General features: G+C 42.0%; 21 protein-coding genes and 1 long non-coding RNA gene across 40 annotated transcripts in view; 11 read left to right on the forward strand and 11 right to left on the reverse strand.

The window, feature by feature from the left end:
- Positions 1 to 28,735, forward strand: part of flt1 (fms related tyrosine kinase 1) — a 49,018-nt gene extending 20,283 nt beyond the window's left edge. The window contains exons 12-30 of the mRNA XM_022744350.1: positions 1 to 44; positions 17,644 to 17,952; positions 20,770 to 20,916; positions 21,005 to 21,136; positions 22,243 to 22,349; positions 22,689 to 22,824; positions 23,311 to 23,415; positions 23,518 to 23,631; positions 23,797 to 23,885; positions 24,383 to 24,488; positions 24,579 to 24,676; positions 24,783 to 24,905; positions 25,419 to 25,530; positions 25,688 to 25,787; positions 26,084 to 26,189; positions 26,294 to 26,391; positions 26,702 to 26,771; positions 26,932 to 27,023; positions 27,371 to 28,735. The exon at positions 1 to 44 is cut by the window's left edge and continues 65 nt beyond it. Of these exons, the coding sequence (XP_022600071.1) occupies positions 1 to 44; positions 17,644 to 17,952; positions 20,770 to 20,916; positions 21,005 to 21,136; positions 22,243 to 22,349; positions 22,689 to 22,824; positions 23,311 to 23,415; positions 23,518 to 23,631; positions 23,797 to 23,885; positions 24,383 to 24,488; positions 24,579 to 24,676; positions 24,783 to 24,905; positions 25,419 to 25,530; positions 25,688 to 25,787; positions 26,084 to 26,189; positions 26,294 to 26,391; positions 26,702 to 26,771; positions 26,932 to 27,023; positions 27,371 to 27,536 (2,254 nt within the window). The 3' untranslated portion in view covers positions 27,537 to 28,735. The remainder of the gene's footprint in view (positions 45 to 17,643; positions 17,953 to 20,769; positions 20,917 to 21,004; positions 21,137 to 22,242; positions 22,350 to 22,688; positions 22,825 to 23,310; positions 23,416 to 23,517; positions 23,632 to 23,796; positions 23,886 to 24,382; positions 24,489 to 24,578; positions 24,677 to 24,782; positions 24,906 to 25,418; positions 25,531 to 25,687; positions 25,788 to 26,083; positions 26,190 to 26,293; positions 26,392 to 26,701; positions 26,772 to 26,931; positions 27,024 to 27,370) is intronic.
- Positions 28,736 to 29,373: 638 nt separating this feature from the next.
- pan3 (PAN3 poly(A) specific ribonuclease subunit) lies at positions 29,374 to 46,445 on the reverse strand. Of its 2 annotated transcripts, XM_022744353.1 has the most exons (19): positions 46,330 to 46,445; positions 45,826 to 46,190; positions 44,737 to 44,858; positions 44,508 to 44,580; positions 44,348 to 44,418; positions 44,007 to 44,151; positions 42,070 to 42,287; positions 41,505 to 41,609; positions 41,347 to 41,404; positions 40,728 to 40,889; positions 40,318 to 40,434; positions 38,992 to 39,093; positions 37,819 to 37,984; positions 37,451 to 37,538; positions 37,157 to 37,296; positions 35,846 to 35,975; positions 33,234 to 33,298; positions 33,012 to 33,150; positions 31,811 to 31,951 (listed from the first exon to the last, which is right to left on the reverse strand). In XM_022744353.1, exons 2-19 carry the CDS (start codon positions 46,163 to 46,165, stop codon positions 31,811 to 31,813), a joined length of 2,382 nt encoding a protein of 793 aa, XP_022600074.1. In that variant the 5' UTR covers positions 46,166 to 46,190; positions 46,330 to 46,445. The 2 variants fall into 2 exon arrangements, with proteins under 2 accessions (XP_022600072.1, XP_022600074.1); XM_022744351.1 differs by having other exon boundaries at positions 29,374 to 31,951; positions 45,826 to 46,445.
- Positions 46,446 to 47,690: 1,245 nt separating this feature from the next.
- On the forward strand, positions 47,691 to 57,270 carry flt3 (fms related tyrosine kinase 3). The gene is made up of 24 exons (XM_022744246.1): positions 47,691 to 47,764; positions 48,090 to 48,172; positions 48,777 to 48,928; positions 49,018 to 49,142; positions 49,297 to 49,408; positions 49,544 to 49,650; positions 49,900 to 50,072; positions 50,279 to 50,417; positions 50,547 to 50,724; positions 50,915 to 51,015; positions 51,153 to 51,267; positions 51,367 to 51,566; positions 51,671 to 51,783; positions 51,921 to 52,053; positions 52,856 to 52,960; positions 53,052 to 53,162; positions 53,351 to 53,507; positions 53,695 to 53,807; positions 53,979 to 54,094; positions 54,826 to 54,948; positions 55,064 to 55,175; positions 55,275 to 55,374; positions 56,124 to 56,229; positions 56,396 to 57,270. The coding sequence occupies exons 1-24, from the start codon at positions 47,755 to 47,757 to the stop codon at positions 56,609 to 56,611; spliced, it is 3,000 nt and encodes a 999-aa protein (XP_022599967.1). The 5' UTR covers positions 47,691 to 47,754; the 3' UTR covers positions 56,612 to 57,270.
- A 593-nt stretch (positions 57,271 to 57,863) lies between these two features.
- urad (ureidoimidazoline (2-oxo-4-hydroxy-4-carboxy-5-) decarboxylase) lies at positions 57,864 to 58,786 on the forward strand. The gene is made up of 2 exons (XM_022744249.1): positions 57,864 to 58,078; positions 58,263 to 58,786. Exons 1-2 carry the CDS (start codon positions 57,904 to 57,906, stop codon positions 58,610 to 58,612), a joined length of 525 nt encoding a protein of 174 aa, XP_022599970.1. The 5' UTR covers positions 57,864 to 57,903; the 3' UTR covers positions 58,613 to 58,786.
- Positions 58,787 to 59,289: 503 nt separating this feature from the next.
- Positions 59,290 to 62,453, reverse strand: pdx1 (pancreatic and duodenal homeobox 1). The gene is made up of 2 exons (XM_022744247.1): positions 62,072 to 62,453; positions 59,290 to 59,675 (listed from the first exon to the last, which is right to left on the reverse strand). The coding sequence occupies exons 1-2, from the start codon at positions 62,451 to 62,453 to the stop codon at positions 59,290 to 59,292; spliced, it is 768 nt and encodes a 255-aa protein (XP_022599968.1).
- Positions 62,454 to 64,708: 2,255 nt separating this feature from the next.
- On the reverse strand, positions 64,709 to 65,866 carry LOC111221064. The gene is made up of 3 exons (XR_002665079.1): positions 65,771 to 65,866; positions 65,082 to 65,219; positions 64,709 to 64,790 (listed from the first exon to the last, which is right to left on the reverse strand). It is a non-coding gene; the product is annotated as an uncharacterized LOC111221064 (long non-coding RNA).
- A 2,255-nt stretch (positions 65,867 to 68,121) lies between these two features.
- On the reverse strand, positions 68,122 to 71,249 carry polr1d (RNA polymerase I subunit D). Of its 2 annotated transcripts, none has more exons than XM_022744324.1 (3): positions 71,099 to 71,249; positions 70,565 to 70,639; positions 68,122 to 68,671 (listed from the first exon to the last, which is right to left on the reverse strand). In XM_022744324.1, the coding sequence occupies exons 1-3, from the start codon at positions 71,122 to 71,124 to the stop codon at positions 68,332 to 68,334; spliced, it is 441 nt and encodes a 146-aa protein (XP_022600045.1). In that variant the 5' UTR covers positions 71,125 to 71,249; the 3' UTR covers positions 68,122 to 68,331. The 2 variants fall into 2 exon arrangements, 1 of the variants encoding a protein (XP_022600045.1); XR_002665078.1 differs by lacking the exon at positions 68,122 to 68,671 and adding an exon at positions 69,693 to 70,355 and having other exon boundaries at positions 71,099 to 71,116.
- A 1,083-nt stretch (positions 71,250 to 72,332) lies between these two features.
- Positions 72,333 to 84,906, forward strand: lnx2 (ligand of numb-protein X 2). Its single transcript, XM_022744284.1, has 11 exons — positions 72,333 to 72,449; positions 74,807 to 75,365; positions 78,825 to 79,054; positions 79,166 to 79,303; positions 79,519 to 79,718; positions 80,506 to 80,919; positions 81,029 to 81,202; positions 81,682 to 81,859; positions 81,967 to 82,192; positions 82,943 to 83,101; positions 84,121 to 84,906. Exons 2-11 carry the CDS (start codon positions 74,962 to 74,964, stop codon positions 84,254 to 84,256), a joined length of 2,259 nt encoding a protein of 752 aa, XP_022600005.1. The 5' UTR covers positions 72,333 to 72,449; positions 74,807 to 74,961; the 3' UTR covers positions 84,257 to 84,906.
- A 161-nt stretch (positions 84,907 to 85,067) lies between these two features.
- On the reverse strand, positions 85,068 to 87,536 carry gtf3a (general transcription factor IIIA). Its single transcript, XM_022744329.1, has 9 exons — positions 87,423 to 87,536; positions 87,177 to 87,271; positions 86,955 to 87,051; positions 86,770 to 86,858; positions 86,604 to 86,677; positions 86,434 to 86,514; positions 86,094 to 86,326; positions 85,428 to 85,481; positions 85,068 to 85,289 (listed from the first exon to the last, which is right to left on the reverse strand). Exons 1-9 carry the CDS (start codon positions 87,534 to 87,536, stop codon positions 85,170 to 85,172), a joined length of 957 nt encoding a protein of 318 aa, XP_022600050.1. The 3' UTR covers positions 85,068 to 85,169.
- Positions 87,537 to 94,492: 6,956 nt separating this feature from the next.
- rpl21 (ribosomal protein L21) lies at positions 94,493 to 97,566 on the reverse strand. The gene is made up of 6 exons (XM_022744242.1): positions 97,483 to 97,566; positions 96,582 to 96,660; positions 96,364 to 96,425; positions 95,794 to 95,906; positions 94,991 to 95,141; positions 94,493 to 94,616 (listed from the first exon to the last, which is right to left on the reverse strand). Exons 2-6 carry the CDS (start codon positions 96,646 to 96,648, stop codon positions 94,527 to 94,529), a joined length of 483 nt encoding a protein of 160 aa, XP_022599963.1. The 5' UTR covers positions 96,649 to 96,660; positions 97,483 to 97,566; the 3' UTR covers positions 94,493 to 94,526.
- A 250-nt stretch (positions 97,567 to 97,816) lies between these two features.
- usp12 (ubiquitin specific peptidase 12) lies at positions 97,817 to 105,005 on the forward strand. The gene is made up of 9 exons (XM_022744243.1): positions 97,817 to 98,311; positions 99,433 to 99,513; positions 99,612 to 99,825; positions 100,062 to 100,297; positions 100,688 to 100,764; positions 101,578 to 101,661; positions 101,773 to 101,970; positions 103,960 to 104,038; positions 104,134 to 105,005. Exons 1-9 carry the CDS (start codon positions 98,264 to 98,266, stop codon positions 104,233 to 104,235), a joined length of 1,119 nt encoding a protein of 372 aa, XP_022599964.1. The 5' UTR covers positions 97,817 to 98,263; the 3' UTR covers positions 104,236 to 105,005.
- Positions 105,006 to 105,936: 931 nt separating this feature from the next.
- gpr12 (G protein-coupled receptor 12) lies at positions 105,937 to 109,822 on the forward strand. Its single transcript, XM_022744309.1, has 2 exons — positions 105,937 to 106,121; positions 107,185 to 109,822. The coding sequence occupies exon 2, from the start codon at positions 107,197 to 107,199 to the stop codon at positions 108,223 to 108,225; it is 1,029 nt and encodes a 342-aa protein (XP_022600030.1). The 5' UTR covers positions 105,937 to 106,121; positions 107,185 to 107,196; the 3' UTR covers positions 108,226 to 109,822.
- A 2,777-nt stretch (positions 109,823 to 112,599) lies between these two features.
- On the reverse strand, positions 112,600 to 125,317 carry wasf3 (WAS protein family member 3). 2 transcript variants are annotated; one of them, XM_022744365.1, is made up of 9 exons: positions 125,233 to 125,317; positions 120,193 to 120,349; positions 117,790 to 117,924; positions 117,359 to 117,512; positions 116,230 to 116,347; positions 115,710 to 115,891; positions 115,242 to 115,517; positions 114,709 to 115,022; positions 112,600 to 113,501 (listed from the first exon to the last, which is right to left on the reverse strand). In XM_022744365.1, exons 2-9 carry the CDS (start codon positions 120,323 to 120,325, stop codon positions 113,344 to 113,346), a joined length of 1,470 nt encoding a protein of 489 aa, XP_022600086.1. In that variant the 5' UTR covers positions 120,326 to 120,349; positions 125,233 to 125,317; the 3' UTR covers positions 112,600 to 113,343. The 2 variants fall into 2 exon arrangements, with proteins under 2 accessions (XP_022600086.1, XP_022600087.1); XM_022744366.1 differs by having other exon boundaries at positions 120,193 to 120,332; positions 125,233 to 125,305.
- A 1,149-nt stretch (positions 125,318 to 126,466) lies between these two features.
- On the reverse strand, positions 126,467 to 134,703 carry cdk8 (cyclin dependent kinase 8). Its single transcript, XM_022744245.1, has 13 exons — positions 134,278 to 134,703; positions 132,744 to 132,819; positions 132,244 to 132,354; positions 131,298 to 131,438; positions 130,495 to 130,552; positions 130,282 to 130,413; positions 130,028 to 130,171; positions 129,194 to 129,263; positions 128,955 to 129,027; positions 128,644 to 128,741; positions 128,377 to 128,455; positions 128,040 to 128,198; positions 126,467 to 127,540 (listed from the first exon to the last, which is right to left on the reverse strand). Exons 1-13 carry the CDS (start codon positions 134,403 to 134,405, stop codon positions 127,415 to 127,417), a joined length of 1,395 nt encoding a protein of 464 aa, XP_022599966.1. The 5' UTR covers positions 134,406 to 134,703; the 3' UTR covers positions 126,467 to 127,414.
- A 1,271-nt stretch (positions 134,704 to 135,974) lies between these two features.
- rnf6 (ring finger protein 6) lies at positions 135,975 to 141,886 on the forward strand. The gene is made up of 4 exons (XM_022744354.1): positions 135,975 to 136,028; positions 137,159 to 137,314; positions 137,486 to 137,650; positions 138,077 to 141,886. Exons 2-4 carry the CDS (start codon positions 137,173 to 137,175, stop codon positions 139,927 to 139,929), a joined length of 2,160 nt encoding a protein of 719 aa, XP_022600075.1. The 5' UTR covers positions 135,975 to 136,028; positions 137,159 to 137,172; the 3' UTR covers positions 139,930 to 141,886.
- A 1,916-nt stretch (positions 141,887 to 143,802) lies between these two features.
- atp8a2 (ATPase phospholipid transporting 8A2) lies at positions 143,803 to 192,662 on the forward strand. 10 transcript variants are annotated; one of them, XR_002665074.1, is made up of 37 exons: positions 143,803 to 144,002; positions 146,559 to 146,666; positions 151,356 to 151,500; positions 154,355 to 154,454; positions 155,322 to 155,420; positions 155,556 to 155,601; positions 155,834 to 155,874; positions 157,929 to 158,002; positions 158,497 to 158,566; positions 159,080 to 159,207; positions 159,658 to 159,769; positions 160,168 to 160,336; positions 160,474 to 160,601; positions 160,705 to 160,782; positions 160,918 to 161,006; positions 161,284 to 161,328; positions 161,542 to 161,617; positions 161,734 to 161,922; positions 162,005 to 162,054; positions 162,150 to 162,219; positions 162,328 to 162,412; positions 163,325 to 163,464; positions 164,607 to 164,745; positions 165,437 to 165,501; positions 174,103 to 174,275; positions 179,898 to 180,081; positions 181,188 to 181,298; positions 182,926 to 183,000; positions 183,426 to 183,548; positions 184,088 to 184,166; positions 184,259 to 184,320; positions 184,844 to 184,900; positions 186,455 to 186,562; positions 188,410 to 188,490; positions 188,688 to 188,792; positions 191,393 to 191,484; positions 192,404 to 192,493. XR_002665074.1 is itself a non-coding variant. In XM_022744195.1 (37 exons), exons 1-37 carry the CDS (start codon positions 143,960 to 143,962, stop codon positions 192,496 to 192,498), a joined length of 3,642 nt encoding a protein of 1,213 aa, XP_022599916.1. In that variant the 5' UTR covers positions 143,803 to 143,959; the 3' UTR covers positions 192,499 to 192,662. The 10 variants fall into 10 exon arrangements, 9 of the variants coding, with proteins under 9 accessions (XP_022599916.1, XP_022599919.1, XP_022599917.1 ...); XM_022744195.1 differs by having other exon boundaries at positions 188,402 to 188,490; positions 192,404 to 192,662; XM_022744198.1 differs by lacking the exon at positions 182,926 to 183,000 and having other exon boundaries at positions 188,402 to 188,490; positions 192,404 to 192,662.
- A 2,306-nt stretch (positions 192,663 to 194,968) lies between these two features.
- Positions 194,969 to 203,257, reverse strand: shisa2 (shisa family member 2). Its single transcript, XM_022744211.1, has 2 exons — positions 202,345 to 203,257; positions 194,969 to 197,159 (listed from the first exon to the last, which is right to left on the reverse strand). The coding sequence occupies exons 1-2, from the start codon at positions 202,646 to 202,648 to the stop codon at positions 196,594 to 196,596; spliced, it is 870 nt and encodes a 289-aa protein (XP_022599932.1). The 5' UTR covers positions 202,649 to 203,257; the 3' UTR covers positions 194,969 to 196,593.
- spice1 (spindle and centriole associated protein 1) lies at positions 201,188 to 211,123 on the forward strand. 6 transcript variants are annotated; one of them, XM_022744204.1, is made up of 18 exons: positions 201,188 to 201,236; positions 205,163 to 205,258; positions 205,700 to 205,747; positions 206,070 to 206,210; positions 206,377 to 206,479; positions 206,686 to 206,804; positions 207,015 to 207,100; positions 207,255 to 207,397; positions 207,573 to 207,698; positions 207,801 to 208,075; positions 208,426 to 208,557; positions 208,654 to 208,795; positions 208,895 to 208,996; positions 209,112 to 209,512; positions 209,858 to 210,044; positions 210,136 to 210,211; positions 210,807 to 210,870; positions 211,002 to 211,123. In XM_022744204.1, exons 1-18 carry the CDS (start codon positions 201,228 to 201,230, stop codon positions 211,056 to 211,058), a joined length of 2,307 nt encoding a protein of 768 aa, XP_022599925.1. In that variant the 5' UTR covers positions 201,188 to 201,227; the 3' UTR covers positions 211,059 to 211,123. The 6 variants fall into 6 exon arrangements, with proteins under 6 accessions (XP_022599925.1, XP_022599930.1, XP_022599929.1 ...); XM_022744209.1 differs by having other exon boundaries at positions 209,112 to 209,488; XM_022744208.1 differs by having other exon boundaries at positions 208,654 to 208,780.
- Positions 211,124 to 234,541: 23,418 nt separating this feature from the next.
- boc (BOC cell adhesion associated, oncogene regulated) lies at positions 234,542 to 261,726 on the forward strand. The gene is made up of 18 exons (XM_022744254.1): positions 234,542 to 234,740; positions 247,689 to 247,818; positions 248,507 to 248,779; positions 252,656 to 252,802; positions 253,912 to 254,055; positions 254,549 to 254,842; positions 255,828 to 256,100; positions 256,191 to 256,459; positions 256,583 to 256,748; positions 257,471 to 257,542; positions 257,854 to 258,063; positions 258,443 to 258,618; positions 258,761 to 258,983; positions 259,146 to 259,331; positions 259,433 to 259,644; positions 259,775 to 259,863; positions 260,174 to 260,325; positions 260,637 to 261,726. The coding sequence occupies exons 2-18, from the start codon at positions 247,707 to 247,709 to the stop codon at positions 260,801 to 260,803; spliced, it is 3,165 nt and encodes a 1,054-aa protein (XP_022599975.1). The 5' UTR covers positions 234,542 to 234,740; positions 247,689 to 247,706; the 3' UTR covers positions 260,804 to 261,726.
- Positions 261,727 to 262,678: 952 nt separating this feature from the next.
- On the reverse strand, positions 262,679 to 272,020 carry usf3 (upstream transcription factor family member 3). Its single transcript, XM_022744226.1, has 7 exons — positions 271,960 to 272,020; positions 271,299 to 271,423; positions 271,172 to 271,203; positions 270,965 to 271,047; positions 270,754 to 270,850; positions 265,644 to 270,625; positions 262,679 to 264,974 (listed from the first exon to the last, which is right to left on the reverse strand). Exons 2-7 carry the CDS (start codon positions 271,340 to 271,342, stop codon positions 263,157 to 263,159), a joined length of 7,056 nt encoding a protein of 2,351 aa, XP_022599947.1. The 5' UTR covers positions 271,343 to 271,423; positions 271,960 to 272,020; the 3' UTR covers positions 262,679 to 263,156.
- A 308-nt stretch (positions 272,021 to 272,328) lies between these two features.
- naa50 (N(alpha)-acetyltransferase 50, NatE catalytic subunit) lies at positions 272,329 to 276,188 on the reverse strand. 2 transcript variants are annotated; one of them, XM_022744266.1, is made up of 5 exons: positions 276,007 to 276,188; positions 274,445 to 274,578; positions 274,176 to 274,295; positions 274,019 to 274,085; positions 272,329 to 273,829 (listed from the first exon to the last, which is right to left on the reverse strand). In XM_022744266.1, exons 1-5 carry the CDS (start codon positions 276,012 to 276,014, stop codon positions 273,652 to 273,654), a joined length of 507 nt encoding a protein of 168 aa, XP_022599987.1. In that variant the 5' UTR covers positions 276,015 to 276,188; the 3' UTR covers positions 272,329 to 273,651. The 2 variants fall into 2 exon arrangements, with proteins under 2 accessions (XP_022599987.1, XP_022599986.1); XM_022744265.1 differs by having other exon boundaries at positions 274,445 to 274,581.
- Positions 276,189 to 277,931: 1,743 nt separating this feature from the next.
- Positions 277,932 to 281,962, forward strand: part of atp6v1a (ATPase H+ transporting V1 subunit A) — an 8,874-nt gene continuing 4,843 nt past the window's right edge. Inside the window, exons 1-4 of the mRNA XM_022744333.1 lie at positions 277,932 to 278,025; positions 280,560 to 280,663; positions 281,005 to 281,133; positions 281,688 to 281,902. Of these exons, the coding sequence (XP_022600054.1) occupies positions 280,582 to 280,663; positions 281,005 to 281,133; positions 281,688 to 281,902 (426 nt within the window). The 5' untranslated portion in view covers positions 277,932 to 278,025; positions 280,560 to 280,581. The remainder of the gene's footprint in view (positions 278,026 to 280,559; positions 280,664 to 281,004; positions 281,134 to 281,687; positions 281,903 to 281,962) is intronic.

The following is a 281,962-nucleotide window of genomic DNA, read 5'->3' on the forward strand; positions in this document are numbered from 1 at the left end:
CTCTGCAGGCAAAGACCAGCTAGACGTCCACTTCTACATCACAGGTGATCAAACACAAAATCAATCATATCCTCAGATATCAGATATCCTCAGATATTTCAATTCTTAAAAAAAATTAAAGTAAAAAAAAAACTATTTTAAGTTTCATAGTCACCCTTACACTCCTCAATATCCTCTTTCTTAAAATAACTAGTTTCAGTCTTCTTTCTGTCATCTGTCATTGCTTTTCTCACAACAGCTGACCCACTTGATACTTTGTCATAGGTCAAGGCATAATAATGTCAAGAAACATTATAGTATAGTAAGGCATAAAAACGTCTGGAAATGTCACACTATCAAAAAACCTCATAGTATAGCATAGCAAAAAAAACTCCACTACGAAATTTTTCAACCTGGGATTGAACGTGATAGTATAGTATGGCATAAAAATGTCAAAAAAACATCATAGTATAGTATGGCACATGGCAAGAATGTCGTGAGTTCATTCCCATGAGAGTTTGTGTGTTCTCCCAGTGCGCACGTCGGTCCTCATCTCCAAAGACATGCACAATAGGTCAACTGACAACCCTAACTGATATTTTTTGACATTTTTATGCCATGGTATACTATGACGTTTTTTGGCATTTTCATACCATACTATAATTTTAATAAAGAATTACAATAAAAAAAATATATTTTCAGTTTCAAAATCACCCTTTAACTCCTCAGTATCCTCTTTCTTAAAATAACTAGTTTCGGTCTTCTTTCTGTCATCTGTCATTGTTTTTTCAACAGCTGACCCACTTGATGCTTTGTCATAGGTCAAAGCGTAATAATGTCAAAAAATATTATAGTATAGTAAAGCATAAAAATGTCGTACTGCAGTATGACATAAAAAGTCATAGTATAGTATTGCATAAAACGTCATAGTATAGTATGGCATAAAATTTAAAAAAACATCATAGTATAGCATGGCATAAATATAGCGAAAAACGCAATATAGGAAGGCATACTAATGTCATAGTATAGAAAGGCATTCAAATGTCAAAAAACATCATAGTATAGTATGGCATAAAAATGTCAACAAAGGTCATAGTATGGCATAAAAACATAAGTTAGGGTTGCCAGTTGACCTATTGTGCATGTCTTTGGAGATGAGAACCGACGTGGGCAATGGGGGAACACACACACTCCACAAAGAAATTTCTCAGCCTGGGAAAGAACTCACAACCTTCTTATTGCAAAGCAACAGTTCTAACCAGTGTGGTATTGTTTCCCCATATTTGTCATCATATGTAAAGGCATGAAGACATCATACGTCACAGTATAGTATGGCATAATAGTGTCAAAAAACGCCATAGTATAGTATGGCATAAAAATATGATGCCATATATGGGGAGAAACAATAGTACAGTGGTTAGCACTGTTGCTTTCTAATATGAAGGTCATGAGTTCAATCCCAAACTTAAAAATTTCTTTGTGGAGTTTGTGTGTTCTCCCAGTGCCCATGTTGTTTCTCATCTCCAAAGACATACACAATAGGTCAATTGGTAACCCTAATTGATGTTTTTTGAAAATTTATGCCATACTATACCATTATGTTTTCTGAAAATTTATGCCATACTATACTATGATGTTTTTGGAAATTTTTATGCCATACTATACTATGACGTTTTTTGAAAATTTATGCCATGCTATACTATGAAGTTTTTAAACATTTTTATGCCATACTATAGTATGACCATCCATCCATCCATTTTCTACGGCTTATCCTCTAGTAGGGTCGCGGGGGGGGGCTGGAGCCTATCCCAGCATCCTTTCGGGCGAGAGGCGGGGTACACCCTGGACAGGTCGCCAGTCCATCGCAGGGCACACAGAGACAAACAACCATTCTATACTATGACGTTTTTTGAAAATTTATGCCATACTATACTATGACGTTTTTTAACATTTTATGCCATACTATACTATGACGTTTTTTTGACATTTTTATGCCATACTATACTATGACATTTTTTGAAAATTTATGCCATACTATACTATGACGTTTTTTGACATTTTTACGCCATACTATACTATGACATTTTTTGAAAATTTATGCCATACTATACTATGACGTTTTTTGACATTTTTATGCCATACTATACTATGACGTTTTTTTGACATTTTTATGCCATACTATACTATGACATTTTTTGAAAATTTATGCCATACTATACTATGACATTTTTTGAAAATTTATGCTATACTATACTATGACGTTTTTTGACATTTTTATGCCATACTATAATATGACTTTTTTTGACATTTTTATGCCATACTATACTATGACATTTTTTGAAAATTTATGCCATACTATACTATGACATTTTTTGGCATTTTTATGCCATACTATACTATGCTGTTTTCGAAATTTATGCAATACTATACTATGACGTTTTTGAACCTTTTTATGCCATACTATACTATGACGTTTTTCGAAAATTTATGCCATACTATACTATGACGTTTTAGTGAAATACTATACTATGACATTTTTTTTTACATTTTTAGGCCTAACTGTACTTTGATGTCTTTATGCTTTAATATGATGCACTATATGGTGAGAAACAGTAGCACACTGGTTAGAACTGTTGCTTTGCAATAAGAAGGTTGTGAGTTCTTTCCCAGACTGGGAAATTTCTTTGTGGAGTTTGTGTGTTCCCCCAGTGCCCACGTCGGTTCTCATCTCCAAAGACATACACAATAGGTCAATTGGTAACCCTAATTGATGTTTTTTGAAAATTTATGCCATACTATACCATTATGTTTTCTGAAAATTTATGCCATACTATACTATGACGTTTTTTGACATTTTTTTGCTGTACTATACTATGATGTTTTTTGACATTTTTATGCCATGCTATACTATGACGTTTTTAAACATTATTATGCCATACTATACTATGACGTTTATGAAAATTTATGCCATGCTATAGTATGACGTTTTTTGACATTTTTTTGCTGTACTATGCTATGACGTTTTTTGACATTTTTATGCCATACTATACTATGACGTTTTTTGAAAATTTATGCCATACTATACTATGACGTTTTTTGGCATTTTCATGCCATGCTATACAATGACGTTTTTTGAAAAATTATGCCATGCTATACTATGACGTTTTTAAACGTTATTATGCCATACTATACTATGACGTTTTTTGACATTTTTATGCCATACTATACTATGAAGTTTTTTGACATTTTTATGCCATGCTATACTATGACGTTTTTTGATATTTTTTTGTGGTACTATACTATGATGTTTTTTGACATTTTTTATGCCATACTATACTTTGACGTTTTTTGACATTTTTATGCCATGCATGCTATGAACTCACAACCTTCTCATTGTAAAGAAACAGTGCTAACCACTGTACTATTGTTTCTCCCCATATATGGCATCATTTATTAAACCATGATGTAATCATAGTATAGTAAGGCACAAAATGTCAAAAAACGTCATAGTATAGCATGGTATGAAAATGCCAAAAAATGTCATAGTATAGCATGGCATGAAAATGCCAAAAAATGTCATAGTATAGTATGGCATAAATTTTCAAAAAACGTCATAGTATAGCATGGCATAAATTTTCAAAAAACGTCATAGTATAGTATGGCATAAAAAGGTTTAAAAACATCATAGTATAGCATGGCATAAATTTCGAAAACAGCATAGTATAGTATGGCATAATAATGTTTAAAAACGTCATAGTGTAGTATGGCATAAAAATGTCAAAAAACGTCATAGTATAATATGGCATGAAAATGCCAAAAAACGTCATAGTATAGTATGGCAAAAAAAAGGCAAAAAACATCGTAGAATGAGAATATCAGTTAGGGTTGCCAATTAGCTTCTTATGCATGTCTTTGCACAAGAGAACCTAGGTGCACACTGGGAGAACATACAAACTCCACAAAGAAATTTCTTAGCCTGGGATTGAACTCTCAACCTTCTCATTGCAAAGCAACAGCTCTAACCAGTGTGCTATTGTTTCTCACCATATAGTATATCATATTAAAGCATAAAGACATCAAAGTATAGTAAGGCCTAAAAATGTAAAAAACTGTCATATAGTAGTATTGCACAAAAACGTCATACTATAGTATGGCATGAATTTTCAAAAAACGTCATAGTATAGTATGGCATAAAAAGGTTTAAAAACATCATAGTATAGTATGGCATAAATTTCGAAAACAGCACAGTATGGTATGGCATAATAATGTTTAAAAACGTCATAGTGTAGTATGGCATAAAAATGTCAAAAAACGTCATAGTATAGTATGGCATAAAAATGTCAAAAAACGTCATAGTATAGCATGGCATGAAAATGCCAAAAAATTTTATGGTATAGTATGGCATGAAAATGCCAAAAAATGTCATAGTATAGTATGGCATAAATTTTCAAAAAACGTCATATTATAGTATGGCATAAAAATGTTTAAAAACGTCATAGTATAGCATGGCATGAAAATGCCAAAAAATGTCATAGTATAGTATGGCATAAATTTTCAAAAAACGTCATAGTATAATATGGCATGAAAAGGTTTCAAAACATCATAGTATAGCATGGCATGAAAATGCCAAAAAATGTCATACTATAGTATGGCATAAAAATGTCAAAAAACGTCATAGTATAGTATGGCATAAATTTTCAAAAAACTTCATAGTATAATATGGTATGAAAAGGTTACAAAACATCATAGTATAGCATGGCATGAAAATGCCAAAAAATGTCATAGTATAGTATGGCATGAAAATGCCAAAAAACGTCATAGTATAGTATGGCATAAAAATGTCAAAAACGTCATAGTATAGTATGGCATAAAAATGTCAAAAAACGTCATAGTATAATATGGCATGAAAAAGTTTCAAAACATCATAGTATAGTATGGCATAATAATGTTTAAAAACGTCATAGTATAGTATGGCATAAATTTTCAGAAAACATAATGGTATAGTATGGCATAAATTTTCAAAAAACATCAATTAGGGTTACCAATTGACCTATTGTGCATGTCTTTGGAGATGAAAAACAACATGGGCACTGGGAGAACACACAAACTCCACAAAGAAATTTCTACATTTGGGATTGAACTCATGACCTTTCTATTGAAAAGCAACAGTGCTAACCACTGTACTATTGTTTCTCCCCATAGATTGCATCATATATTAATCCATTATGTAATCATAGTATAGTAAGACACAAAATGTCATAAAACGTCATAGTATAGTATGGCATATAAATGTCTAAACCTCATAGTATAGCATGGCATGATAATGTCAAAAAACTTCATAGTATAGCATGGCAATAAAATGTTAAAAAACATCATAGTATAGTATGGCATAAATTTCGAAAACAGCATAGTATAGTATGGCATAATAATGTTTAAAAACGTCATAGTGTAGTATGGCAAAAAAAATGGCAAAAAACATCGTAGAATGAGAATATCAGTTAGGGTTGCCAATTAGCTTCTTATGCATGTCTTTGCACAAGAGAACCTAGGTGCGCACTGGGAGAACATACAAACTCCACAAAGAAATTTCTTAGCCTGGGATTGAACTCACAACCTTCTCATTGCAAAGCAACAGTGCTAACCACTGTACTATTGTTTCTCACCATATATGGCATCATTTATTAAACAATCATGTAATCATAGTATAGTAAGGCACAAAATGTCAATAAACGTCATAGTATAGTATGGCATAAAAAGGTTTAAAAACATCATAGTATAGCATGGCATAAATTTCGAAAACAGCATAGTATAGTATGGCATAAAAATGTCATAAAACGTCATAGTATAGTATGGCATAAAAATGTTTAAAAACGTCATAGTATAGTATGGCATAAAAATGTTTAAAAACGTCATAGTATAGTATGGCATAAACTTAAAAAAAACATCATAGTATAGTATGGCATAAAAATGTCAAAAAACGTCATAGTATAGTATGGCATAAAAATGTTTAAAAACGTCATAGTATAGCATGGCATGAAAATGCCAAAAAATGTCATTGTATAGTGTGGCATAAATTTTCAAAAAACATCATAGTATAGCATGGCATAAATTTTCAAAAAACGTCATAGTATAGTATGGCATAAAAATGTCAAAAAACGTCATAGTATAATATGGCATGAAAATGCAAAAAAACGTCATGTATAGTATAGCAAAAAAATGGCAAAAGACATAGTAGAATGAGAATATCAGTTAGGGTTGCCAATTAGCTTCTTATGCATGTCTTTGCACAAGAGAACCTAGGTGCGCACTGGGAGAACATACAAACTCCACAAAGAAATTTCTTAGCCTGGGATTGAACACACAACCTTCCCATTGCAAAGCAACAGTGCTAACCGCTGTACTATTGTTTCTCACCATATATGTCATCATTTATTAAACCATCATGTAATCATAGTATAGTAAGGCACAAAATGTCAAAAAACATCATACTATAGTATGGCATAAAAATGTTTAAAAACGTCATAGTATAGTATGGCATAAAAATGTTTAAAAACGTCATAGTATAGTAGGGCATAAACTTAAAAAAACATCAGAGTATAGTATGGCATAAATTTTCCAAAAACGTCATAGTATAATATGGCATTAAAAGGTTTAAAAACATCATAGTATAGCATGGCATAAATTTCGAAAACAGCATAGTATAGTATGGCATAAAAATGTCAAAAAACGTCATAGTATAGTATGGCATAAAAATGTTTAAAAACGTCATAGTATAGTATGGCATAAAGATGTTTAAAAACGTCATAGTATAGTATGGCTTAAACTTAAAAAAAACATCATAGTATAGTATGGCATAAATTTTCCAAAATCGTCATAGTATAATATGGCATTAAAAGGTTTCAAAACATCATAGTATAGCATGGCATGAAAATGCCAAAAAATGTCATAGTATAGTATGGCATAAAATTTCAAAAAACGTCATAGTATAGTATGGCATAAAAATGTTTAAAAACGTCATAGTATAGCATGGCATGAAAATGCCAAAAAATGTCATAGTATAGTATGGCATAAATTTTCAAATAACGTCATAGTATAGCATGGCATAAATTTTCAAAAAACGTCATAGTATAGCATGGCATAAAAAGGTTTAAAAACATCATAGTATAGCATGGCATAAATTTCAAAAACAGCATAGCATAGTATGGCATAATAATGTTTAAAAACGTCATAGTGTAGTNTAACGTCATAGTATAGCATGGCATAAAAACGGTTAAAAACATCATAGTATAGCATGGCATGAATTTTCAAAAAACGTCATAGTATAGCATGGCATAAAAAGGTTTAAAAACATCATAGTATAGCATGGCATAAATTTCAAAAACAGCATAGCATAGTATGGCATAATAATGTTTAAAAACGTCATAGTGTAGTATGGCATAAAAATGTCAAAAAACGTCATAGTATAATATGGCATGAAAATGCAAAAAAACGTCATAGTATAGTATAGCAAAAAAATGGCAAAAAACATCGTAGAATGAGAATATCAGTTAGGGTTGCCAATTAGCTTCTTATGCATGTCTTTGCACAAGAGAACCTAGGTGCGCACTGGGAGAACATACAAACTCCACAAAGAAATTTCATAGCCTGGGATTGAACTCACAACCTTCTCATTGCAAAGCAACAGTGCTAACCAGTGTGCTACTGTTTCTCCCCATATGTGGCATCATTTATTAAACCATCATGTAATCATAGTATAGTAAGGCACAAAATGTCAAAAAACGTCATACTATAGTATGGCATAAAAAGGTTTAAAAACATGATAGTATAGCATGGCATAAATTTCGAAAACAGCATAGTATAGTATGGCATAAATTTCGAAAACAGCAGTATAGTATGGCATAAAAATGTCAAAAAACGTCATACTATAGTATGGCATAAAAAGGGTTAAAAACATGATAGTATAGCATGGCATAAATTTCGAAAACAGCATAGTATAGTATGGCATAAATTTCGAAACCACCAGTATAGTATGGCATAAAAATGTCAAAAAACGTCATACTATAGTATGGCATAAAAAGGGTTAAAAACATGATAGTATAGCATGGCATAAATTTCGAAAACAGCATAGTATAGTATGGCATAAATTTCGAAACCACCAGTATAGTATGGCATAAAAATGTCAAAAAACGTCATACTATAGTATGGCATAAAAAGGGTTAAAAACATGATAGTATAGCATGGCATAAATTTCGAAAACAGCATAGTATAGTATGGCATAAATTTCGAAACCACCAGTATAGTATGGCATAAAAATGTCAAAAAACGTCATACTATAGTATGGCATAAAAAGGGTTAAAAACATGATAGTATAGCATGGCATAAATTTCGAAAACAGCATAGTATAGTATGGCATAAATTTCGAAACCACCAGTATAGTATGGCATAAAAATGTCAAAAAACGTCATACTATAGTATGGCATAAAAAGGGTTAAAAACATGATAGTATAGCATGGCATAAATTTCGAAAACAGCATAGTATAGTATGGCATAAATTTCGAAACCACCAGTATAGTATGGCATAAAAATGTCAAAAAACGTCATACTATAGTATGGCATAAAAAGGGTTAAAAACATGATAGTATAGCATGGCATAAATTTCGAAAACAGCATAGTATAGTATGGCATAAATTTCGAAACCACCAGTATAGTATGGCATAAAAATGTCAAAAAACGTCATACTATAGTATGGCATAAAAAGGGTTAAAAACATGATAGTATAGCATGGCATAAATTTCGAAAACAGCATAGTATAGTATGGCATAAATTTCGAAACCACCAGTATAGTATGGCATAAAAATGTCAAAAAACGTCATACTATAGTATGGCATAAAAAGGGTTAAAAACATGATAGTATAGCATGGCATAAATTTCGAAAACAGCATAGTATAGTATGGCATAAATTTCGAAACCACCAGTATAGTATGGCATAAAAATGTCAAAAAACGTCATACTATAGTATGGCATAAAAAGGGTTAAAAACATGATAGTATAGCATGGCATAAATTTCGAAAACAGCATAGTATAGTATGGCATAAATTTCGAAACCACCAGTATAGTATGGCATAAAAATGTCAAAAAACGTCATACTATAGTATGGCATAAAAAGGGTTAAAAACATGATAGTATAGCATGGCATAAATTTCGAAAACAGCATAGTATAGTATGGCATAAATTTCGAAACCACCAGTATAGTATGGCATAAAAATGTCAAAAAACGTCATACTATAGTATGGCATAAAAAGGGTTAAAAACATGATAGTATAGCATGGCATAAATTTCGAAAACAGCATAGTATAGTATGGCATAAATTTCGAAACCACCAGTATAGTATGGCATAAAAATGTCAAAAAACGTCATACTATAGTATGGCATAAAAAGGGTTAAAAACATGATAGTATAGCATGGCATAAATTTCGAAAACAGCATAGTATAGTATGGCATAAATTTCGAAACCACCAGTATAGTATGGCATAAAAATGTCAAAAAACGTCATACTATAGTATGGCATAAAAAGGGTTAAAAACATGATAGTATAGCATGGCATAAATTTCGAAAACAGCATAGTATAGTATGGCATAAATTTCGAAACCACCAGTATAGTATGGCATAAAAATGTCAAAAAACGTCATACTATAGTATGGCATAAAAAGGGTTAAAAACATGATAGTATAGCATGGCATAAATTTCGAAAACAGCATAGTATAGTATGGCATAAATTTCGAAACCACCAGTATAGTATGGCATAAAAATGTCAAAAAACGTCATACTATAGTATGGCATAAAAAGGGTTAAAAACATGATAGTATAGCATGGCATAAATTTCGAAAACAGCATAGTATAGTATGGCATAAATTTCGAAACCACCAGTATAGTATGGCATAAAAATGTCAAAAAACGTCATACTATAGTATGGCATAAAAAGGGTTAAAAACATGATAGTATAGCATGGCATAAATTTCGAAAACAGCATAGTATAGTATGGCATAAATTTCGAAACCACCAGTATAGTATGGCATAAAAATGTCAAAAAACGTCATACTATAGTATGGCATAAAAAGGGTTAAAAACATGATAGTATAGCATGGCATAAATTTCGAAAACAGCATAGTATAGTATGGCATAAATTTCGAAACCACCAGTATAGTATGGCATAAAAATGTCAAAAAACGTCATACTATAGTATGGCATAAAAAGGGTTAAAAACATGATAGTATAGCATGGCATAAATTTCGAAAACAGCATAGTATAGTATGGCATAAATTTCGAAACCACCAGTATAGTATGGCATAAAAATGTCAAAAAACGTCATACTATAGTATGGCATAAAAAGGGTTAAAAACATGATAGTATAGCATGGCATAAATTTCGAAAACAGCATAGTATAGTATGGCATAAATTTCGAAACCACCAGTATAGTATGGCATAAAAATGTCAAAAAACGTCATACTATAGTATGGCATAAAAAGGGTTAAAAACATGATAGTATAGCATGGCATAAATTTCGAAAACAGCATAGTATAGTATGGCATAAATTTCGAAACCACCAGTATAGTATGGCATAAAAATGTCAAAAAACGTCATACTATAGTATGGCATAAAAAGGGTTAAAAACATGATAGTATAGCATGGCATAAATTTCGAAAACAGCATAGTATAGTATGGCATAAATTTCGAAACCACCAGTATAGTATGGCATAAAAATGTCAAAAAACGTCATACTATAGTATGGCATAAAAAGGGTTAAAAACATGATAGTATAGCATGGCATAAATTTCGAAAACAGCATAGTATAGTATGGCATAAATTTCGAAACCACCAGTATAGTATGGCATAAAAATGTCAAAAAACGTCATACTATAGTATGGCATAAAAAGGGTTAAAAACATGATAGTATAGCATGGCATAAATTTCGAAAACAGCATAGTATAGTATGGCATAAATTTCGAAACCACCAGTATAGTATGGCATAAAAATGTCAAAAAACGTCATACTATAGTATGGCATAAAAAGGGTTAAAAACATGATAGTATAGCATGGCATAAATTTCGAAAACAGCATAGTATAGTATGGCATAAATTTCGAAACCACCAGTATAGTATGGCATAAAAATGTCAAAAAACGTCATACTATAGTATGGCATAAAAAGGGTTAAAAACATGATAGTATAGCATGGCATAAATTTCGAAAACAGCATAGTATAGTATGGCATAAATTTCGAAACCACCAGTATAGTATGGCATAAAAATGTCAAAAAACGTCATAGTATAATATGGCATGAAAATGCAAAAAAACGTCATAGTATAGTATAGCAAAAAACAAAGTAGAATGAGAATATCAGTTAGGGTTGCCAATTAGCTTCTTATGCATGTCTTTGCACAAGAGAACCTAGGTGCGCACTGGGAGAACATACAAACTCCACAAAGAAATTTCTTAGCCTGGGATTGAACTCACAACCTTCTCATTGCAAAGCAACAGTGCTAACCACTGTACTATTGTTTCTCACCATATATGGCATCATTTATTAAACCATCATGTAATCATAGTATAGTAAGGCACAAAATGTCAATAAACGTCATAGTATAGTATGGCATAAAAAGGTTTAAAAACATCATAGTATAGCATGGCATAAATTTCGAAAACAGCATAGTATAGTATGGCATAAAAATGTCAAAAAACGTCATAGTATAGTATGGCATAAAAAGGTTTAAAAACATCATAGTATAGCATGGCATAAATTTTGAAAACAGCATAGTATAGTATGGCATAAAAATGTCAAAAAACGTCATAGTATAGTATGGCAAAAAAATGTTTAAAAACGTCATAGTATAGCATGGCATGAAAATGCCAAAAATGTCAAAGTATAGTATGGCATGAAAATGCCAAAAAATGTCATAGTATGGCATGGCGTAAATTTTCAAACAACGTCATAGTATAGCATGGCATGAAAATGCCAAAAATGTCAAAGTATAGTATGGCATGAAAATGCCAAAAAATGTCATAGTATAGTATAGCATAAATTTTAAAAAAACATCATAGTATAGTATGGCATGAAAATGCCAAAAAACGTCATAGTATAGTATGGCATAAACTTAAAAATAACACCATAGTATAGTATGGCATAAATTTTCAAAAAACGTCATTGTATAGCATGGCATGAAAATGCCAAAAAATGTCATAGTATAGTATAGCATAAATTTTAAAAAAACATCATAGTATAGTATGGCATGAAAATGCCAAAAAACGTCATAGTATAGTATGGCATAAACTTAAAAATAACACCATAGTATAGTATGGCATAAATTTTCAAAAAACGTCATAGTATAGTATGGCATAAAAATGTTTAAAAACGTCATAGTATAGCATGGCATGAAATGCCAAAAAATGTCATTGTATAGTATGGCATGAAAATGCCAAAAAATGTCATAGTATAGTATGGCATAAATTGCCAAAAAATGTCATAGTATAGTATGGCATAAACTTAAAAATAACATCATAGTATTGTATGGCATAATTTTCAAAAAACGTCATAGTACAGTATGGCATAAAAATGTTTAAAAATCTCATAGTATAGCATGGCATGAAAATGCCAAAAAATGTCATTGTATAGTATGGCATGAAAATGCCAAAAAATGTCATAGTATAATATGGCATAAATTGCGAAAAAATGTCATAGTATAGTATGGCATAATAATGTTTAAAAACGTCATAGTATAGCATGGCATAAATTTTCAAAAAACGTCATAGTATAGTATGGCATAAAATTGTCCAAAAAAAAAACGTCATAGTAGTAGGCATGGCAAAAATGCCAAAAAATGCAAAGTATAGTATGGCATAATAATGTTTAAAAACGTCATAGTATAGCATGGCATAAATTTTCAAAAAACGTCATAGTATAGTATGGCATAAATTTTCAAAAAACGTCATAGTATAATATGGCATGAAAAGGTTTCAAAACATCATAGTATAGCATGGCATGAAAATGCCAAAAAATGTCATAGTATAGTATGGTATAAATTTTCTAAAAACGTCATAATAAAGTATGGCATTAAAATGCCAAAAAATGTCCTAGTATAGTATGGCATAAACTTAAAAAAAACATCATAGTATAGTATGGCATAAATTTTCAAAAAACGTCATAGTATAGTAAGGCATAAAAATGTCAAAAAACATCATACTATAGTATGGCATAAAAATGTCAAAAAACGTCATAGTATAGTATGGCATAAATTTTCAAAAAACGTCATAGTATAATATGGCATGAAAAGGTTTCAAAACATCATAGTATAGCATGGCATGAAAATGCCAAAAAATGTCATAGTATAGTATGGCATAAATTTTCTAAAAACGTCATAATAAAGTATGGCATTAAATTGCCAAAAAATGTCCTAGTATAGTATGGCATAAACTTAAAAAAAACATCATAGTATAGTATGGCATAAATTTTCAAAAAACGTCATAGTAAAGTATGGCATTAAATTGCCAAAAAATGTCCTAGTATAGTATGGCATAAACTTAAAAAAAACATCATAGTATAGTATGGCATAAATTTTCAAAAAACGTCATAGTAAAGTATGGCATTAAATTGCCAAAAAATGTCCTAGTATAGTATGGCATAAACTTAAAAAAAACATCATAGTATAGTATGGCATAAATTTTCAAAAAACGTCATAGTAAAGTATGGCATTAAATTGCCAAAAAATGTCCTAGTATAGTATGGCATAAACTTAAAAAAAACATCATAGTATAGTATGGCATAAATTTTCAAAAAACGTCATAGTAAAGTATGGCATTAAATTGCCAAAAAATGTCCTAGTATAGTATGGCATAAACTTAAAAAAAACATCATAGTATAGTATGGCATAAATTTTCAAAAAACGTCATAGTATAGCATGGCATGAAAAGGTTTCAAAACATCATAGTATAGTATGGCATGAAAATGCCAACAAATGTCATAGTATAGTATGGCATAAAGTTTCAAAAAACGTCATAGTATAGCATGGCATAAATTGTCAAAAAACATCATAGTATAGTATGCCATAAAAATGTCAAAAAACGTCATAGTATAGCATGGCATAAATTTTCAAAAAACGTCATAGTATAATATGGCATGAAAAGGTTTCAAAACATCATAATATAGCATGGCATGAAAATGCCTAAAAATGTCATAGTATAGTATGGCATAAAATTTCAAAAAACGTCATAGTATAGTATGGCACAAAATTTCAGAAAACGTCATAGTATAGTACGGCATAAATTTTCACAAAACATCATAGTATAGTATGGCATGAATTTTCAAAAAACATCAATTAGGGTTACCAATTGACCTATTGTGCATGCCTTTGGAGATGAGAAACGACATGGGCACTGGGAGAACACACAAACTGCACATAGAAATTTGTAAGTTTGGGATTGAATTCATGATCTTCCTATTGCAAAGCAACAGTGCTAACCACTGTACTATTGTGTCTCCCTATATATAGCATCGATTATTAAACCATGATGTAATCATAGTATAGTAAGGCACAAAATGTCATAAAACGTCATAGTATAGCATGGCAATAAAATGTCAAAAAACATCATAGTATAGTATGGCATAAATTTCGAAAACAGCATAGTTTAGTATGGCATAATAATGTTTAAAAACGTCATAGTATAGTATGGCATGAAAATGCCAAAAAACGTCATAGTATAGTATGGCAAAAAAAAGGCAAAAAACATCGTAGAATGAGAATATCAGTTAGGGTTGCCAATTAGCTTCTTATGCATGTCTTTGTACAAGTTTAGTATAGTAATCTTAGTATAGTAAGGCACAAAATGGTATAAAACGTCATAGTATAGTATGGCATAAAATTTCAGAAATCATCATAATATAGTATGGCATAAAATTTCACCGTATAGTAAGGCATAATAATGTCAAAAAAACGCCATTTAGTAAGGCATAATAATGTCATAGTATAGTATGGCATGAAAATGCCAAAAAACGTTATTGTATAGTAAAGCATGAAAACGTCAGTTAGGGTTGCCAGTTAACCTATTGTGTATGTCTTTGGTGACGAGAACCAACGTGGGCACTGGGAGAACATATGAACTCCAAGAAGAAATTTCTCAGCTTGGGATTGAACTCACAACGTTCGTCATTGCGAAGCAACAGTTCTAACCAGTGTACTATTGTTTCTCCACATATATGTCATCATATAAAAATAAAAATTGTCATATAGTAAGGCATAATAATGTCATAGTATAGCATGGCATAAAATTGTCAAAAAACGCCATATTAAAGTAAAGCATGAAAACGTCAGTCAGGGTTGTCAATTAACCTATTTTGCATGTCTTCAAACATGAGAACCAACATGGGTTCAGGGAGAACATGCACACTCCACGAAGCACCAGTTCTAACCAGTGTACTATTTTGTCTCCCCATATTTATCATCATACAATAAACCGTGAAGACTTCAAAGTACGATAAGACAAAAAATGTCATAGTATTCGTGGTGACCTCTGTCATGGGATTTTTTTTTTTTCCTGCTAGCAACCTTACTGATAGCCTATACCGACAGATGCAGCCACTTCACAAACTTTATTTAGTGAATATAAACTAGGTCTTGATTTTGTAAATAGTAGGCCTACAGGCTAATAGTAATAAGCAGTAAGCAACAGTCACACTCATTGTTGATAAAGAATAAGGAATTTAATAAATCTCAACAGGGCTGCCACCTTCTGTGCAGTCCAGGCACAATGGTCCCAAAGAACTTGTTCGTCATCTCCAGGTAGAACAATTGGAAAATGCAAACACCAACATACGGTATAAAAAAAATCAATCCAATAAATCTCAGAGCAAACAGCAACAACCGCTCTTGGCAGTAGAGTGCACACCGTCTCCAGATGCAGCTGATTGCCATTGGTATGGGGGTGTGTGCCAGGTGCTTCAGGCGGTGCCACGTTGATTTTGTCAAATTTAGAAATGTGTTAAAATAGATATCTATATTGTTGTATTTCACCACTATATCCCAGAGAAAACTTTCAATTTGGATAGGAGACGTGCAGCAGCACTAAATAAATCAATGCATAATATAACGACATGAAAAAACATTAATTGGCAATTGGATAGTTACCAATGCTTCTCTATACTCTATAATGTCTTTTTTACTTCACTACGCCTACATTTATCTGATAGTTTTAGCCTTCAAATAAATAGATAAATAAATTAAGATTAAAACTACCATACAGTTTCCAAGCCAAGTTCAGTAGCACTTACCTATTTTTTCCAATACTTGAGAGCCCAAACAATGTAATTATATATGATGTTCGTGGAGCCTGTAGGTGGTAGAATGGTGGCCCTAGTATATACTAGGGCCACCATTCTACCTCCTACATATATAATATATATAATATATATATATATTTAGTGGGCCTTTTCAAGCAATCTTGGCACCCTGGTGGCCACGGGGGGCCCAAAGCAGCCGCTTAGTTCACTTATTCCTTGGGCCGGCCTTGAATGAAGTCTTACTACTGTGCTGAGATTATTTCACTCTTAGTATGACAGGAGGCGCTGTGTCAGAGAATAAAGAGACACTGCAGCAAGGTCAGTGCAGTGTGTGTTAAGCTCCAGACTAACAGACCTCAGAGCTCAAACTTGAGTCTAGACTGGACCTGTAGTGACGGTACAGCAGCTGGTTCCATCAGTGTATTGCAATATACTGCATCCTTACATTGCATTGTTAGTTATATATTGAAGAAATACTAAAACTTTTTACTGCCTTAAGTGGTTTTTGATCACAAATTTGATCATTTTTTGAGGAAAGATGTGAAATAGAGTTCAGAGTTCAGGTGTAAGAACTAAACTGGATGTTTTAAATCCAGTATTATGGAAATATCTGAACATCTGGAAATCTGTTATATGGCACATCAGAAGGACAAAAACAGTGAAAGTCTCTTGATTCAAGTATTTCAACCTGTATCTTAATGTAGGTTAAATACTTGCCAGAACAAAGTTATGAACATGCATTGTGTACATACTGTATCTTGCAGGTGTGTACCTTTGATGTGGGGTTAGATTTGTAACTAAGCCTACAGGTTAAGGTTGTTTGTGTTGTGCGTGAGTGTGTATGTATCTGCGCACAAGGCTGTGCTGAGCTGTTAGTGTGTGAGCAATAGCGAAACAGGAAACTGGGGCTCTTATCGTTCCACTTCCCCATGCAGCGCACTTCCTTGGACTGGCAGGTCCGCTTTATTTCGGGAGGCCTTGGGGTGTTCGGGAAAGATAAACACTATCTGCCATCAGGAAACTCTCGAGCCGTTTCCACAGGAAGTTTCGAATGGCTAAAGTAAATAAAAATCCTTTTCACTGTATTCCACTACCTGCTTTTACCCACAATAGCCATTCAACATTGTCATCAAAGGTTACAAAAAATGGAGGTTTGGTGGAATCAGGTCTTAAAGTGTATGTTTCAGGCTGCAGGCAGGATCCTGACTCACATGTCGGGAACCTGAGAAGGCTTATTCATCAAACTGGAGATCACTGAAGGTTTATATATTGTTCATGGTCCCGCTCCCTACCTCTTTTTCCTAACAATCCATCTCTTCATTTCTTCTGGTTCCTCTCAGACGTCCCAGGAGGCTTCAGTGTAAACCAGCGGGAGGAACCAAGAGAGGGCGGGGACCTCCATCTCACCTGTGTAGCCAATAAGTACCTGTACACCACGGTGTCATGGCAACGAGTGAATGACACAGAGGATGTCCAATCCAGCAGCCCTGCCCTAAGTAGTCAGCAGCTCACATCAGGGGAGTTCTCTAACTCTCTGGTCCTGTTGCTCAGCAACCTGACAGCCAGAGACTCTGGAGCCTACAGGTGCTCCGCCCGCCACCTCGTGACTGGACAGGAGACACATCTGGACACACAGGTGGAGGTCACAAGTGAGTAATCTCAACTTTATCATCTCCTCTTCATTCTCATCTTCAATATCTATGATCAGTGTTGAACGTTGTTGGTTGAACTTTAAAAAAAAAAAAAAAAGAGTAATTACACTTTGTGTCTCTATCATTTCATTTATATCAAGTAATTTTGGATCCTGTTTTTCCCTTGTTGTCTGCACAGTGTGTTTTACCTCGACAATCTTATGTCCATTATGGTTTGACTGTCAATTTGCAGTCCCAAAATGTGCCTTTTTTTCTCAAGGTCACGAATTCAGATAAAATTTAAAGTGTTCAGGGATTTCCAGTCTCTCATCTTTTTTTTCTCAGATCATTTGACTTACAGGAATTAGAGGACAGAGATCTGAAAGATTTCTGTTATCCCAGATGTTCAAGTTTGAATTCCTCATCTTGAATTTTGAGAATTTAATCTGAGAACCCTGAATAAAGTTGTTTTTAATTTTCTATCTAACTTACTGAAACCTACAAGAAAAACATTAATTTAATTTTTTGATTTAATTAAAACCAAGTTTAGAGGAGAATTCAAGCCACATGAATTCAGATAAATGGTATAAATATTTCACTGCAATAAATTCAGTGCAATTTAAATTTCACAATTAGGTATTCAATTGCTCATTAATTCACATCTTTATGGCCTTCCTTTTCCTCCTTACAAATCCTGGTTTTCAAGAACTGAAACAGAAACAGAGGCTGAATGATTCAGGGAACCCAGTGCTGAACAGAAGCTCTCTAAAATGCCACAAATTAGCGATACTTATTGTCAGGGGGCTCCAACTGAATTGTTGTCAGGGGCCTTGAATGTGTAGCTGTGCACATGCACATTAACAATATTATATTAATATTGTTTATTACTAACTTAAAGAGAGTTAAACACACCATATTCTCTGTCTCTTGATGTTTTCTGTGCACATATGTTGCACATACATACAAACAAACAAACACCCACCCTCTCTCACAGAGGTCTCGCTGCTTGGGAATTGGGTCCCCTCAGCTTCCTGGGGCCCCACCCTGCCTTTGCTCTTGCGCTCCAGCTCAGCACCTCTTTCACGTGGGAATGAGCTCTTGTCTGGAGGAAGAGCACACAATGGCACTTCCCACAATGCCACATTTACAGGCCCCTACACAAGGCCGGAGGAACAATCAGCCAATCAGACACTGTCAGGCCCCAGCCCCCGCGGACAATCATCAATTGTTGTCCAGGAGGAAGATAGGGGAAACAACAATCAGTCGCCTTGGTTAAGTGACTTTTCTTCATGTCTTTTACTGCTGTTCTCTATACAATCAGGGCTCAACACGACAACTTCCTCCCTCGGGACCCCCACAAAGGAATTACTAGAGAGACAGGGTGACCAGAGAGAGACAAGTGAGGGAACTAGAGAAAAAGAGGGGGAATGGGGGAAAATTAAAAAATGGAGAGCTCCATGGAATCAGGAGTCATCTGATCTAATTATAGTGTATGAGATTTGTAGTGTAATTATAGTCCATGAGAGGGAAACATAAAAACTACAACTCATTGTGTGCACTCATGGGCCCGTAATGTCCACATGATGAAATACAACATTGTTTTGTCTTTTTAGAAATGGGATTGCATTGTGGAGTTTTTCTGGGCCTAAATGTCAGCTGACTCACAGGTTGAACCCAAGGCCACAGAAATGTGGAACTACCAGCGCAGAATTGCTGTGCGAAAGTGGCACCGGTCCAGCAAACTGTGGAGAAAGCAGCACTGATTTCACTTCATCAGAGATCTCTGTTTGTCTATAAATAACTACAACTGTACTGAGACGATCGTGAACACTGATCTTAGTTTATCTAGTTTAAATCTTTTACTCAAGTAGAAATAGTTGAAATACCACCATGTAAAATGTACTCTGTCATAAGTAAAGTCTTCTATTCAAAGTTTTACTTTGTTAAAGTTAAAGTAAATATAGGCTATTAGCAGCAAAATGTCATTAAAGGCTATAATGTAAAGTATTATAATAACAATGTAACAGTTTTGTAATGTGAAAAGTGTGTCTTGTAGTGATGGATGCCCATTGATTTATCACCTGATTCTGCAGTTATCCATGCAGAGCATTTTTCCACATTGTTTTGGTTTTAACGCTTTAGTTTCGCTCTTATCGCTGCTTTTGGACCGCAGCCGGCAGCTGTTTCAGTGAACATAGTTGAACATTTATCTGCTAAAGAGATCAGTTTCCCTCAGGTCTTTGTGGATGTGGAGGCCAAAACCAAAAGTAAAAAGGAAAGTAAATATAGGACTCAAATTGGCAGGTGAACAGAAACAGGATTCCAGATGAATGTTAATGTTGCTCCATATCTGCTGGATGTGTAAATAAGAAACAAGTTATCCGTATCAATGTAAGAGCTGCTCATATGTCAGTGTTGTGTTCACCGCCTTTAAATGACCAGAAAAATCCGTTAGTGTAAGTTTTAAGTATCAAAAATAAAAGGACTTATTGTGCAGAATGTTCTCTCCCACAGCTTTATATTATTATATTACTATCATACTGTATATGATTCATATTGAAATTGATCAAAGTGGATCAATGGATCATTCTAACTACTTTATATACTGTTGTATATTTAAAAAACTAAATGTATTGTAGCAATAACTATAACTGTGTCAAAAATTGTAGTATGAGTAAAAAGTGCAATTTTTCTATATAAAAAAAGCATAAAATATAAATACTCAAGCAAAGCGCCTCATAAACGTACTGATTCACACTGCTTTAGCACTGTACTAATACACACTCATACTTCAGCATTCTACTATTCATAGCGTGTTTGTGTATTTCTTTTCAGTTCTGGAGCCTCCGCTGCTGCATAATAATTTGACAGATTGTACTGTCAACGTTAGCAGTTCAGTGACCCTTAGCTGTCCATCTCAAGGCATCCCACCCCCTACCATCACATGGTACAAAGACGAACATGCTCTGTCACAGGGATCAGGTAAAAAATGAATTAGAAAAAAGACCACAAACATGTAACTTGCAGCTGTAATCTGGTGTGTAAAAGTTTATTTGCCACCGTCTGCAAGGTATCGTCATATCACCAGAAGATGGGACCCTCCATATTGACCGAATCACAGTGGAGGACCAGGGTCTGTATACGTGCCAGGCCACCAATGAGAGGGGATCCGCAGAGAGCTCTGCCTACATATGGGTCAACAGTAAGTAGCTGTAAACCAATTGTGTTTTTCAAGCACCTCGGCCTTTGATTGGCTGTGGTGATCTCAGACCTGAAGATGGGGCACCTCCATATATGGGTATGTCTGAATGTTCATTGTTCTCAGTTCTATAAGTAGCTGTATAGTTGTTTTCATGGATGTAGTATTTATATGTTGAGGTGTGACATTTCAGCTCTATTAATGGAAGATGATTAATTAGCTAAGTATGTGCTATCATAATCCCAATGTGGGAAACACATTGCTTTTGTTCAATTTCACACACACACACATACACACACACTCATGTGTCTGGTGGAGACAGGGGGGACAGGCTGGTTCTACCCCCCAGACTGAGCACTGCTCCCTGGCAGAGGTGGTGGACGTGCTCCCCAGTCCAGTTCTGGAGGGAGGAGTGGCTGTGTATGTGTGTGTGTGTGTGTGTGTGTGTGTGTGTGTGTGTGTGTGTGTGTGTGTGTGTGTGTGTGTGTGTGTGTGTTGTTGTGTTCTGATCAGTCAGGAAGGAAACTGTCTCCCGTTTTTATTTCCTGCGGAAGGGTCCGGCCTGAATCTCAGAGAAGCTCCGCGTTGCACTGAGCTGGGCATTTCTACATCTCCCCTTTAAAAAAAGAAAAAAAAACTTTAATGTTATTTAATGAAGAGGATAGATGTTAGTGTTTGTGGGATATGGTGCAACAGTGAAAATGCAGTGCCCCCACTTGGAAGCATGGAGAAAACTTGAGTAAAGTAAAATTATATACTGTAGTTATAATTAAGTATTTTTCTGTGATTTCTTTCTCTCAGTTTAGTTCCAGTTGAATTCAAAACTGCATTTCAATCTCAGAGATGTGTTGAGGAAAAAAACAAGCAGAAACACAATCAAATCAATTGATCAAAACCAAATAGATTAATACAAATATCAAATAAAAAACAGCAAATATAATAAAAGAAATCTAAATGAGTGATGTGGCGTGAACGGAACAACATCCTTACACCCGTGCAGCTTATTCCGGGGCAATTTGTGTTCAATAACTAAATGTAATCTAATGAAATATTAAAGCTAATGAAGCTTTAACGTGTGTGTTTCTTTGTGTGTGCTTGTTTGTGTGCAGGTGCCTCAGAATCCTCGTTTTTGGAAATTCCCACTCTCACCTGTACCTGCGTGGTGGCCACTCTCTTCTGGCTTTTGCTCACACTCTTCATACGGAAACTGAAACAGGTGAGAGGAAACAAGAAAAAGTATTGTTATTCATTTTGCCCATATAAAAGTTTTAATGCTGAACAGATTAGATTAGATTAGATTAGACTTTATTGTCTTGTCACGTGTATACTCTGTTTAACATAACCTGGAACATGTATTAATAATCATATAATAAGTATGTCTGATAAATATGAATAATTGAGGCAGAGAAGCTAAAACATTCACATGAACCATTTTTCGACATACACGGTTGCTTAGTGATTGAGCCTATGAATTTAATTGCATACAATGTGAATGTCCCAGAACAACTTCTACTTTTAATATTTAATATTTTTTTATTTTGTTTATCTGTTTAAGCCCAACACCTCAAACACCAAGCCAGAGTACCTGTCAATCATTCTGGACACAGGAGAGGGGCCAATAGAGGAGCAGTGTGAGAGATTACAATATGACCCCAACCAATGGGAGTTCCCTCGGGAGCGACTCAAATTAGGTACATTTCTTTTCTTTCAAATTAAAATGCAGAAATTGATAACATTAGCATGATTGGCTTTGACTGTGATATGAAACTGGGAGGATTTTGGGTAATCTAACGATGAGAGAGAGAGGGGGGTGTATAAGATCCCTTAACTGATACGAGGACTTTCTCATAGGTCTTATCAGACTATTATTGGGAGTGACTCTCATTCCATTAATCAGACTTTGTGTCTGTGTTGTCTGTGGTGAGCTAATCAACTCCAGCGGGGGGGGTGGGGGGTGGGGGGGGGTGGACTGTGTTTACTGGAACTAATCAGCTCTCACTATCATCAGCGTGGGATTCAGTTAGATGGACTCTTGATGGGGTCTTCTCTTCATCTCTTCATCTCTGCATCTCACATCCGGGATGGATGATAATAGTAATTAATAATGTTGCTCAATTAGACACAAACACACACCTCCCTTTTCCCTATCAGCATCGCCTTCCTTCTCTTCCTCGCAGGGAAACCTCTGGGACGTGGAGCCTTCGGGAAGGTGATGCAGGCGTGTGCGTTTGGTATAGATGGCGCCACCAGCTGCAGGACTGTGGCTGTCAAGATGCTCAAAGGTACAAGATCAGGCCCCTGGTGTTCTGTTAGAAAATTAAATTACAGTTCTGAGCAAGAACATTTGTGCCACTTGTTTTTCTTTTCTGCCTATCGTCCACTAGAGGGAGCTACAGCCAGCGAGCACAAAGCTCTGATGACTGAATTGAAGATCCTCAACTACATTGGACACCATCTGAATGTAGTCAACCTACTGGGAGCCTGCACTAAGCTGGGAGGTATGTGGATTTTCAATGCATGTGTGCTCTAAATCTGCCTAATATATGCCAAAGTTAACTTATGTGTATGTTGAGAGATACAGTCAGCATGTCAGTGTTTGTGTGTGTTTATGTTCTCACACTTGACATAATTCTAATATATGTTGTTGCTCTCTGTGTGTGCAGGGCCGCTGATGGTCATTGTTGAGTACTGCCGTTATGGAAACCTCTCTGCCTTTCTGAAGAGCAAGAGAGAGGTGTTTGTGCACAACCGGGTGAGCTCAGCAGCTTTGGCAGCGGTCGACAAACACAGTTAAAGATGGTGTCATGATAGCTGTATTTAACATTGACTGAGACCTTCATGAAGTACAAACGTAGCTCACATGAGTCTTTGGCCAAATTTCAGCATTGTCTTGCATTTAAGAGAAAAATAATATTATCTCTTTGAGCTGCACACAACTAAAAAATTATACTTTCAAAAACTCACTTCTGCAATCTCTTTGAGGTTCGAAGATGTTATCGGTTCTTGAGCAGGATGTGTACTTCCTTATTTTCTTCACAGGTTTAGACATTACTAAAAACTGTGGCCTCAAAGAAATGAGCTGTACAAATTTCTCTCTTATACCCTTCAACAAACTGAACAAAATTAGCATGTAACAATGTAACAAATCTCTGAAGACATGTTGAATCCATCCTGATGTTTGACTGTCCTAATTTTGACTCTCTTTAATAAAATATTTGATAACAATGAATTGATTTTTCCCAATCCAAGATGGCCAGAGGAAAGGATGGAGGGATGAGTGTCTGCGGTGTTTCTGACGGCCAGAGCAACGTTAGAACAGAGTTTGATGACAGGGAGAAGACAGAGAAGGGCTGTGGTGAGACAGGAGCTTTATTTGTGCAAATCGAAACAGCTTTTTTTTTTTTTCTTTTTTACATCGCTGTGTCTGCTCTCTCTCTCCCCCTAGATCCCAAATCTGCATCCACCTCTCCTCTATTCCTGGAGGATCTCATCTCCTTCAGCTTCCAGGTGGCGCGTGGCATGGAGTATCTGGCCTCTCGCAAGGTCTGTGTGTGCAGTGTGTGTGTGTGTGTGTGTGTGTGTGCATGCATCTACACATGTGCGTGTTTCATATATTTCATTGATGGTGCTGTCTTTGTGCCTACATCAGTGTATTCACAGAGATCTGGCAGCCAGGAACATTCTGCTGTCCGACAATAAAGTGGTGAAGATCTGTGACTTCGGCCTGGCCAGAGACATCTACAAAGACCCCGACTATGTCCGCAAGGGAGATGTGAGTTCACGTGAGCCGTCAAAATAAAACAGAAAATAAAAAATGTTAAACTTCTGTTTTAGCAGCGATGTTTAAGCGATGCATTTAACCAGTAGCATTGATTGTAATACTATTATCAAACAAAAAAAACTTGACTTGACATATCTGTTTTAAGATATTTTGTGTAAAAATTTTTGAAGTATTCTTACAATGGAAAATTTTTATAGTGTAATAAATTATTCAGAATATTAATTTTAAAAATCAACTACAAATCCCTCAATAAAAAAAAATTGCAGCCACTTCCTTTCTTACATACTCCAGGCAAAAAGGTTTTCTGTAAATTACAAAAATAGTATTTATTAATGTGGGTGAAATAGGACAACTATGCATAATTTCAAAATAAGATAAGCAGTTAACCGTCTGTGTTTTCCTCTAAAGGACCTGTGGCCTAACAGCTTTTCAACCAGCCAAACTTTTCAATGTTTACTCACAAGAAGGATGTAACTGTGCTCCTGTGCTCTGATTGGCTGACAGGCCCGCCTCCCTCTGAAGTGGATGTCTCCCGAGTCCATCTTCGACAAGGTGTTCACCACCCAGAGTGACGTGTGGTCCTACGGCATTCTGCTGTGGGAGATCTTCTCTCTTGGTAAGAGGACAAAAAATTTGAAACACCTCACATTATAATGAAATCCAATATAAAACCACTTAAAAATGTTTTGTTAAGATTATAATTTACTTTTTCTTCATCTCTTTGGTTATTCTTTGGGCTTTAGTTCAGATATTGATGTGTTTTTGCCCAACAGGCGCTTCCCCGTACCCTGGTCTTCACATAGATGAGGAGTTCTGCCACCGACTGAAAGGGGGAACAAGGATGCGAGCACCAGAGTACAGCACACCTGAGATGTGGGTTGAAATGTTTTAAAACACTGTAACCCACTGAAATAAGCCAGAGAGAAAGGGGTGTGCTGATGATGGAGCCCAACGTTCAACTTCTTCAACTTTGTTAACCAACCAACAACATTGAAAACTACAGATCATAGAAAAAGACACTGTCATTTTGCCGTGGGAGGAGGACCCAAGCTTAAACCTGTGTGTCATCCAGTATAGCCCAACAGCAGTGATCAACAGTGGTTAACTGTGATTCTGTTAATGTTTTGCCTGAAAATTCAACAGTATACCTGTGTTTTCTATGTGTTCAGTTACAGCACCATGCTGGCATGTTGGGAGGCAAGTCCCTCAGATCGACCCACCTTCACTAACCTGGTGGAGACACTGGGAGACCTGCTGCAAGCAAAGGTTCAGCAGGTCAGGCCTCAGGCTTATGATTTTTGTTGTTGTTCTTGTCCATAAAAGACAAAACAAAATAAGTTCCTACAAATCCCCCACTGTTCCATCTATCTTTTCAACAGGATGGGAAAGATTATATTCCCCTGGGATCTTTCATGACTGGAGACAAAAACCGCAGTGAGACCTTGAAAGAAAACCCGCTTGCAGTCACAAACCTGAGGTAAGGACATGAGAAAATGAAAACATTATGTGATTTAGTGCACAGCATTTAGATCTGAGGTAGCATACATTGACTTACGATGATAAGTATGTGTATAATGTCAGTTATCAAGTATGGTAGAGAAGGGGGATAAAATATTCAAAAAAAAAAGAAAGGAGAAAAATGAGCGACAGGTGCAGATGTGAAAGTGATGGGGGGGGGGGGGTGGGGGGGGGGGTGAGGTAAGTGAAACCAAATACGGAAACAACAGGAAACAGGTTGAGAAAGAAGAGAAATTTCTAACTTATGTTTTGAATCTTAATCCAATCAGTTACATGAGAGGTATGGCCACACTTCAGACTTTTGAGGAACTGCCCTGTGAGGATCCAGATAACCCTGATGTAAGAGAACACCTTCACTTCTGCTTGCATGCACACCTACACACACACACACACAAAAAAAATGCACACTCACTTCATCAGGAAAAAAAGACACGGTAAAAAAAAAAACAAAAAAAAAAGAAGTTACAAACTACTGCGATGTTTGCTTCCTCTGCTTCAGGATGAGCAGAGTGACAGTGGGATGGTCCTTCCATCTGAGGAACTGAAGCATATGACATGGAATAACGGCACTAAAACCAGGAAACTCAGCAGGTGGTGACCTTTCATATATTTCTGATCTTTTAGCCCTTGACTTTCCTCCTTCCACTGACTCATTTTTTGTGATCACAGTGATCTTGCACATATTCAAATGTTTTCAGATGAATTGAAGATTACAGATTACTGCCTTCTTGTGAAATGTCTCAAACTAAGAAGGAACAAGTTAATCAAGCCCCATTGTGAAGGAGTATATTCGTCATACAAACACTTTGTTAAAAGATAAGTGGATGATTTAATGCACGACAGGGACATATAAATCAGTAAAAGCTTGAATGCAGGTTGTTCGCTTAATGCATAATAAACAAGATAATGACTCTTAATCTTTGTATTTTTATATTTAGGTTCTTCACTTTCAAGTGTCAGGACAACCAGGTGCCCTACTTGTGCAACGACATGAAAGGTCTCCGTGACTACGAGCCTTCTATCCTGCCGTGTGACTGGGAGTCTGACGAAGGCGGCTCCCCTCCTCCGGACTACAACTCTGCCTTCCTCTACCCATCCCTCTAGCACCTGCTCTTGTTTAATTCTTTGACAGCTTTATACAGGGTTAATATAGTTTCCAGCTCATCACTTTTATTCACTCAGAATGTATTTTTTTCTTGTTTTTTTTACACTTGCCGTTTTAATCCGTTACCTCATTATAATATCTGTGGGTAAATCTGTTTCTCTTTTCCTCCTTCAGCCAAACTGAGAAATGTTCCTTTAGGTTGAAGACAAAACATTCATTTGCTTTTTCTCAGTTTCAAAAATCACATGCTGTTATACAACAAAGCTTCCTCACAACGATCAAGTATTATCTTAATGCATCTCCACACAACCCTATCCAAGAGCAGCTAAGTAGCCTATTACCCAGCAGGAATTATCCTACGTAATTATGAAGAATGTATTTACCAAGCTACATCTATTAGAACCTATTTTATTGGTACCTCATGCTCTGAGCTTTGTGAAGAGAAACACTGCTGTATGAAATAACTGTTCCTCTTGCACAGACACTATATGCTGGACAAAAGTTATTACCCACTGAATTATATATGTTAGACAGAATGTATCAATCTGTATTTATTTCAATGCTGTAGTCATGTCGTGGATGAGTCACTTGTTAACCTGGTGTTTAAATTTGACGTCTGTATCTGACTACACTGCCGCACTACCGGTTTACTGGGTTCACCTAAAAATAAAAGTCAGTAATTCAACAGCCCTGCGATAGAATTTATGCACCGCAATTATATCAAAAAATTTGAAATGCCTCTCAACATTATGTAAAATAATTTGAAAGCAAATCAAACTAAACCCTCCGCAATGACGAGGAGACCATGAAGTTGAATCAGCAAGTTTCTAAAACAGTTTCAACAAAAAATAAACATTATAATCTTCATGAGTCTGGGATTTACTGCAGGGCTGTTGTATTTAACCGTATTACTTTGAGCTGGTTAATCCTAAATAAACTGGCAACTGAGTGCATATTTAATTCTACATTGACTATATTTTGATATTCAAGTCATTCAGCATTGACAAAAACAAAAACACACATTTCCTTATGCTGTTTTTACAGTGTATTTGCATTTACAAATAATACTGACTGCATAAAAAAACAGTCCTATGAAGCGTAGAGCTTCCCCCTCTCCATCAATTTCCCCACTAAAACATTAGAGCTGAAACAATTAGTCACTTGACAGAAAATGAATTGGCAACTATTTTGACAATCAATAATCAACCTCGTTCCAGCTTCTCAATTGTGATTGTGAAATGTGTGAAACGATTTGCTGCTTTTATTTGTCGTAGATGACAGTTTAGACGAAATGATTCATCAAGAAAATAATCTGCAGATGAACCAATAATGTAAATACAGTAACTGAAGCATCACTAAGGAACATGAGATCAGCAGATACATCCGCTTTTTAAATATCGGCATCTTTACGCAGACCCAATACACTCGGTATTGACATGCAATCTATATCTGGACAATGACATCCGAGGCCTTTGCATAAACATGTTTCTCTTTTTTTCCCCAGTTAAAATAAAGATTAAGATTGCATGTTAATATTAAATAATTAATGTTAAATGGGGTCAAAGTAACTAGTAGACTGAAATAGGCAGCAAGACTCATGATATTGCCATCTCACTATGTAATAGGTCAACAAGAACTATAATGCAGACATTTCCTATTACGAAAACAAACCTCAAGATGATTAATCACTGAAGAACGTAATTGTTTATGTAATATCCAAACCACATGTTGACATCAGTATTGTCCTGATTGTGTAAACCTGCTATAAAATATTGTAAATGTAAATGAAGTTGTAACATTCTTAATTACAAAAACATGGCTCCCACATCTGTTTTGATATTCTTTATTAAAATACTGCTGTACACACAAATATTGCAAAATTTGAGACAATGAACACAAGAGGGGCATAAAACATACTAAGATGGTGATTGTAGGTGTGTTGATGTGGGGGAGGAGAAGAACGTTATCACTAATAGTAACTGGAGCGTGTGTGTCTGTTTCGATGTGGAAGATAGTGATATGAGCACTGACATTGTGCAGGCCAAGTTGGGGGCATATGTGTGTGTGTGTGTGTGTGTGTGTGTGTGCGTCTGAAGGTGTTTGTGTTTGTGTGTGTTTGTGTCTGTATCTTGGGGGTTTTCTAAAGCACCACATTCACCAAATATGTTTTTGTCTGTTCATTTACCTAAAACAGAGGAAGTAGTACATGATCTAACACAGCCAGCTCCCTGCAGTTTTATTGCCCCCAAGAACAGACCATTGACATCCATGACAACTTTGAAAAGTTGAGTTAAACCAACTGCAGCCAAGACACTGTTTGATTAGGCTGTTCACCTTGATTTGTCTCTTATCTGACAGTGTGGTTCACACACGTGACCCTGTTGTTCTACAGTCTTATGTTTGGACACATTCAACTACAGCAACTGAGAACAAGACAAAGGCAGAGGTATCCACAACAGAGCTTGGCTTGTGTTTTTCTAGGTCAAGTGGGTTTGCACCAAATTCATGTAGTCAACAATTTTGATTCAAATCATCAATGGAATTATGAACTGTGCTTAAGGGCAAGATGAAAATCCCTCGCAGCATGATCTCCACAACGCTGTTAACTTCCTAAAACCTCCATCTGAAGACGTCCCGCCCACTCCACTGTAGCTCATCTATCTGACTGGACAGGGGGCGGCCAATGACAGCCAAACACATTCAATCATTGGGCCCCTCCAGCTGTTTGTCATCCTGAGAGAAATCCAAGCCATCCGAGTGAGTGCAACAGCCAGCGCCACTGCCTTGTCTCCAGCACGTTTTTATTTCATGATCTTAAAAAAGTCAACTAAAACAAAAACTGTTGGTGCCCTGTTCCTATTCTCCTTCGCCCTCTATCCTTTCCCCTTTCCCTAAACCCCTGCTGGAATTGGTCCACAGAATAATAAAGAGTTGAATTGAGGCAAAAATGAATTGCCCTCCCACTTCCCATCATGCATTCCTGCACAACAGCTGAGCAAAGAGAAAAACCAGCTAGAAAAGTCACAAAAAGCATCACTTTTTCTCAAATGTAGAGGGGCCCAGACCCCCTGAGGGGAAGTGAAGTTTGGGACAAAAAGAGTAAGAAGAGGGGAGAGTGAGAGAGGGACAAAGAAAGGGGACATTGGGGCGAGAGGACGGGTGGGGGACAAAATAAGGACATTCCACAAAGAGGCAGCTGTGGCTCCACCTCAACAGAAGCCCCACCCATGGGCTACACCCAAGTGCTGGACAGCCAATCGAAATGACCGGTCCTTGAGCAGTTCATGTCACGATAGCGTCCATTAACCAAAGGTGGTTGCTGCATATGTAACAAACACTTGGTTGACAGCATCAGGAGAAGACACCCCTTCCCTCAGTGCCAACAGAAACCACGTTTCACCCCCCGAAACCCAAATCCCAGTCCATAATAGCCCACCCACCCTTTCACCCACACATATGAGCCTGATATTCCACAATCTCCTGAACTAAAATGTCAGAAATCCATCATTTATTTCCAGTTTTAAGAACCCTTCCCTCCCACCCAAGTGGTTTGTCCTTTCTGAGGGGGAACCAACAATCAAGGCAAAGGTGGGCTGGCCCATTTCATTAAACGGGTGCCATCCCTCCCCAATGAAAGCCTCAAGTGGTGTGTCCCGTCTCGTAGTGCGTCAGAATGAAGGGGTGTGGTCTCCAGCCAGATGAGAGATGCAGTCAATAAAAAGCTGGATTTCTTTTTTTTTTTTTTTTGTTGGTTGTTTGTTTTAATTGTGAGTTTGCTCTGGTATTTATGTCCGTGTGTGGCTTTAACTCTCTCTGTACACCCTGTAGGCCACTCACACATATTCATAAAAATAACAAAAATTAACAAAAAAATTAAAATCTTAGTGCATCCTCCTCAGAAAAATAAACCCCAACTGTAGAAATAAACAATAAAAGCAGGAAAAAAGTTTATAACCTCATGGTTTGTTTCTGGTTTTGTTCCCCAAATCTAAAAAAATGTCATACTCGTTTATCACAGCTTCCATGTTTGTCCTTTTTCTTTTTTTTCCGTTTGTTTTTCAATTTTCAGCTGCGGGGTTTAGGAAAACTAAAAAAAATACACTTTAGAAAAAGCCATCCTGGTGGACAGGGTCAGTGTATGTGACTGAGGTTCACGAAGCCCTGCCCCGCTGCCTTCGCCATGCTGATGTCATCTCCGTAAGCCTGGTCCTCCACTGTAGTGCAATAGTGTGCTCCAGGTCCGGGCAGTCCCACCCCGGGCCCAAAGAGGGCGCTACAGAGAGCCGGAGGCTGCAGCCTGCAGCTCCTGGAAGGTGCTGTCGAAGCAGCGCTTCAGGTCAGAGTAGGTCACAACCAGGACACTTTTCTCATCTCGAGACACCAGGCTGATCTTCTCAGGAACGCCCGCGTCCAGCTGAGGAAGACACAGGAAATGTGACAAATGAAAGGAAAAGCCTGAAAAATGTGTGGCTAAACAGGGAGACTATGCCCACATCCATAGGGCACAAGGAGTCACTGACTAGTTTGATGAGTATGAAAATGATGTGAATCACATGCTATGGCCTTCACAAAAAACACCAAATGAGGGAATATCCTTTGGAAGAATGAACTCTACTAGAGAAATGAACACCAAAGACGAAAGTCAATGCCAAAACCCATTCAAGCTGCTCTGGCAGCACATGGAGGCCTAACGTCTTACTGAGACACTTCTGTTTTTTCTTTTAATTTGTGAAGACACACACACACACAGATGTATGTGTGTGTGTGTGTGTGTGTGTGTGTTTCTGCCAGTTCTACCAGACCAAACCGTTAATCAAGAACATTAAAGCAGATTAATCAATGAAAATAATTGTTGGCTGCAGCGCTAATTTGAAGCAAGTAGATGGAGAATCTATGAATAACTGTGAACCAAGATGAACTGGTATATCTGAGATAAGCAGATGATACCTCAGTGTGTGTGAAGTCATGTGAACATAAATAAAAACAGATCAGTCAAAGACCAGTTTAATCAGCTTCCGACAGTGAAAAGCAGAACAGAACTGAAATAAGGGAGAAAAAAAAAAAAAAAAGCAACTTGTGAAAAATATACAAGAGCTTAGGTTGGGAGCTGATAAGATTTGGTGTTAGCTTGAGAAAGCAAAGCAGAACATGATCTTATAAACATCACTTCTGCTGTTCTTGCACAGGACCAGCTGCTAGCGAAATGCTAAAGGTCAGTGATGGAAGTAGGCCAACAATCGCACCTACTTTTACACGCAATTGGTTCGCAAATGCATGCACGTTGTCAGCTAGTGTACAAGAAACATTAAAAGATGTTCTGAAAATAGGCCACTCTACCTTCTTTTATTCACATTAAAAAGTTCACTAATGGACAACCCAAATTTCTGCATATTCAAATGTCATTAATGTAATTTAAAAAAAAAAAGAAAAAAAAAGAAAAAGAAAAGGAGTAAGAAACAGAAAAGTTCACTCACTTTGTTGAGGCAGGAGACAATGTGGCTGAGGTCGATCCAGGGCGTCCCAGCTTCTGTCACCTGATGAAACAGGTGGTCCCGGAAAAGCTTCAACAGGTAGCGGTCACCCGTCTCTGACCACGTTGGGTCCTTCTGAAACCTGATTCACACAAGACAAGGTCATTGAGTAATAACAGAAACACAAGTCACACATTAATGGGTCTTTCCACACGCTCGACTTACTCTGGCCGCTCGTTGATGGTGCCTAGTTTGGCCAAGAGGCGGAAGAGGCGGCCATTTTGTACCTCCTGCAAATAAGCAAATAATGGTTTTATTCATCAGACCCAAAATATTTTAATTTGAGGAGGAAAAAGGCGTAGACAGCATCCCTGAAGTACTAGCAGTTTTTTGAGCAGTTACACAGGATGGATACTGGTGGAAATAAACCACTGACATAGAATTAGAGATGTTGCAGCAAACTGAAAATGGAAAGGACTTGAAGAAACTGCCACCAAATAAGAAATTATTCTGCTGCTGGAGGGTGTGTTATGCAATATGCAATATGCAATATACACACACACTCATTCGCACCAAGCTTTTAACACAGCTTTAGGACTGTTCTGATTTTTCACCAATGCAGTTGTACAGAGAGCGATGCTTTGGGGTAGCTTGATACTGCAGGTTGCTGGATAAATAAAAATGAATAAATATGCGTGAAAGCAAATTGATTTATAAATAAATGGAAAGGAATGAATTTACTGAATGAAGAATGAACAAGCAATAAGGGTACGTCAGAATTCCTCCTTAAAAACAATGGACCCGCGGCAGGGAACACTATCAGAAACTGAATCCTGTGTCAATTGACTTTCTGTCCATACATGGTGCTGGACCCCGTTTCCTCGCAGGTTCCAGGAGACACTTCCTTCTTACTGAAAGTCAACCGTAGGAGGCTGCATTTCGTTTCCCTCTAAATATGTTTATTTTTGTGTGTACTCACATCTCTGATGATTAATTAATGTTAAAAAAATTTATGAATGGAAATAGAAGACAACAGTAGCCAGCTCCGACAGTACTGAACCAACTGCAGACCTCTCTCTCTCTCTCTCTCATAAATGTTTAGAGAACAAGCTGCTGCACTACTGAACATGTGCACCTATAGATACCACAAAAACTTGATGTTTCTGACTTCACATAAGATTGTCATCAAGTTGTAGCTCACCTTTCGTCTCTGCAGATATAATTTACTCTTGCCTCTCCTTTCTCTTCCGCCTCTCTGCCTGTCTCACCCTGTCAAACGTTTTCTGCACTGTTGGACAAAGTGAAAATTATTGAAGACCAAACGACTGAATGTCTTGTCTTCCTCCGATGTGTATTTAGGAACATACCCTCCATGCTTTCCTCCGCAGCGGTTTCAAGCTTACACTTTTCTCCCTCAAAATTACTGCAAAACTAAGCCTTTACAGAAACTGCTATAACCTTTTACTTCGGTCTTCTATCTGATATTTTGATTTGTTCCTATCAATTATGATAAAACTATCCTCAAAAACCTGATTGCTGCGCTATGGGAACATGGCTATATCACTAGACAAAGCCCATTAGGATAAGAACAATTCTAATGTCATTTCAATCATGTTTTTTGTCTTACTGCAAATAAAGTCTATTAAAACTGTTTGAAAAAAGATAAATAAATTGAAAATAAATAAATTGAATTTTAGTTTTTTGGCCATATCATCCAGCTGCATTTCAGACTATAATGAATATATATCACAAGTAATACATCTGTTTGAAAGAGTCAAAAAAGTAACCTGGGTCATGAGTAAGAATCTTAAAAATAAAGACGATGCCAACCACATACAACAGCTTGACACAAGAGGGGTGTTGAAATGATGCCGCTAAAATTCCCCACAACATTTCACATGAAAACTAACCAATGCCACAGTTTACATGAGCTCAGTTAGGATTATGAAAAAATTAAACGTATGTTCCTCATGGTCTTTATAAACGATGTGTTTCAAATGTTTTAAACTGCTCTGATCTTTTATCAACAAAAAGGCACACTAAGCAAGAAAACAGCACTGCCAATATTCCCTGTGTGCAGCTACACATTCAACTGACACATAATACAGAGATGGCCTGATATACAGGAAACACTTACACTGTCCCCACCAGCACAAGTATCAGCAGATCACTGGCAGGTTTGACCAAAAAATGCCCTACTTTTTTCAACCTACTTTTGTACTACAGAGTAGTGAAAAAAAGTAGGTAATAAAAAGCAGGTAATAACCTAGTTTTTATTACTACAGAATACAGTAGCATTCACGTGTTACCTGAACTAATCTTACTGACATCTTCCCATTTAAACTGTGCATTTCTTTCACAAAGTCCTCTGTGATATCTGCTAGGCACCTATTAAAGCAGAAACTGACATCACTATTTGCATTTAGAAGTGACAACAAATACAACCTACTTTCGTTCTGGTGGATGTGTACAGAGTCAGGGAGTAAAGGGGAAGTCGGGGCATGAACAAGAAAAAAGATGAGGCGAAGGTCGGTTGTTTCACACATTCATGCTTGTACATGAGGAAACTACATTCAAAGCGAGACTGCAAAGCCTACAATATACCATACAGCATCCTGTGTGTACACAACTTCCCTCTTAGCTAACTAAACCAATGCCCTATTTCTGACCACCGCCTGACAATATCAGCTTGTGAAGAACATGACTGAATCATACACTTGCCCCTCCCGGAGTACTTTATATACATACTCCACTTTCTGTTCTGCTATGTGAGACACAAACTTTCTTTGTGTTTTTCTGACTATTCTTGAATGTAAACGTAGCACCCTGCTATATACCTTGGCCAGGTCCTCTTCAATGACATCATTCCTCATCTGTGATGCATCTAGTTGTGTGTAGAATCGGGCTCCAATCATCGGCATAATGTCATTGACACTGCGCAGGCGAGACTGTTCAGTCAGCAGATACCTGCACATAAACAAAAAAGTCAGAGTTTACCCACAGGTGAGTTAGAAAGGTCCAATGCTGTCATGCTGTGTCATAGATGGACTCTTCCACTGGGAAATGTGACAAAATTTTTTTTTGAGGCGAACACTCAAGTCTGAAAGCACTTTTTTATGGGTATTCAAACTGTACTCTACGTATGTGCAAAAGGCAAAAATGTAAACACTGCTAAAATCTGACACCTGGAGCAGTTCTTTTTTTTTTTAATTGGCACTATCGGGGGAATTTGAATAGACCCAAAACTATAAAATCATATTATAAGTTTGACCTAAAATCCTTTTGAACCATTTGCAACATTATGTGTGTAAAGCGTCAACGTAGCAGGTATATATAAGTATATGTCTTGTTAAAAGGTCAATTAATCTGAGTACACCAAGTTCAATTGTCTTCAAGTTTGCACTTCTATGCAATGACATGAATGTAAGTCTTTGCAGACATAGTCTCAGCTCCTCCCAAACAGAATAAGACCATACATATATACTGACTTCAATCTGTAGCAAATGCAGTAGCAAGTAACATCCAGTGTCTAAGTTGCCGTCTTGCTCATATACATGGAGCTGCAGACAGCATTTTCCATGTTTTTATCAAGTGTAGATAGAAAATCACAACTGCTGATGCAACTACCACCACAAACTACATATCTGGAAAGGGTGGATGACAACATACATCAATCTGCATTAGAGGAAATAGACTTGAATCGGAGTAGACTCATAACATGCTGGAAAGATATATCTCTCCCGATCCGAAAGACCTCAGCTAGAAAACGTTGCTTGGGGGAGGCCACTGTGACCCAGCCCCAGATAAACAGCAAATAATGGATGGATGGATGAATGTAAAGTATATCGGACTGCGGTAGACTCTGAAACGGTATGAAAATATAGTCCTAACTTGATTAATGGTAAAATTAGTTGTAAAACAGGGGCGTTTTACTGAATCTTACAACATATGTTTGTCAAATCTTGGTTTGAAATCCTTAATTCCTCACAGAAGACATCTCGGAGTGGTAACTGGGTGGCATGGGACAATTTGTGGCTAAGTTACAGCATTTTGGGTGGTGTCCAACTTTAATTAGGACAAGTGTCAATTCTACACAAAATTTATTGTCTGAAATGGACAACATGTGCTGCTTCATGCATGTTTCTTACAGAATGAGGTTCTTGAGGTCTGAAGAGTAGTTGATAGACACCAGCTCCATGGCTTTCTGCAGGTTCTCCCTTTGAATGCCAGCCAGGGAGTTGCATGCCAACGCCAGCACCACCTTGCCCAGTGACACTAGGTCTGCTTGCTACATGAGAAAACAAATGTTAATCTAACCTCACATTTGAAAAATAACTTTAACCAGACATTCTAAAGTTAATACGTGTATGAGATTATTACAGTATTGTGAGATCTGTTTTCATGTGTGATTGACTGTAAGCAGGAAACATCATAGAAAGTACCTGGTACTGTGGCATTAGGGCAAGATGATTGGTCTGACTGTTGTCAAATGTTAAGACATCAAACACCCCAACACAGTTCACCCGTAACCTACAGAGATAAGAGAACATTGCCATCATTAGTTTTTGCGCATGTGTGTGTGCACAATCACTCGGTTGAGGGAAAAAAAGCAAGCCTCCACGGAAAATGTGCTGCTTTTAATGTATCTACAGTTAACAGTCTTATCTACTATTTGTCGGAAATTGAAATACATACCATCACTGCCATTTATGGTTATGTGTGACAAGACTAATCAACAACAATCAGTGACCCATGCTGGGTGACGATTGTCTGCTGAGGTATTTGTGTGTGTGTGTGTGTGTTTGTATACCTGGTCTTGCCAGTAATGAGAATCTTGCTGGGGTCCATGACACGACAGGCTAGGCCAGCAGTGTGGATGGTGCGCAGGGCGGAGCTGAGCTGGACAATGTAGGCCCAGATCAGAGACTCAGGGAGCAGACCTGCGTGCTGCCGTGGCGGGGGAGGCTCATGTTGTCCTGCACACAGAGAAACACTTTATCACACAAAACACAGCCTGAAGGGTTAGACATTACTTGTGAACTAAACCTCAAACTGTCAGCAACTTCCTTGGTAATGTTATCTTTAGAATAAACCGTCTCTCTGGTGTTGTCAGAAAGAAACGCCAGTTTCCATCAATTTAACATAATTTTCTTTATCAATTAACCTGCTGATAATTTCCCTTGATTAATCTAATTATCACATGTTGAACATACAGTCAGGAAATGGTGAAAAAAAAACAAAAAATAATTCCCAAAACTCAATTGTTAAAATAACTGGTTGTTTCAGGTCTATCATTGTGACAGTAAATGGGAGGAAATGCAACGCACGGTTCAAGTAACCACGTTTACCATCTCTGCAAAACTTTGTATATACACATATAAATATCACACGTACAAGGCTGCAACCATTAACATGAGGTTGAGTAATGATGCACAGGTGACAGTGTGTTAGGGTGTGTACTGCACAGCAAAAGCCACAATGTCAAAATGTTTTGTCTAAAGGCAATTTGATTTGTTTGTTAACAGTGTTTGTGACAGAACGGACAAATCCAAGGGCCTGAACGGTTTTGCTTCCTCTGTATGCATTCCTATAGGTAGGTCATACAGCACCTGCCCTAGGATCAGTTTCAGCCACAGTTTCCTCCAATTCCCCGTGTCTCTCTCGCACAAACACACGCATGCCAACTGTCAATCTAGGGTACTTTACAGACTCCAAACATTTAAATCCTCTTTGAAGCCTTGGGAAATCCATGAGCGTGTCTTTATTTTAAAACCAACTGAATTATTTTATGTACACAAGTTAGGCTATCAAACATCGGATGCAAGCACAACAGCCCTGACAAAACACACCTAGATAGACCCGGGCCAATGACTTCCTTAACAAAACACGTAAACAAACTCAGAATGTGTGAAGCACAGGGGTATCTGAAGTGATGCTAGGTCTATTTCAGTGTGAGGGAGGAAGGGAGGGAACAGCAACTCACCCCACTTCCTCTTAGTAAAGTACGAGTCTGCAGCCGGGTCATTGAAGTGTCTGCTGAACATGGTTTCTGCACCCGCATGGAAGTCATAAGAGAACACCAAAGCTAGGAAAGAAGAAGTGGACAATGGTTAGAGGTCAGAAAACTCAACTATCAGAAAACAGTCTAACAGCTAGACGTACTTCAATTAATCCCATCATTACCTTTTCTATATCGTATTCCCTAAATATTCTTTCTTCACCATCATGGGACCATCAAATGAGAAAATTAAATACAAAATCCTAGTTTCTATTAGCCAAAATGATACTTAATTGCTCCTAATTGTCGACAGAAACATAGAATAAAATTCAAGACATGTACACATACAGTCCTTTCAGAAAGTATTCAGATCCCTGCACTTTTTTCAGTTTGTTATGTTAAAATCATTTAAATTAATTTTCCCTTATCAATCTACACTCAATGTCCCATAATGACAAACCAAAAAACAGAATATTAGAAGTTTTTGCAAATGTATTACTCTACTAGAGATGTTCAATTGTGTTCAAGTCAGGGCTCTGGCTGTGCCACTCTTGTTTCTCACAGTCTGAGAGTCCTTTGGGTGCTTTACTGCAAGCTCCGAGCAGACCTCCCTTTGTCTTTCACTGAAGAGAGGCTTCCGTCTGGCCACTCCATTAAGCCCAGATCAGTGGATTGTTGCAGTGATGGTTGTCCATCTGGAAGTTTCTCCCATCTCCAAACAGGACCTCTGAGGCTCAGCCAGAGTGAGGTTCTTGGTCACCTCTCGTACCAAGGTCCTTCTCCCCTAATTGCTCAGGGGTGCCAGGTGGCCAGCTCAAGGAGAGAACTGGTTCTTCCACGCTTCTTCCATTTAAGAATTATGGAGGCCACTGTGCTCATGGGGACCTTCAGTGCAACAGACATTTTTTGTATCCTTCCCCAGATCCATGCCTCGACACAATCCTGTCTATGAGCTCTGCAGGCAGTTCCTTCAACCTAATGGTTTGGGTATTTCTCTGATATGCAATGTCAGCTGTGAGACCTTATATAGACAGTTGTGTGCCTTTCCAAATAATGTCCAATCAATTGACTCTAACTGGGAAATGGGAGACGCCTGAGCTACATATCAAGTGTCATAGATGTCACAGACTTTCCTTTTTAATAAACATGCCATTTTCTCTTTGTAATTATGGGGGTATAAAGTTTAGATTGATGAGGGTAAAAATTTATTTTAAAACCTGCAGCATAAGGCTGCAACATAAAGTGTGAAAAATGGGAGTGAAGAGGTCTGAATACTTTCTGAGTGCACTGTAAATGGTTGTAAACACTTACAGTGGTCTCCAAAGGCCTTGGTGGTGAAGACCTCCCTCAGTGTTACAGAGTTGGAGTGCTGGATCTTCTTCCACATGTCCACCAGCATCATGCACTTGGTGTTAACAAGGCGGAAACCTACACAACATATTTTTAAGATACAGAACAGGTATACAGGAAATTAGAAATCTAACACTATCTTAACACATCCCATGCATTTCATATTTTCTCACTGATCTGCTCATCCAAAATACCATGTAAGCAAAATTCACTAGAATTTTGGGCTGCTATGGAAATACATAATTACCTCAGGCAACTTGTTGCTTTTTCACGTATTTAATAAAGTTACAAGAGTCAAAGCCTGATTACATCATTTGTCACAGTGGCTATTTCAGTTTTGCATTATTCGTCTTTGAAAGGCTGCTTCTCACCATGTATCCTCCTCAGGCAGTAAGGCAGGTCATCCTTGCTGTTGACAGCCTTGTAGCAGGAAGTGATGTAGCTGAAGTTGCTGGTCTTCTGCATGCGGTTTGGTGGGGGGAGGGGCTCAAGGGGGAATAGACTGTGGTAGCTGTCCACCTCAGATGGTACATCTGCGAAAGACAGAAGCAAAAAACATAGCATGATACACACACAATCAAAAAAGGGTTCCAACAACTGTAAGTAGGCTTTAAGTCATAGCCCATATGAACATGACTAAATCAGCACTAGATAATGCATTTTGTGATTTGTTTTCACCCTTGCAATATGTTATAACAGTTCACATAACCTAAAGAAAGGCCCACAGAAACCATAAAGAACATTTTTCAACACTCTGCCTCACAATGAACTCCTATAGACTTCATTTGTTTAAGCATGGAATGTTTTTTTGTTTTTTTTTCTTGTGAACACCAACAATCTAACACCAAAATGGCCTCTTGTTCATTGCAAAGCTTTCTTTTGGATTGTAAAAACATTTTAACTGCAAAACTGCCCTGTTCTACTGCATACACAGGTAAATTATCAAATCAATTACAACGCTTTCCAGTGACAACAGAGTAGACTTTTTACCTGGGTTCTCTGAGTGGTCAATCTGGGCCATGGTTATCAAATGTCTGTTTATCAACTCCTGAGGGGAGAAACAAGAGGGCATCACATCAGACATGACTTCCAGAGAAGAGGGTGTGGGGGATGTTTGGTGAAAAGGGAGGAGGGCGAGTGGGTGATACCTGTCGAAGCTCATCAGCCATGAAGAAGGACGGGGCATTTGCTTTCGGCTGCATGTAAGCCACATGGGGTGCAGTAGGGGGATAGATATGGTAAGTAGGAAACACCTGTGATGAAACCAGAAAGACACAGCTTCCTATTTATTGAGAAATGAAAACAAATGTGATCATACAGGTATTATTTTTTCCACACTGGAAGCATATAGCTACACAAATCAATGTGACAAATTGAATGAAGTGTTAGATGGGAAACAATGCTGTTAGAAGCCAAATAATAACCCATAGGTTGCAATAATGACTGTTTTTAAGATTGTGGTATGTCTACACAAAATGCTGCATGCAAACTGAAGCGTATTATAGAGATCAGATCAGATAAACCTATTAATGCGGACAGATTTAAATGCAGACGTTTTCTTATTTACAATCAATTTCTGCAAAGGTCATTGTGTGATGTTGCATCTTTGTATGTCTGTTTGCAACATTTAAAGTCTTATAGTTTATTCCCAGCATTAGCTTACAATTATTTCTCGACTAAAACACAGAAAAGGATGCCGAGTGCAGCACATACCATTCCAGCCATTGGCGCTGGAGTGTTGTCTGTGTAGAAGTACGTAGTACCCCCCACAGTCTCTTTCTGAATAATGTGAGTGCCCTGGTCAGATGCGGTGGTGGGCACCATGTAGTTGGCAGGGTTCGGGGTATGACTGCGCCGACGAGGGGCAGGTGAGGTGTGCGGTGTGATTTTTGGAGAGTGGAGAGGAGATGACCCCGCAGACAAGGACATGCCTAAAATCGAAGACAAGAGGAAATATTACTTAAAGAAAAGACGTGACTGCAATCATATAAAGATTTGAAGGTAAAACAAAGCAAAGCAAACGAGATCTGCTATTTTGGCTGGACCAAAACAGTAGATCCAGCCCTATAATCGGGACCATATTTCCACCATTGGTCAGCCAAATGCCACACAGTTGGAGTTTGCTCATTGGCCGTTGCGCTTTCAAAATGATTTGGCGCACAGTTTCTATTCAGGGGGTGTTTACAGCCTGCAGTGTTGCCAAGTAGCACATTTGTCACTAGATTTAGAGACTTTTTTCCCCAAACAAGACGCGGTATAAACCTTGTATAACCGGACCATGTATGGATGCCAATTGTGGGCTTAGGGCTACACATCTTGTTACGGGCAGTCTCCTTACCACCCTGGTTTCCTGGCTGCTCAGAAGCTGCAGGAAAGCAGAGGAGCGCTTACAACTCATTGGGCCTCGCCTCCATAACGGCAAATAAACTCCTTTCATTACATGTATCATTATTACTAAAGGAGGCAGAGGAATAATTAAACATGAGACACACCGAGCAACAGAGAGCAGGAGAGTGGGAAGGAGAGAGAGAAGTCATCAGTAAGTGCTAAACTAAAGAAACTAGCAAATCTGAATTGCATGTAAAGAATAGAAAAACCCATCAACCGAAAGGAGACAATATGTTTATCGCAACACAGCAATAAAGGCCCTGTTAAGCTATAAAGGCTTTCTGTCTTAAATGGTTACAGGAAGTTTTGAGTTTGTATTAACACGTAATGCAGTGACTTTGAAATTGCAAACGGGAGCAACTTAAAAAAAGGCAGGTATAGTCAATTCTATCAAACAGAGGGAATCTGAAATAAAGGTCTGTCTCTAATAAAGGCCAGTTACCTTCTGCAGTTGAGGTAAATAAAGGCCCCGGTCACTTTTTGAGGAAATACAGGAATTGAAAACTGTTGTAGATCCCAGACAGCGGCTGCGCATTGTGTGAGACAAAATAAGAAGGATATTCTGTCGCTTGTAACTTTCTCTCAGAGTAATAATTTTACAAGTAAATATAGCCAAAATTCACAACACAGACTTTATCTTATGTGTGTGATGATGTTGTCAGACTATGCGGCAGTCATAAAATCAGGATTTTAGCAGTTCAGAGCAGCAGGTTAGTAATGGCTTGAAAGTGACGGCTGGTTAACATGTAGTCTTAATTGGCTGCGGTCACCATTTCATACGTGTTACGTTGTCTGACAACATAGACAGAAAAACATGTACACGATGTACAAAAACATGTAAATGAGAACAGATTGAATGGAAATCCGGCTGTAATCAAATACTGTGTATGTGAGCACAGAAGGAGAGAAGCAAACAGAACAAACAGAGCTGAAACTGGCTGACACTAGGCAGTATGCAAATATGATGTGATGATATCAATTTCTTACAGCAGCTCAACAACAGTTTTCAACTACATCTTCAATTTCGCACATTGACAATACACCATCAAGACATATAGTAGATTTTGACCTAGTCCTGTTGTTTTTTTTCCCAACAGTAGCAAATGTGGTGCTATACACAAGAGGGAATTCCCAAATTTACTGAACTAAAGCATTTTCAGAGCTAAATATGGAAAACAAATCTGAGTCAGTAAAAAGCAGAGCAAAGCAAATGTAACAGGGTGATTTCTCAGTTAGTAGCTCTCCAAAAACAAAGATCCCACCTGGGGCCAGTGCAGCAGCTGTGGAAGTGCTGAGACCAGGATGTGGGAAGAGGGGTGAGGGGAAGGCTTGGACAGTGGACTGAGCCATGGTGGCCATACGTGGAGCTCCCTTAGGGATGAACTCACTTGCTGCCGGGTTAGGAGTCTGGTGGAACAAGAAAAAACATACAAGAATTACATGAAATCTATCACTCCTGTTAAGAGACAATAAAGACAAAGATGGAAATTACATTTATAATGTCTAGGTTTCATGTACCTGGTCATAGAAAAAGTACAGCACAGAACTTTAAAAGCACTTTAAAGTAATTTTGATGTCTTGGACCAGGTGCTTGTGTGCTCACCTTTCTCCTTTGGGAAATGCTAAGAGCACCAAAATCACTGAACAGTGAGGATGTTGGGGAGTTCACTGGATCTGTGGAAGGCCATAGAGTGTAAGGACTCGGGCAGTATTCAGTGCAAGAGTGCTGACTACTGCTTCACAAAGCACTATAAGAATCTTACCATGAGTGCTGTGGCTGAAGTTCTTGGCACCATCGTTGAGGAGACTGGGAGAGCTGCTGCTGGTAGTCATACGCTAAAGAGAACAGCATCAAGAACAGATGTGTTACAGAAGGCACTCGAATGTTTACACTGATCATATACAGTGGGGCCCAAAAGTCTGAGATCATTTTCTCATTCAAGTAGTCTCAGACTTTTGGACACCACTTTATCTACAGCTACTCTCTTGTACCTGCATCATTGAGTATTTAGACTCTGCTGGGCTTCCAAACCCATTGACCCCAATAAAGCTGCTGCTGAAGTAAGAGTTGGTAAGATTGGCATCACTCAGGGTTGCGCCCTCCATCCCTGGGACTGTGGATGACAAAAATGAAAGTTTAACAAATAACATTTGCTCCCTAGACCGATGAAAATGAGAAATAATTCTGTTCTTCATTTAAGACTAGAAGGTAAAGTATTCATGATAATATCAGCACTACTGAGTGTTTGCTTAACCAATCACAAAGCTAATGAGAAAGCATGTAAACAGTTCTACAACTGCAGAGTGAGCTACTAAAGCCTGACACAAGGCGATATCAAGTATGAATATCTTTGAGAAACAAACTTTTTGGCGACAATTACTGGTTTCCAAAGTTCCTCCTCGAAGGTACCATTTAACACTAGAGTTGCATGTAATGTTAGTTACTTGTTGTTTGTTTACGTTGGGCAAACACAAACACAAAGTTGAAAAAACAATGCCCCGTGAACAGTTAGCGTAGCTACGCTAATGTTAGCAAACATTAAACTTGCATCTAAACAGCAACACTGGAGTTCTCATAAACAAGACTTAACTGGAGAAAAACTAACGGCAACAATACTTAAACTGACAACGGCCCCCTGAAGGCAAAGCCAAACGCATTAAAGTTAGTTAAAGCGGCCAAATTAACTCTAGTTTAGCTAACGCTAGCTGGCTAATAGCTCCACTAGCTAACGTTACTGGGTCGCGGATTTCTGTCCACTCACAGCTGTCACACAAAAACACCAGGCCTCCTCCGTGTGAGCTGCAACAGCATGGCTAATGTTACATGTTGATATCAAGTATTTCTAACACAATCTTAAGATAAAGGTTTTCACAAGACAGCTAAAGAGAACGGTACGAGCTAGTTGCATACAGAGGATGTAGCATCATGTTTGGCAGGGAAATGTAACCCACGTTGTTTTGGGGGGAAGAGGCCTCGATGAATCCTCGGGCTAAATTTTAACAAAATCCCACAAGGCCCAAAAGTAAAGTCACCGTCAGTCTCCCCATGTGAGGCCTTGTCTTGTTGTAATTGTTACTCACTGGTTAACAGCTGCCCCTCCAGAGACGTGCCTGCAGGCCCCAATGTTTCGCTCTTCTTGGACACACCGGTCCCCCCGCCACCCGGGCAGGCCGCCGCGGTGCCACCGAGGGAATACCCCGCTGGCGTCCCGCCACCTCCGGCCATGGACAACGGGACGGGGCTACCGCCGCCACCGTGTAGCGGCAGGCTTGCCATGGACGGATCCTCATGCAGGAACTGACACTCATCTCCATAAAAGCACGTTTTGTCTTTCGCGTAGTATCGGCAAAACTTCACCTTGACATTGGGAATCCCGGCACCCCCGAGCGGAGCAGCTGAAGCTGGGAGTCCACTGTTCATGGCACCGCTGCTGCCGCCGCCGCTGCTGCCGGAAGACACTCAAACATAGAGAGACGCAGATAGCTAGCGAGCTAGCCAGCTAGCCTGCAAACAGTTTCCACTTAAAGGAACGGATTAATATCACTTCAGCTGGTGAGGAACGCATAAGACGCTACAGTACTCACATTATAAGGCTAGGATGCACTTTGGTTTAAGAAAATATCATTGCATGCGCGAAATCCTGGTCGTCGTTGTTGTCGCTATCCATGCAGCCGCCGTCTTCGCAAAGTAGCCTGTTGTTGTTTTTTGCTCGCAGTGTGGCTGCTCTGCTAGGGACCAGCTAGCATAGCTTTGCATTGTGGGTACAGCGTTTGGCTGAGTTTACCTGCTGTAAATGCAAGCTGCAAATTCAACTTGCAGCACTTGGAGACTGAGGATGCAAACAGATAATGAAGCTGAAGGAGTAGATGTCTTTTGAGCCAAGTTTGCAGGATCAGTTCTCTTCAGACCATGTTTTCAGCTGTCAGCTGAGTTAAAATTATTCAGTTAATTTCCAATTAACCTATTTTAAGTTGTAGCAACTGAATGACATGATTGCAATGCTACATTTGATACGTTAATATATCTATCTATATCTATATATAGATAGATATAGATATTTGAGAATAGAACATGAGAATAAAAAGGAATGGGCAAAAAACACTTTTTTAAAAGTTAATTTAAAGATTTTTGAGAGGTGACATCGTACAGCACAAGTCAATGTACATTATTGTATTTGTATGATATTTCATCTGCCATGTTATAGCGTAATATTCCCTTGTGACATTATAAATAGTTCCCAGCAGCCCTCTTACAATTATTTTTTGGTCTTTTGACAAGCTTTACATCGTGTATTTTCCTGTGAAAATTTCAGCAAATTTCAAATATGAATTCATATTCAGAGTTGCATTTATTTTTACCTTTTGACCAGAAGAATGACTTTTGACTCTGATTTTGCATCATAGCAGTCTGACTGCTGAGCAGAACTACACTGGCTTTCTCAGCAAACATAGTAGTGGTTTTATTATCATATTGTCATTGTAAAAATTGCTCATACAACGCAATGTATATTTTGTATATTTATAGTGGAGGTGTATTGCCTTTTTTAAATTCAAATGCAGCCTATAAAATGACTTTACATTTTATAAGACATTTAAAGGCAATCAGTTTCTAAGTAGAGTCCACTAGATTTTTTTAGGACGCCTTCGGACACCACATTAGGGCGTTTTTGGTGACATCACATTTTAAACAAGGCATATTTCATAACAATGTGTAAAATAATATGGTTTCATATTGCGAAGTGTGAGAATTCATTGCACTTAACTTTGAGCAAGTCTTTGGCCGTTCAATCTTTTTGACCACTCCAAGCATTTGCAGGAATGGACGCGCATCAAAACCCAAACGGGGTTTTTCAGCTGTGAAAACTGCTGCCAGGCGTGACTGATAACGTCATCACTTCCTCTGTTTAAAAGCAACTTGAACTCAACTTGCACATCAAAGTTTCGCAGTCTGACCGGTAACGAGTATGTGACAGTGACAAAAAGAGAGCATCGATCCGGAGGCAGAGAAATATGACTGCAGGTGAGTATGTGTTTGTCAGTGTAATAAAGAAGATTAGGCTTAATCATGTTTTCGAAATAATTATATATATTAATAAAATATAGCTTAATGTTTAGTAGGCTTCTAAAAAATATAGCACTATGTCTTTGGTGGAAAGGCATTGATTAAGCACTTACTTTATCATCATAACGGTGTTGATCATGTTCCTAAAACGTTTTTTTCCATTACACTTATTTTCTTATTTGCGTTTTCCTGTAGGCTCTATTTCTTTGAATTGTTTTTATTTTTAAATTACTTAGAGAGCACATACAAACATTTGAAATGAAGAACATGTTCTGTCTTTCAGCCTTTCTCCTGCTGTGTGCTGTCGGGATCCTCTCCCTTGAAGTCGTGTCAGCACACAGTCAGCGGTGTGAACCCAATGATGAGGTAAAGTCCACGATCGTTTATATGCTTTAACCTCAACAGCTCAAATGAATTCATGTATTTAAGTCTTTCTGAGTCACTGTATGTTTCTGAAACATCATTGTTATTTTTTTTATTATTTTTTCATTTTTATTTTTGGAAAGCTCCAGTAGATGCACATAAAATGAGAACTAAAATGTGCATGCAATGATATGCTTAAAACACTGGTCTATAGTCCAGAAGAGACATTGGGCATATAGTACATTTGGAGGGATTTTACAAAATGTGATACTTTAATGTAGGTTTTTACAGCTAACACATTGGCCTATTGTTGGCTCAAGTGTCACCAGTTGCCACTGTTTTCTCATGAAAGAAAGCTACTTGAAATATCTTTAAGAGTCAATAATTCACTTTGCAATAAAGAAACAGACTTTGGAAAATCTTTGCAACAAGTGCAGAGCAGCAAGAGGTTGTAAAACCCTCAGCAAGAGAAATGTCCCAAATGTCACTAAGACTAGTGTTGTTTCATTTCTGTTCATCAGAACAGAAATGAATAGTGAATGGTTTCATGCTGCTGCACTTAGCTCTACTTAAAGTAAGTGATTAAATGGTGCGTTTTGTCTTCCAGGTGGCATGTTTTGCGCCAGCTGATTATCTGAATGCGAGTGGTCCTGTCAACCTAGAAGTGTGTGTTGGTAAGAAACTCATCATCTCCCCAGACGGCTTCGATGGATACCCTGTCTGTCACTGGATCAGAGGAAAAGACCCAGTAATGACACTGTACGTGAACATCGTTGTGTGTATTAATGTGTGTTTCCCCTTTTTGTGTAATTATGATTAACCAGATGCCTTTTCATACGCTTTATCAGAAAGAGGAATGACTCGATAGTCCTGCCACCGCTCTCTGAGACAGATTCTGGGGAGTACACGCTGAGCTGTGAAACCAGCAATGGGACCAAGTCCTCAATGACTGTGTCTTTAGATGTGGTAATGAGTGAGTAACAGAACTTCCGTATCTCATCACCTCTCATCACCTCTAATTCTCAGTCCAACATTTAACATGCAGCAAACACACACTAGACTGTTTGATGCTGATAAATTAGTGGTAGTAAAACAATGTTAACAATTTAATTAATATTTTTTTCTAGAACATCCCACAAAGCCACAGCTGACACTGGAGGGTGTAGATGAGACGTTGTATTCCCCCAGTTTCAGATGCATTTCAGAGAGCTGCCCAAAGTCCACAATTGAATGGTCTGGGTAAGATGATATCCATTACATGCATAATTCAGAGCGTGTTTTAACTGATAACAGTACTGACATTAACTTTACACAAAAACCATCTCATTGTAGCACAATTTTCTGAATAATAATACTTCTCCTCCTTTTGAAAAGAGGAGAGACAGAGAGCACAATATCAAGTACCCAATATGTTGATAAAGGAGTGATATGCTGTGCCACGAATGCTGCAGGAGAAGAGTGCTCCCAACTGTATGACTACGGTAATTAAACATTTAAACAAATTGAGCAGATGCATCCTACAAAATATTTTTCCATGGTAAATGATTGCCAAATCAAGCTAATTTGCTCAGTTTCGGACTTCAACCACCTGAAAAAGTCAGAGGAGAAGCAGTTTACAGCCCAGCGAGCATCTCTAATTACTCATGCCGTAGCAAACAATTAAATAGAATACATTTAAAAAACTAGACTCAAGTCTGTTGTGTGACTCAATGCCCTACTGTGTGTTTTAGATCTAGACAAGGATCTAGTGGATGATGAGGTTTCTAATGCGACTTTGAGCCCTGAACAGTCTTTACTGCTTCGTGCGCGAATGAGAAGTTATGGTTCTCCATCGCCTGTGTGGGAGAAAGCTGGGAAAACACTGGACAACAAAAAATTAACATGTTCTTCCAAAGTCAAGAAGGTACAATTAATTTTCTATAGATAGAATAGATTTAAGAATAGATTCTTAAAAAAAATTATTTTCATGTGAACAAATGTGAACTATTTCCCTTTATGTTTGTTTTTAAACTAACCCACCATATTTCAATACTCTCGGCCTGAGATATAAACACAAATAACTGTATGGACCTTCTCCATTTAAATCATAACTATATGTTTTTCTTCCAGATGTGCATTAAAACAGACTCACATGATGGAAGTCTGATGACCTACCTGTTCATCAAGTCAGTTAGTGTGGAGGACAGTGGTACATACACCTGCAGGAGTCCAGGAAAAAAACTTAAGTCTGTTTCCATTCATGTCCAGGGTTAGAGCTCATTTCTTTTTTTTTTCTTTTCTGTATGTTTTGTAATTGCAACTGAAAAATTCCAAATGATTCTTGTTGTATCTAATATTTAGGCGCATTTGTACTGATTTTATTCTTGTGTTGCTTCAGCTGAAGGTTTCCTCTCTGTCCAGTTGGATAAGAGCAAGATTATATCAGCTGAGGATGCATCTAGCTCCTGTTTGCAAGCCAGTGTCACCTACCACCCTGTACTCCAGCACTGTTCCTGGCAGGCTCCTGATAAAACTAAAACTAAATGCACCAAGGACAAATTGGTAACAAAACACAGGTAATTCCAGGAAGTGATGTTTCTGGAGCTCAGCTCAATGAACTTCTAAGAATTTTGAAAAAAATGCTGTCAGGTTGCAGAAATGTCCGGCACACTAAGGTCTTTTCATGAGCAATAGTAGACAATGACTATCAGAAATATTATCATGTGATATAAGGATGATATGATGACTATAACACGGTTTTCTCAGGACTGTGAAGCTATGTGATCCACTCAAATCAGGAGATTACGAGTTACACTTGGAAGCTGGAGGACAAAAAGAAACGAGGACTATATCAGTTTGTGTTGTTGGTAAGAGAGATTTGTGTGTGTGCGTGTGTGTGTGTGTGTGGTATTTGTTTAATAATATAACCTCTGCACAATTCTATCACTGTTATTTTGCACAGTTTAAACGAGCAAAGCTTACAAATCCACGGATTTTGTTTCAGACAAACCGCAGTTCATTCTGAAGGTTAACAACAGTGATGATACCCTCACCGTTGAGACTGTGACTCTTGTGCCAGCAAATTATACCTGGATGTTATGTTCTTCACCAGATGACAGGTATGGTTACTGTCAGACGTGCTCAGGTCAGAGGGCACTGTAACCCTGATGTGCACAGATTCAGATTTTTTCAAGTCCCCACTCTTTGTTTCATTGCAGTTGTGAAACAGATTCTTCTTGGAAAGAGATCCCAGACAACTTTGAAACAGACTCTGATGTCTTCTGCAACAAAACGATCAAGAACTCACTTAGAAGAGATCCAGCGGATGGGCACCATTTAAAATTTTGCCTTACAAATTCAGTTGGCTTCTGGTGTTCCAAATCAATATACTTCCGACCCTTATACCAGTCCTCCATAGGTAGTGAGATCTTTTTCACATTACAAAAATTATTAAATGAATGCCTTGTATTTTTATGACATCAATGTCACTACAAACTGTTCTTTACACATCACTGTTTTTAGGCACTCAAAGTACTGACAACGAAAGCTTAATGATGCTGAGAATAGGCAGTTTGCTCCTGCTTCTGGCTTTGGCAGCGGTCATTATGGCGCTCATGTACTTTGTCAAAAAAAAGGTATGTTTTACACATCAGCATCCACAGACACACACACAGACACACACACACACGCACACACATACAAACAAACAAACAAACACATGCAAGCACAGAAATGTGAAGACATCACTGCAAATTCATTTTGTTTCCAATAGAAACCCCAGTATCAGCCCCAGCTTCAGATCATCCAGATGGTTGGACCCAATGACAATGATTACATCTACATCAACTTCAAGGACTTTGAATACGATCTGAGATGGGAGTTTCCCAGGGAGAACCTGGAACTGGGTATGAATTACACAAGGCATGACACACGGCACACAGCACTTCAGAGGTGGAAGAACTCCTCTGATCCTTTACTCAAGTAAAAATACAACACAATAGAAATATAAGTAAAAGCCCTGTATTTAAAATCCTATTTAAGTAAAAGTAGAAAAGTGTTATCAACTAAATTTGCTAGTGTTGGAAAAAAATATTGCCCTGTGATTGATATATTAAATTGTTAGTACGGATGCATCAGTGTGTAAGCAGCATTTTATTGTTATCGCTGGTCAAGGTGGAGCTAGTTTGAAATACTTTATTTACAGCTAGTTTAATACTCAGGTCAGATGCCCCTTTGTAAATGTGGGGGGTTATTGATGGCACAATAATGTGAATTAGTTTTCATGATTCCAATCTTTGCTTTCATGTGATATTTGTGATGTGAGTTTTAACTCTTTTGGCCCTGGATAGTTTTTTAAATGAAACCATCCGAGAAGATTAGAATGGAAATGACTCCTTGGTAGAACCAGCATCAGCTCATTTACATCTGAAGAGTGACAAGGGGTCCCAACTAGGCAGTGTTTTTTTTTTTTTTGTTTTGTTTTTAATAAAGGGCCAGAAGACAAAAAAGTTGGGAACAACTGGTTTAATCTTAAAAATGTATCTAGACAATGTATTTAGTTGCTTTTCACCACTTCCAGACTGTTTTATGATAAGATTCCAAGTTTCATTAAGATGTACTAATAGAGCTACACTCTCTTGCAAGGTCAGTGTGAAAAAAAAATGAAATGATTTTGTTGTTTTTATTATATTATTGTGTCATCTGCAGGAAAAGAACTGGGCTCTGGGGCTTTTGGCATGGTGCTCCAAGGTACAGCCTACGGCATCAACAAGCCTGGAGTCTCTCAGCAGGTGGCTGTGAAGATGCTCAAAGGTCAGTGTTTCATATATTTATTCCATGAGTGAAATGCAAAAAAATGTTATGGAGTTGATTTCAGTGGCTGATGTGGTGACTGACCCTGCAGAGAAACACCAGACAGTGGAGAAGGAGGCACTGATGTCAGAGCTCAAGATGCTGACTCACATCGGTCACCACGCCAACATTGTTAACCTGCTTGGGGCATGCACAAACTCAGGTACATTTACAGTACGTCTATATATTACACACATGCACAGCAATTTTGTTTACACTCATTGCACCTTATTTTTTATTCCATGCTGGCTGGTAGGTTTTTTCTCAGATCTATTTCATCTTAAGAGTGAATTTAGCATACAGTGACGGCGTGATTGCTGATGCTAATCTTAATTTGTTTTCCCCGTGTAGGACCCATATACCTGATTTTCCAGTACTGCTGTTATGGAGACCTGCTGAACTACCTAAAGACCAACAGTGAGCGCTACCACAAGTCTGTGACCGATGCTTTCAAAAAGGATCGTTTCAGCAGCCTTTACCACAACCTGCAGCCTAAGAAAAACTCTTGGTGAGGACATAAAGGCAAATGAACAAGAGGAACAATAGTGAGGGTAGTAAAGGAAAGAGGTCAGCACAGGACAGGGCAAACATAAAGAGTAGTTTCTATAAGCATAGGTAGAGATATATTTAATTATTCTGTTAGAAGCCTGGTTTAACATTACAATATCACTCACATCATGTTTTTGTTTTCACAGTGAGCTGCAACTGACAGTGGACAGTTATGTGCCAATGCATGCCGCTACCACCAGGGGGCAGGAGGACATCACCCTCCTCACCCTCAACTCCGGCGACATGCACATGTATGAAGGTCAGAAAATACCATCTAAAGACCAGAGAACATGCGTGTTGTCAGACAGATAAACTAAAATATCAACATGAGCTCATCAAAGTGCAAAAAAGGGATCTGCTTGACCAGAGAGTAACAGTTCCCTCTCCTCTGTGTTGATCCTAACTCGTCTCTTTTCATCCGCAAACCCAGAGATCTATGAAAGCCAAGACGATCCTGATGACGACCAAGAAGCCCTGACCTTTGATGACCTGCTGAGCTTTGCCCTCCAAGTGGCCAAGGGCATGGAGTTCCTCTCCTCCAAGAATGTAAGAGACAAAGGACAAACTGTCAACCCCACACTCGCTACAGACACGGAAATGTTTAATGGTATCAATAGATATGAAAGGATTAGTCAATAAATTGATTATTATTTGATGGAAAAAATGAACAGCTTTTTTTGTTAAGGTAATTTTACGCAGAATACCAAACAATTTCTAGTTCCAGCTTCTCAGTTTTGAGGATTTACATTTTTTCTTTATTACTTGATATTAGATTTATAATCTGGGCATTTTGGCCTGTTAATCACACAAAACAAACTACTTAAACATCAACTTAGGCTTTGAGAAATTTTGATTTGCATTCTCATGTAAATTTTTTTACATATTAGACACCATACAATCAATCTAGAAAATAATCTGCAGATCCATGGATAATAAAATAATTAGTTTCAGCCCTAAAAAAATAAATAAAAAGGAATTTATAATTTGTTTATAAGAGAGAGATACTTCATTTTACCAACATGCATACACAGTGTTATATTGTAGATATGAAAAACATTTTAAAAAACTTTCCTAGCTTATCTCTCCAACTGCTGGACATTATAAAACATGAATGCAAAACTGTTGTCACATACTGATAGTGCCTCCAGAACAAACTTCAAAAAGCATATCAATTCAATAAATTAACATAAAACAGAGAACACAAAATGGCCATTATGGATTTGGCCTTTGTGGATTATGCGTGTGATAGTAAATACACTGGTCCTGTCTATCTGCAGTGTATCCACAGAGACCTTGCAGCTCGAAACGTGTTAGTGACAAAGGGCAGACTGGTGAAGATTGGCGACTTTGGGCTGGCCCGAGACATCGACAACGACTGCAACTACGTTGTGAGAGGAAATGTATGTAAGATAACACCGGCGCCTGTTTCACATCACTGGTTTGTTTCTAAATCCTGTCTGTCTTGCATCACTTCTCACACATTCTGGGGGTGACATGGCTTTGCTTGTACTTCAGGTGCGTTTACCAGTGAAGTGGATGGCACCAGAGAGCATCTTTCAGGGGATGTACACCATGAAGAGTGACGTCTGGGCTTATGGCATTCTGCTCTGGGAGATCTTCTCACTCGGTAGCTCTCACAGACAAGTACTCTCCATGAGCAGTATGTTTAAAGTCTGCTCCTCCACAACACTTAACATTAAATCACCTATTTATTTATGGGTTTCAGGTGTCACTCCGTATCCTGGGATGAAGGTGGACCACACGTTCTATTCGATGATTGAGAGAGGATTTAAGATGGAGTGTCCGTACTATGCCAACGAGTCCGTGTAGGTGTCTTCAGTCTGCATGCAACAGTATCTGATGATGTAAAAAAAACTGTCCATTTTCATGAGAAGAGTTGATATTTTAATAATTTAAAACAATTATGGGGAGCGGAATAAATATGTACGCTGATGTAGGCTTTTACTGCCTACTTCTACTTTACTTTAGTATTTCCATGTTATACTTCCAGTTGACTACATTTCATTGTTTGTTAAAATTACATTTCAGTTTTCATAATTGTAATGCAACAATGCAGCTTTCTTCACGATAAAATCAGTTCTTCAAGCAGGTTCATATGATTTAGAAACTAGTTAAACTAACTGCACATATAGTATTTTTTATTTTTTTTACTTTTTACTATAGACCCAACTGTAGCCAGAACTGTCTTTATAAAACTGTGACATTTCCACTGTCAGAGATTGAACTGCCCACCAGCATATGACCAGATTACACCAGTAAAATGCAATTTACACATTAATACATCAGCAACCATTATCCAATAATATAATCTATATATAATACAGCAAAATTGGACATTTGACAATACTTACATTATTATATTGATAATTTTACCTAGGTAAAAAATCTGAGTACTTCCACCACTATCCTCCAGACCAAGCAAATACAGTAATCCAGCTACCCTTGACTTGGATATGATGGATAACTGAATTATCTTCATAGACTTGAAGTCTTTCAAGTTACCACAGCCACTGTATTGTATAAAATCTCCCTTTAACCTGTCTTTGTTCTCCAGGTATGAGATGATGTGTAAGTGTTGGGCCCTGGATGCCGGCAACCGCCCTTCATTCTCCAAACTGGTGTCCTTTATGTGTGACCAGCTGACAGACAGAGAGCAGAAGGTAGGCCTGTAGAGCAAAGCTCAACATATTTAGTGTAGAATCTACTCAAATGGTTATTTAGGAATAATCGACTTGAAGCACGGAGTGTAAATGTTGTATCTGATCTATAAATAGCACTATCATCTAATTTCCTTCCTTTTCATAATCAACTTCCTTCCTCTTTCAGCTGTACCACAACATGCTCGACCAGACCTCCAACGACTACCAGAACACACCAGCCGATCTCGACATTTCTGCCTTGGCACAACAGGATGAGAACAAGACGCAGTTGGCCAATGACTACTGTCGAACCCATGCAACTGAAGAGAGCAAAGCAGAAACGTCTGACTTGGACACTGAGGCAGCTGAGGAGAAACTTGTCAAACCATCTGATAGCGAGTGATCACTTATCACTTAATGCATTTTGATGTTCAAACCATTTTATCTGTATTTGTAAACAGTTTATACAATAATCTCAACATATATATTGTAGAGTCCACTTCTTTTATATTTTAATGAAATGTTGTAAACATATTTTAGAACCATAGGTGGGTTTGAATAAGAGAACTGTGGCATGTATTTCACATAACTTCACATAATTTTCTAAGTAACAGAACAAAGATTTTTATTATACATATAGGCTAGGATTGAAGAAAATCACTATAATAATATGTTCTGAATGTAAATATATTCTTCTTTTATATTTTTATCATGTTTCATTGTGCAGCTAAAAATTAAAAACAGGTTTTGTAAAGGAATCCGAAATATTCTCAGGGTCTATAATAAAGACATGTAAATCAGGGGTTGTAACTTTCATCTAAATTAGGACAATATACCGTAGCAACTTATCAACCTTTGGTTTTAAGTTGTATTATACGTATATTCCATTGTTACTGTACGGCAACAACCCTTTGCCTTAAAACATTGTTAGACATTGTAATGGAAAGGATTTCCTTGTATCAGCAGCTATTTGTACACATTTATATATTTTGACACAGCTTTCTATATATATATTTTAATTGTATCAACATGTTTAAGCAATAAAATGTACTTTACATATTACAAACTGGTCAAAACTGGAAAACTGGTGATTGCAATGTAGATCTGTCGTTCATTGATGATTTGATGATTTGACTTTTTGACTTGAAATGAGGCCATCTGTATGTTTGACCCCTCATTATGTGTGAACTCTCAACTCAACCAAACAGTGATTTTTTCCCTTCTCAGAATGTTTTATTTGAGTAATGTTTACAGACTTTCAGAGAAATAACTAACCAGCATTTCACAATAAAAGACAAAGTACAGAAATGGTATGCATTCAACCATCTTGTGACCCCCTGGTGACCTCCAGGTCTAGCCACTGTTACAGGCTATATACATACCTGACAAAGTGGATAATTGCCAGTTGCTGTCTTTAAGCGCTAGGTGACGCCAGAGATCAGAGTTTGCACTTCGAAGAAATCGACCTGCATCTAAAATTTGCATCAACGTTTTTTACTTTCTTGTAAACTCTTAAATGGACTCCTCTTCCCATGCATCAGCTGATTGGCTGTTGAATCTGACTAGTGAATTATTAACCACAGCCGGGCTTCGAGGGGGCTTATTCCGTGTGTCCACCAGCACAATAACCCCAGTATTGTCCGAAGGTCATTAAACACTAGCTGTGCAACCACTAAACAGTGTCCCCACAGAGCCATGGACATCAACTTAGTAAATGCTCTTCCCTATGAGGATTTTGTAAATATTTTTGGCAATGTGGTGGAGAAATGTCCCATTATAACAGCTTCTGTGTGGTCGAAGCGTCCCTTTGTGAGCTTGCCTGCTTTGGAGGCTGCTATTAGTGAGTTCATCGATTCTCTGCCAGAATCAGGTGAGACACAGACCTACATTTTATTAACTTTTTGTTATATTTTCTGTTTCAACTCTGCTGAAACTTTGGCTGGCTGTTTTAGGGGCTGTTAGTCCCTATAAATTGTATTTACTCTGTGCGTAACGGCACTGATAGACTTTATATGAACTAAATTGAGTGCAGTAATCAGTGATCATGTGTTAAGGTAAAGAGGGGATCCTCAGGTGTCACCCGGACCTCGCTGGCAGGGACCTCCAAAGGGGCACCTTGACCCTAGAGTCTCGCGAGGAGCAGGCACGAGCCGGGCTGGACTCGCTGAATTCCGCGGAAGCCTCGCGTATGACCCGGCTCAACGAGGAGTACAAAGAGCGGTTTGGGTTCCCGTTTGTCATCTGCGCCCGGATGAACGACAAGGCGAACATCTTACGGCAGCTGTCCGAACGCTGTCAGAACGAGCGCGCGGTGGAGAGGGCGCGCGGCATCGAGGAGGTGAAGAAGATATGCCGTCTGCGCCTCCAGGGTCTCGTGCTCACTGACGCGCCAAACAAGTTGTGACCTTCAATTACTGGAGTTTATGCTGGATTTCACCTCTGTGCCAGTTTAACCTCCTGGACGTAAAGACTGTCACTGCTATCAGACCTGAGATATTTGTCTTATTCCAAATTTATTATGTGTGCTATTCATTCATCTTCATGACTTTTTCAAACAATAAAATAAGTGAAACATTGATTGTAATTTCTCAATTTAAATGATGTGGGTTTATATACACATGTGCACATTGATAATATTCCAATACATATTCCTGACAGGCCTTCTCACATCTCTGAGGTGAGAAGGGCCATGCAGCAGTTTGTGCAACTGAATCCATGTTGCTGCCTCTAAAGTGGGTGGGGTGGTGGGGGGTCTCTCCTCCGTGATTTGGTCTCTGCATGCCATCTGCCATGGAAGTCCCTTAAGTCCAAAAATGACACACTGATATCCAAAGATCACGGTGGTCCTTAAATAATGCTATCTCTCAGCCTAACTTTAGGAGAGGCTGTTTCACTCTGTCCACTGTTCGCAGCCTATAATGAGCCGAACGGGCTTTCTAAAAAATATAAATCCTCTGAAATGGTGCTTCTTTGAAATATAGGCCTTGTAGCATATTTCTATTGGTTTCCATAGTTTCTGGGAAAAACAAGTTTCCTGCAATATCTAGATCGTAATCTAAAGGATAGGTACCTTCTGTGGGCCTACGCAGGCTCTCTGGACCCAGACGCGGAGAGAGAGTGACCGTGCAGCGGGGAAACAGGCGGTGTAGTGGTGTGAGGTCCGTTTGTGGAGGAGACCCCTCCCGCTGCCTCCCCCTGGTCTGCGGAGGTGATGGAGGAGTCCTGGTCCGGGTCGCCCCCCCTCGCCCTCCGCCGGTCCTCCTCCTTTTTCCATTTCATGCGCCGGTTCTGGAACCAGATCTTGATGTGGCGCTCGGTGAGGCTCAGCGTCAGCGCCAGCTCCACGCGGCGCGGCCTGGATATGTAGCGGTTGAACAGGAACTCCTTCTCGAGCTCCAGCAGCTGGGCGCGCGTGTAGGCAGTCCTCGTGCGCTTGTTCTCCTCAGTCTCCGCCATCACGTACGGCCCTGGAGACGGACAGAGATTTAGTAGCCTACCAGTGCCTTTGCAAATGAGATGTTTTAAAGTGAGTTTTGGTTTACATTAATTATGATAATTATAATGGGGTTGTTTTGTTTGTTTTTTTACTGGAAATTTACTGGACAGCTTATAGAAGTGCATGCAGAAACCACACAGGATATTTGTCTTATGATAGCTGGTAAAAATAAACATTTATTCACTTGTAATGTTAGGAGGAATTTCCTTTAGGAATCACTCAAGACCCAAAACATACTTCCTTAGTTCGAGTTGATATTTGGAAGCAACAGGTGATAGGCTATGGGGACAATCTAAAGCTGTTATAGGTCCTTAGGGAAATTTGTTATTTTTAAATCACAAAATTCATTTCTAATGCAGATCTTGGAGGTAAAGATTATAGGGTAAAATTTAATGGAAATTAAGATTTCGATTCTGTTTAAGGTCAGCCATAGGTTGCTGTTTAATTTTTCTGTGGACAAAAACAGTAGGATTTTGTGTATACGGTGACCCACATAAATTCATCGCAGTGATCAGATATTAGATAAAGCGACAACATGATAAAAGTAGTTTGCATCGAGAAATGAATGCGGTTTGATATCAGAGAACACAAACAGAAAGTAGGCTTTTGATGCAAAGTTGTTGTTTTTTCTATGGATGAATTGCTGGAGAATTTTTTTAGAAGACAAATGTGGAGAGAGTGAGATAAGTGATTTTATTTATAAATCCACTAAACTACAGCCTACACCTTATTTTTGCCGGGACTTCCTGACTCCCTCTTACGGGAATCCTGGGAGTCCTCGACTCGATGAGGACACGGTTTGGTGAATTAACTCAGTTGGGGAATGACCTCCTGTATTTTACCGATGGACTCAAAGTCCTAGTCCAAGTCATAAACACGTATTAAAATAAAAACCGTGATGGGAAAAATCTATTTATTCCAAATTCAAATTACATTTTACATCACACCTAAAATCAGTAATCACCCAAATATTTCATTTAATTTATCGGCCATATTCAGTCAGATCGGGAAAGACCAATATTGGCTCAGTGTTAAACTGATTTGACAGTGAAAACAAATCTTTCCCCAAGCTTCTTTTTGTGTTGATTCAAAGTGAAAGTAAAATTGAGAGTATCCCCATACAGGCTACATTTTTGATATTTTTTAATCATGCATGTAACTTTTAATTGTAACGATTTTTTATGACAGCAGAAATCGTGTTTAGCCATTGAAGGTTTAAATGCCTACTTGTCATGGCACTAAGAACAGTGATGACCTTTTACTGCTTTGGATATATAGTAGACGTGTTTTAGAAACAGGCCTGCTATATTTTGCAGTTTCCCACTGCATCTTTGGTATGAAAGCCTATTTTAATATCATCTCAACTTTTTCAAAACTGCTTGCAGCTTGTTGCTAAAATTATTGGAATTATCTAGAAATAAAAATACACATTTTATGTATACAACCTGGTATAATTATCACTGAATTGTATCACAAAAGCTGTGCGTAAAAGTTCAACAAACGTAGGTTGCAGTGTCACAGGAGAGATCTCTGTGGCCTACAGTGATTTTTAAGAGTATAGATAAATGCTTAAAATGACTCATAGCCTATATGAAGTCACTGAAGCAGAAGTGCTTGTTAATTTTGATCTGATAGGAGAAACCTCCTTTACCACCTTTATAGGCACATTTTAACAGAGGAAACTTTGGCACGAACATTTCTCTTACGCAAACCCCTCGTCACAAAAATACTTTCCACTGGTTATAATTAAAGCCATAAAAACCTAAATGTTGTGATGAAGAAAAGGATTCAATAACTTTAATTTAATCTGAAAACTATAGTACAACTCACTGTTAATATATAAAACCCCTACAGGTCTTTTCTTCTTCTAGCCTATTACCAGGTCTACATCAATCAATAGCGACTGTGGTAGATTTGGTTGTTTTAACAGCTTATTATACTCCATAGTATCCAGCCATTGATGGCTTAAGATATGGTTATTTGCGAAAATGTTTTGAAAAGACAAAACCCACATTTTTGTAAAGATAAGGTCTGATAAAAGCAAGCGCTGACCTTCCGGGCCTTTTACAAATTGACTGACAAGGTAAACTGAAACACCCAGGATCATATTGTTGGGAGCATGATGTCATTACAGGCCTCAGAAAGACTCAGTTGAAACACACTTGTTAATGCTATGACTACAGAGTAATGCTGTAAACAAAACTATCCGTGGATTTTAAATTGAAGCTTTGTTTGATAAGCAGTTACAATGTTATCAAAGAAAATGAAATCTCGTATGCACTTTCAGTTTGTCTCCATTGAGTGATTCTCTTCATTGGGATTTGAAAGAAATGCCATTTACTGATATGCAGCGGCTCGAGGGTTTACCTGCCCACTGTCCCTTCCAGGTGTGTGAGTGGGATTTTGTGGTTTTCATCCAGGGGAAAGGGAGGTGATATCTGCTCTGCTCCCCCGTGTCTCCATAACCTGCGGCGGGCTGGAGAGCCTGCTGCTGGAGCCCCTGCGAGTGGTGCAGCTGAGGGACACCTGGATCCTCTCGCAAGCTGGGTAGACTGTAAGAGGGGGCAATGTCAGGAAGGCTGGCCTGCTCCAGGGCTCCCATGGACGGCGGTGTGTAGACGGAGTGAACCTGCCTGTTCATGTACAGGCAGGGCGGCGGGCTGTGGCTGTAGTCCTCACCCTGTGATCTCTGATAGGCACAGGAGTCTTTAAAAACCTGCGAGGGGTAGTAATGATCTTCCCGATTCATGGCTGCCGAGGACCCGAGGCACACACATGTACCGAACCTGCGCCCTGCCTCGGCGTGGACCTTCAGCTCTACCTGCCTCTGGCGCGACTGCGAGGCCCTTACTGCTCCACACAGGTGTGTCACTCTGTCACCATGTGACTCCGCAGCGCACAAGCCATTGGTTTCACTGTTTGCTCAGAACAGCAGACCTATAGCCCCTCAGTTTCCAGGATATTCTGCGGCTTGTGAGATTGTTTTCAGTAAATTGAACAGAACGGCTGCCAGCGCGTAAATCAATGTCCCTCTGTAAATACCGCAACGTTTAGGTACCTGGCATTCACCTGTGTTTGCGCACAGGAGCAACAGAATCTGTGGGACCCTGCCTCCACACACACAAAAAAAAATTGAATAGAGGTCCTTCTTAGTCTAGAGCGCGCGACAGAAACGCATTTGTCATGCAGGATATGTACGATTGTCCTCAAACAATGTAGCCATCGACAATTTATATGGATAGATCTCTTGTCTGCACACTGCGGCTGATAAATCGATACGGATGGGCGCAAACATTGGTTGACCTGCGAGATAAGAGACCTGGATGGAGAGACAGTTGTCTTGGAAACTCGGGTGAAAAGCTCAAACACCACAGCTCATCTCCACCCCCACACCCCCACCCCGGTTTGTCTACACCTTTCTGACTTTTAAAATGTACCCATTACACGTCTGTAAATGCATCATTTAACACCATTTAGCCTGTGTGGCCCCACACTCCCCGCACCGTGGGCCCTTGACGATGGCAAACACGCGGCTCGCTTGAGCCGCTGCACTCTCGCCATGTTTGCTGGCCATTAGCCTTTAGCTGGTGTGTGTTCGCCCCATTAAACAGCAGCTCTCGCGGTAAAACCCAATTAGGTTGGAGAGAGCAACAAAACTCAATTAACCGGCGCGCGCACGGAGCGTGTCCCCAAAGGCCCGCGAGCTCACCTGCGCCTTTATGCAAGATTTTGAGCCTCTGCTATAATACGGGTGTAATTTGCCATTTCTCCAGGTAACTGTACAGAGCGACGGGGCTTTTACCTTGATAGTGTGCATCTATAGACTATTTGCACTGAGTTCTTCAAAAGCAATTACGGCACTTTCCATGGTATCTTAATGGGGCACTCAGCGATGCAATAAAGTTCAAGTAAACCAATTCTATACAAATCATCCCCTGCACTATAGCTTAATGGTGTTTATATTTGTTCATTGTTTCAAAGAGGAAGGAAACAGTTAACCGAAGCTATTCCCCCACTACAGTGGAGAGGGACAGCGTGATTTATGAAGCATGAGGGGCGTTAAACGCATTTTAGCCGACTTTACAGACACAGAACTTTTGCGTAATGGCTTAAGCGAGGAGTAATGCAGCTTAACTTTGCTATAATAGACCTATGGGTAATCGTGACCACAGAGACTGACAGTTGCCACGCTTATAAAAACGCTCTGGATGCGGAGCAATAAAAAGAGTGTTACATTAAACACATGGACCAAGGCCAAATCTGGATAGACCTTGAGCAAATGTTCATCTGTTTTCCAGAGGTACTGATATCCCCACTAAAGCAGGTAGAAATACTATATTATATGTGTTTAGTCACAGGATTATTAAACAACTTATTGGAGGACTTGGGCACCAGTAGGAGTGTCAGGAATTTTTTTTTTTTTTCTCCTTTGACAAACAAAACCGTTTGTGATAGCCGGTATATACATGTCAAAAAGTTGAACACGCGATAAAATGTGCTTACCCAGTGGCGACAGCAGCATGGCTTATGTAAACATTGTGACCAGTGAATAATGGTAATGACATTATAATTGAAATCAAACCTCCTCGACTGCAAGCGAAACAGAATTACGCCAAAACCACGAGTCATGTGAGAGAGGAGGACATGGAAAATAAAATGTCAGAAGTTCTTATGTTCTGAGCTGTAATGGCTCTTTGAGAGTTTATTCCGATTCATGTGAAAATCTGTGGGGAAAAAAAACATTAAAATGATTTTATCTTACACTGAAAAAAACCCAAGAAAACCAAACCTTAACTCCACCGCTGGGTAACAATTAATTATTATTATTATTGTTTTTATTATTATTATTATTAAATGTGCATTTAATGACATTTTACAACTTTTCTGCCAAAACAGGTTATTATGTGTGAATACAAATGTACATAATATACATTACACCGCATGCCAGAGAAACTTCCAGGTGGGGAGGTGCTGCCTGGTGTAATTGATGTCAAACATCGTGAAGGGCTGGCACATCCTCATCTCATCCCTAAGGCACAAAATGTGCAGGAACGTTTTGTAAACACTCAACCATGTTGGTCTCCACCTGTTAATTACACATCAGTCACTCAGTGTTACAACACAACTGACATTTAGTTATCAAGCTTATTTTGTATTAGTATAGAAATGCAAAAAAAAAAAAAAAAAAAAAGGATCACCAAAGACCACTGATTGCAAACATTGTATAAACATTTCAAAATATGCCCCATAAATATATCATTTATGAGTTTGTTTTTTACAGTCACTGTTAGTTTTTTTGCTTTCAAACATCCAGGCCTTAAACAAGCAGGACACAAACCCACCCTCACTGAATTAGAAAAACTAAAGCTAAACTTACAGGCTGCATGTCAATAAATGACCTGTGGGACTCCTCAGTGGGTGGGTCTGAAGGCTTTTCCTCCTCTCTTGTAGATGGATGGGGGACGTAGAGTTGGCAGGACCTTCAGAGCTCTCTCACCTTAGCAACCTACACAAACTGAGCATAATACACAGTGCTGCGTTAACGTTTAAATAGTATGATATATATGACAATTGATATTTCTAAAGCAGTTTTTCTTTCTTTTCTGTCTTGGTGTTGATTGGTACCTATAAGTGTGTTGATGGTGTAGCATCTTCCAATAGACTAAATTCTCTTCATAATCTAAAAAGTAACATATTTGATGTTGAGTGAGGAAACAAGCCAGAGAGACATTTAAGCTTTTTTTTGTTTCATCATGGTAAAGTAACTGACAATTAATAACCATGTGCTATAAATTCATGCGGACTGAATTTGTTTGCCGACTTTTTACACAGGCTGTTGGAAGACACTGCAAAAGAGATGGAGATAGACAGAGCAAGGAGAGAAAAGTGGAGGCAGAAAGGCCGAGGGAAGCAGAGGAGATATAACGGTGGTGATACTGGAGTAATTGTGAATCCAACATGACATTAAGTCACAATTTTAGAGATACTTAATGGAAGATCCAAATGATCCAGGTAGGTCAACTACAGTACAACTGATATAACATATTACTACAAGAAATGGCTTACCTGGTGTCATGTCATCCAGCACTAAGTGCAGTTTCCCTTTCGCTGTGCATCAGTAAGGATTCTGTCACCGCCAGCAGCCCCAGTTTTCAAAATGTTTTCCCGCTGCCTCAGGATGAAGCTGCTGGAAGTCTGTAACTAGAACAACAGTGTTTCAAGAAATGATATGTGGAGGTCAAAAAACTTATTCAAAAGGGTTTTGTCTTCACAATAATCCTGTTATTGTATTTCATCATGTTGTTTCCCTGTTACCATTACTCTGATGGTGTTTTCTCCTCTTTCTCTTGCATTGTGCTTTTCATTTCCAGTCAGCTAATTCATATAGAATATTATAACTACAGGATAGGATTTTTTTTTTTTTGCTTGAAAATTTTACTGTCCCACCTCATGAGGCTAAGTACAATATTTTAGTGAATAATGAGGCAGTAAAATAACAGGATTGTTTAAAAGTAGAACTGAGATTGTTGTTTCATGACTACTTTAACTACAGCTCTCTCAGTCTGAAACAGCATTTAATTTGTCATTCGAGTTTACGCCATGACTATTGATCAGCTGCCATTCAGAAATAACACAAAACAGCTGATGTGATCGGCTATCAACACTTGCAAAGTTAACCGATACGCGCCGTCTCCGCCGGGGTTTCCTCTCTGAAAAGTTTCCCCTCGGGTTCCACTGATGTGAAACTACAGAAGAGTAGACGACACAACAGAAAACAATTTGAAATAAAACTGTCAACACAGACGGCTGCCTCCTGGCAGACGCCATCTTCAGGCTGCTACCGAGTCTGCGCACAGCCAGAAGCCGCTGGTTGTTGTAGTTCTTCCGGCTCCGACGAAGTTTGTGCTCACAGCACATGGGTTTCTGTTTGTTATACTGGTTTAAGCTGAGCATTTTGTTCCTTCATATTCACCATGGACTCCAGAAGTTAAGAGACGGGACAAAGGTTCGTGACGGGTTTCATCATGTCGCATTCACTTTAGAATCATTATGTTATTGTTTTCTTTTTGCCGTACTTCATTTTTCTTAGTGGAAAAAATGCTGGAAAGTACCATAAATGTTTCATTTCAAATCAATATTGGATTTGTGATGGCCACAAATCGCAGCGAATGGTGCTTGAACTTTTCCCTTGACGTTAGGTTGTTGAAGGCCAAACTCAGTAGCTAAAGTCATTGAAACATTTTATTCTAGCAGGAAAATTATGTTTCATGGTCAAACTTATTAGCTTAAGTAATTTAAGAGATATAATTATATTTGTAAATGTATGTGTAGAGGATATACTTGGCAGCTTGTAACATGGAGGTTTTCATTTTATCTTCTCATTAGGATCTTGATGTCCAAATCACCAGCTAGTGCTGCTGACATTTTCTTTTATTTGATCGAAACATCTGTTTTTGTGTGTGGTCAAAGTTTCATATCAATATTAAAAATGTGATGGCCAGAATTGGCAGCTAATGTTACTTTCACTTTCACTACTTTTTTAACTTTACTATTAACAGTGTTAGTATAAGCAACACTGGCAGGTAAAGTAACTGGCATTGATATGTCCACAACAGCGGTGCCAGTCCTATAATCGTGAATGTCCCTGACTGACTGATCATATTTCCACCATTGGTCAGCCACGTGACTGAGTTGGTGTTTCCCCATTGACCGTTGCTCTTTCAAAATCATTTGGCGCAAACAGGTTCTATGAGGGGAGCAGTTACAGCATGCAGTGTTGCCAAATAGCCCATTCGTGACTCGGGGCTTAGGGCTACACCTCTTGTTACAGGCAGTCACCCGTACACTCTGGTTTCCCGGCTGCTCGGGAGCTACAGGGAAGCGGAGTAGCGCTTCCAGTTCCCTGAGCTTTGCCCCTATTAAGGCAAATAAACTACTTTCATCACAGTAGCAGGAGTAGCTCAGAGCTGAAGCTTGGAAATGGTTATCATGTAGTCTTAATTTGCCACATTTTGGTGACTATTTCAAACTTGTTCCATTGTTTGACAACACGAACAGGTTGTAAATGAGAACATCTGTATTGGGAATTGAGCTGTAATAAAATACTATATGAGCAACGGGAGTAGGAGAGAGGCAAACAGATAAACCTGAAACCAGCTGATACTCGGCTGAATGCAAATATGAGGCAATGATACCAGTTGTTTACAGCTGCTTCACAACAGTTTTCATCTACGTCATCAATTTCACACATTGACCATATGCTGTCTAGCCATATACTAGGTTTTGACCTATTCTTGTTGAGTGTAGCAGCTGGATGTGTGAGCAGTTTAAGGGAATCAACGAAACCTATAATATGGTTGTAACATCAAAAAAATTACAGTTAATTAACTAACATGTAAGTCAACCGTCGACTGCTGTGAGGAAAAAAGTTTAGTCTTTTTTATTAGCAGGAAAAAAAAAAAGTTAAATCAGTGTCTTTTCTGGCTCCTTCTAACATGCCAGGTGAACAGGACCCCAGCAGCTGTGTGAGGTGTGCTGGCTGGTCAGAAAACAGTGTGTCTACCACTGCGCCCTAGAAAGGGCGTGGCCTCAGGTAAAGCAGTGTTCCTCCCCTAAACAGAAGTGCTTTATTCATGAAGTCGTTGTCTTTTCTGTCCATCTTCCCCATGTCTCCTGTCTCTGTCTCTGTGTCTGTAATTCCTCTCTTTGTCTCTGTCCTCTTTCTTGTCTTTATTATTCCGGCTGTGCCTGTGATGACTTTTATGGTCTGTGTGACCTCCGTTGCCCCTATAGTCTCTGGGAGGCGATCTGCTGCGGTCGCGGCTTCTGTCCGGGGTCTCATTGCTCAGGCGCCCTCTTGTGGCAGAGTGTCCGTCTCTGGGTTCACTGGGGTGCCGCTGCAGGCCGGTGGAGCGCAGGGTGTTGAGGAGGAAGCGCTTGTTGGTGCTCCGCAGGGGACACCTCAACCTGACAAAGAAGTGAACAAAGGTTTTGACTCTGACGTCTGACAGTGTGACACACCAGGTTGTTGGATCTATCTCTATGACAAACCAAGGGATGTGATCACTAGCACCTAGAGGGCATCAGCACACCTGTGTTTTCATTAATACGCCATTAAGGACACCTAGGTCAGTGCCCCTGCATTTTGTTCTAAGAATCTGGGGATCATAGCAACCTAGAGTCAGTTACACTATGGGTATTTCATAGATTGATTCCATCACTTAAACATAATTTGACTACTTATATGCCAACAAATAAATTAACAATTCAGTATGTCAGTATGATTCAGTCTTCTCCGATGGTAGAACAAGCTACTAAATGCTATCAGAGCAGGGGCGTCCCTCTCTATTTTCAGGAATCTCTTTGAGACCCGTCTCCTCTGAGAACAACTCCTCTCCTCACTCCTCTAACACCCAAACATGCCTAACTACCACTTACTATGCATTTTCAGCGCACTTCATTACTGAATAGATGTGGTGCTTAGTACTTACACCTAGGTCTCCTACTGCCCTTAAGTTTTAGTTTTGTCCCTCACTTGTAAGTCGCTTTGGATAAAAGCATCTGCAAAATAGATACATTTAAATATAATGTCATATCTCCAAAAGATGTTTATTTTTATTTAAGGCAATTTTAAACACTCAAAAAAACTGAGTCTTGGGTGCCTATGTCGGGGGACTGAGATTCATTACCTCAGCATTTATAAAATCCTGGCTGTGGCCCTGCTCCTACTGTATCTGAACTTGGAGAGATTGGTTTCCAGTACTGTACACCATACCGCTGGAATGAACTGGAGCATTAAATTAACTAGGAGATGCTCTATTCTTTGAGGGACTTTAAAACTTTACTTGTTGATATTCTTAATAATTGTTGTGATCACTTTTATTGGTGTCTGTGTCCTGAGGTCTCTCTTGTAAAGGAGATCTCTGAATAAATAAAGCTTGATAGCAAGAATTTTTATTTACTTTGATCATTTAAAATTAAGCAGTCATCAAAACAAAATAGGTAGAAAAGTCAACAATGCATTTGGCTAGGATTACCGGCAAAATAAAATATCTCATAACTAGCTAACCAATATCATTTATCAGTATAATTATGAGGACATTTTGTGGGATGGCCAATAATTACACACAATGAAAATTTGAAGAAACATTATTAACTGTAATTAGTAACATTTCACTTATCAAGAACCATATAGTAGGATCAGAAAATGTATAGTTTAGTATAAGAAACCCATTAATGGAATTTCAACAGGGCTCAAACATAGTGATGTGATACAGTACTGACACACTGAGAACAGTTCATTATCACACCATGGTGGCAGAAAGTCATATACACTTTTTAATAAAACGTTAAGATTGTATTCCATTTCCACTGGTTTTAATCCCAGATAGGATTATAATGGAGAGAAGATATCCCTTCTGCTGTTTTTTTCATCAGGGGATGTAAATAGTTCATTTAAAATAAGTATTTCAATTCTCTGAAGTGATAACATCATGGAGAAGCCTTTGTCACTTTCATTTTTGTGTTGTTTATGTCACTGTTCGTCATTAATATTGTTCAGTCTATTGTGAGCATGTACCATTTCTTCACTGAATAATTGTAAATGCATTCAGGAGGAGCTGCTCTTGTTGTCAGAGAAGCTGATGGGAATCTACACAAAGAAACATAGCTGAGAATACAGCATGGAAACAAGGCGATCTGTGCAGACTACATCTAAACACACCACAAGTAGGCTGTGCACTCAACAAACAAAAATTGCCTCAGTGCAAGTACAGCTAAGATGATAAGTAGCAGTAAAATGTCAACAAATGACAAATGTGTGCAGGCTGATACAGATGGCATGTCAAACACAGTGCTCACCATCCTGCAGGGCCCATGGTCTCTGCTCTCACCCGAGCCCTGTCAGTCTCCCTGAGGAGCTCCTCTACCGCGCGCCTAGATAGACAAACACAGAAAAACATCAGGGGGTGGGGAGAAACTGAGGACAAAGATGGCACAAAGCCTTAAGGGGGAGCCAAGGGGAGAATAATTTAATTAAGTGAAAGAAAACATAGTGATGCAGAGAGCAGACGAGAAAGTGAATCATTAGTGAGCGGCAGTGTCCTGGTTTGACCCGAGCTGCTGAATCAGCAGAGTCGCCGCACTGAATTAGCCGACCTTTAACCACACAGCACCGGCAGCTAATGGTGGCTATTACAGTAGCGGGGTTTCCTTACAATCACTACACACTCACACTTGTCTTACAACGCAACAGAACAGAACAGCTGTCGACCAAAAATATCCTTCCCTACTGATTGATGGGTGTTACGGGTTCGGAGGAAACACTAGCTACAAGTGTGTGCAAACAGCAGCTGGATACGTTAACTGAGGATAAACAGCAAAAATGTTACGTACTTTTCCAGCTCGTTATCCTCTGCCATCGCGTCGTAAACAATTACACGTTGCAACCTATAGCCTATTAATGCAACACAGTTAATTCATCTAAAATCGATGATTGCACGTTAATTAACGTAACCTCCTTTTTGTTTACCTCTCTGTGAGGTCCTCCCGCGAGGACCCTGTGTTTTTGGCTGTCCTTGGCGATGCCTGATTGTTTACGAAAGCCACTTAACTGGACACAAGTTAGCAAAATCGATTAAATGGGCTTTAAAATAAAAAGAATAAAAAAAGTAGTATTATTTATTTACATGGTCTAAATGAGGAAGTTTTCACTTAAGTCAAAGTAGCACACACAAGTCCTGTATCTTAAGTAAGAACAGGTCCAACACATGGGCTCAAGTATCAAAAGAGAGAGCCAATTATGCACAATGCATTCATCTATGCGCATATACAATATTATTTAGGTAGTTTAATCTTTATTATTGCGTTATATTTTACAGTGTAAAGGAAGCTACTTTGAGAGCATAGCTTTGCAAGCTGCCAATTACTTTAAGCTGGAAAAAAATTGAACTACAGCAAAGTTACCACAGGGAGAAATCCAGTTTGGTTAACTAAAACCACTTAGAAATTGTAGTTTAAAGTATGTTGCAAAAAATGGTCAAATTCACAATATACATGTGATATGAACATATGGAAAGTGCCTACTTGTTGACAGGTCATAACATAAACCAAAAGACCAAAATACCCCACTATCCGTGGGAAAGTGCCAAGATTGTCAGCTTTGGTTTTGTGTACAATAATTGCTTAATTACGACCAAGGTGATCCTGCCTCAGGCTGAGATTCAGGAGGTTTATCCATGGCTTTTGTACATGCACTACACAAAGGTCAAGTGTGTGGTGCGGACTGCCATACTGTCATAATCATATCTACATACTAAAATCTCATGATAATTTTTTAACCATTTATCCTTGTACAATTGTTTGTGGCAGTACAATATAACTATTAATCTTGAGATAGTATAACTATTAAAAAACAAAAGAAAAAACTAATGTACAACATTAAATTTGTGTGAAAAAAAATGAAACATAGCAAGATATGTATCTAAAACAGTAAGTAATAATATTTTTGGAGCAGGCCGTTTGGCAGCCACTCCTAATTTTGCTCTGGATTGACAGCGGCAGACCCCGCCCCTCCCCGTTGACGGACAGCAGTGGGCGGTGCCAGCGCTGCCAAAGGCACGGGGGCGTTTTCGTGCGGGTTTGCGGAACGGTCCGTTGCGGTGAATGCGTGATTGAGGTCCCGCAGCTAATAATCGTCCCCCTTTTTGGGGCCGGAGTGCGCGGCGCGGAGGAGCAGTAAGAATAGGTAATACTACATCTGCATATATTCAGTGCCTGTATGAACGGTGTCAGTGTGTGGCTGGCTTTGCATTGATATTGCCATTGTCGCTTCATCTGTCCTAGCTTTTTCGCTTATGGAGGGGTGGGATGGAGTCAGACAGATGGGAGCAATGATTAAAAAATGCTCTTGTCTAATCAAATGTGTTCAACGCTTACGGGTTGCTTATAGATCATGACACTGCAGTTGGTGCGTTGCCAAGGTAAATTAGGACTATGACAACTGAAAAAATGATTGCAAATCTCAATTAAATCAGTGTCTGTTTTTGTTGTTATCATTGCATGTCTGTCTGACTGTTGTGAAAAAAGCACCCTATTGCAACAGACCTTGCAGAACAGCAGCCGGCCTGGTCTTCCAAGTGGCTAACAGCCTTTCTGGATTTTTTTTTAAGATAAGAGACGACGAGGTGGGGTTTTATGAAAATGTAGGCTAAGCCGACAGGACCTGAGATCTAAATCTGTGGCCTATAACATCATCTCATCTTATTTGAACATGTCATTCCTGCATGTGAGGTAGTCCATGGCTTGTCCTGTGTTGTAAGATTAGATTGTCATTTGTGAAAAAATGAAAAATGAGCAGAGACAGGTGCAGGGCCAAGACTGTTATTTATTAATATAGAAAGCAGTGCAATGACAATAACAGCATGGCCTTGGACTCTCACACAGACACGCGCACACACACACACACACACACATACACATACACGCTGAGATTAAAAGGAAGATATTTCACAAGCATTTGCCAGTCTTCATATGACTTGTGTAAAGGAATCTGTTGCTACAGAGTCCAGCTATGATTAAAATAGATTTAAGTGCTTTTCACGGACGGGGCTCTAAACTGCTGCCACAGTGAAAACCTGAAGACTTTACTTATTGATAAAGGCTATTTGCAGGATCTGGTACCTCAAAAGCTTTTGTGCATGATGTACGTGTGTGTGTTTGGTTTTGCTTGTGTAGACTTATGCTTGCATGTCTACAAGTCTGTGTGTGAGTGTGTGTGTGATGTGGTGATGTCACAGCTTTGTTACAGGAACAGAGAAGCCTTGTGTCCTCATGATTAATTCATGTCCAGCTGCGGGATAGAGACAGAAGCAGCCAGTCACACACAGACAGGAGCACGTACTTAAAGGAGGCTGAAATAAGTAACTACCGGTCCGGTAGCCAAGGAGACAGGAGAGACAGGTTGTCACGGAAATGGGTAGAAACAGAGACGAGATGAAAAAAGCTGCAAAAAAGGAACCAAGGGGGCTCTCATCATCGTCTGTGCTGTCTGACAGGCGTTCAGACTGTACCAGGGAGGAGCAGAGCATCCTGCTGAGAGAAGTGCATCTGTTGTGTGGCTCCTCTGCATCCTTCTCCGGCTACACTCTGAATGTCAAGCCCCACTGAACAGAACAGGCTCCAGGTCGTCATGGAGACAGGAGCAGACCCTCGCTGGAACAGAGGCAGGTAGTCACTGTGGCTTGGCTGGCCTGCTGTGTGCTGAGGCACGCCCTCTGCTGTCCGCTGATAGCATCAGGCCCACAGGGGCTTGGCTAATAGAGGGGCTGAAGGTCTGAATGGCTTTGGATGTGAAACACTGTGGAAGTGATCAGTGCATACAGAGTGCATTAGCTCTGGGGACTCACTCTGCTCGGTGGAGTGCTATATTTCAAGACTTTGCTTTAGGCATGTTCTCTTTCTGTTGCAGAGGAGACTGAGTGCATCTACTGCGCGTGGCCTGAACCAAAAATATCAAGTACGCTGAGGGGAATGTTTAAAGAATTCTCACTAATTTTTTGCCTTTTTTGGTTTTCTTTTCTTTCCTGGACTTCACTGCTTTTCTGCTCCCTCCCATCCTCTCTCCTGTCTTATTTTCTTTTCCTTTTTTTATGCCTCTTATATCCCATTAATCTCTTTCACCCCTCTTCCTATCTCTTTCTCTTCTTCCTTGCTCTGTCTCTGCTCATTTCTTCCACTTTCTGGCACTGTTTTCTCTCTCTGTTGCTTTCCCAATCCCACTTCCTCTGATCTGTGTCCTCTCTCTGCCTCAATCCCAGATAATTCCCTCTCTGTGGAATTGGAAGATTGCAGCAGGCGAGAGCAAAAGAGAGATTATACTGCCAGATTAGTGGACAGGAGCAGCAATACATAATCTCGGCACACTCACTGACACACGCGCACGCACACACACACACACAGTGCCACACTCGATCTCATGCAGACACGTGGGCCCACGTGCACAAAGCATTTGCCACATGAATAAATGCACGAGCACATAATCAGACACTTGTTGTTTTTCTGAAACAGCTGTTTAACCCTCTTGCTTTGCCCTCTGACCTGCAGGGTGATGTGCCATCAGCCACTGGGGGGCATCTGTCCTCTCTACAGCCTGTACATCCTCTGAAGTTTATGGGATAGGAGTGTGTGTGCCCCTTCCCAACACTGCAGCCCCACTGGAGTCATTTGTGCCAAAGCTGAGTTGTGTTGAAGGAGCGGAGATGGGCAGCCCAGGCTGCGAGGTGGGTCTAGCTGTGCCGGTGGAGCCAGCGCTGGAGGCTCTGTGCCCTGAGTGTGGCCAGATCCACCGCACCTGGGAGAACCACCTTTACAACTACCGCCTGGAAGTGGACGATGACCTGGTGTGCCACATCTGCCTGCAGCCGCTGGTGCAGCCGCTTGATACACCATGTGGACACACCTTCTGCGCCCGCTGCCTGCGTAGCTTCCTCCAGGAGAGGGACTTCTGCCCTCTGGACAGGACGCGGCTACAGCTACAAGCGTGCCGCAGATCCAGCATACTGGTTCACAAGCTGCTGGACAAGCTGTCCGTGTCCTGTCCTTTGACCCCAGTCTGCTCCCTCAGCATGCCACGATGTGACCTGGAGGCACACCTCAAGCACCGGTAATAAAGCTTACATACAGACATGATAGATGGATACTTGCTTGAGAGCACGAGCTGTGGGCAAACATACACACACACATACAGATCAAACACTATGCATGCATGACTGGCAGGTTTTCATAAGCTTTATATAGGTAATGCAGCTTTACCGTACTTGTGTTGGCGTCACTCAGATGAGTATTTTTTTAAAGCAAAAATGCCATAAATGAGCAGTTTCTAGGTTTAGAGGAGTGAATATTTGCTGGTTTACTTTGTTCTCTATGGTTGTAAATGTAATAGTTTTGGGTTTTGATCGGTTGGTTGGACAAAACAAGCAGTTTGAAGACCTCACTTTGCACTCTGGGAAATTGTTACAGGCATTCTCTCAATTTTCTGCCATTTTATTGGCTAAATAATCCACCTATTAACGTAAAAAGTAATTGACAGATTAATCGATAATGAAAATAACTGTTCGCTGCAACTCTAGTTGCCTTTGTATAACTTTAAAACCCATGCCAACCATCCATCATGACCTGTGGCCTGCTTCTGGCAGGAACATTTGGAGATGTCATTAATCTTAGTCCAGATCAGTTAAACTTTCCCGTCATCCTTAACCTTAAAGGTTTCCCTCTGTCCGCACGCTTTGGCTTTTGGCCCATTTGGACCAGGTGCTGTGAGACCCTGAGGGGATTATTGGGCTGTAGGTCATGTGACGGGGGATTAGTGGTTCCCTACCACAGTCATGGGTTTGCTGACCAGGAGCTCCATGTTCACACTCTGCAAACATGTTGAGCAACTTCAACACCAGAGACCTTTTCAACCATTTCTTCTGTGAGACAGCCAAGGGCAACCCTGGCCTGTGGTGAGTCGAATGCAGTGGGATGTGAGGTCATAGCGTGACTTGGGATGACAAAATGGCATTTTCCTTTCACATTTTTCCTCTGTCTTTCCTTTTGTCTGCCTTTCAGTTTACTGTCTCTCTTGCTCTCGCTTTCTCGCTTTCTTTGTTGCCCTGTGCTGTACAGTAACAGAAGAGTGTGTGTGTGTGTGTGTGTGTGTGTGTGTGTGTGTGTTTGTTTGTCTATGCATCAGCATTGCCATAAGGAAAACCAAAAAAGGATGTTGTTGCCAGTTGTTCCATGAGTGGAGGAAGTGTAAATTCAGGAGAATATGCTTGGAGAATTTACACGACATCTAGATATTTAACTTTTTCTTGGTTGAGATATTTCGGTCAAATCATGCTTTAAATGTGTAAAAACATAGCTAACGTTGACGGGAACAAGATAATAGTCAGTGTTATTGATTTAGGAGCAGACATCTATGTGACGGAATTTCTTAAGATGGCGTGTGTTGCTAAGGAACCACTCATTGGTGTCTTGACATTAACTTATTGACTGGTTATCCAGTGACTGCCGAACACCTCAGTTAAGTCGAGGAGATTTTCCTTAACAAGCTCACACTAACAAGCTATTGCTAACCAGCTGGCAAAAGCTTTTCTGAGTCAGCTGTTTTTACGAGAGACCCCTTGCTACAGACGACCGATACTGTGTCTTTAAAGTGTCTTTAAACTTTTTCTAAATGACAGTCACTGTAGTCACAAGTGACAATTGCAGGATTGGAGTGAATGGTAAAATGGAGTGTAACAGTAAGTAGAGAGGAGTCATAAAAGTCAGCAATCTGCCTTGGTTACACAGCAACCTTTTTCTAAAGTTTGCTAACATTAGCCACCATAAGCTAGTGGTCATACCAGACCAGAAGTGAGGCTGTGGCAGCAAAACCCCTGCAAGTGTTTTAGTGCTTATAAATTCAACTTTTCATTTGTGAGAGAAACAATCTGTTCATCTTTCAAATCTTCCAGAGTTGCGCTTTAAGTGTATCCAAGTCTGAAAATAGTCCAAAAACAAGAAAATACAGAGATTCCCTTAACTCTTTTTTTTCCCCCCATTTTTCAAAGCTGCAGCCCATTTAAACTTTATTGCTAACAGTCTTCATGTCAATCACATAAGCAGATGGGTGCATCTCAGTGAAGTTTGCACACATCATCGTGTGGGAAGACAAGGAAAGATGGTTTAAGAAAGCTCAAACGAGGTCACTGCGAGGACTAACGTGACATTCTTTAGTAAAGATTAAGCCTCAGTCCCACGTGGGCTCACCATTCTCCTGCCCTGCAGACTTATGTCTAACATAGTAACAGGAGCCTACAGTCTGCCGCCGCCCTGCGACTGTAAGTCAACGTTGTTTATGGTGAAGATTAGGGACGCGACACTTGACATTAGATTAAAAGATGAGAGCGCCAAGCCACGGTGGTCAAGGTGGGCTGGTTGATCTTGTTACTGACGGTGTGTATGTGTGAAAGCTGAGGTACTTTCACCGTTCCCGAACCAAAGTACATGAATTAAAGCCTCTATATGGGCTTAACTCGTTCAAGTGTTAAGTGAGTTCTTCTTGTTTCTTGATGGAAAAGGCCAAAGATAGATGTGAAAGAGAATGAATTAAGAAATGCTTGCAATGATAACACTAAACACTGTGAGTTGTTTTGAATATTGCAAGAACAAAGAGTCATGGGACAGCAATCGGTTTTCTATGGTCCTGTTTCTCTTGGGAGATAGGAATGGAAGAACAGAAGCGTTTAAATAATTCAACCAAGCTTAAAGCTGCCACTTACAGTAAATACTTCAGAGTCAATTAAGGGTGAGACCACACTGACCCCTTTAGTCTGCATGTCTGTGCTTATTTTTAATTGTTCTTTAGTTAAGAGTATCTATTTGTGGGTCGGGACAGATGCACCCGCCTCAATCAGATTTATGTATCGATGGAAAGAACACCGTGGAGCGGTTGAACTCTTTGGAAACGACTTATGTCATTATCTAATCATTTAAGTGATTTATCAAGCAACAATGCTCAATTTTGCCCCCTCATCTTCTCAAAGGTGATTTCTTGCCGGCTCTCTCTATTTTGTATATTGGTTAAGATTGAATATCTTGCGGTTTTTGTACCAGTTGGTTGGTTGAAACAAGCAAACTGTGGACCTTGGGAGGTTGCGTTGGACATTTTTCACTATTTTATTTTTTATTTTTTTTATGTTTTGAGTTGAGAAAAAACATATTAATTTATTAGCTCAGAGAAAAAATAGTCTCTGTGGCCAAAATAATACACACAATATACATATGGTCACATGTGTACATAAATTCATGCCCTTAAATATATTCCCTCATATTCTTATATAATCTTTTGTGCATTGATGCATTAGAACCATAATTAACTTGGGTCCTCTCCTACAAAAAATACTTTTCCTTTACCCTTTGAATCCCTCCCAGCTACTCGTGACCTGGCACCCTGGCCTCCTTTAAGGAGGGGACAAACAAAAAGAGAAATTCCCTAATGGGATCATTTGCGTCACATTAAATTAACTGATGCTGAACCTGATTTTCTTTACACGTCAGATGGACTAACAAACTGACGCCTGTTGCTTGGTGAAAGGTGTCCCGGGACGCGGTGTCAGCAGACCAGCGTGGACGGTCCGAGATGCGAGAGCGGGGATGAGCGAGCGATGGTGACCAGCCCTCCCAGGTCGCCCCCACAGACAGACCTGAGGGACCACACGCCCTCTCCACCCGCTGGACCTAATAACGGCAGCAGCAATGGGCCCGTGTGGACAGACGACGCTGGCCTCGACAACCCTGCCTTTGAGGAGAGCACAGAGGAAGACAGTGAGCCGATCCACTGCATTATCAAAAAAGATTAAGATTGAGAATTGAGTCAATATATTGATGAGACACAGCATTAATGGGAAACTTCTCTTAATCTCTCTGTGTCTTCAGGTGTGGTAGGGTTAGAGTGCGTGGTCCCCAGGGTGAAGCGGCCCCTTAGTAATCCCTGCATCCACCTCCTACGCTCTGTCAGCTCCACCTCCTCTGGTTGGGACTGCCCCGAGTCCCCGCCTCTCTCTGCAGAAGAGGGTATGACACCACTTCCTCTATTTTTGCTGAACATCTTCTCAAAGGGGTTGAAGGCTAGAAATCTGAGCTATAAAATATTGCAGTTTATCTTCCTTGTGAGTGTAAGAGCTGTAATCTTAGACAACAGGATAATGACGTTCAGGGAACATTATGATTAAGATGTGGAAATTAAAGTCTGAAATGCAGCAGTGTAATATGATTTGTGTGCCCATTAGGCTGTGTGAAGTTGCCCTCCCTTCCTGAAGGAGAGATAACTGCCATAGAGGTCCACCGGGCCAACCCGTATGTGGAGCTGGGCATCAGCATCGTCGGGGGAAACGAGACGCCTCTCATCAACATCGTGATTCAGGAGGTGTACAGAGACGGGGTCATTGCAAGAGACGGGAGGCTGCTGGCTGGGGATCAGATACTACAGGTGAGAGGCTTTAGAGGTCATTTTAAATTTTGTCCTTTCATCGTTAAATAAGTGCATGATTTCACCAAAGAGCACGCACCATTTTCATACAAAATATTTTTAAATCCAATTTAAAGCTTCACTTTAACGATTAGTTATTGTTTTCACTCATGATTCATGTTGATAGCAGCTGTTGAGGCAAGTAGGAGTATCAATATATGGGGTATAGTGTACCGGTATTAGTCACTACCTTTGTAAGGATTTTTTGAGCAGGGTTCAACGATCATATCTTTCTCCTAAATCAACTTTCTATTATTCTTATACCTATTTAAAGAAGCTCTAGTCAATATTTTTATATTAACAATGGATCAAACAACCGTGTGTGATGTGCAGTGACATATCCTCAGAGAATTATCACTCAAAATTGCGTCTTTTAGCTCATTGTTTCGGTTTACTGTTTGCAGCACTCTCTTCGAGCAGGAGTCATCTGTTTTAAATGAGAAAGCTCTGATAAGTGCACTGTATGCTACATGCCCAACATGAACAACAGACAGACACAGTTAGGTACTACCTGATGGAGAAAGTGAAGCATTTAGCGGGAGCTGGTGGCGACTAAAACAGAGCTAAAAGAAGAGTGAGCTAAAGTTTCTCTGTCTGCCAGATGTGTAAAAAGGCAACTCTTTGCAAACACATTCACCATATCTACATTATACAGTGATAGTAGGTCAGTGTTTTGTTTATGGTGGCACCAAAAAAAAAAAATCCAGGTTTAATTTCCTTAAATATCCTTTAATGTCTCTCTCCAAAGGTGAACAATGTGGACATCAGTAACGTGCCCCACAGTTTCGCCCGTTCTACGCTGGCACGCCCCTGCACCACCCTGCAGCTGACCGTGCTCAGGGAGCGTCGCTGTGCCTCCCGGGCACCTCCCTCCTCTTCCTCCTCCACTCCAGCTGTTCCCCATGCACCCTGCTCCACTCCTGAGGGGACGCCGTCCAGCCCTGCCACGCTGAGAATCACCCTACACAAGCGGGACTCGACCGAGCAGCTCGGCATTAAGCTGGTACGGCGAACGGATGAGTCAGGAGTGTTTGTGTTGGACCTGTTGGAGGGAGGCCTGGCAGCAAAGGATGGCAGACTGCGGAGTAATGACCGTGTTTTGGCAGTTAACGACCAGGACCTACGCCACGGTACCCCGGAACAGGCTGCACAGATTATACAGGTTCATTTCTCCTTGATTTCTCTTGAAATTTGAGTGAGCATATGAGCAAAAATAAATCACTTTAGATTTTGATATTAAACCACTGACTCTGACGACTCTGACTCTCTAGGCCAGTGGAGAGCGAGTCCACCTGCTCATTGGCCGACCCAGCAAACCGACTCCACCCCCACCGCCAAAATCAAGCTCCACCAGAGACCTCTACTGCCTTGATCACTTCCTGCCTAACCACAGCTCTACTCCGAGTCCTGTGCCCATACACCTGTCCCGCACCAGCACCCACAGAGTGAGGAGAAGACTTATATGTGTGTGTGTGTGTGTGTGTGTGTGTGCGTTAGAGTTAGCCTGTTTGTAGCGATGGATTGGATTGTGAGTGTAGGTGCATTTCAACGTTTTCTGTGTGTGTTTACATCTTCATTGAGCGAGCACTTGTATTTTAAGATTCACATCTGCATTATAGGAACGAAGGTAATGATCACGATCATTCTCAGTTTTTATGTATAAAAAATCTGTGTAGATAATTTTATTTTAATGAACAGGTAACACATACAGATCCATACCATATAGCTTTATATTATTTGTATTAGTTAGTGATATTTTCCCCCTTATTTTCTATTAGTGGAGGTATTTTCTGAGCTGTTTTAACTGCAGGAAAACTTAAGTGTGATGCACAAAGAGTGAGCAGACTTATGGGCGTTTACCTTCATTTAGGCTCAGCGTGTGTTCGTGTGTGTGTGTCTCACCTCTGTTCGATCATATTCACAGGACCTTTCGCAGTGTGTGACCTGTAAGGAGAAACACATCACAGTGAAGAAGGAACCCCTTGAGTCTCTGGGCATGACTGTTGCAGGAGGGAGGGGCAGTAAGAGCGGGGAGCTGCCAATCTTTGTGACCAGCGTCCAACCGCACGGCTGCTTGTCGAGAGATGGACGAATCAAACGTGGTGAGCATTTCAGCTAGGTCAAATATGCATTTGCATGTTGCTTAAGCGAAGCCACATTACGTTATGTGCAGTTCATCAGCAGCAGGTGTGTCCTCTTGCTCCTTCAGGTGATGTTCTACTGAGCATCAACGGGCAGGACTTGACATACCTGAGCCACAGCGAGGCCGTGGGCACCTTGAAGGCCAGCGCTGCCTCGCCCTCAGTCCAGCTGCGTGTGCTGGAGGTCAGCATGGTGGAGGAGCATGACCACGATGAGCTGCTGCCTCACACTCACGACAGTGACTTTGATGCCAACTGGTCGCCCTCGTGGGTCATGTGGCTGGGCCTGCCCAGGTAACATACAGAGGGGGAGGAGATCACATACATACTGCTTAGATGCAGAGCTATGACCAGATGTGTAAATGCCTCGGCGGACCTTCCTGAATGAATTTGTTGATATGCAAGGTTGCTGCTTTTTCTTCTCAGGACTGGACGATATGAATTAAAACATGTATCGTGATAAATTGTCACATTCCATTATTTCTGATCGTCATAACTGATTATAGGTCAATATTATGGGCTACTGGACATTTGTTGGTTTAAAATCTGGATAGGTGTCATTGGTTGTTGCATCTATTCTCACTTCATTTGTATGGGATCGTGACCACTGACTGAAAATTGCAACATTAGTAAATAGAGGTCAGACGGAGGTTTGTAATGAGAGTAATTCACCTTGCCCAGCCCTACTTTTTCTCCTCCACTCACCTTGCTTGCTCTTCTCTTGCTCCTCTTGAGCAAAGTAGAGAAATAATGCACTGTTAAATTCCACTGCAATTATTTAAAAATTGCAAGAGGCACATTTATTTAAAGGTATTAAAACTATTGAGTTCAGTGGATAAAAACACTTTTTCATCTGTTTGAGAACAGAAGAAATGATACCACTGGATATTTTCTATCACCTCACAATAGACACTTTTGAGATTAAGACATATTATTTTTTCTCTCATCTTTCCTCAGTGGAGGATAAAGTCATTCCTTGTATTCATCTTTCTGTCTGGCCCTCCCTCCCTCACTCACTCACTCTGCTCTCGTGTTTTCCTGCAGTTACCTGCACAGTAGTCATGAGATTGTGCTGCGGAGGAGTCATCCCGGCAGTTGGGGTTTCAGTATTGTTGGGGGATACGAGGAGAGCCACGGCAACCAGGCGTTCTTCATTAAGACCATAGTCCTTGGCACACCTGCGTACTACGATGGCCGCCTTAAGTGAGTGATCATTTGTTCGTCACATGACAGTCTGTGGCTTATGCCAGCAGTGATACAGAAGTGAATTACCAGGCGGATAAACTGTGATCTCTAGTTGGTGTTTGATAAGAGTGGCGTGATGATATGCCACTCCTACAAACTGGAACACAAGGAAAAAAAGACATTTTTTCACTTTCATTGTGTTTTTCTGTGTAAACTATTTATTTTAGAACTATATGATAATTTAATGTAGTGAATTTTCAATAGACCTTAAACAAGAAACAACTGCATGATGATTATTACAATTCAAGATAGAACACCTGATTTCTTGAGCATTTTGAAACAGTAAAAATGAAGGTCTTGCAGTTGTGTAGCAGTCATGTAAATCCATGGGCAAATGTGTGTGTAATATTTTAATACATGTCATAGATATGGCCTTTTTGCTGTGTCATCAGCATCTTATCTATTGTCGTAATGCAACCAACTACCAATAAATCAAAATTCAATCTGTTTGACTCCATCTTTGTACAGATATAAGAATACAAGTCAGAAAAATTGACATCTGTTGTAGATTAAAGCAAACCCTACTCTGCAGTTCAAAAGTAGAGGTGGGACAAATCCCATAAAAAAAAAAAACAAACAGAAAGTTAATCCCACTAACAAGTGCTGCCAAAGCCTGATATAGCTTATTCCTCTGTGCCATAAAACTCCACTTTTGTCCTAATACAGTACTATTAGGAACAAATCCGTGAGACACAATGATTATTTTATTTAAATAATGTCTTGTTTTGTCCAATGAACAGTTCAAAACTTAAAGATATTCAGTTTACTATTGTAGAAGACAGTAAATAGCAGTAAATATGAACATTTGAGATGCTGGAACTAGTGCATTTTGGTTATTTTGCATTAAAGAAATTGTATTATGAACTGTGCTCATTTGAGATGACTGGAATATTGTAGAGCTGTTTGACCGGCACATAACTGCAGCTGTCAGGTCCTATTTATATTCCACACTGACTTGTCTCTTGGTGTCATCCTAGGTGTGGGGATATGATTGTTGCAGTCAACGGCTTGTCCACAGCAGGAATGAGCCACTCTGCTCTGGTGCCCATGCTGAAGGAGCAGCGCAGCCGGGTGGCGCTTACTGTGGTCTCCTGGCCTGGCAGCCTGGTATAGCTAGGCCAGATAGCAAGCTGCGCACCACGCTGAGTCCACCCAGAATGTTCTATATTGAGAACGACCTTGGCCAAAGTGAACTGGTACACGCTACTGTACATCGCTCCATACCGGGCTTAATCCAGGACCAAAAGCATTCAGAACTGTAGTAGACCCAGCAGGACTACGCTTGTCCTGACCAGGTGGGAACTGATCCAGATCGTGCCACGTCCCTCGACAGACTGCACTCACAAACACACTGCTGTGTTCATATGGTCATGTTGTCTTCACTCCCGCAGGGAGAATGGTACTGCAACTGTTAACAGGCGATCTGTGCTGTATTCATCTCACCAGGCAGTTGTAGAATCCAGGGCTGTATTCAGGTGGATGCATCGTTGTGGGTAGAGATAGAATATTTTTTAAAAAGTAGCCTGTGATCCTCTGTCATCTAGGATAATGACCTATAATCACTTTAATCAAGATGTTCTGCAACACCAGCGCTGTATCCAGCTGAATAAGCCTCAGGCCTTATTAGAAACCTGCCGCACCCTGGGAGGCTCAACTACCCTTAGGCCTCATCACCATGACAACCAGCTGTCCCATCAGCTGGAGTTTTATACATGTGTGTGAATGTGTGTTCTGTTTGTTTAATAAACATTTCCTTCAAAGGACTAATTGCTCCACAGCATTCTTTTGTGCACTAGTGCAAAGTGACTGTTAGAGGGCAGTTTAGTGTGGTTCATATGAGCAAGAGGCAGTTTATTAGTAACTGTACACTAAGACTTACACATAGAAAGAGCGTTAGTATAGTGCTGTATTAATGAGGCTTTATTTCACATTGGCATAAAGAAAAAACAAAAAAATGTGATTTTCACTATAAATGAAAACATCCAAGCAGATATTTAAATAATGCAGCCTCAAGATTTGGTATCATCTATAAAGTTGTATTGCGCAGCTTTGCAGCAAGCTTGTTGGCATCTGCTTGATTGGCTGCAGCTGCCAGTCTGACCTGCTGTGCCGTACTCCCAGGCAGATTCTTTTTAGGATGCAGTTTCTGGAAGGGGAAAAATAAAAAAAATACATAACTCATAATACAAGGACAAGAGGAGGAGGGGAGAAAAGCTATCCATCTATAAAAGCACAAAAAAAAAAAAAAAAAAAAAAAAAAAAAGGGTTGACAAGGACAGGTTACCTTCAGCTTTTTCTTTGCTGGGTCATGCACCACCCCGTGTCGCCACAGGCTTTCCTATTCAGCAATGAGAGCAGTTAGAAACTACAAAAGTAATTTAATGGATTAAAAAAAAAAAAAACCTCACTTCTAGTGGTCTCTAACTGTGTATTTGTTTGAGTTCCTAATTTTTTTTTTTTTTTATTAATTAAAAATCTGCCTCTGAAACTCGCCTCTGACCAAGTACAATGAAAGTTACTGGAGCTTGGAGTTACTTGGATTTCTGAAGGTCAGAAATACTGAAAAAAAAAAAAATTCACTTGAACATGTCAATTACTCAAAGTAATCTGGACCTCATTCTGTACAGATTCCCCTATAGAAAATAGTGCCAGAGAAAAACATCCATACAACTAGGTCTAGATTATCTGTTGTACCTGGGATGTGCTGCTACACTGCTCTGCTATGTAGTTTTCCATTGCTCTGAGCACAACAAATAAAATTTCAATCATCTCTTCTTGCATTGGGGATGCAGCACAGTGTCAATATGCATATGTAAAAACTCTTTAACAAGTAAAACCCAAACTATAAATGTCTGGATACAACTACTTTGATTTGAGTGAATTTACCATTTAAAAAAAAAAAAAAAAAAAAAGAAAAAAAAAGGTTCATTAAATTGACATGCAGGTTTACCTTCATGGCAAAGCTCTTCCCACAGCCAGCATAGGCACAGCTAAAAGGCTTCTTGCCCTCATGGTCTCCCAGTACATGACTCTCCAAGTTAAAGCGATGAGTGAATTTTTTGCCACAACCTTTTTTGGGGCACGACAGCATCCTCTTCTCCCCAGAGTGGACATGCAGCTTATGCTGGTGCAAGAACCAGGTGTTGTTAAACTGCTTTTTGCACTCTCCACACAGCACCTTGACTGAGAGTCATTAAAATATGTTGTTATGTCATTATGTCAGCTCATGAGCGACAAGGTGAGCAATGCAACAAAACAGATGTTAACACTTCCCAGTATTACATTCATACCTTTATGTTCTTTTCTGTGCTTCAGATATTCTGTCCATGTCTTTCCCTGGAAAGGACACGCTTCAGCCTCACAAGGGTAACCTGCAGCAGGGAGACAGAGAAAGGGATTTTGAGTTAATCACACAATCATTTAATGAGGGGGGTAAACAGCATTCTGGTTACCAACCAACCTTGGTGCACTTTCTCGTGATGTTTCAGTTTTCCATGAGAGGGAAATTCTTTTGTACAGCCACTGAAAGAACAACTATCCCAAAAGATACAGAAAAGGTTTAGATTGTAGCTGGCCAAAGACAGATAAAAGTTCATTATTCTTGCACAAGAGTTGTAGCGACTCACTGAAAAGGCAGAAGCTGTTGGTGCTCACACTTGTGTGCTTGAAGTTGGTTCCTCTTGTTGAAATCCTTTCCACAGCCCTGGTGGCCGCACTATAGGGCAACAGGAGCAAAAAGCAACGCAGGAAAATCCCCAACATACTCATAACGAAACAGAGGAAAACAAGACATTTTTCAAGATTATTGTACTTGATATCGCTTCTCCTTCTGCTGGTGAACTCGAGCCATGTGGTTCCTCATGCTGGCATTTGTGACAAAGGCCTCAGAGCACCCATCAGCCAAACACCTAGAAACCACAGTGGGTTAACACTTCAGAATGATTTAAAAGAAAAAAAAGAAGTATCTTGAAAAACACCAAGATTACATTTTACTTTTCTCCAAGTCATTTCAAATAGGGAAATAGCAACTTACTTGTGTGGTTTTTCCCCGCTGTGACTGAGCTCATGCCTGGTGAGTTGATAGCGAGTGCAAAAGCTCTTGTCACAGTTCTCACAGGAGAATGGTTTCTGATGTCAGGGAAACATTTGACATAAACTCAACATTTCCAGGTCATAGTCGTGGTCAAGCAAACATAACATCAACTGTTATAATATGCTACTTGATCCTCATCTTTTTCATGTCAACCATATTTGCATGTATTCCACTGTATACACTTACCAATCCTGTGTGTTTGCAAAGATGAGCCTCTAGCTTCCATGACTTGCTGAATTTAGCTCTACAATCAAAAAATGAGCAAACATAGCTTTTTTGACTTTGCAACCTCTCCCCCATCTTTAATGATGAGATGTTAAATATGGTGTTGTGGTCACAGACAAAACTAGTATTAAAGGGGCAGGACACTTACTGACCTACAACCAAGCTGCCCACCTGTGCCTAATTTACCTTATTGGAATGTACCAATTAGGGGAAGAAAGGGGGGTGTCCTACCTCACTGAAACCAAAAGATACAAAACATTTTCACTACAACAAACTGAAAAGTTTCAACCCCTAGAAAATCAGCTGCTTAATTGACAACAATTCAGCAGTCACATACACTCAGCTGTGTGAGATTGTAGTACAGGTGATTGAACAGATGCTGGGAAAGGATTTAAGCCCCTGAGTTTAATAGTGATCCCATTGATACTCAGACATTCTAAACGTCCGTGACTCTTTTCCTCATGTTGATTGATTCAGGCTTTAAAAATGTCATACAGGCTCCTTGCAGTATGTGTCCCTATCTGTTGATCTGCTCTGTGTGTGTGTGTGTGTGTGTGTGTGTGTGTGTGTGTGTGTGTGTGTGTGTGTGTGTGTGTGTGTGTGTGTGTGTGTGTGTGTGTGTGTGTGTGTGTGGCGCGTAAGCAAGGAGAGAGGCGACTGTCTGTCTCCATTAATCACACACACACACACACAGACATACACAGAATTTACTACTCTAATCTTAATCTTATCAACCCTCCAATATTGCTTTCTGATAAGTGTGATTTATTATTGTCAGAAATGAGTCTTCAGTGAGGTCCTTTGTAACCCACAAACCCGAAACTAAATCAACCTTTCACAGCCTTTAACACAAGACTATGTAGTTTTTAAAGGAGAAATTACACACTCTTACTCTTACAAGTGGAAAGTTGAATTCATAAGAAATAAAATAGATCATTGTACTGTTCAGTACAAAAAAGTAGTTTACTACTTCAGCCTTATTTAGTCTGGATATGACCAGTAGCTTAGCAAACTCTAGTTAAATGTTGCTATAATGCACATTAGGGTAAAGTCACTGAGTTTAGGATTCTCCACTTGTGCTACTGTTACATTGGTTTAGCCTGTTAGCTAAATGTAGCATTAGTGACACTTGTAGCCACAACAAGTGTTTAGCAAAGGTTACATTTTACACTTTAAAGCTAAACTACCTTTATCTGAACAGAAGCCACTTTGGCCACAACTAACAATTATGGGATAATAGCAAATGCTCAAAGGTAGTGTAGCAGTAACACAAGTAGAGAAGAGCCATGAGCAAACTGACTCAGCAACTGACTCATTCGCAAAGCAATATCCCTCTAAAGTGAGCTAACATTAGCCGCAACAAGCTACTGGTCATACCAAACCAAGTGAGTCTGGAGCGGCAAAACTCCGGCTAATAAGGCAATTTTTGGTTGTCAACTCAATTTGAATTGTAAGAGGAAAATGCTAATCTACTTCTGCTTTCAGGGGCAGAGAGTAGTGTATAGTTTTGCTTTATGTCAGTGTAAAAGCTAAAAGAATCACTTATTGAAGCAGAAATTCAAATATTAAAGCTTAAAGTGAGACTATGTAAAATTTTTAAGGTAAATGCTAAAACGCTGTGTAATAGTAGCACAACTAGAGAAGAGTGATAAAGTCAACAAAACAAACAAACTGAATTAGCAGTGTCCGGCATATAGCAATATCTTTTTAAAGTAAACATTAGTCACAACTGGTCACTACTAGTCACCTTAAGCTTTATATAGTATAGTATAAGTTTCATCTTATACTATAGTAAGTCTATAGCAGCAACTCCCCTGGGAGTATTAAATTGAGCAACGGTGCGTTTGTTTACGAATTCAACTTTTCCTTTGAAAGATAACATAGATTACATTGTCACTCTTTAAATAAAAAGGACCGAAATTTCAAGGCTTAAAAAAAACCAAACTCGGAGTCACTAACAATCCAGCAACACTATCTGCTTGTCTAAACATGAGAGATGACCCTCTGTGCCCATGCAATGCTCTCATGTGAAACCTTTGACTGACTTTTGTGAATGAGGCCTATTGAGAGGCTGTTGGGCGTTAACTCAGTGCCCTCCCATGCGTCAGGTGAGCACAACTGGGTGAGTTGACACCGTTATCAGCCTCCTCCTCTTCTCATCCGGTCCCCCTCACCTCCCCCTCTCCCTGCTGTCAGGGCCGGGATCAATACAGCTGGCCCAATATCCACATATATGACCATGCCTCCCCCGTCTCTGATAACCACGCAGACTCTATCACGCACAGAGATACAGCATGCACTCTGTTTGGCCTGAGGTGGGATTTCCGTGTGCCTTTGTCAAACCCTCGGGCCTATCCCAAACACACACAGATCATGTGAACACACACTGTCACACCCTTGCACACTTGCACCACAGTCACAAATATTATTGTCACGACCACTGAAGGGCTTTTTTTCTCCAAGAACTAGGAGAGTATGTGGGATGGTGAAAGCCTTGAAGGGAGATAGGGAGAATAAAGGATTCGTTTTACATGTACTCCCTTTTTTTTTTGAAAGACTTCACCCCATTACAATGGAAATGGAAGGAATTTAATATGTGCTCACAGCACAATGGTGGAAATAACCACTTACATTTACTGAAACACAGTATTTCAGCAGAATTTTTAAATCTTTGTAGTTTCCATTTTATGCTGCTTTGCACCTCTGGTCAACATTAATTCTTAGGCAATTTTTTTACTAAATTATATTTATGTTTTATTTTTTTAAATTAGTGATCAAAGCTGTTGTACAAAGTGCACATTTACAAGTTTCTTTTCAAATTAAGATTTAGCATACAAAATTTATCATGAATTATAAAATACAATGAATGTTACAGATTACACCACCAAAAAAAAAACAACTCAATCTCAGACTGACACAACACTGAAACACACTAATGCATCAACAGCAATACATTTAATAATATAATACAAAAGATACATAATATTATAACATTGAAAGGGTTCATTACACTTGGCATGCATTTTTACTTTCGAATAATACTTATGTGCTTTTATCCAAACAATTGAATGCAATATTTTTATATGGTAATATTTCCATTTTTATCTATTTAAATGAATTATTATTATTAATTTATTTTTTTTGCTTTTGTTTTTTATCAGAGACATATAATTCAACAAAAAGGACGTACCTAATTCATCATTGAGCTTATTGGGGAATTACATTTATAGCATGTTGAACCATCCAAACAAGATCACAGGACTACAATGCAAAGTGAATCCGTACATGAGAAACACATAGTTTAATTCATAGTTTAACACAATTAAACAGATATATGAACACAATCATACAGAAATAATAATAATTATTACGACAAGGTCTTCATATTGAGATTCAGAACATCTCTTAGTTTTTATTATCTGTTTCTAAACTATTAGTTTTACTTAAGTAAAGGATCAATGTCAAAATATTGAACAATTATATTTAAAATTTGAAGAACTCTTTCCAGAAATTTGTGTTCCTTGTACTCTAGATAATCCACTGGAGACACTGCAGTTTTCATATGGATTTTTTCTTCTTGCTCCAAAGAATGTTGACACTGTGGTCTGTAGAAAATCGAGACACTATTTCTGCAAAGACACATTGCTGCTAAAACATTTCAGTGCTTTGAGCACCAGAAAACAAAATCCCATTCATCTCTATTGTTCTGGGTAGGAGTCAGAAATCTCAGAGACAGATGTCAAACCCTGCTCACAAGAACCCAAAAGTATCTATGTGACTAGATAACTCTAGAGATAAGTGTGAGAGAAATGTGTTTTTGTTATTTGGATGAACCCGCCCTTTAAATTGTGCAATAAGTGCGATCCAGGTGCAGTAGGACGGTTGACAACTGTGAAATTTTCCATATCATGCAACATTTCCACACATAACTCTTCTTGCATCACTGGTACAAACCTGTGTCCATATCCAATTATCTACTGTTTGTGTGTGTGTGTGTGTGTGTGTGTGTGTGGTTAATATGTAACACCCTGAGTCGATACAGCTGCTCCAAGCTGCTGGCTGAGCTGACAGACTCAATCTGTGGGTGTCAAACATGTGTGATTAAGGAGTTCATAGTGCTGCACAGCTTTTATCCACAAGCCTCGTCTTTCTGCCCTCCTCCCTCTCGCTTGCTCTCTTTCTCTCTCTCTTTCTCTCCTTCTCTGTTTACTTTTTGTTCCCTCAATCAGTAACTTCCATGAGTCAGTGCCACACATGACACTCTGGTGTATCTGTGAGAAGACACACAAAGGACCTACTGTAAATTTTAAGGCAGGATGAAAATAACTTGCAGGATATGTTCTTAAAAAACTGATTAGATGAGATCAGATTTAATAGGATCTTTTCATATTTCACGGTTATGTTGTTCCACATAGAACAAAGCAGCAGAAATACAAATCCAATGTGTTAAGTTAATATGTTTAATGAGTTGTATCAGTGCTAAAAGCTGTGGGAATATACAAAAAAGTATAGATACAATTTCCCTTATCTAAAATACACCAAGCAAAATCCAGACCTCACCGATCAATACCAAAGGCTTTGGCTGCCAACCCGCTCATTGATTGATTGCATTTTATTTTTCCATCTGTTTTTTCTGGTTTTATCTCTTCAGGTTGTTGGATACTTATTACTCTGCTCTGATAAGACCGTGTCTGAATTCCCTGACCTCAGGCCGACGAGGTTATGAGGGTGAGGACATACAACCTCTGCAGGATGAGCTCTATGAGGTGCCACCATTGACCATTCAAGGTTTATCAAAACTAATTCTTTCCCCAACGTTTCTCTTTCAAGAGAATTCAAGTGATGCATCCACAGAAATAAAACATTATCCTCAAATCTGATTCACTGTTGGCCTCCTGTCTCTCCTGATCTCTCACACACAGACACTTCATCCTGTCAGCTGCTCGCCCCTATCTCTGTAAACTGCTCCTAATTCGTGTAAATATTGGGTAAAGTACTGAGGTGGGTTGAGATAACCTATTTGTCACATAACCAGCCAGCCATTCAGCCTCCACTGATTAAACAGCACACATCAAGTGCTACACACACACACACACACCCACACACAGACACACACACCCACACACCAACAGACAAAATAAAAAAGAATATATTATTATTTTCATTTTAATGAATATATCTGAGTATATGCATTCAGAAAGTATTCGGGCCCATTCAATTTTTTACATTTACAGTTACTTTATCAATTGTTTCAATTAGTATTCAAAACCTTGTTGTTTCATGTCCTCTTACTTTGCACTGGAAAGCCTTCTGCCGCCCTCACTTTAAAAGTATTATGCGATTAAAAATATTACTGTATTACCAGTGTTATAAGGTGAGGAATGTAAACAATTATAACTACTAAACCACTGACTTTAATGCAGTAGTCATTATATTCAAATCCTTTCATTAAAGGCATAATAAAATATCTTAAAAATAACTTCATCTGAGTGAGTGAATGTGCTTGGATTATGAAATAGATCACTATTGTGAGAGAATGCCCTTGTCTAGAGGCGAGTACAGAAAATCAAGATCATGACCATGAAAAATGATTGTGGTGGTTAAATTAGGGAGTTTAATAAGTGAACTGCTGAATTGTGGTCTGTCTTAATGCTAAACACCCAATAATATAACTCAAATTTTCACTATATACGTAACACTATCTGTGATTACAATAGTGCCAGTCGGTAAGTATCACAAAGTGTGACAATTCAATACATGTCAAACCTATTTTTTTTTTTTTTCTTAAATTAGCAGCTGTGTTTTATGGAGCTACAGAAGTAAAAACCTGATGCATTTTCTGAACTCGGCACATATCCTGGTGCACACTGCCACCTACTGCACCAACACAGAAAAGCTGCCTGTGGCATCCACTACAAGAACGGGTCTAAAATTGTATTTTACAACTCATTTCACTATCATGCCCAGCTGGGCCTGAGGTGCACAAAACCAGTGATTCATGGTGCTACTGATGGTCTCCAGTCCCCTATGTAATTAAACCCTTAAGATAGTTTTTTTCGATCACCACTTTAAAGTAGTTTCAAGGTTGGCTAAATTGGCTTTTTTTCTGACACAAGGTGAAATACTCAAACTCAAGACTCCATGTTTTTATGGCTGTGACATTCAAGATTCAAGGTGTTGAGACAGTTGTTGGCTGCACAGCATGAGTTTGTAACAACTATCCAACTGGCAGGACAGTGGACTTAAAGAAGTTGGCTGTCTTTACTAGTTTGACTGGGGGATGTTAAATGCCTTTCATCTCAAGTGTTTCCAGCTGCGTTGGACAAATCAAATATTCTAGACTTTACATATCACCAGTCCCTGTAACATGGGTCTGAACCTACACTGAGGCGTTTGTACTCACAAGAAAGGTTTATGTAATTTAGTTTTTTTTTTTTTATATTTATTGTAAGTGACAACACTTGCTTCGTGATGGTTGACTTGTCACAGTAGAAACACAGGTGTTAATAACGGCTCTGTTCAGTTCAAGTGTCCCATTATGCTGTGACAGTGAGCACAATACCAGGACTCTAAAATTGAAGCTGCTAGATGGAATTCAGCCAGCCATTAGTTTTATACTTTTTTTTCCTACTGTACATAAATTGTCTCCTGAGAAAAGGGCTCATTAATAAGATGTAAACTGACCTACGTTAACAGGTACAACAGGAGAGAGCACCGTCTATGCTAATGAAAACACTTGTGTGGGTATATCATGTGCGTAGGGTCTTTCCTCGCTGCTAGTCAGTGAGGCTAATGACGCACTAACCCACGTTGCCAAGCAGGACAGATCTCGGGCCGTCTGACAGATGCAGTGTACAGATGTGGGATGCTTGTGACATGTGTGCCAGTCACTCTCAGATCGCCGGTGAAATGAAGTGCTTTTGATTTCATTTAAAAGCAATCAAAAGAGGAGAATCATCACTGAGTGACAGCACATCACGACACTTAAGCATACATTCACATGCGTGAAAAGACGACCACATGACAAGCAGTGTGTGTACAAATATTTTTATTCTGGTTAGCAGTTTAGGCCATGAACTCGTAGGGGATGGGCTCCAGCAGCTGTGGCTCGTTTTTCTTGGTGCTGACGAAGTGAGCGTCACGGGGAGGAGCAGGCTGTAGACACAAGAAAGAGGGAAATTTAGATGATCAAATGAGTCGACACCACAAAGAAAACATTAAAAATGAAAGCAAGCAGACCACTTCTGTTGCAAATACAACATTGCTTCTTTTGTTAGCTTAAAATTTCAACACTATTCAGACCAATTTCATTCATAGCATACACTAAATTATACTACTTGGAGTTGTTTTCCCATTTAAAAATTAACCCATCAAATATAATGATTCAAATTTTGGATAGTTTTAATTTGATGTACACTAAAATGGTGGCTGGGTAAGACCACATGGTTTAAAAAAAGAAAAAGAAAAATCACTGCAACTGAATTCCACTCAAGTTTTACTTAAAAATAACTGTCATTCTCAGATCATACCTGGCGCTTCAGTTCCACCCAGCTGCCCTTCTGCTTGGCCTCCAGCTTCTTGCTCTCGTTCTCTTTGACACGCTGCAGGAAACTGTCTCTGCTCTTTGAGTGCTTCACATGCTCAATGCGCACGTTGATTCTCTTGGCCAGGATCTTGCCCCTGTGAGAGCCCAAAGTATTCACATGTTCATATCCAACGCATAAATCACAACAATTGTGCAACTTGCCAGGTAGATTTTCCTCTAAATTTAATGTAATGCTGTTGCAATATCTGCACTCCTCTGCTGTTTCCTCAATAGAACCCCAGGTCAAACAGAAGTTAGACTGGAGTACTTAAGGATCAAATACTTTTCCCCACATGAATGACCACTGAGGACATAAAGATTCCTGGTGGCAAAGTGAAGATGGGGTCACATTCCTTCTTCTAGATGAAGTGTATGAGCAAAGGCACACAACAAAAACAGAAGCCAAAAGGATTCTGTAGGTGCACTCAGACATTTAATGCGACATTGATCAGAGACTCTTTATAAATCAGTTGTAAACTAGCCAAGACTCAAGGAAACATAATAGGCTGGTTTCTCTCAGTCTTGGGTTCTCATATGCAACACGTGTCAATCAATGTCATGGCGATGTCACGCCACATGTATGTGGCTTTTATGAGTTCACCTACTGAGAAACTAGTCAATGGAACAACAAGTAGATGCTGTTTAGTTGGAATTTTGAGTTTTCAGTTGTTTGGTGTGTGCCAGCTCAAAGTTACATAAACATACATATTTAGATAGATCACAATATAAATGTCACTTCTTACTTACTTGACCTGCTTGTTAACAATAATGCCAACAGCATGTTGGGTTACGTTGTAGACACGTCCTGTCTTGCCATGGTAGCATTTGTGAGGCATACCTTTCTGAACGGTACCTGTGCCCTGGAAAGAAATCACATTTAACAATGAATTATAGGGAAACAACTAAGGTCGTCTTTTTACCATTAGTCGCAACAGCATGGAAGCAATAAGAGTTTAATTTCCTCCGCTGTGCCAAGTCTGACAAAGTTGAGCAGCTCCTCTTATAACTACAAAACCAATGGATAACCATTTCCCAACTCATAGTTGCCGTGCACTTGGCCTTACTGATGAAATTTTAAAAAGTTCCACTGTGAGTTCAGGTAAAGCCATCTGAGAAAATTACTGAGCATCTTTCCCAAATCCTTTAAGTCTGCTGGAACCTTTGATGTATGTACACCCAGACTTTTATCAATGCAATGTCACACATTAACAGTACTTTTCACTACAACCTCAGACAGAATGGATGGACAATAACTTCACGTTTAACTTACTGATCAACCAAACAAGGATATCAGTCAACACATATGCTGCATCTTACCTTGATGTCAACGATGTCACCCTTCTTGTAGATGCGCATGTATGTTGACAGGGGGATTGGGCCTGCGAAGTAAATGCTGCCAATTAATTCATGTTATTTTGTCCAGTCTATGACAGTGGTGGCTGTGTAAACAAATTTCCTCTGCATCATCAACAAAAGTGGGATGCACTTGGAGTGTGGACTAATACTGAAAAGGAGCTCTTTAAATTTGTACTCACCATGCTTGCGGAATGGCCTGCTGAACATATACCTGGTCCCCCTCCTCTTGCCTCTGGTGTTCGTCATGATGCCTGATTACTGAGAGCAAAAAAGACACTCCTGTTAATCATGATAGAGTCTGAAGATCTTTGTTCCAAAGTAAACATATCACATCTGTTTAAATAATGGAAAAATAATGTCAAAAAAGGAGTCTACTTTATTTTCATCTTACTGTGCTACAGGATTGGAAATGGCTAACTGCAGTATGGTTTTCCCTTTTCACAACAAGACATACATTAACATTCAGTATGAAGGGGGGAAAGGCAGGATATAACTGCTTTGACAACCCATAAACGCCAATATCCAATCCAGACCTTGCTGCTGCACATGCTAAAAATTAGCTCATTGTGTCTAAAACAGCTGATCCAAGTGTATGACAACAAAAGCTTTAAGTATATCTCTCTCACACTTATAAAAGTAAGGGTAAACATGGGTGCTTGGATGAATTTGATTTAACGCACCGACTGTGTCAGGAGATATGCTCAACTGTGGGATTATAACAATGACATAGGTAACACTACGTTGGACAGCACTGCGTCTGCATTTTCTGTCTGGGGATGAAATAGACCGAATATCCACGACAAATGCCGGGTTAAGTTGCTTTTCAGCAGGGTAACAGGGTGTCAGAGGGAAACACTGTTTCTACTGATCGTTTCTCTGCCTGTAAAGCCCACATGGGAGAGCCACGCTACAGCTCCTGCCCATATTACACGGTCAATATCACTCTGTGGGACGCGTTTTCGGACTATATGAACCAAATTACATGCAAGGGTAAAGCTGCGGTGCATATATAAACATAATTGTGTGGGAATGAAAGGATAATAGAGTAGAAAATATAATTTAACACGGAGAGGATCTTACCCCCGGTCTCAACAAGATGGCGGGTACGGCGGAAAGAGAGATCTTAGGTCCCCAAACTCCGCCTTGTAACATGCAATTGAGGCAGTCCACGACATTGCCTGAACTAAATGACCGTGCGACTAAAGAAACGGAGTGGGCAGCAGATCCAGGATCAGCACATTTATGAATTACAACGAAGCCTTAAACGTCTGAACTATACGTCAACTGCTCCTAGAGCAGATGTGGTCAATAACGTCTATGTGGCGTGTTTACTGCTCATCGCAGTATACTAGATAAGAAAGCGAACAACATATGATAGGGGCGGTTCGTTTATTAGGAAATACAAATTATTGTAACTTTTTCTGCAAGGGACATAGTTCCTTTTCGACACCTGGAACACTTTGTACAATGGTGCAAATACATAACACATCTATTGTGGTGGTGATGATACGCATGCGCGAAACTTGAGCAAGCTGGCTAACCTTTGATTTCTTTAACGACACGAATACCTCATTTAAGGTTTTGACATTACTTAATTTGGCTTTGAGAAATAAGCCTTTTGCAGAAGGCTAGAGGTGTCTGGATTGTGTCACTCGTCAGCCAACACCGAAGCAATCAGTTTTACTGACCGTGATTAAGCGAACACGGACGTAACATGCAGAGACTGCTCTCGTTTTCTTGAGCTATTGGACCTTCCGTCGCGAGCTCAGCAGAATTGCCTGCTTGCCTGCCTGCCTTCACGAGGGGAGCCAGCCCAGTCTTGTCAGCGCGCGACGGTGTGGTGGAAGATGGCGCTAGCCGAATGGAAATCCTAATGACAGTCTCCAAATTTGCCTCTTTTTGTACCATGGTGAGTGCACAGCAGTCTCATACTGACATTAGGCAGACTATGGGGGGATACGAATACCGTGGCTGCACTGTTATTCGCTTTTAAAACTGTGCAATTATAAATAAAAGCAGTTTATACGGGTTTCTGTGCTAGCCAAGCAGTTTTCCGACCATTGCAAAGCAACCAGCCACCCACTGCCTTCTTCGCTCTGCTCTTCTTGCTAACGGCAGTAGATGGACACTCTTGTGTTGATTGTTTTTAACTCACAGTTTACGGACATATTTGGTTATTATTTGTCGTAGTACAAGTACAATGACAGTGCACCTGCTGCTGCTGGGATTCCCAGCTAACTAGCTAACGTGAAGGCAAGTAAAGCTAAACCAACGTTACAGCCAACAACTGGAACACAGCTGGATAATGGATGACTTCCGACTGAGAGACGATTAATCTGCAGTATGTGTAAGGGAATCGTCAAAAAAAGGCTAAATTGGCGTGTTGGCCATTGACAAACTACCAGATATTATTAACGCAGGTAATGACGACATGGTTTAACATTAGCTACGCAGTTGTGGATCCGTTCCAAGTCCATGTCCACTCTGCACAGTTTGTTGCTGTCTGCACATCGTATCGTAGTATATAATCCCTTACAAAATCATGCTAGAGGGATATGTATTTCCATAAAGAGCCAGCCAGCTCTGGTTACAAAATAAACCTCTGCACTTAAGTATTTTCTATTTTGACACATGCAGTTTTGTCATCCCAGCCGAGTTTTGCATTTAAAAGCTTTTTGGGATGAGAGTCAGCACTGGCCAGGGACTTAACTGTCGGTTAAAGATGATGCATGCTTTTAGCTCTAATGGCATAAAAGGGCAGAGTGGAGGTAGTATGGGAAACATGCATGGTCTTGAAGGCTTTAATCACCCATTAGTTTTTTTTTTCTTGTTTTATCCCAGCAACAAATGACCTTGAAAATGCTGCTGCTAGCATCTAATTTGGTTAGTTACTTACTGAGTAAGAGGTAGTATTTATGTAATTTTGTCATTGTTATGTTCCAAACAAATAGCTGATTTTACAATATATCTTGTTTCAAGAAAATAACAGATTTCTTTTTTTTTTTTTTTTTTGGCTCTGTGCATATACAGGGCGCCAATGCCTCTGCTCTGGAGAAAGAGATTGGATCTGAGCAGTTTCCGGTCAATGAGCACTACTTCGGCCTGGTCAATGTAAGTGAATGATACACAGTGCAGGTCCATTGTTTTTTATAAATTTCCACCCAACTCATATGCACACTGATTCTACTGTACGCCATATTTGATTTTAGTTTGGAAACACCTGCTACTGCAACTCGGTGCTGCAGGCTCTGTACTTCTGCCGGCCATTCCGAGAAAAGATTTTGGCGTACCGCAGTCAGCCTCGGCGGAAGGAGAACCTGCTCACCTGCCTGGCTGACCTTTTCCACAGCATTGCCAACCAGAAGAGGAAAGTGGGCGTCATACCACCCAAGAAGTTCATCACACGGCTACGCAAGGAGAATGGTGAGATGAAACTGATTAACTCAGGAAGATTGATGTGTTCAAAAGAGGCCATAGCGTGTCAAGTCATCATTCTAACAACAATAAATTCCTTATTCTCTTGTTTCTCCTTGTTGGCTGATTATTCCCACAGTTTATGGAGAACATTATATCCAGAAGATCCTGAAGTACCTGCTGAGCACGTAGAACAGCTGAATTACAACTCTAAAGTCTCTCTTTTTGTATATTTTCTCCCTCAGAGTTGTTTGACAACTACATGCAGCAGGATGCCCACGAGTTCCTGAATTACCTGCTCAACACCATTGCTGATCTGCTACAGGAGGAAAGGAAGCAGGACAAGACCAATGGCCGCCTTGCCAACGGTACGTTGGACTCCCAGAACAACAACAGCAATGCCACGCCCGCTCCCACCTGGGTCCACGAGATCTTCCAAGGCACTCTGACCAATGAGACACGCTGCCTCACCTGTGAAACGGTAAAATGCTTCTATTTTAATCTTAAGGGGAAATTTGAGTGGATTGCACCAAACATCCTCTACCATGTGTCACCATAGTCCTGTTTAAACACATTTTCATTCAAGTCAAACAGTCCCACTGCTGATGTCAGGGGTTCATAAACTTACAAAGATTAAGCGTCTTGGCACATGTTAGAGAACAGGTTAGCACTGTGTGTGCTATAGTTTCCTTTCAGTGTGTGCAAACAATGTCTTAAGTAAATACAACAGAACTACTGCCGTATGGTCACAGCTCATAGTTTGGTAGTAAGACATTTCATTAGTATTCCAGACTGATCAAGCAGATGTATTTGTCCAGTATTTAGATTTAGATGCTTTTAGCCTATTTTGATGTCCTCTTTTCTTTTTCAGATAAGCAGCAAAGATGAGGACTTTCTGGATCTTTCTGTGGATGTAGAACAGAATACCTCCATCACACACTGCCTCAGGTAAAACAACTACATGTAGAAGCAGATCTATATCAAGCATTGAGGAAGCAGAACTGGTACTGTAGTTGATTGACAGAAAGTTAATCTGCAACTATTTTGATAATTAACAAAAATAAATGTCGATAAAAAATGGAAAACATTTGATGGTTCCAGATGCCCAAGGGAGAGGGAGCGGCTCTCTTTTGATTTATTTCTTTTAGTAGATTGAATTTCTTTGGGGTTTGGACTATTGGTCAGACAAAACAAACGTTTGTGGTGGACAGTTTTGTTTTTGTTTTGTTTTGAAGACTAATGATTGATCAATTAATATAGAAAACAATTACAAATTAATTGATAATGAAGATAATGGTTAGTTTTTATACTACTAGTTGCAGGCCTAGTTGCATTTTTTTTAAATGTTACAACTCCCTATTTAATGTAATCATCATGGCACTGGTGAATCACTGGTGAATATCACTGGGGCTTTTACATATTTTTGAGCCTCTAACTTACAAAATAGTAACATTATAGAGGTTGTGATGAAGCATATAGTTTTAATTTTTTGTCATTTATGCATTTTATTTTAAACAAGTCTGATGAAGTTCATTTGCCAGCTGTTGGTTTGAGGCTGCTTCCTTCATTGGTAAATGACTGATAAAAGATCTGTTTGTGTCAAAAGTATGTCACAATTAGTAAAGAACACAAAGTGAAAATTACACTCTGCGGTGTCCTTCACCAACCTGCATGAAGGGAATTCAGTATTTTGAAGTCACAACATTTATTTGTAGATTTGGGTTTCAGACTGACCAGTTTTCTCTTACTTCCCCTTCTCAGAGGTTTCAGTAACACAGAGACACTGTGCAGTGAGTATAAATACTACTGTGAAGAATGTAGAAGCAAGCAGGAGGCACACAAGAGGTAAGTGCCAAGGTTCATTCTTTATGTATGAATTTCAGTTTATTCAGTGCATTGCTGTCTGTGGTTGGGTGTTTAGACACTGTGTCTGACAGTGTAATATTTGTGATTTAGGATGCGTGTAAAGAAGCTGCCAATGATCCTGGCTCTGCACCTGAAGCGCTTTAAGTACATGGAGCAGCTGCAGCGCTACACCAAGCTGTCGTATCGCGTTGTCTTCCCCCTGGAGCTCCGCCTCTTCAACACCTCTGGGGACGCCACCAATCCTGAGAGGCTCTACGACCTGGTCGCTGTGGTGGTGCATTGTGGGAGGTGTGTAGGTGAACACACAGCCAGAATACAACACCTTATAACCGTCTCCACAGCAACCAGAGACGCAGAGAAGTCTTTGTGCTAATAATAAAATGCATTTGTATCTATTGGCCCAAGAATAAAGGCACATTAGAGTCTAAGTCGCATCTCACATGAGAAAACACAGACCATCATCCATCATTGTTCAGCTGTGTTTTCTCAGCGGCAGTTTTGACCCAGAGTGAGTGGGAGTTAGTCTGTCTGTGTTTATGCAGGGTGTTTCCTTATCTCTTGCATAGTGCATGCTGGAACAGACTCCGGCCCTCCATGACTCTGATAGGAATAATAGAGTGAGGAAAATGAATTAAAAGGTCAGACTTCTCTGGACTTGAGTGAGTTAGGAGTCTTACAGATGTAAATTATCTGTCTGAGTGTCTGAGTCTTCTGCCGTTAAGCTGAACTCCCATTTCAGCTTCGCCAGGGTTATTTTCAGAGCAGGGAGCTGTATCATGGAATTGATTGCAATGGTATGAGGCTATATACTGTAGTGTGAGAGGGTTCCATTATTGTTATGTTATGATGTGCTTAAATGATACAGTATGTTTTCTATATCCGCTTCAAGTGATACAGTAGACTCAGACCACAATACTGATTGTATCCCAATACAAAATCACAATACACAATACTCACTCAGAAATTAATACTTGTCAGTCAGCCTTTAAAAATGTATTCATTAGTATTAAAATCAAACTACCCCAATAGTGGTATATTTAATAAATCGGACTTTTGGGAAGAAGTGACCCCCCCACATTTAGTTCACCTGCTGATGTAATATATTTTCATGGGTGTCCTGGTTGCAAAGTGGTTTATGTTGCTGAGGATGTAATCACAAAAAGGCTTCACGGTAAAAGCCATCTATTAAAACAAGCTGATCATGACTTTTCATGAAAAGTACAGAATACAAAATCTTAAATTGCAGTAATGAGGACAAACATCAGGTTAGTCAGGTTTAAACTGAAATTTTACATTTTTAACTTTTGTATATGTGGATCAGTTTCACATAAGTCAAACAGTTAGGGGAAGAGCTGCAGGTGCCTGTGAAAGTGTGGGAGAACCATATAGTGATGTTAAGCAGTGCCTGTTCTCACGCTGTGGCTGTCACACCTTAGTAGTTGTTGGGTAATACCTTGATGTTGGAATAACAAATCCTCTGAGAAATCCAGTGAACCACACTTAGCCAGTGTTTTAGAAAATATGCCAATTTAACCTACACAATAGAGTTATGTTTCCTTTTTTCATATTGGTTTGGTCATTAATTACTTTTCTTCATCAAGTGCATATTAACCACAGCTGAAAACACACATTCATCAACATTTTAATATTAGATTTCTGTCAGTATTGGCAATATCTATTGTTACCTTTTAATGTCATATTCAGTGAGTCCAATACCCGACTAGCTTCAGTGTAGTGCTGGTCTGACGTGATCAGTCATTCCATTTTCAACATGTGACATGTTTAGTTTGCAGCTGCACAGATTTATATTCTATTGAAGGTTCCACACACGTGTTTCCACTTGTTCTGCTGATAAGACCTCTGCTCAGGTTGAAGAAGGGTGGAGCTATGCAGGTATTACACAAAGTCACCGAACTTCACAAACAAATAAAAAGATGATAAAGGTGCAACTTCTCCCTGTACTGAAACTAACAGGTGGAGCTTGGCACTTAGTAATAGAAATGCCAAGTCAAATATGGGTGTCTCACATCAACCAAATACAGTTGTTCAGTGTTATTAAACCCAAATTAAATGGGAATGGTGTTATGCTGTCAGTGTCCAGTATTTTAATCTTAACATGACAAACTCTGTAGTGATACAACCATTCCAAGGAATCTAATCAGGTAAAATAGTGAGGGTGGGCCATGGATGTATAGGGCCTTTAATGTCTGGATAATGAGATTGTCTTGGCTAAGATTTACTTTTGTACAGCTAATACAGTGTTTTATTTCTTTTCAGTGGTCCAAACAGGGGTCACTACATTGCCATTGTGAAAAGTCATGACTTCTGGTTGCTGTTTGATGATGATATTGTAGAGGTGAGTGAGTTTGTTTGTAATACTTTAGTTGCATGTCTTTTTGCAGAATATTGGCTTTTCTAACGCTGCTGTATGTCACCTGTCTGTTCCTGTAGAAAATTGATGCACAGGCCATAGAAGAATTCTACGGTCTCACTTCTGAAATCTCCAAGAACTCTGAGTCAGGCTACATCCTCTTTTACCAGTCCAGAGACTAAATGTGGATTTTGAGTGTTTCACCACAGAAACCAGGAGCAATGCTCTGTTCCCTCATTGTGGGGAGGAGTGGACCATAAACACACCACAGCAGCCTGCATGGTGTCCTACCTGCTCGCACAGCTGTAATTCATACCTGTGCTTTCACGCACTCGGCGCTGCAGCTCAGCCATGGAAGTTCCGCCTATGTACCAGCTGTCCCTCCCGGCCTCTGTGTCTTTCCCACCCCATCATCCCCTTCACTCTGGCTGGACGCTGCTGCTGCTGCAGGGACAATGAGACGATAATGAATGAAAACAGTGTCAAGATTGTTTTTAAAAAAAGACATTGAATGAGAGCTGTACAGATGTTGGCTGGTCGTATGAGTGGCGTATTCGTTTTTGCCTTGGGTGTGGGGTTGAATGGTTATTTAACAATTCATGATGTAATATTGGCCTGGTGTCTTCACCCCTCACTCTTATTCTGCGCTGCGATTTACTGAGTGGATCATGTTTTAGATCATGGATGGAAAGGAGGGCGCGTGGGGGGGTGAGTGTCCCACTTATGGGGCCCACTGGGTTGTGTATTTCTACAGTGTACAGAATGGTATTTGTATAAATATTACAAGAAGATAATATTATCATTGGAAAATGTTAGACCTTGAGAAGATGTATTAACACTATGGTGCACTTTTGATACCGTTTTGTAGGTGTTGGCAAGTTTAATGTGAGGGTTTGCTTGAAAAGGCCTGTTGTGAAGCGATCATTTTCTGTTTTAAAGAAAACGAAATAAAGCCGGTAAGATTGAGGCAGGGTGTGCTCTCGTTACTGTCCCACAGGTACGCACTGATGACTCATACGAGCTCAACATCGCCCCGTAGCGGTGTCATCTGGAAGCTCTGCCTTCCCACTGCAACAGGAGCTATTTATAATCCATTCAGACTCCAAAGGCAGGTGCTTTGGAATAACGCCCACGCACACACACACAGCCGACTTAACGCTTGGTCAGCTAAGTGTGTGGTCAGATGTATGCACATCAACAACTCACCCACTGGCTCCTAATCAGCCGAGGTGTCTTGGAGGCTGCGCCGCAAGGATGGAGAGACGAGGCAGAGAAGATGGAGGACAGGACAGGGGAGGGGAGGGAGAGGAGGAGGAGGTTGGTGACACACATCAGGGTTGCTGTTAATAGCACAGACAAGACCAGAATAGCAGGGCGTCGCAGGAGGTAAGCGAGTCCCTGTCTCCAGCATCTTCATATCTGAAACTCGAGTCGGGCAGCACAAAACCGCACTGAAACTAACAAAACACTGCAGTTTAACTCAAGTGCAGGTGAGCCAAGAGCAACTTAACTGGTTGAAGAGCAAATGTTACAACAGACATCCACGGCTCAGGTAAATGGTGCATGTATAACTGAAACAATAAACGACTAAAGGAACGTGGAAATACAGAAACCTGAACACCACACACGCTTACACCTCTCTCTGTCCTCGGGACAACAGAGACCAGACATTTGGCTGTCGAGAGGAGTTCAACCAGTCTTTGGGAGTCTGGCCCATTTGGGACTCCTCCTTCATCATCGACCCCCTCCTCCCTTCCCCTCCCCTCCCCTCCCCTCCACACATACACTCACACACATACACACCCCCTCCTCCTTTTCCTCTCTTCCGCCGCTGCTCCGCTCGCTGCTCCCTGCACAGCCGCAGTCCACGGCGATGCGCCGTTAACGGCAGAGCCGCTCCGCGCTCTTTTCTTCTTCCATCATCCCCGCTTTCAGGCAGAGAGGACCAGCATCCCCCTCCCCGGGTGCGTCTCTGTCCCCCGGCGCTGCACCGTCCTTATCTATAACATGGAAATACAAGACTGCCGTTCTTCCATCTAGACGGGAAGTCTCACCTCACAGAGTCAAGGTAGGCTGGGTGGCGGCAGAACGAGATTGTTGAGCATCCTTTACATGCATGGAAAAAATGCAGCCTGATTTTTTTTTCCTTCCCTCCTCCAGCATCCTTTCGCTGACGTGGAGTAGCCACTGTGTTTTTTTCTGATGTAAGGTGCACAGGGTAAAGCAGCACCATATGGCCACCAGTGTGAGGTGCATGTATGGCATTAGAGAGAGGCTTTATTCCCATAACGGGTGCGGTATCTTCTGCTGTGGAGAGCGGCACCTGGTCTCTGACAGCTGCGTGAATTATTGCCGGTGCCGGTGAAGGGTTATTGATACCCGCTGTCAGGAAATGTGGCCTGCAATGTGCTGCACAGCGTGCTTTGGTTTTCTATTCTCTTGCATTTCCCTTGTCCATGCATTAATTAATAGCTCTTACGTGTGGTCTAACCTATGTACAGGCCTCTGTTATAATAGACTAGTCAGTGCGTTTAAAATACATTACCTAAACTGTCTGGAACAACTAAATCTTAGACTACATTTTATTGCTGCGCAGAGTTTTATTTTTTTTTAAATAGTTAGAACCAAAATGAAATGGACTATTTTTTTGTGTAGCTCAGTGTTTTCATTCCTAGTAACAGCAGAGTTAAGGTTAGTGTGTGTTCCTGCATAATGTGCGTTCACAGGCCTACATACACACTGAGAATATAACCTTGGCTGTGCCCGTTTTTGTGTTGTGGAATGAGTAACACAGGTGTCTCAAAAGCAACACACATTCAGTGGTGCACAGAGGTGGGGTGGTAGCGATAGTGGACAACAGCCCCCACTGTTTATGTCTCACTTGAATTAAATTGCAAAGCTAAAAAGAACAAAACACACACACACACAAATGCTCTTAGACTTATTTATATGTGTCTTTGTGTGAGTGTGTGCATACCAGCAGTCTTGTTTTAAACTGACTTTGTGTATCAAACTATATCATTACAGTGTGTGTGTGTGTGTGTGTGTGTGTGTGTGTGTGTGTGTGTGTGTGTGTGTGTGTGTGTGTGTGTGTGTGTGTGTGTGTGTGTGTTTGTTTGTGCCAATTTCAGACGGGTGGCACAATGAGTGAAGAACCACCGGTCACCCCCAGCTGGCTTACCCCTGACCCCACAGCATGGGCCAGCGGAGGCGGGGGGCCGATGGACAACAGCACCAGCCTGGGGATGTTTCCACCAGAGGACTCCCTGCCACCCAGCCAGCTGCCCCTGCTGGTCAACCCCTGGGACATTGTGCTGTGCTCATCTGGGACTCTGATCGCCTGTGAGAATGCTCTGGTGGTGCTGGTGATCTGGCAGAACCCGGCGCTGAGAGCCCCCATGTTCCTGCTGATCGGAAGCCTGGCGCTGGCCGACCTGCTGGCCGGCCTGGGCCTGGTGCTTCACTTCACCTGTGCCTACTTGCTTCGTTCCGACTCGGCCCAGCTGCTGACTGTGGGCCTGGTGGTGGCCTCCTTCTCCGCCTCCGTCTTCAGCCTGCTGGCCATCACTATCGACCGCTACCTGTCGCTCTACTATGCCCTCACCTACAACTCAGAGCGGACAGCGGCCTTCACCTACACCATGCTCGTGCTGCTGTGGGGCCTCTCCCTGTGTCTGGGCCTGCTGCCGGTCACAGGGGTCAACTGCCTGGCAGAAGAGGCTACGTGCAGTGTGGTGCGGCCGCTGACGAAGAACAACATCGCCGTGCTGTCCGTCTCCTTCCTGCTGCTCTTTGGCCTCATGCTGCAACTCTATGTCCAGATCTGCAAGATTGTGATGCGCCACGCTCATCAGATCGCCCTCCAGCACCACTTCCTGGCTGCCACACCCCACTACGTCACAACACGGAAGGGCGTGTCAACGCTGGCCATCATCCTGGGTACCTTTGCGGCCTGCTGGATGCCATTCACTGTCTACTCCCTCATTGCTGACTACACCTACCCTCCACTCTACACCTACGCCACGCTGGTGCCTGCCACCTACAACTCCGTTATCAACCCAGTCATCTATGCCTTCAGGAACCAGGAGATCCAGAAGGCGCTGTGGCTGGTGTGCTGTGGCTGTGTGCCTGCCACGGTGGCCCAGCGTGCAAGGACCCCTAGTGACGTCTGACCAAGCAGACCCAGGTGGGAAGAGAGAGGCGCCCTGGGTCAGCTCTGCTCCTCACTGGGTCTGTCCAGTGTCACAGAGAGCAGCAGCAGGGGAAGTGGCAGAGGGCTGTGGCTTCAGCTCTGGCTGGAAATGTCACTGGCAGAGGCAGTTTGGTTAGTTATCCACAACCCACCTGGAAGGATGGCATTTTTTTCTTTGTTGCAATCACCATAGGGCAAAGTATCTCACTGTCTTCCCCAGTAAAGGCAGCCACTGCGCGGGCGGCATCCCGCCCCCTCCTGTTCAACCCGTGCCACGCCCTTCCTCTGTTCTGCAGAGAGCGCTAGGTGCATCACATGTTACAGGCAGCAGCTGTATATAGAATGTGCATATAGTTACCAGCACCAGACCTTTGGTTGACACGTGCTTGTTTTTGTTCAAATAGAGGGGGAAGATTATTGGTTTGCGCTTCTGTGCGTGCGTAAAAGCGCACGGCGGATTAACAAAGCAGTGTGTGCGGTGAAGAGAGGAGAGGAAGGGAGAGCGCGTCCGCGGTTGAATACGCAGGCATTTCCACAGTGAAGCCCGTCTGGAGCAGCATCCCGGCGCTCTGCTGCTGCACTCTGAACGTGCGTCGAAAGCTAAACAGCCGCGGAGAGCTAAAAATAGACCCGGTGCTCTCTGATCCGCGCCCTGCGTCCTCCACAGGCGCCGAGAAAGAAATCAAGCCGCTTCTTCTTCTCCTCGCCTCTCCCATTTTCTGTCTTCTTTTCCCTCTGGATTGTGCGCGAATGTGTTTTATTTGTGCTTGCGTCTGGGAGGCTCAAGACAAAGCCCTAGGAGACCCCCACCATTAACCCCTTCTCCTCCACCTTTTATTGGTACGGAGGCACCAAACCTAGGCCTATAAACCTATCGGATTATGTAACCACATTATATCCCTCCTCTTTCACCTTTTGAGTCGAAATTGCTTTTTGAATGTCTGGAGGTTGCTTTAGAATTTCACTGCTGTTTATTTGAATAAAGGCCACGAATTAGAGTGATAGAGAGCCTAAGGTCATTTTAAAATGAATATGAAATATAATACCCCTAAATGAATCCCATAGCAGATTAAATCAACATGCCTATGATGAAATCAAAGCAAACCTATAGACAAAAGCTTACATGGCGTGTATACTAAAGTATACAGGGGATGTCTCTCTGCAAAATCTGAATGTAATTCCATCTATTTGATATTCTTCGGCTCCCAAAGAGCCTCACACCGACCACATTATATCTGATCTGCATGCTAGACTTCAGTGTAATTTGCATGCAACAAGCACAGATCCACTGTTTTCCCGCTGAGTTCAGTGTGGTAGGTCACATAGGCCACTGGAGGCAATGTGTCATGGTACCCTGATGTCATCATGACCCTAATAATTTTGTTTATGTACAATGTGCCGCAGTGTACTTCACCTGTATTACACTGAAAGAGCTACAATCATCAATGGACGGTCACAGGATTTGCACCATTTTTCTTTGCAAAATGCAGAATGTTTTGATATTTTTCTGTATAGAGCAGATACGAGCTCAGATGTCTGCTTTGATCATGCTTTGAGGTCAATTTACTGTAATTTAATAGGAGCCCAAGTCACAACCCCCCACCAGCTGCTCTGAGTTAGTTATCCGCTATCGTTTGGTCTCAAAAGCAGTCTGCTGATTCCTCATTCATACACATCATGTCAGCAATAACTAGCCAATGAACGGTAGTTATTTTTTAGATGTGAAGCAATACTCAGACAGCAATAACATCCACACCCCCCCCCCCCCCCCCCCCCCCCCCACCCCCACCCACCAATGACTTCTTCCTGTAGTGTTGAAGCACCATAATGGCCCCGCTCGGGTGGGGATGTGTTGTAGTGAACAGGCTCAAGTGATGCTTCAGTGATACTTCTTCGACTGGGTGGTAGGGTAATCACTCCTGGGCTGGAAAAAGTGGACGGGATCAAATGACTCATTTGTCTCGGTGACACCGCTGCCTCATTCTTCCACAATGCTTTTTCCAACCCAAAATCAGGCTTTGATAATTTCCTCACACTGGGATGAAGTTTTTTTTGTTGTTGTTGTTGTCGTTGTCGTTGTTGTCGTTGTTGTTGCCTCTGCCTTTTGTGAGCATATGAACTGTCCTGAGTGTCGTAACCTCAAGTGTCAGTGTGTGATCTGGGACTGTGTTTTCGTGCATACGGTATGAGTTGCATGGCCTCTGGGTGTGTGCATGTGTGTGTCTGTCCGTGTGTGTGTGTGTGTGTGTGTGTGTGTGTGGGTGTTAGGGTGTGTGTGTGTGTGTGTGTTTGTGTTCCAGCAGCTCAGCAGACCATAATCTGTCTCCTTGTGTCTTGTTTTTGTCGAGGGGGTGGGGCGGTCTGAGAAATACAAATTCCCGTTGACCCCCTGACCTTAAGAGGATAATGCTGCCAGTCTTCCTGTCAATTCTGAGAGAAGTGGCCTCGTTACGTGTTTGTAGAGCTTTTTGAAGGGAGATAGGACTAGGATGTGGACGCTCCAGCGCTTCAAGCCAAAGTGAAAGGGACTCTGAATGAACTGGGGTCCTAGTCCTGCTGTGTGTTTTCTGTCTCCTTTATATCACTAATATTCTACTCTACTTTAAATCAATCTAGTCTGGTTGAGGCAGGTGTCCGTTAAGTGACCTCTGAATGATTCTATGAGCTAAAAATGGCCACTTCCAATTGCAAAGATAATGCTTCTTCATTCCTTCCTTGCTGCCTCCCCTCTCAGTAAGCCCAATAGAGGTATAGAAGAAGCCCCCAGTCTTTGTCTTTCTGACCTCAGATCAGGAAAGCATTAGAATAAAAGGGGGGATGAGAAAGGAAAGCTGAAGAATAGCATTTCTGAGCATTGGAACGTAGGCTGTGTATGTGAACTTGTGCACAGTGTCAGACTGAACCCTGTAGATATTTGATGAGCACCAACAGGTCAGGCTGGCACACCACAAACCATCACAAACTCTTATTCCTTTACCTTTGGAGAAAAGTCTATTTTGTTATATTCATTGAAAAGTTCTATTTTTTTCCACTTTAGTCTGGCCTGAATTCTTTCAGATTCTGATGTTGTATGATAATAATGGCGCTGTAAAGCCTTTTTCTGAATGTAGTAATAATCAAATTGTTTAACTGATACTCCCTCCTCTTGACTCATTTGTTTGTGTAAATAAGGCATGCATAAGAGGAGGGACTTTATACCACCGTGCATGGTGCTACCAAAGCCAGTCAAACTAAGGGATGAGTTGGGTCGCACCATTTTTTTGACTGACACTTCTCCACATCAGCTTTTAATGTAGAATTTGTCCTGTCAGGATTCACTTTCCTCACTTCAATATGCACCAGTTTGCAAAGGCTGGTTAATGGACGATTGAGCAGATGGGGCTACACAGATGGAGGATGTTTGAGAAGAAAAAAAAATGGTATGAGATTTTCTCTGATTGGTGAATGTTTTCCTCCTCTCGACAATATTGTTGAGATTTTCATGGTTGAGCAGGTGTGAACAAGGGCTTTGTATCCAAGAATAGCTAAAGACTGTGATGTTGGATGTAATACTTCTCTGTATACACACACCTGCTTATCTACTGAATGGTTTCACAGTGTAACGGTACACAGAGATGTACAAAGCAACTGGGGTTTTTGAGAAAACGTGTGGCCAATAACTGGCTGTTCAAGTGAGGAGGGGTGTTTCTGATCGTTACTAATCTAGAGCTAAATATCAAAACACTCAAGGGCCTGTGAATGTGAGTGTGTTTTGGGATGGGGTTTGGAGATAGGGGGGACACTGCAGTAACAGCATCTTGTGTAGACGTATGCGTAGTTTTCAATGTGAAATGCACTTTATTTTTTGGATGAAAATGGCACAACAAATTAAGTATCTGCAAAATGAAACGTATTAACGATAATCAACATGCACTAACTTAACTGAGATATTGTAAAAACATTTGTGTGAACGTGGTGTCTATTTTTCCAAGGTGTTAGTTGTACTTTTTATTGCTTTGGTTAGTTAACTCAATTGAGAGATCTTGTTAATTTTGTATTAAAAACAAACATGTGCTGTGCATAAAACTCCTGCCTTGACTAATTTGTTCATCCTCGCCCTGGCTCGGTGCCCCCCTTTTCGCACTCTTCTGTTTCCCTGGCAACTCCCTTCTTAGCTGTACTGTTACCATGGAAACTGAAGTCTTAGAGCCAGGTATGTGTTGTCTCTATGCCGACAGTGGAACAGTTGAGAGACATGACAGCCCAGCCCTGATCCTTCATTCATTTCATTCATCATTTTATTTTTCTCTGGGTCAAAGGTTACAGAGCTCACACTAGCATATACATGACCCCCCCCCACCCCTACCCACTCGTCCCCTCCATCACAGCAGTGAGCGATTGCAGACGCAAATGGCTCAATCAATTATCATATTTATGATCAATAAGACTTTTTACAAATCAAACTCCCATCCAGCTTCACCACGGCATCACAAATGCTCCTCCCAGTCACTCGTTCAGTGGCTTGAATCTATCCACTGCAGCTACCGCTGAGCTCGTCCGTTACTTCTTCACTTCCAGTTATTGTCACCTACATGTTAAAAACTTGCCTCATGATCTATGGCATACGCAAGTGTTTGAGTAAAAACATTAAAAAAAGACAAATACATTGGTTAGCTCAAGAGGAAAGCTTCTAATCATTCTATAACTCTCAAGCTCTGACTATACATGAAATAAGCACCTTCACACGGTGTCTATAGTGTTATAACAGGTAGAGAAACATCCACTGGGGTGTATTCACTATGCTTTGACATATAATCATCAAACTGAATGTTAATGTTTCAGAGTGGTCAGCATTACAGTATATTACTAGTCTCTTTACAGTGTTTATGCATCTTGAATACACCCCCAGATTTCCAGTTTTGGACCATTCAGCTTATATCAACCTACAGCATGTGATTGTGTGTAGGTGTAGTAGTGTGTGTGTGTGTGTTTTCAGCAACAACGTGTGTGATAACCCGTGGGTGTGATGAAGTGGGCATTCCTTCAAGTGAGTGTGAGATCGACTGATTGTGTGTCTTCTTATTGTGTGTGTATCTTCAGCGGTTATCCCATCTGTGTGTTAATCCGACCAGTCGTTTTCTTCCAACTCGGAGTCGTCCTCGGAGTCGGAGTACTCCACGGCGATGCGTCGTGACAGGATGGTGGCCACGTCGTTTCCGACTGGCTCCCTCTTAGCCTGCTGCTCCTGCTGCTCCTGCACCTTCTTCAGCTGGATGCCTGCAGGAAAATATGGAGAGCAGATCCATGTTTTTGACTTGTGCACTCATTAGGTAGGATGTAGAAATCATAGGAGAAAAGTAGCTTCACTTTAATATTATTTCCTTCATTGGAGTTTCACTTCTTGATAAAAAAAAAATAAAGTTATTTTTGACAAAGCTGTGTATTAAAACACCTGTAGGCTACTCTGGCATTTAAAAAAAAAATCAAGCAAACTAACTGTAAATTTGTTGTTTGTGAAGAAAGAGATGTCGGTTTAATTCCTAAAAACTAAAATTGCCTGATCTTCATCACTTTCACTTGACAAGTATAAGTGCAATATAACTCGGAACTAACTTTTCGGAAGTGAAAATGAGTATGTATGTTTCATTTATTACAAGTGCTGTGTTGTACAGACATACGCCCTCAGTCCTCTTTGACTGCATATATTTTATGCATATAAAACATTTTGCAATGCAGTGGAAAATTGTAATTGACTGAGCAGTTATTTTCACCTTAGTATTTACTTTCAAATAAGTGTCTTAGATAAGGGCTTTTAACTGGACTAGTTTAAAATCTGTCTGATCCGTTTCTATGTGTGAGAGATTATGCACTGCCTAATCCCTCAGAAATAACCCAAATGATTTTTCTTGGTCTTTGGTAGTATACTCTAAGATACACAGGCAAATGTAGGCTTACAAAATATAAATCAAGATACTAAACGTTTACTCCAATTAGTGTCTCCAAGCCATTTCCTGTTAGATCTGGAATATCCCATTAAAATGTAAATCAAAAACATTTATTTATAGCTATTTCTCTTTCTATGTTTTCTAATTTAAGTGTATTTATAATGGATAATGGATGTAGTAGAAATTAAGTTAAGTTAATGTTATTTTTTTTTAACTTTTTAGTACAATACTGTGCCATTAAAAAGTACCAACGCCCTTAGAAGTTTGTAATTAATTGAGATAACCTTGTTGAGATCGGTTTTCACTTTGACATTGAGGAATATTTTTCTGTTGTACAGTGTCAAATAAGCCACACTAAATCCTCTTTGATTCAATGCTGTAAAACGACAACATAAAAAGTTCCATGGGGGCGCTGTATGTGTTAGCATTATTGCTTTTTTATAATTTTTCTAAACAAATCCTCTGTTTAAAGGTAAAACAAATGTATCTGTAAATGCATATCTTGATAAGCACACACACATACACACTACAGCTCTTACCCATACGTATGGCAGCCAGCAGATCACTGCGGGCATCATTGACCACTGTGGTCTCAACGGGTACAGAGGAGGACATCTTGTGGGTTGTGGAGTGGGAGGCACCAGCTGGAATGGGAGGAGGTGGAGGACCAGGAGGAGGTGGAGCTGTCTGGGCTCCACATATAGGTGGTGCAGGCGGAGCATAGCCGCCAGCGCCACCCATTGGACCAGGAGGCATCGGACCTCCAGGAGGTGAGGCAAAGGCAGTCTGGGCAGAGGGAATGAGAGGGGCTGGAGGAGGGGGAGGAGGAGCGGTGTTGGCATAGCCATCCATACTGAAAGAAAGACAGAATGACAGAGAATAAGTAGATAGTTAACAAAAAAAAAGGTACAGGTACAGTCATCAGGGTTTGAGAGGACAGTCTACAGATACTAACCCACTAGGTGGCAGCATTATCTCAAAGTTCAAGTATTACAGATCATTTAATACCAATATGTTAACACTATTAGATGAACTAGTGTTGTATGTGTGTGTGTTTGGCTTGTATGTTTACCTGTAGTCCACTGGTGGGAGGGACATAGAGCCACCATTCATAGCCTCAGTGGGCGGAGGAGGCAGCGGGACTTGGTGGTGGTGAGAACGACCCAGTGTCCCGCCTTGATAGGCCATCATAGTCCTGCCCCTGTTATCATGTTCCCCTCCTCCACGAGCAGCATGTCCTGCAGCCATCTGGGCAGCCAGGACGCTGGGCGGAGGGCCAGAGTAGGTGTGGGCGTGGCCAGCGTGGTTCATGGTGTTGGGGTAGTGGTGCTGATCGGGGCCGTGACCCCTGATGAGAGACAGCAGGGAAGAGGTGGAGGAGAAGATTGGAAGGTGAAAGAAGAAGAAGAAGAAGAAGAAAAGTTGCAAGTTATTTTCCACACCTGAGGAAGGAGAAATGAAGTAACGTACCAGAGTGTTTGTGTGTTTGTGTGTTTGTGTTTGTGTTTGTGTGTGTGTGTGTGTGTGTGTGTTCACCTACCTGTTCTCTGGCGACATTGAGCCCTCAGAAGAAGCCCCTCTGTCGCGGTGTATGGTGTGTCGATGGTCCGGTCTCAGCTCCTTATCCAGAGCCATCATGTTCCATTCCTGCCGACGGTTCCTTGCCTTGCGGACCTTCTTCACCTCCCTCTGTAACGTCCCATCCACACAACGCCGCTGCTCCTACAAGAAAGAGAAAGAGGTGTTTTTAAGCTATTTTGTTTAACTATGCTCAAACTAGAAACAGCAATATAAAAGATAGATGGTGGTCTCTCATTATGTGTGTTCCTCTACAGAGACCATCTGTGTTCCTGACAATGACTGCATGTTTTGTAGCCTGATGACATTATTCGATCATTATGTTTATAATAACTCAAACTAATTCTAAAAATCTGGGATGGAGCAGCACCAGTAACTGGCTGTCAGGCGAGTACAACCTAAAAATTCAACCACAACCAAACTGAAATCTTGCTATATTAAACTGTAGGCTGACATTTGAGATCCTGATGACAGAACTGTACCTTCTGTTTCCTCTTCTCTTTCCTCTTGTCCTCTGTGTCCTGCAGCATCTTTTCCTTCCACAGGTCAAAAAAGTAGGAGGGATCGGTGTAAAACTTAAGTGCTTCCTTGTGGTCATCCCTACGGAGACAGACACCAAGAGGGTTAAACAGATTTAAAAAAATGTCTTTATACAGAAACCTGCATGAAACTGTGTGAAGTAGAGTCAAAGAATTGTCTGGTAGGCAGCATTTTTTGGCTCTGCGTATCTAGACTAAGTTGGGGATTAAACATGTAATGCTATGAATATTGAAATAGTGGAAGAGGCTGATGGAAGAACACGGGTGAAATTATGAGTGGAAATCCTGTGTTATTATCACAGACAGCATAACTGACAATGACAAGATTAAAGTGGAGAGGGAGAAAGACAGAAAGACCGGAGAAAGAGAGAGTAAAGTGTGTTATGTTGTCAGGGTTAGGAGTTGGACTCCCACTGGAGTCAGCCATGCTAAATATGTAATGCACCTAAAGTACTGGACAGCACACTGCATGACAGGAGCTACCAACTAGCAGAAGAGAATCTGCTGTTTCACTGTGAATGTAGGTCAGAAACTAGTAAAAATCAAGAACTTTTGTACAGAATTTCTGCATGTTTCACCATGTTAAATTTAAGACTTTAAAACCTTTTACTGCCACGTAGAGTTTAATTTAATAAATGTTTCACAGTCACAGCAGCTAAAGTATCAAAGCATGATGAAAAACCAGTAGAGACAATATAGCTCAGAATTGTTCATTATCATATCACTGTATCTGTATTTCCTAGCAGTAAATAACAATATTTCTCAATGATAAAATGTATTAAACTGATGTGACCTGGATCCAGATAAGCATCAGAAAATGGGTGGATTGATCAATTAAAAATGGTTCATTTAAGCTCGTTTGATTTTTTTCTTAAAATTCTCAGGGTTAGACAAGATTTAATTTTACAACCTGCAGCGCTGACTGATCAGCATTCACAGGTGTGGGGAAAAATGTAAAAGAAGCTCTTGTCTAAAAAGTGATTCCTCATACATTTAAAAAAAAAAATGTCACAATGATTATGCAGTAAGAGCATGCTTCAAGTCTGAGTGTCTATGCACCAACAACACCAACCTGTATGATGAGAGGATGCTGAGTGGTGGAGGCTTGTCACTCAGGTTGTACATTTCTCTGACAGGATTGGGCACGCTGCTCTTGGACACCACCTGCTGGTCCTGAATGGTAGAGCTCTTGAAGGCTTTCCTCATGTTGATGTCTTGCAGGGAAACTGAGAGCACAAAAACAGGAAGAGAAAACAAATGAATGAGTTGTCTATAGGAAAAAGGAACAAATGAATGAAAGAAAGAAAGAAAAAAAAACAAACAATAGAAAAAAGAAACGTAACGTTGGTAGGTATCAAAAATAACCTCCCCACATAGAAGAGTGCAGGATGTGCAACTGGGCAACTTCATACGAAAGTAGAGAACACATAAGACTGACAGCACTTCAGCAATGACTAATGACTTGCTGTGCCTTTGCCCTCAGACCTCTAACCTCTGACCCACCTTCCTCCACGGTGGAGTCCAGCTGTGTGACCTTAACGGCCAGCCGGTCAATGCGGTCCTGGAGAGAGTTGGCACGCAGGTAGAAGGTGTTGGCCTCGTTAAACAACTCGCCAAATATGTCCTCGGCATGTTTACCTGGAAAGACAAAAGAACGAGACAGGAAAAAACACAGAAAGAGACGGGAAATTTGAGAGAAAGAAGCAGACTTGTAATCATTATCTGGGGCCAAGTAAATCCCCACAGAGACTGAAGACAATCAATCAATGCACTGGTAATGTGACACAATGTGAAACTAGAGTCTTAAGAGTCTGTGCAGGAAATGGTGTCTCTCCATTTAGCAACATTCCTCATGAGCAATTTGTTATGAACTGACTACATTCTATCCAAATCCTATTATGTGCATGTTTGTGTGTAGCCCTAAACTATCTGCAAAAGTTTTGCCAGGGAAAGTAAATAGTATACTCTCCTCCACCTCAACGGCTGCTGCTGATGTGACATTAAACTCTAGTGTAGCTGTTTGGTGAGAAGAAGCTGAACATCGCTAAATCCTACACCCATCAATCTTAACTTCATCCATATTCATTAACCTATGGCTTTCCTCCATCTGTTTACACGTACGGCCTGAAAGACCTGAGAGGTGACACACCAGTCATTGTGAACTGAACCTCAATGAGACGCGCTATCGCTGGCTGCCGAGATTCAAAGATTCAGAAGTTGCCCAGCAGCGTGTAGGGGTGTTGTCTCGAGTTAAGTCAAGTCTCAAATCAATGCAAAACCAAAAGTGCTTGTTTAGATTTCAAATCAAGCAAAATGATTCCCACCTGGGTCCTGTACGCAACAACAAAAAAAAAAAACTCTACTCCTTGCCGCTAAACTCCTGGTAAAAGATTCACACATGAAAGGTGCCATCGTCTTGAGGATGGCCCACAGCCCCTTTTGTAACAAACATTTTGTTGTTTTGTTCTCACCCTCATGCACACTTGCGTTCTTAACCCTAAAAAGTAGAGATAACTCTGTTGTGGAACATGGTTTGGTAAAATGAAGGCTGGGCTGAAGGAGGAAGTAACCCACAGTAAAAGTTGTAAGTGTGAAATGGCTGTCAGCCAATGGCTATTGGAGCTATAAGTTTCAGGCTCTGGGAGTTTTAACCCACACCACATCAGAGCAGAAGGCCTTTTACTACCAGATTCTAGATGCTGGGATGAAAAGAATACAGAAAATTCCTCCCCTGGAAGAACACAGGTTAAAAATCAGCCAGAGTAATTTCAGCATGTGTCTAGTAACATTGTTTAAGTATAGAACACTGTGTGTAGAAAGTGGTATGGCTAACACACACAAACACACACTAAGGACTATTTCTGTCCCTCCTGCTGACAGGATGGGCTGCAAGAAAAATATTTAGAGGAAGGAAGAATCAGAGATCCGGCATGCTGAGCCCCATCAACTCTGACCTCCTCTTGAGGATTCCTATGGCTCACTTACAAACATACATCTGCACGAAGACATGCACAGTGTATGTTGTCTGTAGATATACCCCAACAGGCCTGTGCGAGTATTTATTTTTAACCCACACAGCTGCTTTTGAAAGGCCCACTCCCAACGCAGGAACTTGACACAATAAGAGACTGACAGCGACTGAATATAACTGGGCCAAACAGAAGAGGGTTAACAGCATCAAGGACTGGTTTGAATTTATGCTGTTAGGGCACAGAATGAACTCTCGACACAGTTAGTGTGAGAGACAGAAAATGGGTGCAACTGAGGATACGTGGTTGAAGGGTAACCGTCACATGACAACACATCGCACATTGTTGATGGGTTATGAAACAAGAGCACTGGCATGGAAGATGGATGTCTAATACGTTTACGGTGAACATAACATGCAAATAAAACAGTATAACTATATAATAAAAACACATGCAGTCATACATACAAAAACACACTGACATGAACAAACACACACTAACACACATGGAGTATATCTGCACTGTCAGATGCACACAGCTGTCCAGATAAGTTCATTTCTGCAGAGCTATCTAAAAGGATTACATTTCAACCCTCCATGTTCCAGTGCGAGGCCGCTGTAACCCCAGGCCCTGTAACCATGACAACGCCCAAATCAATCACAGCTTCAGGATTAATGATGAAAGCATGTGATCTTGTCCTGTTACAAAGAGGCTACACAAGATGTAGACAATCGTCATACTTAGTAGGGTTATAGCCTGAGGAGGTTGGAAGTTTCTGTTTTTAATATGACACAAAAACCTCTATTTGTGTTTTCTGTCCTATATGTGAGGCTGTTAGCAGCTTCTTCATGCAAAGGCCACATCATATGTTTTATGTGTGTGTGTGTGTGTGTGTGTGTGTATGTATGTGCATGTTTTGAGTGTGTGTGAGTCTTACTCAGGCTGCTGAGCTGACGGATGATGGCAGAGAGCGTGTTGTTCATCACACACTCCAGCTCGCTGCCGATGCCCTCGGGCAGCTCCCCTCGGCAGAGGTGACGGGGCTCGATGTTCCTCTTCACCAGCGGCATGGCGAGGCTTCACACCGACACAAACTGCAGTGAGAAAATAGGGAAATAGGGATAAGCATACTCTGCTGAAGTGTCCATGAGCAAGACACAGAACCAGAGGCAAGATATTATGTGTGAAGGCAACAACTAATACTTTTTTTAATTATCAATTAATATGCTGATAATTTTGTTTGATCTGTAAAATGTTAAAAAACTATAAAAATACCATAAAAATTTCCAAGCTCACAGTTTGACATATATTGCTTAATTTGTCTGCCCCACAGTCTCAATTTTCTATCAAATATTAATTTGCTGCTGGAACCACTGATTTTTCACCATTTTTGCTTAGAAAATGATTTAGTTGATTGATGAAATAGTCACTTATCATATTTCTGGTAATGATTAGTTGACTACTAGTTTCAGCTCTAGTTATAATGCCATCTTATCTGGGACTTTAAATCATACGTCCAGTTATATGATCCAATGTTCTTAAATTATGATCATTCTGGCTGACTGAAATAAAGAATGAAGTTGTTTTTACCTCATTACAGTCATTCATAGTCACCAGCCCCTGATTTATATTAAACATTTTATAAAAGCACAGAACTATACTTGAATTATAGTTACATACCCAATTCCAAGGCACTGATTGAAAATTAATGCAATACTTGATTTTGGCAGTATTAGTCAGCTCCAGTTCAGACTGAAGTAAAAGACATTGAACATGAAGTCACAGTTATAATAAAATACAATAACCCTGTATTAATATTACTTCCCTATTTCAGGGGATGTCCTCTTTATAAGTTCATTTTTAAGAACATAATTATTGAGGGTATAGTTTGTAGTAGTGTTGCTATAGTGGATTGTATTGTATTTTATTGTAAGGTGTTCCTATTATTCTGTCCACCGTCTGTATATTAAAAACAAATAAAGCTTGAGTGAGCCTGTAGACAGAGAACTGACAGTGAGGACCAACAGTGTCCTAAAGCCAGAAGACTTGTGGTGACCAGCAGAGAGATTAAAGCATTAGAGATAGGAAAATACAGCGTGCCAGCTAATCCCAGGCCGGTTTGTCACAAGCCCAGCTGGAATCCTGACACAAACAGAGATTCATGGATATGGCCAGCACCAAAAACATGGGAATTTTGATAAAAACAAGAACAAAGACCTGAAATATCTCAACTGATAAATACCTGCTTCATCACTTTCTCCAGAGGATACACAGAGTTTACAGACTTGCCCACACCCACAAACTTCACTGTCTGAACATCACTGTCTAAAATTAAACCCTGATTGGCTTTTATCAGACACTCTGGACCTCAAAGCAGGAGAGATCTCAGGGTTCATCGAAGCAGCCATCTTATCGGCTCTTCTTCCTGCTTCCTGTTTTTGCAGGCTCAGTCTGGCTCCTGTTTCCTGGTCCTCCCTGTGTCACATCTCTTCTTCCTGTCCAAACACTTGGCCAGAACAATACAGCTATGGCTCAAGAAGCAACCGGGAGGATAAATGGAAAGACAGATGGAAACATGCATACACCCTTTTCCAATAAAAACTATCATATGCAATTTTCAGATTCGCCAATCAAATGATTTTATGCTTAAATACAGTTCCAGAGCTTTTACTGTGCAGCCACGCCAAAAAAAAAAAAAAAAAACACTTCAGAGAAAAGCAGGATGGAAAGACACAGGAGCTCTGGCAGTCTGACAGAAAGCTAATAATAGTTGTCAGGTACTAGAAATAAAACTCATATTGCTTGGGCTTTGCAGATATTTATTAATGAGCACAAGACATTTGGAAAATAGGTTTTAAAATCCTTGTTAACCCATCACAACTACAAAATATAGGCCTTGCAACTGTCTTGAATATTCATCATTTATTCTTTATCTCATAAAAGCCTTAATAAGAAGGTGAGGTTACATCACCAATACAATAAATAACCAAGGAAGAAAGTAGCAGTGATGTGCTATCAGTGTCTCTACTGAAACTACTGTAATTACAGATCATGTCATTACAGCTGTCCACGACAGAAATGAGACACTTCTGTTCACCAGGGCCAATTCCCACCAGCAGAGTCCTCATCTGGCCCTATTTTCTGAGCTAACGACCCCCTGCAAACCCCAACAGCCTCACACCAATGAGAGAAAACAAAAGGGTAAAATTACACCATCTTGTGCTGCCACAAAGGACCCTGAATACAACCACTAGGATCTGGTTTGGTGCAAAAGAGCTGCTTATGTTTAGCGGTCTGCATAAACATTTTGGAAACATGTGCTTCTCGTTGCATAGGAAGGAGGAGATGCAAATGAGAAGATTGCATGTTTTTGCTTTTACTGTCTGGCTGGCATGACAATCACATCAATGAGGCGAAATAATGAGCGGCTGGGGGCGAGCGGGAGGAGGGACGGGGGCCTTGTCTGCTTGTGAGAAATGAGGGGAGAGTAGAGGCGAAGGAGGGTGCATGAGAGAGACACCAAGTGGGATAGAGAGTGTGTGACAGAAAAGAGACAGTGAATGAGATACAGTGTGAGGGAAAGTGAGAATGGGTTGTGTGTGACATTAAGAGGTGGACAAAGTGTGTGTGTGTTTATGTGTTTGTGTGTGTAAGGGGGAAAGAGTGTATTGGGTGGGGGGAAGGGTAGAAAAAGGGACCTCGGGGAAGCCACTGAAAGGTTCCCGGGACAATAGAGCTCCGTTCACACGGCAACAGCACTAGCTCTCCCATGCATCCTCCCCCTCCTCCTCCTCTTCGACCTTCTTTAAGGCCCCCTGTACTCTTGCAATGAAAGCGTAGCAAGTGAGCGCTCCTCCCTCATCCACCACTCAGTCAGGGAGAAAGGCCGGGCCAAGAAAGGGAGAGTAAAGATCGAACATCTCACCCACAGCACCAGAGAAGAACACATTATGCTTATAAACATAGATGCTCACTCTCATGCCCTCATTCTTCTTTTTTTTTGTCATGTGCTTGGATAAATTATTACAACCCAACATGCACATGCAGGCATTCAAGCAAATAAACATGCACAAACACACACAAACACACCAGGTAGCCTCTCAAATGTCCCATTAGCAGCATTTTAACAGTCCCATCTGCAGCAAAAATGTCTTTGATCCTCAGAGGGGTGACTCTCAGGCTGCATTCAGAGTAAAACTCACTTCCCCTGTGACTCCAGCAAGATGCCCACATCGCTTCACAGATATACAGAGATAGAAGAGGCCTTTACTACAGACGTGAGAACTCCATTAAGATCCGAAAGGGGAGTCATTATCAATTTATGAGCCGAGTACAGCTTCTTGTGTTGCAGGCTGTTTTGCTTGTTCTGATGTTATGAATAATGCAGCTTGGATTACGTCAGGTCACGCTGCCCTAAATATGATGTAAAAAAATTTCAGTTGTGACATTGCGCCTGTCCAGAAACGTCTCCTTGTTCCATTATTACTCAGGGGCATCCATGGTGAGTGCCTGTGATGCACTCTGGGTAAAAGTGGCTACTGAACAGTGAATCCTAAAAGATACAGAGAAGCCAGGGAGCTTGGCTATAAGTTTTACCTTCTTTTCTATATCCAAAAAGACAGACAATCTATTAAGGCAGTGTGTTGATAAAATATAACAGTTTGATGACTTTCACCAAGTAACATAATATGTGATATAATCTTATAATCCTATCATTATACACTTTTGTTGTCCAAATGAATGATTCAGAGTAAACTGTGATTAGAAACTAAGAGTTTGGGCAGTTATTCTGAACATCAATTTAATTACTTAATATGTGATTTTTGATTAATTTGCCATATTGTGACATACAATATATTGATATCTAAAAATATTCAGTGTATTCAGTATATGTGTCTTGTAAATCTGCAGGATTATTCTTATTCAAATACCTGACTTTTTAATGCAGACATGACCTAAACGTGTCATAATCCCCATAATGTCATGATGGCAATACAATAGGATTAAAAGATGATTCATCAAGTAGTTAATCAATTAATTGATTCCAAATATGTTAATCAATCAAGCAATAAAAACAGCATTTTACTGTTACAAATGTTTTGCTTTTTCTTTTTCTGGTTGTTTTTCAGATTAGGTAAGCAATTCTAATTGTAAGCGTTCAAAACTTTGAGTTCATTGTATTTTATAGTTATGGTTAATCGGTAACCAATTAGTCTAAAATGTGGTAGATTTATTCATTCATAGAGAATAGCTGCAGCCCTAGATAGAGGTAATATCTGTGCTTTGAATATAGGGTAAACTGTCATTATAGTATCACTATCTATTACTAATTTGACTGACGTCAATATTAAACACTTTATTTGGATTTCTGGTTGACTGTTTTAATGTTATCACATGAATGTCACCATTAAGTTCATACCATGTACTACTTTGATGTTTCATGCCTTAAAATTCCCCATTTATCCACACACACTCCCTTTCTCCCTTCCCCACAGATGATAGACGCACATTTACAGAAACACACACACATACACACAGGCGTGAACTAATGGCAACCGCGATCAATCACTGTTCCGCACCGTCGCTTCCCGTTACTGATGGATTGACCCACATCTGTTCATCTACCTCGGTTTCCGTGGATTTCTGCCAGTTTTAATCTTAAATTTAACCAACCGATATCTGACTAGGTGTCCAACAGCTGATTAACACGCCGGTATACAACCAACATCAATAATGTGATTTAAAAAAGCTTTAAAGTCACCCAGCAGAAGGGAAAAATATTGACTGTGCGTTTATTATCCTCAACTGGGGGTCCGCTCCAACTGACCACTTGGTTAGCTAGCTTATGTCCAGTGGTAGTGGTCGACTTCTTAGTTTGGACAAATGAGACTCCAGTAAACATAAATAACCACACGAATTTCACTATTATAATAAAAGGTGTTGATAGTTATTGTAAAAAGTATCATAAGGCCCTCACCAGCACTTGAAATATTAGAAGAAATCAGCTCGTCCGCATGTCCCGTTAGGTACTCCTATTAGCTCTGCCATCCTGTGTCCCCCAGCCCGTCTGGCCACTCCGGGGAAAAATCCTTTGAGGACGGGGAAGCGCCCACCGGCCACATTCACCAATCACATCTCAAAGCAGGGGATTTAACACATGATGGGCGTTCACATTAACCAATACCGTTTCTCGAAATAAATGAGTGACAAGGAGACTCCCGTGCATGAAAGCGCTGTTGCAAATGGAGGGGGCGGGGCTACGATTGGGCGTTGCTGAAGAGCTTAGAGGGGTTTTTTTTTTTTACGCAACTGGGTCCCATACCTTGTAATAATAAGGGGTTTAAATTAATTTTGAGGCCTGTGGGGAATTTGTAGACTCGAAGACCTATTTAAATAACGATTACTAGCAGAAAGTTGCGAGCTAGATAGGTTTTTAGAGGGTTTGTAACATGTTTAAGGCAGTGATGCTGAGCATGAGCTGGGATAGTATTGTATAACAGACTGAAATAGCTGGGCCAGCATCCTGCAGGAAGAGGTTCAATGAGAGGATCTGCTATACATAGATCGGTGCTTTACTCTCCCGGTTGTGTTTGTAGACAAAAGCAGTATGAGGGAGATAACTGTCATCAAAGCAGAGGGAAAGGGAGGAGAAAATAATCTCTGGACTCCAGACAAGGTTTAGTCCATTAGAAATGGAAAGGGAGTTTCATAATTGAAAATGCAGTTCTATTCCTGGACAAGAGGGAAGACAAGGCCTGCATTTGTTATACAGTTGTCAGTTATACATATATAATTGATTGAGACATGAATACCAAAGCACACATGTATGTATTAACATGAAAAAGTGGGGAAAGTTTAGTCAAAAAAATACAATGTAGGCATACTTTGCTGCAAATGTATGACTTTTTGTTCCCAGTCAGAGATGAATTGATAGAATGCTTGTAATTGAAACTGACAGTTAATTGTTCGTAATCAATAATCAGTTCATGCTTTTCTGTTAATGATTCTAATGTAAATAGAATAAAATTTTATACCCATTTCTTGTTAGACAATTTGATTTGTCTGAACTCTTGACAATTATCAGCTCTAGCTGAGTTACCAAAAAGAAAACTGGGCAAAAAAAAAAAAAAGGCACAAAATGTGAACACTTACTTAAATTAGCATCATACATCTGCTCCTTATAGATATGCACACCCAAAACATCAACAATGTCAATGTTTCCACTTTTATTGTCAGGATACTTGCTTCATGTAAAATATTTCAATACAATACAGTACAATGCATGTTCCATCTGCCATCCTCCATGCGATTGGTTGGTTTTGTCATCATGTTGTAAGGCTTGCCCACAGCATACAGCAGCTGATCGCTCAACCAGCACCAGCTGCTTTGCCACTCTTGCCATGAAAACAAAACCATGAAAACTGATTAAATTATAAACTACTAAAATCTTTTTTGTCATCTTTTTTTGTCCTTTCTGAACAAAAACCCTCAACGCCACAGCTGTGGGGGCTCCACATCCTCCCAGCATGCTTCACAGCAGCTCAGTTCAGTCCTCAGCTGAGGCCCTCACAGGGCCACACACACAAAATAAACGGACAGACAGACAGACAGGAGGACAGACAGACAGGAGGACAGACGGACAGGGAATCTGTCAACGCTGGCAGTCACATAGCAGCTTTCAGTCTCATCCGAGCTTCAACAGGAAAAGGGTAACTGGCTGGGGTAGGGCGTAGGTGGAGGTGTGTGTGGAGACAGGTGAAGAAGAAGAAGGGAGGAGATGACAACAGATAAACATGTGTCCCCTTAAACCAAACCATCTTCTCTTGGCTGGTTTGATTATGTCTGAGTAACAGAGACAGGTAGGATCCAACCATAGCATCCTTTCTCCTCATCCTCCCGCCTTTTGTTTCACCCGTCAGGTTTTGCTCTATAGCGGTATTTCTAATACTGGGGTTATGGTGTGTTATCTTGATGAAGTGAAGATTGTTGTCATTCTGGCCTATGTCTGCTGCAGAGAAGAAGTGTCCTCTGTGGGGCGGGGTGGGGTGGGGTTTGTTGCCTTGGACACCCCCACATCCCTCAGTACATTCGTTCAGGTGGGCACGGTGAGGGCTGTGTATGTATCATATATGTTTGTATGTATGTGTGGGAGGGATGTTTCAGTAGCGGTGGGTCTGGTGGGAGTACTGGGGTGGTTGTTGGGAGGTAGTGGAATATCCCATGCTGCTTTGGGGCAGTGATGTGCTTGGTCCAGGGTTCTGGTAGGCAGCATGTGGATTGGAGCGCTGTGGGGACAAAGACAACAAGACGATATTCATTAAATCCTATTGATGTCTTAGGTGCTACGCAAAACTCCCTTTTTAATGTTAGTGACCTCTTCTTTGAGGTTGTGATAGTCATGACAAGTTGACACAGAGAGAAAGACAGGAGCTATATTTTCACCCATCGGTTGAGAAAGTTTTATTCAAATATATATAATGGTGACAAAAAAATTAATCATGGAATGAATTTGATCCAGTTACTGGCTTGAATGCATACAGAAGGGCAAACATCATGCAGTGTACCATTACAGTGGATGTCAGCTGCCTGATCACAAGGAATAGCTCTCGTCCTAAACACATTATCTATAGAAAAACAATACATCAAGGCAATTCTACCATGGTATACATTAGCCACATGTCAGCTTTTTTTTTTAACATAAGTTGCAGTTCACATATCTCATGCTTTCTGACTGTGATATGTGAATAAATGCGCAGAAATCACGGAAATATGAGAGTGACCCACCTGGTAGTCTGAGGTCATAATGAGGCCACCTGAGGTAGTGGTGGGCGGGACAACTCGCACTTTCTTCAGAGGCGGGCCCTGGGCGTGGCTGTTGTCAGGGTTGCCAGTGTGCCCTGCCCCATTTGTGTGGTTGTTTCCCTGTTGCTGCTGCTGGTTTTTCTACAAGCCAAAACATTTTTAATGATTGAATAATTTCACATTGTCAGTGCAGCAACCACACTTTTATCAGCCCTACTGTGTATTTACTACCTCTTTGTGATGTTTCCCAGTAGCCTTCTTCATATAATCATAAAATAAGCTCCCTGTATGACTTACATGTGGCACATGGATTTCTTACTTTGTCTGCCTTGTCCTCTGGCTCCTCCTCTGTCAGGAACTCTCTCTTGGGATAGGGAATCTGGCAGCCTGCAAACACACTGGAGAAAAAAGGCAAAGAGGCTTGTCAAGTTCAAACATTTATTCCCATGACTCAGACCTAATTGGCTAAGGGACCTATTCAATGCGGTAGATGTCCCAAGGTCATGAGACTCAAGCTAAGGAGCAGCACAAGATAGACAAACTGGATACAGAGTGTATGTATGGGTTTCTGTGTGCTGTAACTCACTCAGATGTGGGAAGGGGCTCCTCCAAAAAGTAAGGGTCCTGCATGGCCTGCTCAGATGTGATTCTACGGATGGGGTCCATTGTCAACAGCTTCTGCAGCTTTAATGAATTGCACACAATGTTATTATTACCATTAATAGAACTGAATTTGTCACAACATACACTTCATTTGTTATGGAGAACCAAACTATAGCTGCATAGTTGTGATGGATTTGCCATCATAATAGTATAATATCTATTTGTTATGCAAAGTACATGTAACAGCTATTATATAATCATATAACTATCTATTACCGAGGTATTTTAACTCACCAAGTGGAATGCTTTGCTGTCTGGTTTGACTTTATGTTTTTCCATGTACTTTATAAGGCTGCAGTTTGTATATCTGTGATAGAGAAGGAGCAAATAACATCAATATGATGACTTCAGTTCAATTTCCCATATAAGAACGTAGTTATAAGAACTATGTAAGAACATGGAGCACTTTGCTTTGCTCTGACTTTTGTTTCAAATTTTAAGAAAACTGGGACAGTGGTGCTCTGCAGACTCACGTGTTCCTTCTAAAGTCTTTCATCAGCGTGGAGTGTTCTGGCATCTTTTTGATGTCCTCCCAGTCTTTATCTGTCAAATGAGGGAAAGTCAGGATTACACCATGTCACACCCTCCCTCCCTTCAAGAACAGATTATTTAGGTTGTAGAGTCTGGATTACAATCTTTTTGAGCACAAATGCTCACGAATTCCCCACAACAACCCCTTGTTACAACGAGAGCACATTGAGCTTTGGTTTTAATTTGGGATTGTAAAATTTGCCCCAATGCAAAATTAGATTTTGCACCCGGCCAATAAGGCTTGATTTCCTGCAGAATCAGAACAAAATTCATCAAATAGACTGTTGAATCAAACAAGTAGAGCAGCAGAGATGTAGAAGGAAAAAAAGGATCAGAAGCAGCTTAAGTGAACTGGAAAATATAGACCCAAATGTAGCCCTACAAGTAAAAGTTTCAGTGTTTGTGACTTGGCTTAATCTATTGCGCCAGTGGATGGATGTTCAGATCCCACAGATCATATTACTGCCTAAAGAGAAGGAACAAGAAAAGACCAAGGAAATAATCTGCCTCTCTTAGGAACAAAAATTGCTTATTCTTCCACAGCACTTTCCACTGAAAAGGGAACACTGTAGCACCATTAATGTACATACATTGTTAGGAAAATCAGAAGTAGTAATTTCCCTTATTAAATTAGGTAATACATTCTTGTTTGAGTGAGGTTAGGTAAATCATTAATAAATCAGTATGTTATATTAAAGTAGTAAATATTTAAATTGGAGTGAATTATTTTTTTTCTGAACATTTTCCTCCAATGTCTGGCGGCAGTGGAGCCTCACCAGCAGGGAAGCCCATGACGTTAAAGATGCGGTCCAGTTGGTCGTGGTGGTAAGGGTTACTGGTCTTGATGTCCTCCTGGCGACAGTGGAAAATGGGCTCAGACGTCAGCAGCTCTGCAAAGATGCAGCCAATCGCCCAGATGTCTGAAAGAAGAGCACACACCAACTTAAGCTGTCAGCGAAGGCATTAGAACTGGCTGCACATGTTAACACATGGGCAGCTCCACAGACAGACTGTGCTGCGCAGTTCTCACCGATGGCTTTGGTGTAGTGCCGAGCCCCCAGCAGTAGTTCAGGTGCTCTGTACCAGAAGGTGACCACAACAGGGTCGAGATCGGCTAAAGGCTTCAGCGGTGAATTGAAGAGACGGGCAAACCCCATGTCCGCTGAAGAATAGACATGTTAGTCAGTAAAAATAACAAACTTCAACAATAAATAACATTTAAAAAAGACAACATTATACATACCAATCTTTACTCTACCCCTCTCCGGCCCTTCCCCCATCACTAAAATGTTAGCTGGTTTCTAGAGGAGACAAGGAGACATGCACAAGTTTGAAAAACCATCTACAATCCTTTTTTTTTTTCTTAAATCGCAGCAAATCTGTTGAGGTTAAATCAGCTTTGTTTGGTTTAGTTGTTGAGCTACAGTCCAGGATGTGGTGTGTAATCAAAACTCTATGTTGCTGCCCTCTAGAGGACACCGCATACCCACTGCATCCCACAGGAGAGGTGGTCTACCATTTCCATCTCCCCACTGTCAGTCAGTGATGCAAATGGAAAATAATTTGGTTTTGCCATAATGTAGCTGTTAGAAATACATACATTACTGAGACTATTTTGACAGCATTGACAGTATCTTAAACTGTTATTTTAAGGAAAACCAGTTGCAATACTAGAAACAAAGCCTGTAAAGTTCCTTTAAATGTAAATAACAAAAAAATTGTAAAATTATTTCTTGTAAAAAAAAAAATCACTCACTAAAGCAACTAGAACATAGAATATTGTATAACAAGTGCACAAATAATTAGCTGCATGCTAATCTTGACTTAAACCAAATATTTGCAAAAACATTTAAAACATGTGGTTATGAACCATGACTAGACACACACAGAATGACACAACTCCCATGGCCTTCAACTGATTCTCTGCCCAATAAAAATCCAGTCTTTAATCAACTGTTGCCTTGTTTTCCCCTCTACCTAAATAGTTTCTCTCTCCCCCTCCTCCCCTCCCCCTCCGTTTCCCTCTGCCCTCCCCAATCCTCTTACAAGGTCTCTGTGGAGGACCCAATTGGCGTGGAGGTAATGGATGCCATCCAGGATCTGGTAGAGCAGAGACTTGACCATTCCTCTAGGCAGCTGAAGTGGCTTCTTGTTGGCCTTAGACGCTCGGTGGAACTTAATAATGTGCTATGGAAAGACAAGATAATAATAATTGCGGCGTATGCGCACATGAGAAGTGAAATGCATCATTTTGTGTCCTTTTCTACATCCGTATGGTCAAAAATGTAAGTTTATGCTACAGGCAAGATGAGTAAGGCTGATTTTTGTGGCATGTGTTCCCACATCCTTACGAGGGGAATGTGAGTGCTGCAGTTCTGTGGCAGAAAATGGCATTTTAATTCAGTTCTAATACCCTGCCAGTTGTAACTGCCAACTGTGAAGCATCGGGGGTTTGACTACTAAATGATGAAGACTTTTGGGTGTATGTGTGTGCTCCAATAAGACTTAGAAGCACATAATTAACACCATTTTCAGTGTACTTCCTTATAACTGGTTGATGGTAAATGTGAGTGTAAAGTATATGCATCAGCAGGTTGAGTTATTCTGCATTTGTAAGGTTGCTGTTGGGGCTGCTGTTTTTTTGCACATAGATGAGCATTTCCCTTTTTTAAACACAGAAGACATAAATATTTATAACCTAATTCTAAACTAAGAGTGTAAACTAAGAGTACTTTGTGTGCATAGTAATCTGGGTAAAAATGTATGTATGTGTGGTCTAAAAATGAATAGTAAAGAAAAATGCATACATGCAAAACATGCAATCCCACTCATATTGGCATATTCAGAAGCCAAGAGAGCAGTATGTATATAAGTCATGTCAAGCAGCTTCAGTGAGTGAGTGTGTGTGTGTGTGTGTGTGTGTGTGTGTGTGTGTGTGTGTGTGTGTGTGTGTGTGTGTGTGTGTGTGTGTGTGTGTGTGCATGCATTTTACCCAGAGATCATGTTCGGCGTAGTCAAAGAGCAGCCATACTTTGCGGTCTGCATGTGACAGGAAAACCTTCTGCAGCGAGATGACATTGGGATGCTTCAGCTCCCGCAGCAGCTGCAATATATAAACCCATTCAGAGAACCAACCACACACTCTCATGGCAGAAATCATGAATGATACCAGCTAGTTTCTGCATGTATGTACTCTGCAAAAAGAAGAATGTACCACAGTGAAGACTATACACAAAAGACAAAGTGGCAATGAGATGTTTATGTTCATGATATTTTGTCTACGTCTATATGTATTACATTCATGTGTAATATCTAATAATGTAGTGTTCTTCGATTCTTTCTAGCTTTTCTATTTTATGTCTGTTGCTGACAAAACAAAAGCTACTTTGTGAAGGAAGGTGATTCAGACATTACATAAACCACCTAGGAATGGAATGAAGGTGTTTAACAGATACCAAACAAAAAGGACAGAGTAAGCCAAGCAGTTCTTACTGCAATCTCTCTGCAGGCTGACATGGAGATGCCAGTGCCTTCAATCTGCTTGAGGGCGTAGTCCTTATCATCCTTCCTACAAAACACAGAGAGAGGCAGAGCAACATCAACACCAGACCAGACTGCAGGCCTCCAGAGAGCAGTCTGCACAGAAACATAAAGGGGGGCACTTGGCAGCTGGCACAGGGACTCTGAGAAGAGGCCGAGTTGCATTACCTCCAGATTTGTGTAATCAAGCTCACCTCTGAGGCTCAAAACAATAGAAGGGGAGAGGAAACAGGCCCTGTCTGGCAGCTGGTGAGGGACAAACAGAGCATTGGGACTGGCTCTCACTTGAATGAATCGGTTACAACCCCTCCCTCCCCCTGGCCTAAATCATCTCATAAACCCATGCTTTGTGCCTCCCCAGGCCTCGTCCAACTGCTGCAGCACAAATGAGCTCACAGAGTCTCATAAACAGCAGCCTCCTAAAGTGAACACAAACATCTTTAAACACTTTGGGGCTCTTTTCTGTGGTTCCGGCTGCCAGTATGTCCGGGCTGTGATAATGGGCCTAATACGGGCCTGGTAGCTGAAGCTGCCTTCAGCTCTCCCCAGCTCGGGTCCAGACACAGTTACGGCTGTTACACGGATTGCATAAGAGACAGCAGGAAAGGGAGAAATAAATAAAAGGTTTAGAAATGAAGGTGGGTGGCACTCTGGTGGTCTAAGGGTTTGAGGCACTGACAGCGTCCACCGTTTGCAGCCAAATGGGGAGTTTCACTGTATCTCATTCTCCATCTCCACTGTTGACTCTCTCATAAAGACAAACAATACCCAAAGAATACTTTAAAAAAAGGAAATGAAGGTTAAATAGCAATTAGCATGAAAGCAACACAACCAACAATGAAGGCATGTTGTATTGTTACATATACAACTAAACACTATCTTAGTTTAAAATCACAATAAATTCGCTTTGTTTGCTTTTACACAATGACAAAAACATCCAGCACTAAATATTCTCTCATATACCAGGCTCCTCTACAATTTATTACTTTTTAAACATTCACATAAAAGTAGCACCACTCGCCTAAAAAAAGGGACCACTAGGACCATCAACAAGTGCTGGCACATGCACCTGCTGTATCCTACATTCACCACATCACCTACAATGGTTCTAAGTTTTGCTAAATAAAATAATGCACACCGTGAAGCAACAACACAGAACACAATAGATAACTCGGAAATGCTCTAACACAGCTTTAACAACATATGCACCCCATTTACAAGAAAGGGGAGCCACAATCCCAATGATAAATGACATGTCAGTGCTTTTATACACGACAGAAAGCCTCATCAGCATCCTGACAGTGGAGGCAATTTCAACACACTCTCCCTCACATTGTTATTTCTCTACATAAATCTCTAACAACATGCTTCCTCTGCCAGTGGCCTTGAAGAGGAAAAAAATAAGAAGTAATTAAAATTTATTTGGGAGAGGGAGGGGGCTGGCGCAGGGTTCACTGGCTAGAGGCCTTGTTGGTCATCAACTCACCCATCTTTTCTCTTCGCTTTGTATACATGACCGTAGGTGCCTCTTCCCACTTTGCATCCTTCGTACTCAAACAGGTCCTCGACACGCTCTCTTTCGCCGGTCAGCTTGACTTTAAAATCATAGTCCATTTTCACCACTGTTTGGGCTAAATGTATCCGCTCCTTCCTTTTTTAAAGCGTCGCTTGGGAGGCAACTAGGCTACTCCAACGAGCTCGGTTTGGTTAATTCAGCTAGTTGCCTTCCCCAGCGTGGCCCTTTCTTCCTTCAGCCCAGCTTCCACATCGAGTTTTCGGGTCAAATATAATGTACCGGAGGATATGTGTGGTGCTCGGAGATACTCCAGGTAGGAAAAGAGCCCGAAATATATTCCTTTCTCTTGTTGCTGCGTTTCTCTCAGCCGGTATCTGCTCCAAAGAGACGCACTTCACTCGGTAACGACGGCGTATTGTCGCACGGCACTGTCGCAAAACGTCGTAAAGACAGCCCTGCAGCAGAGAAAGAGCTTCAGAAAATGGGTAGACAGACTACACCACGTGGAAATTCACACTCGCACATTAGAGCTGTTGAATAAGTTTATTTGGTCATTACAAACATTTATCTGTTTTGTGATATTGTAGGATACTTTAGTGCTATAATGCCGGCCCACAAAAAATTATCTTGCCTATCTATTTTGTCTATCACCCCAGTATGACAGATAATATCAATTCATTCGCTTTAAATTAAAGTGAAATGCTTATATTTTGCTCCGTATAAGAGAAAAAGCACATTATTCCTAAATGCGTGATACTAATCAGAAATACTCTAGAAAGTACAAATGTATTTCCACTTTTAAAGCACAGAGGCAATTCAAAGTGATTTATGGGGCAAATAAAAACACTGGAACAACAATTACCATCCAATAATTATATGGATGGAAATATAAATTGATTTTAATAAAGTAAAGGGAAATAGGATAAGACAATTGAATAGAAATTAAGAATATTTATAAAGTTTGAGGAGTAAACGTTTAAGGAGTAATACTCACTACATATTATTTTGTCTTAATATTTTTTTGGTATTGGCTACACTTTATTATTATATATGGTGGCTATAAACTGTATAATGCAGCCTGATACTGCTCAGCCATCAGATGTGTTTCATATATTGTACTACTACCTGATATAATGTGTGGCAACTTCTTATAATCTTTTCTTTTCAATACTTCATGTTGGAGATCACTTGCAAGGCTGTTTGAGGATTTGGTTTCAGACATGAGCTCATCAGTCTGGATGGTAAAGAGCTCAAATTTATTATTTATGTAAAAGGTAAATGCCATGCATTTAAAATGTTTAAGTGTAAAAGGAAATCAGTGCTTTTTAATTGTTTACTTACTCAGAAAGGTATTTTAGCAATGTCTAAATTGATTAAGAATTTATATAAAGATGCATTTGTTGTAGGTGGTCTTCCCCATACTGTATCAGCATCATGTTAAAACTGCAGAACGTAAAACTTTAAATATTTCCCATTGAAATGTTGCGGGTTTAAAGTATAATTACACTAAATGGAATGAATAATTGCATAATTTTATTGATGTGAATTTCTGAACAACAAACCTTGAGCTATGTTTTGTCGATGTTGTGTTACCTAGGAACTAATGTGGCCAGGGAGGTTGTTTTTTCACGGACGGTGTAATGTAGCACCACTGGTCCCATCTTGGTTTGAGAGAGAAGGGAGAGGAGAGCTAACCGTCCATATTACAGCTGCTTTGTCAGGTACTAAACTCCGTTTAATGTAATTGTCATCTCTTATAAAACTATGCTAGGGATATGTGTTCAATTCCATGTACAGTATCTGCTTGATAAAACTGTATGTCATATTAATATCTAAGGAGTTATTCTGTCTTGCAGCTCGCTGGCGAGTGAGCTAACCCAGCTAACACTGGTATCGACGGGCTGCTGTTCGCTAACGTTAGCGCTCACTTAGCAACTAAAGCGTTGCGCATTCCAAATGACACTTCGCATCCTTGAAAGGTCCACAACACTGTCTGTTGTGTTAGGGTGGAGACGCCTTTAATCATTGCCAAGCATTAATATCTCGATTATCTAATTCTGCAATAATGCTGGCAAGATTCTTTGTCTTTCCTTCTTTGCCCTGGGTTTACATGGAGGAGACCTCAGTTTAGTATACCGTGTCCCGCCTCTGTAGGGCAGGGATTGGATGCTTGGCGTGTCCGTCATTAACACTAGGCCGGTGATTGGTGGCTAACCAGGATGACTACGCCAGTTTTGTTGCATTATTCCCCTGCCTTTTACATGGCCTTCCGTAGCTACTGTTATAACTTGGCTAGTATTAGCTCACATGAAGACTACGTTGTTAGTGGGATGTCTCTTGGTTCCTTGCAGTGAATGAATCGAGCATTTGTCCACATGCTAAATAAGGCGAATGTACGGCGCCAGTCTACGTGCTAAACGTTAGCAACTTTAGCAAGATTACTGTAGCCATACTCAGTCTCTTGCTGGTGGAGTCTTTCGATAGAAAATGGATGGCGTTGTCTTAACTGTCGTCCTTGGTTAGAGATTAGTCACTGTAAGGCTAAGGTAATCGAACAACTCTAACTTGCATTGCATTTTTTCTCTAATATCAAATACAACCCAGTAAGTACATGATAATACATAACTGTGCAATACGTTTGTTATCCATCTTTCCAAAACACCATCAAATAGCCATTAGCAGTTTGTTATTGTACATCATATTGTATTGACAAATGAGCCTGTCCTCTTGATCTGCAGAGGCTCAATGTGTGGCTTCAGACCTTATTTTTTGAATGCTAAATGTAAAGCTGTAGTGGGTAGCTTCAGATGACATTCCACCCCTGACTGACACTGTCACTCATGTCTGCCAGCACTTTTCACGGTGATGGACCCTCCTGGTGGGGGAGACGAACGGCGGAGGCAGGCAGAGCGTCTTCGACGGGAGGAGGCATACTATCACTTCATCAATGAATTGAGTGAAGAGGAGTACAGACTAATGAGAGACAGCAACCTGCTGGGCACACCTGGTGAGGAGGATTACATCTTGCTATGATAATGCACTGATTGGGATTGCCAGTGCAGCCTTGCTTCGCATGTATTCTAGGCTATACACTAGTGTATGAAGTTGTAGAGATACTCCTTTTTGACCCACCGCTGTTGATGGCACATAACATCCTCTATGTCCATACGTTTCACAGGGGAGGTGACTGCTGAGGAGCTGCAGCAGCGTCTTGATGGAGCAAAGGAACGCGTTTCATCTCAGCCCCGTACTGAGCAGCGCTTGCAGACTGCTGATTCTGGAGAACAGCAGAGCAGTAGCGGTGAGGGAGAAGAGAGAGGGGCTGGAGGGAGACGAGGGGCAGGTAGGGAGGAGGGGGAGGGACCTCTATCTTTTGGATATATCCAATCTGGCTTTCACTTGTCATGATGCTGTATGGCTTGGGTTAAATCACTACTGATTAATGAAGAAGCCAAAAAACATTCCACAATAGCACAGCATAATGTTTTATGATTAGACTTTGAGAACAGTAAAACAGATGACAAACAAACGCCAGCTTTGGCAAGGTTTAAACAAGGTTGCAACACATTTTTTTCAACTCTGAATTCTGGTAATAAATACAGTGGAAGTGCTGGCTTAGAATAAGGTGTGAAACAGCTTGGCTAAAACATTCAATATTATAACTAGAGAAGGAAATTGCAGTGTTTTTATTGGAGTTTTCCTGTACAGGAAGATAGATTTTGGGATGAACACGTTAGTTTACAGTCTTAACCTTTTTTTTGTTTTACAGGGGGCACAGAGCCTGGACCAGAAACTTCTAATGGTGACTCATTACTGGAGTGGCTGAACACTTTCAGACGTACTGGTAATGCTACCCGCAGTGGGCAGAGTGGCAACCAGACATGGCGTGCCGTCAGTCGGACCAACCCTAACAGTGGAGAATTCCGCTTTAGTCTAGAGATCAACATCAACCATGATCAGCCAGAGCCGGGGGAGCATAATGACACTGCGGACACTGCAGAGCTGCCAGTTACTGCCCCTAGTACAACTTCACCCTCTATACGCACTGCTTCCTCCTTCTCCAACCCTCGCCCTTCAGCCATGTCAAGGCCAGCTCCGTACCCCTCCCCGCGCCCCGTCCTCAGTAGGAGGATGCAGACACGGCGTACACGCAGCAGCACTACCACTCTTTCTATGAGCCCCCCTGCACTTCCTGCACCAGTGTCCCCCCCAGCTGCTGCTCAGAGGAGAGGTGCCACTTTGCACTCTTTAGCACCGCCTCCCACTGTTCCCAACCCTCCTATTGATCAAACTACACCTTCGCAACATCAAGCCCTCAGTGCAGAAATAGAGCAGGGGCATGATGATATGTCTGCTCCTATAGACTGTCCCCGTGTATCACCCCAATCTGGGGCTCAGGCCCCAGCAGTGGGACACGAATCACGTGGCAGCAGGACTCGATCGCGTGGTCGTGCACGCAGGGCTGCAGCAGGGGGAGGGATTTCATCCCGGTTGTCTAGGCGAAGCCGTTCCCCTTTGCATAGAATATCTGCTGTTAGTACCACTCCATCATCCAGCAGTGGTGTCAGTGGCTCTAGCATCCACACTGTTGAGCCAGGCAGTGGCACAAGCTCTGTTTCCATGGAGACAGGGGAGGCTGTGGCAGAACCTGCAGCTCTTACAGAGCCAGCTGTAGAGACTGGAGAACGCGAGAGTGAATCACATGTAATAGGAGCAGGAAGTTCATCGGTGCGACGGCACCCAACTATCATGTTGGACCTGCAGGTGAGAAGGATTCGACCTGGTGAAAACCGTGATCGGGACAGCATCGCCAGCAGAACACGATCGCGTGCACGGGTTGCTGAGAATACTGTCACATTTGAAAGTGATAGTGGTGGATTTAGACGCACCATCTCCCGCTCTGAGCGAGCTGGGATCCGCACCTATGTGAGCACTATCCGGATTCCATTGAGGCGCATCAGTGAGACAGGCCTGGGGGAACCCAACTCCACTGCGCTGCGTTCTATATTGCGACAGATTATGACTGGATTTGGGGAGCTGAGCTCCCTAATGGAGACAGAGGCTGATTCTGAAACTGTTGCACCTAGCCATACAGATGCTATTGGCACAAATAGTAACACTAGCCCAGCCAGTCGTCTGCATACAAATGAGAGTGCAGTTGGCCAGGTTGGCATAGGTGGGGTAGATCAGGAGAGGGTAGGGCTGGTGGGAAGTGAGGATGACCAGGGTGGGCAGGCCAGACTCGGAGGAGGGGTAGTGAGCACCACAGAGGGACGGGCCACCAGCAGAGACACCAACAACCTGGTAGAAAATGGAACTCTACCCATTCTGCGGCTGGCACATTTCTTTTTGCTCAACGATGAAGAGGATGACGAACACCCTAGGGGCCTGACCAAAGAGCAGATTGACAATCTATCCACACGCACGTATGGTCAGGCCAGCCTGGAGGGGGAGATGGGTCGTGCATGCAGTGTCTGCATCAATGAGTACGCCCAGGGCAACAAGCTGCGGCGTCTGCCCTGCTCTCATGAATTCCACATCCACTGCATTGACCGCTGGCTCTCTGAAAACAACACCTGCCCCATCTGCAGGCAGCCCATACTAGCAGTGCATCATGACTGACCTGTTAACTCACAAACACAACTGTCATGTTCCTGGCTGGCTGAACTGAGCAGACCCAAAGTGGGCTTTGCATGTACATAGCGCTTTCATGGTTTAATTTCTTTGAAAATATCCATTGTGTTGAAGTTGAAGAAGGTTGAACCAAAAGTGCGAAAAAAAAAGAGACTATAAATGCAGAGAATTAACAAAACTTTATTTTTTTAGACTCCTTGTTTTCAGCAACTTATTGTTTTTTCTTCTTCCTGTGACCTGTTTTGCTGGTCTCTGTCACAAAGCTTCAGAGGCCCATGTCGATGGATGGCATTAATGCTTAAGGAGCTCCTGTAGCCGCTGCTGACTAGTCTCACTTTAACTCTTTAATGTCTGATACATGTGACGGCTCTTTGTCACAACTGGACTACACAAATCACTTCTAGACTTGATTTATTCAGTATAAGCTGTAAATAACTCACCAGTGCTTGTATTTAAAGGTTTTAAAGCCAGACGCTCCTCACATGCCATCTGTTTAGAATGGAAACAGGAAACCTTGTTTTTTTTTGTTTGTTTTTTTTTTAAACATTAACCATTTTAAAGCTTCAACATTCATTTTAAAGTGTCCCTTTACAGTTGGTTAAGAAATGTATGATTTATTGGGATGTGTATGAGCAATGTATTTAATTTTGAAATAAGTTTTATTCTGTACATCTGGTAATATTTGTTTAAGTGCTCTCCATACATCCGTCCCATATAATTCCAGTACAGAATTCATCCATAAAAGCAACCCACTAAAATAGGCCACTTTAAAATCATTAACAAGACCCATATGAGCAGCACAATTCAATTGAATGGCAAAAGGCATGTGATAATCAGGAATTCAAAGTTGTAATTTAGTATGAGTTGTGCAATACAGAGAGAAAAGACAGTATTGTTTGTTTTGCTGTTCATTGTTGTTTACATTGTAATGCCTGATTATCATCCCCACTTAACAAAGTCATGTAAACCCTGAAATCAATGTTTCTTAGTTCCTGTTGCTTATTTGGATCCATACCCGACAAACACCCTGGGACCTGTGTCATGAAATTTGCACTGAGTAGTTAGCCTAATACATCTGCTGAGCAAAAACCTGGAATGTTGATTTAAATGATTAAAAAATAGAATTTCTAGAGATTTTTCAGTTTTCCAGCTAACTCAGAAATCTTTCTTCATGAGATAGAGACTGGAAAATTGTTGATGTTTGGAGCATCTGCTGCAGCTCTGGCTCCAAAACTACTGTACATTTACTGCTAATGAGAGTCTGTTAACAACACATCTCTTCCTAATTGGGACTGTCATAGTGCAATGGTTGCAGTCTATGTCAGTTCCACTACAACATCTGAATAAGGCAGTGTTAATATGATATTCCTGTATGCTGTTAATGGTTTATTTTTCCGTTACATTCAGATATCGGCATTCTAGTGTAGCACAGGTGGATTATTTAGCAGAACCACCTAGTCAGTGTGTTCCCACCAGGGTCACTTTGTACATCAACAATAACAGTACACAGGAGCTACTACATCTCTGCAGTTAACATGTCACTAACAAAACTGCAAGAATGATGCAGTATAGTATGTGAGAATGTGAGAGTGGGTTAAGTGTGTGCGTGCGTGTTTGTGTGTGGGTTGGTTAATTGTGTGTGTGGGTGTGGATGCTGAAGGAAAGGTCCAGTGTCCCAATAAACCTGGTTCTCAGAAGGCTTCTGTTCAGTGAATGTCCACCATGGAGACTTGGAGAGGATCGTGGCTGCTCAGTGCAGAAGTGAATATTTATTCTGTTCCTATTTAATAAGATGGAAATCAACTTTTGAAATATGAATATGTATTATGTTACAATGTGTGAGAGTAAATAAAACAGTTATGATGAATATGTTACTATGTAATAAATGAAGACATGGGTTTTCTTCTCTGCTCCTTAACAATGGAATAAAATGCAGCTTTGTTATGCCCGGAGATGTAGTGTATACAGGTTTTTGTGTGGGCGCGCCAAAGACGTGTGAAGAGAAAGTTGTGGGAAGTTTTGAGGGACAGATGTCAACGGCTAACAAGATCTCTGTATGTAGCCATATTCGGACGAAAATATGTGTGAAAAAAAATCAGTTGAGCGAATACTGAGAGGAGAAGTGGCGTGTCCTGCAGATTTGATTTTTATAAGTTTATGTTATGTTTTGGTAGCGTTATTTTGTTGTGACACTGGGTGCCATTGGGGTGAGTGTTTAACACTGAATGTACAGTAGATGTTAATCTCAGTAGTCATACATATCTCTGTTTTCTACAAAAGAAAATTTTACTTTATAAGCACAAAAACACACCTTTGCTAATTTTATACTCAGGTTTAGGTGACTGCTATGTCACATGCTCTGGTATGACCAGTAGTTCGTAGTGGCTAAAATGTTAGCTAGTACTAGCAAACACCGGGGATGGCGATGGTGATGACAGGTGAGTTTGGTTAACTCGTGGTACTGTTAGAAATTTTAACATTTACTGTTAGACCCGAATTTTTACTTGTGTCGCTGGTCAGCAAAGTTATATAAATTACTTTTGCACATTAGCAAATGTCACATAAATATTATCTACCGTTAGCATGGGCTAAATATCCGTTTCCTCTAAGGCAAATTATTTAATAAAAACTGCAATGCATTTTTTTTTTAATATATATATTGTTGTCTGGAAAAAAATACAAATATTCGCCCACTAGCTCTTCAACCGTGAACAACTGATTATAGAACATTTCTAATAAGGTCTTATTTATGTTGTTCTATGTTTTACGTACAAAGATCGAGTGTGCGCACGCAGCTCATCATCCGATGCGCGCTCCCTTGACTCAACTGAGCGGCGCATCAGACTTGTAAAGCCAGAAGGGATAGCACAAAGCAGCCCTTCAAAATAAAGGTTTACAAGTCATTTCTTAAACCCGTGATTTGCACTCTTTTACTTATTTAATGTAAAGCTACAATTAACAGTTATTTTTTATCATTAGTTAATATTCTGCTTATTTTGTCATTTGATCGATTCATTATTTAATCTGTAAAATCCCCTTATCCATTTCCTAAAGCACAAGTTGACATCATCATGTTATGTACCATGAATAGTCCATACCCAAAAGATATTCCATTAACTCCATTAAAGCAAAATCAACCAATTATTTGGCTGGAATTAGGAATTGTTTGGCATGATCAAATAATTGCCAATTATATTTCTGTTATTCCACTAATTGATTGATCAATTAATTGTTTCAGCTCTAGTTTAATGCAACTAACAAAACAGAAGTGTATCATAAGGTACACATCAGAAGTGAATGTATTATTAAACTATTTATAGAGTTGTATAATGAACGTGATATCCTACAAATAGAGATACAGTATGTGTTGATCATAAGGACATAATTCAAAAATGTAGATCTATTACTGTCAGATAAAACTAATTAGCCCATTTGTGAAAATAATATAGTGATACAAATGAAGTTCAGATATTTGTGTAAGTCTTCAGATCTATGGTGATGTGACCTGTTTCCTATAGCCTTTTCTTCTTTTTTGGGCTGTTGTTTTTGAATGTTAAATTTTAAAAAACTGTGGCACCTAGGAAAGGTTCTATTAATTGTGGTGTAGGATGTTATCATAACTGACAGACATAAAGATATACCTAATACTATTTACAGTTAAACCATAAGATAATTAAACTGGGAAACGGATCTTGACGGGTAAAATTGTATATGAATTAATTACATTGGAAATTGATCAGATTCCCCTTGTCTTTATTCTAGCGTACCTTATTATGAAAGCAGTGACCGGAAGTAGCTTATTTTTTACTGCGTGTCACTTGACGCTGACTGAAGCCGTCCTCTACAACATCACCTCCGCGGTCCAGCCGAGAAATAATGATCCGTGAGCAGCAGCAGCAGGAACGGCCGCAGCCCGGGCCCGGAGCAGCATTTCACTGCTCTGCCGGTGAGCCATGAGCATGCCACCGCTCCGGCCTCGTCGCCCCAGCCTCACCGACACTCGTTCACCACCAGCAAGATGTATTTCAACCGGAGAGCCAAGAAGATACACAGCGAGGGAGGTAAGCTTGGAAAAAACAAACAAACAAACACCATTTTAAATCTTTTCTCAACCAGGGTTCCGCCCGCCGCTTAATTCGTGACCTGTTAATGTAAAGTCGTGTTTATGTCATTGTTGAAATAGGCCTTACTGGGGATATAGCGGCCTATATAGCTATAATCATGCGTATTTTAGTATGTGCTTGGAATAATAACTCGAATCGGTGTTGTCCGGGACTGCGGCATGCATGTGGGGTGACTTGGTGTACCGGTATTTATCCTCAAGTCCCACTCATTTTTTTGGCACTGTTTGGGGATGCAAGGGCAAGCAGACTGCAGGTGCCTGCTTCAGGTAGCACACTCTGCCCTTTGAATAACCAGGTATTTTTTTATATATATATCGATTATCTTGATTTATAGGGATCCGTGCTGTGCCTTAACACCACGATAGAAAGGATAACAACATATTTATTCTTGATAAGATGAATGTGAATGCGTTGTATGACCTTATCACTATATATGGAATGTACTCAATTCACCATGGCATCATTATGGTATTATATAATTTTGTTGCAACAGCCTCTTGTAGCCCATCTTTACCTCCTGAGTCGCATCATATGGGATATTTTGTTATGGATTGACTCGCCTAAATACGAATATTTATTAGCCTAATGTCTCTTTATGTTAGTTGATATCTATATTAGTAAGTAATGTACGTTATTTTGCTTTTCAAACGTCCAACCCAAGCTCCTATAGATCAGTCCTAGAACAGCCTATTACCTCGCCGACTTAAAAACCACGTGACCGTCTAAAGCGCGCTCCATACTTTGAGCCGCCCGGAATTGAGTCTCACCTCACCTGAAGGCCCTCCACATCCAGAGCCTGGGGAAGGTATGGTTCAGGTTGTTGTGTACATGGCCTGTGTTTGTTGCTATATCAACCATGCTGACAAACTGTATGGTGTTGACTGCAGTTCCACTTTATTGGCAGCAAATACCTCATCTTGTCCTCAGAGTTGGAAAGAGGATGGACCTTTGACCAACTGACTGCATTGGATGATTTCACAAATGGCAAACAGACATCAGATTAGATTGTCCTGGAAGAGATGTGGCTGGCTCATTCAGTGGCTTTTAATAGTGACTGGCACATACTGTCGGACTGCATTGCTGTTGTGTGTGTGTGTGTGTGTGTGTGTGTGTGTGTGTGTGGCTGCATGCCTCTTGCAGCTTCCAGAAATAGAAAGCAGGGCAAACTGTGAGCAGAGATGAGCGCCCACTAGGTCATGTTGTCTTCAGGCCAGAGGTTCCCACATATTTATTTGTTGAGGATAAACAACTGGATCTTTTGACACTGAGGAAGCATATTTTTGTCACAAGAAAGATCAAAGGTTAAAAGCTTTTAGCCCCAATGTCAAAAGGTAGAAGGATACCTCTTTTGATAGTATAGTGCAAAGAGTATATAATTTTCACTTCATATTTGTTTAGATAGAATATCAGAGGGCCTCACAATGTATCACAGCGCTGTTGTTAGTTGTTTGTCTTACATGTCTGTTATGTGATATTGACCTAATCATGTGGCAAAACTTCAATTATGAGATTCACTAGTTTTCTTCTTATTTATATTAAAGCAGTTAATGTGAGACTTTCAGCAACATTAATGGATCTCTTTTTGGTTTCATGGAGTCTACAAGTTGTATCACAGTGTTTTCCCACTACCATATTTAAAGCACAGAATGGAGCACTCCAGTATCAGCATCAGTCGGTATGTACATGTGCTCCCTCCTGGATTCTCAACATTGCCTTTACTGTAATCTCTTGGAGCCTGACCTCTTGGTTCTTTGCTCCAATTAGCGAGCTGCAACATCCCTGGTGATGACGTCTGCAGCTACCAATCTGTCACATTTACTCACACTCTCTCAAACACATTCACCCACAGAGGAATCATTTTATTTGTTTGCATTTATGACCATAAATAGTGAGTGCTTCAAACTCTGACCATGTGTCTAAGAGCATCTCTTACACATAAATACAAACACACACATAGATACTTTGCAAATTGGTTGTTTCAGAATTATGTAACAATAGAAAGAAAAACAAACTGTCTCACAGTTTCTGCAAATTGTCTTGGATAGCCTACATGATCCGTATTTAAATGTAAGGAGACATCTTGTCACAGTGTTGGTGGGTTGAGTTTATGTGAGTCATGCAGCTCAGCCAACTGCCAACTATACATCTGTTTTGCAAGATAGTGACTGGTCGTCATGGCTGCCAAGCTACTGAAGATCCCATTTGGGAGATAGAGGCCTAATAAATTACAGCAATACAGAGGTATTTACATGAGTTGGACACAGGGGGGCGCTCCTGGGCAAGCTACAAGCATTTTGGTCAAGTCCATTTCAATGTGTAACCATCAGATCTTTCATATGCAGGCATATATCTCATCTTGCAGTGACGGGCACATACAAACACATTTACAGTGCAGTCACTGACATATAGATGTGTTGTGTGCGGTACGTGTATATTGACTTGTTGTCCTGTGTGTGTTGTTTTCTCCTGCCGCGGCCTCTCTGGCACCTACAGAACAGTTAGTGTTGACCACCATTAGGCAGGAGGCTTCTGAACTGCAGGACCCAGGCCAGGGCGCCGGCGCTACCATGCGCACCCGCCTCACAGACAGGTTTGACAAAAGTGAGTTTGCTCGAATTAGACCGAATGACGCCCAATTTGTGTCCCGAGTTCCAAGGTGCATGTGGCCATGCCATGCGCAACGGCTAGGAGCAGCTGTCTCCCAACCCCCGGCCCTCAAGAGCTACGATGTCTAGTTACTGAATGTCTCTGGTTCTGGTCTGAAAAGGTTGAGACACACTGTTACTACTGTGGACCCTGAAGAATCTGTAGCTCCTTGGGGCCTGGAGTGATGAATGCTTAACAGGAATTAACCCTCTCACTGCATGTGCTTGTAGATAGTGGGGTGACCACTCATGTCAGACCATGCTGATGAAGGCAGATCGATATGCACTGGAGTCTTTATGCAAAACATTCAATATGAATACGTATGCATGCTGTAGAACACAACACATGGCATGGCTGAATAGACATGTACATGAACGCTGCTGCATGCATGTATGACACATACACACCGTGAGCTGGGTTTAGAGAGGGGGGCAGGGGAGCAGCTGCATGTTGGGGCCTTGCATGTTTTTTTGCCATTAAAAGATGTATGTTCACCTGTGTGTATGTGTGTGTGAGAGAGTGTCCATATTGCACTGTCAATGTGTTTGTGTATGTATATGTGCATATGCATACATTAGTGTAATGCGTGTTTGTGTGCGTGTTGCAGTCTCACCTGTAGGATTATCAGGTTATGGATTAGCAGCAGGTGAAGTTGCAGAGCAGACACAGAGGGGATTATCAGGCTCTCTCACTTGGCTCGTAAGAGGCTTTCTCGCCTTACTTCCTACTCTGTTATGGTGGTAAATGGACCCACTGGGGATAATTGGGACCGGGTCAACCAGGACCTGCAAATAGGGCCTGCAGATCACCTCAGAGACCAGGACAACCATGGGACGCAGGGGTAACCCAGGCGGACGACGCTCTGTTGGTAATGCTCTCCTGACCACACAGCCGGATTGGGGGCTGGACAGAGGCGTATCGGGGGAAGATGTTTCATGTTCGTTAATTGAAGTTCTTGAAATAAGTGAGATGGTTGCGGTTTAGTGTTTACCTCAAGAACACTTTGATAGGGTCTGTGGCTGTTAGAGGATAAAAACCTGAGACCTCGCTGTTAAGTGGCAATGACACCAAAAACTTGAAATATGCATACTCTGATTTGCCATGTACATTCAGCTGCCCAAGTGCAATTGCATTGAAAATGTTGTGACAGATCATGTAAATACACAAAACAGCCAGTTTATCTGTCCTCAATGTGGCTTGTGGGAATGGGAGTGCTTCATCAGCTGGGGTAATTGTAGCTATTCTACTATAACTGATGTTATGATTAGTAGCTATTTCCTTTCTGGCTCATTTCATCTCTTGGCTGCGCGTTCGGAGGATAGTGCATTTCTGTTCGATTGGATTAATGACTGGTTTAAATGTGTGAGCATCACAAAAGCTACGCGTGTGCCATTTAAAACACAATTCTGGCAGTCACGTTATTGACTCAGCCGCTGGGGGAGACGCTGTGATAATGGTTGATATGTGAGTTGTTTCTTGAGCGGAGGCATGGGACACAGCACCGAAGGCAGGCTGTGTGGTGAAATATGCTCTGCCATGCTGGAAAATGTAGATGAATTATACAGCCTGTCTCAATTCATTATTTAGTAGCCTAGCCTGCTTTTTAACCGTGAAAGTTTGGCACCAGGCCAGGGCACCTTGGGTTCAGCCCAAAACACAAAGTTCATGCTCCACTCTAAGATAATATAAAGCCTGTGGTGATTATCATCTTCTTCAAATTACATGTTTGATGGATTTAATTGTTTGCATTTTCAGACTACATTGCCCTTGTTATGCTTACAGCTTGTTTTATCTACCCACTGTGCAAAATGCATTTGGTTTAATAGGCTTCTTATAACTCCGTAGGTATTCACCGTAGAAAGATGGTAGAAGAGCCATTAGGCTTCTCTATAATAGATGGAAGTTGCATGGTAATGTTTATTAAAAAAAAAAGTGGGATGTTAAGCCTCAGCAACCAAATGGGTGGCTGGTAGTATCAGGGTATGAGATCAGGGTGTGTGTTAAGAGAGGATCAGTCTAGTCTTACCTCCTTTGGCAGCAGGTTATCAGACCCATGGTACCTGTTCGGCTTGCCTGGGTGCTTCAAGTGTAATTGACCTGGCTGTGCTCTGCTGGGGTTTGCTGCTGACTCATCAGTGGCACATCAGTAATGAGTTACGGAGGTGACTGTGCCTCTACTCCATCAGAGATGAGTAACAGAGGCATTGATCTCCTCAGAGATGAATCAGAGTCGAAGTGTGCTGCTGAGAAAGCCGTTATTGATCTGCTTGGACTGTACGAGGGTTAAAAAGTGGAAGTGGGGAGACGGGGGTCACAGAAATGAACAGCAAAGAAAAAGATAACACATGATGAAAAAAGAAATGTATATAAGGAAAGAAAGATGACATTATAGTTACAGTACATTGAGCTTCACTACCTTTAACCTTGTATCATCCTTAATCATTTCCTTACACTTGCTATCTTGATTGACCTCAGTGCCATTTGCTGCGTGAAGTGACTTATAGCTCTGTAAGGTCCAGAGGTAATAGCCTGGTGAGAGATATAGAGATGAGAGATAGGGTACTCATTATCATTTTGCTTGGATAGACTTTGCCCTTTGCTCTCTGCCTTGCACAGACATGTTGTGGTCTGGTGTGGAATAGCACTACACCAAGGTTGGAGTTAGGTTTTTAAACAGTGTTTAAGCTCTCAAAATCTAGAGCAGGTTTCTTTTGCAGAGGTAAATGTATGGCAGTGATGTATGTTATAATAAAAAAAAAAATTGAAAGTTTGTCTTTAATAAATGAGACAAAACAATGAAATAATCGTGGCTGTTTTCTATAAACACACGCCACTTCATGTCTCTTTCACTGGAGTGGAAGTCTGATGTGCCAGTAGTGATGATGGCACATTCAGTCTGACTGGTTTATGTCTGGCCATTTTACAGTTCCTCGTCTTCTTAAGAACAAGAAGGATATGTGGCACATAACAACATTAACCTAATTGGTGGATGAGGGGAGAGAATGACTCCTCTGTTGTAGGATCGTAGTTCTGCAGAAATAGAGTTTCAGAAATTCAATCTGCTAAACCCTGCCTGTGCTTATTGTTTTCCAAATTATTTATGCAGTTAGTCTGTTGTTGTTTTCACTTTAAGATTCACAGAACAACACACACAATGCACTGATCCCAAGAAACACCACAGTTCCATACAAGTAAGAATTAGATTCATATAATAATCTCAAGTGATGCAGAAGGGCTCACTGTGAATTAACAACTGCATAGAAGGCATTGTGGAAAAGTATAAGCGTATCATCAGACTGTCAGGATATTTGGAGTAGCTTACCTGTGGCTTACCAGATAAATGCATTCTAGATATGATTGCATTTTGCTTTACTGGAGATGCAGAATGGCGCGATCTGCAAACCAACAGGAAAGATGCGGAGAACAGAAACCTGTTGTAAGTGGACACTGCGCTGTTGCACAGGCAATCACTGTGAGAGTGGCAGCAACATGAAATGATCTCCTGATACATGGCTTCTGCCTCAGGGATGTCATTTGACCCATGTGTGCGCCTAACCACAGGACCTTAAGGCGATATCAGGCTTCTGGCCCTTTAAAAGCGGAGTCCCGGCTTTGCCCCTCCGCAGCACCGAAGGAGCTCCATATGGCTTCCTCTCGTTGTCTGAGTTGGCAGCGCTGTGCAGCTCAGCATCAAATGTGAGCGGGGGAGATCGTCCAAACCGCGCCGAATACAGGCTTTCCTGGGGCGGCAGGTGGCCAGATGACACGGCTTCGGAGCTCGGCGGGCCAGTATCTTTCACTAGGGCCGGGAGGTTCTTCTTCAGCAAGCCCGAAGGAGGAGAGAGGAGACACGGCAGTGTTGCTGCATCTGTCCTCGCCCAGGTTCGCCGTTGTTGTACCAGCTGGGTAAACTGTGGCGTCCAGACCTGTTTGCATTGCTTTCACTTCCCCACAATGTCCCTGCAGAACCATGCGTACTCTGCTGTTATTATAGGCGCACTCGAGGATGAATAATGTCCCAGTCCCGGAGCTCATGCGGGGGTGAATGAGCGGAGATCACGACGCTTTAAAATGGTTGGAGATGACAAAGCCAGGCGGGCGGGAGGGCGGGCGGATAGGCAGGGAGTCTGCAGGATAAGGAGCGTGTTGCATCCTCCTCTGTCACTTTTTTGTGGGATAATTTGTGCCTGTAGCTTAATGACAGCTGCGATGTGCGTCGGGTCTTCTCTGTGTTCTATATGGACAAGTTGACGTGCAGATAAAACAGACAAACCCGGTGTGTTTGTTCGCCATTGTGCATCCCTCAGCACATCCATTATACGCGGGGGGTCCCGTGGGCGTCGCAAAACGCGCTTGTGTGCATCGACGGTACCTGCATAATAATACAGAAAGACAAGGGGGGCTGTTTATAACGGGAAACGTCACTGTATCGCCGGCTTCAGCATACAACAGTATATACAGTAGCCTCTAGTACTAATTGGTCGCCTTCGCTTTTGAACTGTAAAGCACGTCTCCCGTCTATGTCTCTGTCTCTCTCCCTCCCTCTCCCTCTCTCTCTCTCTCTCTCTCTATCTATCTCTGTCTCTCTGTCTCTCACTCGCACTCACTCAGCCTCACCTCTCTCCCATCAATCCAACGGTGCAGGACCTGCTTGCTCGTCCGCCGGTTACCGCAAGGCAGATGATGAGATGTCCGGGACCACTTCCCAGGCGGATCCCGTAGACGCCACGGCGCGCACGGTGCTGCTCAACCGGCCACAGAATACCAAGTTCTGCGACAACCATGTCAGGTAGGTGTCAAGTTGGTCTCCTATTAACTGCAGCTTTTTGCTGTGATGCATGTCATGTGACTTCATTTGCACTTGGGTGTGCGCTGAAAGCAAAAATAATAGCCTATGTGATGAGCTGTCAGCAGAGCATGTTGATCATTTGATGTTTTAATTGTTTCCCGAAAGGTTTTAGTCAGTGCTTAACAAACAACAGCAAAATATCCATGTCACCGGACTTATGAAACCCCTGGTCGTGCTTACTACAAAGGTTGATACACTCTTCATTACTATTCTTAGTGTCATACAAATGACTTTTTCTCAGAGGAGCTTTAAACCCATGTCACCAGGTTGAAGGTCATTACACCCTGTTCGTATGTTTTTCATAACACGTGCTACAAGTAGACTTTGGACCACTGAGGTTATGTTTATTTTTTCTTTTTAAACATTTCCCTTTTCTTTCAGTTTTACCTTAAATCACAACAATATAAAGAATGTTGCTGTACTTCTACAATTACTACAGTTTTACAAGAGAAACTCTATCAACAAGGCTGTTTAATAAATCACCTATTAAGTAATTATTTGCAACTCTTCAGTATTCCCAAAGGGTGAGGCTGACGTGTGCCTGAAGTCCAGTTGAAAATCACTGTTGGAAAAAGTGCTCGGCTTATCAACTCAACATCACTGTGTTGATTAATCAGTACATCCTCATGTATATTTAAAGCTGCCAATACAAGTCATCTAACTACGCTTACATGTGTTTACATAAATTGCAGAAAGTGTCGCGACGTTTGGTCAAAGGTGTAGTCCGTGTTTGTGTTGATTGACAAACTGTGAGGGAGGCATTGTAGAATGAGTAGCCGTGGATTTCACAGGAGATAAAAGCTTTGTGATCTGATTTCTCAGGACTCTCAGTCAAGTGGTTGGATGTGTGATTATTCTTAGTCATGACCTTCTGTGGCATGAGCAAGAAGAAGTGGACCACAAATCTGGGACCACACTCCATAAGATCGTTTCATGCGTTGTGTGCTGGTGTCTCTTGGTGACCCCCCCCCCGTAATGCGACACTAAACATTTGAGGGAAATTCCTGCTTGTATGTAGTTATATGGGCTTGACTGTGGTCATGAATAGTAAGTCATATTTTATTTTTGATTCAGTCAGATGCCAATGTAATTTCACCCCTGTATAAAACTGTTGCTGGCGCTGTACGGAGCACTTGGTTCATGTTCATGGGAGTGGAAGGCGGGTTGTTGATCAGTTGACGTGCAGCGGTCCGTTATTGTCAGGAGATTCAATTTCACTTTTAAAAGAGCCTATTTCAGGTCTACAAATAAGATTAAAGCGGGTACTTCCTGGCTCATCTGATTGGATCACATGTAGTGTCCTGCCCACGCTGCATGTTGATTGGAGAGTCGGGGGGCATTTGGCTCTGGAGGTGTGCCCTTTGATGTCCCTGCTTTCCTGTAACTCTGTAGTTTGTGTTTGAAAGGTTCGATAGCCTTATTGATTTTCCTGAGATTAAAGCCTTGTAGCTTTTATCTGTATACTCAACCCACCTCCTGTCCATTCCTTATGTCCTTGACTTCCATATTTCATTGTATGCAGTTGTTTTTAAACAACATGAGCATTAGTGCTGCTCTCCTGCGCACAAATGCAGCAAAGTATCTTGCTCATTATTCTAAGAAAATTCAATTTTTTCTTTTTTTTTAACAAACATTTGCATTTCCAGGAAATCAACCTGCCTGTGTTGTTTCACTTAGAGGGAAAACTCCTCTCTGACTTCAGCCCAGTGTTTTCTTTTGGCCTTAAGTGTATGAAGAACATTGACCTTTTTTTTTATGAAAACACGACAAAGCCACACAGCAGCAGGAGAGCATCACCCCTGCTGCTAACAGCTGTTAACACCGCCAGCAAGTTGAACATCTATAGTATGAAAAATAACACAGCCAGATGTTTTAGACTTGTTTTTTTTCCTGTTCCAGTCAAAACATGTATGTTTGTCATTGTGTGTCTGCGGAGTCTAGTATCACTTGTTTTTGATTAGATTAAGGCAGCTTCATCTGTAGGATCATAGGTGTAGTATCACTAACTCTGAGGCAGAGCATCAGGGTCAGGATACTGTGTGTGTGTGTGTGATAGACTCACAGCTGTTGATGTGCTGGTTTGTGTGTAATGTCCTGCTCTTTGTAGTTTTGTGACTGTGTGAGCTAGGCAGACGGAAAAAGTGGGTACAGGTTCATCTCCTAGGAGATTCTGAACTGTGATGGAAGTGTGTGTTTCGCCATTCACTGCATGCACATGGTGCACTCACACACAAACAAACACACAAAGACACACGCACTTTCCATTAAACAAAAGCCATTGCAGAAGCTCTTACTTTTCACTCAAGCCACACAGGAAAAAAACAGGCTGGCCTTGTCTTGAAAGTTGACATTTTTATTTTTAGCCTCTCTAAAAGCTCTTACGGTAGCTCCTGGCTATAACAAGGCTAATCAATACAGTTGTCTGATCAATAAAGTTGATTGGCAGATAGGTCAAGTTTGCCAAGGTTTCTTGCGCCTGTTTTCTGGAGCTTTGAGCCTAAATATAGATTGTTAGATTCAAAATATTGGTCTATTTATAGGTATGATGTGACTGCATCCCATAATGGCTCTATTATATATTGATTTTGTGCTACAATATTAAAACCCAAATAGAGTTTATTGCTGTTTAGCCTTTAAGGTAATGTTGTTCGAGTGCTTCAGGTAAAAAAAAATCATTAGCTCACAATTTATGCATGAATTCGAACTTTTACTAAATTCACTCATTGGCTCTGCGTCCTCCTGTCTAAATGTAAACATAGTGTAACGTCTCCTGTCTTCTTGCCTTCTTCTGCAGCACCACCAAGTATGGGATTCTCACCTTCCTGCCGCGGTTCCTGTATGAGCAGATCAGGCGGGCTGCCAACGCCTTCTTCCTGTTCATCGCACTCATGCAGGTAAACCCCACGCACAAAACGTTAACAACAGCTGTCAGCGCTGTTGGCTTCAGAGTGCTGTTTGTTTGGCTACAGTTTGGTTCTGTGGCCCACACAGGCTTTTAAAAAATAGATCTTGAAAAGTCTTGTTTTTTTAAAACTTACCAGTGTTCCCACAGGCCCAGTTATTTTTGAAATACTGTATTATGGATTTTTGAGAGATGAGAGAGGTTCTCTGGATGAAAAAAGTTTAAGATTCGGCCAAAGTGAACAGAATACAAGTGTCATTCAAAAAAAAATCACTTTTCTTTTTTTTATGAGCACTGATACATCAGTATGAGTTGATTAGATATTACTTATTTACTTGTTTGCATACTACTTGTATTCATCATTTTCCTCACGGCAAGTGTATCTTTATGACAGCTTTTAACACTTTTATGAACTAAAAAACATTAAAGATTAAGAAGAATTGGTTCACAGAAGACAGTAAGTAGTAAGATGGTAAATCTCACAAAGTGTTGAAGTTGCTACCTGATAAGTGTGATATTTCCTTTTTCATGGATGGGAGGAGATGAGGGGAAGTTGTTTTTATTTTTTCTTCTGTGATCTTCACAGAAAATTGCACTAGCTCCCATTGTGCTAACATGGCTCAACCCACTGCATTGTGTGTTTTGAAATAAACAGACATTGGGATGTTGAAAACAATATTTATCTCAATAGATCTGTTATCAGTATCATTGTGCAAGCTGAACCAGTTATCCTGAAAAGCTAGCATGGATGTGTCTAATGCAGTAACAACTGTGATGGTCTCTTATGGGTGCTTCAATGTGCTCAACACTCTCCCTCAGCAATGATTTCTCATTGTTGCCTCTCTTTGACTCTCTTCAGCAAATCCCTGATGTATCACCGACCGGTCGCTACACCACGCTGGTCCCACTCATCTTCATCCTCACCGTGGCCGGGATCAAAGAGATCATAGAGGACTATGTGAGTACAATACACCTGCAACATGGTCAGAAGTTAGGTTAGGCTTTTAACTCATTTTTAAATGTTTCACATAGGAGAGAGGGACAGCTAACGGTTTTCTTGAAAGCTAATGCATCTTCATCTGCGTCTTTACAGAAAAGACACAAAGCAGACAACACCGTCAACAAGAAGAAGACAACAGGTATCATGTGTGTGCTAGTTAGTGTGCATCAACTGTATGTGCACTTTTCCATGAGTGTGCTTGTATCTATTTGTGTGGTTTTGTTTTCCTTTCATGGCTGAGTGAATGGCTCTTGCCTGTCACTCACTATAGCGCAGGCCATGCAGCCCCAGACAAAAGTTTAGTCGCTATGAATACTGTATGAGAGCTGCTCTATAGGCTGACTGATGGCTCTGTTGTCCTTGTCTCTCAGTGCTGCGGAGCGGAGCCTGGCAGACAATCATCTGGAAACAGGTATCACTAACATCGCAGACTTCATCTTTGTCGCTCTCTCACTCATCACTCCTGTGCTTTTGCCTTCTCACTGCCCCCGCCCCTGTTCTACGAGTCCGCTTATTGGCAGATGTGACCTGGAATAACACTGTGAGAAGTGCAGTCGGAAAAGATACATATTTACAAGGCTAACTATAGCAGTTGAAGCACAAATGGTAAAATAATAATGGAATTATAAGATAATGCAAACAGGCAAGAAAGCAACGTTAATTAAACAATAAATATCAGCAAGATATTAGTATTAGGTGTCGCATATCTTGCAGCCAAACACAAAGCACATCGGTTTGTTTAAAACTGGGAATGAACATCAAAGTTCTTCCTTTTTCTTTGCGATTGTTAAATGTGTACATTTGTCTCAGAGAAGCTGCGTTTCTGTCTCATCCTCACCTGTTCTGCTGTGATCACGTATGTGCTCTTGGTTTCCAGGATTTCTTGTGTCCTTCTCTTTTTGTGTCCCGACTGTAGTCACTCAGTCTGCGTTGGGTCAGCATCTGTCTGTGCTTCTGGATCGTTGGCAATAAAACTCTTCCAATTTGTATTGATGTTTCAGGAGCCAGATAACAAGTGTGTCTGTTTGTAGTTTTTAGGCTTGATGTATCCAATGTTGTTTGGTGAATAATTAGGTTTTGTCTATTGGTCTTTACTTCATCTGGACCAGTGACTTGCTCAAGCAAAGCTTTTTCTTCCAGGGAAAAATCTGACAAATTAAAGTATATGAGGGAAAATGAACCGAGTTTGTCACAATGTAATGTATGTTCTGAGATATTGAATGTGACCTTTTTTCTTTAATGAACTCATTAACTGAGTCCAGCTGTGTACAGTCTTGGTTCAGCGGATCAAATCAAATCAAATTTGACTCCTTGTTATGTGTGTGAAAACAGTAGAGAACAGGAATGGAAGGCCCAGTGTTATTCAGGGTCAGTACAGGTGAAGGAATTTGGTCCAGTTGCTTCGCTAACGTAGTAATGTTCATGTTGAGAGGAAGTGGTGATAAGTAGTTTCCCTGAAATGATCCCTTTTTCTTCTTTGCCTTCATTGCTATGTAATTTGTCTTTGTTATATCATAAACCCTACCCAATATGATTTTGGAGAATTCTGTATTTCCTTCATTTTTTAAAACGGTAAAAAGAAAAAAATGTAAAAGTCTGCAAAAGGCCCAGTAGAGTCGTGCTTTGGTAGAAAGCCATGAGAAAGTTCCTAAGAGAAAGAGCTGTGTTTAGAAATCGATAATGCTGCAGTTAACGTTATCCACGATCGTGTTATTTGTCGGAGTCAAGCTTATCTCCCCTCCTGTGCACTGGGAAAAACAAGTCTCTGCCTGCAGATCTCAGGAGAACAAGCAGCCTGAGGAACAAGATTGAGTAGTTTAGACTGCGCCTGGTGTAGCGCGCCGGCTCTGATAACAACTTCACCTGCTTTCCCAGACCTCAGTTTTCTGATGTTATCATACAGGTTTTCTTTGTAACGGGGGAATCCAGAGAATGGTACTGGTCTTTTTTTTTTCTTTTTTTTTTTTTTTTTACTTTTTCTCCCACTTGCTTTTGTTCAAATTATGTGTTATATACGACATTGTCTCCCAGTTCTTTAAAGTAATTTTTCAAAATGCTGTAGTTTTGTAATATAATTGTTTTGGATTGGATGCAGTGCTGTGATTTGTCTCCTTGAAATGAGGTGAACCGTGAATGCCTCCTTTTCCCTTCTCCCTCTCTCTCATATCTACATGCTTGTAATCTTTGTATCTTGTTCTGGTCTGCCTCTGTTGCAGCCTAATCCAAACAGTTTAAGCTATGCACCGCTGTGCTCACTGTCACTTTATTTCATGTCTTCCTCTCACTCTCTCTGTTGGCTGCCTCTTGGCTGGTCACTAATGAACTTGCCTGTTGTTTCCCCCTCTCTGTCTTCCTCCCTTGCCCCCTCCTATTTCCCCCCCGACCCTGTCTTAACACCCCTCTTCTTCTGTCTCCCCACCTTTTTTTCTCCCTCACGCTGTTGCAATGCTGCATCCTGGCCACTAGGTGGCAGTAGGAGACATAGTGAAGGTGACCAATGGGCAGCACCTTCCAGCTGACATGGTTATAGTGTCCTCCAGGTCAGACTCCAGTGTGTGTGTGTGTGTGTGTGTGTGTTTGTTTGTCTGTGGGCATACATATGCATTTGTGTATGTTTGCCTGTTAACATGTGTCCCCCATTAATGTATTCTATTATACTAATCATTTGTTGTGTGTTAGACGGTACATACATACATTCTAGGGCTGCAACTAATGACTATTTGTTATCAATCAATCTAGTCACTATTTTTTTTGATTAATTGTTTAGTGTAAAAAATGTCACTAGAACCTTAAGTGTTAAAGTGTTAAAATTGACCAACAGTCAAAAAACCCAAAAGGGTTCAACTTAAAATTGTATGAAATGATGTAAAGGAAGCAAAAATTCATATCTGTGAGGCTGTAATCAGCAAATGTCTAATCACTGAATCAATTATTCATTATTCAAAATGGTCATTGATTGATTTTTCTGTCGCCTGATGGATTAATCATTTTAAACCCCACAATATTTTGATGCAACCCTGCCTCCTCTCCCCAGTGAACCTCAGGCCATGTGTTACACTGAGACCTCAAACCTGGATGGAGAAACCAACCTAAAGATCAGACAGGTACGACATATGTCCGTTTTTTTTTACAAATTTTTGTCAGTGCAGGTAGTCATTGAGGAACTAAGTATATGCAGCATAAACACTGTAACACCTACAATTAAAATAAATTAGGATTAGATTCGGTATTTGTGCCCCTTGTAAAGTGTGGTGGGTCACGTGTGTCAAGGAGCTGCTAATCCACCTGAAAAGAGGTCAATAATTTAGGTTTTAGTGGCGAGGCAGTTGTTGTTTTGGAAACATCTAATACCTATCACTGCAAGTAGATACAAGTAAGCAAATTAATTAAAGATGTTAGAAAACGTTGGCATCAACTTTCAGGGCTCTGTATCAAATGAAACTTTACTTCCTCACAGTCTTCTCATTTGAATCTCCATGGCTCACGCACAAGACCTGATAGTGTTTCTCGCTCTCTTTCTGTCCCCTGTTTTTGTAATTTGTTTTTCTATTATGTACTTTGTGATCATCTCATTAACTCAATAAACTTCCCTCGACTTGTGGTTGATTTCTTTCCAGGGTCTGTCGCTCACAGCCAGTTTTCAGACCCTGGAGGATTTGATGGGCCTGTCTGGTCGTTTGGAGTGTGAAGGCCCCAACCGACACCTGTATGACTTCACCGGCACACTGCGGCTGGAGAACCAGAAGTGAGACCCCCACACACACACACACACACACACACACACACACACACACACACACACACACACACACACACACACACACAAAGTTGTTTTGTCCTGATAGGATACTGATTGACAGTAGAGGTTGAACTGCCAGTGTTAAATGCTTAATGTTCTTTTTTTTTAACATGTAAAGTACGTCAGTATCTAAATCATATCTTTGTGCAAGACAGATGTGGCTAAAACATCAGGATTAAATTATTTAGAAGTCATAGATTTTATAGTTACCATATCCAGTACAAAGCAAAAAAGCTTGAGAAGGGACTTAAAAGAAGAAAGTACTCAAAGTATATAGAGCATTTTTCTTTTGAATGCAGATATTATACTCACAAGTAACTTGGAAAATGCAGGTCGCCCCAAATCTGCATCCATTTATCATGTTTTGTGCTCATCACTTCTCCCTTTTCTCCTCAGTCCAGCTCCCCTGGGCCCGGACCAGGTGTTGCTGCGCGGCGCCCAGCTCAGGAACACTCAGTGGGTTGTGGGAATCGTTGTCTACACCGGTCATGACTCCAAACTGATGCAGGTAAACTCAGTGTCTTGTCTGAATTCAGTAAACGGTCTGTGCGTTATGTGTGAAAAATCCTGGTGTTGAAATATCTTAGAGCCAAAGAGTTTTGGAGTTGGCTTTGATATTTTGTGGATTTCATGGGACTACTTTAGAGCTTTTAATTAACTCTGTGACGCATTCATAACTGGGAGCATGTCCAAGGCGAGATGTACTTTTAATCTTCAGCTCCAGTGTTGCGATTGCTCACACATTCTTCTGCCAAAATACTTTTAATATTAGTTTTATGTTTGTATTTCTGTATGACAAATTAAATTAGATTGTAGACTTTTTCCCTAGACACACTAATGTAACTCAATAAAAACCTAAAGTATTCGTGTGTTTCTCACTTATACACTGACCTGTCCACCTCCCAGAACTCCACCAAGGCTCCACTGAAGCGCTCTAATGTGGAGCGGGTGACCAACATGCAGATCCTGGTCCTGTTTGGTATCCTGCTGGTCATGGCTCTGGTCAGTTCTATTGGCGCTGCCATCTGGAACAGAGAACACACTGAAGATGCCTGCTGGTACCTGTCCCGGGCTGGTGAGAACATACACGCAAACATACCACACTCCACTTTCTGGAACTCATGTCTCCTTACTGTGATGAAGAATTAGAATAAATACACAAATGAAGGGTCAGTAAATGAGGGATTATTGTGTGTGTGTGTGCGTGTGCAGGTGACATCTCCACAAACTTTGCATATAACCTGCTGACGTTCATCATCCTGTACAACAACCTGATCCCCATCAGCCTGCTGGTCACCCTGGAGGTGGTCAAGTTCACACAGGCCCTCTTCATCAACTGGGTATGAATCATCTGTGTTTTATAATGCATGTTATCAAATAGATTAACTACAGGCGGTCAGATATTCCTCATAACTTTGCTTGTGTCTTTGTTTTTTTCCTCAGGATGTGGAGATGTACTACTCAGAGACGGACACACCGGCCATGGCTCGAACGTCCAATCTTAATGAGGAACTGGGCCAAGTCAGTTCCTCCCCCTCCTCATAATCTTTGGCTAAAGCTCAGAATTACCATTACATGTTCAGTCTCAGTTAACACAGGCCTGTTAAAATGTGCGGTGTTAGCTCTCATTGCCTGTGGGCTGTTTGTCTTTTTCAGGTGAAGTATCTCTTTTCCGACAAGACGGGAACTCTGACCTGTAATGTCATGCACTTTAAGAAGTGTACCATCGCAGGAATAACATATGGGTCAGTCATTCCTTTTTTTGAAATACATTCTTGCCTCTTCGCTCCGACTAAAGGAAAATGAGCTTAGAATTCCACTAAATGCACTTTTGTACTGACCTTCCTTTAATCTCTAATTGTTTACCTAATTCATGTCTCAGACTAACCTGTAGTAAAGAATGAGCTGCTATTAATTCAGTTGACTGAACTCTTGCATGGGTGCACAAATGAACTAATCAACTCATCAGCTGATTCTGAACTGATTTCCTTTTTGGCAATACAACCTCATTCATCACTGCAGCCACTTCCCTGATCTTGACTGTGATCGTTCGATGGAGGACTTCAGGTTGGTAAACCTTCTCCTCTGCCCGTCTCATCCGTCTTCTCTTTCTGTTATTCTCCTTGTCATTTTAGACTCTGCATGTTCTCAGAAATGGATTTACTGTGTATACGTTGATCAGAACATTAGAGGCCTGCAATGACATTTGAAGGCCAAAAATTTAATTTTTTCCTACACAATAACTAAAATAATTCTTCTCGTATTTTTTCCCCCTCACAGCAATCTGCCGTCCAGCAGCAATAACTCTACAGAGTTTGACGACCCAACTCTCATCCAAAACATTGAGAAGGACCATGTAGGTGTCTCTGAAGCTTCTCTCATATTTCTTTATTTGAAGCCAAATCTGCCCAAAAATGACTAGACTCTGGTGTTAATGACCGTGTCTGCTCTGGTTTGCACGTGTGCGTTCAGCCTACATCACCTCAGATCTGCGAGTTCTTGACAATGATGGCAGTGTGCCACACCGTGGTCCCGGAGAGAGACGGCACCCAGATCATCTACCAGGCCTCTTCGCCAGATGAAGGAGCACTGGTCAAGGGGGCCAAAGGACTTGGCTTTGAATTCACTGCAAGGACGCCGCATTCGGTCATCATGGAAGCCGTAAGTGTGTATCTGTGCACTCTACTGCAGTAAGAGCTGCTCTCTGTAACAGCAGGGACTGACATTTCTTTGTGTATTTCAGAGAGGAAAGGAGATGAGTTACGAGCTGCTGAATGTGCTGGAGTTTTCCAGGTAATACCCCATAAATATCCCTCTCACTCAGTAAATAATTCTGTGATATAAGACTGTAGTATGTTTTGAAACTAAACCCAGTGCTTCCTTTACAGTAACCGCAAACGTATGTCTGTGGTGGTCAGGACCCCCAACGGGAAGCTACGGCTATACTGCAAAGGAGCTGTATGTTTATCTCATTATCATTGGCTGTCAGTACTCCAAATGTCTCCAGACTATTTTTCATAAGGCATTGTATTTCAATTCGGGGGCAATTACTTTGTGTTATTGCAGGATAATGTCATTTTTGAACGTCTGACTGAGGCATCCCAGTACAAGGAATTAACTGTTGCTCATCTGGAACAGTTTGCCACTGAAGGTAAGAAGTTTCTTTTTTACCTGAAAATGCGTCTTTTGCTTCACTAGATGTTCATTTTCTCTGTGTTGATGTTGTTACTGATAAGTGATCTGTGTCTGCAACATCTCTTCTCATTATTTTTGCTTCACTGTTACTCAGGTATAACTTTTTTGCTCTGTACTGGTGATGTTTTGGCTTTTGTGTTGTTTTTCCAAATGCTTTTTTCATCGTTTTGTTGAGCTGGTGCTTTCAGAACCACACACGGCTTTGATGGTTCAACACAGAAGAATGGACTTGAGTCACATACTTTCAACTCAAGTCAGACTTGAGTCAAATATCTGATGGCATCAGGCGCGATTAGGCGAAATAGAAAAATCTTGCTAGACTTGCCCCCTCCCGTGCAAGCCCAAACAGAAGAAGATGGCTAACGTCCACAGCATAGTTACACAAGTTCAGGCAAACTATCTGAATAGCTATCTGGTCACACTGAACGACAGTGACACATGCAGTCAGGATAAGGAGCGTACACGCTCTAATTGTACAAATTTAGAATACAGAGACTGATTTGGAACAGGATGCTGCAATTTTAAAACGGCATACGGAAGAATACTGTAGGGTCCAAAAGAGCGTCTTAGACTTCTTGACTCCACTGTATGTCAGGACTCGACTATGACTCAGAACTTTGTGGACAGGTTTTGTGATCTGATCTTCAATATAAATCAGAGTGTTAAAGACTTGACCTTGCTTAACCCCACTACAGTTTAAGGTTTAAATTAAATCAGACCTACTGGCCCCGGAGTTTCCTCCCTTCAGCCTGCTTCTCAGCTTTCCAATGGAAAAACATTGGACTATTCACCCTCACTTAAAAACATGATCTATTGCTGTTCCATGACCACAGTGATTGATCGCCTTCCTCCCCTCTGATCCACCCAGGCCTGAGAACTCTTTGTTTTGCCTATGTGGACTTGGAGGAAGGCGCCTATCAGGAGTGGCTGAAGGAATACAATCAAGTCAGCACCGTACTCAAGGACCGTGCTCAGAAGCTAGAGGAGTGTTATGAACTACTGGAAAAGGTAAACACACCTTCTCTCACTCTGTAGTGATGTGTGTGATTTGGGCTCTGACCTCATGTGACATGTTTTGGTGAAAGCAAAGCGCCTGCAAATCTTAAATGATCTTTATCTTAACAGTTAAACGGTAAGTCTACACCCCAGAATGTTGAATTGTAATGATAATTTGTGCTTGCGATTGCCAGGTAAGCTTTCCAGGGTGGACGTGGTTATTTTTAACTAAACTTCTTTTTGTAGCACGTATGAAACTGAATAAAAGGTATTGATAGATTCATATGAAATCAAAGCAGAAAGAACGGTTACCAACACACACAAACACAAACACACACACACACTTCATGTTTGCCAGCAGGTGGCAGAGTGGCTCCATTATTTCCCACACTTTAACAACCGTGGTGTACTTGCCTAACAATGCTCACTCAGCAGCGTAGTTGTGGGTAAATTGTGTTTCTTTCCTTTTATCACAGTGTAAGGACACATACTGGTGTGCTGGAGAAGGCCGATCATTATGGAAGTTGTTTGTTTGTCGGTCAGTAAAGTAACGCTGATGTAGTGGTAAACAGATTTCAGCTTAGAGTTATTCAGTAGAGGTTTGAACTTATAGGTGGGAAAATCAAGGATTTAGAGGAGAGAGTCAAGGTGAGAAAAGTGAGTGAAGAGCAAAAAAAAAGAGGAAGCAGGAGGAGGAGGGGAGCTCAGACTGGGAGACCACAAGGGTAATTACCTGCGCCAGCCTGCCAAAAGCCCCATAAAACTGGAGTCAACAACACAGTAGTGTTAACTTGTGTGTCTGTGCGAGTGTTTGTGTGTGCGTCCGAGTGTGTCTAATGAGGGTACACGAGCATTTAAATGCTGAACAAATTAAAGCAAGGAGGGAAAGGTAATGGGTTACTTCTTGGCACGAAGACACAGAGTTGGTACAGAGGTCTAGATTGAGCTGCCCGCTGGCATCGTTCTCATCCTTAAATTAGATATGGATGATGTTCTCTGGAGAGAAAGAGCCCTCACATACAGGCTGGTAATGTCTGGCTGAACTTGTAGCTTAAATATGATTTATGTTAACCTACTTTCCCCCCTTTGTGCCACATTTCGCTCTCACGATGTTTTTGAATCTCACATCTCACGCTCCTCTTTTCCACCGACAGAACTTGATGCTGTTGGGCGCTACAGCCATAGAGGACCGTCTCCAGGCTGGCGTGCCAGAGACCATCGCCACTCTGATGAGGGCTGACATCAAGATCTGGGTCCTCACCGGAGACAAACAGGAGACCGCCATCAACATAGGTGAGTGGAAAGCATCTAAAAATAAAACAATATAGATAAAACACGACTTTTAGATCACATAGGTAGTGACTTATATGAATCCAGCGATAGGGTGGAAGCTGTAGACTGGCGTGCAGCAGTGTGTAAGAAACTGTATGTGTTGTGGAGTTAATTCAATTATGTGGGCTGTGACATGCCAGACATGCCTCCAATCTCTGAGCGAAATGTGCCAGCGGCCAGGCTTCCAGTGGTAGAGGGGACAGTTATGACATTAGTGCATTTGGTTTCTCTTGGCAGTCGGTTTGTGGAAGATGTCCAAAAAAACAGGGCTTGAAAAACAAAATCTTCTGTGCAGTTGGGACTTTCTCTGTCCTATACTAATCCCCTCTCATTTTCCACACACTTTTGTATAGTTGAAGTGACATCTTTAGTTTCCGACATGATTTTCTCCTGTTTTTTTAACACTTGTGTTAGCTTTCTACAAAGTGGTCAGCTATGTTGCTATGTTTAATTGGAGCATGACATAGTTGATGTATGCACAGCAGAACACTGCAGGCTGATAGCCGACAGAGGGATCAGGTAGCTGTGTGTGTGAAGCAGGACTCACTTGAACATGATACCATTTTTTCCACCTGTGTTTTGGGTTTGAGCACATCTAATCTCACTCCCACCGCCCACTCTCTACCTTCCACTATCGGTTTCTGTTTCTCAGGTTACTCCTGTCGCCTGGTGACACACGGCATGTCCCTCATCATCGTCAACGAGGACTCTCTGGATGTGAGTAGACCCTCCTCCTCCTCTTGCTGACCTCCCTCTCTCATGTCTGTGTCCACATTGTACAGTATTGGGACTTTTTGTGTGTTGTGTGTTCTACAGTAGCAGTAGGGGGGAGGGGGTCTTAGGAGGGTTACCGTGGGAACTAGGGTGTGGTCCACTGGCAGATTGGTGGGTGTGGCTCATTGTATGCTTACAGGTGCAGGTGATTAAAGTCTCTGGTGTCCCTTTGGAGAAAGGGATGAAAAGAGACAAACATAGAACTTTCACTTCTTTCCCTCCTTTCCTTCCCCTTTTCTTCGGTCTCTTTCATAAATAGTATTCTCACTCTATTTGTGACACACACACACACACATACACATGCAAACACCTACATATAGTCAGTGTGCAAGCATTAGTTTAAATTGAATGTAATGTGAAAATATTCCTTTAAAAAGTCAGTTAAACTTCGACAAACTGAATGGTAATGGTGGTTTCCTGCTAACGTTGTGAGCACCCAGTTCACGTTATGATCTGTCGCCGTGTTAGCCTAAACAAGCTAACATTAGCCTAAACAAGCTAACATTAGCCTTTGTGAACGTTATGTGTGGAGCTTTGCTACAAGAGACGCCAGTTCACAAACAATAACTGTAAGATTTCAGGACGTGAACATTTTGACAAGTTGATATAAAGTTACCACCTGAAACTCACTCACCTTGAATTCTGTGCACGTCTGGCTGTCTGTCTTTGAAGTGCTTAGATAAGTCTGAGGTTTTTCCTGCTTTCATTGGAAATGATCTGTGGCACCGTTTTCGTACTGGCTTCATCTTGTCTATAACTTGTCCCCGGTGATCTGCGTCAAATACACCAATATCTCCACACGCCAGTTTTGGTGTGTTTTTGTTTATCCGCACATCGCAGCAGACCTGTTGCTGCACTTGCCGCCGCCATTCCACGTGTAGCTGTTATTGTTTACTGTGCCTGCCTTCTTCTCTTTGAGTTTGATGTCAGAGTAGGACGCTTTCAGGGTGTACCTACGACACTTTCTTTACCTTCGGTACCTGTGGTACTTATGGCAACCTGGTACCAAAGTATCGGTTCTCGTGACATCCTCAGTCTAACCTATGTTTAGCTAAAAGCCGAGTGTTCAGACTGTATGTGTTAAGCCTATTGATGTTCCTGTTAGACTGAGATCTGAGACATGCTTTATCTCCAGATTAGATTTTTACCCCAGTTATGTGTTCTTTGCATTCAGGTTTCATGTGTGACTTTACCTAAGTAACTTGATTGACGTCATGTGTCTCGGTGTCTCTTTTTTCACACACTCTCACACGCAGTCCCAGACTCCGACATATGTGCTGACACTCGCACACTAACATGTATACGCACACACACAATCACAGTGTGTTCTCTTTTACAAAGTTTGTTTACACGTGAGATGGGGGAGATTAAGGCTCATAAATTTTAAGCGTATGCACCGTGTGCGTCTGTGTGTGCTTGTGTGTATTTGTTTATGGGTTTGTGTGTGAGTGCCGGTTTGTGGCCCCAAAGTGTGTGTTAAACCTTGATGTAGAGACATCTTTGTTTACATTCATAACTTTCTTGCTTCATGTAATTCTTTGCAGAAGTGGTGGGTGTCTTGAACTGTGAGTTTGTAGAGTGATTTTTTTTATTAGTCTGAAGCGTGATGAACGTGACATTAGAGACTTCTGTGTGGTTAACATTGCATCCATAAAAGGATTTTAATGTTGGTAAGGACATCAAATTTAACTGCACAACTTCACACCTATGATCATTTTGCTTTCCTGTATTACGCCAACCTCTTGTAAAAGAAATTGTTGTGAAGTGTTAGGCCTTCTTACATGTATTAGTGTGGTGTCTGGAAGCTCCTAGACTTTGGGAACTGCTGGTCAAAAGCCAGACAGCATGCAAAGCCACTTAGACGCTGGGTAAATGGATTTGGACAGGGTTAACATTTCAGGGTAATAAGGGTACTTTAGCCTGAGAGTTACCTATACATTTAGCACAAAACCAACACAGTTAGAACAGTAAGTGGATCATTGTTAATATAGTTTGGAAGATTTTATTAGCAGTCTGTGTGCCATATTCTGTTATGTGCTGTACTGTTCCAGTAAACATTTCAGTCTGATTGCTGTTTGGTCAATATAGTCTGGGTCAGAAAAAACATTTGGCTTTAACAGATGATTACATAAAAGTTTTTCCTGTCATTTTTCCCACCATTGTATATTGCTTATACATACTTGAAATTCTTGTCTATAAGCTTTAATTGCAGCCTAAGGATATGTTATGCCTGTCCTTCTTGGGAAATGTCCGTACACAGATTACATTTAGACATAGTCTAATCTATTTCATAAGAAATATTTCCAGGGACAAAAAAGATCTCCTTGACAGCTGAATAAATTGTAATGTGGATGTAGCAATAGAGGATTAAGGTCATTGCTAAGAGGTTCTCTCCAAAGAAGGGACTTCCAGTATAAACAAAAGAGATAAAATTTCGAAATCACACATTTTTGGTAATGCTTATTAGAATTAGGACAAAAAGTCATACAAATGCCCCTTCATTAATAATAGAGTGCTAAAAAATCCACAGAATATGTTCAGAAAGGAAAGATCGTACACTAAAGAATTGGCTTGACACTCACTATGACTGGAATTATCCTGAAGATGATTTTGTGTGATGTAGTTTGAGACTTTCCTCATGTCAAATGCAGACAAAGACTTTCCATTCATTACGCTGCATTTAGCAGCAACTTGAAACAACTTGGTCGAGTAAGGACTTCATCTTTCATCTGGAAAGTCTGGCTTCAGTCCACTGTAATGGCAACAGTCCACCCTGCTGATGTGTCCTTCAGCAAGTTTTTGAATGTTCACTAGCTTCAGGGGCGGGGGGGGGGTGGCTGCCGCCCTGTATCTGACCCAGACGTTCCTGTGGAGAAGATAAAGCACAAAAGGAAATGTCCCATTTTGGAATTAATAAAGCACTTTTCTGTTGTAGAAGATGTTGAAGATAAGAAAGAGTGTCTTTTTTTGTGAAGTGGCTGTATTAACACATTTCTATTTGGCACTCGGAGACAGCGGGACAGCTGGTTGACATGAAACATAAACCATGGGTCATGAGTGGAATTTTTCATGTGACAAGTGCAGAATCTACAGTATGCTTTAGTGCCTGGGACCCTTTGTAGCACCCACTTTCAAGTGGGTGTAAATGAAATGCAACAAACATGAGACAGAATAAAACCCATGACAAACCACCACAACAAAAGCCAGTTAAAAAAGGGGAGAAATGCTGGTTCACATCCATGTGTACACAAAACACAGTGATGACACCTCACAGATAATCATATTAGTCAGATCAGATATCTGATATTCTCACCTCATTAAAGGTCATATTAATAGCTATGTGCAAACCTACATTTGGACATATGGATGTAAGAGAAGAAACATTCTCTCTCACGCGCATACATGTGTACGTGCTCGTGTGTGCACATGGTGTCACAGTCATGCCTGTCGATCAGGAGAACTTCAGAGAGCTCTGGTTGTGACTGGTGGTCGGTGCGGATGAAAGCAACACTGTCTTCAGTGCAACACTTACCTTGCACTTAAAATAACTCGCACCGGCTCAGCTACTTCATACATGTGGGCCTTTTGAAGTGTAACCTGCACGTGAGCGAAAACAGAAGCTTCTTATCAAAATCGCACCTCAGAGTCGACCTCTTGCCCCCCCATTTTTTTTATAAAATTTGCCCCACATATATCATAACCTCTTTCTGCTGTTAGCAGCGTGTGAAGGCTAATCTTCGCGGTAGATCTTGCAGTTGCCAGACTTGGCGCCCGTCCTCTTCCCGACCAAGCCCATTCTCCGCTCCATGTCTCCTTCACACCACTGCCTCCACATCTGTCAGCACCCTCTCCGTGCACAGGAAGCGACTACACAGCGTCTGTGGTGTGTGAAAGGAAAAATGTGTGTGTGTGTGTGTGTGTGTGTTAGAGGGAGAGTCAAGAGGAGAGCAGGAACAAGCAACAAAATATGGTGTTTATCTTTGTGGAAGTGGGTTTGTGAATAAAACAAGGGGAGTGTTTATTGTACTTCATGTAGGAGATAGAAAATCTGGATAGAGAAAGAAAGGGGGAGAAGGAGGGGGAGATTTGGCAGAGCCATGTGAAGGCGATGAGTGAGTGGTAATGCGATCCCCTTTTGGTGCTCCTCTGCATCAAAACAAACCCTGTGAGCAATGCCTCCTGGGTAAACGGTTTGTGACCACTGAAGCTGTGACAAGCGCCATCTGTCACCTTCACAGCACATGCCACACACAGATTGACACAAATTTTTGTGGCCTGTCTCCCTCTGTTTAGTCAATACTGAAGCATACGAGCATACCGAAGTGAAAAACACACACACACGCACGCGCACACACACAGTTTACCCTGGATGCAGTAGCACATGATCACACTGATCAGCTTGATAGTTCTGAATATACATTACATCTAACTTTCCCACAATCCCCCTCTCCCTGTCACACTGCCCGCAGTACAACTCTTAAATAAACAACATCTCTCTTCTGCTCATTAATCATCTTTATGCGCACACACATATGCACACAAACACACACACACACACACATGCACATATGCACACACATGCATTTTGTAGTGCCTTGCATGAACTATTGTTCTGGCATTTTTCAATTTATAATAGCTTTTTGTACACCAGGCCTCCCACTGTTTAAGACCACATGTGTGTCTGTGTCTGTTTTTTTTGTCAGCTGTGTGTGTGTGTGTGTGTGTGTGTGTCTTTCTGGCGCAGACAGCAGAGGATGTGGGTGTTTGCACAGATGCGCAGTCTGATAATTAAACGGTATATTAAATCTCACTGGTGACAGAATCTGCACCTCAGATATGAGCATGTCTCTCTCCGCCTTCTTTTCACTCAGCAGGTCTCTCCCTCTTTCAGCCTTTTCCTGGTCTTGTTCACACTCCTCGTCCTTCGTCGTTCCCCCTTTCTTTGTACCTTTTCTCATTTATCTTGCTTAGTCCTTTTTTGTATATTTTATCCTCTGCCTATATACATTTGTTATCATGGTTCTAGCGATTGAGGTCTCTTTGATTGCAGAGGGTGGCCTGGAATGGATCAACATTTGGCTTCCCCCATCCTTACTGCGCTCATTCATACATATATTTATAGAGTGTGTGTGTGGGTGTGTGTGTGTGTGTTTGTTTGTTCTTATGCATTTTATGGCAAAGTATGCAATGAGAGAGGGTGACCTGTGATATCTCAAACTGCCTCCATGCCCTGCCCATTCTGTGATCCAAATATAAACCAGATAAAATTCCATGCAGAGGGGCCTGTGAACATGGTTTACAAAGTGTGTGTGTCTGTGCGTGTTAGAGTTTCTGCCCTCTTTGAGGTCAGATGCACATGAAAAATAAACATTTATTTTGGAAGTTAAAAAAAATGCTTGCTAACTAGATCTTGTCATAATCAAACCGGTGCAATCAAAGAATTAAGCAAGGTCTCCAAAAATAGCAGCTAATTTAGTGTGAGAAAGAGGGAAACTACATAGTCATGCATTTTTCTTTGGTCTGATATTTGTTCTCTTTGAGAAAGTGCTAACAGATCGTGGACCCTTGTGAGCTGTTTCTTTTCATGTTAAGACAACGGTCTTTTTTTTTTTCCAGAAGAATACAGTTAGGTCTGGACTTGCTGTATTTAGTGGGCGTCTGACTGTTAGCTTTAGGAGCTAACTAGTGTTTGTACCTTAGTTACCTTTTTAATCTTCTATAGCTCCCTGCAGACTTAGCCTGGTTATTATCCCGGGTTATCTTCGCCACTGCTAAAGCTTTGACTGGACTTGCTGTGACAAGTCACTGTGGCGTATTAGCACCTCAGTGCTAAGCTGGTGAATGTTTGCGTTCACGTGGGGGTTGATCCATGTATCTGACTCGCTTTCTGTGCTTTTGTGACCCGATCAATACGCAGCTCGATATTATAATGAATATGAGAGAGCTAACCGTTGAACCATCGTTAAATTTCTCTAAACAAATTGAAATGTAGATGTAGAATTTCCAACTGTCCCTGAAAGCTCCAGCTCATATCATGTCGGGAAGAGCTTCACAGCATCAAACCCCATATAGAAAGTTGTACAAGACTTCAAGGATCAACACCCTACACCACAAACATGTGTCATGTACATTGTTTTTAATACAGTCATTTTTCACTTATGTGCTGTTTACTCTGCATGATGCAGCTGAGGCTTTTTGTGTCCATTCCTCTGTGACAGGGTGAGGACAAGCAGGGAAAAAAAGATTTTGTCAGATTCTTATCTCTCACACATGCACCACATGTGTACACACACATACGCACACACACACACACACACACACACACACACACACACACACACACAACCCTTGTTCACTTTCATGCAAACAGACACACACACACATACATGCATACACGTGTTTTACCCCTCTATAAAAACACATGCACTTCTCTCTCACACACACACACACACACACACACACACACACACACACACACACACACACACACATAGCCCCTTTGAGTTTCACAACTCTGACAACCTGTAATCTCCTTTAATCCTTTCATTATGTTTTTGTTTTCCTTTGCCCTGTTTGGGGGAAAAAGGTGAATGCAAACAGGAATTCCGGCATACAAAGGAAAACACACAGCCTCAGGCTGAGAAAACAAGAGCAGGGAATTTTTGGGAAGAGGACGGATACTTATGTGTAGAGGGAACACGTGTGCATCGCTATTTGGCAAGAAGAAGAGGGGCTGCATTGTTGATGTGATTGTATTACATACGTGTATATGTGAGTGCGGTTGTGTGTGTGGACTGTGTTATCTCTTACACATGCTGATTGTTTGACAGAGGGGTCATCTCTCTGGAGGTCACTGGACTCCCTCTGGTCTCATGGCTGCCAATAACCCACTGAGAGAGACTATGTAGATTCTTAACGGCGCCAAATTTTCAAATGTTTGTGCACTTTTTCATCTTTAGTTTAGTCTTGCGTTGCTGATTGCTGTGTGTTTGGTTGAAATTTCCATGTTTCCACAAACAATTCATGTTATTTGGCATTTCATTCCACGTTATCCCTTATTTATTATGTGTATAAGCTGATTTCCACATGCACAACTAACAAATCTGTCCCCAGATAGAGAATAAGTGAGCTGTTTGCGACAGCACTGGCTAATGCTTGATGGATAAAACATTCTTGTTCCATCTGTTTAGTGGTGGAGTGATTTTTAATGGCTTTTACCTTAATTCATCTGATGTTCTTCTTAATGTACAGAGCTCTTCGTAAACAATAAGTCAGAGCCGGAGCTGTTGAGTAGAAATAGGTGTTAATTGGCCTGACCTGTTCTGACATTAATAATTGAAATCTGACAATTGATTCTTGTTGTTTCTTGTATTTGTTATTGATCAAGAACGGCCGAACAACTTTGTAACTTACCTTCTGTTTAGCAAGTCCTAATGGATCGCTAAAGGCAAGGTTGACACATATGTTGTAATTAGACTACATTTATGCTCTGTAACATTGGGATGCCATGGAAATCATAATTTAAGTCAGTGGTTGTGTGTGTGTGTGCGTGTGCGTGTGCGTGTGTGTGTCTGTGTGGGCCTGGTAGCTTGTAGCGTGCCTGCTCCTCCACATGGAATTCATTACATCTCCGTGGGATGTTTATTTTCTCTATTAATCCTTGTTCCTCTATTATCAAGAGCTCCATCAAAACTGCCCCAAACTGCTGCCCTTCAGGCGAGCTGGCATTCACACAAACACACACACTCTCACACACTTGCACTTTGCTTTTGTAAATGAACGATGCACGAGCCTCGATATCAGTCCAGTCTGTGATTGTCGTTCTCTCTCTCTCTCTCTCTTTTGCCATTTTTCTACCCGCTGTGATGTGTTGCTGCTTTGTGAAGGAAAGATTTAAGATTTGATTTCATGGTTAAACGTGCCTTCAGGACGTCGTTGCATCAACGTGTTGTGATAATCTCTACAACAACTGTGAAGTTTATATTGCCATTCTTAATTGTTTAGCACACACAGAAGCAAATTCTTTCCCCAGATGAAAGGAGTCTGTTCAACCAGGAGCATGTGTCTTCCATTTACTGCCAGTGGTTTTGACCTTTCAACAAATTGGTCTGCGTGTTTTGATTTGTGTGATTTGTATTTTCACCACTTTAGAGGCCACAATATCCTCAGAAAAACATATAACCTGAACATGTGGTCACTTGTAAAGAGCCGCTGCCAGATTGCATAAGAAAAAGAGTCACTTTCAGGGTGAGATTTAGATTTATAGATTAGATTAGGATTTAAGATGGTTCGAGGTTTGCTTTTCACTGGTAGCCAACAGCATCTCATCAAACATGCTTATAATGTGTTTGTGTGCTGTCTTGAAGTAACAGTAACAAACAGACTCTATCTGCAACATCTTTTTTTCTTTTTTTTTAACTAAACTGTAAACTCTCTAACTGGTCTTGGAAGTTGAGGGGGGAAAAAGAGCACATCTGTCCAATCTTCCTTACTAGAAACGGGTTTAAGAAAAACTCATGTCTCTTTGTCTTTGTCTCCCGGTAGGCTACTCGTGCCACGCTGACTGCTCACTGTTCGTCGCTGGGTGACTCTCTAAAGAAGGAAAATGAGCTGGCGCTCATCATCGATGGTCAGACCCTGAAATATGCGCTGTCCTTCGAGCTCCGCCAGGCCTTCCTCGACTTGGCATTGTCTTGCAAGGCTGTCATCTGCTGCCGGTAGGGAGGACTCATTCATTACACATACACATACAAAAGCACACTTTGGATTTATTACAGTGTATCTGCACTGGACTAGAAAGCCTGGAAAAGTATTGAATTCTGAGTTGACAAAGCACAAAAAAAAAAAAAAAATTAAATTTGATGCTTTACTTTATTAGCTTTATTAGCGTTCATCTTTTTATTGATATTTCAGCTTTCAATGAGCTTATGTTTGGAAGACATTAATGAAAATTTATCCTTGGTGCAGTAAATGGAATCATTCAACGAAAAGGAAATGACAATTTGTCTTGGTCATTTTTGATGAAATTTCATGCTGTTGAAACGGAGCGTGGAAAAATAGGGCAAATTAAATCAGCGCTCGGTGCCCGTAAAAGGATCATGAAAGCAGAAAACCCCACGTAAACGCACACAAACTTCATAAAAAATGTCAGTGTGGTCAAAGTTTACGTCTTGTGACCAAAAAAAAACTGAAACTAATCAGTCTGCAAGAAGTCTAGACAAAGTCTGGAATTTAAATCTATCAGGAGGATGAGCTCTCTGTATCAGAAACATTTTTTACAGATAAACAGCGTCATTGTGCCGTTGTGGGAAAACCCCTATTTCCAAAGAAAAAGGGGAGACGTTGTCTGCTGAAATTTGCAAGCTCCCAAATGCATTTTAATTCAATGTTTTGACCTGCAGTGTCTTCTTTAGGTAAAACCCTGTTAGCTAGATTTTGTCCTGCACCTGTTTTTGCTGTACAGACGCATTAGACAACATCTATGACATGAATCTCGTTAAATGCCAAAACACATAAGTCTAGCTTGAGTGTTGGCAGGAGAAGGTTTCATTGGGTTTTTTATAAAGTACGCAACTGAAAGAAAAACGATGAGAAAGAAATTCAATTAATCTCACCGCAGACAGATTTTTCTCACTCTGTTGTGTACGTGGTAGAGAGAGAGAGAGAGCAAGAGAGAGAGAGAGAGAGAGTGTGTGTAATTGTGTGTGTCAATGCACAGGCCTGCATACCTGCATGTGCATGTGTTTGTAAAGGTTGTCGGTTGCCCACGGTCAGCAAATGAATGAGGATGATAAAAGGCTGCACAGCAGGAGTAATGTAATACAATCAGCTGCATGGAAATGTCAAAGTCATGACTCACTTACTGCTGGTACACCAGGAATGGGTACCAGTGCACTCACACACACACACACACACACACACACACTCACTCACACACACACACAGGCATTGCCATTATACATTTCCATTGATACAAAGTGCACTCTGTTCATACAATGTTTACTGCATGTTCCCTTTTTTGGTCATGTTCCACTCAGCACCAGCTGTGATGTTTTAATAAAAGAGTTTCCACTCGTCTTTTGTGTGCATGTGCGTGTGCATGTGTGTGTGTGTGTGTGTATGTGTGTATGTGTGTACAGCCAGGAGGGAAGTAATTGACTCTCTTGCATATCCAGCCCATATCCGGACTCAGGTCTCACAGGCCTTGCAAACAGCCTCCAGGTTTCTTTCCTCCTATCCTTCACTCCATCCCTCTCTCCGTGCACCCCTTTCCCTCCATTTCTCTATCTCTCCTTTCCTTAGCTGGGGCTCGGTATCAAAGATCAATTCCTTTTTTCTTGCAGACCAAAACATGCCAGCAGAACCAAATTCTGAAAGCATGTAAAGTACTGAAAGCTGGCATCAAATATCTGCAGTGTTCCGATCAATAGTTTAGAACGTGTACAAACTTCAGGTTCTGGAGTGTAGCGGAGCAGGATGATGTGGAGTTTAAATAAAAAGCCCTTGTTAGTTATAAAGCTTGTTCATCAGGGTTCATTTATCAAAACTTCACATACTTCTGCTCCATTACGTGTGAGGATCTGAAATTTGCTCTGTTGCACGTTTGAAGGTTTCAGCCGTTTTCCTGCATCAACACCAGCATTTGTTTGTTGAGTGTATCCCATGATTTACCTGCTGATCAGAAGACTGTTTTTGGATTTGCCCGTTTTAGATCATGTTTTATTTTATTTTTTCTTGTACAGTTGCTTGTGTTGAGCCTTTATTTAACATTTATTTAAATTTGTTAAATATGTAAACAAAAATGTCTTTAAAGGAATTAGAAAAAAGCCGACAGGACTCTGGTAGATATTTGTATTTTGTGTTGTAAATCAGGGGTTCTCAACCTTTTTAATACAAAGCAATGTCCCATTGTGAGTTACATGTATGAGATATGAAAGAGATGACCTTCTCAGAATATTTGATTCATTAAAATTTTAGAGGCCTCATGAGATGAATTTATGTAGGAGTTTGGAAAAAAAAGAAAAAAGAAGTAGATCAGAGAAAGGTTTCCTTGTAGTGGAATTAGTTTTGTATTGGTTCTTTCCCCAGTAATCATCTCACAGTGCCTTAGGTTTATCCTGCAACCCCTTGGGAGGTCCCGATCCCCCTGCTGGGAACCAATTCTGTAGGTGACTCCTGTAATGAGTGCGTTTGTGCATCTTGGGCACTGTACTGTTGATAAGGTGCCTGTGCATAATGAGCTATAGCTTCGACTTTTAAGTATAGAGGTGTCTGTGAGATAAGGTCTCATCTGCTGTATGTGCGTGATGGTTCACAGTTTGGGAATATGTGCGTGCGTGCGTGTATGTGTGTGTGTGTGTGTGTGTGTGTGTGTCTCAGGGGCGTGTGGAGCGCACTCGTACGCATGGGTTGCCGACTTCACTGTGCGTTTGTTTATAGGAGGACTTAGCGGCTGCTTATTTTCTGCTCAGTTCCACCGTGAAGAGCACCGGGAGCCTTTCATCTCTCCAATGCCACTTTACAAAATCCCAGACACTGTTAGCAGTGTTTAGAGGAAAGGTAGAGCGAGACAGAGAGAGGGAGAGCGAGAGATAAAGAGAGATTTGCGATCAGACGCACTCGCACTCACTTCAGACGCAGAAACGGGGAAAAACAAAGAGCAGAGGTTGATCCCATCCTTCAGCAACGACTTCAGAGGCCAAGACTCTGTCTGAGGTTTTCCCCTGGAAATATCTTGTGGTGTGTGTGTGTGTGTGTGTTTGTACATGTGTGTACATTTGTGTGTTTTTGCACACACAAATGTATGAATGCTAACCAGACCACCCAGCTCTGTGAGTCCAGCTTGACCGGGACATGATCCTACTTACATATTCATAGAAGATAAACCATCTTTATGACCTGCGGGCTCCAGCTCCAGCCAGAGGTGTGTGCGTGGGTGTGTGGATGTGTGTGTGTGCGTGCGTGCGTGTGCGCGAGCAGTCATACATCTGCTCATAATTTCATTTTGTCATATCTTCATCAAAGCATCCAGTTGTATTCCGTTTGCATGTGATGGCTCATGCGGCTGCACATAATTTAATTTTGTAATATCATTATCAGAGCATTGACAAACATGGTGGAGTGGATTGAGTGCTAGAGCTGTACCTGACACACACACACACACACACACACACACACACACACACACACACACACACACACACACGCACACACACACACACACACACACACACACGTACACAAACAGTCATTGTGAAAGTGACTCCTCCTCCTTCTAGGAACTGTTTGAAGTATCAGCCACACTTTAAGTGGATAGTTCAGCTTTGGCACTCAGATTACTATCACCTAATATATCACTGAGGCTCAGGTAATCACTATAATCAGAGAAATGTAATATAAATATTTAATATCTGGATTTGGGTTAATCTCCATAAATGTGGAGGCACATTGTTGCATATCTACTTACTGCTACTGTTAAAGCTACAGTGGCTGACTTTGAAGATTAAAATCCATTTCCTTCTGTTCCTTCCTGTAAATGTACCGTAAATCATAATAAAAACATTTGCCACTAACAGTTTGGGTCACTCATACTGTACGTAAAGCCACTACAGTTGCAAGTCCTGTACTGTGGGAAATATAACTTCCTTTGTTGTACAAGTTTAATCCCAGTTCCAGGATCAGTTTTCTCCCATGTCTCCTCCTTTTGTAGATGTATTTGTTTTTCACTGTACAGGTTTGAAGGTAATAAAGGCGAGACTCACTTGAAGCTGCGTGCATGTGAATGGCAGTGAGCTAGCAGCAGGAACGCCTCCTGATCCAAAGCATGTTTTGAAAACAGAGATGAAGACAAATTCAATCTTAGTCCCTGAGTCCAGAATGTAGTATTTAAGAATGTAACTACTGTGTGTGGTTGGATTTTTCTCACACAACTTCCTCCTAAGATCACTGCCAGTTAAACATGATTGTTCCTTGATATATGTTTCTTAAAAAAGAGCCGTTATTCAATACAACAATACAAATAAAAAGCTAGTAGTCAAATGCATGTGGAAAGTAGGATCATGTAAATGTAAATTTGGCACCAAAACGAAACCCCTCTTACTTATGTTACTGCTGCACAAGATTAACAATGTGATCCAATCAAATCAAATACTCCACAATAGCTACTACATGGACCTTGTTACTGTTTCCAAGGTGAAGAAGGAACTTGCAGCCTCATTCTTTGAGCCACCATGGACGAGAAGTCCTGAAAGTACTCTGACGAAATGGAAATGTTTCACAGAATGTTCACATTTAGACGAGCTGAAATGGAGAAAATAGATCTTTCATAAATGTCTCGATCTTTAAATTAGCATTTTCAAATCACACATGAATTTAAATATGTATGGAATTACCAAAAACATGCAAGACTAACAGGGTGGTCGGCACCCCTCTACTGTCTGCTTGATTATCATTTATCTCCATCTCACACCAATCAAAAGATTTCAACGTTTCTTTGAATGAGAGATGGAGGAAGAGATAAAAAAAAAAAAAAAACTGATGGGGAAAACGCATCCAAACCTCTTCCGTAAAAAAACAGACACAGGAGAGGGAATGGCGTGGGATGAAGGCTGCCATTTCACAGATGCAACACATGACTCCGTAAAGTGAAAAGATATCCGTAGCACTTAAGCAAACGCAGCAGAACACCATCACCATCACCTCTCAGCGGCCCTGAGGGGACGCGCCTGTAATCGAGCCTCCCTGGGTCCTCCATTGTCAGCGGAGAGGCGGAACCGGTTATAGACAGAGGATCAGTGATACAGGTCAAGAGGGTGGAGTACCGCTGGAAGCTCCCCGAACACACACACACACACACACACACACACACACACACTCTGAGGCACACTAAGAGGTACGCAGGCATGCAGACACACATCATATATAAACACATCAAACGTGAGCTCTGCAGAGTCTTATTAGCAGAACAGTGAATCATTGTTTCCTAATACCTAGTGAAGAGCAGTAAACAGAGCCATGCCAGCCTCTCATCCATCTCTTTCTTTTTTCCCTTTCAACTGTTTCCCATTATTAGTTTCCCAGACTTTATTCTTTCTTTCCTAATGGCTGTTTTTTTTTTTCCTTCTCTCTAAGTTTATTCCATTTTCTTTCTTTCTCTCTCTCTTTCTTTCTTTCTTTCTTTCTTTCTTTCTTTCTTTCTCTCTCACAGTGGTCTATAATTTTCCCCTGTCTCCACCTCTGCCCCCCGCTCTCCACCCTCAACCCCCTTAAAACGGGACAGCTGTATGCGTTTGATATGAACCAACCATCTCTTATCTGTCTCTTCTTGCTTCGTTCTTCAGGGTGTCTCCGCTGCAGAAGTCGGAGATCGTGGATATGGTGAAGAAACACGTGAAAGCCATCACGCTGGCGATAGGTGACGGTGCGAATGACGTGGGCATGATACAGACGGCTCATGTCGGAGTGGGGATCAGCGGCAACGAGGGCATGCAGGCCACCAACTCCTCCGACTACTCCATAGCACAGGTGGGGAGCGGATACGGCACGGAGACGCACAGAGGTGGAGCCATTCACGTGTGGTTAGGGTCATACAGATATGTTACAGGCTTTTACATGAACAGAGATAATGGGACACATGGTCGGGTGCCCACCCTTGCTGAAGTGTCTTTAGGCAAGACACTGAATCCTTACCTGCTCGCTGCTCGGTCCATCCTGACCTTTGACCTCGCTTTTAGGGGGGGGGGGGGGTTTACTCACGGGGGTCACTCAAGTATCATGTTGTCAGTGCAAACGCACAGCTCTTAACAAGTGATAATAATCTTAGTCTAGAAGAAAGTCTACAAACTAATACATATTTTTATTCTGCTCTTTTGGCAAGGTAAGAAAATCAATTTGTTTGTATTGATTTTGTTACTTTTCCAGAAACATTTGTCACTTAACAGAGGAATGCTTTGTAACAGTATATGTTGCTTTAGGTGTGATTTATTTTTTTCCCAATAAAAACTGCACCATTGTAAACATTTTTAATTGAAATGAATTGACCAGTTTGATAGTTTATCAGCTAATCATTAAACTAATTTTATTAATTCAGTTGTTAAAATCATTATACTCATTTATCAGTGAAAGATGCCAAACATTATCTGGTTTTAGCTTCTCAAATGTGACGGTTTGCTGCTTTTTCTCTGTTTTATATCATTTTTAATTGAGTGTCTTTGGGTCTTTCACGGTTGGTCAGACAAAACAAGCAAGACTTCTTGCTATTTGCTGATGTTTTATAGACTGAACAAGCAAAAATAGTTGACCTATTTATCAACAACTAAAATAAGCTCACAGTGACAACTCAATGGGGATGTGAACAGGGTGAAATGCAACCAGAGGTTTCTCCTAACTTCAGAGGAGTCTTGACTTTTCAGTGTCTGTCTCTCACACAAATGCGTTCTGTCACTTTCACTGTTGAGTTGTTTATCACATATAGCCCCTGGGCATCTTGCACAACTTACCTTTATCAGTGAGCCTCCCCTTCGCTCATCTCTCCTCTGCCTGTGACATTCTTGACATCCGTTCTGTTCTCTTTCATGTCTCTAATTATTACTTTTTAATCTCTATTTCTCCTCTCTGTCTCTGATTGGCAGTTCTCCTACCTAGAGAAGCTCCTATTGGTCCATGGGGCGTGGAGCTACAACCGTGTCACCAAGTGCATCCTCTACTGTTTCTATAAGAATGTGGTCCTCTATATTATAGAGGTAAGAGCCTTGCCACCACACCCTCTCTGTTTTACACACACACGCGCTTACACACACACACACGGCTACATTAACAGAGACGTTTTGCAGCTGTTTGCCGACATGGCTGACAGTGATGGACGAGGTGCCCTTCTGGTGTCTGCTTTCTGTCTCTTTTGCACACACACATACACACACACACACACACAAACACACACACACGCAGACAAAGCAGGCGACCCTTGGAGCCAAGGTCTCGTCACTGCTGATCTAAACACACATTTTTTCTGTTCAAGTGTGTGTGTGTGTGTGTGTGTGTGTGTGATGAAGGGGCAGACCACAGCCCTGGCCCGCCTGTTATGATTGGTATTTGTCAGCTGTGCTGTGCCCCCCCCCCCTTACATCACCCTCTGTCTGACATTAAGGATGCCAGCAGGTGCAGGTCCTCATGGGAGCCGCAGCCTGTAGCCTACTGTCCCCCTCACACCATCACTGTGTGTGTGTGTGTGTGTGTGTGTGTGTGTGTGTGTGTTTCCATGATTATCTCACATGATTGGCTCCCTGCAGGGCGCTCTAGGCCAAAGGTTAGAGACTGTCCCTGTCCACTTAGTGGAGACAGAATAAGGGGGATGGGAGTGTGTGTGAGTGTTTTTTTGTGTATCTGACCTCACCCTTAGGCTGTATGCTCCACTGTATGCCCCAGGAATGCCACAACTCCCACCAGTGGCCCCAAACATTTTGTCTATCTGCCCCTCAGATCAGTGTGTCTGTGTCTGCTCCATAACTGTGTGGGTTTGTGTGTGTCTGTGTGAGCAAGGCGTTAATGAAGGTTTCCCCTGGGCCAGAGACACATTTAGGCACTGTGTTTCAGTAAATTAACTTCTATAAAGTCAGACAGTGGTTTCAGAGCCAGCCACAACTTGCGTGAGGAATGCTTTTAAAACTTTATGCCAGATGGCTAAATGGAGCCACAGGAAGTGCAGCTACTATACAAGCATGTTTTTTATTAAAAAAAAAAATAAACATCATTGCCAAGTTGGAATAACTTTTGTGAAACTAATTTATGTGTCAGACAGATAGTCAGCTAGATCGAGCATTTTCCAAAACTAGGAGCACAGTTGTAAACGCTGCTGCTTTCCGATGCGCAGGTGATACTTGCTTCTTGTATAAGGGGGGGGGTTTCCCTGATGGCGTTGGAATGAATTGCCCATTAGCCTTTTATGTGTTTGGCCATCGTTGTTGAAAGGAAATCTGAAAGCCTTTGCTCAGTTTGTGCTGGACTGTCTTCCGTTTGTATGCTCTCACTTTAGCTCACAGTGGTCAGCACCTCACTGTGTCCACTTCCTCAAAGTTAAAAAAAAAAATGGTTGTTACTGCCTATCAGATTCCACAATCCTACCTGATGAAGATAAATTGATCAAAACTACTGAATAAAGAAAACGGTGCGCAGGATTTCCCGTCTCATATGTAATCCCCTGTGCGCAGTCTCAAGTTTCTACCGGTTAATTTTTTCCTTGTCTGATGTGAACAGAGTTGTATATTTGGCCAACTCTCCCCTGCTGTTTCCACTATCAGTACCTCCCTAAGGCAGCTTTACCCTCCACTGTTGTTCCTCTCATCCCCTCTCATCCCTCTCTTTGTGTCCCAGCTCTGGTTTGCCTTTGTGAACGGGTTCTCTGGCCAGATCCTTTTTGAGCGCTGGTGTATAGGCCTCTACAACGTGGTGAGTATCCACCCTCACTCTCAAACTGTCCCACTCGTTCACTCTTTTTCATTTCTTCATTCCCTCTCTCAGCCACCCCCACCCTCTTCTTGTGTTACTTAGTTGATGTTAATTGTCCTCTCTTGCTTTCCACCTATCTCTCCATCAATGTCACTCTACTTTCTCTTCTCGTCGCTGCTCTTTCTACATGCCAGAGACATTCGTATGCGTGTGTGTGTGTGAGAGTGTGTTGCTATGTGTTTTGGTGACTGCTGTGTGTACTTAAATGTCTGACTGCAGAAGCCTTCAGGCTCCATTTTTAAAACATTATTTGAATTCCCTTTAGTGTGATTGTCCAGCTACTTGAAGCGTACGTGTCTATGTCTCAACACAGCTCTGTCATTATGTGCATTAATGGTTGAATATGTCTCTTGTGTGTGATCCAGATATTTACTGCGCTGCCTCCGTTCACTTTGGGAATATTTGACCGGCCGTGCAGCCAGCAGAACATGCTCAGATTCCCCCAGCTCTACCGAATCACCCAGAATGCCGAGGGCTTCAACACCAAGGTATGCGCGCACGCACCGACGGTCTGCGTTCACCTACGCACACGAACAAACCACGCGCTGCATCTGAAATCAAAAGATAAATCTGCCACTTTTTTGCACTCATGCATTCATCTCGTCACACCTTGTGGCTCGTCCGTGGGACTGACGAGTGATGCCTGCTGTTTGTTTGGGACGCCAGCGAGTAAACAAGTGTGGCATGGAGACTGGGATGTTTCCATGGCAACCCCTAATGAGATTCATAGGGCCAGAATAAGGAAGTCTTTCATTTTAGAGGGTACACCAGCAACCCAACCTACTGTGTGTGTGTGTGTGTGTGTGTGTGTGTGTGTGTGTGTGTGTGTGTGTGTGTGTACAGTACAGCAGGGTACTTTTGATGGCAAGAACACAGTGGAAGTTGTGTGTTACTGTGAGGAATTGCTGTTTTTGTATGTTTGTATGTGTGTGGGGGCATAAATGTGCTTTGGCATTACTTTGCACTGACATGTTTCTCCTCTTTTCTCCTCTCTCTCTCTCTCTCTCTCTCTGTCTTTGTCTTTCAGGTGTTTTGGGGACATTGTATCAACGCACTGATTCATTCTATTATCCTCTTTTGGTTTCCACTCAAAATGTTAGAGCACGGTAAGTGACGTGCCGGAGTAATTCCTTGACATTCCCATAACTGTGGATGGTAACACTTTGTCATGAGGCGTCTGCGTGCGTGTTCCCCACAGACTCTCCCTTCCAGAACGGCCAGGGAAATGACTACCTGTTTGTGGGAAATATGGTCTACACAGTAAGTATCTTACTTCTTATTTACTATGTGTGTTTTTGTTTGTATTACGTTTTTTTTTTTTATGTCTGTGTCTTTTGGCATACAGATGTGTTCATATTTTTGCATCTGCACAGTATTTGTGTACACACCAGCGCTGTGCAGCTTCCTCGGACTCATTAATGAGTCTCCAGTCAATCTGGTCTCGTCTAGCCAGTCCGTCTCCTCGCCTCTCCGTCCATCTTTTTCTCTCTGTTCACATCTCCATCTCCCGGTCTCGCTATCGTTTTACTCCCTACAGTCTCATGTGAATGTCAGCAGTGTTTATTTGTTGTATTATGTGTGTGTAGACCACAGGGGGCTGTGGGGGTCCTGAGTAATTTTAGCAGACATTGCTGAGTTTACTGCAAAACATTAATGTTTATTATCTGCACTGTCGCCACTGAACTAATCCGGTTTCTCTGTTTTTTTTTTTGTTTTTTTTTTAATTTGCCCTCCCTCTCCCCTGTGTGTGTGTGTGTGTGTGTGTGTGTGTGTGTGTGTGTAGTATGTGGTAGTTACAGTGTGTCTGAAAGCTGGAATGGAGACCACCGCGTGGACCAGGGTAGGAACATTAACACACTCTAATACACCACACCACATGCGCTGTATTTTACTCAGCCGTTGATAAATAAAGAGGAGGGGGTGGGTGGGGGGGGGCCCACTCTGTGAGGATTTTACTGTAAGGATTTCATAGAACCTGGTCTAAATGCTTCACAGTCAGGAAAGGCCTGGGAAAAGATGTGGCTTACCTTGATCTTGTGGCAGAGGTTTGAGGTTTTCTCAGACTGCACTTGCTCGCGCCTCTTTTTCCAAACATCTCGCGTAGGGCGGCAATTCTTTTTCCATTGCCCCCGTGCAATATTTCGAACTTTTCCGCCGTCAATAAAACTCGATAAAAACAACACTTCCTCACCATTCACGTCACTCAAAGGCCTTTACAGTGAAGAACCTGTGAGGAGGTGTTTAATTTGCTCTGACAGATGAATCTTGTAAGGCATGAATGGGCGTCACTGCGGCTCAGACAAAGCAAAGGAGAAAAACAGATCAGAAAACAGTGAGATTACCATCTGTTATACCAATACTAAATACAGAGACATAAGAGCGAAACAGATTTAATTTAACACAGATGTTCTCATTCCTTTTAAAAGAATCTCATATTAAAGTCATGAGAAATATATTTTTACACTCGTCTTTATGGTTTCTCTCAGAAGTTGATATTTTATCAGTTGATATTTTATCATTTGGCCTCGCTGCCAGAGGAGCTTTCAAACAATCACAAACAATCAAGGATTTGGAAACAATAAAATCGCAGTAGTTTATATACTGAAATTGTCACCATTCGAAATAAAAAAAAACAACTTGTTGGAAAATTACTTTTTAAAGGTAAATTTGTAAGTTCCACATGTTTCCTATCCAGCCTACGTTGGCACTCTGGATTCCAGAGAGATATGGCAGCTACTATCAGTGTCTCAGTGTCCCAGATCATCAACAGGCAGCACGGGTTAAGAGCAATTAACTCCCCCCACCCCCCCTCCACCCCTCTATTAATGTAAGCATAGCATTCTTCACTATTAAAATGTACCAGATACTAGATATATGCCAGATGTCTTACGATAATGCAAATATGTATAACATTAGATGACAAAACTTATACAGCTGTACATGAACTTTGCTTTAGTAAAATACATTTCAAAGATTTGATTCAAACTTTTATGTACTTCAATCGAGTCAGGAGCGACGTGTATAGTTCAGAGTTCAGGCGTGACATGAATTGGCTCACTGCTACTGTAGGAGACAGAGGGAGAGATTGGCAGGATGGACAGAAGGGCGCTGACACCTTTGTCCGTTCAGCTGTCCACACAACAGCCTGGCAGTAATGAAGCGGGGTCCCGCTGGAATTCACACAGTGTCCACTTACAGCAGATCACAGAGAGTGGGATGAAGACAGGAGAAGGAGGGAGGGAAAGGTTGTCTATATTCGGATGAGCTGTATGTAAACTATTTGACCTCACGCTGTCTCTCTTTTCTGTGTCTTAATCTCCGTCTTCTCCTGCACTCCCTCCCTTTGGCCCTTCTTCTTCTTCTTCTTTCTGTCCCTCTTTTCTTCCTGTTGTAGTTTTCCCACCTGGCGGTATGGGGAAGCATGGTGCTCTGGATGGTCTTCTTCGCTGTCTACTCAGCCATCTGGCCCACCATCCCCATCGCCCCCGACATGCTGGGCCAGGCAAGTCAGCTCTCTGTAAACATGTGTCACTCATTTCAGTAACAGAGGGTGATGGGGGTTAAAATAGCCCCGTCCCCTACATCTCTTTTCTGCAACCTCCATCACCTGCCCCTCCCATCTTCTTGGTTACCAATACTTGGCGCCTTCGAGACTCACCTCTTGGGTGTTCCACGTCGGCACTGCTGGAACCCTGGGGGAGATTTATGCCCCTCCAGCCCCTCTCAGCAGGCGTCCCGCACCTGCTGCGTGTCACCCGAGCCCCGGTCTTTTACTGCCCTCTGTGGAGGTGTTGACTCAAGAGGGTGGGCTGCTGCTGCCAGTGGTGATGAGGGTCCAGTGGGGGTGAGGAAAGTTTACATGGGGACCCCTTGATTGAGAGACTCATTTTAGAGTTTGGGGATAAAGGCGGGGGTGAGGTGAGGTGCCCCACTGAGTGGGTAGGGGAAGGGAATAGGGCTGTCTCAACTCCCCTCAGCCCATTAATTCAATTTGTGTCAGAAATCAGGAATGCGGTCAAATATCTCTGCAGCTGCTCAGTCTAACTGGGGAATGGTCAGAGACACTCAACCACCACCGCGCCCCAACCCTCCATCATCCCCCCTAACTACCCTATTACCTCTCTTATTTCTCCCAGCTCTCGCTATCTATATTTCCATCTGTCCGTGGGGGACAGGGTAATGGAAAAGAGCTGTATATTTCCCCTCAGAATAACTGTGTGTAAATTTGTGCATGTCGGAATTAATGCGCTATGTGTGTCCAGCTATGTGTGATTTGTGTTGATTGTAAGGTGGTGGAAATCAACAGTCTGTTTCTATGGATATAACAAAGCATAGAAAATCACTTAGCTTGCCTCCATCCTCTCAGTGTATAAAGACCATGTGATACACTGTGTGTCCAGTGCTGTAAAAAACACTGTGTGCCTCTGTGTGTAGGTGTTTGTCACTAACAGAAAGACACAGTGTCTGAGTCCAGTTGGATCATCTGCGCTGTGGTTGTGATTCCAGCTGCTGCAGGGGATATCTCCTAATGGCTTTCCGATTCATTTTCCTTGTTGCCTCCCCCTCATGGAACCAAATTGTCTCTATATCTCTGGATCCAAGCGCAGGACACAGGAAACACACGATACAGGCAATAAAGTAGTAGAAGTAAAGGATGTCATGGTGCATAAAGTGTTGTGCGACTGTTCACGCCCAGAGACAAAGAGTTAGGCTTGTGAAACACCACAGAGCTCTTGCAGATAAGCAAAAGGGGAGATATGTGGTAATTGAAAGAAAACCGAGGGATTTATGGGAACAGGCGAGGACAAGCAACAGAAGATAGAGTCACTAATAATGAAAAGAAGTTGTGAAAGAGTGAGATTGGAGGGAAGCACGGGAGAAAGAGATGTGTAGGAGTAAGAGGCAGGGAGACAGACAGACGGACAAATTGAAGACAGTGGTTAGATGCATGATTAATCCCTGGAGACGGACTGAGGGTGAGGGTCAAAGGTCAGTGAGGCAGGCTGCAGCTGGACTGCAGAGAAAGTTAGGGGGGGTCTGTGGTTACTTGTGAGCATTTTTATCTTTTGGAATCATAGAAGCATTGTATTTCAGCTGTGGGATTACTGTGCTAAATCCAGTTTGTGGTGTAGATGCGGAGTGTGAGAAAGCTCTTAACTATGTTTGGCTAACATTATGGGTATTCAGCTTTGGCTAACTCTGATTCACTGTGCTATGTCTCACATTTCTCTCTGCCTGTACCACGTGTTTCTCTGAGTTCGTTGCAGAGAAAAATGACTTAATACTCGATTTGAATTAATATAGGAGCGAAATAAATGGAGCCTGTGTGTTGTCATTGCAGGCTGGCAGGGTGATGCAGTGCTGGCACTTCTGGCTGGGCCTGGTCCTGGTGCCTACTGCATGTTTACTCAAAGACTTTGCTTGGACAGCGTAAGTAGAACACATTTAATATAAATACATGGGAACTCCATACAGAGACTATTTAACTTAACTGAAGCGTTTACATAACCCATACTGAGTCTATGTCAACACTTACGCACACTTTATATTATGAATCACATGTGTCTGTAAAGTTGAACACTCAGACTTTCCTTCATGGGTCTGATGAGCTTGTCTCCGCTTCGCAGCACACGTCGCACTGTGAGGAAGTCTCTCCTGGAGGAGGTGCAGGAGTTGGAGGCTCGGGCCGTCGACCCAGGGGCAGCTGTGCTTCGGGATGCCAGTGGCCGAAGGTATATGAAATACTACGCAAAGCATCATGGGATACTAGTTGCATTCATATCCATTTTTATTGAGTCATTAATTATATTGTTCTGTTGATTATTGCTGATTTTTTTTTTTTTTTTTACCATTGTTTCATTTATTTCATGATTTTTTTAAATGGTGAATTTATTATTTATCAAGGGATTATTAAAGTAACGTATTCCTACCTCCCCTGTGGCACCGTCCATAGGGCCGAAGCCAAGGCTGAGGTCCCATAGAGCCAGAGCTGTCACAAGCTCACTGAGGTAGTTTCTGGGGTTTGCACTGTCCCACTGTGTGAACTGTGACCTCAAATGACCTGTGTGACCTACTGCTAGCTGCTTTGGAGTGACTCTCACCTGTTTTCCATTCACAACTCTCTCTCTGTTTAGCTTTTAATCACTCGCTCCCCCTTTGTCGTCAGTATCATTTCAAAATTTTTATTTCTCTGCTTATGTCCATTTTTTTTTTTCTGTTCCTCTCTCACTGGATGGCTTCATAGCTGGATGAATTTGAACTGCTGTACAGACCTGGTGTGTTTTACTGAATTTGCCTGTAGTTCTCTTGCTGTGTCTTAGTCTTGTGTGTGTGGTGTCACTAGAGATGTGTTAGAACCTATTGCATTGTTTACTTCAGAGGGAACTTTGTAGTGATAGATACAGTATGTACGTGGGGTTTATCCCGGTTTCACCATTTTCTCGCGTACTGTATCCAAATACAATTTTGAGGTACTTTTATGTTGCCGTTTTTTACTCCACTACCTTTATTTGTCTGCCTTAGTTACATTTTACTTTGTAGGTTCAGATTTCAAATACAAAACATGACCCACAACAAAAATGTTATGTTTTCAATAAATAAAAATGACCCAGCAGCGTCTTGATCAGCTGCATCAAAATGCTGCTGACATCTAAATGCATCAGTAATAACAATCCAAGAATACAGAAAATATATAATATTTAGAAATACAAAAAAATGATTATATGTTAAATAGTATTTTGATGATTCCACTACATCTTACTTTTCGTTGAGTAAAATTTTGAATTCAGGACAAGCTCGTGACAGTATTTTTGCACTGTGGTGTTACTACACTTTGCCTTAATAAAGGATCCAAGTAATTTTTTCATCACTGTTTGCTAGTCAGGATTATGAAGAGTTGTATGAGACTCAGATTTACTGTAAAAATGAGTCAGATGTGAGTCAACCAAGACAAGCTGCTTTTCTCAGAGCAGTGTTAGTTCTTGAAAAGAGCTGGAGAGCTCTGAGGTATGTTTTCAGGTTGAGGAGGGATGGGTGGGTAACCACAGCGCTCCTCCTGACCCTTACACCGGGCCCCCGTCCTGGACTGACCCTGCATTTAAACCCAGGATCCTTGGGCCCTCTCCATTTAGAATAAGAAAAGTAAAGTAAGGTCGGGCAGAGATGCAACGGAGCAAAATGGAAAACAGCACATCTGTGTTTTAGTTCCTGGGGTAGGCATGGGGAAGGGGTGGAAAGGTAGAGTGCGGGAGTGTCTCCAGGGAAGAGTTCAAACGGAGCACATCCTTGGACCATTTTGAATCAGAAGCTAGTCAGAATGAAACATCACAGAGAGATCTTGAGTCGTACTAACTTTCTTTGGCCAAAGACTGCTTGAACAAACTTCAGAACTCCTCGTTTTTTTCTCTTTTTTTTCACACTCCAGTGAAGGTTCCCAACAGTCACATACAGTGTTAAGAATTTCCTAACTGCTTGCTCCAAATTTTAACCTCAGGGAGGCTTGCTTTTCTTCCCCATAACTACTTCGTTGATCATCATCACCGCTGCGTTAGTTCCAGGGAAACCCCGCTTGTGTGAATTTAATGCTCCATTGGCAGATAAGATAAAAAAAAAATAAAAAATGTGTTCTTTCAAATGAAATTGGCAAAAATCAACATCCTGACATGTCAAGTGTTCGGTGTACTTCCAATGGCATTGTCTAATGATTTTAATAGCTGTAATGATGGTGATGAGGCTGGAGAGAGGTTTACAAATTCAGCAAGTGTGTGTGCATGCGTGCATTTGTGTGCAAAATCTGGAAAAGACTTAGTTATTTTTGGTCATGGGAGGAGAGGAGCCATGACGGCGTGTGGTCTCAGAACAGAGGATCCAGTCTTCTTCTTGGAAAGGGGGGAGTTAAGAGGAGAGGAGAGAGGAGTGGGGAGTGAGGAATAGTTTACTGTGGATGTCCTGTTACTCTGCAGGCAGTTTATGAATTACGGTTGGGTTAAATTGAATGTCAAAAGCAATATCAAATCCACCTCCTACCAACCTCCACCTCCTTCAAACTTTCTGGTGAAATTTACTTTTTGCCTGGTGTACTGCGGCGTTTTTTGCTCAAGGACACTTGAAGGTTGGAGGACCAGCTCCTTAATCACCATGCTGCCTCGGATGTGTGGATAGTTTCAGGCACTGATTGAAAGATATTTTCCAGTAGCCACTAATGGTGTTGTGTAGCAGTGTAGTAGAGTAGTGGAGATTCCCTCTTAAACTCCCTGTAAACAAGCGATTATGTGTCGTCACCGTGGAGTAACTGTCCTTCCTTTCCCCTCTCTCTCTCTCTCTCTCTCTGCAGTCTAAACGTGCGGGCCCATCTGCTGACAAGAGTCTTTAGGAAAACACCTTCAAGTGTAGGACGCTCAAACTCGGTGCAGCAGACTGTGTCCCGTGAGTGTCCTGTCCGAACACACATACATATCAAAGTCCTGCTTCAACACAGGCCTTAAGGCTATTTTTCCTCATACTCTAACTAACGTACTGTATGTCTCTTCCTGGCCATAATTTAAGTCCAGATTAGTCCGTTGTGAGTAGAAACCCAAGAGATGTGTGTCTCTTCATTTACTCTAATTACATGAAATAAAGAGTCTTAAAAAGCTCTTTCTAGCTCAACAGCCAATGTATATTCTGCCAGTAAAAATAGGATTCAGGAGTTCATTTCATAGATATTTGCAAAATCTGATTTGTTCTTGTTTGTGTACTTTTTAATATCTGTGCCATGCATGAAGTGAATGGAGAGAGAAAGCAGTGCTAATCCCTGTTTCTCCTCATGAAGCCCAGAAAACACTGATTAATAATGATAGTATACTGTGACAATATTTGGCCAGGAACACATAAACACACAAATCTGCACATGCCAGTGCAATCAAGAGCTGAAAAAATTTAATTGATTTGTGTATAAACAGAAAATAAATCTGCAACTATTTTAGAAATTGATCGATTGTCATTTTCAAGCAAAGTTCAGAAGATTAAGTTGTTTCAGATTCTCAGTTGTTAGTCTGTTCTGCATTCTGTGTCTTATGTAATGGTATAAACTGAATATCATTTTAATTACAATTCAATTCAAAATATTTCTGTTGTTCCTCAAGGAGCAATTTGAGGCAGGCGAGATAGCAAACACACACGAGCAATTCATTCACACATAAAATCAATCTAAAAATACAAATATCATAATGGAAATACACAAAGAATAAGTGCGGCGACCAATCCATCGTAAAGGTGTTCACATTCTTCCTGTCACTCACTGAACACCCCACACTTCATCATTTGAGATCCGATGTCTTCTTCTTCTCTCTCTCTCTCTCTGCAGATGGCTATGCCTTCTCTCAGGAGGAGCACGGCGTGGTGTCCCAGTCCCAGGTAGTGCGCTCCTACGACACCACCCGCCAGCGCCCCAGCGTCTAGCCCCACCCCTGACCAAGGCTTTGGCTCACCATAGCAACAGTTGTCAAGGTGACAGCGGAGACAGACTGACACCCTCACGCTGGGTGACCGACCCCCGCTGTGGCCTTACTGGAACTACGACCTGACCCCTCGTCGGGGGTGGGGGTCACGGTCAGGTGTGGAGGCCGTCGCTGGCGCATGGAGGACTGACTTGAGAGAAGGGACCAGGCCGAATATGCGGAATAAACTTTATTCTAACTCTCACACAAGCTGCACAGGCATGAGCAATCATATCCATCCACAGACATGACAGGTCAAACTCAGACTGCTACTCATATCTGTATACCCCTCAGACTGGGTTTGGATCATGCCACTGTGTGTTAATGTGTGTGTGTGTGTGTGTGTGTGCGCGCGCGCGCGCGTGTGTGTGTGTGTGTGTGCATTCCAGTGATTATTTATCTGCCTGTGCATGTATGTCTGCACGCATTGGCGCTCCTGTGTTTGTGTGCATGTGTGTGTCGGTCCGCGTGTGTTTGTGTGTTAGCTTCCACGGTTCCCTCTCATCTCATGAGTCTGTCATCACATGCCGACGCAGGAGGGGAAGGGACGTCAAAATAAACACACACACACTCACGCTTACACATACACACACACACACACAAACACACACACACACACATACACACACACACGCAAGCAAGCGCAGATGAATTCCTTAAAAAGGGAGGGAGGGAAGCATAGACCGAGGACCACTGGAGCCCTGCACTAAGGGTGATCTCCATTGGCCCCGCCCCCGCCCCTCCAGCCTACAGCCCCCCACTTTGTCCCATCGCAGCTACAAGCCTCACTGCCAAACACCACAGAGATGCCACTGAGGCACAGCGCACACCCAAAAACTGGACCACCACCCTGCTGCAACCCCTTCCTACCCCCACTGGGACCTCCTCTTGCTTTTCTCTCCCTTCACTTCTTCCCTCCTATCTCTCCATCTCCTTGCCGCTCTGCAGCTTCCACGTCTCTCCTCCTCCGCTGCACATCTCCTCGCCTCCTCCCGGCCAGTTACCCCAAAAAAAAAAAAAAAAAAAAAAAAATCCACTTGGTCTTTCCTTGTTTTTAATCCTTGTTGACCGCTCCTGTGATTCCTGATGCCGCCTGTCTAGCATCGTCAGCTGACATAGAATCAGCGAGCCTGGTATTAGCGCTTCCTTCCTCATTTCTGTTGGATTCCCACTCTTTACTGGACTGTTCTTTTTTTTTTTTTTTTTTTTTTTTTATTATTATTAAAGTGGACATTAATGTGTATGTGTTTATATTTTTTTTCTCTTTTCATTAATGCCTGTTTTTGTACTCATATGTCAAGACATGTTTTAGAGGGAATATTTTACTTGAACTAGTGCTAATAGGCGTTCGAACAGACGGGATGTGATTGAGACTCTCGCCTGGATCATGTGTTTTTCTGGCTCTGGGATTTGTCTGAATGTAGAGTCCATTGTCTGTGTGCTCTGTGTTGAGGACACTGGTTCAGGAATGCAAGACTGAAGGGGTGGGAGAGGGGGGTTGTCCATCTGAGTCCTAATCATTAAATCTAATCAATCCATGGCCTGACAAAATGTCTCCGTCTGTTGACTGTAAGCTGTCTACTCATGCAATCAGGTGAGGTTTTCTGAGTGATACCGTGGCTCCAGTGTAGTGGGAGGAGTTTGGTTTTTCATTTTATGCTTGAAAATGGATCAAAAAGGTTTGATTTGTACATCAGATGCATATGACTTTTCATACTATCAGAATCAAACCTCTCCCACGCTCCCTCCAAGCTCAGGGGAGTTGTTGGAGATAGACCATTAGCCGATTAATGCACACCCCAGCCCCCTGGACACTGGAGTCCAACTGGAGATCCCTTTCCCACCCACCTTCCTGGATGCGGCCCAGCCCAAACCGATTACAGCTGCTCCAGTATGGAGAATCCATCGGTCCGCAGCCGAGCAGGAGCCATTTATGCTTTTCAACTCCTCCCCAGTGACTCCCCAACGGCCCGGCCCGCTCCGCTTTTCCACATTACCGTAGCTGAGTTTTCTGGAGGAGCCTGCCAAAACTACACCTCCACGTCGCCGTAGCTTTGAAGCGCCCGTTGTTGCGGTTTATTGTTCCTCGTCTCTGTGTGGCAGGTGATGTGACTGGTATTTGTTCTGTCCTCTGCGGGTGGTAGAGCCGTCTGTGTTTCTAATAGATGAAGTAAGAGAGTTTTTATGTTTCAAGGGATTATGAATTTGAGACAGGTCTGTGCAAATCCATTCACCACACATTTGTTTTTTTGTTTGTTTTTTTGTTTTTTTAAAGCAAGCCTTGTATCCATGTGTTGGTGTGTAAGTATCACTCACTCAGTGGGACAACAGCAACACAGAAATTTCTCTCCTGGGTTTTAAAACACAAAACGTTGCTTGTTTAATATTTATGACAGTGATAAAATACTGAAACATAAGCTCTCGACACACACTTCCTGGTTTAAAAGTATTTTATTTTTTTAGAATTCATATGAAAAGTGTCACCCCTGTAACAAATCACTGTATTTCACAAGAGGAAGAAAACACATTGGACCAAAGTTCATCCACCATTTTACAGATACTTTGTCACACACAAGCTGCCTACTGTATCTTACAGACATTGTGCTTGGAGTACAGATGAGGTACACAGACATACTGGTTCCTATACTACGGTATGGGACTGTATGGGTCAGGCTGCACACTCAGTGGAGCAGCACATTCCTCAAGTTGCATATTACCGGTGAATTAAAGGAGTTACCAGTGACCCCAGCTGCACAACAGTACTCAGAATGGCTGGAAAAAATATGCAAGTTTCACTCTTTTATTTATTTATTTATTTATTTTAACTACCAATAATTTCTGCAATTTCTGTGCCTTTTTTCTTAAGTGGAAAATAATGACTCAAAGCTGCCCTGGAGCTGCCCATGCCCTCTGCTAAGGCACTGAACTGTGGGAGTGTTAAATACACACACATGCACACACACCTCTCACAGGAGAGAAGTAAAGGGGACATTTGGCAAAGTTTTTGCTGTATAATTAACTCGGTAATCGAAAGAGAGCTGCCTCTCACTCTTCCTCTGTCACACACTCACACACTCAGGTACATTAAATGCCAACCTTGCATGAAATTTTTCTCTTTTTTTTTTGTCTGTGTTTCCGCTCAGGGCAGTATGGGGCAGAGGTTTTTTGTGTTTTTTCTTTTTGGGTGGCAGGAGGGAGGTTGTATAGGAGGGCGGAGCGTCACAGTCTGTGTCCTGTGTTCACTTCATTAGAGTTTAAATGGTCTACAGGGAGACTGCAACTGCCTTTCACATCACACCACCTGCATTTCCCATTACACACAGTTCACTCACAGTTACTCATGCGACCACGTCCCTCCACACTTCACACTCTCTCCCAAACTCACACACATACAGTACAAACATCTTTTCACATACTTTCTTTCAACACAAACATACAGTATACTGTATTGTATAAACCTTTCACAACCGTTCACAAGTGCAGATGTGAACATGGCATAAACACAGCATGTGGTCAAAAATTTTTTTTTTTTTTTTGTTGCTTGAATAGCCACTTCTCATACAGTCCACTGCTATAAATCATCCAGTCATTTCTCATCTCATTCAAGCAGACACAAGCCAACAAATCCTTTTTCCCACTCTCCCATACACATCCATACAAACACACGCACAATCTTTATGTGAGCTGCAGGCTGCAGTTAGCTGTGCATTATCACCCGTCTGGGCTGTGTAACTCTCCAATATGCAGTTTAATCTTTGCATCAAGACAGAAAATTGTTTATGCATCCTTCTTACCCCGTCATAGACTGAGCTTAGCTCATTCCAGTCTGGCAAGAGATCATATGACACACTAAACAGACACACCACACACAATAGCAGGGTAGGCCCTGCTGCCAGCAATGGCTTTATGAGTCCTTCATGTGAGTTTGACTCCCTGCCTTTCTTTTTCCACTCTGGCAGCATCCCCAAAAAGGTCTGTGGCACAGCCCTCACAGGTTAAACTTCACAAGTTAGTCTTCACAACAAAGTGGCAGAGTGGTCTGCATGTTGGCCCCTCATCACACTGTCACTGGAGGGTATTTCTGGTCACTGGTGACACTGGACCCTCCGGTGGGAGGAGGGCAGGGGGACTGAAGGGGTCTGTATCCTCCCTGGGTGGGGTCCAGGAAGGCTGGGGTAGGGGACACAGGGTGAGCATAGCCAATGTACTGCGGGTGTAAGAACTGCCCCTGGTGAGGCATGATTTGGGTGGCCTGCTGGCAGTTGAGTACAGAGAAATTGGTGGGCATGTTGACGAAGACGCTGGCGTCAGGCGGCAGGCAGCAAGAGGCCTGAGCCCGCATGAGTTGAGGGGGAGCAGGGCGGGGCGCAGCGGGTGGGGCAGAGGAGCTGGATGAGGTGGCTGTGCTGGACTGGCGGGATGATGAGCCTCTGGAAGTGTTGGCCATCATAGGGATGGTTTCCAAGAGGCGCCCACCGCTGGCAGCTCCTCCTGTCGCACCTCCTGATGACAGTTCCTGTTTGGGTCGGAGGCAGCGGCAGCAACACACAGCGACCACAGATCCCACCAGGATGAAAGCTACGAACACCGAGCCCACGATCAGGAACGGCACATAAATGGGCACTGCAGAGAGAGGAAGAAGAAGAAGACACATTCACATGACTGATTTGGTGGCAAAATACTGACTTCTAAGTTGAACATTAAACTTCAAAGCAGTACCGCCTCACACACTCATGTCTTGTTTCCCTGCACAAGCAAAGCTCCTACCTGTGAGTGGAGATTGGGTAAGACAGTTAAACAAAAGACTGAGCAGAGAGGAGTGTTTGGACTAGAGTAGAAGAATGAAAGGTACACTGGGATTGGGTCCCCAGGGAGCCCCAGGCTCTCATTAACAGTTATTAACTTTGTTTTGATCTGTTTTAATCCTGCGCACCCTGCTGTGTCCCCAGCCTCCTCGACCCTACAGACCTGTGTGTGTGTGTGTGTGTGTGTGTGTGTGTGTGTGTGTGTGTTTGCATGGGTGACATTCTTAAGCCGGACCGCGCTGCCAGCAGATATTTGCGACCCTTCTTTTTCTTTAGCTATTTATGACCAAGCCTTTGAAAATAAGTTACTCAAGTTGAACTACAATACTTGGCTTCTGTTTAAACAAGGGTATTAAAGCTGACTGATTTAATATAGCAGAATGTGAGGTTACTCAGCCCTTTATATCAAAGGAGGAAGCCTATTCCCTTCTCGCTGACCTTTACTTTCTTTCTGTTTAAAACAGCAAATCAGTCTCGCAACAAAACACTTGTGTAACTCTCACTGGTCCACCGGCCAGAGTGTCATTTGCCAGGTTGAACAGCAAAGGCATTAATAACAGGTAAAAGTCTTGACATTTTTATATGTGAAGATTTCAATTTCAGACTGTAAATTTACAAGGAGAGCAGGAGACGCTCCAACAGCAACTTTGAAACATGATCAACAATAACTTTCCTTCACAAAATCACAAAATCACATTGTTTCACTAACTGTACCTTTTCGCCAAAATAGAAACGGCACAGAAGGAATGTTTTTGGCAGAAACGGGGTGACAAGCAAAGATGAGGTCACTCCTGAGGTGTTCTCCTCAATCGGCCATTCCCATGCTCACTCACAAACACCTTACGAACACAATAACGACCATGTTACATTATAAGTGATTAGTTGTGTGTTATTGTTCCCACAGGGTGTACTTATTTTCTGCTTTGAATGTGCCCATGTGTTATGAGGTGTAACTGTATGCCAGAGAGAGAGGTGGCAACCGGCTCCAGTTTCCTTTTGTCTCTGGGCTCTTTGAAATACATCCATACAGCCTTCAGAAACTTTTCAAAATGCTCATCAAAAGTCGAAGGGTATTAAAAGGATTACTGCATGAAACCTGTTAAGAGCTGGAGGACATTCATTGGCTCAGGCGCTAAGTCCAGGTGACAAAAGACACAGGCCAGCGGCATAAGAGGCCAAGACTCTTGCGACATGAAGCAAGCTAGGACCTTGACCCATTTCCCTTTGACAAGAAGCGGTGTCAACTTCAGAGGCTAATGTAGCTCATAGCTGCGCACCTTCCAGTAAACAGGTTTTAACAGGAACTCTTGTTATGGCAACACATATAAGTTACAAGAGCAGAAATGTCCCAGGGAGCCTTCCACTGCCCTCTTTTCCTGCACTTACATTGCCTCCACCTCAACATTTCTGCTTGCACTCCCTTTTTTCTGCATGGTTGATGAGGATTAGTAATCGCAAAAACTTTCTTCTTGTGTTAGTTCATCCCTTTCACTGTGGTGCTCCTTTCCAAAATACTGAACAGTAAATCAGTGATGAAGGGGAAAAAAAAAATCACCATTTAAAGTTCAGCATGCAGAATGTTGGAAGGAGTATTCAGATCCTTGTCTTAAGTAAAAAATACCAATACAACAATCTAAAACAGTCTGGTACAAGTAAAAGCCCTGTGTTCAAACACATACTTCAGGAAAAGTACAGAAGTATTATCAGTAAAATGTACTTAAAGTCAAAAATAATAGTGATGCATCAGTGTGTGGGCAGCATTTAAGCAATATTTAAGCATTTAAGCATTGCTGCTAGAGTCGAGGTAGGGCTAGTTTTGAATACTTTATTGTTAACTAGTTTAGTCCAGCGGTTTCCAGTGGACTGGGCCCTTCCAACAAGATAAATCTGGAAGCTTATGAACTGATTGATGGGAGAGGAAAGAAGAAACAACACTATAAAAAAAAAAACTGTAGCCATGTTAGTGGCTTTGTGAAGCTGTACAGAAGGCACAGTGGTGCTTTGAGCTAAGTGCTAACATCAGCATGCTAACATGCTCACATTGACAATATTAAACACATTGATGTGTTTACCGGATATAATGATACCACGTTCGCCATCTTAGTTTAGCAGGTTAGCATGCCAACATTTGCAAATTAGCACTGAACACAAAGTAGAGCTGAGGCTGATGGGAATGTCGGTAGTTTTGAGGGTATTTAGTCACAAACCAAAGTATCTGACAAATTAAAACTTTGAACTTGAAAGAGCACTAAAATATGAACCTTATGGTGATGCTAGTGAAAAAGTCAGGAGAGCTCCAACATCAGTAGGTTTCATTCTCCAATACCACAAATATCTAAAAAATATTATAACAATCCTTCCAGTAGTTGCCAAGATATTTCTGTCTGAACCAAAGTGGCGACACTGGCCAACAGACAAACATTGGCCTCCATGGCTAAAAGCTAAATTTTGCTTGACAAACCAAAACACTTTTATTTGTTTATTTGTGAAATATTGGATAGTTTTACTTTGTTGGGCCCAATTAAGTCGTTACTTTAAGTTTAGAGGAAAAATCACTTCAAGGTGGAAATGCTAACAACTAACAGATGTAAAACATGAAAAAAAAGGCTCTAACTAGATGCTACGTTTTGTAAGGGGTCACTAGCCAAAAAGGACCCACCGATTTAATAATGATCTGTGTTTTATAAGATTCTAATACATTGTAAAATTTTACTCTAAGTTATTTGCTATGTCTAACTATGTTTTTCTTTTTATCTGCTATATCCAGGTCTGGGATTACCTGCTAACACAAATATGGAATATTTCCCTCTTAAATGTAGTGGTGAGGTTTAAATGTACATAATAATTTTCTACCACTGAACAAGAAAACACAAGATCCAAAATGAAAAACTTCAAATTCAATAGGCTACCTGACTGTTTATCAAAGTTAAAAAGAAAAAAAAGAACTCAATTCTTTGCCTCTTGGTATGTGTGATTTTCTCAGTGCACATGGTTGTTGAAACCCTCCTATTGTTCCCTGTCACTCCTCCACACCTGTTGCTGCAGTTAAGCTGTGGCAGCCATGCCGCAGTTACAGCAGCCCCCTCTCCTAAAGCTCTTGTTTTGGGCACAGCCTTTGTGGCTGGCCGGCCGGACTCTCCCTCGTCTCTCCCTCTCCTATCCCACGGGCATTCTTCTGTTCCTAAATACCATATGTTCCCTCATGTTGAGCACATTAATAATTTCCTGCCTGTTACCCATTGACATTACAGTGTGTATCTTTCCTGGATGATTAATAAGCTGCAAGCATATGAAAAATGAATGAAATACACAAACTGAGCTGGGCTTTCCATGAAAAAAAACATTCCCTTTTTTCTTAGTGAGGAAAAAGCTGCTTTTCTTTAAGTTATGTTGGCTGGAGGCCACTGAATGAAATGTATATACCTCTTCCTGCAGTGATAAGGCATGACAGTCTTAGCAAATGACAGATTGTAGCTGGAGGTCCAAAAGAAGGCATAATATCCTCCAGGGAAACATGAAATAAGCCTGTGCTGCCCTTTTCTCTGATGTCCAATATTTGCTCTATTTTTCTGGAGTGCTGTTATCAACTTGTTGATCTTTTACTCAAGATGCAGCTTCAAGAGGCTTTATGGTAGATTAACACATGGGAATGTAAGCACTGATGAATGGGGAGCCAGGATGGAGAAAAACATGTGTATACCATATAAGTTGGAAAATATGCGTTATACTGTATGTTTTGGTAATGGTGCTCCTCTTAAGTGCAGTTTTTATGTATGTATATGTGTTTAAAGCAGATCAGAGTATGAATCCCTTGAGAGCTCAGAGACACCAGGGAGACTGCAGTGAGGGGATTACAGCAGCAACTTGACGATGGGAAAAGGACTCCATGAGCCTGGTAGGAAATGATACATAACGCGATTTGTGTTTTTTATGAACAGAGCTGTCAGCGCCTTTGGTGAGCCACTGTCCAAGATCCGGTCAAGTCCAAACTTGATCCCCGTGGGGACAGCGTGATCTGAGCCCGGCCCCCTCTTGCACTGTTACAGGCCAGAACAAACACAGCTATTTATAAAGTGCTGCAGCACGGCACAGTATGCCATTTGTGAGTGCAGTTAACTGGTTTTTTGGAGGAGTCTGCTGTCTCCTGTGCAGCTGTCGTTGCCAACCGGGGCGAGCAGCAGATGAACCTCTTAACAGGGAGATACCGCGGGTGTGTTGGGTTTATGAGAGGAAACCAAAGCTTCTAATAGGTCTGCAATTTACAATATCAAATTTAAGACATCCTGTGGATGCGCCTTGGGCATGGCGTTAACTCACTTAGGCTCCGTTCAGACCTGACATTAACATGCGTCTCGGGTGATCCGATCACCAGTGGACAGCTCTAAGCGCGTCAATTCACACCTGGCGTCTCCACATGCGTCTCGAGTGACCACTTGTGATCGGATCCCACTTCCCCGCTCTATATGCAAATAAACACGTATTCCTGATTGAGAGAGTGGTCTCAAACCTTTGAATCCCACTGTACATCACCTGGCTGCCGTTTTAATATGTGAATTTGGTTTATACATTACTTTCTATTGTATAAATATGGAATCTATTTTTTTTTAAATGAATTAAAAGATTTAGCTGAGACTAATTAACATTTTGGAGTGAACAGAGACACGACAGTCACTTCACTGAGTCTTTCTTTGTCATAAATCACAGTGAATATAACAGGCTTTTACTTTGACAGTCTCCATACCCTGAAACGAACTTCCAACATATCCAGGCCACCAGTTCACTAAATCACTTCTAAATTTTATTTTCTATATATTTACGCTTTTTGCTGTTGCCTTTTTGAATTTCTTTTGCTCTCCCTTTGGAGTGCATTTGGCCTTTTTGTAAACTGGTATCAACATATTTACTTTAAGCATATTTGCAAAAAGTAGTGATTATGTTTTTCAATATCCATAATATGTGTGGTAGTACTTGTAGTAGCAGCAGTAGAAGTTGAGGGCTAATACCTGCGCCGGAGTCCTTGTTCTCCTTGGTCTCTGTGCCTGGCTCCTGAGCCTGCCGGTCGTTATCGCAGCTCCCCTGATCCAGCCGCGCGTCAGTGCTGGAGCAGCAGTAGCGCAGCTCGCATTTCCCGCAGCAAATGATCGCGTCCTCTCCGTCGATCTTCTCCGGGCACTGGAACCCTTCTTTCCACGCGCCCTGGGAGTCCTGCCAGCCGTGACAATACTCCCCACTGGCTTTCACGTCGATGATGACCAGGAGCATTGTCACAATCACGGTGCCAGACATCGGGAATCCTCCTCCCCACATCCTCGGCCAGGTGGCCCGCGGCCGCACGCTGGCTTACTGGAAGGGACAGCGAGGCTTTCACTCCCCGCGTCTAACCTGGTGAAGGGGCTTATACGGTTGATCAGTGCGATGAAGGGAGCTGAGGGGATGAAGTGGAAGAGCAACAAAACAATTAGAAGCTTTCATTTGTTAGAGGAATCCCGTGCGTAATTCAGATCCAACGTCTCCAAAAGTGACTTTGCAGTGTAGGTTATTATCCAAGAATTGTTCACACACTTAATTGTGCTACTGGAGGCAAAACTGTCAGAAATTATAGAGATTCCAGCTGTAAGCCTTCTGAGCTCTGGTAAATCCAACACTGACAGACTAATGGCTCTCCTCTGGCACTGTAGCGACGCTGTTCATGTCTCCTCCTGACTCTTCAAATGACTTTCCACAGGGATGCAGAGAAACCACCACTTGTAGTCTGATCCATGGGCGCACAGCTGCTGTCACTCCTGAGTCCCCTCACCGCGAGCCCCGTGCGTAATGATAACTTTTCAAACTTTTGTGGCTCGGTATGCATTGTTGGGCGTCAGAAGTCAGTCAACCAAGTCTGGATCAGTCTAACCAGATTGAACCAAAGCGCGCAGAGTCTATCCCACCAGAGTCAGAGTGAGAGGGGCGTGTAAAAAAGTCAGATGCAAATACACACCTCTCCGTAATACAACAATAAACCGCTGGAATGACCAGTGTTAAGTTACAATCAATAATCTACAACTTCCTGTTCAAGTGGGCTATTTAAACTAAACCGCCGAAACACACAACGCAATGTGCATGTTGCAACTTTGTTGAGTACTTTAAATAGGAAAATACTTCGGAGTTAGTTAGGATATAGAAAATGAAAAACCTATACCCCCCCCCCCCCCCCCCCCCCCCCCCCCCCCCCCCCCCCCCCCCCCCCCCAGACTATCCTTGTTTCCATCTTTCATTCATTTCAGATCTGCCTTAGAGACATTTATGATTGGTTTCACTAGTTTTATTTATAGATGTATTTGCTGTGATTAATCGCAATCATTGCGCTTTATTATTGTCTATTTAGGTCCAACTCTTACTCAACTTTTATGTCAATCACTACTAAAATGATCACACAGTTGTGCTTTTATTTTGAAGGTGATATTCATTGTTTCCGGTCATATATTGCTATCATTTGGCACAGCTTCTCCCATCATTCAAAATCAGAGATTTGCTTGGAGCAAATTGCCCCAAAGTTCAGTGAAACTTGGCCGACCTCAGCTTTGAGTTGAATAAACCTGTCTGTCAGTTTCAGTTTTCTCCTGGTGAGCAGCAGCTGAGAGTTTGGTCAGTTTGGCACTGCGCCCTCAGGTATCCCTCCTCTGCGCACACCAAAAGGGGGTTTGCATGGTGACATTGCCATCTAGTGGTGTGGCCAGATGTTTGCTCATTTGCAAACATCTGGAAAAACCATCAGATGGACAAGTAAGAGAATAAATGATCGATTCAAGTTTCATAATCTTTTGAAAGGGCTCGAGATCGTGCTGGTACATGCTGTTAAATTGTCCAGTGACAGTTTGAACTACACTAGACTTCAGCCCGAATTGAACCATGGTTTGGCCTGACATTCAAAATGTGATATAAATGTTGTTATTACCAATACTGGATTGTAACAATGGATATTTGCTCAAGCTACTTAAGTACAAGTTTGAGAACTTGTGTATTCTGCATTTCATGTATTTTGAGATATTGTCCATAAATTTAAATTAAGTTTTCAAAGAATTAGCAGCATATTAGCAAATTTCCCAGTATGCATTTTTTTCAGAGTAAAAACTCTCCAGAGACCAGTGGAGAAGAGGCAAAATAGCATAAAATAGAAAAATACTCACGTAGAGTACATGTACGTCGATTTGTAGCCTACGTACAGTATTTGAGTAAATGTACATAGCTACTTTCAATCATGAAAGTCTATCATGGTATAAGAACTGACAAGAAGCATTTGCTGTAGGTCTTTTTTTTAAGAAAAAGTGAATCATATCTCTTCCAGTGGTCCTCCTTGCTCACCACCGTTTACCACTCGTACTTCATTTCCCGTCATGCTCCAGCGTGAAGCGGTGTCCGTGGCAACAGCAAAGGAAGTGGCGCGCAACTGTTGAAAAACTGTCACACAACAAACTGAAGGAGAGTTTGTACTGTTTAATTTCGTCAACCTCAAAGCCAAAGTGGCAGAATTACAAACAGCTTGACACGCTGTTCTCATAACAGAGCGTAAAACGTAAGTGCTATTTCAGTATTTGGCTAGCTATGTAGCAAAACACATTTTAGCTAACGTAAGGCAAAGCTGTGCATCCTAGCTCAATTAACAGTGGGTGATGCTCAAACTTCAGATAATTAGGAAGGAAACGTAGCTAAGAGCTAGCTTAAGTCGTCATTAGTTGGTCTCATTTACCAGTGAGTAGTACGTGTGCAGACTATAGCTCGGTTACAAGACAACATTTTCTGATGTGAACTATGTACCCCCCTCATATCACCTGTAAACAGATGTCGTTTGTGAGAGTGGGGCGTCCACAACAACACAGCAAAGGAAAAAGGCCTGTTCGTCCCAAGAAGGCAGCAGCTCCCCAAAGAGAGTGGGTGGTGAGTACAGACAACTGCTGAAGAGAAACCAGGAAAGCAAGTAGGCTACTCAGTTACAATTACGTTGCTTTTTAAGAATCCATTCTTTAAATAGACTTTTTTGTTGAAGTAGCGCACCTTTTGGGAGTCCACTCATGTTTTGTGGATTACTAACCCTAGTAATCTGTAGACACTATTTTCTTTTTCATAAAGAAACGGTTATCACTACTTTTTGAGAGCATTCAACTGGCAGCAATTCTTATTCAGAACATATTCAGAACACAGTGAAGTTTTCAATATATGTAGTCTAACTCCTAAATGAGTTATTTCCCTTGATCTTAATCTGCTAGTAATCTTCCACCCCTTCACAAACAATACTCATTTTTGTTTGTGTTAAAACACCTTTTGTTTAACTGTCCACTGAGCAATTTGTTAATGTCAGCTGTCCATTGTTGGTTTCAGAGCACTGTCAATGACCTGTCTGTGCACAAGCTGACACCTGCAGAGCTGGTAAGTTGTTTGACTGTGGTGTTGTTTTATGGAAACTGCCTTTTTGTGTGACGTGTTTACTAGAGAATGAATTTATGCTGTTTTATATCATACTATGTACTATAATAGCAATTGAACATGAGTATAGTCAGATGATTCTTAGTTTGAGTTTTTACAGCACCACTTTATTTTGTAACTTGTAGCAGTAATTTGTCAACAGTCCTGAAATTTTATAGGCTCAGTTTTTGGTTAATTATTTAAGAAACTGCTAAATTAATGGATAATAAAATAAATGTTTGTTGCAGTCCATATGCACTTGCCTGATTATTCTCTTCTGTTGCAGAGTCATCGGCATGAGATTCACAAGTCCCACAACAAGGTTGCGGCTCAGTGGGAGCTGAGAGAGAAAGCTCTAAAACGCCGTCTCAGACATGGTGGGAGTCCTGCACCTCTGGACCAGGCCAGCCTCAGCATCATCAGGGAGGTGTGTGTGGCGATGATTTCCCCATTACTTGTAGTGTCTTCTGTGCTGACGTGATGTCGTTTATAGGAGAAGGAATATAGTTTGTTTGTTAAACAGAAACAAAAAACCAAACCCTTCCCCTGTACTGAGTTTAACATGATAATTGTGGATCTTTGTAATGCTGCAGGTTTTCTCTGACCAGCTGCTGCTGCAGGATGTGCTGGCCCGCTCTGACAGAGCCATGGCTGTGGTCAAGGACCTGTTTGGAGATGCCCCACGCAGGCAGACTGGTAGCAAACAACTTGTTCTGTAATATAGATACTTGGATGCAGTGATTTGATAGTGTAAATACTAGTCTTTCCTGCCTTTAGATTGTAATTCACACACCTATTCATTGTCATTTATGTCATTGAAAAAGACATATTGAAAGATTAAGTGTCGCTGCTGGTATGTGTATTTATTAATTGTGCAAATAATCATGTGTGTATTTTGACAGGTCATCCCAGTGTGACCATGGCTCCAAACTGTGACTCAGACTCAGAAATGCCTGTTCTTCAGAGACCAGATCCTCCGACTCAGCTGTCACTGCTCAGCCAGTCTATGATGGACCAGCAGGTTTGTGTGTGTCAAGATAATGTTATAAATTTGTGATATGATACTGTACAGTATGTTGTCACCAACTTTCATCCACCTATCTAATTTTCCATATGATAATGTACTAAGAGCTAATGCACTGCAAGTCTATTTTATCATAAGTTTACATTTTTTGCATAAATACTCTGGTCTGTATTAACATGTTTGCATGTGCTGAATTGTTCATTCCAGGCTCTTAATGAACTAGAAGCTTCAGAGGAAGACCACAGTGACGAAGATGCCTATTCTGGCAGTTCAGAATATCATGTAATCCGAAGGTACTAATGCCTGCAAAACAGTATGCACCACCACAATCTGAGATAAGAAACTGACTTGTGTTTCTTGTTAGGGGGAAAATATAACAGTGAAGGTTTTATTGATTACTACTTAGTTTCACCACCACCACGTCCCTCTTGATACTTTTCTCTGCAGGGCCAATGTACGAAAAATGAAGGCACTGTCTCGGGGTAGAGTGAAACAGCAGCAGAAAATCCATCGTCCCATCTCTGAGCAGGGAAACAGAGTTAGTGTTCCTTCAACCCCCTGCACATCAGGCAGAGCACCAGACCAAAGAGGTAAGATGAGCAAGTGAGCTCCCCCAAGGGTGTGTGTTGGATTAAAAGGAAATGTTTCATGCTTATTTATTTTATGCAGTCAATCCACAATGAAACATATACTATATATATATATATATATATATCAGATGTGAAAGTTCTACAACACATGCAAACTCATCACACCTTGTTTCAGCTCTCAATGCCACAGTGGCTGTTCAGCGTGTTCGGACCAGACAGAGCCAGTCAGAGGAAGCAAAGGAGGAACCATCTGTCCTGGTTACTCAGGTCCTGAACCCTGACAAGCCTCACATCCAGTCAGGTAATATCTGGAAGGGGTTGTCTTTCTTCAAAATGAAATACTCAATGTTTAAATGCCATCATATGAGAATTTTTTTTGTGTTTCTTTGTATGTGTTTCACAGGAAGGATCAGCAGTCAAACCAGCAGGACTAGGAAGTGTACTTCTCAGAGTTCAGTGCTGGATGGCTCCTGTGTTTCCTCTCTCAGTGGGGACCAGTCTAGTCTGAGCCTGCTGCAGGCCATGTTGGGTCAGGTGGAGGCAGACTTGGATACTCTGAGTCCTGACACAGTACCAGGGTCAGCACAGAGTCCAAAACAGCACAGAACACAAGGCCTCACTGGATTCTCTGTCGCACTGGTCTCCATGCTCGGACGTTTAGTGCACCTCCTCAAAAAGGTGCAGCAATAGATCAATGATATCTCCATTAATCTGTCATATACACAGTTACCGTACATGAACAAGGCAGGGAAGTAACTGGGTCAGTCTCAGTCTCACTATCACATATGGTATACTTACATGATTTCTAACTTTTTGAAGCATTTTAGACATTAGCTTCAGATCATTTTGTTTTTGTCAAAGTTAATTTATTGATTAATTGATGCATAGTGATTAATGCAGTGTAGACATTTGATGTAAATCTGTTGTCAAGCAATAATAACATGACTCAGGATACTCAAAGCAGGCATAGTGTTTACTTTAATGTCATCCGTTTTAACTTAACTCATTCTCTTCCCCCTCTGTGCTAGACTGAGGATGAAGTTCAGAAAGAAGCTCAGGAGAGGAGAAGACTGGAGGAGGAGCTGAGAGAGCAACGGGGGCTGATTGATGCTCTCACTGCAGAGACCTTGACTTTGAAAGAGGAGGCTGCTGCCCTGCAGGTGCATCAGAGATTACCTCGTGGTCTTACGCTAGTTTATTATTCAGATTCCAACTGTACTGATAAATCTTGTTAATTACTCATTGCCTCCTCTCAGGCAGGGTTGCAGCAGCGAACCGCAGAGCTGGAGCAGAAGGTGGATGCAGTGGTGTTGGTGATTGGGGGACTTGGACTACTGGAAGCAAACACAGACCCACCCCAAGACTCTGATGTCAAAGCTGCAGGTTCATATAGTGTGTGTGCGTATATGTGCATGTGCGTGTGCTTGTGTGTGTGTGTGGATCTATATGTGGTACTGTAAATGGTGGATAATTGGTTTATATTTTGCTGAATTACAGTTTGTCAGTCTGCACCTGTTCCTGAGCGAAGACGAGCTTCTGTTTCTCCTGCCGTGCTGCTCTCCCCGCCCCGACAGAGAGACAACTGGGAACATATTCCTGGTAACAGTCTCATTCTTTTCAGTTATTGTCTGATTTCAACAGTTTCCACCAATGTCATCCTCCCTCAATCATACATAAGAAGATTAATTTAGCTTTTTCCCTCTCTTTTTCACAGTGACTCATCCTGTACCGTTGCACCAGCAGCTTCCTTCTGTAGATAACCTCCGTTCCTGTGAGGACATCCAAGCCCAGACTTCAGCCTGTAGCTTCACCAGCCTCCCTCTCACCAGCCTTCCCTCCACCTCCTCACTATCTCAGACGTTTGACCCTCTCACCTCACAGCTCCATCCAGTGGCCATGCTGGCTGAGATCTCTCAGCTGAGCAGACAGAACGACCTGATCAGGGCCCAGCTTAGCCAGGCTAAGAGCCCCGGGTCAGGGGTCGGAGGATCGCCTAACAGTAGCAGCACTGGAAGAATTACACCTCGGAGTATTGGAGAGAGGAGGACATCGGGGTCCAGCAGCACAGGGAGACAGAGCCCGAACATCCAGGTCACTGACAGTGTGACTCATCAGGTTAGATTGAGTCCCCACTTGATTTGGGATTTTTCCAGGCTTTGTAAATAAAATTTGTTAGAATCCTCTTCCACAGATAACGCACTGTTTTTTATAATCATCTAATTAAACAAATTAGAAGACAATACTAATTTTGGAATAGAGCAATCTCTCATAGATAGATCAGCATCCTTTTTGCCTACAGCCTTTCTTTACTTGTTCTTCATTGGGTACTTTGAAACTCAACAAACACATGAGATTGGCAGAGAGAGGTGAATAATATGTGAAACCGCTGAGCTACCAATAGATCATTTTCAGCGTTGATCATATTCACTCAGGATTTGTTTTCTCCTCTTTCCTGCTCAGGCAACATCTCCCAACACTTTCAGTGTGAACAAAGTGGAACAGCGCCTCCTAGAGCTAAACAGGCAGAGTGCAGCAGCCAGGGGTCGACTGCTGGAGCTTATCGAGCAACAGAAACAGTCTATTTCCTCCAAAGTTTCTCCCTCTGTCTCGCCCATTCCTGCCTCTGCCTTGAGCCCACATACAGCAGGTACATTGGGCCAACCTGACGTGTCTCTGTCTATCTGATCATCTATGATGGTTAAAAAAAATAAAAATAATTGTAATCATATCATTCTCAGTTGGAGGAGGAAGTCCTGAGGTGTCCATGCTGCTGCCTGCTCAGGAGCTTCTGTCACAGGCTGGTGGTGAGAGACGGTGAGTAGCTCAGCTGGATGAGAAGGATGCTAACGACAAGTATTGGAAATGATGGACTCCCCAGAACTTTTCACAAGTCACAAATCACAAGCTTGGGCTGCGATAGACAAAACATCTGAAATCATCTTATATTATCTGCCCAGCTGAAACCCAGGAGTCAGTTAATTTGATCAACTGCCCACAGTAATAACCATCTGACATGCAGTTCTGAAGGAGTATAAATCCTACTTTAGTGGCTAACTGACTGAACTGAACTGAAACATGAAATAGATATGTGGACTCTCGTCAACAATAGAACATGAGGATTCATATCTTTTGGTTACATGATTTCTGAGCATTGAAGTTCATATTTGGTTAACATAGATTAGAAAAATCCATTACAGGGGTAAAACAAAAGAGTATGTATTATCATATTGCCTAAGTCATATTAAATTCACTTGAATAATAATGTAATGACTGACATTTTATCTGTGATTTGACATTTGTTATTTTTCATGTAGTGGATGTAGTTTTTCAGTGAACTGAATGAGTGTGGTTAGTAAGAACAGGGCTGACTCTTCTGTACATTTTACATTAATGTTTTTCTTTGCTGCAGATCTGCTGGTTCTGAAGCGTCTGCTCACAGATTTGGAGGAGAAACCAGTGATGGCAAAACACAGGTACACACACACACACACACACACACACACACACACACACACACACACAAACTGCAAATTACATGGATGTGCTCAGATTTCACCAAACTAATCACTGGAATCTAAAACTCTAAAACACATTTTCTCAACAGATGGAAAAGCAGAGAGAGCGAGAAGGGTGGTTTTCCTTGTCTGCTCATGTGAGATGACAAGAAGAGGACTTATGATTCACCCTGAGAAATCTGAGGACATTTATTTAAACCACATTTTTTAGTATTTCATCTATGCATTTTAATGACTGAATTAAATTTGTTGATTTTAATTTAAAGGTTTTGAATGAACTTGTTGTTTTTTTTTGTCTTTATTCTTGAAGCCAAAGGTGAATCTATAACAAAACAGTCACCTTCAGCCTTAAATGAATAATAGGTTTCTGTTTCGTTAATTGCAAATTCATTTGCAATAAATGAACCTCAGTTATTAGAGGTTTATTTGTCCACTATGTAAGCTTTAACCAAGTTTAAGTAATAGTTTATATTCATTTGAACAGATAATCCTTTCAAAGTTTGACTTCTCCTTCAACACATTTTTGTTTGTGTGCAGTTAATCTAACATCTCTGGTGGCAACCTTTATTTCTGCACCAGCACTTTGTGCCAACAACACACTTTTAGTATTTCAGCTGTGGATTCACGTTGTGCCTGTTTTCATTCAACTTAATGGAGATTTAATATTTTACTCCCTGCAAAGCAATCTTGTGTGTATCTAGGGTACGTATGTAGTGTGTAGTTGTCACTTCAAAAATACACTGCTCGTTTGTGTGTGTCTGAGATGCAGTGTGGTGGAGGTGGAGTCTCTAGACCCAGAGGCCCAGCAGCCAGCGGGGCTGTATGCACAGGCCCCCTAAAGATTTTAAACTTCAGCTTCATCAAATCCACATTAAGGTCCATAGTGAGCGTGCTCAGACTGCCTGTCTGTCCATCTGTCTTTTTGTTCCTGAGGCTGTGGTTTGGTTTAGTTATGGTCTGTCTCCACGTCTCTGAAACATGTTTGATATTACATAGTTTCAGTGCATTTTTGTTTAATTTGTGTTTTTTAAAAGGAGATGGAAGTTGCGTGTCTAAAAGCCATGAAGGGAAAAGGGGCAAGAGTGAGAGAGGGGGAGGAGTGACGGGTTGCTTCAACCCATTAAGTCCTTTCCACTGTGGCTTCGACTAAAGTATGGCCTGTTGTGGCTATTTATGGTACACAAACATACTACACATGCACATGCACACAAACATTTGTTTTTTCTTCTTTTCTCTGATTCTTTCATCTCCAAAGTCTGTTTATCTTGGTCTCTGTGGTTTCTGTTTTAGTCTTTTTAAGTTAGTCTTTTTTCTTTCAGTTCTGTTTCCTTTACTATGAATCTGTTTTTCTCAAAAATCCACGCAGACAATAAGGTTCAACTGTAATTTACTAGCTTGGTTGTACATATAATACAACTACTATATATAAAAACTCAACTGAATCATTTCCCCTCGTTCTCAGTCCAATTTCTTGAGCTAAGAATCCTTTTCTTGTCTTGCATCTGTGCATATAAACGCATACTCACTTATACTTTGTCTCCAAGTAACATTTTTTTGCATGGCAGCATAGCTAGCAACATATCCATCTTATCACCACATACAGGTATATAAGGGGTGAAGATTCAAGGTTAATCTGCCAAAAATTTGATGAGTTCAGGGACTTATACTGCTGGCAGTACACTGGTGGTGTGTTGCTGTAGAAATGCTGTAAGCGGCTGATGACATGGTTTAAGAAGTGAGTGGTTTTTCGTGGAAGAGGCAGTTAGGTGTTTTGCTTCAGGACAAACATTTTTCTAATGTAACAGACTTTTAAGATTTTTCTTTTGAAAATTTTCCATTTTTGCTTATATTGGATATTTAACAGAGACACATAGAGACAGACAGACAGAAAATATGCAACACAGCACCACAGCTGAAATCGTACCAGGGGTGCTGCAGTTACATGGCAACCACTAGGCCACAGGCACACCTCTGTAACAGGACTTCTTTGACTTAGTCCATTACTGACTGCTGCTCCTCTGTGTAGCTCCTTGTCGCCTAAATCAAGAAGTCATAAATAAGTGGTCGTAAGCTGACTCATTCCCACTTCAGGTAGTGTTTGCTGTGGGTTTTAAGGTTTCAGGGGTGACGCTGGAATAGGAAGGAGAGCACTTGAGTTTTCCAGTCAGTCAGGAGAGCTGTGTGGGCGACGACAATGGCCAGCAGGGAAATCAAAAGGAGTAAATATTGCAGATAATCACAGAATGGAGGCATAAAGGGCCCAGGGACAGCAGCCATAAATGTGGGGTCAGAGGTCACCGTGGAGACGCAGGGGGAGGCGGGCGGGGCTTTTTGTGCCCGGCCCGGCTGAGTGAAGGACAGGGTGAATGGGGATTAACCCCACCTCAGTGCCTCTCAATTCACCCCCCCATCATTGCCTAGGGAAGGTTCCCATGTGACACCCCCCCCCCCCAAAAACCACCACCTTTATGTGGGCCTCACAGCAGCCTCATCACACCTCCTTTACTCCTCATACACACATATTCACACATACATCATGCAACATATAGTGAGAGGAAGGAACTCAGTCGATGGGAATTGGGAGATTTTCAATATTGTATCAGAAAGAAATGCGTGCAATGAGACTGGAGTATGCTAAAGTCACACACATACACATACAATGACGGGGGGGTGAAGTGGGGGGGGGGGGTTTTTTTTTTTACTTTTNGGGGGGGTGAAGTGGGGGGGGGGGGTAGTTTTCTTTACTCATTTAAATCTGCCCCCACTTCACTTCACTGAAGGAGGCTGAAGTCACTCAGAAAAACACACACACTAAAGCTTGTATGCACACTCGCACACTGGCTCATACTGTTGCCTTTGATAGTGTCCAAAGTGACATAGACATTGTCACCTAGAGGAGAGATATGAGCAGCAGCTTATTTATATAGAAAGAAAAGTATTAATAATTTTTATTTCCTTTTTTTTTTGTTTTTTTCACATTTGAACAATCATTTTCCTTGAGTTAGAATGTAGAAATTCTTGTGTTCTTGAGTAGTTTAAGATTTTTGGCCAGACACAACTAAGTAACCTATCCTACTAACACTAAATGCATTTTCTCCTTAGATTTCTAAAAGTTCAGAGAATCATAATGTTTATTCTTTAATTTCACTTTTCTTTAACTGTTGCAGTGCAGTTATGATGCCACTAGAGGGCAATATTATTGTGCTGCAGTGGCTCAATTTGGGTCTAGAGGAGTTTTTCCCAATTTCCTTTCTTTCTTTTTTTCATAATATTTTATTAGTTTTCAAACAAAAATGGAAAGATTGTAAAATATATGACAGCTTCAATATCAAAACCAACAAGATCAAATGTTTTTTGTTTTTTTTTATTTAAGAAGAATAATAGCACTGTGGTTCAGCAAGTACACGATGCATTATTTTCCCAACTTTCAAAATAAGTATGACAAACAAATAAAAAGCTTTAAAATAAATTAGATTAACTTTAATTGTCACAGTTATTGTGAAACCTTAATGGTTTCACTGCCACCCAAGCCACAGGGACGTTATAAACATACTGATGTCTGATGATCGCAGTCTTTATACTGTAAGTGAGTTTGTTTTGATGCAGATGCAGTTTGTTGATATGTGTGGAAACCAGTTTCTGAATTAATTCTGCTGATTTCTTAACAAACGTGCCTTTAAAATGTCTCTCAAGTTATAGCATCAGCATGGTGTGACATGTGCGTGACAAGGAAACTGTGAATGTGCGTGTTTGCATGTGTGTCTGTGTATGCATGTGAGGGTTGCCCATGTGCGTAGGAGTGTACTCCACAGCTGTGCAAGGTTCTGATCTGAAGCAGGCTAGTGCTTGCTGTGAAAATATTATTGCAAGTGTTTATTATTGCTTCAGTGTGAAACAGTGGGAGCGTTGTGTGTGCAGCACGGGCTGGTGCAGTATGGAGTGTTTGCGTGTGTGATGGGATAGTGGTAGTGGGTGTGGGTGGGTGTGTGCAGGGGGTGGGGGTGGGGGTAGGGGTGGGGGGGGTTCTCTCCCTTCTCCTCCTCTGCTTTTCCCACCGGCCAGCCCCTAGCCCGTGGCCCATTGCACCCTGGGTAATGGGGAGGCCTATTGGAGTTGATTAGTTCCGGCTGGATCCCAGATAGAGTTCTGACAGGCAGGAGAAACGAGCTCTCAGCGTGACCCCCCACTTCCCCCACACACCCCTGTCTCAGGCACAATGGGCAAAGCAGGGGAAGGGCTTTTTAAACAACTCTACTCTGCTGCTCCCCCCCCCGGTCGAAAACCGGACCATTATTACTACAAAAACCACATTACACTGCTGCACAAATACAACCCTTACTGCTTCTACTAGTGTCCATCCACACGTAGTTATTAGGCGGAGCAAGCGTGCATTTTCTTAACTTTTACCCCTTTCTTTTTCTTGAAAAATAAGACCAATGTATCAACATACTGTTATTTCCCAAGGCCTTTGCATGTTTTATGAATGCTGCAGGTGGAGATTAATGTTAAAGATGGAGCATGCTCAGTGTGTTGTCTAAAGAATTGGCTACATACATCAGGATCAGCCACAGTGCTTTGTATTTTACTTGACAAACCATCACATGGACCATGTTGGACACCTGTGGCATAAACTGACATCCATTAGACACATTCCTCAGCAGAGCAGCATCATTCACACACTTTTCCCTCTGCAGTTTCATCCTCTCTGTCCTCTTTATTTCCCACTCTACCCCCCATCGATCCTCTCTTTCTTCTTCCCTCCTTTTCTCTCTCTCTCTCCCTCTTTCTCCACACATAATTGATTAAGGGCCGTTTTCATAAATCAATTTGGGACGCACATCAGTCAGCCCTGAATGGAGGAACCCCCCTCTGAGCAGCGGTATTAATCTACCTCAGCATGCCCTGCCACTCTCACTTACACACACACACACACACACACACACACACACACACACACACACATACACACACACATATACACACAGATCTGTGTAGTTTGTTTTCTTTACTTTAAGTTTTGGCCGTTGCAGGTCGCCAAACATGAAATATGCAAATGTTTTCAGCAGTTTTGCAGACACTCCAACCTTGAACAGGCGATCTGACAGACACATACACATGGTTTCCTCTGAGTCTGAATAGCACTCGCTGTTATGAAGAAATTGGAATAGAAAAGTTGGTGTTTGGGGGGTTTGGTGGATTAGAAAGGATGACAAAAACGGAGGCAAGCTAAATAAAAAGGAGAGAGTGTTTTTTTTTACAGACGTGAAAGAAGTCCAATTCTTTCCATATGTCTTTGCTGTATATCCCTAAACAAACAAATATGTGTTTGTACACTCAGCAGTCTGTCTCCAAGACAAATGCTTCTTACTGCTGTTTATGATTACACTGATTTAATTGTCATTATTATTAGGTGACTTCATCTTTTTCTTTCTCGCCCTGTGTCTCTTTCTCCATTTCAAAGCTGTTGTTTTGGATGTTTTGATATGAATGTAACCATGACACCACCCATTCTTATTAGAAAAACCGTGCCAAGTTGCAATGGATTCTGGGAACATGAGCCTGCAACAGCTGCAAGTGATATGCCTGACTTTCCTCTCTCCCCTCAGTCTGGATTTTCTTACACTCTGCCCTTTTTCTCTCAAACTTTTTCCTTCACCTTGATCTTTTGTTCTTTTTTTTTTTTTTTTTAAATACCTCCTTTGTGCCCCCGTTGCTCCAGCTCCTATTTGTTTCTTGTTCTTTTACCTTCCCTCCCTCTCTCCCCCCTCACCCCACCGCCTCTCTCCGTGCTCCAGGGTGTTGGCTTTAGTGGTAGTGAAAGCTGCTTTGCCTTTAAAAACAGTTTGTCTTAATGAGAAGGGGGGGCAGGCAGGAGAGAGGGGGCGGAGGGTCACAGCTGAAGCCAATTGCGTCCCTTTCCTGTCTGAGGTGCTGCGGGCCGGGGTCAAGCTCAGGGTCACGCTGGCCCGTCACTCCGGCTGGGTCCTGGTGCCGGTTCTGAATTGCCGCCAGCGTGTGTGTGTATGTATGTGTGTGTACAAGACAGAGTGTGTGTTTTTGTGCGAGTTAAGAGAAGAGGGGCAGGAGGCACATCTGTTTCTGATCCCCCAGAAAGCCTTGCTCTCCGGACCTGGAGGTGCTGGCGTGCCTGTGGAGGACTGAGGCGGAGAGGGAGGGGAGGAGAGGGCGAGTGAGCGGTCACACGCGCACAGTATGTGTTGGGTACAATGTGGTGCGATGTGGCCTGTTTTTACCGCCACCTCCTCCTCCCATTTCCTTCTCCTGCTGCCTCCTTCAGATTTACATGTTCAGAGTGTCTGCAAGTCCTGGAAAAAGTCCTAAAATATATGATAATGCTAACTAAATGCTGGTCTTAAATGTAATAAAACAAATAATTTTATGTCTTACACTCTGTTGCAAAAGTTTTAAAGTCGCAGTTCAGCATTTTTGCAAATACTTTTATTCCTGTTCTTGCTCTCATATCTGTACTTTAAATGTAAGGCCACAGCTAGCAGGCGCTGAGCGTAGCATAAAGACTGGAAACAGAGGGAAACAGCTACTGTGGCTCCATCCAAAGGTAACAGAATCAACCTACCAGCCCCTTTAAAGTTCACTAATTAACATGCTATATTTTGTTTGTTTAGTCTGGACAGAAAAGTGTATTAATGAGAAGTTGTAGTTGTTCAAGGAGGTTATATGTAGGACTGTTTATTAACTTGGAGTAATCTCCACCTGGTTTCCTGACTTGTCATTTTTACACTCCAGTTTATTTTGTTTTCTTCCCGTTGTTACCTTTGCACAGAGCCAGGCTCACTGCTGTTTCCCCCACTTCCACTCCTTTCCTCCATTTACAATAAACAGATGAGAGAAGTATTGATCTTGTCATCTAAATTTGAAAGAAACCAATTCAGCTAAAATTTTAAATAAAGAGGGTCTGAACAATGTTTGGCTCCACAGCACGGATTTCCACAGACCAACACAGAGGAAGGCCTGCTGCTCGTCATGAAGTTTCTGATAGGTCAGCAGCTGCTCTCTATTTAGTTTTTTTTTTTTTTTTTGCGTGAAGAAACTAGACTTATTTTCCATTCTTTTTGCATTAAAAGTATCTTTAAAAGAATTTTTTAATTTAAGTTGATGAAACTTGCAGGCTCCCAGCGTTTTCTTCTCCCTCCCCGTCCAGTTTTTGTCTTCTCTCCTGACTTCCTCCTACCATGACAACATCATCTTACCTCATGCTTTCCTTCCTGTTTCTTTTCTTTCTCTTCTTGCACTGTAATTCTTCAATGTCTTTTCTTTGTGTTTGCTTTTGAAATTTACCTTTCACCAGCAAAGTGACTGATATTATTTTACTATTCCAGTCTTTCTCACTTCTCCCCTTCTTCCTCCTCCTCCTCCTCTTCCTCCTCTCTCCTGTCTCCATATGCATGGAGAAGGTAAGGTTGAGATGAAACACCACGTCAGTCTTTGAACAGAGCCCATAAAAAAGGCACACATTAACAAGCATGACTAACAAGCTGCAGGACCCGCAGAGCTGGATCACACTGTGCACTACACACACATACACACACACTCACACCCCTACATCATGTCTCCTGCATGATATAGTTTTCTTTCTCTCCCTTCATCTCAGCTTTTTTTTTTTTTGTTGGGTCCCTCACTTGCAGCTTTTCTCCATTTTCCTCACACATTTCATGCATGATATATACAAGGCCTGTTTTTAAGTCTTTCAGTCAAGTCTTGTCAAAGCTGGTCAGGGCTCACTTGAGACCAGCTTTGACAAGATTTAAGCTTTGATGGCATGTGATTTTCTAAATTTTCATAGCTGTGTCAAAGTATAATTCCAGTTTATTTCAACTTGAGTCTTATTTTGTTGTTTTGGCGGTAGTGTCTATCAGTCATGAGAGGATTGTAGGCTTCTCACCAAAGTAACTGCTGAGATCTGGGAACAGAGTCAATAACAAAGTCTGCACAACTGTCTGCATGAGTGGTCAGATGATCAGAGGAGACAAATCAAAGCTTTAGCCAGATTCAGCTTTAAACCAAAAGTTAAAGTTAAAGTTAAATCATGTTGTCATTTGCCTTTATTTTCTCTAACATACACATAACTAACCTGAGGGTCTGATTGTCTGAAAGCTTGTGTTTCACGCAATGACTGATGCCGTTTGAGGGATGTTACCACATTCCCAGATCTCAACAATCAACTTGGTGAGTAAAATGTCACCATATCCAATAGAAGCAGTGGCCTGACAAATATATACTTAAAGTTAGTAGCTATGCAAAATCTGACTGTCACTGTCTCATTTATTCTTGTGAGATTTCAGTCATACTTTTAAGTTAGATTATGTAACTAAACTATTACTAAACTAAACTAACATTTAAAAGAAACACTAACACACTGTCTTCCACTTACAAATGAAAAATTGAGTTCATAGGAAACAAAACACACATTTCAATTCATTACTCAGGAGTTTTGCTGCTACAGCCTAATTTGGTCTGGTATGAGCAGCTTATGGTGGGATTGTTAGCTAATGTTAGCTACTGGTAGACATTGCTGTGTACCTGTCAGTTACTGAGTACTGAGTTTGTTGTATTTATGATTCATCTCTACAATGGTTTTGCATTTACTGTTATCCCACAATTGTCACTTGTTGCTACAGTGGCTACTCTTCAGCTAAAGTTACATAGTCTAGATTTAAGTCCTCACTTTTGTGCCTTTAAGCAATAGCTCGACATATTGGGGAGTCTGGTTTCTTTCCAAGAGTTACATCCATGACCACTTTCATGTACAGTAAGGTTACAGCTAGCAACCGGTTAGCTTAACTTAACTGGAAATGGGGGAAACCATCCAACCAACCGGCATCCATCACCTCACCATATATTAAAGGAATTGTTCAATAGAAATATGCTTATTGGCTTTCTTGCTGAGAGTTAGTTGAGAAAATTAATACCACTCTACCATCTGTAGGTAAATATTAAGCTACAGCTAGCAGCTGGCTAGCTTATCCTAGCATCCAGAGACAGAGACAGAGAGAGAGAGAGAGAGAGAGAGAGAGAGAGAAACAGCTTGCCTGGATCTATGCAAAGTTAATCATCCATCATGTCATAATTTTTGCACATATTGAAAAAATGAGATAATACCCGTTATTAGTGTTTTTTATGTGCTGGTAGGTGGATTTTGTTATCTTTGGACAGAGCCAGGCTGTTTCCCCAATTTAACAGTCTTTATGCTAAGCTAAACTGGCTGTATGCATTTACTTCTGCCTTTCCCTCTGTCTGTTTCTGTTTGTCTTGGTCCCTCTCCATTTTCTGAGCTGATGATGAATACACTGCCCTCAAGTATACACACACACACACACACTGTGCTCACTGCTATGACATACACTAATATCCCCCAGTCACCATTTCACAGTTCCAGACTCTGCTCGACACACCTGAGCCAATAAAGTGGATCGTTTTTGCCAGGAAAAGCTATTTCATTCTGTCTCTGCCCTCCCCCCCCCTCTCTCTCCTTCCCCTTCCTTCCCTCTAAACACCCTCCATTTAGGTCCCTGAGGCCCTAAAAACTGCCCCGTACTTAACTTCTTCCAAACCCCTGAACACCACCATGTCTACCACCAGCCCCCTAACCCTTCTCCTGTTCCCCAACTCCTCTCTTGGTTCATCCCCGAGGGCCGTAAGCCGGCGAACATTTAACTCCTCCTTCCCCCCACTTCTTCTCCCCTTCTCTCTCTCCCTTCAGGCTACTCCAGAGAGGTTCTTTACAACCCTGTCATCCCTGCCAGAGCAGTAAAAAACACATCTGGAATCACACTCTACACTCAAGGCTCCCACCCCATGTTTAAGAAGCCCCCCATCCCCACCCCACCCTCCTCCTATCTCCCCACACATACACACACACACACAGTCTCATGGCGAGGGCCACGCCGCAGGAAAAACACTCCCATACGACGCTACAAACGCTGAAATAACACTGTTACCCTAAGTGAGATGTTTCTAATGAGGGCTGGAGAGAAGCGTGACAGAGAGACACACATTTTGTTGGGGGAAAAGGGGGAAGGACACCGTGAAACAAGACACAGGCATGTTGGATTTCACTGTATTCATCCGCCCACACAGGCTGAGGCCATTTTGGATCTTGGTCAAGCTTGGTCTGTGCTTGTATTCTTTCAAAGTTTGTTGTACGACCCCGTGTTCTCTCTTTTCAGCTTTTGTGTGAGAAAGTGTCTCCTGGTCTGAAGCGTGACTATATATACATTTAATAAGGGCCTGTGTGGTGTAGTAATGGGCGGTTGGGTTCGGCTATGGTACAGGGAGGAAATGTCAGCAGCACATAGAGAGCTAAGAGAGCGGAGAGAAGACAAATTGATTCCCTGAAATTGCTACCTCATCTGCTCTGATTAAGACCTGTGTGAAGAGACTTTGCGACAATGTTTTCATGCATGTGAGAGAGTGTTTTCAGGCCTGCGCGTACACATTTCAACCACTGTACTGTGTCTGTGAGAAAGACCGTGCTGTTGTTCCTCTCCCTCGCTCTCAGTTTCCCTGAACTGGCTCCAGTGATGGATAATAAAGGCTCAAGAAATCCTCCGCCCGTTTTACTCTCCTCTTCTTTTTTTTTACTTTTTTCAACTGTGCAACTTAATCAGGATGAGAGAAAGGGGGAGAAAAAGGAATGATTGAAGGGGACTGAGGGGAAAAATATAACTCCTCCTCTTTCACATTTTCTGAAATGAAGTTTCAGAAATGGGAGGAATAATTCTACGAGAGATTGAGTTTCATTTAGAGCCTAGAACCTTTTAACCAAGACCATGTGCCACTTCTTGGTGGGTTTGTGTGTATGTATGTACTGTATGTCCGTGTGTGTGTGTGTGTGTGTGTGTGTGCTTCAGAGAGAGACAGTGGGTCAGGTTTCGGCACTGAGGGGAGGTGCTCTGTGCTGTAAGGGAGAGAGCAGTTCTGCGGTAGGTAAATAGGGCCCTGACCCAGGCCTGCCAGTGGAACGCTCTCTTCTCTCTCTGCCAGAATCTTTTTTGTTTTGTTTTTGGGTTTTTTTTTCTTCTTCTTCTTCTTCTTCTTCTTCTGCAAGACTTGGGGGGTGAGGAGGGGTGAGGGTGGAGTTAAGATGGAAGGGGGAATGTGTGTGTGTGGGGGGGCTGGCTATTAACGAGCGCCATCATTTTTCTAATTAGTGCTTTGGGGAATATTTTCTTAAGGACTGTCGACCCTCCCTGCTGAGCTTTTTGGGGAGCAATGCATGTGTGTCTGAGTGTGTGCGCGTATGCGTGTGACTCGGCCTGTGCACGTGTGTACAGTGTGTGTGTGTGTGTGTGTGTGTGTGTGTGTGTGTTTGCATGCAGGTTTGAGTGAGTTTTCATTCTGCGGTTTTTCCTTTTTCTGCGGAAACTTTGAAGAAACAGATTTGATTTTCTCTACAACTCCGTTTATTCATGACTTTTCTACATTCACACACACCATTGTCCCGTCCTGAAGGTATGGATGGACACACACACACACACACCGTCACACACAGTCTACACTCCCAGTTCATTAAATCGAGGGGTTTCAGATCCTCCCTCCTTCCTGTATTCTCAGAACTCAAGAGTAAAGGAAATTTTCCTTTCTCTTTTCTTCCCTCTCAAAACTTTCTTTTCTCTTTTCTTCCCTCTTCTGGTGTTTCTTTTCAGTGAGTCTGCTGCTCTCGTCCTTGCTTTGATCCCCCCCCCCCCCCCCCCCCCCCCCACTCCAATCCACCCCTCCTATCCCTCCCAGGGCCTCCAGCCAGCTCACTGGAGCGGTTTCCTGAGTCTGCCCAGATTAATGAGTGTAAGTTAGTGTGTATGTATGTGTGCGAGAGAGAAGGAGGGAGAAAGAATGCCTCATTGTACCACAAATTGTGAGTGTGTGTGCTTGCATACTGTACAAGCCCTTATGTGTGTGTGTGTGTGTGTGTGTGTGTGTGTGTTTGATCTGTGGCTTCCAAACCAAACTTTATTTTGTGGAATTTTTTCAGAGATCATCAAAGTAAGTGATTCCACAGAAGGCTGGCTCTCGCGTTGCATCTGGGCTGTTGTAAAGAATTCTCCCGATCGTGAGGCTGCTGGGATACGATCGCAATCAAGTGGCAGGCGTCTGCAAAAAACAAAAAAAAAAAAAAAAAAAAAAATGACCCAAATGCTCCCAAACTCTCCTCCATGACACTGAACATGGATCAGTTTGTAGAGCTGGGACCGAGGACTTCATTCACATTCTCAGGCCGAGGGTGTGCAAACTAAAAACAATCACAATACAACTGATTAGAATTCCTCCATGAAAACCCAAAGTGCTAAAAATAATCCCCTGATTGGAGCCATGTGTTGAATTTGGGGCGGTGGGGGTAAGGTGCTGTGTGTGTGTGTGTGTGTGAGTGTGTGTACTGCGGTGGGTCGTAGAGAAAGGGAGGAGGCAGCAGAGGGTGGTATGAATCAAACCAGAGTGAAAAAACAGTTTGTCTTTTCTCTGAGCTCTGATAATAATGCCACGTGAGTCCTCGCTGCACTGAGTTTATTTACTCTCACAACTTGCAGTGTACACACTTTCACTCTCACACTCACACACAGACACGCACATCTACACACACACACACACACACACACAAACGCCTTCCAGCAGACTTACAAATATGGACATAAACATGTAATCACAACCATGCATGGTCCACTACGGCCGCAGTTTCTCACTCCTCTCTGACACACACATGGGAGGAGGAGTGATGGAGCAGAGGGGGCTTGTAATGGCCATGTGGTTTTAGTTAGGACATATTCCACCTGAGAGCATATGAAAGAAAGAAAAAAGACAAAGTGAATTAGTTTTCTTGGCCAGGTAAGTTTCCAAGAAATTCAACTTGGGTGGTTTTCATCTGTTACAGTAAAATGACATGAAATTGAAAAAAAGCAGTATACAGCAAAGTTTAGAGATTCAAGCAACAGTTCTTTTTTTTAAGAGACAGTAGTAGTTAATAAAGTTTTTGACAGCTTCAAGGAGTTACTCCAGGGATTTAGTATTGCATTTCCATAAATGTGCAGGACTCACAAGAAAGAAATTTTAATGGATGTCTAGACATCCTGACTTTTATTCCTTGGTGTGGGTTAAGCTCCAAAAACACTGGATTCTACACTTCCCATAATGCAATCTGGTAGTAAATGCACACTTCTTTCAAACTCTAGCTACATCCCCACTTCGAAAATCAGGCTTTCTGTCAAAACTGTGGTGGTCTCTAAGTGCAAGCCAAGATAACCCTGATGACATCACTATGACATCACCAGGGTTATTTTCTCAGACTTTAGAGAGCTCGTCAAGAACTACAGCAAACTGTTTTCACAGGCTGAGTTGTGCTCCATGTGACATCTAAACTGAGCTTCATGTGTAAAATCAGTGTAGCGCCCCTTTAACAACATTTTCACCTTTGGTTTCCCATAAAGTAACTTTTAAAGTTGCTGAAATCATCTTCTTCCTCACTGTCTGACAGTGTCATGCAGTATATATATATATATATATATATGTATGTATATGTGTGTGTGTGTATATATTATGATAATTAATATTGTTCAAAAGTAAAAGTTTCATTTTATGTGGTTGAGCAGCAACAGAATAACAAAATGATTTCACCACTGTGGCTACTCCGGGGCTTTTGATCATGATCTTCATCAGTAGAGTTTACCCAGTTGTAATGGAATTGTAGATGTTCGAAGCCTTTCCTGAGCACATTAAGGACTTTTGTCCACATTGTCTTAGAATTTGACCATCTACAATTGCTTGACAACTGGGTGAACTCAGTCTGGTGATTAAGATTATGGTATGTCATCAAAAGCTCTAGAACAGCTACTAAATGGACCTTGTGATGAGATTACTTTGTCAACAGCTGTTTCCAAGGTCAAGAATGATTTTAAATTTCTCAAAAAAAAAAGAGCTGTAAGCTGGATGGACATTCATTTGAAATTCATTTGAAGCCGCTTAGCGGGAGATGTAATGGGAATATGGATTCAAGTGTCTTCTGTGACTCTCCAGGCCTTTATTGACTCATAAAGCTCCCATTGTGGGAGCCACCATTGGCTCTTATCTCTTTGTCATAACTGAGGAGGCTGCCATGGTGACGGAGAGAAAACACTATGTCATCTGTCACATCTGTATATGTGTATATCTGGTTGGAGGGAACATCTCTGCTGCTCCAAAATAATTTGTGTGAAGCATGTCGGCTTGTGTGAGATGTGGATTTGCTCTTCATGCACTTTTAATCATATCCACACTACATTAAAGGAGATGAAGACATTTTAACAGAGATTATTGCATTAACTATCATGATATCTGAGCAGATGCTTTTATTAACACTGATACTGATGTGAGTGGTTCGTTTTGCTGTCAGTCATCATTAACAAGCAGAGTCACTGTGCGACAGCCTGGAGGAAAGTGGGCGGGATATCCTCCGGGAGCGCGTGGTTGGACAGCGGGCTTGGAGGCAGTGTCTGCTTATTTGATAAGAAGTCGTCCGTCAGGAAGGAAAATAAACAGTCGAGTGTGCTGCTACTGCAGAGCCAGAGGAAGAGCTGTTACTAGAGCACAACACAATATTTACACTGCTGGGCCGACACACATCCACATAGACACACACTCACACTCGCCTGCACATGTACCTGCACACATTTAAACACTGAGACATGTACATATACACATGCACAGAGAGGAAACAGTTGCTAGGATGGAAACAGAAAAAAAAAAAAAAAAAAAAAAAAAAAAAAAAATCATTTCAGTTGCACAAACATCAGACATTGTGGTGATTGTCGGTCATGTGCATGCATGTATTTCAGTTTATCCATGGCACATACAAGTATATGTAGATGTACATGTAGTATGGAAAAGAGTTCAAGTTGTTATTAAGAGGAAATTAACTAGGGTGCCGTTGGAATGAATGCAGTTCTTAAAAGGAAAACTGAACAGGGCTAGATTCTTTCAATTAAGAGAATAATCTGAAAAGAAAGTAGATGCTGACTCATCAGTAGGACGCTGGCACTGGGAAGGACACTGTTTATAGAACCATATGTTGGTTTTGGGTGTTTTAGACCAGTTACAACCAAGCAAATACATTTAAGGTTACGGCTTAACATCTGAAAATCTGCTAGCAGACTCTTGCAACTTGCATGAGTTGTGTAAAACCATCACAGAGAACATCAAGTCAGCATTTATTTTTGTCACCATTATTTTTATGAGGTAATGCAGCAGTTATTTGAAAATAGTCCGCGCTTTAACTGAATCACCCCGACCACGACGATGTAACTTGCGCCAAAAACCAACGCAGACTTGATTTTCACTGCGATCGATTACGCAAGTCCAACAAGTTTAATGGTCGTGCTAAATATTTCCATTCATCAAAAGAGAGAAATGGAGCAACTGGAAAAACAGTGTGGCATGCATTTGAAAATCGTCATTGAAACTGTAAAGTGCACATGTTTGTAGTGCTATAACACTGGTGTGGTCCTCTAATCACAGTTGACAAACTGCTCTGTAACATGAACAAAAGCTGAAATCAATGATTTTTTCTACATGTTGTTGTTGCCTTCAAATTATTAAATGTTGAGACCGCGACATCACACGGCTCTCCAACGGGATAGAATATCACCAAAGCAGGTTTTCATGGAGGGAAATATAGGAATTATTCATTATCAACCACACAACCTGATCATAAGTATTGTTGTACTGTGTTTTATCGCTTTGTGATTGTGCATGTTTGTGAAAGCATCTTGAGGAGCACCATTTGTGTGTTTAGATAAGGAAGGAGGGGAGAGCCGAGGGACCGTGAGAGTCCTGACCTCCTGGCTCTGAGCCCCGCCCTCTGGCTGTGACTGACAGATAGCATCAGTGCAGCTCCTTATCAGCTCCCTGCCCTCTGATCTGGGATCTGCCTCCCAGCCCTGCAACGACGAGGAGGAGGGAGGAAGGAGGTGGGAGGAGGAGGGGGACGTACATGCCAAGGCAAGGGGGCACAAAAAACACACAGGGATATGAACATATGTGGACAGGTATGGTCATATTGTTGACTAATTTGTGATTTATTTGGTTATTTTTGCCCCGCATGTGTGAGTAAGACACAGAACAATAAATTAATAAATACAGAGAGAAAAAAGAAAGAAAACACTTGAATTTCTGTTTAACCAAAAGACCCAGGCAGCTTTAGTTCCTGGATTCTTTCTCCCTCACTTTCTGTACTTAATCCTGCTTTCTCGTGCGAATTAGTCATAATGAGAGTTACTGCCAGTGGACAACTTGTGTGTGTGTGTGGGTGGGTGTGTGTTATTGCTTTTGGATAGTAGGCCGGTCTGTGTTTGTGGCCTGTGTTTGGGAGCCTCTGTAAGTCATTTGGTGTGTTTTTTGGAGGGGGTGAGATCATGCTTCGCCGCTGACACTGAATATAAAGACGCATTGAGTGGAGCACGGACCATAGGCCAAGTCTGGAGGTACGGGGGAAACAGGGATCTGTGTATGCACACACACACACACATACACACACACACACACTCTTTTTCTCTCTTAGGGCAGTGAGTGTAGAGGGCTCCCAAGGGCCAGGGGGACTATCGTGTTCCCCCGTTAATTATGACCGTCTGGCAGGCTGGAAAGCAGGAAGTCAGAGAGGGATAGATGGAAAGAGGGAGGAATGGTAGATAGATGATATGGGGGGGGGGGAGGTTTCAAAATAAGGGAGGGGAAGTGAAAACCAAGATGGATGATGGGAGGAAAGAGGGAAAAGTATGAAAGGGGGAGTGATAGAGAGACAGATCCAAATAAAACCATACGCAGGGAGGGTGTGGATGATAAAACCAGGTGCTTGATAAAAGGTGGAATGTCAACCTTTCAGCCACGTCAGGTTTTTGACTCTTTTCTCCTCCCTCCGTCACTTTGTCTTCTGGTATTCACTCCCTGACTTCTGATATACAACTTACACTCCCCGACCTCGGCTTTCGTTCAACCTTTCGACCCTTTCAGCAACACAGGCTTGTGCTTATAACTTGAATTTACTATCCAACGTTTTTTACCATCCAACCTTCCTCTGATGGACCGTTCTTCATCTGACTCCCCTGAGAGCAAAAAAAACAAGTCGGTAGATGTAGCAACACGGCAGTCTGTATATTCAGATATTAATGTTTATTGTTTGAAAAGTGGAGTGCTGTAAGGACAGTTCAGGCCAACCCCGGGCCGAACAGCTACATGAGCTGAGCAGAGCGGGTCTGGGATTTAACTGGCTCCAGGTCCAATTAGGTCTGTCTGCCGCATCTGGACACAGTTAGCTTTTAGAGTCAAAACTCACACTTCACTCCAAAAAGGATATAAAGTCACAACTTTTAAACTTCAGCCTAGTTAGGATTTAATACCGCAAAGAGCAGAGAATATTTACTGCTGCGGACCAGTCATAACATGGCTGCGCTGATAAAAACCTGAATGAGGAGAAGGCAGAGTGAGATGGAGTGAGGCTGGCGTGCTGCTGTCAGATTGTGTCAATAAGAGGATTTTTTCCATGTTGCAACACACTAGTTATGTTTGAGGGTTTTGCTGAGGGCAAACAATTACTGGAAAAATTGCAAGATCAAGATCTCTACACTAACAATACTCTGAGCTAAGCCATCAAGTGTATATTAAGTGCACCCGACTCAGGCCAAGGAACACAGATAAGTTCTTTATATATCCATGGAGCAAACACATTGTTCATGCAAAGGTTTGTGTGTGTGAGAGAGAGAGAGAGAGAGAGAGAGAGAGAGAGAGAGAGAGTATTTGGCAGAGAAAAACAGGATTTTTAGCATATTTTTCTGTTATTTAAATGGAAATAAAACAGAACTCCTTGGTTCACAGGCTGTGAATAAAGGGTCAGACTTCACGCCACAGGTGATAATGGAAGAATAATAATGTTAAACGCTAAAACATATTGAGGAAGTAGGAGAAATTGAGAGGAACTGTAATCAGCAAACTCATTGATGTCAGTAACACAGCGACATTTGCCTTAAAGCAAAGCTATGTTGCTAATATTAGCTAACATAAGCTACCGTACTGGTCATACCAGACCAATTAAGGCTGCAGCAGCAGAAACATCTGGGTGTGTTGAATTGAGTAAGGTCATGTGTAATTGCAACTGAATTCAGTCATTTGTTTGTAAGAGGAATACTGCTGTCATTTAAAAGTTACATATCCCAACTTTAAGTTTACTAACATGTAAATCCTGAGTATACCGAACTGAACAAAGGTGTGTTTTACTGCCTCCAAAGGACAAATGTATTTCTTCTTTCAAAAGTCCAATTGTCTCACTTCTTGTCTGACACTTCTTTGTGTTGTAATATGACAGTATATAAAGTAATAATATATAAGTTATTATGGTTTTTTGTAATTTAATGCATACATGTAACAACATATTATTAGAGGAGGATACACTCAGGTAGCTAGATCAAGATGTTGATACATTTCTTTCCACTTTTCCAATCAATTGCTGTCTCTGCGTCTGAAGAGCAGGTCTTTTTGTCCATAATGATGGTTCAAATAAATGTCAGGCTTGTCAAAAATGAAAAAAAAGAAGCTTATAAATGAAGAAAACTAAAAAAGATCAAATGGAAATTGCTCAAACACCAGGGTGAATATTGCTTGAAAAGCCTTTGAATTGTGGAAACAGCTTAAAGGAAGGAAGGGGACTCCAACAGAAATGGAAAGTTACAGACCAATTGATGATGAACCACTTTGACATACTGGATAGACATAAACACTGCAAATGACATAAACCAAATGAATCTCAACAAACAAGTGTCATCACTGCCACCTTGGCACAAGAATAATAAAAAAAAGTTGCCGAAAATTACATCCCGTACAGATGAGTTACCTCTGAGCAGAAAAACAACATCTAATCAGAGCAGTCACACGGCACATTCCTGATCATGACACACACCGTAACTCAGGCTGAGGTCTGACCCCACCTGAGCCTGGATATCTGTCTCAACAGCACAATCACACTGGAATGAGAACCAATAACAGCCTATTACCCTCTATATCCCTCCAGCACACACACACACACACACACACACACACACACACACACACACACACACGTGCGCACGGACTCACATGCACACGCACACACTTTACATCAGTAAGAATGAAAGAGAACAATAAAATCTCCGGATATGAAAAGCTCCTGAGGCAACTATGCATAAAGAAGCACAAGATGCTTCCTCCTTGTGTGTGTGTGTGTGTGTGTGTGTGTGTGTGTGTGTGCGTGCATGTGTCTCTCTGTGAGTGCTCTGGAGACATCTGAAAAGAAAAAGATGCCAAGATGCCATAAATCTCCTCTCCCTGAGTTGTATGAAGAATTTTGATTGTGTGTCTGTGTCTCGAGGCCCAGGGCACAGTTCAGCATGTGTCTGTAAAACTGAAACAAGCTAATGTTCACTCCAGTAGTGTACAGGTACTACCGCTGTTATCCATTTTGTAACTTTATACAGCTTTAGATTTATCTGACAGCTGTAGTAACTAACAGATAAAAATATCCTCTTAGACACAACCCGTTTTTGAATCTAATTTGCATCGATCTCAATATGTAAATGTAATAAGCTTATAACAGACGAACTCTTTTTCCTCAGCTCGTGAAAAGTTAACATCTTGGCAGGACACTGACAATTTGAGAAACTCAACAGCAAGGTGGTTTCTATAAAGAAGCTATATCCTGGTTGTGTCCTGAATAATTCAGAGTCTGTGGTTTTTATAACTACATGTAGAAAATATTTAGACTCAACTTCTTTTCAGTATTAAGTCGGATAATTATTTAGTACAGTTTGTGCTGCAGGACTGATGCTGTTACTCCAGCAAGGGAGTTGTGCACTTTCTCTTCCACTGAATTTTACATAAATAATGAGCATGAAGTTGCAGTTCAGAGGTCACGAAACACCATCATTCAGTTCTCTACGAAGACATTTTCCCATGAGCGCCTTCTGTATTTTTTTTTTTTTTTTTGCAATTTAAGAGAGGAAAGAAAGTTAGAAGAAGAAGCTGTGGAAAAAACAGATGACTCCGGTCCCCTGCTTTGAATCTCTCGGACAGCTCTGACATGTGCTCTGCAGTTTTTCAGCTCGCCTGCATTTATTTTTAGATGCATATGCTAAGAAAATGTCGGGAAACAGGACTCCTGCCACTGTACTGTTGACTCTACCTCCCATCCTGCTTCATTTGATACTTCATTCAGACACTGTAATGGTATAAAAAGGAAGGTCTTATAGAATGACACTGGGCCGCTATAGAAACACCTGTTGTTTGAACGTCTGGGTTATTGTAATGATTTGAACCATGACTGAGGGTGTTTATGCAGCGACCAGCAGCACATTTCTCCTGTCAGTGTAGACGAACCCTGAAACTCCCACTGAGCTTTACGTTGTTGTTGTTTTCACTGAAAAAAATAGTTTGTCACTTTAAAGGATTTTTTTCAAGCCTATCTTAATGCATTATTCACATGTCCATATGTGCCTTGAAAAAGTTATTGGTCACTGTAATCATTCCTCCTGTCCTTGCTGGCTGTGAATTGATGACTCCATAGTGTGTATACAGTGTAAAAGATACAAAACAAAAGTTCACAGTCTTCGATTCCTCATTCTGAGGAGTGTACACTTTGCGATAGCTGCGACCTTGTCACGGTGCTTGAGCTGGATCTAGTAAAATCTTGCCTGCAATCCACGTCAGACAGTATGGCTTCAGTTTTTCATGCTGGAGAATCATCAGAAGTAAAGGTCTGGAGAATCATTGCTCTGTGATGCATAAATTTTTGCAAGTAGAGACACGTCATCAGCCCACATCATCCATCTGCACCACTGTCATGTTTTGAAAATGCAGCAAAACAGAAACAACATGTTTTGGCCTTAACCATAAGAGAGTTCTTATAACAGCACTGGGAGTGATATTTTTTAACTTGTGTGGTGTGCGGTTTACGGTTGTGCTTACAACACTGCATCGGCCTCTGTATTCTGCATCACTTCATGTCATATTCTGATTGGTAGATTTGTATGTGTGGGCTGTAGCAGCAGCGTGTGGCATATACTGGTCTGGCTGGTTTAAGGCGTCAGTACGCTTCAACTGAAGTTCAGAAACCATCTTCCCTGATGCGTTTTCGATGTGGGAATTAGGACCGAACCCTCTGTCCATTTCTGTAACTTCGTGAAAGACACGTTAAAACAATCACACCCATTCTACACTGTGCTTGGCCAGAATGGGAAAAAGTAATTTTTCACACAGTTGTCTCAAAGATTGTCCAAAAGAGCGCACTATTATCTTCATATTTAAACTAGTGTGTCCAACTTGGATAACCCTGCGTTTTTTTTTTCCCCACTGTGTCAAAGCCAAGGCTGCATTGAAATAAATGCCAAGGACATATTGTTAAAGTGAAGCTGCAGTGGGAAGAGATCACCTCACAGGGATTGTTACAGCGACCATTAACTTTGATAATGTACATATGGGACAGATTTGATAAAAATCTGAACTCCCAGTAACCTTTAATAGTTTTTCTTGGCCTGTGCAATAACTTGTTGTCCTACTGATGAATGCAATTTCAGATTAATAGCACATGCAAAAACGATCAATGAACAAATAGTGAGAGAGTGGAATAGAGAGAAAGAGAGCAGATTCTTCTTCTGTCTCTCTTTCATGAATGTGAGAGTCTGCTGATTTAGTACACCTATGCACCACACAGCACAAATGTGTGTGTGTGTGTGTGTATGTATGTGTGATTCATTCTGGTTTTGTCACACTGAGGAAGTGACACAGCTGTTAAGGTCAGCGGCATACAGAGAGACGGGGAGAGAGCGGGTCGTTGTCATGGCGCCCAGCTAAACAATGGAGTGAGGAGACACAGTTTAGACCCTTGAGGAGAAATCACCTCATACTCTACACACACACACACACACACACATACACACACATAACCTGTTGAACAATACACCCTTCAATAATGAGACACACACATTGGACAAATTCACACCTGACAGCTGACACCCAAAACTCACCCGGCGCTCTCACTCCATCTAACTCAGAGTCTTTCTTGGTGAAACGCACAAATCACACCACATGCTCACACACCGCTGACACCCCCCTTCTCTCCTTCTCGCTCGCCATTACTTTCATAACAACATTTATAATCATCTACATGACAATCTGTGTGGGGCTCTATAGTGAGGCTCGGGGGTGACAGGGGTTAGCGCTGAAGGGAAGCAGTGCATGCTGGGATTGCGGCCTGCTGAGAGAGTGGCATTCTGGGAGGCGGTGTCCTGCGGGCAGGGCCTCTGGGGGATGCAGTATGGTTAATAGGCCTTTCATGGTCGGCCCACAAAGCCTTTTGTCCCGGGCTAATTCATCCTGCCCAGCGTGGAGAGATGGAGAGGGGAGGGGGGGGAGGGGCACCATGGAAGGTTTTTTGGGGTTGGGAGTCCCCATTTTTTCTCCTCTCTTTCTACTCTGGAGTGTAGTGCAGGGTGGCGCTAGTGTGAGGGAGCCACATACAAACAGAGCCCTGCTTGGTAGCAACAACACCAAAACATTGGCAGAGCTTGCAAAGTGCTGGCAAAGTGCAGCACAACACTGGAAAACACCCACGATTAATGACTCCTTAAAAACATCTTGAAGCGGGAATATCCTGCTGGGTGTGACGTTCAGAGTCAGGGATGTGGATATTCTAATGTGGAGAGGCTTTTTGATGAATTGGAAATAGCTGAAAAAAGTCCAAAATGCACCAACTATAGGCGTGTGCACGCAGACACAATATCTCACCTGAACAAGAGCTACAGGTGTCATAAAATGCCACAGCTTGTGAGTGAATGACGCCCCGCCGGGTTGCAATAACGCCTCAGGTACATCATGGTGGGAGTTCCTGCATTCACAGAGGCGAGATGCAGCCGGCTTCCCACCAACAGACCCCCCTATCAAACCCTGTGATCTGGGAATAGTCAGATATTAATGAACTGCACAGGAGCGGCTCCCCTCCTTTCAAAGTGTGCTGATTGAAGTGGAGAAGAGAATTCCTGAGCCGAGCACCAGGGGGGTTCGAGCTGTGATCACTCTGGTATGAGAGTGTGTGTGTGTGTGTGTGTGTGTGTGTGTGAGTGAGTGTGTGCTGCACAGTCCTGACTGGGCCCGGCCCGTCCACAACGACACAACACAGCACAGCACTGCACAGCTGCACTGGAGAGCCTGCAGGCCTCAATGGATGGGGGTCAATACAAACTCTGTGGGGACCAAAGCATACCAAATCAGGGGGAACAGAGCAGGAGGAGGGGGAGGGGGCGCACTTTTCTCCTCCGGGACACCGTAGTTTCGAGAAAATTAAGGTTTTATGAGTATTTTCTTCATATATATACCTGTGTGTACATTATAAATACTGGTCCAGGGGCTAGTTTTACTCACAACCTCTGGAAAGTCCTCAGCAGTTGTGTGTAGGGATCTGTAGTCTGGAGAAACGGCGGCGCAACACCAAGCTCTGGGGTTTAGGGAGCCAGTCCCTATTGTTCAGATCCCTCCTCCTGCTTGGGAAGTGGGAGGACCCGAAAAGGCGTCGCAAAAGGGAGAATTGTTTGAGAGCTCAGTCATCCAAAAACGGCCTTTCAATGTGAGAACTTGGGGAGCCGAAGAAAATGTCGGTGGCATCGCAGTAAATTACTAAAGCAGCGAGGCTTTAGAGGGAAAAGAGAAGTAAAAAGTGTTGTTTTTTTGGGACTTAAACTCACCATAGAGGAGAGGCGAAGAGGAGATCGGTGGCTTAAAACGAGGTGTGAGCACCAAATAGAGCAGTTTGGGTAAGTTTTATTCCTTCATGCGGTTCGTGTTGTTGCCGTGTTACCCTGAGTATCAACATGTGTAGTAAAATTATACATACATGTATCGGTTTGTGTGCGTGTTTGCGGACAGACAGAAGTCTTCACCAACTCCTGCGGTACTTAATGTATAGAGAAAGTTGTGATTTTTGGAGTTAGACTTCTACTTCACGCTGGCGACTACTTTGATAGCCACATTTGTTTTGTTTTTTTTCATCCAATTGATGCACATAAACTTCGTTGTAAACCTTCTGTATCACAGATCACCTTCTATCGGATGGCAGTGTGTGTTCTCACTCCCGGTTTTACAGATACTTTTAGTAAGAAAAGTTAACTTTACCATCGGACTTAGCCTGTTGTTGATTGGACGAGCTCTGCGTCCGTATTTCCCAAACCCTTTCTTAATTTTTCTGCTTTTATCCGACGTCTAGTACGACACGATACATGTATGTGGGTAAGAATCAACAGTGTGTGGCACGCTGCGGAGATTCACAGCCGTGTTTCTATTCATACGTGTGCGTTTTGGGGGAAAATGTGTTTGAGTTTTGCAGGCCGCAGCCTATAGTCGCTCCCATAGGGTAACAGAAAACAGACACGGCGAGCTGTGCCAGATTTACCCCCATATTATCATCGTGGAGGGCAACAGTGTAGTGGGGAAATGTAAAGGTGTCCTCCAGGCAGTGACTGGTGTAAGGAAAGACACCAAAGTCCAGGATGTGTAAAGGAAAGCATCATGTTTTCAAGCCTGTTTTTATTTGAGAAATCAGTTTAAGGATGCTCATCGTGAATTTACATCTTATTTTACTTGTAAGTGAAAGATCCACGTTACTTCATGTAATTTCTTTACCATCCTGTTCATGACATGTGCAGGTTTTTTACTGTTGACATGGAACAAACCATAACAACGCTACCTGGGCGCATTTCTACAGTCTCAGTCCCCCTCACCCCCCGAACCGAAGCCCTGTTAGAATAACCTAATTAAAGCCTCCAATAAAGTGACAGCTGCCGAGTGCAGCCGTACAGGAATGCAGCATCCTGCCTCCCTGTCAGGAGAGTCTCTCCTCATATCATCCCCTCATTCAGGTCTGATTTAATGAGAAAATGTTTGTCTTAATCCCCGGGCTGCTAATGAGTGTTGGCCAGGGTGTCACTCACCGTGGGGGCCCGGTGGAGAGACAGAAGAAGGGGGGGGGGGGGGGGTGATACATGGACACGGAGAAGGAGGCTGCGGGAACAGCCGCAGGGGCTCAAGTTTCCAACCCCAGGTGTCGTTTTGTTATTTGGATTACATTTAGCCTTCGGTGCCTCGCACGGAGGAACCGCGGCGATTCAGTGACAGACATGGCATCAGACAAGAGGGCCCGATTGTTCCCGCTGAATCAATGTCACTTGGATTAAAAGTCGAAAGGAATGGCCTAGCCTCCTCCAATTAGGCGCACAGCCTATAAGGGAATTAATTGGTCTCAGTAAAAAGGAGCCTCTTGTTGGTTTGGTTGTTGTTGTTGATCATCTCTGGCAGTCGGGTGGATCAAAGTTGAACTAATTGATTCCAGTCTGATTATCTGCCTGTTTCTCACACTGCTTTTGCCCTTTTGATTCCTCATGTGGTGAATGGGAAAAACTCAATTGTACGAGTTCATCGTCAATTTTACAGGACGCTGTGTATTTATGACAGCATAAGATACAGTGGGGTCCAACACAGTGAGACTACTTTCCCACTGTATCAGGTCAAATCATATAGGAAGAGTATATGAGTTTTTTTTCTTTCATATAAAGTCATAAAATCATACAAAGCAGAATCAGTTCATAGCTGCATATCTCAGACACACTTCAAGTCCCTCTAGAAGAATTATAATACCATGATTGTATCAATGCAGGATGTGAAAATGAATGAAAAGCTTTCAGGCTGCATCCCATTGCCAAAACATCAGTTATTGTCTGGAAGTGCAGAAGTTGTACCGTTCATAGTCCTTTAAACCAAAGCTGGAACATTAGTCAATAATCCAACTCTTTTGAATTTGTAAAGTAGCCTAACTGTAATATGTAAGCATTTGCTGCTTTTTGTCATATGTGGTTGCAAAACTGAATATCTTTTTGTTTTGGACTGTTGCTTGGACCAAACAATCGTTTTTGTGTGTCTTCCATGGGCTCTCAAAAACTGTAATTGGCATTTCCACAATTTTCTTAGATGATAAAAAGGTGATCATCAGACTAACTGCTGATGAAAATCATCGTTAGTTGCAGTTGGACTACAACAAAGTAGACACAATCCATTCCTGAATACCACAGGCACGCATCAGGTCCCTATAGCAGTCTTATAATATCTATATGTTTAATACATGTTTGTTTGTTTTTTTATCTATGCAGGCCGTTATGATGAAAGAAATGCTTACAGACTGAAGTCACAGGCCAAAATGGCTGGTAACTGCAAGTAGAGAAAAATGTGTTTGAAAGTCCTTGGCTGTTGGGGCTGAAAATGTGCATGCCTTTGGGCAAAAGAGACCTGTAGGTTCAGGATGGGAAAACTAACTCGGTTATAGAGTCTGATGTGATTGTTACCAGGTAGACCTTTTCAGTAAAGCCTGAACTTGATATTATATTTGATTGATCTTGGTTACCTGCCAAACAGACATGTAGTGGAGACAAAAGCTGCTAGTTTTCCACTTATTTGGCCTGAATCTGGTGGATAGTTTTTCATCCTTGCTATAGGAGCCGAGTTTTCATATGTGTTCTGCCTTGTAAAGAAAAGTTACTGTGTGGATTTAGGTATGCAGCCAATAGCAATAGACTTTCTTGCTCATATCTTAGTTTGGTTCAGACTTTACTTTTTTCACATTGAAGAATGAATGTAAGATATGAGTGGAAGGATAGGATTTAACTTGTTTGACTCTTGCCTGGTGTGTTTTTACGTCTGGATGTAAATCAAAGTCTTCAGTAGGAGATGGATTTCAAGATGCATTTTGAGATTACAAACAGCCGGTGGGTCCGTGAGGACTGCTGTTGCCGCCTCGATTTCGTGTTTGTGAGCCAAATGTTCCCGAGGTTTGAATGTGGTGCTGGAAAGCAGCATTGTTATTGTAGAGGGTGTAGCATTGGTGTAAATTGACAAAGGAGGAAAAAAATCCTTCCTGAGGGCACGCTTTCATCTCTATGACAGCGGGTACACTCATGCAGTCATAACAGCCTGCAGGCAGAATCTGTGGGCCTTCAACTGCACGCCTGTGTGTATGTGCGTGCAGGTTTTTGTGCGTGTGAGTGACAGTTCCTGTCCAATCAGGATTATCTCTTTGCACTGGAATGTATTGCTCGTCATTTTTGGTCCTCAGTTGGCCTCACCTGCGCGGCCGTTCAGAGATTATTGAAAGGAAGAGAATGTGTGTATGAGAGAGATTTGGCTAGTTTACACTTTAAACTAAATTCAGCAAGAGCATTTCTGGATTATTGTACTTGTCATAAACTAGCAAAGAACACACTCATCGCCAAATAAGGCCATCTCATTTCCCAGAGCCAGACATTATTGGCCTGTTGACATACAGTGCATTAGTCCTCCAGGGATGACAGATTGGAGACTCAGGCGTGGGTCTTGCGCCCTCAGGAGGGGTTTCTGTGTCCAGTCAGACATTGGATAACCAGATAGGGACACCTGGACCGGCAGGTGGCCGGGGTCCAGGCCCCTCCCCTGGGGCTGCATACCTCTCTCCTCCTGATCCTCCCTGTCAGCCCGGACCACAGAGTGAGAGAGGAATGCAAGGTTTAAAAAAAAAGAAAGAAAAAAGGGGGGAATAGTGAAGGAGAAAGTTCTGACAGAGAGTTGGAGAAGCTAATAATTTTTTAGGCTTCAAGTAACACGCCTCTCCTCAGTTTATATGTGTATCATAAATATAATCGGGCTTTCAGTCTTTGTCCTAACAGTCTAATAGTGATAATCCAAAGTCTTAAACCAGTTGAGTTGATTTGCTCCACTACTTGAAGTAAAAGTTAAGAAGCTCTTGATTGGATAATGAAGTTACACAAACCATGTCCTCACTCTCTCTCACTCTCTCTCACACACACACACACACACACACACACACACACACACACACACACACACACACACACAGATGCATTGTGAGTGAGCTGTTAGATCATTGATCAACTCCAGACTCGTGTAAGAAAGCTGCGTGTGTGTGTGTGTGTGTGTGTGTGTGTGTAGACAAATAGCCCTGTGTGTGCAAAGCAGATATTTGGACAAAGATTAGAGGGGTGTTATTACGAGCCAAAAGAAACCCAGACACTCGAGTAGATCATTCACACACAGGCATGAGGTGCACTCTGACTGGGACTGCTCAATTTAAGCCTCCATCAGTCACGTCACCCCCCCCCCCCCCCCCCCCCCTTTCTTTGGCTCTATCACACGCACATTTTTTATTATTATCTCATTGTCCTAAGATTTTATTTGTTTAATCTGAGTTTACAAGTAGGGTATTGTGCACAGACTATACAACCTGAAGTCCTCATACATTTCCATCCTTTCACACGCTGTAATATTAACTGCGTTCTGTGTTCCTGTCTCAAGCATGTGTGAACGTAACAATAAAAGCACCACAAAGACAAAAACGTCAAGGAATCTGGGTTGTGTTCCAGGGCTTTAACCAATAATCAGATTTAAAGTGTTGCCCTAGAGAGAGAAAAAAAAAAGTCATCATTGAAGAATGTCAAACTGGCAGGAGAAGACATGATTCAACAGAATAAATCACTGGGCACCAGATTAGTTAGTTAGTTGGCCCCCGAGGTTATCACAGATGGAATTTTCCATTGACACTGCTCCTCTGTCTTCTGTCCAAATCGCTTGTGTGTGTGTGTGTGTGTGTGAAGTTTTTTATTTAATGACATTTTAGAGTTCTCTCCCGTAGGATAATGCACATCCGTGGCTCTGAGTGACAGGACAAATGGTAGCTCTGCTTTACCACATCTCTCTCTCTCTCTCTCTCACACACACACACACACACACAAATCCAGCTTCTGAAACTGAGAGCTCTCTTTGAAACAAGCCTCCTCCAGCTGTTTCTTCTCTTAAGAAACTCTTACGGACCCAGCCGCTTTCACTTTATAACCATGGAGCGAGCAGTCAAAAGTCGGTTGCACCATTTCGAAAAACAGTTGACACCCCACACCCTCACTTGCTGTTCAATTTCCTGCCTCCTCTCCGTTTTTCTAATTCCTCCTCATATCTGTTTTTCCTATAACTTTCTCCTCCAGTCATTTCAGACAACTTTACAGCCTTTCTCCATTCCCTCACCCCCCCCTTCTCTCTTTCTGCCTTATCTCAATTTCCTAATGCCTCCTCATATCTGTTTTTCATATAATATTTCACTCGCTCTGCTTTTCTCTTCCTTCCTTCATCTCCCACTGAGAGTTGTAGGGCCAGGCAGCCTCCCTCTCTCTCTCTCTCTCTCCCTCTTTTTTTTTTTTTTTTTTTCTCCTTCGTTCCTGCCTGGCAATATAATGGGGAGAAATTGCTCTTGATTTATAATTGGTTCCATTCACTCTGATGCATGAGCTGCCAAAGGAGTCGGGGGGCCCCTTTCACCCACTCACATCCCTCCTCCCTCCCTTTCCTCCAGCCCCCCCCCCTACGATGCAGGAACACACAAGGAGCAGCAGGCTGCAGATATGTAAAGCTACGAAAGTGTGTATTAGCATGCATGAATGCCGTAGCGTGTATGTAGTTTATCTTTCGGGCCGGGGATAAGTGGTAGCCTGTTTTTTTGCATGTTGACATTTGGTGTTGGAAAAACTTCCTGAGGTCTGCATATTTATGTGCCTCTGTGAGTATACTTTTACCATGTAATAGGAGTTTGTGTGATTGCTTGCTTATGTGTCATCAAGTGTGTGTGTGTGAGTGTGTGTGTGTGTGTGTGTGTGAGGGGAAAGAATGGTTGTGGGTAAGTGAAATATGTAACTGCATGCGCGTGTGTGTGTTTGTGTGATGAGTACTGTGAAATCCTGGGTATTAGTTCGTTTTCCCAGTAGAGTATGGGAATGATTATTGTGAGTGTGTGAGATCCAGACTCTGTGTTCTCAGTTAAACCGTCCACCTTCCACCAAAGACTCAGAAGACACACAGTGGTGTCTTTTAAATATTTTGTTGTGTCTAACCAACAGTCCAAAACTCAAAGCTAGAAAACAGGATAATTAACTTGTTTGCCTGATTAAATCATTTAAAAACTTAATCTGAATATATGAGGATAACAAATGTATACAACCTGTCTTTAAAGCATTTCTAGTGTCAGAGTATGGTAATAGATTTTACTTTATTGTAGTTTATCTATTTAGCCAGCTAGATAGACCATAGTTAGTTAGCTATGTTACTTTGCTATCTAGCTGGTATTTATCTGTCCTTTCCTCAGTTTCCTTTTCCATCCACCTTTTCTTTTCTCCTTCTATCTGTTTATCTGTTCTCCCTTCTTTCCTTCTATATACCATGGCAATACATTGTTGGCTCTTTCCTTTTACCATTCCCCTTTCCTTCTTTCCTTCCAAACATCTATATTTCCTTCTTTTCCATCCAACCTTCCTCTCTTACTTCCATCCATCTTTCCTTTCAACTATCCATCTGTCTTTTCCTTCCTTCCTTCCTTCCTTCCATCTTTCATTCCTTCTCCATATCCATCCATCCATCCATCCATCCATCCATCCATCCATCCATCCATCCATCCATCCATCCATCTTCCCTCCCTCCCTCTCTCCCTCTGATGTGATTGTCTGGTCCCTACATCACTGGTTTGGTCCATCTATCTGGCTCAGACTCCCCCAGCAGCCGCGATGATCCGATCCTGTTCCCATGGCCCTGGTGGGCATGCTGGCATCCCACACCAGGCAGAGGAATGTGGGTGTGTGTGTTCACCATGGCACCGTAATTAGCTCTCCGTGGTTAATTCAGCTTCGTTATCTAAATTATGCAAATGCTGCGGTGCCTAATTGATTAGAACGCCCCCCTCTTTTCCATTGCAGGCCTGTCCAGAACCCTCTCGTTAATCCCCGAGACGCTCTGTAGCTCGTTAGTGTCGGTTCGGGGGGCGAAGGAGGGGTTGGACGGGGCATATAGCTCGTTAATACTTTGTGAAGCGTGTGCATGTGCGTGTTTGTGTGTGTGTGTGTGAGAGAGAGAGAGTATTATGAAGGAGGAGGGGGTAAATTCTCAACCTCGTTAGGGATGCTTAGATGCTTTTGATGTGCAATTTTATGGCATGAGAACGAGTGATGTCTCAAGTTGAGGATTTGGACTGGCCCCCTCTCCACCTGTTGGGCAGACTTTCCATGCCAAGATAAGACTCCAGAAGGTTCCTCCTCTTGTCCGAGAAAAGCCCGTCTGGGGGGAGCGGACAGATAGATGGGAATAGATTTGGGATTTGTTCTCTGCCAAGTTTTTGCTTGTGTGAATTATGGAGGAGAATCTCCCCTTCAGTTTTCATTATCCATTCTAGACAACATTACCCTCTGTTCAGCATTTGATCCTCTGTTCATATTTGAAAGTGAATAACAAGCGATTGCACACTGATAACTGTAGTAATTGATTAATAATTGCATAAATTTACTGATTAGAATTCCGATAACAGAATAGGACATATATGCATCATTGGTGTTCGACTACTGAGTGACAGAATTAGGGGAAAGAAATTGAGGAAAAAAAAACTTGTATCTGCCTTGTTCTCAATCAAGTGCTCAAACAATTATTACGATTATTCATCTTGTTGATTAAAAACAAAAAAAGAGAGAAGTTTGAATTGTCTATGAAGCAAAAATGCCAAACATTTGATGTCTTTATCTTGTCAATGTGAGCATTTCCTGCCTTTTTCTTGTTTGTTTGTTATCTTGTATTTTGTTTATCTTTTGTAGATTGAATTGAAATGATAAGTAGATCATCACAAAAATAATTTACAACTCTCTTGAGAAATGATTAATCATTGCATGTTTTAAGGCAAAAATGCCAATAATTCTCCGTTGTAGTTTCTTTAATATTAATATTGGCTTTTTTTAATTTTATGCATTCTTCCCCTAATGCGAAACAAATAGTCATTAGTTGCAGCCCTTTGATTGAATATCTTGTTGCTGTGTTGTTGCACTTTTCCCTGTGTGATGGTCTGATGGTAAACCGGGTGTGTTCTCGGTTTGTTAAGCAATCTCTGGACCCTCCTCGTCCTCCGGCGCTCGGCACAAACCCAGGCCAGACCGAGAGGCCGGCAAACAGATTGAAAGAGTGAGGGGAAAATATGTTGGGACATTCAGTGACGCTCTCACACACGCTCTCTCAAACACACCCTCTCATTGACGAGGCCCTGCTCTCTCCTCCTGCTCGCCTGCCAGTTGACATCCTCTCTATTAATTTGAGTCGCCGTTCTGCTTTCTCAGTCAACCCCCCCACCCCTCCATAAACCCCCTTCACCCATCTCACATCAATCCATAAAGGCAAGGAACCCCCACCACCCCCTCCTCCCTGCCTCCAGAAACTCTCCACACACTACTCCCAAACCTCTTGGTCATTGAGCCCCCCCCCCTTCTCTTTGGTCATTGAGCAGGGCCCATCAGCTCTTCCCCGGGCCCTTCAGAGTAGCGTCTCCCCTTTCTCCTGGGGTCCACGGGGTCTTTGTCCGTGCACCGGCTCACTGCTTTACAATGACTCTCCACTCTATTAAGGTGCGTTCTGCCTGTTAACGTCGCCAGGGGCAACCGGCCTCCCGCATGGCAGCTATGCAGCGTGGCATTGTGGGCCGCGGGCCCGAGCGGGGCAGTTGAACCCCCGGCACTCCTCACACTTGACACCGCAGGGGTAGTCACACAGGGGTCGTGGTGGGGGGGTAAACCAGAGAGAGCGGGGGGGGGGCACGGGGTGTAAAAAGACGTAAAACTGGGGGAGGAGGGCAAGAGGGGAGTTTGGGGAGGTGATAAATATTCAACAGCTCAGCTCCTCAGAAGGAGTTACTACCCTGCTACCCCTCCACCACCTCCTCCCCTCCTGTGTGTCCTCTCCATGCCAGAAAGCAGATGGAATGTGAGAGCTCAGGGAGGAGGCTCCAGTCTGGTTTTATCCAATTAGCAGGGTTGTCAAAATGAATTTATCCACGGAGGCAGGGGGACAATGGGACCGGCAGTGGCCCGGGAGAACAGGGGCCCCGGTGTCTTTACTTAGCACGCTCACAATGAACTTCTGTCAAGTGACTCTCTACCACAACGACATATAAGGCACTCACATACTCAAACTCACGATGCATGCCTGCACACCACCGCCGAAACCTTCTCCTTGTCCTCCCAGCGATACGTACACCGCAGACGTCGCACTTGAATGCGCCCCCAGACACCTGTGTTCAGAGCGGTTTCTTAAGTCTTTTGAGTTGGGTCCAAGTCAAGTCACAGGTTATTCAAAACAAGTCCAAGTCAAGTCTTAAGTCCTTGAGGGGAGGTGCAAGTCAGGATTTCACAAGCAAAATACAAGTCAAGTTGCTCTCAGGTCTTTGAATGCTGACCATTACAATGACACAGCCTTTGAGCATTTTCTTGTGTTGATAGTAGAGATGCCCCTACCCAACCTTTTTCTCACACAATACTGATTCTTACACCTCGACTCCGGGTATCTGAATACCGATCTAATACCACCGCTGTCTTTTTCCCAAATTTAAATCCTGTATTCCTCACTGCATGGAGGGGGGGGGGGGTGGCACTAAAAATGAAGTGGACAAACCGGAGTTAGTGAATACATATAACTTAAAGTGGAAAAACACTGTTTCAATTTTTTTCATTAAACAAGAGGCTAAAGTTCTCAAATGATAAATGATGCCTAAGTTGGCATTGAACGTCTCATCCGAGTCTTATCTTCAGGCAGTTCTTGGAAAACAGCAGCAGACGTTTGAGTTTCAACACACAGCCCCACCTGGTGTTGCCTTATGTTTTTTTTTTTTTGTTTTATTTTTTAATTATTATTCCAGCATTTTATCATTTTTTTTCTCTCTTGCCTTCTTGCTGTTAAGTCAAGTCTTCTGGGAGTCTCGCTGTAGTCAAGTCAATTCCTCACCATGATTGCAGAAATAGTTCTGCTCTCCAGTAATCATACTTCTGCACTGGAACTGGCAGATCTGAAAAGTTCACACAGTTCTCCTCAATGCACTGTCACTGAAGTATGTTTTAATACCACAAAGCTGCTCACGCTGAGTGTCTGCCACGCAGTGCTTTTCGTTACTGGTAAGAAACAACACACGCACACACACACACACACACACACACACACACACATTCTCCCGGTTCTTAATTTAGTGGAGCTGTCTGTGTGTATGCTCTGGTTTTTATCAGTCTCGCTGGTGTGTAGGAGGCTCCTCTCTCTCTCTCTTGTCTGTGACTTCTCTGGGAGGGGATGGATGGAAAAAGTTGGACGTAGATGTCAGGCCAGCTTTTCATCTTGTTGCAGGGTATCTGCTAAACAAACACAGGACCCAGCTGACTAATGAATCAGACAGACAGGCTCAGAGGAGTAAGGCTGTTTCTTGGGGAGTGATGATGTACGAGGGGCCTTCTCGTACTGCTTTTACAACAAAGCTCTATCTCTGTTTCTGTCTCTCTTCCTGTCTCACTGTCTCCACTTTTATTTTGAAGTCAAAGAGACAGAAATTGGACAGGTAAAAAGCCTCAAGCCTGTGGCAGCGTGTCCCGCTGTGCGTCCAGTTGGCAGACTCACTGGTGTGGTTTACGGTTAGTGACTCTCGCAGTTGGGACAGGTGCTTGATACAGATGTATGTGTCTTTTATGGGCAGCTGTCCCGGGTTGTGTCCATACAGCAACCGGCCACAGAAGCCACAGGCCTTCAGCTATGCTGGCTCCTGGTCCCACAGTAGCTTGCTGTTTGTTTACCAAGTCAGCCCACTACTGATGGGACACTCTGACTGGACCAGTGTGTAAATGCAACTGGACATGTATGTAGGGCTGCAACTAAGGATTATTTGCATCACTGGAAATGCCGAAACCAACAAATTTCCACATTCGAAAACAGCTATAATCAATGTTTATCTTATTATATTCACAATCAATCACCTGACTACTTGCATATGAAAGGGTCACTCACGCCACCATTCCCCTCAGCTCTGTTTTAGCATCTTAAAGCTCATTGTTTTTGTTTTCGGGCCCACAACGTATATAAGTTTGATTCAGTCTCATAGTTCTCATCAGCTTCGTTTTCAGCCACAGCGAGCAACAAAAAAAGCTCTAAAAATCCACCGTACACTGCCTGCCCAGCGCTAAACGACTAGCTGGCGAAGGTAGTGGAGCTTTTGGCAGCCAAATAGTGAGAAATCCTTTTCAGGAGTTGGTGGAGATCAAAACGGAGCTAAAAGAAGAGGGAATATTGGACCGAGCCTCCAAATTAATGCTAATGTTGCTCCCTATATGCTGGATGTGTAAATAGGTAACCTCTGCTAATAAGTTAGCCATATCAAGTCATTCTTGTTTCTGCTGCCCCCTGGTGGTAAAGAAATCATGTTATGATTTAAATAAAGCGACTGTCGATTCATCACCTAACTGACTAATTGTTACAGCTATTCTGGAGAGTGGCCCCGCTGTTGGTGGCGTTAAAATTAGTCAAAGATTGTTTACACGCATTCATAATATGAAATTAAAATCTAGCAGGGTAATGTGAGGCCTTGTGTGTCAGTTGGCATAGTTAACGGCTGCTTTTCCATCAGCATGCTGCTTTGCTCATTTTCAGTAAATGTGCCAGGCAGCTAAACTGCTGCCATTAGATGATGAAGGTGCGCTGTAAGAGTTTCCATTCTCTTACTGTCCTGCTTTGGTCCCTCGTGTGTTTTGTGCGAGTGTGTGTAGTCCCTAGTCCCTGGCCTTCATTAATCATTGCCTTGCCATAATAAGATCAGGACAAATATGTATGAGAAAGTCGTGCGCTGCTTCCATTTTTACTGTAGCGACGCAGGTCTGTTTATGCCCTTGAGTGTGTGCATGTTTAGCGACATGTATGTATATGAGAGAGAGAGAGAGGGAGAGAGAGGGAGAAAGAGAGGTTCAGTTTTGCAGGACCACCCTCCTCATTCTGACGGGAAGTTGTTAGTTTAACCTGACAGGAAAGAATTCGGGAAACTTGGCAGCAAGCGACAAGGGAGAGAGGAAAGCTCCCCTCTCTGCATTAACTGTTAATAGACTGACCATAACCGTGGTCTTCTCCATTTCCCTCCCGATGCATACTGCACTGAAGTATAAAGGAGCTCACCTCCCCTCCATCCCACACACATGCACGCTGCTGTGATACCCCCCCCACCCCCCACCCCCTCCCGTCCTGTCTCTCATTAGTTGTTCTTTGTCCCGACTCTTGAATGCAGCCTGTGTATTTCCCCTCCTCCCTCCTCCTGGACCATCTACCTGTATCGGTTACACCTGAGCGGGGAGGTGGAGGGGTCGGGTTACGGCCCGCAGAATGAGGGCGCCCCTTTGATGAATGGAGGGCTGGATGGGTGCGGGTACAGGCGGAGGAGATGGGGTCAGCGGTGAGATGGGGGCTGACAGAAAAGAAAAGCTTTATTTGTGTCTGGAGTTTGGCTGCTGAGGGTGCTGCTGAGGGTGCTGCTGAGGGTGCTGCTGAGGGTGCTGCAGAGTGCGCCGCCTCACCTGGGTTGTGTTTCTTTAATGGCTGCCCGTTTGTGTATGTGTGTATACAAATAACATAGAGGTAGAGAGAACGGGTTATGTATGAATTCAAGATTGAATGTTTAAATGGATGATGCATGTTTCTGTGTTGAACTGTGGTGATTGTGTTTTCTGTGCAGTTCTGTGTGTGTGTGCGTGTGTGTGTGTGTGTGTGTTTGTTTCAGGTTTAAGCTGTTTGTTCAGAGTGAAACAGGTCTGTAAATGCCTCCCTAACCTTCTCCTGTGTGTGTGTGTTTGTGTGTGTTTCAGGGGGGTAGTGTATGGAAGATGTCTGGAAAGCGAGACTGGACTCCGTGGATGAAAAAGAGAAGGGCTCCAGTGTTGTGTGCTCTGGGTGCAGTACTACTCTGCTGCCTGCAGAGTGGCGCCTCCGTCTCCGGTGAGTACACAAAATTAGATGTTGAAAAGCATAATCTGCATTAAAAAGCATAAGTGTCCATTAATGTGCACTCATGGTACACACCACAGGCCCTATGTGTGCTCTTTGTGCTCAGAATGCCTTTACATTAGTCTTTCCAAACACCTGGTGCAGGATAAGTCCTGCCAGGGACAAAATATTCTGGCTCACAGGGAGGGAGGTGTTTTATGTGCCTGGCAGCTGCAACAGCAGTTTGATTGAGATGAATCTGAAGACGTAGGTAGTTTACATGAACTGTTCCAACCACCGTGGGTGAACTGAAAAAGAAAAAGAAACATTGTATGATTTGCCCATTAATTGATTAATCAGTTGAAAGAAATTTGGTGACTGTTTTGACGATCAATCAGGGTTTTTCCAGGTTCTGAAAAGTGAGAATTTCCTGCTTTTCTAGGTTTTACATCGTCATAAATTTAATGTTCTTGAATTTTTTTTTTTTATTATATATCATAGTTTTTTTTATAAACACTGGTCGGGCAAAACAAGACGATTAATGATCATCGTGTGCTCTAGGATATTATGATGGGCATGATTTTATTTACAGTTAATCAGCAGATTAATAGACAATGAAAACAGTTGAAGTAAAGACGAAGTAAAAACAGTAACATTTTGAATCTGCTCCTAAACTGCTTTGTAAAAATCTTTTCCTCAGATGAGGTTCCGGCCTTCACTGAAGAACCCATGTCCGTGGTGCAGAAGCTGGGGGGCAGCGTGAACCTCCGCTGCAGCGCCCGACCTGCCTCGGCCAACATCAGCTGGCGCCTCAACGGCCAGGAGTTGGTGGACGGAGACCTGGGTGTGGTGCTGGGGCCCAGTAGCCTGTTCATTCCCACACTCTCCAACCTGACGCTGGGGAGATACCAGTGTGTGGCCGGCACCGGCGCTGGAGCCCTGGCCAGTGTGCCTGCTAACGTCACCGCTGCCAGTGAGTAGCCACCCACACGAAGCTGCGACAAAATAAACACAAACACACAGGCCCCTGTTGGCCCCTTTTTTGGTTTGTCGGAGTATCCGAAGAACGCCTTATGACTTAATTTTCTTGTAGTAGAACAGAAACAGTGAAGGGGTGGTATTTGTTTGCTTAGAATCCTCACCAATACAACGCTGTAAACCTTGTAGTTTTCCACTGCCTCTGGCAGGTCTGAGTCCGATGCTTACAAAGGCAGGGCTCCAGTTTTGGTGGGAAACTGTTGCACATCGATTAGTGATAGAACTGGACAGTATTTATTCAGTGTGGTTAGAGAACAGCTGCTATCTTATTGATCTAATGGAGCTAAAGTGAGTTATTCACCATGCTGACATTTTTAGTGCTTTGCTGGTCCGAGTGTGTGGTGTTATATTTGATACGCATCATGGGACTGAGAAGGGGGGCCTGAGGCTGTGTAACGTGAGCCGGAGGAATGGAAGGGACCCAGGGGCCGGGGGCCAGGGCCAGTCAGAGCAGAGAGAGGGGACCAGAACTCAGCCTGGGGGGCCCCCTACCTCCACTGGCCCCTCTTCTCCCCACAACACCACATTCCTCTCCACAGGGCGCGACAGCAGGGCTCGCCAGAAATTATGGCCCCGTAATTGGGTAGAGGACTGAGGGAAGATAAGGGTGTGTGTGTGTGTGTGTGTGAGTGAGTGAGTGAGGGGATGGACGGAGGATATGGGTGTATGCCTGACTAAAACACAGCATTGTGTAAAAAACAGAGAACTGTTAACTGTATTGTTTTACATGTAGAGATGTGATGCATGAGGCTGCCATAGCTGCATAAACCGGAGGTGTTTCAGGCCAGTCGAGACAAGATCCCTCCACAAGATGAGACGTGATGTCACATTCTCTGTCTCCCTCGAGCCCTCCGCAACCTTACACACACTCACATTTCTCTTCCTTCACACATTTTTCACTCCTCACCCTGTCACTTTCTCTCCCACCTTCCCTCCTTTCATTATCTTTCACTTTCCCTCCTCTTTTGTCATCTTCACCTCGTGTTATTATTTTCCTTCTCTCTTCTGCAGAGTGATACTTTGTCAAGCTGTGATTATATGAGAGAGTGTTTCGCACATGTACAAAAGCATTTAAAGTTATTGATAGCTCCAATAGTGGATGAATCGTGTTGAGATAACCACATGTGGAGCCAGACTGGTCGCCCCCCCCCCAAAAAACTTCTCTAATTTAATAACGGTCTCTCCTCGGCCACCCCTAAACCGCCTAAGGAATTGCTCCACGGGGATTGTGTACGTGCCTGCCTTCCCATGTGAGCCCTCTCAGTTGTGTGCACATGTTTTTTGTGATCAGGATAGGTTGATTCCAGACCCTCCGCGCCATCCCACTCTGAAGAGTCTGTGCTTTTCTGGCATAAGTTAAAAGGCTCCTTGCTTGAATTCTTGTGCAGACAATCGCCCTCCCTCTTTTAGCTGCAGAAAACAGAAGACATGTATCTGCACAACGCCAACGAACAACACATTGCACAAACATGTTATAATTCAGATACACGCACGCGGGCCTCCGACTGCTACACATAAAGATGATGAATGCGCTGTGTCTCTAGAAGTATTTAAGTCTGCCTTGCCAAACAGCCCTGGTGCGGGAGGTCTGCTTCACTTTATGAATACCATCAATCCTCCGTCCCTGTAGGATACACACACACACACACACACACACACACGCAAGCACGCACTCATGTGTACACTCACGTACATGCATGCACACCTGAGAGGCACACATGCGGGGTTGTTCCTGTAAAGAATGCGGGGCAGTGGAGTGGGAGAGAGGTAGAGGTTGGGTGGGGGGTTAAAAGGTGTAACTGGAGGAATTTGGTAGAAGTAGGAAGGAGGGATGGGTAGATATGAAAGGGGGAGACAGAGTGGCTGTAAAAACAGCACCTTGATTGATTTAGCAAATGGAGCGCCACACGGTCTCTTGAAGCCCCCCCCCCCCCCCCCCCCAACACACACATATACCACTTAGCTTGACATGTCCTGGCTGGGATTCTCATTTTTCAGAATAAGAGCTGAAACTGAGTCAAAGATGGAGTTGTGTGTGTGTGTGTGTGTGTGTGTGTGTGTGTGTGTAGACCCTGATATCCCCTTTTTCTGCCATTAACCCCCCCCCCCCCCCCCCCCCCCCCAACCCTCCACAGACACGGGGACAGATCCAGCATGCATGGTGAATAAATCAGTTGCCTGCAGTGAAGATGTTTGTTTAGTGCTTTGAGTAAATCACTGTGATGTCCCTATCAGTAGATACCCTGGCCTTAACTAAACTTTGCTTATCGAATTACAGCTGTATACAAAGGCTCATCAGCTGACTGTATATATACCAGCAGCTTGGTCTTTTTGCCAGAGAGCGTGTGGCTGGTCCAAGAAAAACACACCAGTTATAGCACCTCTGGAAAGAATGGAGAAAGGCTGTGTTTGTTAAGAATAAATCAGCAAGGCTGGTAGATGTTTAATTACGTTCCTGGAGAGGTTTTATTTATCTTTCATTTCACTGCTGGACTCCTGCATGACAAATTTCTCCAGTTGTTACTTTCTTTTTCCCCCTCCTGTACTGCTCCCTCTCTTTTTTTTTTTTCTTTTCTCAGTCTCATTTTAGTTTCCTTCTACTTCAAATCTATAAAATGCTAGCATATCCCCCGCTAAGATTTTTATGGGTTTTTGTCTTTTTCCTTCAGCCTCTTAAGAGCAGAGTTTTGCCGTTTCCTCCCCAAAACCCAAACTGGATATCTTTCTTTGAAACTCTATAGGATGGACACCTCTAACCTTTGACCTTATGGCCAGGCCTCTGAGCCGCTCAGGCGGGGGTTTAGGAGGTCAGAGGTCGGCTGAGTGTCTGTGCTGTGCAGACTGTGTGTCTGTGGGACACAGTTGCAGCACATGGCCCCAGTAATCGCACTCCTCCATTTCCCAAAGAATCTGAACGGCCCCGGTCCAAGTATAATGTCGGACAGGATTAACGACACCCACTCGAATGTTACAGACACCACCTTTAGGCTTTGGAGTCCAAAGAGACTGAGGAATGAGTAAAACAGAAAAATTGGCCGGTGTGTCTTTTTTTTAAAAATAAATTTTCTTTGGTCTTTTTAGTGGGATCATGTTAAGACAAGCAATGGGAAATACATTACTAAATGGAGGAAGAAGAGGTTTTACTTTCAAAGAGAGAGCTCCTAAGAGAAGTTGTGGGAACCTGGTTATGATACAATGGGGACAGGCTGACGTGAGGGACACTTGATATGGAAACAACACAGTTATTACAGAGTTTATTATTGCTCAGATCAATGCGGGTTTTCTTCTCCTACAGCCGAGGACTGACTGTATACACAGTTCAGTTAGATGTGATCTACACGGTGTTGTCACCTGCCTCACTTCAGCATTTCCTGTCATCCGGCTCCCAGTCAGTAATTTTCCTTTCACCCTGTTCTCCTGCACCTCCCTGCATCACCTCCATTCACCTGGTCGCACAGCTGGCCCTGATTACACAAACCCCAGCCTTCCAGTCTTCTCCCCATGCGACACTCTCCAGCGTTTCTTGGAATGATTCCCTGATGCCGAACCCGTTTGTCCCCAACTCTCCAGGTCTACCACGAGGATTTCTCACTGTTTTTTTTTTTTTTTGGATTAACCTGTCAGCTCCAGTTTCTGCCTTAGTAGAAATAAAAGCCCCTACAAACTGTTTTTCTGTTGTACTGTGTGCTGTATTTGGGTCCCACACTCGCCCCGTTACAAGTGTATTAGGATGATGGAAGAACGCTGAACTGACTTTTTTTTTTTCTCCCTTGCCTGTGTGTTGTGTTTTTTTTTGTTTTTTTTTTTACAGAGTTGCGGGACTTCGAGCCCGACGACCAGCAGGAGATCGAGGTGGATGAAGGCAACACGGCAGTTATTGAATGTCACCTCCCGGAAAGCCAGCCCAAGGCTCAGGTCCGCTACAGTGTCAAACAGGAGTGGCTGGAGACATCTAAAGGTTACTGAGATGCTTCATTTCATTAGGATCTCTCTCTCCCTCTCTCTCTCTCTCTCTCCCTCTCCCCCTACTTCCCTGTTGATTCCCATACTATCTTCATAATTTACCGGAATGCTATAATCCTGTTATCAGACCCATTATAAAACCAGTGATAAGGGTATTATCTCAAATGTTGAAACATGGGAATGCAGTTGTTTATTTTTCAAACTATTTACTTCTAAGTTGCCTGGAAGAGAAGAAAAGCTCCGGTGGTTTGTGTCTGGTATGCTGATGATGCCTGGGAGCTCTAGGTACTGATGTCTGCAGCTTATCTGTGAGGAAATGAATCCCACTTTCATGAGCATTCACCAACTTTTCCTGGTCAGACTCTAGACTGCCACCTTGTGGCCTCTGCTGATGGTGCAGACATGCGCTGGAATGGCACATAGGACTCATGTTACATGTGTTTCAGAATAAGATTTTTCTGTGGTTCCTCTTTGTCTTAGTCGTGTCCCTGTATTTTGACACGTATATATTTCCTCCTATATTCCTGCCTCAGGATTTAAACTTGTACATATTGCAGTAAGCTGCAGTGTTGTTGTCTAGCCGACTGTCCTCTGTGAACCATTTGCACCGAACCAAATTTGCTCTCCAGTGTGATTTTAAAAACTTAATTTATGTTTTGCTGTACAGCTGTGACACGTGCATTTTACAATTTTGTATTGTGGAAAGATTGAAACAGATCACACACACTAGGAGAAGATCTACTCTAACGTGCATTTTTAATATTGCACATGAGCCATTTTAGCTCAACCTAAAGAGTATGTTCCCCTGCATTTTACTTCATTTAACAAAGAAACCTTTCAGTTGGGGTTTCCTGATGGCTGAATGGTAAAAGGTGCACGGCTCACAACTCCCTATGTCCCTGGCTTTATTCTGGCCTGGGACCTTAACTGCACGTCATATCTCTCTCCCCTTGTTTCCTGTCTGCCTCTGAATCTCTGTCTTCAACCTACGAAAAGCCGTAACTGTCCTGAGAAGCCATATTTTGCCACAAGTGATTCATTTATAAGTTTGTCAAACCCACACTTGACATGTTTTTTTTTTGTTTTGTTTTTTTTTCCCTGCAGGGAACTACCTCATCATGCCGTCAGGGAACTTGCAGATAGTCAACGCCACGCGGGACGACGAGGGGCCGTACAAGTGTGCTGCCTACAACCCCGTCACTCAGGAGGTCAAAACATCCACCTCTGCCGATCGCCTGCGCATACGCCGTGAGTCACCATCTCATCACACTGATGTTGAGACAGAAAAGCAAGTTTTCTTATTATTGGCATAACTTGCTCCAATTAAAAAAAAACAAAAAAAACATGTGGAACAAGAAGTCAAGGGTCATTCTGAAAAATTCACTGCTCATTTAACAAGAACCTACATCAGAAAACATTAAAGGCATTGTTAGAGAGCTTGTAACTTTTACTGTAGGAATATGTGGTGCACATGTGTCTCACACGTGCCAGTTTGTGAGACTTTTATCATCTGATCTTGCCAGGACGCATTTAGTCACAGGTGATGACGTGCACAATTCATGCTGTTGCATCTTCAAAGGCAAAGATGGAAGTGGTTAAGTTCTTTGTATTGTAGATGTAATCTCAGCCACAACAGGTGTACAAGCAGTTAGAAGAAACAGACAGGCGGGAAAAGTTTTTATTTTTATATATTTTTTTTTAATTCATGTCCTGACTGTCTCCATTTTTATTTTTTCCCCAGGCTCCACGTCGGAAGCGGCTCGTATCATTTACCCGCCGGCGTCCCGGTCCATCATGGTGACCAAAGGCCAGCGGTTGGTGTTGGAGTGCGTTGCCAGCGGCATCCCTACTCCGCAGGTGACGTGGGCAAAAGATGGGCAGGACCTGCGTTTCCATAACAACACACGCTTTCTGCTCAGCAACCTGCTGATTGATGCGGTGGGCGAGGGCGACTCGGGGACATACATTTGTCGGGCGGACAACGGTATCGGCTCAGCCAGCTCTGCGACGGTGCTCTATGACGTACAAGTGTTTGGTGAGTGAAGTAGAGTTGTTTTTAGTGTTGTTGTGTATCTGCTCGTGTTGGTGAACTGTCCATGGTTTTTTTTTTTTTTTTTTTTTTTCAAATAAATTTTGTAAACTAATTTCTGATGCACGTTCCTGTAACGGCTTTTCCTGGTGATAGGAGACTCTGCCAGGATTCTTTCATGGGTAAAGTTTTGACTGTGTTATGGATTTCATGATTAGACTGACTCCTGTTTGGCGGACAGAAGACGGGGCTCTGTATGTGTGTGCGCGCTCGTGTGTATGCGTGTGTGTATGCGTGTGTGTGTGTGTGTTGTGTGGTGTGTGAGAGAAGCGTGTAAGCCTGGCCGGTGTTGTGTTAGAAAGCGTCGGTGGAGACAGAGCCCTCTATTCTGTAGCAGAACTTGATTGACTGTGTCTAGGTTATGGATGACTGTTTTTACAGTGATTTTCTGTCTGTGTGTATGTGTGTATATGTTTTTGTGTGTGTGTGTGTGTGTGTGTGTGTGTGTGTGTGTTGTGGGCTTGTTTCTCTGCAGCTGGCTCTAATTAAAGTCGAGAGCTGCTGTAGCTGTAATGAGCTCTGTCTTTCCCTGATTCATAAGCAGCCAACCATCAACTAGCTGGCTCGGCCCGCCTGGCTCTGCATAGCCCCTTCCTTTGTCATATAGCCTGTACTTACACATGCGCATGGTTATGATTTCAGTCAGACACACTTTCTCTTACGCATGTGACATTGTTAGAGCTGAAATTAGTTAATTGACAACTATTATGATTGTCAGTGATTGTTTAAGTCATTTAACAAGCAAAAATAGCAAACATTCATCTGTTTCAGCTTTAGATGTGAGGATTTTCTGTTGTTATAATTGTAAATTGAATATTTTGGGGTTGTAGACCTAGTTAGACGAAACAAATAATTTGAAGATATAAACTCAGGCCCAGCCTCTGCAGCCTGTTTCTGTCTCTGACTCCCACTTCTCCGCTGTCTCCTTCAGAGCCTCCTCAGGTGACGGTGGAGCTGCAGCAGCAGGAGGTCGTGTATGGAGAGACTGTTCGCTTTACATGTCAGACCCGCGGTAAGCCCACTCCGTCGGTGATGTGGCTCCACAACGCCCGGCCCCTTGCCCTGTCTCCTCGCCATCGCCTCACCTCCCGGCTGCTGCGTGTCTCCAACGTGGGCCCCCAGGACGACGGGCTGTACCAGTGCATGGCTGAGAACGGGGTCGGCAGCTCACAGGCCTCCGCTCGCCTCATCACAGTATCAACTGGTAAGTCGTGTAGTTTTGTAATTTGTCAGAGATTTTAATTTGGATTTTTATTTTACAGCTTTTACATGTAATTAATTCTGTCTCTTATAGGGATTTCACCCAGGGGGAAGTTGCCCTCGATCTATCGGCCACTCAGCCCAGACAAGGTGCTAAGAGAGCAGCCCCCTGTGAGGCCTGGGGCTGCAGGCGCCATGTTGCCTCTGGATTGCTCTGAGCTACCAGGACAGATCCTTCCCGCGGAAGCCCCCATCATCCTCAGCCAGCCACGCACAGGCAAGGCTGACTATTACGAACTCACCTGGAGGCCGCGGCATGAGCGAGGAGTCCCTGTTCTGGAGTACATGATCAAATACAGAAAGGTACTGCAGGGAACTTACTCTCAGACTCAATTAAATGATGTATTAGCTGCTTCATATTCAAACTGCACATTTTCTGTGTCAGTAACTGAGTCCTCTGTCTCTCTCTCTCTCTCTCCCTGTCAGGTGGGAGACCCTCTAGCAGAGTGGACCTCCAGCAGTATCGCAGGCTCTCTCCATAAGCTGACCCTGACTAATCTGCGGCCAGACAGCCTGTATGAGGTGGAGATGGCTGCCAAGAACTGTGCAGGTTTGGGACAGCCTGCTATGATGACCTTCAGGACCGGCAAAGGTACGACACTGTCAGATCAGTCATAGAGTACAAGAATGTCCGTAGCAACCATGTTGGTTCCCCACAGTTTGATATTTGTGTTTTTTTGGGGGTTTTTTGTTTGTTTTTTTTCCTACCTTGGCAGTGTATATATTGAAAGCTTGAATATAGCTTATTCCTCTGTGCCACAAAAATCCATAGTTGACTNGCCATGTTGATTCCCCACAGTTTGATATTTGTGTTTTTTGGGGGGGTTTTTTGTTTGTTTTTTTTCCTACCTTGGCAGTGTATATATTGAAAGCTTGAATATAGCTTATTCCTCTGTGCCACAAAAATCCATAGTTGACTAAAGGGCACTGTAGTTTATTTGTAGTTTACATACACCATCCTGCAGCTGTAAAAACTCATTAGTGCTCTAAATGTGTATTAATCCGCAGCTAAAAATAGTCCCCAACAAATGTGCTATTAACTCCTGTTAAAGTGAGGTTTAAACTACAGTGTCCAGCTCTTTTTTGAAAATATGTAAGGCTTTTTTCAAACTGAAGGGATATACTCACAAGTCATTCTTAAAGATTTACGTCTTGTGTAGGAACAATTGGGCTTGAGGCTGAGAGCCACAATGCTCATGGCAATTGTTGACAAAAACAAAACTACAGAATATCACCAGTGTTATCCTTTTTTAAACATTGCTCAGAATACTTTTTCTTCCTCTGACGTCACTGTTGATGTTCCTCTGCCTGCAGGTCGTGGTCGTGGTTTAGGTGGTCAAAATGATCCGCCGAAAACTCCAGCTGTTCCATCGCCAAGCCTTTCGCGTAAGTATCCGGTAGCTTCTCTGCTCCTGTGACAAATTCCCTCCTAATTAACAATACTAACAACATCCACTTCTGCTGTGATAACTATAAGTAGATATTGTTTTAGAGTAAGACTGTCAACCTCTAAACATTCTCCTTTTGACTAACATGGATATTTCTCAATTTCTCTTTCCTTTCTGTCACTGAAGGATGATCTCTCAGTAAGTTGAATGTGATGTGTTTTTGCCTTCACTGTTGTAATTACAGAATGTCTGTGAGTTTATGTCTGTTGTTGTTGTCTTCCGTCTGACACCACTTCTCCTCCTCTGCAGCTCCCGAGGCTCCTGACAAGCCCACAGTCTCCACGGCAACGGAAACGTCGGCATACGTGACTTGGATTCCTCGTGGTAACCGCGGCTTCCCCATCCAGTCATTTCGGGTGGAGTACAAGAAGGTGAAGAAGGCTGGAGAGGACTGGGTGACGGCAGTGGAAAACATCCCCCCGTCGCGGCTCTCTGTGGAGATCACGGGCCTGGAGAAAGGTCGGCCATCTTCACCCACACTTAAAACATTGTTGTTGTTCACAGCAGTTTATTCTGACTTGTTGGGGGTGGGGGGGTGGGGGAGGGGGGAGTATGATATTGTACTATATAATTACAAGGATGATGTCCTGTGTAATTACATTCCCACGGCCCGTAAATTCATCAGTATAATGAGTGTTGTTACAGTCATTTCAGTAATTGCTGCCATCAATCAAAACCATAATTGATTTGCAATCAACATCACATTTGCTCTGAAAAAAGAAAACACAAAGTAATGTGAAAACAAACATCATTAGTCAGCACACAAAACAGAGCTTCGTTCAGTGCCGCTTGTGGCCCCCAGAGACAGATTAGTAACGGTTGTCCCGTCTCCCTGTAGGTACGTCTTATAAGTTTCGTGTGGTGGCGGTGAATGTGATCGGTTCCAGTCCTCCCAGTGCCCCTTCGAAGGCTTACACTGTGGTGGGTGGGAGAACCCACGAACGCCCTGTTGATGGACCTTATATCACCTACAATGAAGCCATCAATGAGACTACCATTATTCTCAAATGGACGGTGAGTTACTAGAAGAAGGAAAAAAAAAAAGAAAAAAGGAAGAAGAAGTTTGTTCGTGTCTACTAATAATCAGGACAGATTCAACTTTTTGGTGGCTTAAAGTTCATGGTGAATGTAACATGATTTATTTCCCTCTCGACAGTACACTCCTGTAAACAACACGCCCATCTATGGTTTCTACATCTACTACCGGCCGACAGACAGCGATAATGACAGTGATTATAAGAAGGATGTGGTGGAGGGAGACAGATACTGGCACTCAATCACTGACCTGCAGCCGGAGACCGCATATGACATCAAGATGCAGAGCTTCAACGAGAAGGGAGAGAGCGAATTTGGCAATGTAGTGATCCTTGAAACGAAAGGTGAGGTCATTTTTTTTTGGGGAGCAGATTTAGCAGATTTAGATGTTTCTGGAGGCAGCAAAGTGGGACTAACTCCGAGGATCTCAGTGTCTACTCTTTTTTTGCAAGCCTGAGCTGTTTTAACAGATTTTTTTTTTTTCTTCCCACTTTTCGTTTCCTCAGCTCGTCCTAATCACCAGCGGCCCGCTCCGTCACAGACCCCAGATCCGGGGACTGGACTCCCCACTGGACTGGTGCCGCGGCCCGGCGACCTCCCCTACCTCATAGTCGGTATAGTCCTGGGAGCCTTCGTCTTCATCATTGTCGCCTTCATCCCCTTCTGCCTCTGGAGGGCTTGGGCCAAACAGAGTGAGTGTTCCTCACATTTCTTCAAGTCTCTGCAGGAATTAAGTCTTCGCCTCGACGTGCGTGTCATTCTCCTTTTTTTTTTTTTTTTGTGCTTATTTCAGAGCAAACGTCCGACTTGTGTTTCCCTGCTGTGGCCACGCCCGTGTCGTCATGCCAGTACACCATGGTTCCCCTTCAGGGACTTGCGCTGGTTGGCCACTGCCCGCTGGACGCACACATGACTGCTCCACATGGCGTCTATCCCGCTAATGGAGAATACACTCCAAACGGCAAATCTCACCACCCGACACACTGCCTGCCGGGGCTGCAGCAGGTATGACGTTTATTCAAGCCGCTACAGGTTGTTAACAAGCTATCATCGTTAAGAAAGTCCTTTTTTTTTGTTTTTGTTTTTTTTAATAATAGTATTGATTATAGGATCTATATGCTCTTGTGCTTTGCAGGATGAAGTGGATTGTGATATGGAGTGTGACAGTTTGCTGCCAGAGACGGTGTCAAATGGACAACTGCCTGTCTACCACTACTCCACATGGTTTGTTTACATACAAAACTCATATACTGTATAATGTAATGAACCGGAGAGAAAAGATCAAATACTTTCTGAAATAATTGAATGAGGATGTAAAGAAACAAATACTCAAGGTAGAAGAAACAGGAAATCGGCCAAATCTTCAGTCTTTCTTTTTTAGATTTTGTTGATCTGCATTTAGTTGATTTCATCAGGCCATTGTCTGCTCATTGGTGATGGTTCACTATTCTTACATTTTATAAACCGATAAGACGGTAATCATAAATTGAAAGCCCTAATATAAATGTTTTTTTTTTTCTCTTCTCTTCCTTAGTGGTCCAGATCATCACGAACAGACTTGCTGTTCTCCGGATGACTCCACTCTTCGGCTCCTCAACTCTTCGCATCACCACCTCAGCTCACAGGAGCTGGGCGGTGACGGCATCTTCTGTGGTGGCGGTACAATGGAGGAGGACATCACTCAAAGTATGTGGGGTTTCTTTCCTTTTAATTATTTAAAAAAATAAATAAATAAAAAAGAGTTGAAAAGTTGCTTTTCTTATATACTGTATGATCATGTATTACAGACATTTAGATTCCAAAGATCTAGGTCTTAATGATGAAGAGTTTGGCTTTAGATATAAATAAATAAATACACTTCCTGATGAAGTCCAGGTTTAAAGATGTGATGAGATGTAGGTTGACATCCTGACTGAAGTAGAAGATTGTTTTGGCCAATATGTGTTTTTAAACCTTGTTTTCTGACCAGATCTCTTTACCTCTTTTTCTTTCTGCAGAGCGGACATCTTTCCCTCTTTTATCTCTCGAAGACGAAGGGATTTTCACCACATCCTCGTCAGCAGCCACAACACCGCAATCCCAAGATACGATACAGGAAGTGAACATCCTCCCAAATGAAGCGTCCCCTGAGGACGAAGGGAGAGACAACACAACAGATGCATAAGAGACTGGTAAACAGAAGAAAATAAGAGAAAATATTTATTTTTGTATCACAGATATTTATATATTTATGCTTTTGTACATAAGTGTCTGATTATACTGTATATAAGGTTATTTTCATATTGAAAGAAAGACTCTTTATTCATACAACCCCCTCTCACTATGTCATGGACAAAGGGAGTACCATGTTGTGATGCTGAGTTCTGTCTGCATTTCCCGAGGAGGGAAATAGGTTTGAGACGTTATTCCTCATGTGAAGACGATCAGGGGCTTCCTTTCAGTTCAGCACTTCATGTCTAGACCCTCCTCACGTCATTCCTTTTGTAGACCTCCATCTTAAATGTTTGGACCTTAGGTACTTAGCTTTACGTACGACAGAAACAAAGGGACCATTCGAAACCAGTCTGATGCTGTAATTATGAGGTGCTTTTTCGCTGTTGCTTTATCACGTTTCAGAGATACAACTGTCCGTCTGTCATTTTGTATAGCAGTAACACAAATGTATTATGCATTGTTCATCATTAACAAACTATTAACAAGTGTATGCAACATAAATCATTCTGTTTCAGTAGTGTACAAGAGATTATATATTGTATAGTTATTTATTTTTTTTTGATTTTATGCTATTTTTTTAAATCACTGAATGGGAGAGATTCTGGAAAATGTCTTTTAACTCAGTCATTGATAAGCTGAACTTTATACTGCAACCACTTCTGTTTACTCATTTGCTGGTTACCAAATGACAGCCAGGTGAGGGCGCTGTGACAGGTGTGTCAGTATTATTCTTCCCTCACAGGTCGGTGCATAAGTATTAGTCTTTTTCCAGAGACATCTGCAATCAAAATGAAGGAGATCCTGAATCCACACTCCCCTTTTCAAGTATAGCCGTTTTGTGGTTGCACATGCTGGAGCACAATTGCATGTAAATAAAAGCTTATGAAATTGATCTGTGTGTTTGGTGCATCTTTTCAGTATTGTAAGTTCAGTTACGTGTGGGAACTTAAAGGGATAGTAAGGGTTTTTGACATGGGGTAGTGTGAGGTAGTCATATATAGTTGGTACATTACCTACAGTAGATTATGATGAGCAGGGTCCAGGTTAGGAAAGCCGACACATAGCTCTGCCACGAGAATAAATGTGTTTTAGACACTTATCTTCCCGTGACAGTACTTACCTTAGGCACTACATTTTTTTTTCCCCGACCGCTTTACTACCGTATCCCTGCGCGCAATTACGCCGCTTTTTGATTTACTCAGATGACCTGCAGCTGCGGCTGTTTGGGGAAAAAAAAATGTAGTGCCACAGTAAGGTGCTGTTGCCACGGGGAGCTCAACCGCATGAAGCCTACGTTTAAACAGATGTTGAACGGTTTTAAGTGTCAAACACGATTTTTTTTAACCACAGCGACACAGCTCTGCCACCTTACCGGGGCCCCGGTCTGCTTTCCTAACTGGGACCGCGCTCATCATAATCTACTGTAGGTAATTTACCGACTTTTTATGATTACCTCACACTACCCCACGTCAAAAAAAAAAAAAAAAAACTTCGATCCCTTTAGGTCTACACATAGCTCTGTATATATCCTCAACACTATGTTCAGCAGCTGTGACATGTGGGCTGGTATTGTTTCTCTTGTGTGTGTCGTGGTAAAAGTGGAGAGGAGTTGGAGTTTGCAGCATCCTGGGGCAGAAAAAAAGTTAGTTATTGAGTTGAAGTGCCTCCTAGTGGAGCATGAGTATAATAGCAAAAGCACACAATCCCCCAGTTGGCAGGAAATACAAAGGTCTTCTTATAAACTTTATTAATCAATTTTGTATTTACAAATACATACATAATCTAACAATTCTGATATGAAACATTGGTATTTACAAAATAGCTCTTGGAAAAAAAAAAAAAACGATTCTGTACAATACAACCTGATATAAGTTAGTAAATTACATTGGTAGGTAACTGTGCAGAAGGTTTCTTTAGGACCCAGAATACACTGAATTCAAGTTCTAAACCTAAATTTGATTTTGTTTTGCTACCAAACAGTCGGTTTAACCAACACTTCAAACAAAGAACTTTAAAGGACCACATTTCCATGCCCCCATAAAATTGAAATGATTTTTGAAATATTACAAATTATAACCGATATCATACATATGCCAAAGGGAACATATTTGAAATTGTGTAAACATGTAGACAACAAAACTCACCACCAGATGGGTGTGATGTGTCATATCAACCTACAAACTGTTCATCTGGTGCTTCACCACCACTTTCTGAACTGAACATTTAAAAGAACAACACTTTCAAACAGAAAACTACACTTCACTCCTGAGCACCAGGTCATCAATATGCAGCAGGAGCTCTCCTCACACAGCCGAGCTGCCGTCGTGGCCCAAAATGTGGCTGATGTTGTGGGCAGGGCGATTGGGCTGCTTGCCCGAGTCGGCAGACGAGGTGTTGGAGAGAGACAGCAGGGGAGACATAGGCATGGCTGAGCCGTCAGTGGGCATGCCAGTGGCAATCTCAGGGAACAGAGAGGTGAGGCTGAAGTTGGATATGTGAGGGGTGATTCCAGATGAGTTGGCAATGGGCATTGGGGGCATATCTGGGAGCAAGGGGAAGCTGGCCTGGCCAAAACCCACAGGGCGAGGTGGGGAAAGGATAGAGCCGAAGCGGTTGTTGAGTGGGGGAGCGCTGCCTTTGTCGGCACTTGGGCTGGTAAACATTTGGTTGGGAAAGTATTGGAGGGTGACATCGCTGGGAAGGCTGGGGTGGGCTGCAGGAGAGTAAGAAGGATAGAAGGAGGGTAAAGTATTCTGGGGCTCCACAGGCAGAAGGGAGGGTGTACGCGAGGTGTTGGGCTGGCTGACTGGAGGGATGAATGTGGAGTTCGCATTGATGGGAGGTGGAGGATTCATCCCCCCCTCAGGAATAAAGGGGAAACCAAAGTTCTGTGTTATGTGTTGGTCGGGAACCAGGTTGTTTTCGCTAGGAACCTGGCCACTATCTGCCATAAAGCGAACGATAGTGCTGCGCCGCGCCTCTCCTCCAGACTGTGGTCGGCTCAGCAGCACCCCTCCTCCAGAGGGCAGGGGTAGGTGGCCCTCAGGCTCAAAGGGATTGCTTGGTCTCAGAGCTCCTGATCGAGGCCGGTCACCAGGTCTCAGCTTGGTGGGCTGAGTGTCCCGGGTGATGTGGCGAGAGTGCTGGCTGACAGCAGTGAGTGTTCGGGAGGGGGCCGAGGACCGGCCTGGCTCAGAGCTGCTGTGCGGGGTTGGAGGGTGGGGGAGACCTGCTCGCACACCTGGGCCTCCATGCATATTACTGCTGACCTGAGAAATATGGCCCTTATTGCCCTCTCCAAGCCGCATGGCTGGAGCCTTCTGCGTCTGGGGCACACTGGGGCTGGAGGCCTTGGCCTGTATGTCTCCTGAAGAGCTTCCAGGCACACAGCTGTACTCCATGCTGACTGGGGGACAGCACTGAACTGCTCGCTGGTGGTTGCTCTGCTCTGGAAGGTGGGGGGAAAGGAGGCTTTGCATGAAACTCTGGTGACAGCCTTCCTGCTCCCGGGACAACGCAGGTCCAACCTGTACTCCTTGTGAGCCAGGATGAGCGCCACTGTAGCCGCCACGGTTTCTGCCATCTGCTGGAGGGCCTACATTCATCCTGAACCCTCCCTGCTGCTGCCCCTGAGGGCCCCTCTGAGATGGAGGCACTGACTTAGGTGCCATGTCACTCCCACGAGACACCTGAGCCTCAAAACCACTGAGTTGATGTGCTCCTCCTCCTCCAACCATGGCTTTGAAGGGAGGACACTCTGTGACCCGCTGAACATCAGCGGACCCTGGATGATCTGAAGGCAGGCGGGTCTGTGGGTTGTGTGCAATGTTGGCCTTCCCTCGTGATGTGTCCAGGTAACCACGGAGGTCTTGCTGCTCCTGTGTGGCACCGTGGCCAGGCTGAAGGTGAAGAGCCATACGTTGCTGTTGTTCACCGCTAGTGGTGCTCTTACCGATGAGCGCCTCGGCAGAGTAATTGGAAACACGGTGGCGTTCCTGGCGTGACGGAGTGCAAGCCAGGTCAGATGACCGGGACACAGGATTGCTTGGAGGAGAGATGAGCTGCTGCTCCAGTGTCCGAGAGCTCATCATCCTCTGCATAGCGTTATGGTCCTGACCAGGCTGAGGGAGAGAAAATATAAATATCTTGAGTCTGTGCTTTTAGCTGGGTTTTCGTAAAACAATGATTGCGATAAAGCCGGGTATTATGTAAAAAAAATCATGCAACTGTGAGTCATCTACACCCCTCCAAAAGCATAAATTAAACACTCTTTCGTGGCGGTTCCCAGATAGAGATAGACACTGCTTTAAAATACTGACAGCTAGGGAAAAAATTAATTATTGTGTTTGACTTGAACTTGTGGAGTTAATGTGCAATATGCAAGGGAAACACTCTTATCAGCCACAGCCTGAAATAGGAAGTGATTATTTTTGTTGTTATGAAATCAAATATATAAATAATTAAAAATAGTCCTCACAAGTTATATGTATCAAATATTTACTATTTGGATGTACCTGGGCACAAAAATAAACAAAGCTTGTTATTGTTGTTAGGCTGTGAACAGCCAACATCTGATATGATTTGAATGGTAAATGAAAAGTAATTGATTATCAAATTTGTAATTGCTGATTTCTCTATTGATTAGTTGGTTCCACTATTACTTGTTTCTCAAATGTCTCAACTAAAAATGCCAATAAAGATACGAAGACTAAATACTACAGGAGACAATATACTTTTTCCAATCTTAATACATCATAGCAGCGTACTCTCCACCATGTGACACTACCAACCTTGAGGTGTTCCTGCTGAGCCAGGTGGTTGCTGTGGTGGGCCCTGGATCCTGCTGCCTGGGCTTCACAGCTCTTCTCCTGGTGTCTAAAGTGCTGTTGCTGCTGGATCTGCTGCTGTAGATGCTGCTGGTGTCTGGAGTGGGAGCTCTGCTGCTGCTGTAACTGCTGCTGCTGCTGCTGCTGCTGTTGGTGTTGTTGATGCTGCGTCTGGGGCTGCTGTTGGTGCGTCTGCTGTTGGTGCTGTTGGGGATGAGATTGTTGGTGTTGTGTTGGTTGTTGATGCGCTTGCGATTGTTGGTGTGACTGTTGCGGATGCTGCTGAGACTGCTGCTGTTGCGCGTGCTGTTGATGCTGTGTCTGCTGTTGTTGTTGATGTGAGTGCTGCTGTTGCTGCTGAACTCCAGACTTTTCCAGGTGATGCTGCTTCTGTTGCAGGCCAGCGGGTGAACCCGTCTGACTGCCTCTGACAAGTCCCCGCTTCTTCTGGACATGCTGCTGCTGCTCTTGTTGTTGCTGCTGCTGCTGAAGCGCCCTCTGGTGTAGTGAGTGACGCTGTGCAGGGTCAGGCTGTGTCAGATGATGTTGCAAATGATACAGATGGTGTCTCTGTTGCTCCTGCTGCTGCTGTTTCATGTAAAGGTTCCCTCCCAGATGCTGACCAGGCTGGGTTGCAGCATGCTGCGGATGACCCTGGGGCAGATGAAGCACCCCTGGCTGGTTCTGCTCAGGGGGCCCTTGAGGAGGGCAGTGACCATCTATGGGCCGAACTACTGGGCTCATGAAAGAGTTTGTGGAGAAGAGGGGCCCTCCGCTTTCTGAATTAATCCTCGTCATGACAGTGGAGGAGGTGGGCAGCAGCTGTCCCACCATCATCTGACTGTGATCTGGTGCTTTCACATCCATATGGCCAACAGTGCTCACTGATGGAGGACAAGGCTTGGGTCGTTTTCCAGTGTTTAGCATCACTGCCTCCTGGGCCTGCCGCTTGGAGATGATTTTCACTTGTCGTTCGCCCACACCAACTCCAGCCTGAGCCCTCATTAGAGCAGTCTTTAAGGGGGTGTACTCATTCGGCGGGGCTGCACCTGAGCAGGGTGAGAGGGCATTGCTTGAGGGTTGTGATATGTGTGCTGAGGTCCCCACGGGCGAGGGAACTGAGCCCTGTTGGCCAGCCAGACTGGGAGAGCCGGGGTAGGGCTGCTGGCTGGAACTGGGTCTTATCAGGTTATTGACACTGAGGCTAGCCACCGTGCCACTCTGGGATGAGCTCTGAGACTGGACCTGGGGGAGGGACTGAGACTGGGAGTATGATATGTTCTGTGGATGTCTGCTTCCATTGGGCCCACTGACAGACCCCTCCCCAACTTGTCCTCTGACAGACACCTGGACAGCAGGTTTAACCGTTACTGTATCCATGGGCTTCGCCACTTTAGTCTGCTGTCCAGTTGAGCCCCTTTCTTTACTAGCAGACACTGGTGAGGTTTTTGGGGGCTCCCATGTGGCTGTGGTAGGGTTTGTTGAAGCAGTGTTGTCCCCAGAGCAGCCTCCACTCCTCCTCCCAGGGCTGTCCTGTTCTAGCATGGCCAAGGCCAACATCTCTGCCTGCTCAGATGTGAATGTAAATGTTCCAAAGGAGCCAGATGACGCACTAATACTGTGGCCTTGAGGAAGCATGGAAGCCACAGAGAAGCCTCTGCCTCCCCCAGCCCCTGTAGACATGGGAGAATCTGTCTGCCTGCTGGATGTCATAGGGTGCTCCAAAGTTTGATCGTCAAGGTTAGTGTACACCTGCTGAGATAGGCCAAAGTCCTTTCTAGAGGGAGTGTCAGAGGTGGCTGCCACCAAGTTCCCTTTCTCTGCTGCTATGGAGTGTCTCTCTTCCTGACTCTCTCTATCTCGTCTAGGGGCCTGGGGTGGTTTGACTTCCGTGGGATGGCAGGGGGAGGGGTTTGACATGTTTATGTCAGTCTGCTGTGTTGGAGCTCTACTGGTGCTGACTCTTTTCCTAAATTCTGAACTTGCTGAAGGGGCTGCAACAGAGCTGTGCGCTGCAGAAAACGGTGCAGGCGATGAGAGCGGCACAGTTGTGGACACAGAGGATGAAGTGGTGGACTGAGACTGAGGTTTATTACAGGGCAGAGGAGCTTGGGTGTTAGATCCCTGGGGACGACATACGGAAGTTGCTTGGGAGGCCTGATTTAAAGATATTGGTGCAGTTGTTGTGATGCTGCTGGTACAGACTGGAGTCAAACATGCGGTACAAACAGCGGTGGAAGTGTATCCAATCTCAGTGGCACCTGTACAACTGACCACAGATCTACTCTGTCTAGAAACAGCAGTGGTGGCAGCTGACTTACTCTGTGTTGTGCTAGTTGTTGTACTGGTGGTCGGCTGTTTAACCTCTGAAACTGACACTTTGGTTACAGTTGAGTTGTTGCTAGGAACTACAGCTGGTTTACTGTCAGTGACCAGAGCTGCACTAATTGATGGCTTAGCCGATGTGGCATTGATAGTTGTTACTGTAGCTGCCATACCACTAGTGTTAGTATGACTGAATACAGCATCACTCTGAGATGCACTGACAGAACTTTTGCTCTGTGAATGAGCTTGACTAAATATAGTTGTCTCACTAGATGAACTACAGACAACAATTTTCTTTGTGTTTGGTGTAGAGGTGACATTTCCTGTAGCTACACTGCTATCTGTAACTGTCACAGCTGTGGTACAAGTGGAGGGAATGTCTGTGATTTTTACAGGTGAGCACTGTAAAACTTGAGATACTGTAACTTGAACTGTCTGACTCTCTTCTGCAGGAGCCATGGGCTTAGCTGACACAGCAACAGCAGGCTGCCCCTGACTGAGCACTTTTTTCTTGACAGGTTTAGTCCTTTTAGCTGTTGCCCTCTTTATATTCAGAGTTGTGCGAAGCCGCTTTCCTGAAGGCTTAGAGGCATTAACCACCAGCCCTGATGTCACTGGGTTCAAGCAAGGGACCTGTAGCTGTCGGACAGGTAGAGCAAGTGTGGTTCCAGAGACAGGCGCTGGAGCAGGAGGCTGCTGCTGCTGGACGACTGATAACGGAGCAGCTGGAGCCTGACCATTGTTTTGGCTAGAAATTGTAAGTGGAAGGCCCTGAGAGATGCTCTGGTTGAGATTGCTGAGGGCCCCTAAACTGTTGAGGGCCACATTAGTAGTTGGTTCCTCAGTGGTGGTGGGCTGGACCAGCTGGAGTGTACTCTGGCCACCCTGGGAGCTCGCTTTGTCAGAGGTCTTCATGGGCTGCAAGGCAAACACCTGGCCATTCACAGTGATAGTTTGTGGGGTTGGAGGAACTGGTGGAGAGGAGGATGCCTGTGTAACATGCAGGGGATGGTTCATTTGAGGTTGAACAGGGCGTGGAAGGATGTGCACCAGCTGTTTCCCCCCTACACTCTGTAGAGAAGTGGCAGACGTTGAACTGCTGGTTGTTGATATTTGAGTAGACACAGCAGGTACTGCAGAGGGCACAGCAGCAGACAACATGCCAACCTGAGGATTCTGAGGGGCAGGTGCAGCCTGATTGGGTGCCTGGATGATTACAATATGCTGACAAGGGGTCTGATTGGTTATTTCCTCTCTTACAACTGATTGAGTCGGGCAAGAACTTGCCTGTTGCAGGATGACCACACTTGGGTTGTTAGTGTTCTGTGATGCAGTTACACCTGAGGCTGTTGCTCCGGTTGGGTTGACCTGCAGCACCTGCATGGTCTGAAGAAGGGGCAGCATGGTGGCCTGTTGCTGGGGCACCAGGGCTGGCTGAGGGAGGGGCTGAGGCTGAGGGATGAGGGCAGTTGGAGGATTGGGCAGCAATGACGCCGGTTGAAGTACAGCAGGCTGGGGTTGCGACGCGACGGCAGGGTGGGCTACCACAGCCGGCTGGGGGAGAACAGCACACTGAGGTTGAGGGGCTAGGACAGGCTGAGGCTGTGCCTGGTTCAGAATAGCGGGCCGTAGCTGGGGTGGTCTCTGAAAGGGCTGCGCTTGAATGTGGGCTGTAAGAGGCGCCTGCTGTACAGGGACATTTGGTTGCATCTGTATTTGAATGGGCTGAACAGATGGTTTGTTGCCCATTGGACACAGAGTCACCTGCTGGACAGCCTGGGTGGTGTTGCTCACCTCTGGGGTGGGGAGACTCTGGCAGACTGGCTGGACCGTGTTACCTGCCATCTGCAGAGTTGTCCAGGTAGTCTGTGTGCTGCCTGCCGCCCCTGCCCTAAGAAGGGCTTGGCTGTTAGGGATAGCAGTATAACTTACAGTTCTGATGGCAGTGTCCTGTGCGACCCATGAGCAAACTTCTGAAGCTTTTGCTCTGGTTACAGTTTGGGAAAAAGTGGTTAGAGTGGACACAGGCAGAGCAGGACTTTCAGTGACGAGCTGTGAGGCTGAAGTGGCTGCTATTGTGAGGGTCTGAGCTGCAGCGGGAGGTGGAGGTTGCTGAGGCAGGGCTGTGGTGGCTGTAGGGATCTGGAGGGTGATGTAAGAGACAGAGGGTGGCAGAGTGGGGGCTGCAGACGGTGTCTCGACCACACACTGCTCTACCACTCTCAGGCCTGGCGTTGACTGGGTGGGTGTGACAGCCGACCCAGGGAGAAGTGCAGGGGTGGAAGAAGATGTATTAACTTGCAGAAGGGCTCCATTAACTCTTAACCTGCCACTAACCTCAGACTGTGGCTGAAGAATTAATGTTTCTGCAGGCTGTTTCCCTGGGCTAGCGTCCTTCCCTGCCGGGCACATCACATTTCCATTGGAATAGACGATAATGCCCTTTGGGAGCTGGTGAGTTGGGGTCACCTTTGCCACCTTGGCACAGCGCTGTTTGCCCTTCCAGTTGATAGTGGGGTCCTCTAGAAGGTTAATGTCATGGGCTTTGAGGAGTTCGATGTAGTGAGCACTCTCCTTCCTGAGCTCCTCCAACTGACGCCGCAGCCGACGGATCTCCTCCGCTGCACAGAGACCAGGCAAACATAATCAAGCACATGTACTGTATAATCATACTTTTATAACTTGAAGTATAATTAAGCTATGAGAAACTCAAAAACTAGGCGTGAGATGTACAATTGTTAATCTTCACCTTGGACTTTATCTCCTCCCTCCAGAAGCATTGTATCATTTTGTTTCTTCAGTTCAGTGATGTAGCGAAAAGCCTGGTCCAAGATCATGTTCTTACTCTAAAGATAAGGGGATGAAGATTTGATGTTAAAAACATGCCATGTATACAGGCACGAATTTGACCTTAACATGTTACTGATGAGGGCAAACATTAATGTCAGCTTGTATCTTACCTGTTTAAGAGCCTGGGAACAGGGCAGAAGATTGCCAATGCGGTTAATCCCAGCATTAATCTTCTCTTTTCTGTGTCTCTCAACTAAACAAAGAAGAGAATAGACTTTGATATAAAGTCCTGTTGAAAATGATCTCCACCTATGGAAATACACCTAAACCTAGCAGCAAGATTAGAACAGAAGCACGCACAGGAGATATTATTTTACCTGCATTATGAGATTCTTTGTTTTTCTTCTTTCTGCAAAAGAATAACATGAGTCCACATTTTTATTACATTCTATTACTTCTGCGTGTACTGATAATTTGGTTAACAGACATGGCAAACATCCCTACTTGGGTTTACGACCGGGTGTCTGAGTTTCAGTCATCTCTGGCATCCTGTCCGAACAGTTGCCTGTACGATAAGGTACCAGTCAACACATTTAACAGCTGGACCTTAAACCCCTTCCGTGCCCGTCCTGCAATGAAAACATAAAGCATCCGGACAGAGTATGAATTATAAATAAGCATGATGACACCAGCCAACTGTGGAACACCAAGGAAAAATCATTTAGTTGCAATTAGCCAGCAGTCATGGTGTCATACGATTAGATACAGCAGAAGATACGAGACAGTCAAAAAAACCTTGTTAAGATTAAGACTAAGAACTACTAGATGCTAACAAGCTGTTGTAGATTAACCTAGCTTTACAGCTAACCCAAACTCATTTACCTGCATATTAAAGAATAATCAGAATCTGCTTAACGAATTGAAACAGTTCTGGTGAATGAGTTCTGGTTTACGTTGTCGACAGTACGCGATATCTAGAAAATTATCCCGCTACTTAACCATCAAGAAACTAGCAACCTGAGCAATTATCTATTCAGTTGTTAGCTAGAAGGCTAATGCCTAGCTTAGCTTACCGTTAACGACATAATTATTAAGCAAATTAATGGTGAATTTCTTCGCGTCCCTGCTGATAAAACGCTGCTAATGGAGGGTGGTTTCCACTAACCTCTAGCCTCGGCATTTTGGAGACTGTCTGTCTCTGCGAGAACTTTGAGTTTAGATGCTAACTGTTAGCTAGCAAGGCATTCCACTCAACTCATCTCTCAAAACAATCTAGGTACACCTAAACTTGAGCAGACAGGGGAGGGCTCTGGAGGAGGTGACAGCCAATAGCATTCCAGATGTGGGAGGTTTCAGCCAATCACGACGTGTAAAAGGGCATCCAGGGATGGGTTTACAGGGAATGCACCCAGACATTTATGCTGTCCATATTTCTTTGCAGTAAATATTTTTAAACGGTTTTCCAACCATATTTCTGTTTATTTAGCAAATAATTTACTATGGCATGAACAAGAATAAGACAATCAGAAACACATATACTGCAAATAGTAATTCCTTTATTTAGACGTTAAAAAGTCTTACAATATAGAGCTCCAGAAAAGATAAAATTCTTCAAAGAAAGGAAAAACATGCTTATACTACAGTGGAGAGGACACAACTCTCCTTGCATGCAGAGGGGTCAGAGCTTCCTCTGGGTAATACACTGTTTAAGAGACCATACCAAAAACTTCCAAACTATCAGTTGAGCCTCAAAACCTAATTAAGATGTCTGTAACAACAGAATCGGACTGAGGCAGGAAGTTTGAGAAGACCATTTCTCCAAGGTGGCTACATAAGGTGCCAAAGGTATTAAAGGTAATATGTCTCAAAACACTTCCATGCATTTAGAGACACACATCCTCACACACCTTCATTATACCACTGAAAATAATGCCCAAATCCAATCCCAAACAGCCAATCTGTTATGTGGACACCCCTAACAAGACGTTGTAGAGTGCCCTTCTAAGAAACACATTCAATACGAAGATATTTAGTTTGTTTCTCTCATTCCTCAATGTTTTCACTCTTAGTAGTAAGCCCAGGAGAACCTCTGAACCATTTGCCTTCTCAATGTAAAAAATAAAAATAACAGAAACAGTTGAAGGGGAATTAAATTAACAGGCTGGAAAATAAAGTTATTCAGAAATTATGAGTGGTGACCACGTCGTCTCACCACCTCAAAACCGTTCAGCCTTCCTTGCGCCGTACCGAGGGAATACATATCTGCTTTTCCCCTCTGGACATGACATATCATCAAACTGGTCAGACTCATTTCCCATGAATCCCAGGGTTCAGGTGGTGAGGGAGTGGAGTTGTGACTGTTCCACGTCCAAACTCAAAGCATCACTCCCAGCTGACCAGCTGGGATTTTGTGTGTCAGTGATGGTCTTTCAAACACTTTTACCGCTTCAAACAAACTGTTTTCTTTTGCTCAACAGTATAGATATGTCCCCATTAGCTTTAATAACCGCATAAAAACAACTCAAACACAAACAGTATGATTTGCAAACACCACACCCTCCCCCTCCACCATGTCTAAAACTGTCTGAAGTTGGCAACGTTGTCAATAGGAACACTTCTGGATACTGAGCTTTTTTGTCATTTTCAATTATCTGTATGAGGGAAGGGGAGCAATAAAATATGCAAAAATCAAAGGGGACCCCTTTGCAAAATAAATGCAGCAATTTTTGTACTTTAAATTTGTTTTCTCTTTTTAGCGTCCTTTGAAGAAAGTGTTGAATGTGTCGACCCTGGGGCATTTGTCACAGTTCTGTTTCTGTGGAGGCAGGCACATCTGTGCTCTTTCCATGATGTGCTCCTACTCTGCCTTCTGAAGCTCTCCGGTGGGGGGTGCACATGGGCTGCGCAGGCTCTTCTGCAACACATGGGCATCTGCGGGCTCTATCCTCTTGTAGTAATTCTTTTTTGTTTCGATGATCTCAAAGCCAAACTTCTGGTAAAAGTCAATGGCTGACTCATTGCTGATCTGCACATGACTGTGGGTAGGGGAAAAAGGATTTAAGTTAGTGGTCAAACAGAGGACTTTGTCAAAAAGTAACAGTTAACAACAGAATATATTGATTTATGCTTACAATTAATCTACCCTGAAAATATGTGTCAACTGCAGCTGTAGTTTATACAAAAATCAATAAAATCTCCTCATATGCTTTCTGCAAAAAACTCACAGGTAAATGTTGTCAAAAGTGCCATCCTTCTCACAGATGTTTAGCACATGATTCAGCATCTTTGTACCTGACAGAGACACAAAGGCAAAGTTTGAAAAACAAAACACAAGATCACAAAGTGCACTTTAGCGTTTTCTAGAGATTCAGAGCTCCTTACCAATTCCAAGTCTACGGTAGGGTGCTAGACAGCCGAGTGTCATAATGTACAGTCTCTTCTGGTTCTGAGAGTGGTCCACTCTGCAGCACACAGCACCCACTGCAATGTCATTGAAGTATGCTGCAAAAGAAAGAAGTGGTAACACTGAAACACCACCAACAGACAGGGAATCCCTCATGTCTTACAACCTAAACAGCAATAACTTCTAGTAGATTCATGCAATCTTTAAAAAGGATTTATTTGAAGTTATGTGAGTTAGTCAGTCTTACCTAGCTTTGCAAGCTCTCCCACTTCCAGTACATCTTTGTAAAACTTGTCGTTGTAGCTCACAGGGAAGATGACCTGGTTCAGGCGTTTCAGCTGCTTAATGTTGTGGGGCGTAACATCCCCCAGCTCGATCCGGCTACTGGAACAAGAGCAAAACGGTCAAATAGCTGACAACGGGTACACCAATATGTTCAGGATTATTTGCCTCAAAATGCATTAAAGAGCAATTGTACAGGAGTGAAAATGACAATAGGATGCCACAGGATCTTGATAACTTAGTAGTACTCTGAATCTTTTTTTTCCTCAAACTTTCCCAAACTAGCAACTATTTTGATAACTGATTAATCTTTTAGGTAATGTTCTTGCTAAACTACGGAACATTACTGAGTTGTGTCTTCTGAATTGTAAGGATTTGAAGCTTTTCTTTGACTTCTGCAATAGTGAACTTAAAATCTTTGGATTTTGGATTGTTGGTAAGACAAAATAAGCTATCTGTAGATGTTGGGCTTCAGGAACCTGTGATGAGTATCTTTCACCAATTTCAATTAGTCACAAAAAATGACATATGCCAGATAAATTGATGATTAAATTGCTCATTAGTGCAGCCATAATTAATCCCCTGAGTATGGTCACGTGACAGGCAATCCAGAGTAGGTGGAAGGTGTGCCACTTCACAGATGGCAATCCACAGCAAAGTGGGATGGATACTGGACCTGCTAAAAATCAAGAGTTACATATTCTATTTTAAAGAACTTTGATTTGTGTCTTGTTGATCCAAACACGACAGTCCAGTTTGCCTGGTTGAGGGGTTCACTGTGGTATTTTTAGGACGAATACACATCCAAAAACAGTTGTTGGTCACGTGTGTTGTTCATCGAGATGTACAGAGCCAGCATCCGTCCACGCTTCAGACGGTAAAGTCTGTGAAATCCTATCTGAACAATTAACACAGTACAGCGTTAATCGTCCTCGTGTCATCTGAGAATCGACACCTTTGCCAAAAATGTGTAAGCCAAAACGTGAGGCATCATTGCTAGTGCGTTACTTTGACAGATCAAGTTACACACAGCAAGCTGCCACAAACTCTGAAGTTGGTCTAACGTTTGCTGACACAGTTGACCAACATACACTACCTGCTCAGCAAATTCTCTTATAACTTAGTTAACTGACTTGGCTACGTTCTCTTAGCCGAAATTTAACCGAGCTGCTGTCGATTTTGACGCAAGCACACAAATTATCTGAGATCCAGGATCTGTCTGTTTAGCTTAGCTACATTGGGTTTACTGACTCAGCTTCCCAGTAACAGCTTGCTAGCTAGCTTTGCTTAGTCGCGACCGAAACGAAACGACTAGCGGCTTAACTTAACGAGAATATCCGTGACAAAACCGTTTCGGTAACGGTGCTGTCGTTTGTATTTTTTGTCCTACACCAAAATAAAAGTAGCTTAGCAAGCTAGCTAGCTAGCCTCGCCGTCTCCTCCCCGCCTCCCTTGTAGAAAAAAATAGACATGAAAAACTTTACTCGTGCTAAGCTACTTATTCGTGACCCAAAAGCTTACACTCACCCTTTCATTGTAAACAGGTATTATCCCTTATTTTCGATGAGGCTGAACTTTACCGATGTTTGGGGTAAAAAGGAGAAATTTTGACAGAGTTAGGGTCAGGGATGCCTCCCGTTTTACCCTCCACATGTAGCTAGTTGCGATGGTTGCAGTTAGCTTAGCCGCCGTACTCCCTCCACGACTGTGTGGAGACTGTCAACCCTGACCCCCGCATGCGCACAAGCACTGCTGCGTATTTCTGTGAGACTTTTATGACCTGAGTTTAGTCTTTCAGGTTGCAAAGCGTCAACGGTCCCCAGTAAAATCACTTGATCAAATGAGTTCCCCTGGGCCACATTTTATATTTTGACACAGTCTCCCTACAAGACCACAAGATGGAAGAGCTGTCTGAGTTGTATTTTCAGTGCTGACAACTTTGCTATCAATCAAATTATATAGACCCACATTATATGTAGTAAACCTGAAGCTTTTGGGTCCCCTGGGGGTCTGGATGCCTATCTAGTTGCCCACTTTGTACAGTTAGTAATTCAGTTATGGGTTAGTTATTTTTGGTTGCATTACACAGTATTAAATTGACCATATAAAATATTTGGGTTTGTGTTATACAATATGTGTTAGTCTTCAAATTTGAGACGACTGATTTTAAGTTCCTGTTTGGGACTAAGATCTGCCAAGCATAGCGAATGAGGCAGGATATTGATGAGGTGTAGCCTGGGAGTCCTTACTTAGGGTAAACTCTTTTCTTTTCTCTTTTTATATGATTATATATGTTCTTATGTTAAAACTGCAACATTTTTGTAAGAGTGTAGTTTTATGGAATGTAATTTGCCTTGCCTGCAAATGCTTTTTAACACACACACAAACAAAATTAAAATAATAAACCAAGCCCTACATATATAACTAGAGACCACCATAAAGAGGTATCTGTTTATGAAATTCTTAGATATAAAACATTTATTTCCGTTAACATTCACATTTAGATTATATTTTAAGAGAGGGACACTTTCATGGAGTAAAAAATTAATCGCAGCAATATGTGATAACACCTCCATTTTGGCTCAAAAGTTACTGCAAAGATATTCACCGCATGAGAGATAGATACATTGCCTAGTCGGTCCTTTATCTTGTCTGTCTTATACATGTAATGTAAGGTGTACAGAAATGACCTATAATTATGATAATATATATTTATATTTGATAATTGTTATAGCCTGCCAGCATGGCAACATGAACCAGGGGTAAAATGTAGGTGTTTGTCTCTGTTATATATGTTGTAATGTTAAGTTGACTAAATGCAAAATAATTATACAATAATATAGTATGAATTGAAACATAAAACCTATTGCAACAGCCCTTCTATATTTCAGGGTGTCAAGATTAGGAAAAAATGCAGGGGTCACTTGCATAGGCTGTGAGGTATATATTACTCAGTATAGGGGAATGTATAATTTATACAAATTCACAGTCACAAACATCTACAGTCTTCTATATTTCAGCACATGATGCTTAGAGTTTCCTAGACATCCTAGAAGGCTGTTTTATATATTTTTTGGATCTCATGGCCTTCATCACCATACTTTTATTAACTGTCTCATAAAATTTTATAGTAAACATTACTTGAAGTTTTGTAGATTTTAGATTGTAAAGTTAAAATAATAAGAAATAGCGCTTGATAAACAGTGCACTATGGGACATGAACGTTTAAATTAATTAAAAAATATTGTCCCTGAATGTCCCAAAACGCATTTTGGTCCAGTATTGGCCTTTCCTCTGTTGAACCCATTATAATGCTTGCTGTAGACGAATACTGATTTAGAGTGATCGATCGCCATTGTTCATCACTTGAAAATCTTTGCGGTAGTCCCGGGGCGGATCCAAAATGGCGGCGGCTGCAGGGGCCCAGCAGTAAAACCGAGCGACGAGTGAATGAAGTCAGCTGATCTCAGTCTGCTGTCACGCATCGCAGCACCCATCGTTTCTCTCTCGAGTCAAGACGGTAAACCACCACTTCACAACCATACGGCAAGTATTGTATTTTACTTCACCCGTGCTGAGCTATCTCGATATTATTAACTAACATTTGCTTTGTTGTATCTTGATAATGAAATCATTTAGTTTTCCCCCTGCGCCAAAACGGTAGAGCCAGCAGTTTTCATCCAGGCCGAGAGACCAGTCTTGCTATCGTTTTCATAATACCGAATAACCTACGGTGCTAGCTAACATTTTTTCACTGTTAAAACGAACTGGGAGTGAGTGGAGGTTACAGACGTGTTCATTTATGATTTATCGGCCTGATTTTAGACTCTCCTTGTTGTGTCAGTAAAGCTAACTAAGGAACAATTTCGAGGAAAGGTGTCAAACAGAATATCCTGCATTGGGACCAGTTTTTAAGCAATGACACAGAGCCTTGCTCACCATATACTAAATACAGGCTACCAGGTCATACCTATGTCATTGAATCTCTATTATTGAAGCGTATTTATTGCATTAAAGACAATAAAGTTTAGCAGAGTTTCATACCTGCATAAAAGAAGTCTGCAATTAACGTCACTGTGTCAAGATGTTTTGCGTGGTCATCTCACTTACATGAAACATTTCTGAGCCCATTCTTGCGCAGACATCAGGTATCTACATGCAGATGTCTCTTCTTAGTGTTAACCCCACTGTCCCTTTGCTCAGATATTCAATAATGAGACAAATCCTGTCTTCAGTTCTAAGTTGCAGTTAATACACGTACAGCCCTCTTGCCCCTGTCTGGTTACCAATCTATATTGCCCTTCTTTAACTTTGAATTTGACATTTATTGACACTAGAAGATCATTCCAACCTTTTTCTTTACTATCCATCACACATTAGCAAAACAAAGGTAAGGTCAATGGTATAATAATGAAGGATAAAGTTATCTTTAGTAAACCCCCTTGTCCATTTTCTGTGGAGGATAGTAGTCGACGGGGGGTGGTGAGTTTCTCCAGTGTTTCCACACAGTCACAATTTGTACTTCCCAGTTTTGCACCATGCTAGTTTTCCACTTCCTTAAAGAGACTCACACAGTAAGGCCAGTCGGTCATGTGCCAGGATCATATGATCAAGTCTGTCTGTAAGTCCTTTGCGATAACTCTTTTATCTGGAAGTTATGGACCTATGTTGTAATGCTGTAGCTAGGGTTATTACATGGGAATTTGACTTTAGCTGCATGTAAAGATATTTGTCACAAATCATGTCACAAAAGGCATTTTTAAAGGTTTGCTAGTAGGATTGATAGGGTTTGTATTAATCAAGAGGGAAGAGAGCTGCCTGTGATCTTAAATGAATCATTAGAACAATAGGCCTTATCTTCCCATTGTATGCTGATCTTTGGAGGCTCTTTAAAAACATGAGGTACACAGTGAGGTATTCAAGCATACCTGTAAATACTCAAGGTGTGCTAGTTTGTTGTTGTGTTGAAACACACACACAATTACAAATAGAAAGCAATCAAATTTAGTCAGTTTTTGGTCTTTTTAAAAAGAAAAAAAGAAAATGAAAAATGTACCAGAGACTAGATTTGAGCCTTTTTAGGTGTACTTCTTGTAATTACTGCATTGACCTGTTGGTGGAGCTGCTGTATTCCTGCACAGATGGGCTAAGCAGCCTCGCGTAAACAGGAAGATCTGTGCATCAGTGGGAAGGACAAGAAAAGGGCATAGAAACAGTGTATGTGCGATACCATTGTCAGATAGAGAATGAGAAATGAGGGAGGTACAAACTGAGTAATATGAGTGTGCTGGCTCCATCTCCTGTGGCTGATGCATACAGTGTATTGCAGATGAAGCTGCTCTTTCGTGTGTTAACAGCATCTGCAGTGTGCTCCCTGTGGGGATGGCTTCATGTCACGACTGATGACAGCTTGTATTTGTGTTGCTCCTGCATGTTGCCGAATTGAGCTAAGATGAGAATATCATGTGATATATGGTAAAAATGAAAGGAAAAATAAGATGGGGGGGTGTAACTCTCTGTATTTAAAAGTAGCATAGATATGCTGTCTGTACATATGTGAAGGGGAAACATGCTGCACTGTGTGGGATTCCCCTCTAATGTTAGTCTGACACATCACACTGACTGACTGTAGTGCTGGACCTGTGTGCGGCCAGCAAAAAAGAAGGGGGGATTTACCGTGGTTACAGAAGGAGGGGTTTTTACAAATACATATTTAATATTAAATCGATTTTTATTTTTTATTTTTTATTTTTTATTTTTCATTTTTTATTTTTTCCTATTTCACATTCAGAAAGTTATATCACTCATCATATCACTCAAGTATAGGTTGAATAGTTTTCCTAGCACTGGCGCCACTTCACATGAAATGAACTGTTTACAGCGGCAATCAAAGCACTCTGAACCACAGTTGCATTGTGGCTACTCATAAAAGCCTAACTTATTAAAATGTAGATGCAGATGTCGTGTTGTTGGAAGCAGCAGGGGAGCGGATGGCCTCGCCTGCATTCCCCTGGTTAATTTCCTCCTTTCTCTATCGCCTAATGTCTCCCTCACCTGATTCCTCTCTGCTCTCCACACAGTTAGACTAATAAACCCGTGAAGATGGACATGTCCAAGCTGCCTAAGATCAGGGACGAGGAGCGAGAGAGCCAGTTTGGATATGTTCATGGAGTCTCCGGGCCAGGTTGGTCACCACAAACACACACATGGACTCTGTCACCTTTATCACTTTATCACTCTTCTTCCTCCACATTTCATTTGTAACATTATGATAAAAGTCCAAAATGTTCAGCAGGTGAGGCCTGAACATTTGCTGTTGTTTGGTGGTGTTTGTGAGAAGTAGAAACTAACCAATCAACATTTTTTTTAAGGAAGAAATGACATGAAACTTTGCATCCCTTCATGGTCAAAAATTATTCAATTTTTAGTCATAGCTGTTTTTCCAAAAACAAAGTTCACATCTGTCTAACATATATTAGTTTCAATACTTTTGGTCTCATGATTATACCTTGTTTGTGTTTCTAGTGGTGACAGCTACGGCCATGGCGGGAGCAGCCATGTATGAGCTGGTCCGTGTCGGCCACAGTGAGCTGGTGGGAGAGATCATCAGGCTGGAGGGAGACATGGCCACCATCCAGGTCTACGAGGAGACATGTATCCTTACTGTCGAGCGATGTCCGTCCATTCGTGTGGCCGTTAGTACGTGTGCTTTTGTTTTGAAGCAACAGCTGGACTCAGTGAGGGGCCAGATATGACACAAGAGAAAGCAACGCAGGATATAATGGAAGCCAAATGTGTTTGTGTAGTGTTAAAACTGTTTTCAACAATACTGAACTGAACTGTTTCAGAGGCTACAACAATAATTCATGTCATTGAGAGCAGACTAAATATTTGAAACGCCTCCCACTGTTATGCAGTACAAGTCCACAGCACATACATCCCCCCAAGCTGGCCTTAAAGTTGAATAAACAACTTCGTAAAACAGTTTAATCAAAACCAAGCATTGTATTATATTATAAACACAGTCTTTTTCTTTGACAATCTGCCTGTCTGATCCTTTTTACTGTTGTATTAGACTGAATTAATTAGTAGCTGCTGAGCTGAGCGTACACTATTGTTTTTGTATTAATCTCATGCAGAAGTTTATATTAGAAACTGTTCTGGACTCTCACCAAAACTTACTTGTATTTTCCTGAGCGTGAGCACAGCTGGTGTGTCTGTAGGAGACCCTGTGCTGCGGACGGGGAAGCCTCTCTCCGTCGAGCTGGGTCCAGGAATCATGGGGTCCATCTTTGATGGTATCCAGCGACCCCTGAAGGACATCAATGACATCACACAAAGTATCTACATCCCCAGAGGCGTTAACATCGGAGCCCTCAACCGAGACCTCAAGTGGGAGTTTTCGCCCAGCAAGAGCCTGCGGGTATGTGTCTGTGCAGACTTTTTCTTGACCTGTTAGAATCGGGAGGTGAATTAACTTGAC

Source organism: Seriola dumerili, unplaced genomic scaffold (genome assembly GCF_002260705.1).
Source record: "Seriola dumerili isolate Sdu_G_001 unplaced genomic scaffold, Sdu_1.0 BDQW01000079.1, whole genome shotgun sequence".
NCBI classification, from domain to species: domain Eukaryota; kingdom Metazoa; phylum Chordata; class Actinopteri; order Carangiformes; family Carangidae; genus Seriola; species Seriola dumerili.

Coding starts and splice junctions, on each gene's coding strand:
- usf3 (XM_022744226.1), bottom strand. CDS start 271,342: ATGCCAGAGATGACTGAAACTCAGACACCCGGTCGTAAACCCAA. Junction 270,851..270,964: donor GTTCCCAGGCTCTTAAACAG/GTAAGATACAAG, acceptor CCTTATCTTTAG/AGTAAGAACATGATCTTGGA. Junction 270,626..270,753: donor GGGAGGAGATAAAGTCCAAG/GTGAAGATTAAC, acceptor GTCTCTGTGCAG/CGGAGGAGATCCGTCGGCTG.
- polr1d (XM_022744324.1), bottom strand. CDS start 71,124: ATGGCAGAGGATAACGAGCTGGAAAA. Junction 70,640..71,098: donor GAGGATAACGAGCTGGAAAA/GTACGTAACATT, acceptor TTGTCTATCTAG/GCGCGCGGTAGAGGAGCTCC. Junction 68,672..70,564: donor ACCATGGGCCCTGCAGGATG/GTGAGCACTGTG, acceptor CTTCTTTGTCAG/GTTGAGGTGTCCCCTGCGGA.
- urad (XM_022744249.1), top strand. CDS start 57,904: ATGGACATCAACTTAGTAAATGCTCTTCCCTATGAGGATTTTGTAAAT. Junction 58,079..58,262: donor CGATTCTCTGCCAGAATCAG/GTGAGACACAGA, acceptor TCATGTGTTAAG/GTAAAGAGGGGATCCTCAGG.
- naa50 (XM_022744265.1), bottom strand. Junction 274,086..274,175: donor CTACCGTAGACTTGGAATTG/GTAAGGAGCTCT, acceptor TGTCTCTGTCAG/GTACAAAGATGCTGAATCAT. Junction 273,830..274,018: donor ACTTTTGACAACATTTACCT/GTGAGTTTTTTG, acceptor CCCTACCCACAG/TCATGTGCAGATCAGCAATG.
- shisa2 (XM_022744211.1), bottom strand. CDS start 202,648: ATGTGGGGAGGAGGATTCCCGATGTCTGGCACCGTGATTGTGACAATG. Junction 197,160..202,344: donor GAACAAGGACTCCGGCGCAG/GTATTAGCCCTC, acceptor CTCTCTCTGCAG/TGCCCATTTATGTGCCGTTC.
- gtf3a (XM_022744329.1), bottom strand. CDS start 87,536: ATGGGGGAGAGGTTGCAAAGTCAAAAAAGCTATGTTTGCTCATTTTTT. Junction 87,272..87,422: donor TTTGCAAACACACAGGATTG/GTAAGTGTATAC, acceptor CCCTGACATCAG/AAACCATTCTCCTGTGAGAA. Junction 86,515..86,603: donor TCACGAGAAAGTGCACCAAG/GTTGGTTGGTAA, acceptor TCCCTGCTGCAG/GTTACCCTTGTGAGGCTGAA.
- pdx1 (XM_022744247.1), bottom strand. CDS start 62,453: ATGAATCGGGAAGATCATTACTACCCCTCGCAGGTTTTTAAAGACTCC. Junction 59,676..62,071: donor CTGGAAGGGACAGTGGGCAG/GTAAACCCTCGA, acceptor GTCCGTCTCCAG/GGCCGTACGTGATGGCGGAG.
- spice1 (XM_022744204.1), top strand. Junction 205,748..206,069: donor AGCTGACACCTGCAGAGCTG/GTAAGTTGTTTG, acceptor CTTCTGTTGCAG/AGTCATCGGCATGAGATTCA. Junction 210,212..210,806: donor CAGGCTGGTGGTGAGAGACG/GTGAGTAGCTCA, acceptor TCTTTGCTGCAG/ATCTGCTGGTTCTGAAGCGT.
- wasf3 (XM_022744365.1), bottom strand. CDS start 120,325: ATGCCGCTGGTGAAGAGGAACATCGAGCCCCGTCACCTCTGCCGAGGG. Junction 115,023..115,241: donor CTCCCACCAGTGGACTACAG/GTAAACATACAA, acceptor TCTTTCTTTCAG/TATGGATGGCTATGCCAACA. Junction 113,502..114,708: donor GCTGGCTGCCATACGTATGG/GTAAGAGCTGTA, acceptor ATTTTCCTGCAG/GCATCCAGCTGAAGAAGGTG.
- rnf6 (XM_022744354.1), top strand. CDS start 137,173: ATGGACCCTCCTGGTGGGGGAGACGAACGGCGGAGGCAGGCAGAGCGT. Junction 137,315..137,485: donor CAACCTGCTGGGCACACCTG/GTGAGGAGGATT, acceptor TACGTTTCACAG/GGGAGGTGACTGCTGAGGAG. Junction 137,651..138,076: donor TGGAGGGAGACGAGGGGCAG/GTAGGGAGGAGG, acceptor TTTGTTTTACAG/GGGGCACAGAGCCTGGACCA.
- atp8a2 (XM_022744195.1), top strand. CDS start 143,960: ATGTATTTCAACCGGAGAGCCAAGAAGATACACAGCGAGGGAG. Junction 161,618..161,733: donor AAAACATTGAGAAGGACCAT/GTAGGTGTCTCT, acceptor GTGTGCGTTCAG/CCTACATCACCTCAGATCTG. Junction 188,491..188,687: donor AAAGACTTTGCTTGGACAGC/GTAAGTAGAACA, acceptor TCCGCTTCGCAG/CACACGTCGCACTGTGAGGA.
- cdk8 (XM_022744245.1), bottom strand. CDS start 134,405: ATGGACTATGATTTTAAAGTCAAGCTGACCGGCGAAAGAGAGCGTGTC. Junction 131,439..132,243: donor ACGCCGAACATGATCTCTGG/GTAAAATGCATG, acceptor GTCTTTCCATAG/CACATTATTAAGTTCCACCG. Junction 130,172..130,281: donor GCACTACACCAAAGCCATCG/GTGAGAACTGCG, acceptor CTCTTCTTTCAG/ACATCTGGGCGATTGGCTGC.
- lnx2 (XM_022744284.1), top strand. CDS start 74,962: ATGGGCAGCCCAGGCTGCGAGGTGGGTCTAGCTGTGCCGGTGGAGCCA. Junction 79,719..80,505: donor CTGGGGATCAGATACTACAG/GTGAGAGGCTTT, acceptor CTCTCTCCAAAG/GTGAACAATGTGGACATCAG. Junction 83,102..84,120: donor TACTACGATGGCCGCCTTAA/GTGAGTGATCAT, acceptor GTGTCATCCTAG/GTGTGGGGATATGATTGTTG.
- boc (XM_022744254.1), top strand. CDS start 247,707: ATGTCTGGAAAGCGAGACTGGACTCCGTGGATGAAAAAGAGAAGGGCT. Junction 257,543..257,853: donor TCCATCGCCAAGCCTTTCGC/GTAAGTATCCGG, acceptor CCTCCTCTGCAG/CTCCCGAGGCTCCTGACAAG. Junction 258,064..258,442: donor GATCACGGGCCTGGAGAAAG/GTCGGCCATCTT, acceptor GTCTCCCTGTAG/GTACGTCTTATAAGTTTCGT.
- usp12 (XM_022744243.1), top strand. CDS start 98,264: ATGGAAATCCTAATGACAGTCTCCAAATTTGCCTCTTTTTGTACCATG. Junction 99,514..99,611: donor ACTACTTCGGCCTGGTCAAT/GTAAGTGAATGA, acceptor ATTTGATTTTAG/TTTGGAAACACCTGCTACTG. Junction 100,765..101,577: donor TCCATCACACACTGCCTCAG/GTAAAACAACTA, acceptor TCCCCTTCTCAG/AGGTTTCAGTAACACAGAGA.
- rpl21 (XM_022744242.1), bottom strand. CDS start 96,648: ATGACGAACACCAGAGGCAAGAGGAGGGGGACCAGGTATATGTTCAGC. Junction 96,426..96,581: donor CAGGCCATTCCGCAAGCATG/GTGAGTACAAAT, acceptor TTTACTTCGCAG/GCCCAATCCCCCTGTCAACA. Junction 94,617..94,990: donor GGGTGGAACTGAAGCGCCAG/GTATGATCTGAG, acceptor TTGTGTCTACAG/CCTGCTCCTCCCCGTGACGC.
- pan3 (XM_022744351.1), bottom strand. CDS start 46,165: ATGAACAGTGGACTCCCAGCTTCAGCTGCTCCGCTCGGGGGTGCCGGG. Junction 44,419..44,507: donor CTTCAGCCACAGCACTCATG/GTAAGATTCTTA, acceptor GGCCTTCCACAG/ATCCAGTGAACTCCCCAACA. Junction 41,405..41,504: donor TGGCTGATGAGCTTCGACAG/GTATCACCCACT, acceptor TTCTCCCCTCAG/GAGTTGATAAACAGACATTT.
- gpr12 (XM_022744309.1), top strand. CDS start 107,197: ATGAGTGAAGAACCACCGGTCACCCCCAGCTGGCTTACCCCTGACCCC.
- flt3 (XM_022744246.1), top strand. Junction 51,016..51,152: donor TATATCAGTTTGTGTTGTTG/GTAAGAGAGATT, acceptor ATTTTGTTTCAG/ACAAACCGCAGTTCATTCTG. Junction 53,508..53,694: donor CAGCCTAAGAAAAACTCTTG/GTGAGGACATAA, acceptor TTGTTTTCACAG/TGAGCTGCAACTGACAGTGG.